This window comes from Patagioenas fasciata, chromosome 3, assembly GCF_037038585.1.
Source record: "Patagioenas fasciata isolate bPatFas1 chromosome 3, bPatFas1.hap1, whole genome shotgun sequence".
Classification (NCBI taxonomy): Eukaryota; Metazoa; Chordata; class Aves; order Columbiformes; family Columbidae; genus Patagioenas; species Patagioenas fasciata.
The window spans coordinates 50,397,212-50,656,426 of record NC_092522.1 but is presented as its reverse complement, the minus strand read 5'-3'; the positions used below and the strand labels follow the sequence as shown (position 1 = coordinate 50,656,426).

Here is a 259,215-nt window from a genome sequence, read left to right as displayed (position 1 = left end):
CTTTATGTAATTTTTAGATTGGCAGCACAAAACCATGGGGCTCTCTGTGCAGATTGAATTCAGCACAAAGAGCATGTGATGTTTCCCTGAAGTGATGATCTACAACAGGAATCCAGAAAGATGGGCAGAAAAGGAAAGGCTGAGGAGCTAGAGAAGGAAAAATGTAGAGAGGAGAGAAAAAGTAAGCCACTAGAAGTGGAAAAAAAATCAATAAAATAAGTGCTGTGAGGAGGTTTATTTTGCTATGCATTACTTGAGAAACATTTCTGTGGCCTACTGGAAAAGCAATGTCACATTTGGATGGCAGTGGTGTTCTACCTGAGTCAACTGGTTATGTACTAGAACCCCATATTTTGAGAAATGCCATGTGAGGAAGTGGAGACCTGATTTATGTAGACTTGGAGAGGAAGTCATAAAAAAACATTCTTTCCACTCAGATTTTTGTTGAATGGAAAAAGACTCCCTGTCTCTTAGTGACTCGGTCAGATAAGCATTCGGCTGAAATCATGTTGTTTCACAGACCTGACTCTCAACAGAAGCCAGTCTCCTCATGGGCCATTTGCCATACCGTCTGACCATATAATCCAAATAAGCATGGGAAAGAGATAAAATAGAAAAAGAAGATTCAATGGAAGACAGTGAAATAAGTAAGCATATCCTATTTGAGGAATTATCAGCAAAGAAGAGTTTCTCAGTGTGGTGTCAGGGGCATTACTATGCTACAAAAGATACTTTCTACCAGGTGAAGAGCCTAGCCTAGTATTTTGGTAGTTACATGGTACCAGCACTTTTTATAATTTTCAGTGGAAACGACAGAGGAAAAACATGGATCCATTTTTCTACTTACATGTAGAGGGTGAACTTACAGAGGTCCTCCAGTTCTAGGTATGACAGACAGACAGGCAGATACAGTCTAGAACCAAAAGGGTCTTTCAAGCAATGACCATTATAAAACCAACTTAAATTTCCCCACAGATGTATGTAACTTACCAGGATTTTTTGTTTGTTTGTTTATTTGGGATGTTGTGGGGGTTTGCGGGGGGTGGGGGGGTATTATTTTTTTTGTTTGTTTGTTCATTTTTGCCTGTTGTATAAAGAAATCCAGTTTGAGAGTCTTTGGGGAAGAGAGGAGAAAGATTCTTATTTCTTCTTTTCTTATTGTTTCTCTTCTTCAACAGATCACGAGGGAATTAAAAATAGCTACTTCAGTGGGAAACAGGGGGCAGTAGCTCTTTCTGAGAACATTTGTATGTTTTGTACAGATCGATAAATGAAACAACTCAACAGAATAAAAGAACACACTTAAAAGGGATACAGGATTTTCCCTCACAGCTGTGCTAGATTGTACTGAGTGGTAGTTACACAGAGGATAAGTAGCATGTCTTGATAAAGGGGTTAGTCTTTTATAAAATATTTTTCTTAAAAATGTTAGCTTATCTTGAAAATGATGTGAAGTCAGAGGGAGAAAGGTCTTGTGTATGCATGCATGCATATACAATAACAGATAAAATAAATACAAATTAATTGAGGCCTACTTGTGGAATTTGCCATTGTTTTTTAAAAAATAAAAATAAAGTCCTTATGCTTGAGGGGAAAATTAATTAAATGCAGCTTTTCACAGCAATAGCCACACAGATCAAATACCCTTATAGATCAGGGCCCCTACACGTTGCTAGAATAGTCAAGTCAGCAGCACAGTGCCTGTGGTTTCTCTCATGTGTCTACCAAGAAATAGGGAGAACAGGAATGGTGTCATAAAGTGAGTAAAGCGAACAAATAAAAAGCAAGTACTTCCAGATTTGAGAACTAAATTTTGGAGAGAGAGATTTCTTGCACAATCAAGATGTCTTGGGGAAAAAATCCTCTTGAAACCACAGCTTTTTTCCCCTTAAAAACCTTTTACTAAAAATAAAATTAAAAAAATAAAAATTCCTAAGTCTGAAAAAAAAAATTAACTTTCCTAAACATAAATCATCATCTCCCCCCACCTCCTTCCACCAGTGAAGAGCACCTGCTTTTTCTTTGTCCAGCTCTGGCTGCACAGTTAACTGAGTTTTCCTAGAGAAGGAATGTGTCTTCTCTGCAAACTGCCCTGCAGTCAGTACAGGGTTTGGAAGTGAAACCTGATTTCTGAGAATCTCCAGAGGGCAAACTGATTTCCTAAATTGTGTATGTCTAGGTAGTGGAATTGCTTTAAAATCCAAGTTCGTTTGTTTGGGGTTATTTGTTCGGTTTGGTTAAATTTTCTTCGTTGTTGTTTTGTTGGTTTGGTTTGGCTTTGGTTTTTCTACTGCACCATAAGTTACGTTTAGGAACCTCCTCCTCACCCCCTCACTCTGAGTTTGCAGAAGGGATGCACCACTGAAGTGGACCAGCAATGCTGAGGCCAGTGGGGCGAGCAGTGCTGTGGTAAAATTTCACATTGCCATGTATCTGCCTCTCTTCCCATCCAAGCCAAGCAGAATGACAGACGAGAAAGGCAAAGGCACAAAACAGAGAAGCAGCTCAGAGCAGTGGCTGAAAACAGTCCATTTCTCTCTCAAAGCATTGAAACTTTAGATACAGCCTGCATCCACAACAGGCCTCTCTCAGTCCTGTTGTTAAATAAACTGTGAAATGGGAGGATGCTGCCATCACCAATGGCACATTTCTGCTGCCTGTAAGACCAGAGGAGAGCTTGACGCATTTTATTATTCCTGTACCTCTGTGCTATTTATAAAATCTGTCTGCATCCAGGCTAAAGGTGCTTTTTTGAGTAAGTATTCCAGAACAGCTAAGGTGCTTGAATGTCATGGGATTTCTCATGCCCCGTACCCTGACAGACAAGCCTGAGATGCTGCAACTTTCCAGTCCATCTGTCTTCCAAAGAGGAAGATAAGGCAACAAACAGAGCCCAGGAAACAGAATTTGTGCTTTTCTTTCATGCTGTTTATGGAGATCTGCTCATAAACTTCTCCAATACTTTTTATTTTGTAGTATTTAACTACAGAAAGGAGAAATATCAGCTGTTTTTCTCTCTGCTGAACTGTGTGCCCTTGTGTATACATAATTTCAGTATTCAAAGCCAGAGCAGAACTCTGGAACACAACTTTCTTCATTCTCCTTCAGCTTATTCATGGACCACTTTTTTTTTAATCTTCACCTCCTAAGCCACTCTTCTTTAATATCACTGTCATGTTCCACCCCAGAGTCGTATACTAGCAATACATGGAGTGCAGATGCCCCAATATAAACAATATTTCATGCTCTTGGTTATGAAGTTTGCATTTAAGTGTCGTGATAGAATACAGTAACTTTGAATGGTGAGTTTCTGTTAGTTTAATTACACTAGATTTCAATTTTTTTTGTTCTTTTTTTCTTCTCCTACCTTATATGCCACTTCAGGAAAACTCATAATCCAATAAATAACAACCTGATTAGATTTTTTTGTTTTCAACAAAGCTACATGTGCATGAAATTTAACATATGCCCAAGCACTTAACTAAAGCAGCTCTAATTGCAAAATCATAATTACTGTCAATCCCTGTGTTTCACTTAGAAATGTATATTTTTGTGATTCTCTACTTGAGGGTTGGCTTTTTCTATGGGAAAGGAGAATTATCTAAGTTCTAAATTTTATGTCTTGCCACCACCAAAAAACAGAGTCTAATTGGATAAAATTATTTTAAGCAGATATTTCTTAACCTCCAACCTCTCAAAATGCTGCTATACAAGGTAGACAGAGACCTGCCACCTCAGCATCCACCTTCATCTACTGCTATGTAGTATCAAGATACATTGTCCCATCAGATATGCACCTGCTGAGTCAAATACAGCAACCCAATGCCAACGGATACTGTAATGAAGGAAAGGTCTACAAAAAATGCAGATTAATGAAAAATACCAAAAACATATAGTGGCAGGTACAGGAGCACACATCCCAGTAGGTCACTACTGTTTACTAAAAAGAAAAGTTAAAGCTCTAAGAAAATTCCTTGTTCTACATATATTTTCTTTGTGATGCTACTTAGTGTGCAGGTACTCAGGTTTCCTTACATACCTAAAATGAATACAAAAGAGGGGAGAAACTGGCACAGCTAAAGTTAATATGAGAAATGCCAAACTGCCATGTATTTTACTACAGCTAGTAGTGCGAGCAAAGTTTATAATATGAATGCAAAGTCATTTCCAAAGTTGTTAGTGCTATTCTACTGTTAGAAGTTAAAAGGCATAAGCTACTTCATGGGTTCTTCACTGCTTTAAAGCAATAGTCATGAAAAAGAGAACTGCTAAAACAAAAAGAAGATCAAAGGTATCTGGCAGAACTTTTTGTCATTTGATTTAATTAATGCTTATGCTTTATTAAGCCTCAAGGTCAAGTATGTTCATTTATGCTCTACTGTGTATTACATTTATACTACCTGAACTTTAGTTCTCGGATTCTGCAAGCTAACAGTAATGATGTCATTATGCATTTCCCTCGTGCTTTTATGTACGGATTGCAAAAAATGTTCTGCTATATTCTTCTGTTTCAGCCAGTGACATAATTATCTCATCTCATAGTCTCTTTATATACTTCGTAATTGAAATTAAGATTTCTCTTACTGTAAGGTCTTCTGACTTGTATTTACCATGAGAATTTTCAAGAGAAGAAAGGGAAAACAAACTCTTGTTTGATCTTTTCTTCAGACATATTTTTCCCTACCAGACCCCAAATGTTTTATAGCTATTGTGTCAACCCATCACTTTGCTTTGTGGGTAATTAAGTCATTACAATAACATGTTATGTTACCATACACCAAGGCAAAAATGCCTGCCTTCTATCAGGGAACTGTAAATGGCCAGATGTTTCTAAGAGTTCAAGCAAAATCACAGAGCTATGACTAGTCACTGGGTTTGTTTGTGTAGCAGAAAATGAACCCATTAAGTCAGTGTGAAACTTCCTATATAGTTTTTCCGAGTCCATAAATTAAACTACAGCTTATCTTTCAAACCTAGAATGACAGGTTGTTTTTGTTTTGTTTTGTTTTGTTTTGCTTTGTTTTGTTTTGTTTTGTTTTGTTTTGCTTTGCTTTGTTTTGCTTTGTTGGTTTTTTTTAAAAAAAAAGCTAGGCAGAGATCAGAAGTATCTGTGGCTTTCAAGTCACTCACATCAGATCTGTGTGCTGCCAGATCACTGAGATACATATTCAACGAAAAATCAGTCCTGGGCACACAATCAGTTGTATTTCAGCCCAAGTACTCAAGACACAGGATATAGATTGCAAGACAGATTTATGCTTTTAAGCCAACAGTGTGCCAGCTGTAGGAGACAGATTATATTAGTATTGGCATAAAACTTGAATGATTTAGACAGGCAATGGTTGATTCAAGATTGATTCAACATTAAACTTGGAAGAACAAAGTTAACAGACTGAAAGTTTTTTGATTCATTTGAATCAGAAAAACAAACCCATACCAGGTTATTATTTTGCATCCTGTGGTGTCAGTATTTATTAATTAGAAATGCTAGATGCAGCTTATCACTAGCCAGAAAGATCATTAATTCTGAAGTGAACAAGAAGTGAAACAGCTGAGCTTTGAAGTACTGATTGTTTATCTCCTAGGAGGTAGAACTCAGCAAAGCTTTTTGGAAACTCCTAAGAAAAGAGTTCTCACTCTTTTCTTCTGTAGTTTAGGATTAATATTGCAACATGGACTCCGACATTGAACTACTACTTGCATTTCTATTTAATTCATTTATCTCTTAAACTACATGTTATGATGTTTAGCGAAGAAAACCAAGGATGGAGTATCATGAATTCTAAATACCATAGTGAGATATCACAAAAAGAATTGCTTTCTACATTGTTGTTAACATAGATGTGTGTTTGCACTAGGGAAACAATTTACTCTAGATCCTCAGGTACTTTGGATTAAGTTTTGGAGAACTTATAAAACTAACAATCTACATGGTGATAAGTAAATATCTTAAATATACACGTTTATCAGGAGAAGAGAAGAGAAAAAAAGGGGAGGGGATGCTCTGAATACAACTGCTTCTCAAAAAGTTGCAAGATAGTTCCCAAGTCAAATCTCTACAATAGTTACTTAGAAGACATTTCTCTTCATACATGTGTATCTGGTTGGTAATGCACAGTATTTTCTTATGACTAAAAATATTTATTGCTTTAGTCTATTTTATGCAGTAAGTAATTCCATGTGGATGAAAATATTAAATTTCCAAACATACAGTCGAGTTGATCTATTGTAATTAATTCAAGGACACAGGATGTTAAAGTTATGAACATTCTCATTTCTCCCAAATGTGGGGGTTTTTTATTAGTGGAAGGAAGAGATGTTTTGCTTTCACTCAGATACCATGAAAATGACACAGATGTGTGGATTCCAGTAGCTCTTCTGATTTCAGGTAGAAGACTGTTTGTCAGGCTATCAATTGCTGTTCTTGTCAGTCACAAAGTAATTTTTTATGACAGGCAAGAGCTCTTGAATGACAGCTGCCTTTGTGTATGAATGTAGCAGAAACTGGTAGTCACTGCTACCCATGGGAAAAATGTCTTTTCCCTAGCAGCTGGATTGCTGTTTCTGATATCTGACCAAATCAAAGACTCCTGTAATCTAGTAGTAAGTGCCACTGGGGGAGCTCAGTTTTTGTCTTCTTGGGTGGTAGGGTGTCCCAGTTTCACAGACATTAAAATGAAGCAGGAGTTGTGAGTTCCAAGCCCAGATCCTGATGTGCTCAGAAGCATACCTTCACTTTTTTCCATTCTCATGTCGTCCACTGGATGCAACAATACTATTAGTGGAACTATAATGCTCAAGCAAGGCAGTGGGTTTTTCTTTGTGTGCAGATGATGCCCAAGGAAGTGGTTGAGTCACCATCCCTGGAAGTGCATAGATGAGGTTCTTAGGGACATGGTTTAGAAGTGGACTTGACAGTACTAGGTGAGCAGTTGGACTCGATGATCTCAGACGTCTTTTTCAAGCTAAATTATTCTATGATTCTATGATTTCATCGGTGAGGTGTCACTCTTGTTCCTACTTCATCTGTGTTGTCATCTTCCCCTTAATACCTGAAACCTTGTTCGAATAGGTCGCTGATGGTGCAAGGCAGTTAACAATGGCTGGAGTAGGAAACTAAGGACCAAGCAGCAAAGAGATTCTGCGTTGCACAGGGACCAGAAGGTTTGGGCAGCTTAGGGAGAAAACTGAAAAACGCATGAGGGATGTTACCTCCAGCCTCCTCTGTCCATCAGAATGAGATGTTCCCAGGTTTCCCTACTGTCTTATGGTTTAGAAGACTAAGTCAGCAAATTGGTACCAGATTCAGATGAGTCAATAGCACAGGAACTTCCTGAGTGTTGACCTTAAGTGTCCAGTGGCCTTTTCCATGCTCATTTGGTGGTAACAGTGGCATGGTGTTACTTGGCTGTCCCTTGCAGATGGAGCTTGACCACAGACCACTGCTTGAGGAGCCCTGGCCATACAACTCAGCTATGTGAAGCCTCCTGCCTTGCACATTGTACTTCACCCTTTGCCAAGAAAATGTTTCATATACCTAAGACATTGTAGAAGCAGTAATATTTTATATGTTCCTGTTAATAGAAACATTGCTATTAGCTGTTCAATGAGTCCTTGTTGAGGCTTGTTCTGAGCACACCCGTAAAAGGGCTTCAGCTGGTGGCTTGCCCACAGCAGGAGCTGCTGCAAGGGAAGATCTGGAACACACCCCAGCCAGGGTAGTGCCCCCCTTCCTTTGGGGGCTGCCGCAGCTGAAGCTCCTACCTTCAGCTTTGCTGGGTCTTCCCACAGCTATGTCTGACCCTGGTTCCCCTCACTGGACTCAAATCCCAACCCCTCCCCAGCCCATGTCCTGGCCCAGCTTTGGCCCAGCTTAATATCCAGGGAGATGCCCAATGCCTGGAACTGGGGCTGCCCCAGTGCCCTGGCTGTTCTGCTCATGCCTGGGGAGTGGGAAGGTCCCTGGCTGCTGGGTCCTGCCCTTACGGACCCCCATGGGCAGCCCCTGCCACCCCCAGGAAGGAAACAGTAGAATTACATATTCCACTTTATATAGAGATATCTTTAAGGAAAGAAGTACAAAACCAGAAGTGATCACAAGTGAAACACTTGGTAATGATGGAGATAACTCTACTTATCAGAGAGTACTTTCAATATGTGATTTATAAAGCAGGGACAGCCAGCAGAAATCAGGAAAGGGAATGCCATGTTTCTCCGCAGATAAAGGATGAGTGGACCTGGACGGGGCTCAGAAAATGAAGTGTTGACTGCTTACAAAACACTTTGTTCACTGTGACTGATTGCACAGTGTCATCATTTGGATTAGGTGAGCAGGAATGCAAGACTGGGCTAAAAGCTTTTTAGTCATGCTGGAAAAAATGCACATAATGATGAACATTAACCACACATCTCTGGAAACCTTTTTCAGTGTCCTCAGATTACTTGAATGGCAGGCTTTTGAGCAACTTGTGGTCCTCCCATGATTCTTCTAACATATTCGAGGCAACGTTTCTGGTTATAATTTATTGTTAGATAAAAAAGGCAGCTACAGATTCAGGTCAACTGTCTTGAAATCCCATAAAAGTAGGGAAGAAGGACTTCAGAAAACAGAATTGTTTTCTCAGTTCTCATGCAATAACAGCAGCATTGACACATTCACAGTTCTGCTGTTGTTTGAGAACTTTGTGGGTGCAAAATAGGACAGGAATGCAAAAATGGATCCCAAAAATCTCTGACTCTAATCCAGGCGCTACCCAACCTCGTAGGCAGGCAAACTAGAGAATCTGACTCCAAAAATCCCTAGGTAGCTCAGATGTCCTTGAGGACTTGTGGAGAAGTCTTAAGGTAGCTCAGTCTAGCTCACCAATCAGAATAAAAACAACAGATATTTCTTTGTTTAAAAACATAAGTACCTTAAGTGTTCAATCTGTTAGTTTGCTAAAACATGCGCCACACATATCTAGAGGATCCTTAAAATATGCAACAGTGGCTGCTACTTTCTTTTAAAACCAAGCTGGAAGAAAGATGTCTTTTATATAATGCCTTGGGTATAAAAACAAACAAACAAACAAACAAGAACACCAACAAATGAAAACAAATAAACAAACCCTGAAAAAACAATATGTGGAATATCTGGTTTTAGTCCCCTCCACTGCGTATGAAGATTGAAATCCTACAGCGAGCACCCTTACCACTGACCTAGGAAGTAGGTGTGCAAGAGGTGGAGTGCAGCAGCTGTGGAGGAGAGAGGAATCCTCCACTACCCATCACCATCCCACCCTTTCCTTCAGGATCTCCTCCCTTAACAATTTGAAGATTCATGCTAGAAACAAAGCATACAAAAGAGACAAGGTTCTGCACCCCCATGAATGGGGTACTGATCAATAACAAAGGACCACTGCAATAACTGTTTATTAGGCACTTGAGAAGACAATGATTGGATGACATGATTGAATAACTGGCTGTCAGCACTTCAGCGTCTAAAAGGAGATTGTGCATTCCACTGTGGGACATTTTGTCACTTAACTTTTCTGTGAGAGGTCCTCTTAAAGACTGGTTAGAGTTCTACCTTTTAAGTAAGGGCTGCTGTAATGTTCCAGGCAAAAGAATATCAAAGCTCCTGCAATTGTAAAAAATGCCCAGCACCTCAACCTATCTCCTGTTACAGTAACACTGGCACAGTAGAAGCTGAGAGGATACCACACTGACTTGTTCTTCAGATGATATCAAGTAATGAAACAGTGACAGATCTATGAAGGATAAAAGTGAGACTTTTATCTATGTTCATGGACCAAACTATTAAAATTCCACAGAGTGAACAACTAGCATCAACAGAGCAATTAGAAGTGATAAACGGAACAAAAAGGCTGACATCAATGCTCTTACCACATTTTATATGTTCAATTTCATAAGCAATGTTGTGGTACTGTTCTTTTCTAGAGGGAAACATAAATAATAAGAAAATAGAAAATAAAATGAAATAGCAGAAAGCAGAGAGAAACAAGCAAGGCAGCCTTATGTCCTTTATCACAGAGCATGCCAACATGACAGGTGTAATGTGTCATGCAGCCCCTAATAGGGAGTTGTATTTTAGAGTTCAAGAAAAAAGGGGTAATGGTTTCCTTAGAAAAAGACTCTTGCAGAGAATATAAATAAATAAGAAAATTATAAAACTGAATTCTTAGCCTACTTGTTCAACTTGTCTGAAGTTATTGTGCAAACTCCTTCTAATGAAGTCTGTGGCTTGCTGAGTAATTTTCCAACATTGCTTTTTTATTGCTGTTACTGAAGTATCCACAAAAGAAAAGTTAAAAGCATTGTGTTTGCTCTGTGATTGTAACAAATCTTTAATAGATACTGACAATCATACAAATCTTTCACTTCAGGAAAGATGAGTGTTATAAGGTCTGTTCATGTAGACTGAGACAGCGGAATTTATCTCCTGACTTAACTGTCTAAAAGCAAATGCTTAGACTATGGCTATATGCAGGAGATAAACAGTGGCACATCCGAAGGGTAACTGATCGTACTTATCTTAGACATCAAACTCAGGACAGGTTGAATCTTCCTCTAGAGATATTTGGCTGTTGCTCTGACAGTACAGAGAGCCTATACAAGTAGCTTGTGCCAGATATACAGTTTTTAAACAGCTGAAGTACAGAATGTCGATCAATTGTATTTGGCACGAGATTAGGGTCATGTTAGTACGCCTGTCAAAACAACATCCACATGATGCTCCAATGTATTTAGCACACAAAAACCTTTTCTTTATCAAAACTAAAGTGAAATATTTCTCAAAGTCATTCAAGCACTTCCAGTCAGACCTCCTTTTTTTTCACTATCTCTACCATGACTTCCGCTATGAACCAAACTCAAAGAACACAAGTCAGGAGAGGACTTTGTTGATTTCAAAGCAATTTCAGACAAAGGTCACCCCAAATTTTCATGTTGTTCTGATTATTTTCCCTTTGAAACTTTTTTCTATTGACTTCTTCTGCCCTATCTGAACACATTCATGTCATATGTTCTATACTCTATGTTGTTCTATTCTGTTGAATCAGAGTTGAACCATAGTTGAATATTCTAGTCCATCTTCAGCTTTTCCTTCCTTCAAGTATCTTAATTAATAGCTAAAGTCAATGCAGTAGCTTGCTACTCAACAGCTGTGTGTCCCAAATTATATTTGCTTGCTTTACTGAAAGTACATGTTTTACCACTCTGGGAAAGTTTACTTAAAGGTTTTATGGGTCTATAAGAGTAGTGAACCAATTTTCCAGTAGTAATCTCTGGAGCTGCTGTAAAAGATAGTATGAAAGGAGTTCTTTTAAGATTTTTTTCCCCAGAAACTATGAAATGGAAATGAAGATAACCCAGAGAGGAAAAAAAGAGCTGTAAAGCAGCAGTTTGAGATGCATTATTTTTCTTAACAGCACAGGGACTACAGAAGGACCATACAAGGGATCTGCAATGTTGTTCATACATTTTGTCTTATTTGGGCCTCAATGCAAGTTTGCATGTCTTTAAGAACCTACATACCCTCCTAGAGGTCAATAAAACTACTCAAGTTCCCGCATTTAGACACACAGTGTGGAGTGGATACTTTTGTTCTATGTTATTATTAATGCATAACGCAAGTTGCTCTCATCTCTTCAAGGATCGTCATGTGATGAGATAATGAATGTATCATTCACAAATACTTTCTGGTTAGAAGGCAAAGAAGTTTTCCCCCACAATAACTAGTTGATTATTTGATTTGAATATTTGACTTCTGGTGGTTATTATTTTGGAAAACATCACAGATACATGAAGGCTCTTGGTAGTAGATACATACTTGGAAAGCAAGAGGTACAAGACAGCTAGTATCGCAGAGAAATGAAAAGACATTTCAAATGATAACAATCACAGATAACCAAATTTGTTTCTTGTAGCTTTTCAATCCACTAATCCGTGACAGATGCCAGCTACACTGCTTAATTTTGCTTTCAGCCAAGATAAATATTTTTGGGATGAGCTTCACAGAAGAGAAGAACACAAAATTGTTTGGAAATATTATGAAACTAGAAAATAAAAGGTGATTAAACAAATCCCAGGCCTTTGTAATATGTTCAAGGAAAAGATCCGAAAAAAAAAAAAAAGCATATAAGCATACAAATTATCATTGATGTTCTTAAGTCCAAGATAAAGAATCCAAAATACTCTTTCGCTTCCTGGAGTGTCTAAAGGCTGCAGACACCTACATTTTTTTTCACAGATCTTCCTTAAGTATCTCAAGCTGTGCTGCTTTCTCTGTGCAGAAGGGCTGCCCTCTCTGCCTAGGCTGAGCATTGGGGGAGCTCTCTCACCATAGGGACTACAGCACACTGGCAAAGTGTCCTACATCCTACCTCTTCATCCAATGCACAATGACAGAACCAAATCCAGAGAAACACGGGGGAGTTGGGAGTGTAGTCATGGACATTTTGACTATAAAACATGGTTGGAAAAGGAGAGAATGAATTTTCTCATGGTTAGAATACTTCCCAAGGTATGGAGAGGCCTGGTCTAAGTTCTGTCCCCAGGATTTCAGATTAAGATCTCCTGATGCTACTGGGAGTGCTTTAACTATGTGGGCACACAGTCCTCCTGAATTTTGAGGGGACAGTCTGAAGGGGACAGCAACTGAAGCCCCTGAGCATGAGCGTTACGGAACCAGAAGGTGAGTAAACAGAAGAGAACCCTGCCTCAAAGACTAGCATGGCCAGAATACCCAGCTGGGATGGGGACACTGAGGCGAAAATATGCATTGGTGAGTTTTGCAAGAGGAGTCAGGGGCAGGGAAGACAGACAAAATCCTACCTTTAGCTTGGTTGTTATAAAGATAGATGGTTACTGACATGTCTAAGATTTTTTCTGATTAACTTAGTCCAGATTATAATTTTCAAAGATTAGGAAGACACGTAAGTAATATTAATGTAATGGTAAATTAACATCACATGGTTACCAGTAAAAACTGGGAGGAAGCTGATAGTGTGAGGATCTGCATTTAACGTGTGCAGTGACTCAGAACAAATATTTGGTTGACATGTTACAAATAGTGAATGCATTTTGCATTACTGGTCTGGCTTCGAAGAATTTTTCCTGAATATATTTTGGCCTAAGAGTATCAGCTGACATATCATCTATTTTCTTTGGCTCTCTAATGATGCTGTTGATTACATCATGGTGGAACTTGGACTATATCATGTTTATGAAGCTGAGTGTTACGGCACTCGGGTGCATTGGCTTAGTATTCAGTCTGCCTACGCATACAACTGCTCTTTGGGGGAATGGTTATAAGACATGACTGAAGTGCCAGCAGTAAATAAAAATAATTGTGACTTATCTGGATCCGTTAGTGACAAGGAACACAGCAAAAGAAAACAATATGGTTAAAAATGAGGGCTTACTGATACCTGTGTAGAACTATTATGCTGTTTTAATTGTTAGTTCTATGTATTTTTCCTACCTGCATCCTGTAAGATCTGGCAGAGTCTGCATTTGCAAAAACAAATCATTGAAATCATAGCCTCACAAACTTTCAATTTCAAGTCTGCAAAGTTGATATTTCTGGGTATGTTCTCTGCATTGAAATTTCTCAGGCATTATTCAAAACCAAATTTCTAAACCTTGGAGAAATACTGATAAATTCCTATGTGGAAAAGAGAATGTGTGTGTTTCAATATTTCATTCATGTTTTATAATTTTCTTGCTTATTTCTATCTGGCTTTGAAATTATAAAGAGTCTTGATCATAGCCAGGTAACCAGAAACAGAACAAGACAAATCCTATGCCAAATAAATATATGTAATATGTAATATTGCAATGAAAGATAAGATAGATGTAGGAGAACTTAAAAGAAGAACAGGACGATATTAATCACCCTGTTGGCTGAGAAGAAGTCAAGTTTTCTGCAGGTATTCCCGCAAAGGAGGATCCCAAGGAGAGACTTAAAGGAAAGCAATGATTTGGTTTTTAGGGAGGTCCTCCCAACAAAAAGCACTAGCACGAAAAAAGAAAGAATTAGTATCCTGTTTGAAATAAACCCAGTAGGTGATGAGGCCAGGCCTTATTAAAAGCAGGAATAGGACTTTCCAGCAGTGAAGAAAAAATGACAATGGGAATGAAGATTGGCCATGCAAGGCCTGAAAAGGGAAGATACATAGACTACATTTGATAGAATATGGAAACAGAAGCCAGTCAAGGGATGCAAAGAGAGAGAATTTACAGTGGATTAAGAAAGTGTGAATTTGCAATGGTTGGCTGGGAGCCATATTAATAAGGAAAAATTCTACTTGTCTAAATTGGAAATAAGGGATAGTGTATTAATTTGGGTGGGAAACTGAGTTTTATTTTTTTAAGTTTCATTTTGAGGATAGAGGAGTTTATTAAAAAATCATGTATCAGAAAGATAAGCAGAAAGAAACTTCAGGGGTTAGATGTAATTAATGTACAAGAAACCAATAAGCTATCTGAATAAAGCCAATGTGGTGGCTGCACTCCCCAGTAAACAGCAGTGTCTTGGCGCTGTCCACAGGCTACAGAAGAGGCAGAGGGAGACATTAGGGTGCACAACTGACTTCGTGTTCTTGTAACAGTTTTATTCTGTCATTCCATCCATTTTTCTATTGTAAGAACTATATAGATTTTAGATTAAAATCTGATATTTGAGAGACAGCAAGGAAGCTATAGCTCTTATAGTAAGTGTTCCAGTTAAATGGTTCTACTCCTGTTTTCTGAAAACTCACAGGTATGTATTTAATGAAAGTTAGAAAATACTGGAAATAATTTCTGCTAAAACAACAAATGGCAAGAGAATATTTTATGGCAATATTAATCAAAATAAAATATTACATAATTATGGTTTATAGTCTGATCATTCCAAACCTATTAACTTCCTGTTCTGTTCTTAAACAAAATTCTTATCTGAAGAGAAGTAATTTGAACAAAGCCTTCTGACAGATGTCTACTAATCATGTGCAGAAATCCCACAATGTTCTGAAAAAGTGTTTTCTGCAACGCTGATTAAAATGTCATAGAATCATAGAATCATTTAGGTTGGAAGAGACCCTCAAGATCATTGAGTCCAACCATAACCTAACCTAACTCTAGCACTAAAGAACATCCCTAAGAACCTCATCTAAATACCTTTTAAACACCTCCAGGGATGGTGGCACCATCACTTCCCTGAGCAGCCTGTTCTAGTGCCTGACAACCCTTTCCATGAAGAATTTTTTCCTAGTATCCAATCTAAACCTGCCCTGGCACAACTTGAGGCCATTTCCTCTTGTCCTATCAGTTGCTATTTGGGAGAAGAGAACAACACTCTCCATGCTACAACCTCCTTTCAGGTAGTTATAGACAGCAATAAGGTCTCCTCTCAGACTCCTTTTCTCTACGCTAAACAGCCCCAGTTCCCTCAACTGCTTCTCATAAGACTTGTGTTCCAGGCACCTCACCAGCTTCATCACCCTCCTCTGCATTTTCTCGAGCACCTCAATGTCCTTCTTATGATGAGGGGCCCAAAACTGTACACAGTATTCAAGGTGGGGCCTCACCAGTGCTGAGTACAATGGCGCAATTGCTTCTCTAGTCCTGCTGGCCACGCTATTCCTGATACAAGCCAGGATGCTGTTGGTCTTTTTGGCCACCTGGGCACACTGCTGGTTCATATTCAGCCAGCTGTCAATCAACACCCTCAGATGCCTCTCTGCCAGGCAGATTTCCAGTCACTCTTCCTCGAGCCTGTAGCACTGCCTGGGGTTGTTGCGACCCAAGTGAAAGACCTGGCATTTGGCCTTGTTAAACCACATAAAACTGGCCTCAGCCCATCAACCCAGCCAGTCCAGATCCCTCTGTAAAGCCTTGCTACCCTCCAGCAGGTCAGCGTTTCCACCTAATTTGGTGTTGTCTGCAAACTTACTAAGGGTGCACTCAATCCTCATTGTTATCATGTTCTTATCATAACATCTTATCATTCTTCACTGTTCTTATCATTTTGTATCACTGAGTCATCTTCTCTGACATCACCTGCAGGAGAATTCTTTTGTGCCTGATCTCATCTGCATTTCTGTACATGTGTTTTTGAACATAGTAAGCACATTGCCAATGTTTTGATCATGAACATAAAATGCTATACTTAAACTTCAAACATTGTTTTGTGCTACCGGACATTTCAGACCATGTGTTTAGCCTAATTATAAACCCAAATATCCAAACTCCTCCAATGTCTTTTGAGATCAGTTCTAGTATTTTGCCTCACTTTTTAAATGAATACAAGCCAAACATTGTACATTTTTGCTTTTTTCTTTCTGTAGCATCTCTTCAGTAAAATATTGAGATAAAATATAATAGACTGACTTATTTGTCAGGCTTTGTACTGGTGTGCTTGGAGTGAATATTGATTATTTTCCCCAAAATCACTTCAGAGTACCAGATAGCTACAGTCTTGAAGCTACATCCCAGCCGCAAGTATTCATCATGAGGAAGTGTTACCCTCCTGAATGAGCCTAAGCCTAAGGCAAAATTTTGCCAGGACAACCAACATAATATGCTTTACAATGCTCAAACTCACTGTTTTGTATGCTACCTGCCACATTTTTCACATATATTAACAAAAAAAAAAAAAAAAAGAAATCAAAGCCAAAAATGACATCTCAGGTAAACCCTCTGATCCATGTATTGAATATCAAAAGCATTCATGTATTTTTCATGTCCGAACTCAAACAGTAGATAAGTATGAGGAATGCCCCTAAGTAAATTAAAACTTAAGAAGGCCACAGTTGTTTCTTACACTGAATTGCACATTTTTTATGTAAACAAATTGTTATTGGATTACTATTATTTTAGAAGGAATCTAGCAAAAATGTGTGCATTTTTGACTCATTAAGTGTAACACTGAAAAACATGTTCTAAAGCTAAGGACAAAAAAAAAACCTGATAGACTTACTTTTGAGTTAAATATGTATGTATATATACTACAGAATTTTATGGGTATATATACCCCTAAATACAAAAGTTTAAAATGTATTTACATTTTGAATTAGCCAAAGACTAACAAATATTTCAGTGCTAGTGACAGTCATTATAGAAATATCATTTTGTCAGGAAGAGCTAAAAATCTAGGACTCGCTACTCTCAGTTTAAAATGCAAGAATAAGAGCCCACCATCCTGTCTCCAGCAGTGGCCATCAGCAAGTAAGCAAGAGTAGGAGCAAGGCAAGTATGTCACAGTTCCCCCTAATACTTTCCATGTGTCCAACAACAGTCAGATCATTTACTTCTATAACCAAATGTAATTATACACGTTTACTAACTGTCAGTTAGTAAATTAATACAAATATGTATTCTGTCTTTCCCTAAGCTGAGGTAAAATTTTTCACACTCACAGCATAATTTAAGAGAGTTCTACAGATCTGTATCTGCTCCGTGAAGAACTGTCTCTTGTTCATTTTAAAGACAGCAGCACACATTTCTTCTAAGATACCTCCCTTTCAGAGTGGAAAAGACAGTGAAACAGTTGATCTTCCATCCATCCTCTGTAAACTAACCATGAGTTTTAGACATTTATAGTATCTCCCAAATTTGTCTCTTTTGTAAGTTGAAGAGACTAAATTTTACTTGTTGGTCCTCATACGGATGCTATTCCTTACCTTTCATCACAGAATAATTAAAGTTGCAGAGGACCTTGAAATGTCTTAGAGTCCAATCTCCTACTCAAAGCAGGGTCACCTTCAATGTCATTTACTTGACATTTGAATCTCTCTAATAGTGGAGTTTCCACAGCTTCTCTGTGCAACCTTGTTACCCTTTTTTCAACCTTCCCCATTCTAACGCAACTACTTTGATGAGGGCACTAGAACCTCACACCGTGTTCCGGGTATAAACAAACTGTAAACTTATGGGGTAGCACGATGATGTTCACGGCTTTGCTCTTTTGCACTCCTAAGAACTCACAATATCTGATGTGCTTCTCTCTTTGTTTCTACTACTGCTACAGAGTGCTCATTTGATGTTTCCATTTGATATTTCCATTACCCATCATAATCCCAAGACCACATTCCTGAGAAGGAAGTTCAGATCTGTCAGAGCCCATCTGTGCCTGATCCAAGGTGCAGGTTCTGCCCTGATAACTAACATGTGAGATTGGTCTAAACAGTAGTGTCTGCTCAAAAATGTAGTGACTTATCAGAGGCAGTCCTCAAGTATTACTCTCTAGTCAGGAGAGAGATTAGCACATCAGGAAGTGATTTATCCTACACCATTGAGAAATCTCTTGTCACACATGCTGAATTGACCTTTGTGCCTCCCTGTCGATTTCTAGGAGGAGCCCAGTCACAGGAAATTTTTGAAAGAAAAGATCAGGTGAAAAAAAAATCAGCAAAAATCCTCAACTAGGAACACCTAGTTGTAGTGTACAACCACTGAAAACTCTACAGCAATCTCTTCTTCAGAAACTCTATTTCCATCATGTTCAGTGTGAACTCACTGCCAAGGATGTACACACACTTTGAAATGATGCTGTGAAAAAAATTGTGTAATGATGTGATAGATCTAGCATGAGGTAGGGAAAAATATGGCATAGGAAAATTACAGAAGCCAGGGTCTTCAAGCATCTGGCCAGTTTGCTGTTCTGCATTCTCTGAGAATGAGCTGAGTATTTTCCATTTTTAAAATGTTAAGTCTACAAGTTAATTGAATAAGTAACTTTCAAGTACTATAAAACAAAATTAATAATTCCACCTTCATGTTCCAAGTCCCAGTAGAGATTGGGTTGTTAAGTATCCATGTAAGCTGAAAGTATCATTCAGCTACTAAAAGTTTCAACCAGCTTGCTTCCACTTACTTCATAAAAATTTACAGTTAATCATAAAACATTATGTAGATATATGATGTGACAATTAATCTAGATCTCAACTCCGAAATAATTAGCATTTATCATAACCTGTGCACTAAGTGAAATTTCTCATTCAAATATTTTTAGTGTAAATCTACAGACTGAATCACCTATTTTACAACCAGAGCTCTCTATTGGTGTAAAATCTGTTCTACAATCATCTTTTCTTCATTATTCAGTTGCTTATGTTGAATCTGATATCATTATACTCAGTTGTATGTGTATGCCTAGTGGGAATCACAAAATCACAGAATGAGTTCTGAATTTAATCTGTCTTGCTTCATTAAGCATAGCTTGTTCCTGCTCTTACCACTTTGCTCACATTGCACACACAAGCTGGATCTATCAGACCAAGTCTTTAGGCAACAGTGGTTTTTTATCTGGAATGCTTTCAGAAGCTTCACCAACCAAACTGAGCATAACTTGCAACACCCAATCTGGGAATTTATTAAAGGATTAACTTAGTTCATTATTAAATTTCTGCTATAAGGCCACTTGGTGTTTGCCAAAATGACTTTTTCATTAAACTGATGTTTTAGCAGAGGAGTGTCAGCATTCAGAGGTCTGAGTTTCTGTGTTAACAGTAGGAAAAAAAGAGGAATTAATAAATTTTACTGAAAACACCAAGCTGGAGGCTCTGGGAAGGAATACTGGAAGTGTGTTTACTTTGCTGCATTAATTATTGACAATTCTCAAAGTAGAATTGCTAGCCTTGCTTAGAATTGTTAGTTTCTCATTTGCAAAGCCTTTGAGATGCCAGTTTTCAGATGGTGCCTTCATTAAATGGTTGTAGACCCCAAGATATTTTTTCTGGGTTTTGTTTTGGTTAGGATATTTTTTGTGAACTTTAACTTCTTGTGATACAGCTAATAAACACTGGAAAGTTAGAATAGTGGCACATATAGAAAATCAGGAAAATGTCAGGAGAAGGCTATAGTGACTAACCTGAGACACGTCCAATAGTCAGGGCAATAGTCACCTCCTTGGGAGGCAATACTTAGATTTTTTCAAGGAAAAAGAAAATAAAGACCAATCTTCTTCCAGGAAAAAAAAAAAAAAAAAAAAAAAGGTGGGGTTGGGGGACAGAGGCAATAAAAAAGACTCAAATCTAGGTGCAGGACAAGAACTAATTATGCTCTTCAACAGCTGAGATGTGGAAAAAACACAAAACAAAACAAATCAAACCACACCACAACACAACATAGCTAGTCTGTATGATGTATGGGCTATGCTTTTGTTAATGATAACTGAATCCTCTCTCTGAGCCACAGTGACTAGATTGACTGGGTCTGTGCATGAGTCAGGTGGAGAGTGTGAATTCTACACAAGTTTCCTACACCACTCTAAAGAAAAAACTACTTCCTCCAGAATTATTTTTATTTTGACCCATGTTTCAGTTAATTACTGAGCATTATGAAAAACATAATGAAGATTATACACTCACTGCAAATTAATGATGTCAAGTTGTCTGTACATGAGGCCTGGGAGAAGTCAAACACAGAGATGAGCATGAGTTGTCATAATGTTAAGATCTGTCATGCTGTCTGTTTTTTTTTAAAAAAAAAAAAACAAAACAAAAAAACCAACCAACCAACCAAACAAAAAAAACCAGCTCAACTAACAAATGCCACAGGAAGTTGTTTTCTTTACAGCCAGTAACTACATATTGGGGATTGAGTTTCATCTTGCAGAGGAGGCACAAATGCTTTGAAAAAAAATAAGAAGGAACACCTAATCCTTAGTGGTCTAGCCAACAGTATCTTTATACATATGCTGTGCTTTATTTGCAGCATTGCCTGGTATTCTTCCAAGAAATGTCATTCCATGAAGAGTCATCTCAGAAGAGTGGCTACTCCCTCCTCCCCATACATTCCATATGGTGTTTTCTGAGCTGCCTGGTATATGTTAGTGTTTAAATACCAAAACAAAACACAAATATGATCCTCTGTGTGGCCTTCACTAGCATTTTTTTTTTGACTGTTGGTTGAAACTACTCCTAGGTACAGCTAGTTGACCTAATTGTCTCACAAGATATGTTTTTACTTTAGTGGAACAACAATGAAATTGCTGCATAAATTAATCATTTCAGTGTGTAATTTAGAAGCTTTTCAAAAGAAAGTAGGTAAAATCTGTGCAGATTCAAATACAGTAATAAAAATAAGGTTGGAAGGGACCTCTGGAGGTCAAGCTCAAGCAGGGACAGCTAGAACCAGTTGCCCAAGACCATGTCCATATGGCTTTTGACTATCTGCAAGGATGGAGACTCCACATCTCTCTGGACAACCTGTGCCAGTGCTCAGTCACCCTTATGGTGATAAAATCTTTCCTGACATTCTTCTTATTCTTCTTTTTAATTTTTAAAAAGAGTTTTTAATGATGCTTAGCTGTGTGGGGAAACAAAGCAGAACAGAACAAAACACAAAAAACTTGGCAAATCAAAGTTTTTCCAATAGGTTGAATTTAAAAGTGCTCATGAATTTCTAACAGAGCTGTGATCAATAAATATAACCACTTAAATATATCCTGTGGGTCTTGGACATATATTACCTCTGACAGGGTAATTAATAGTTTTTTCTTTACTATATTACTGCTCTGAAGTACGATCTTTTGCTTCATTTGCATTAATGCTGGAGAAAACCAAGAAACAGAGTGACTGAAAACAGTACCAAAGAAGCTCTTCCTGGATCCCCAGGTGAAGTTAAGAAACAATCTTCATATCGTGTTTCAGTGCATTTGAATTTATGTGAAGTAAATTATACTAGCATTTTTTCTAATCTCAATACATTTATCTCCAAATCAAATGTGAGTTTTGTGGTGTTAGCAGGTGAGCTAGAGATACAGTCCCAGGAACATGTGGAAGCCAGGGTAGAAGAAAAAGCCACACAGTATACTGTACTCCTGCACGGAGCTTTTTACTTCAGAAGACATTTCTTTGTTAATAAAATACACTTGATCTGTGGGTCGTGAACAGATGTACACCTTTCAAAACTTAATAAATCATATAGACTGTGGTTTTCCAAAAATGTTGTTCCACCCACTCTCCTGTTCAGAGAAGACTGAAACAAATGACAGACCTTTCCTTTAAGGTTCGCTGATTCATGATCTGTCAAAACAACAGGTAAAAAAATTCCACAGCTGAGGTTCTTTCTTTGAGACTGTTCGGGTCCCACTGTTTTTCCTTGAAAAGACTCAGATATAATAAAGCAGGAAGAAACAGATGCACATTCAGCAAGGTGTAGGTTTTATAGGCCAACATCAAGTACTTGAATTGGGCACAGAAATTAATGAAAGGTCATACAACTAGTAAGGCAATTGACTAAAGATTAACCACAACTTTGCTGGAAGCTCTTTTATTTATTGAAGCTGAAAGTGTTGAACACTTTCCTCATCAAAGGGAAAGACGATGCCTTTCCTTTAGTGAATGCGATACTATTTGTACACATGAAATGATGAGTGTGTGTAGAAACTATAGCAGAAGCATGTGGTACAAAAGATCCTCCAGAACTATTCATACACATATCCAGGACCATGTGCAATTGGTATGAATAATTTTAACACAATATTTATAAAAGACTAATTAACATATGACTGTAATCCAGTGTAGTGCCTAAGAATCAAATGTTTCATCGCAGCTTTGAGCACCTTAGACTGAAGAAGACTGAATGACTAAAGAATGGTTTACCTAAGTGCTAGAGAGGGATATGCTGTATGCATTCGAAGGCAACAGCTTCAGTTCACCACATGTGTATCTGTATCATTTGGTGGGTAAAATACTGCTGTTGCCTGTCCTCAGCAGCACTACAGCTACATCCTGCCCCAACTCATTTTTGGGTCTTTGTTCCAGCCTTTCTAGCTGTCTTAGCAGAAAATAGTATTGCTGGTGGGAATGAACCCCACATTCTACAAAGCCTCTGCTTCACAGTCATTCCTGAATGCTAACTGACAAGCATGGAAAAAATCAGTGCTGAAGGTCAAAAAAGGCATTTAGTAAAGTACAGTATTATGTGATGTTCTAAAATGATCTGTGTTAGCTTTCTTTTTTTTGCCATGACATGTTTTTACTAGTATTGCTGCTAACAACAGCAGCAAAGCCTTAGCCTGTTAAATCTGCTCTTCCCCTGTAGTGTTTTTTCTTTGTGAAACAGAATCTCCCCCAGCTTTGGTGAACCATTCTGTTATGCAGAGCAATTATGTCATTTTGGATTGATATCAAAGTAAATCACACCAGAATGTGGAACATAGCATAAATACTCAACCCATCCCAAACCAGGACACCTCTGAACAGTCATGTTGGCCTTGCATATAACCATTAGGAAAGAAAAAACAAACAAACAAACACACTAAAGAAAAAAAACCCAATAGTTTTCAGAGGAAAAACTCAGTTCAAAACTCATTTCAAGTGTAATTCCTTGCAGAAAACATTACCGTGAGAGAGCAAGACCAGAAGATCTGAGCACAATGCGTGGTCCTGAGTTGTCCTAATGTAAGCACAGAGGGCATACTGAGTCATCCTCCCTGCAGTAACCCCAAAGCAAGTGTCCTTTGAACAACCAGTCACTCAGCCTTACTGTGGAGGATGGGTGTTCCCAAGTCTTACTGTCAAACTTGCTTAAAACAGAAGAGCATAGCTAACCAGATAATGAATAAGAGACCAGCGCAGGAGTCAGTAAGAACTTTATCACAGGGAATTAGAGAGTCTTTTGGAAATGATGAGACAGCAAGAAGAATTCTGCTTGAATCTGAAGTTCAATAGAAGACTTGGTTCAAGTACCAGAAGTTCTCAGTATGCAGGACTTGTTGTTACCAGGATCAGGGTCTCTGTACTGGTCCAGTTTGGCTGTCTCAACATTGTCTTTAATTTCTTCTCAGAAAAGAACTTTCCCTCCAAACAATTTTCTCTTCAGCTGTAAGCTAAGGCTGCTGATTTAATTTTTCCAGAGGTGGCATGTCTTCTTAGTCACTCATATGAACTGCTATTTCAACAGACATTTCTGGTGACAAAATGCACCCTGTACTGACTTTCTGTAGGAAAATGTCAAAAAGCATGGAAAAATTAAAATCATAGAGCTTGTAAAAACACAGTCCAAAGAGTCAGACTGATGAGAAGGGGGAGGGGAGCTAGTGAATCCACAGCATTTTTGAATCTGCTCAGCTGCAAAAGCAGAAGACATCCAAAAAAGATTTATCATGTTGCACAGAATGGATACTTCTTAAAGCTATGTAAGAGGAGAACAAAGGTAGCAGCAGCCTCGTGGCCCAACACTTCGGGCAGAAATGCAAAGAAGTTTGGCAGGAAACTGAGGCACTTTCCGCTTAATGCCTAACAGAAGCAGTCTCTGGCTACTTCCAGAAAGCCCTCAGCTTCTGAGGGACTCTCAGTGTCTTCATGAAATGCATCAACAGCTTTCAATGTTGGACTGCATTGCAAGACCAATTTATTTTTTGCTAGCACTTCTTTGCCTTACATTCGTTTTATAAAGGAAGTTATATGGAGGTGCAATCATTGGCATCCTTTATAGTGTCAAGTAAAAGTCACTAAGGAAAGCAAGCTATATATTTCTAAACATACAACTGCTTTACATTAGAAGGATGTATATCAGGGACTACTTGGTATTTTTAAACATCAGACTTCCATAATATCTAAAATAATTTCATTTTACTGTAAGTAACAAAATAAGAGACCAGGATAAAAAACTTCCTTCATTGAACATTTTATTTTTATTATATGGATGAGACTTGAAAAAAACTAACTTGCACCTCATGCAGAACTAACTGCATGAATACTTAATCTAGATGCATTAATGGACAGGCAAGTATAGACAGAACTGTGCCCTTTCATGTCTAGGAACATCTGCTTTGCAAACATACGCAATTGCTAATGTACATATAAGCAAGTGACTGAATATTTCTCCATATCCCAGCAAAATGAGTTTCTGCTAATTGTACATGCTGTGCTAGCTTCACAACCTCTCTGCATCTTTTATTTCCATCACTTACACACAGTACATACAATTACATATTGTGTCAACACATGCAGATTTCTCAAGTATATATTACGCATTGACCTCCAGATTATGAAAGGAAAATTTGCCTTAAAAAATTATTTAATCTAAAAGCAAAACAGAAGACAAGCTGGATTAAAAAAAAAAAAAAAAAAAAAAGTTGTGTTAAATAAGAAAATTTGAGCCAGTAATATTTTGAAAAATAAGAACAATCCTGTGATACCAAAATGGTGTATGCCTAATCTGTTATGCACTGATGGAGACTGCTGACACAGTGCTTAAAGTATAGCTATGGACGTTTTCTTTCTTCTTTCAGTAGACTACACCATTATGGAGATATTAAATTTCAAAAATATTTGCTGTCATGAGCCTGTCTCTCTCCCACTGTTCCTTTGGCAAACTACAAGTGGCAGGAAGAAAATAGCTTGCTGGCAGTAGAAGTGCAGTCTGCATTTATAGAAAAATAATTCAGAACATTTGTCACTTGTAAAAATCTGTAAGATGCAACAATTAAAGGCAAATCGATGATGAGTTAAATTATGTTCTCAGTCTCACCGATGTAAGTCAGGAAAACAACTGTAATGAAGTTACTCCCTCTTTACCCTAGTATAGTTGATTGCTGAAATGGATATTTAGGTTGTAACGTGCAGGTAGAGTAGCAGCCAGCAGTTTCTGCGTCTGTTTGGGCTATGGCACATTCAAAACTAGTCAGTTTTGATTATAAGGCTTCATCTACCAAAGGCTTCATCTGCCAAAGGATTAGAACATGGCTGTACTGCCTGGCAACAGGAAAAAAAAAAAAATGTCATGCTAAATTAAAGAGTAGTTAGTTCCAGTTTTTAACTTCTAGTGCAAGGCTCTTAGCTCCTGCAATTGTCTCATAAGCAGCCCTATGTATTGTTGGAAAATCTGTATAAATGAGAGTAGCAGATTTAATCAGTTTCTACCACCTTTATAAAAATTTTTTTTTTTTAATAATTAAAATGCCTGCAGAAGATATAGTGATCCAAATGTTAATTTTAACTGGTCACAGTAAGGAAACTGCTGAAATTTAGATAAATAATGAAAGGGCAGATAATTTCACTGAAGTAATTTTCCTGATTCTAGAAGTATTTTATTTATTTAGTCAGAAAAGTCTCCATTTGAAAATTTATATCCCCCCTTCTCCCTTCCTTTCACTCCACTCACTGTATGTGGTCAATCTCATATTCCTCAAAAAATCCAGCAGACTGCACGAGTGCTAATGCTGTGCCAGTATTTGCAGAAGGGCAAGAAAAATGCTCAGCTAGTGTGACAACAACCTTATACACAAAAAAATGAAGCAGCTTATAAAACACATCTGGAAAAGACCTCAGGTGGTCTATTCCCCTGCCTTGAGGCAGAATGAACATAAGCAACAAGGCCACTTAGCTGGTAGCAACCTTCATGCACATCAAAAATGTGTGAAAAGATAAAAAATCTGGGTTTGTACTGGCATTTTTCTCAGGTCTAGGGCTAGGAACCCAGGTGAGCAGTTTTATAAAAAGGTGTTTTCTTCCTAAGAAAATCCATCTTGAAATGTAGCTCATAGTTGCAGAAAGCTGATGCCCTGAGTTTCTAGAAGACTTGGTGGCAGTTCAATTGAAAAAGAGATAAAGGACAGGAATTGAATCAATACTGTTTTGAGTTCTGAAAAAAAGGCAGTTCAGACAAAAGTCACAAAAAAAGATTAAGGGGTAGAAAAAGTGATTTAATACGAGAGATGAGAAACATTTAATAAATTAGTCTTGCGAAAAGAAACTTGACAGATGCCTTGTTTGCAGTAGGTGTAAAGTCTCTATGTGGAGAAAACGTGAAGTACAAGAATATAACATAGGAGAGAAAGCAATGACAGAAAAACAATGTCTGATGACTGAGGTCAGCCAAGTGCACTTGAGAAAGAAGCCACAGTTGCTCTAGTTTTAGCAACTGGAATAAAGCACCAAGGAATTTTCGACTCTTCATGCTTCCAGCTTCAAACTTTCCATCTTTCTAAAAGCTTCTTTCACCAAACAGAAGTTATTAGATTCAGCTCAAGGCCAGCAGAAAGTGATACAATGAAATTTGATATAGAGTGATCTTATGCTTAAGACCTAATTGCTCAGCTTTCATTAAATTCTGTGGCTCCCAAACATAACATAAGGAATGGATAGCATTTAGATTGAATGCCTCCAAAGGAAATCGGATGCCGTAGACAATATTGCTGGTAATCCTTTCTGATGCTAAAACAACTCCTACTGCACTCTCTGCTCTCCTGGGATGTGCTGTCCTTAAGACAGGAATTTTATAAAATAAAACTTTGATCTATGTTGTATCTGACATTATTCCAATTATCTTGCCAAATTCCAAGTGTGAGTAAACAAAATCTTCACCTTTACCCTCATAGCTTCTTCTGGAACAGATCTCCTCACTTCTTTTCCTGTGCAGTGTCCTATGAGGAAATGCATATGTGAAACAGTGCAAAATACAGTAGAAATTATAAGTTTCATATATAACATAGATCTAAGAAGAAGAAAATTCATTCTGACCTTGAACTTTTTTTCAAATACAAATATGTCCTCTAAATAGATAGTCAAATGCTGAATTAGTAACAGTTAAAAGATTTCCAGTAACTTTCTGGAGCACAGGATTAAACTTAAGCACAGGCCAGGTAGCCAAGAAAGTGGTGTACATGCTATGTACCCACAGGCAGATGTTTACATTTTAGCTTTCTATTCAACTATAAACTTTTTCTGGAGATTTCTGTCACAACTGACTCATATTGATAAAAGGTTTTCTACTGGATTTAAGGGCAGTCATCCATTGCATCAATCCTACACGAGCTTTGGATTACAGAAATACAAATAACACCTGATTAAAGAAATTAAAATAATATGGAGTGTCAGTGGATAAAGACAAAACTGCAACTATATATGACCACAGCTGAGAAGGGGTATGACTGTGAGGAACAGGAACCCAGTAGCTGCAACATGTCTAGGGTGAAGATCAGCTTTGAGACTAGTTGGAAATAAACTTTTTTCACCCATCACACCAGTGAAATATTCTTTAGGGGCTGGAAGGGAAGGAGAGGCTAATATGTCAGCATTTTGATTCATTCATTTTCAAACACCACCACACCCTGCCATGCTATAGTCCAAACTCAGAGTGATTGTTGTGACACTGTACTAGTAAAATACTGAAATAAATTGGAAACCAGTGGTGTGAAATTTATCACAACTCCTAGGTCTCACACATCTTAATGGTGTTCTTGATTGTTAATATCCCTCTTTACCAACCTTCAACTGCCTTGTCCTACCCTATCACCATCATTGTTATGGACACATGAAGGCAACTGTATGGAAATAGGAAAAGCTAAAGCTGGAGGTGCAAGCATGTGAGAGTAGCCAGAAACATGTGCCTTTGGGGAAAGTAGTGGAATTGATGTAACTTTTGGTTGCTTGAGAGTTTCAAGCACTGTAATGCTAATTTTGTGATAAGAAGAAGTGCTAACTTCCTATTCACCTACCACTGTTAATGTACTGGAGAGTTTTTTCTCCACACTGAAACCACTGATTGCTTTGCTGGGCACGAGGCTCCAGTACCAGGAACAATTCTCATCATGGATGTACTTGCAGTCAGGTGCCACAGACCTGCCCCCAGCAAGATGCTAACTGGGTTTGAATTTTTGGGATTCTTTTTTGTTAGTACACATACAATCTCCTACCTGAGCCTCATGCCAGAGAGGAAATAATTGGCATACTCTTGACAATGGTAGCTGATTTTCAAAAACACCAGTGAAGAAGAGAAAGTGTTTTGAAGTTGTCTTCAGTCATGATGCTTGATCCAGTTGATATTGTTCAAAGAACAGTAAAAAGCATCAAATCAGATCCTGCAGAATTTTCCCAGGCTAGACGTTGCAATAAAAGGTGATTCCACAGGCAATAGAAATCTCAACCAGGGAATTTCAGAGCTGCAGTGCTCAGATTCCCTTCCCTTTCTGTTTTGCTGGATAGAATAAATCTTTTTTCTCTTGAAGCTCAAGGCTGAAGTTCGAAAATATTCATAACCACTGGTAACATTGGTTTATAGGGCCTCTTACATTTTTTTTTAAAAAAAGAGACAGTGATTCAGTAAACCCTTTGGGATAGCCTTGAATATTCTGCACATCTCAGTGCTCGTTGAACTGATGAGCTATTCTTCTCTGTCTTAAAACAGTTAGTGAAACTCTTCACCTAAGGACGAAGAAAAAAAAAACCTTTCACTTATTTTTACAATAAGGATTTAGAGGTGTTCCTGATGTGATGAAACTGCCAGTTTTAGACAGACTTGCCTTAAATCTGGCAAGCGTTGTGCAAAGTTTCTCTGCACACAGCAGAGCCCTAACACCTCTCTCCTGACCTCTACAACACCCCTCTGAACCTGTTCCCGAGGCGTTCCTGAGGAGACAGCCAACCATGATGTATTATGTGCCTTTGCAATGGACCAGATTGATGTGACCACCAAAGGAATGTTTCCTTTACTGGAAGAACTGTCTTTCACAAGAGATTTTCTGTTCCTTTTCAAGTTGTTTTTCAAGCATTATTATTATCATTAGCATTTAATGAATGTTCTACGTGTTCAAATATGCACCATATTTATTAGTTTCTGGCTGAGGTTATCTTGAATTCTTCTAATTTCCTGTTATGTTTCATCTATTCATTATAAAAAGGCAGATGCAGGTTTCTTATGTCTAGTATGCACAGGAAAATCCTAAAGTTATTTCCCCAGAGCAAAGGATTCTTCATTCATGGAATAAAACACAGGTAGAAAAGTATAACTTTTTGTTCAGTCTGTCTCATAACATTGTAAAATTAAGTCACTAGAAACTATATTTTCCTTATATTAAAATATAAGCCATTACTATTACTCCGGAGAAACTGAGTCATGAGACATGGTTACTTTCTTCCACATAAACATCCAAATATAGAGACATAAGTAATTAAAAATATTTCAAAGTAATATTTAAACAGAAGTTTTCAAAGTTTCTTTATACAAAAGCAAGTACCAAAAAGAAAACAGACTCAATTTTCATATGTGTGTATATTAAAGATCAGCACTCCACCCTCATCTAGCTCACATATGAGTTCCATTATTAATCTATCCCTTAATTCTCAGTTTATGTTAGATGTAGCTAAAACCCAAGGTGGGGCTGCAAATCCAGTCCTAGCAATATAGATATTTCTTCTTGCTGTGCTTTTCCTGCTTTGAAAATTAAGCAATTATATATATTCTTTCTTTAATTTAAAATATGTTTAATTTTGTGCCTAAATTAACTAAAGAGGGTTGTGCAATGAAAGTGCATGTGAGAGCAGCTTGATATGTTCTTATATCCAAATAACAGGCTCATAAATATCATGGCAAAGATGGCATCCTCCAGCCAATCAGTTAGACATTGCACCTGGTTTGATTTAGAGCTGTCCAGAAGAATAAATCCTGGCTCCTTGTAAAAAGGGATGTGAACAAAGTGAAGCAACTGAAATCCACTGACCTCCATGAACATCCTTTTCTACGCAACAACAGAAAAAGAAATTAAGAAAGCCATTCTCTGAAGTTAACAGATGAGCATTAAAAATAATGAATTCCTGACTTCATTTTTGCACACAGAATCTGCAAATCTCAAAGACGAAGGGAAATGCACAAGTGTGAAAAGAAGGTGTAAGCAGGGCAACCTTTCCAAAATTGCCCACCACAGGATAAAAAAAAAAAATAAATTACCAGCTTAAAAGTTTAGCTAGAAAGAAAAAGAATAAAAGAAATTCTGCAGTGAATACTAGGAACTTGGATTTTCATCCACTTAAAATCATTCATAACACCTTTTTTTAATTCTCTGTGCACACAGTGCAGTCTGTTAGGCTGCGTATATGCCTGTTGGCATTATATTATCGTGAGCTCCTAAGATTTCTAGGTGCCATATAGACAAATAACAGGCACATATCCTTTCACTTTCCTCTGTTGCAGCTTTTTCCCCTACTCAACCAGAGAAGTGACTAGCACCAGATCATAAATAGAAAGTGATGGAGCATGAACGTTTCGCGGAAAGCTGATTGGAAAAGGACACGTTTTCCTTCTAACAACATTCATACCTCTGGGTAATTTGGAACAACACTTTTTCTTTTTCTTCTTCTTTTTTTTTTTTGGCATACCACACTAGACATTTTGGTTTTATTATATTTTTCACTGAAACTAGAAACAGCTGCTGTCTGATGTCGGCTGGTATATGTGGTAGTATTGTGGGTGGAGGAAGAGGTTTCTTTTTCCTCACAAGAAACACACAACTATGGAAAGTATGAGGTTATGGAAAAGTGTTAGCAGGTGATATAAAACATTTCTATGGTTTACATAAGTTAGAGAACACAGATCCAAATTGTCTCTGAATGATTCCAGTTGTTGCATCTTTAAAGTACAAAGGTTTGATAACCACAACACTGATTAGCAGAGCAGAAGAATTTGTTTTCTTTGCAATTATAATCTTCAGGGGAGGATGCCTGGCAAACATTTTTTGGCCTACAACAAGCAACAGTTGCCCCTCTGATATATTCTGAAGTCACCATGTGGAATAGCAGAAAAAAAAACAGCAAGGGTCTATCTGTCCATCACTCCATTGCAATTATTCTTCATTTCTATTCTCAAAGCAGAAATATTTTTGCAAGCGCCAATTGGTTATTTTGAAGTATCTTCAAGCACTGTACCACAACACAAGCTTTCTCTGAGTCAGTTAATTTTATATAATGTTCCTTCAGAAGCTCCCTGAAAACCATAAATGTAAGGAAGTTTACCAGTCTAAGCGAAACAGGCAACATGCCCTCCAAACACGTACTTGTAAGTTCCTATCTCTGCATACCCAAGTACGCAGTCCCAGCGTCCAGGCTGGGATTTTACAGAACCTGCTCAGCCACACAGCTACATCCTGGCCAGCTGCAGGGACATGTGCCACAGCGGTGGGTAAAGCCACGGCATGGAGCAACTGCTCTCTCTTTCTTCTACTACAAGAAACTCTAAATGACAGATCCAGTAAAACCAAAGGAAAGTTTTTTTTCACACAATGTGTAGCTGTACTGTGGAACTGTTGGTTGTTACAAAGTTTACATGAGTTCAAAATTGAGCAAATTAATGAAATGAAAAACTGCCAAGGGTCATCAAATAGAAAGACTCCGTTTACAACTGAGGAAGTTTGTAAGCCACAAGCTATTGGAGGCTAGAAGAGTATTTAGGAGATGTACAGCTACAAACATTTTTTATGTTCTTTGCTGTTCATCTGCTTTCAGGTGGTCCTTTGCTAGGACCCAATACATACATCCTTATGGTTTTATGTTATTTAGCAGACACAGGACCTGCAAAGGTCTTTGTAGACCAACATAGGAATGAGTCACTGGGACAGTTTTCCTAAGAAGGTCTAAGAACTTCGATTTTGAAATGTCTCTTAAAGACGAAAGGATGTTTGGGATGAGACAGCTGGTGGATACTCTCTTTATTTATTTGCCTTTGGAGGGGCAGGCAGTCTGTGTTATTCTCTCTTTGCCACTCCTCCATGTGCTTTGGCAGACAGATCTCAGTCCTCTTTTGCAAGGCAGCTTTGCAGGACAAGACTAGACTGTCGCCTTTTCATGCTAATTAAAGCCAAATGTTACAAGCATGGAGGTATAGGAAATTTAGACAGCCTCTGTGGAAGTGTCAGCATGGGTTTTCTTGGTGTTTCTTGTTTTTTGCAGAGCCTTTGCCTGAGCGTGCAGGCAGCGTAGGTCTAACTCCCACTCTCAGAACACCTGGTTTCAGACCATTGCAAGTGGATCAAAACAGGCTCCCTTCAGTATGACTCCCGGCTGTTTTTCAAGGCACCACAGACACAGGACTGCTGCTCTCTGGGTTGAATATGAAGACCTCTTATTTTCCTATGTAGGTAAAAAAAGCAAATTACTATGTCTCTGTCTTGAACAGTAAAAGTCTGACTGCTGATGGGACTGGAGTTGTAAATCACAGATTGTCATACAGCCTCTATGATCTGACTAATTCCTCTTAGGGACTGGGCCCTTAAGGACTTCTGCTACAGTCACTCCCCACAGACATCTGCAACAGACTTGAGATGGGCTGGCATTATGCCCCTGGAACCAGCTGAGTTCAACTGTGATCACCCCAGGCTTGTGACCTCTCTGAAAGAAGTGCCTCTCCTTCAGTGCCAGGGGACAATGTAAGCAATGTAAGGAGACCAGGGACATGCTGCTCTGTATGAGGCTGCAGACAGGCATGCACCACCAGGTAGGCTGTGAAATACAGGTTGTTACTCAGGTTGGCCTTCAGGAAACAGCATGGAGCAATGCACAAACACAGTCTTGGCCGGGATTCATTCCTACATTTTGCCAAGCGTTGTGGAAAGTACAAGGCATGTCATTCACTTTATGTAGAGCTGCACAATGTGGCTGTGAGGTCTGTGGGAAGTAAGCAAATGGCATCTCCATGAGCCCTTTTGAAAACCTGGGTCATTGGACAACAGTCATATATCTTACAAATATTTGTTTATTTATTCTAACTAGTTTTCCCTTGAAGAAATGCAATCTTCCTTTAATACATACCCTTCAATTTCTCATGTGAAGCTTTCCTGAAGTGAACATGAAGCTGTATGCCAGTGACTTAAAACTAAGTAGAAATTAATTTCAGGGTTTGGCCCATGGGGATTTTAAGAAGTCATACCTGGGCTGGGACTTTGGGTGCCAAGATTTTATCCTGGAGCAAATTTTTACAGCCAAGTTTCAAACTCCTGGAAATGAGAAGAGAGAGGAATGTTATAATGGAAAGGCTGGCATAACTTCAACTACTATAGAGCAGCCCAAGAAGTTGATGAGGCCGAGAGTTAGAAGCAAATCTGCCAACTTTCACTCTGTTCAAATAAGGGAAGTCATGCTAAAACGTTTGGCTGCTTTAAAAAATGAAATAAAATTGCCTTCACCTCTTCAGAAAGCTACCAGTTATTAAGAAATAGACAAAAATAATGCAAATATGCTTTGAATCAAACTCTGCTTTGTTTCCTTTGTGCTACATCATTTTTCTGCTCAGTAAAATGAGATGTGGGAAACTACCTTTAAAATGAATTTGACTATTCCTGGCCTGAAATTCAGGCTCTATGTATCCAGAAAAGGCAGTATAGTATGGGCCATTCCCCAACAACAGAGTGGCAGCAGGCTAAATATAACTACACTTACAGTCCCAGAACTGGCACCTACCGTCAGGGCCTTACAACAACACTGGAGCTGCTGCTGCTCCAGCAACAATCAAAGCAAAGGGAGGGAAAACTTGGTTTGTTTTTCAGCTGGAACCTCATTCTTCACTCAGCTGTTTGCTATTAGGGTTGGAGCAGTAGCAGTGAGAAATTCATTGCTGCTTTCTCTCTGAATCCTTACATAGTAACAACACAGATCCAACCAGCCAAATCGACAAAGGATCAAGGAAAGGGGAAAAAGAGAGCAACAAACTTTAGAGTGCTTGCTGTCTCGCTTATATAGCACCTTTCATCCCCAAGGAGCCTATTTACTGAAGGTCAGACTCTGCCCCATTCCTGCAGAGGTGAGTATTAGTGAGTGCTGGAAGCAGTACAAGGAATCTCCTCTCACCCTGGTTCTCCACCCTGCTGGTGCAACCTATGTGATTGGGGATGTTCCCACCAGCACAAGGGAATCTCATGTCCCTCCAGCTGTCACCTGCACTGTGCCTCATGCCAGATCCCCTCCCCTGCCTTGCTGGGAGGAGAAATGAGGGACAAAGTAGAGTGAAACAGTGGGGAAGCAGGAGTGTTCCCAGTACGGAGTTGCAGCGCTCTGTATTCCTTAGGGCACAAAATCAAACACTAACTTGGTTTAACTCATCCTGATGCTCTGACAGCTATTGGACCCAATTCTGCTGGCACTGACACTTGTGTAGAAGTGAATTACACTGTATATAACTTTTGATATCTTGTTTCAGATGGGAAAAAAAAAAAAAAAAAAAGATAACTGGACTCCTCTTATCAGCATGTCTCTATTTAGATAAATGGAGTCACTAATATGCCCCACTGCTGGGAGAGAGGACTCAGCTCCACTAGTGTTTAGTGGAGAAAACAGACTCCATAAGGGTGACACAGGCTGGGTGAAAAGCAGAGACCCCTTTCCAAGACAACTGCTCCAAATCATTTGCTACTTGGGAAAATAAAAATTGCCATCTGAGACTCCACTTTTGTGCAGTAGGTATGTGCTACCAAAGCAAATTGCTGCCTTTCAGAGCAATGTTCCTTACTGCTGTAGAGAGCAGAGATTTCAGCTTCCCAGAGACAAGAGCTCTGGAGGAGGAGCCTTGGCTTGGGGTCCCTGGGTACAAAGGGTGATTTCTGCTAGTCCTGCTCTACAGCACTGCAGCTGAGTGACAGCTGCTGGATGCAGACAGCACGGACGAGAGTTCATGCGTAGAAGCTGGTCACAGCAGTGGAGCTGATTTGCTTTCATTTCTGTGCAGCCTATTTATGTTTGAAAATAAAAATGGTATGTAAGAACACAGACGCTTTTCTGCCAGTATAGCTGCTTCCCCTTCTGGGGACTCCATGCTGTCTGGCTTATGAGCTAAGCGATAAGATTCCTCAGACTGGGAATTTTGTTTTGCATTTCATTGCCTCCTCGTCCTGTTGACATAATGATCTCATATGCAAAAACAAATCACCCCCTGACCTCAGCATAACAAATTGAATGCGATACTTGATACATGGGCTCTGACACTGTCTGCCTGCTTTCTCCTGCTGCCCTAGAGTGAAAGGGTCTGTTTCCCGCTATCTGCAGCCGTCAAACTCCAGTACAGTTGGGGCTGTCAGCTGTCACCTGTGAGCCTGTCTCTCGCAGTCATGCCTTCTGATTACACTGAACGAGTCAAGTATGTCCCCATAGGCTGACAAACTAGACACAAAGGAATTCTTGAAAAAAAAATAAGGCAACAAATGATTGCCTTTATATAGAGAAAATCTGTATTACTCACTAAGAAGCAATCTCATCCCTAGATCTGTTCCAGCATACATAGCCAAGGCTGTTTGTAAAGGGCACATGTGCAGTGTAAGCAAAATGAACAAAAAAATCTTGATATTCAACACACATAGGAGAGAACCCCGTGTGCTCTGCCCCATTACCTTAGATCAGGTCTTGTGCTTATGCTGAAACTTGAACTCCCTGCTAAGTCAAGCTGTAGATGCTACGTGTTGGCTTGCATCCTAGCCCAGATCTGGATGGATCTAGCTGGCTTAGCTGCTGAGGAAAATCAGGTGGAGACCAGCATCAGCTTGAACCTTTCCCTCACAGGCAGAAGGGACAGTGTTTTTCAGCAATATGAAAGAGGCAGCAAAAAAAGAAAGATTCACAGCTGTAGAAGAATGAGTCAGCCACCCTAAAGGAGCTTCTCCCCTTTGTTTCTAACCCATGGCACACCAGGTTTACTTCTTCTCTGTAAGTATCTGCTAAACATGTAGCTGTTCTGGGCTCGCTGTTCTCAGAAACATCCCCAGTACATACAGGATAACTAGTATATCCCACTGCACCGGTTGAAACCATGAGGATTTGATCTGATTTTTTATTATGTCTGCGGACCATTTTCAATGGGTACCTGAAAAGTAATTAAGAAATGCATGGCTGTTCACAGGTTTACACTAGTTTACATTGGCAGACAGGAACTTCACTTAGACCAGAAAACTTCAGTAGTGCATCTGCTAAAGAACCAGGAACCACTGCTGTACAGGGCTGCACTTCCAACCTATAGACATGCAAGTCTTGAACTGTGCCTGATCCCTTTAGCTACTTAATTGATCAGAATAGCGTGAGCCTGGATTGTGACATCCTATTCATTTTAAAGAAAGAACCAACATGACCTGTGAGAAAGGGGAATGGAAGAGAGTCTACACCCTGTGTCACACTCTTTATATAACATTACTGCAATAATATAATAAATAAGAGCCATAGCTAATCAGTTATTTCATCACTATCAGAAGCAGTTACATTTGAATCTCTGTCAACAAGCCCAGTGTGCATCTGCCAGTTATATGGAGTTTGCATCATCTGAGAGTCTTTTAAAGCTGACACCTGTCCCGAGTCCCCTGTGACTCTTTGGCATGACACCATGAAAACTTCCAACAATGGATGATGGTCAGCTGACCCAGGGCTTTCTTCTTGCAGAGTTAACTTTATTTTGCCCTAGATACCTGAATTGCCCAGGATTGAATTAGCAGGTTTATAGACCTTTATTCCAACAGTTAAAATACCCATTTAACTCCTGAGAAATAACTGGAGCTTATTGTTGTGGGGCACATCTGGTATGAACCTTATTAATCTTCAAGCAGTGTGGCATATGCCCAGCACAATTTTGGCACTGTGAAAGAAGGAAATAAGAACATTCCTTCAGGACCTGTGAACACACCTGGTTGCTCTAGCAAGCATAGCCCACCTTAGCAGTACTTACTGACAAAGCATTGTAGCACCCATCTCGACTTATTTTTTGGGGGAAAAAAAGGTTTCTTCTTCTGCTAGCTGACGTGTCTTCACTGGTCTTCAGTTCGTTCTCCATGGTATCTACAAGTCCACTGCCTTTCATGGAAGGTCTACCATGGTTACAAATGACTTACCCCATGAAATCAGCTGCAAACACTGAAGAAGGATTCATTTCAAATATACTAAGACTTCACAGGACCTTTGAGGACATGTTCGTTGAATTTTGTTTCAGCTGGTTTTACAACTAGCACAGGCATATAACCATATGCCAGCATTCCTCACTTGCTCACTCCGTGATGAAAACCAAACCTTGTATCCATCCTTCCATTACTATATTCAGTGTAGTAAAATGTAGCTTCCACCTTGTTAGAATATGAAAACCAGAGAAAGGAAATGCCTTTTCAAACATTTGAAATTATCACTGCCTTTACTAGAGAGAGAGAGAGAGAGCAAAACCTGTGCCTTTGAAAACATCACATGAATCTTTGAATTTCTTCAAAAACATCAGCTTATCGGTTTGTCTGCAGGTCTTTATGCTGGTAGTCATCACTTCCAGCTTACAGCTGAGCAAGTGAAGGTAGAGAGATTTTCCCAGTCACATCAGAGCTGGTCTCCTCAGCTTTGACCTCCTAGCCTGTTCCCTTCATTCTCTATTTGACTATACATGAGTTGAATACAACCCTAAATCATGGCAAGAGTGACTTTCTTCAATGTTTTGGAGTCAGGCAACCATCAGGGCTCAGTTGTGCAATCTAACTGCATCTTACAACTTAAGAGTGCCGTTTAAACTTATAGTTCTATATGTGAGTAAAGATAGCACAGCGTGATTTAAAGTTTAGGTTAAGGAACATGTTAAATTCTTGAACTCCAACCATGTACTCATGAAATAGTCCCTTACTCTTTGATCTAAATGGGATGTGCCAAGGATAAAGGCACTATGAGTAAAGTTGTCAGAAAAAAATCCAGTCACATGTAACAAAGTATTAAAGAAGAGATTACCTACTACTCTGATGTTGTTACATGTTGTGTTGCTGCACATATTTATAGGTTCTTAGCACTGAGATGCTGTTCAGTATTTGAAGGAAATACTGCATTGTTAGTTTTGTAATGTAATTTTTCCTGCAGTGAATGTATGTGTCCACATAGCTGAAGAAGCGATATTTTTGATAAGACAGAGATATGTTTTGGGCATCAGGCAGTAGTGTTCTAGCTCAGGTGCCTGAGCTAGGGAGGTTTATCTGTTTGATGTTTGATTGCCTATCTTTAAGAATAGTATATAATACAGACAATACTGTTATATCAGTTAAAATAAAAGTGCTGTTAGACTCGTGTAGCCCTCAAGGGGAAATAAAGCTGCAATGCCTCCAAAATGTGCTATTATTTTGTAGGGACAAAATTACATCAAATAACGTCAGAAAATTTATGACCCATGGGGAAATAAAAAGTAAAGCTGATAGGTTAACCTACATTTTGGATTATGTTAGTGAGTTTCAACAACTAAAAGAAATTACTCCACATCAGCCTGATCTGTATTACTCTGAGGCTGTCTTTCCGCTCTTCCTTTCCTCAGTCACCTACTCTCTGGCCACAGTTAACTGAGCTAGCAATGTTCTGGCTCCCACAACCAACCAGCTGGTGTAGCCATAACATATAGCCATGTCTTAGCATCAGACAATTTACACAGCTTTGGTTATAGATCTGCTTACTCTGAGTGTGGTGGGCATCAGAAAGCAGAGGGCAACTTCATTGCTCTTGAGAGAAAGCAGCCACATTCCTCTCTTGCTCTGTCAAGCAGGCAACTTTACCCACTCTTAGACTTTCATTGAGTCGAGGCACTTTTCTTGCAATTCACAAATGTTGGTGTTTATTTCAAGCTTTGTAGACAAAGATGTTATGAATTTATTCTTCCCACAAAGCTTCTCACCCTTATAGCTGCAGAAAAAAGCTGAAAAATTTGACATAGTTGAAACTTAAATTCCAAGAGATGAAAGTGGGAAACCCAAATGGGTTTCTTTGAAGCTCAAGGTTTTTAGGACAGTCACATCATTTTCGGGAAGCTTAAACTAATCCAGGGAAAAGGAGGACACTTGCATGTTTTGGATTGGAGGTCATAATGTAACCGTACTACTCCTTTCTGCCCCAGGGCTCCCACAGCAGCACACCGACCACACACAGCCCAGACACTGCTTGTCAGAGACCAAAATCTAACAGCCCAACAGCAAGACTTCTCTCTGCCTTCAGCTGCCAGACCAAGACAGAGCAGCAAGAAGCTTCCTACTGTCACTTTCACCTGAAGGAAACAGCTGCAATGTCTACAGAGGTGGGAACAGGGCTTGGGGAGCCAGCAAACATGCCCTAAGCCAGGTAAACTTTCTGGTAACACAGCACACAGGGTGTGGGGAAAGCCTTGACAAGTGTAATCTGTTTGTCCACAGCATTTTTAAGCCTAAAGGCCATGTGAAGTCTCTAGTTCATGATGCTTTAGTGAGATCAGAACTGAAGGGAAAAAAATCTAGTTTACCACATGGTAGATCAGCTGTCCTTTCATTCCTGGGCAACAAAAAAAAAAAAAAAAAGAAAGAAAAAAAAAAAAGAAAAAAGCTGTGTTAGATTTACTGTAGTAACAGGCAAAGTTAATTTACTGCCTTGCTTCCTCCAGGGCACTGTCTGCTGGAGAGCACATCTGAGAGGTCCCTAAGTAGAACTGCTATGTGAGGAATCCTGACCAGCAGAAAACAACAGGACACAGAAGGTACTTTATTCCAGGGTGACACTCACCTGTTTCCTACTGCTGGTGAAACCATCTCCTCTGCCTGAAATGAGCCAGGCTCACAGGCCATGCTGATGCACATTACTTCATGTGTTGTTAGGCCACAATATAAACTCTCTCAGATCACTAATAAATATGAGTTGCTCTATGTAGTGCTGTGTGTGTTTGTGACGGAGAGTGGCAGCAGGTTTACAGCCACAGAGCCAAAATAGGACCCTGCCCATGGGAGCAGAAGGTATTAGTGAAATGCAGTTTTGTGTAGCACCCTTGCAGAACACTGACACATGTACAAGATGATCAGGCCACCAAAAGGTAGCTGATGCTCATTCCTTGGTCTGCAACAAGAATCAATAAGAAAAACAAATTGAGCTCTCTTCACTGTCTCGCTTGTTCCCTCACTTGGATCCCAAAGAGCCTCAAAGGTTTTCTTACCTGTTCAGACCCAAATAGATACTGCATACACAGCCCTCTCACTTGTGTATTTGGAGAGGAAAGTACTTAATGTTGCTTTTAGTCCCAGGGGACAGATCTTTCCTATTTGATAGCTCCGTTTCATTCTACACATATATAACTTCTCTAACTCTCCCTCTTCCAAGGTGAATTCATCCTCAACTCCACAATGAAGATCTGGGAGACGTTCTTGGTCCCCTGGACCCTCACAAGGAGAAGAGAAATGGGAACTACAGGGCATCTCATAAGGGCTTGTAAGAGCCCATACTCCAGTATTTTCATTAGCCAGAATGCAGAGATTATTATCAGGATGCTCAGCACCTTTCTTTCCTGGCACCAAATACCCTTTGATGCTTCAGTTTGTTCTCTTTCAGTATTGTCAGATCCCAAAGCTGGAAAACCTTTTGGAAGTTTGTCTTTCATATTTCAGTTAGGGATGACAGAAACCCACTCTCTACTCCAAAATATCTCTCCATCTGTGCAGAGAAAATGTTTAAGCTTCTCAAACTTAACCCAGACCCTTTCATTAATTAAACAGAATGCTGCCCCATCACACAAAATGCCTCTCTTGATCTTTCTCCCTGTCAAAGCACCTGCAAACTGCTGCCAAACTGTTCTGCAGTGCCATCTAGTGAGACAGACACATTTTCACAGAGCTTCACGCTGAGCCTGGGCACATCAATCATTCCTACACTGCTTTTTATTTTTTTACCAAGGCTTCTCTTTCCTTCCCATATAAACCCCCTCCCACATCTTTTCATGTTCAGAGTCCAGCCAGACTAGCTCTTTCCTCCTAGTATGAAGCCAAAGTCTTGACTCCAGAGCAGTCTACCTGTCTGCCAAGAGTAACATTGCATAGCAGCCTGCACAGATTAGATGAATGTAGATGGTCTCTATCTCCTGCCCTTCAAGAAAACCTGGAATCATGGGGTGAGGGTATGTGCAAATGCAGCCTTCCATGTTGGGGAAGGTGTGCAGATGAATAGGAGACAGACATTGGGTGGATGAGGAGAATGACCAGCTAGGTAAGCGACTTGAGCAGGGAGGCAGGAAGAGGGCAAGGGATCGGCTGGGGAAGGGAAACCTGAGACTGCAAAGAGGAAGGAGCTGAAGAGCAAAGGGACCCAAAGTGTGGCAGAAGAGGACATGGAGGCACCATAAAGAAAGGTGTGAGGACAATGTTATAGGTGCTTTCTCAGGAAGGTAGAGTGAAGAATAGCAGAAGATCCAAATGAAGGAGAGTAAGACTAGAAACAGCAGGGATAGACAATATAGTGAGGCAATGTGAGACAAGAGCAGTGGAGACACATACATCTGCTGTGGCTTGCCTGAGAAGTTATGACAGAAAATGGGAATGGCCAGGCCTGAGCAGCAGCACTGAGAAGCTGGGAACAACCTAGGATGTGTCTGGGATGGCTGTTCACAGGGATTTGCTGAGGATGGGGCCTGTGGCAAGTGTCAGAGGTAAGTGCCAAATGATGCCTGTACACGTGTCAGTATTCTGGTTTTCATTTTGATTATTTAAAGACTTCAGAAATTGAATGTATACATGTGAAGTGCATGCATGAACAAACCTTACATTACTGATATATAATATAAATCCTATCTTATACTGCAGGATTAAAGCTCCAGCTCTGAGCTCTCTAAAATTAGTAACTGTTGGATGGGGTTGCCTATACTTCCTAATTCACCACATGCCTTTAAATGAGTAGATGTTGTCCCTATAGGGAAGTCAAGATGGTACAGTAAGAGACTTATCTGTAGGGAACTGTGCCGGCCTTTTTGTAGGCAGGAGATTGTGTGAGCAGATGAGCTCATGGCTAAGGCAGCTGAACGATGCCACAGAGGCAGAATCTATCTCTTTCCCTTCCCCATTGTGCCCAGGGGACACATCCAGTCTTTTAAGCCAGACTTTTCACAGGTGGTGCTCAATGTGTGCTCTTTGCTTTGAGAGTGCCAGACTGGAAATCTGTGAATGTGGTTTGCAGAAAGGCAGAGACAAAGCTGTAAATAACATCATGAGAATTCCCACACTGAATGACTGCTCAAGACTATACCATAAGAACAGCATGGCTGGAGGTTAAGTCTATGCCAAGAAAACCATCAGCTTGCACAAGGGCAGTTTCTGGATTTCTCATGTGTTGCCAGCAAGTTTCCACAGGCCCAAGCACAACTCCAGTTTTTCAGAAGGTAGATGTCCCTGTGGTCTGACCTGCCATGATTTTTCATGTAGTTTTATAGAGCTAGGAGTCAGAGTATTAATAAATGTAACAGTGTCTAAACTGATCTTTTAATAAAACTCCAGGGTCTTTTTCTTTTCTTTTTTTTTTTTTTTGGGGGGGGGGGACGCGTATGGGGAGAGTAGGGGAGAATCTTTGTCAGATTTCAAAATAGTCTATGTTACATTTTTCATTTTGCTTGGAGAGAAATGTGAAGTAGTGGCTGCACTGGAAGAAGAAAGCAGCCTCTTAGAGCCCTTAACCACATCTCCAAGCACTTGAAAGAACAGCACAATCACTCCCTGTTTTTAGTTCAGTAAGGCTAGAAACTTAGGATACTTCTAAGTAGCAAAACGGGAAAAAATACAAAAGGGAGAAATGCCACAATAAACTCATGGGGCATTTTCCATCCTGCGGGGCTGGCTTTTCAGTATTTAAATTATGTAATATACAGCTACTAGAATTACTGTGTCCTATTGCAGAGAATCTTCCGGAAACCAAATTATTTAGTGGCTAGGCATGAATGGAAACCCCATCATTTGAAACACAAGCTAATAATATAGAAGTTAATTCTACCCAAGAGTATGTGTATCCATCATACTTCAGACACATTCTTCTGTATGATGGATTCAGCTTGATGGCTATGTTTGCAAAGGTTTTCTTTCTAGGATAATTGGACACTTTTGGTTTGGGGGAATAAAGACATTTGAAAAGTATTCTAGTGTAGTGTAAAACACTCCAGAGATCTGGCTACAGAGTTGAGGCCTGAGGAAATGAGCAAAACTCAAAAAGGAGAAATGAAATCATCAGTCTCAAATGGCTAAGAGGCCTGCTTGGGTAGGCTGTGGTTGTCACTAGAAGAGCCATGGTCAACATAGCTGCCCCTTCCCGCCTACATCATACAAGGCTCAAGACCACTGGTCGTTTGTAATGCATGAGCTCACCATCCTTCCCTCTGGTTTTCCCTAGAAACACTTCCCATGGAGCAATAAAGATCTGTCAGTGACATCTCTGGGGCTTCCAAAGACTTTGTAGCGGATGTGGTATCCAGCAGAATGAAGTACAGCGTGAAATTCATGGACAGTAGACTTTGCTATTGCAACATGACATTTAACTCCTCAGCTCCAAAACATAATTCAACACCAACATATGAGGTCAAGTATGACAGTTAGGTTTATGCAACAGTGGAGATTCACTGCTTCCTGCATGTTCCTCTCTCCCTACTGCCTGTAATGACAGCCCAAGCTGGTAGATTTAGCACGCCCCAAATACTCCACTGATTTGTCCTGTTAAAGAGGTTTCTTCCCACAATTTAAAACTATGAAAAGATGCATTCATTTACCATATTCGTTCATGCAGTGTATGTATATTTTATTGGAAATATGCTAAGGTCTCTTATTCACAAACTCCTAGTAATCTGTTATTCACAACTAGTCAAAACCAAAGACATTATGTGTGCTAGTTTTACCAGAAGTCAGAGCTCAGGTTGGACTAGGTCAACAAGCTGCTACTTCTTTGCAGCTGCCAGACTGAGCGATTTTACAAATAAAATAATAATTTAAAAAAACCCAGCTGTCTGATGTCCATTTTCAGAAGTGGAGAAGAGTCCCAGCTTGCCAGAGTTTTTTTTTTTTATGCAATATATGGTTCAGACTGACTCTTCCTGACAGCACAGGGAGTGTTGGAGTGCCCTATCTACATCTCCTCCCTGAGAAGCTCAGCCTGTCTATAAAGAGTCTGGCTCCCAGACCATCGGCACATCTGAAGAATCTAGGTCGCTGTGCTTCATATCCAAACTTCTTATGAGAAAGTCCCTTTTTTATGTAATCATAAACCTGAGAGAAAGGAAAACAGTGATCAGAGCCAAGTCACAAGAAACAAAAGCATCATTACAGTGAAAGAAGAAAAGGAAGCAGAGGAAGGCAATGGGCAGCACAGCAGGGACTGAAAGGAGTGGCTGCTTGATTTGGAGGAATAATGCAGGAAGGAAGCTGGAAGAGGTATTAGATCTCTTTCTTTCTGTGCTGAAGTGGTAGGTCTTGTTTTCCTGGGAGGCTCTGGAGTAGTGATGCTTCACAGATATTAACATGTTATAACTTTGGGGCTCTGAAACAAAAAAGCATTTTTTCCTTGGTATCAAAAACATCAGTGTCTCTGCTTTTTCCTGGGAAATTTATAGTAAAATTCATGCTTGCAAAATTTAAAATAGACAGTCTTTACTCACACATCTGTTTCTATTTAGGAAAAAATGACAGCAGGGGAAAGGATATTTCCCTTGCATTTTCTTTAAATCTTACCCCCATTCCTCCTATCCCAAAGCCCATGTTTGCTGGTTTCATCCTTGCAGAGATTTCCTGTAGCCCTGACTGTCACAGGAGGAGGCAGCTACAAGAGAGCTACAGGCAAAGCATGCAGCCTGTGTAAGGGTGTTTACCCTGGTTAGGAACAATTTTGAGGGCTTCATGTTCATAGTGCCAGCACTCCAAAATATCTCTGAGGCAAGGTCATGTGGTAATATTCCCAGGTAATGTATTTCTTGAGGGTTTGCCTGTTTACCAGGCAGAAATCTGAGCTGGACACTGATTTAGCTTCCAAGAGCATTGAAGTTATGTTCAGAGGCCAGGGGGATTGCAAGAGGGTGGCAGTCGAAACCTTTATCCACTAAAAGCTGCCCACAAACAAGGTTAGAAACCATCAAGTGTAAAAACCTACAGCTGAAGAGTAACTTAATTGTCTGTTATCAGGAACAGGCTATGGCCCTCAGAGTTGAGTAACCACAAACAGAAATGATGATGTGAGAATTTATCGAACAAAAAATGTGAGACTGTTAAAGAGGGGGAGTGGTAACCAGTCACACAGCTTAAGCTGCACAATATGGATCTATAAATACCCAATAATCCTTTACAGGTTCTATACTCTCATTTGGAGCACCCCAAAATCAGTTATTTAACACCAGGGAGATTTTTAAAGAGTTTTTTCCACATGGGCAACAGCTCTAGACTAACAGTTCCTAACTCCAGCAAGAGCACAGGTCTAGTTCTCACAGGCCAAGCATATCCCCCAACTTCGCAAGCACGTAGATACAAATATCCACTCTGAAAACAAGCTATGGGTAAAATTGTCAAAGGGGAAACTTGACCAGACATGCAACCAGAGCAAACATCCTCAAAACACTTCAGAGATGCATTCCTGATGAGGCTCCGGTGCTACTTCAAGGGCAAGAATCCTCATGGATTCAAAGATTCCTGAAAACATTGTTTGGCTCTAAGAAAAAAAGTATCATTTTTGCAAAGGCAGAGCACCTGTAAGGGCTTTTTTTTCGCGGTGGAAGGTGTGCTCTACCAGCGGAGAGGGAAAGAGGGGAGACAAAGCTGATGCAAAACCTTATCATACATCTCAATAATATTCTGAAATGTAGATTTTCAAATAAAACAAGCTGATTTCAGAGCATGAGTTTAGCAAGTGAATCTCATATCTGGAGTACTGCCTCCAGCTCTGGAGCCCTCAGTACAGGAAAGACATGGACCTGTTGGAGAGGATCCAGAGGAGGCCACCGAGATAATCAGAGGACTGGAACACCTCTCCTATGAGGACAGGCTGAGAGAGTTGGGGTTGTTCAACCTGGAGAGAAGACAGCCCCATGGAGACATTATTGCAGCCTTTAAGTACTTAAAAGAAGCTTATAAGAAAGATGGTGACAGACTTTAGAAAGGCATGTTACGACAGGACAAGTGGCAATGGTTTTAAATTAAAGGAGGGGAGATTCAGGCTAGGCATGAGGAAGAAATTTTTCACAATGAGGGTGGCAAAACACTGGAACCGGTTACCCAGAGAGGTGGTAGATGCCCCATCCCTGGAAACGTCCCAGGCCAACTGGATGGGGCGCTGAGCAACGTGATCTGGTTGAAGATGTCCCTGCTCATTGCAGGGTGTTGGATTAGATGACCTTTGAAGGTCCCTTCCAACCCAAACTATTCTATGATTCTATAACCAGTTAGAAGCTTTTTGGTAAGATCACCTGTTACACAAGGAATCAAATGCCTCAAAGTCTGAGAACAACAAGATTAGCAGACAAAAACACTATCAGTGCTAGAATTTCATTTGCTGTATTGAAAACAGTTCCAGAGAGACAATAGTTTTATTAAGTTATGAGTTGTCTCTTAGCATCACGTTACTATCTTCTGGATTATTTATGTTATCCTAGGGAAACTCTGGTGTGCAAAATGTTCAATCAAAAGACATGACTTCAGTGATTTCTCTGAGCCTGGCATAAACAAAGGTGTTTTATGCCAAGTGGATATAACCAGGCAAGCTCTTTGACATTCCTACTGCAACAAGTAATTGTTATTATTCCAGCTTTAGATATGACAATAACTTTCTTGTCTTCTTACATAAGAAAGAGCTATCATTTGCTTTGTTAGGCCTGGAAGAGAGCACTTTGTACCTCAGATTAGAATGACTTGATAGAATTGATTTTAGCTCGTCCTTCAGAGTTTGGTCAGCACAACTTCATGTTCATGTTACTTCCTGATGTGAATGGATCCTCAATGCAATAAACTTGTTTTAAAGCAAATTTTTCTTTTGTTGAAGTTATTAATGGCTTTTTTGGTTACGGCAAAAGCCAGATATTGCAAGTGACCCCAGCCCATTTTAGATATCCAAATAAATAAGACAATTGAGAAAAGCAGCAGAGAAGACATTCAGGTGGTAAGAACAGATCAATGGCAGCCTGGAACAAAAGTGTCAGCTGCCCAAAATCCTTTGAGAGGTTTCATATATGTTGTTGCATCACTACAGCAGAGAATATTAAAGGCTGATTTCAGTGCACAGGCAATGAATCCTTGACCAATAAACCTCCATCACATAGATCCTTGTAACTTTTCTTCAGATATGCACCAGCAATTGCATTGCCTAGGGAAGCTCTCTGAAATGCAGTAAGTTTGCCTTTAAATTAATTTTGCTTTTAACATGATCTTTAATCTAATTTGTGGAGGACATGTCACATCCATGAGAAGGAAAGAATATTGAGAGAAGGGATGTTTTCACTCTTTAAAGATATTGGTTTTGTCAAGTTGGACTGTTGGAACAAGGCCTCAGAAGAAGGATTAATAGACTTTGTGCTGCAGAGGTAATCACAGACCTACTGTCTATCACACAATCAGACCTGTTCTTATATAATTTTTTAGAACATGCCTTTTTGTAGAATAAACATTTACATGTTTCTTCCATGTGAATTTACATTTCCAGGACTGTTGTAGCTGGGAGCATACAGAATTTCCTGTGGCAGCTTATCTTACTCTTGGGGAAGTAAGGGGGGATTCACCCAAACATCTTTGGGAGCAAGAAAGCAATATGCCCTTCCAAGAACCCCTATGTCTTCTGGTAACAGAAAAATTTACCAGATTTCAGATTTTGCTTGATCTCCAATCAGCCATTCAAATTAGTTACAAGGATTAATTAAAATTACCACCAAAAAAAAAGGTAAAAATTAAAATATAAATGCTTCAGGTCTTAGCCAGCCTTGAACTGCTGTGGATGACTCACCTTCACCTACCTGCTACAAGGCTATTTGCACCCTTCTCTGGAGCATCTGGTGCTGGACACTGACTGAAACTATACATGAAGTCACATGGATTTGGGATGTAGTTCAATTCAGTGACTTTCATATTTCATTAAGAAATATCAGTAGTACCTTCAGCTGTGCAGATATTTGTTAATCAAAGAGAGAAGACTGCCTCCTGAAAGAACTACTTCAATCCCCATTTTCATAGACCCATGTTTAACACTCCTCAGTTTTGAAAACAGACTATCCCAGCACTCATACTCTGCACCTGGACTCTTCCTGCTATTAAAAAAAAAAACATCAGGACAGCAAGCAATCTGATAACCAGAGGCACTGAGGACTCTTCCCCAGAGAGCACCTTTGTTGCCAAACTCTGCCTATGAGAGTGCTCTGGTGCTCTGGTCATCAAGGCCCCAGGTGCAAAAGACATGCACTGACAATAGCAGATTTTCAGCTTTAATCTATCCCACTTTCATGCAGGGTAGAGTTTTGACCATCAGCAAAGTAAAAAGCACCCTAGTCTACATACCTCTTGTGAAGAGAGTCTTTCCTTTTAACAAACCTGGGCATAACTGTCCAAGAATGTTTTAACTAGAAGGCACTTTTTTATTTTATCATTTCTGTCAGAACAATATATTTCATTTCTCTGTTGAAAGCATCTCAACAAGCTGGAAAGATAAAGTTGACATAAGACCAGTGGCATGGAAAGAAGTTCTGCAGTTTGCCTAAGGAAAGATTTTTCAGTAGAAACAAACTATTTTCACCTCCCAAGTGCTGGGTCTGTCATGTATCTTGCAAATTCACCCTCTCTTTTCTTCTTTCAGGAAAAAACAAACAAACAAACAAACAGACAGACAGACAAACAACACACAGAATCCCAGACGCAACAACAAAAATATAGCTAAAAGCAGCAGCAAAGTGTATAATTGAGAAGATCACCCTATTCCAAGTATGACATGAGCTGTGACTGCTTTGCCAGCTCACCTGCAAGGCTCAATGACATTCCTCTTATTTCCAAGCTGCTGGTACATGACGTGGGCCCAGCCTCTCTCCTAAGAAGCAAAGCTGAGGAGACGTACAGAATGGGAGGATGCTATTGCTTAGTTGACAGGGCAGAGAGACTTATCTGATAGTACTGGAGCCCAGCAGACCCTATGTGCCTGAAGGAAGCTCCCACAAGTAGCCTGTGGTCTTGTGTACTCAAGGAGGTCCAGGAAAGTCCATGTCCTCTTTCCAAGCAGAGGAGCAATCCCCTCCTATTTTACAGATCCTGCCATTGCTACAAAGACGGAGTCTGCTTCTTAAATGCATGTTTATTGCTGGCTTGTAAAGTTGCATGAGATGATTGTAATTTCTGTACTAGCTATGTATTTAAATATTTTCCCATTACCACATTAAAACTATCATTCTGGAGGATCTTCTTCACTTTTCTTCCCCTTGCTTGTCACAAGTGATCCTAGGCAAAAATGTGAATGTGTCAAAGGGACTTGTGAGATAACAAACAGCACGGGGAAGAAGAGCAAAACCAAAACAGTTTGCAGCCATCATCATCTTTGTCTAGCAAAGCACAAAGCCTAGCAAACGCACAGAGACCCTTCCAGCAACTCCAAGTCCTTCTTACTTAGTCCTGTACTGTTACATGCCAAAAAACCACACTTCAGTCGGTGCTTTGCAAATATCTCTTTGGAAGAGAACATCACAAGACAGTCCATGGAAGGATATTAGCTGTTTGTTACCTACCTCCTTACAACAGACATGCTGTACAAGTCAGCCCAAGGTTTAGACCCACCCAGGTCCTCCAGGTTTCCCCAGGAAGGACCAAGTGTAGGCTCATTTGTGCAGAGATGTGGTGCATAAAGGAGCCACTGCAGGTTGTCTGGTATTAATTTTTTATGAGATCAGAATCTGACCCAATACAGCCTTTGTGTGTGTGTGTGTGTTTATTTCTATTTGACAAACATTTCTAGCTACACCCGCAAGGGATGCCTGCATTCTTCTCACATGACTGGTACGTTGTAATTTCTGTAGCTCTCTGGTCCAGTTTTTTTTTTTTTTTTTTTAGGTTTGTAGCCTGTTCCCATCCTTTTACATCTCATTACAAAGGAGAGCAAAGGTTCATTGGCTGAATTTCCAAAAGGGCGGACAAATTTATTACCACTAATAATATTTTCAGCTACAAAATTAAATCAGCTGAGCAGCCAAAGCTTCTGACTGAGGTAGAAGTATCCTACATTTGGGAGTATTCTCTTGCTCTGTGTAAAACATCAGCAGTCCACAGTCAGAGCTCAGTCTCCTCTGGCCACGAAAGTGAGAGGGGGGAGCATGTTGGTGGCTCAGCCGGCTGGCTCCTTGCAGATGCTTAGGGCTGCCCTGCGACCTGAGAGCCTAGCAGGGCAGGGGGACAAGGAGGGTAAGGCAAGGGAGAAAGAACAGTGTGGGAGAAACAAATCTCAGTTCCCTGGACACCATGAGCAATTGCTCAGGGAAGGTGGAGGGTGAGGGGGAGGTGTTTGGACCATCTAAAAGGACAACCAGCTGTGTTGGCTTGGGGTGCAAACTGGCTGTTAGGGCAGAAATGATTTCCAGGGTGACACCGGGTTATGGTGTCACAGCATGCTGTTGCCTTGTTTTGTTTGGCATGTCTTTGTTTGCTTCCTCTGCAGCACCAAGTATTGGCAAGTGCTGAGGAGGGTTTCCTGCAACGGCAAAAATGGCTTACATTCCTGTTCCTCGCTCCCTCATCCATCACTCACACCTGCACCTCTCCATCTCCTCCTAAAACTGTTTCTTTTTGAGTCAGGGGCATATTAGTGATCACAGCCAGAGGGACATCCCACGGAGAGCTCAAGAAGCACGTGATCAGGTAGAGCCAATGGATCGTCTTATCTTTTCTTCATATCAGAGTAAAATTTAACATGTAAAAACACCTGGGAAATTCTGGTTTTCTCTACCACACTGTGAGCACAGGATCCATCTACCCACTTCAGAAATATACTCTTTATGTTCACCTTCCTCCAAAAGCCATTTCTGACAAAACACCTCTTGCCTTGCCACACCACTGGCTCTGGGAGGATTTTAAGCTTATGGAAAATGCTTTAATAAATGTAATTCATTAGCTTTTTTCTTCCCTCTCAGTTTCACTATATTTTATATTACAGTTAAATATTTTGAAGATTTTTCTTACTGTGTAAGTACATAAGAGTTTTAAACAAAACTTATGCAATGTTATGCAACATTTGATTGGCCCATTAGTGTTAGAATATATGGGGTATTATTAATATCTTCTAGTTAGATGTACCCAGTGGTGGTTCATCACTTAAGTAAATTACAAGATTTAAGCCAAAGAACTTTCACTGTGAGATCCAGAAATGTTTTTCTTTCCTTCTATCCAGAGTGTGGAAATACTTAAAACCTTCTATAGATCAAGTTGATAATGGGAACATTGTAGCTTTATTGTGCTCCTGGAAGGAGATATCATTCAGGCTAAATCCAGAGTATCAGTAGCAATTTTGGATTAATTCCAACTTGTGCACATCTTGAGAGTCTATCTGTTAGAGACGGGTAATGTCCATAGTTTAATCTCAGACATTTGCTATTAATATTAATCTGTTTCTGCTGATGACTCAGAGTGTTTTGCTGCCAGAAAACAATGAAAAACCCCAAAAGGCTCTGACCATGAGTGCATTCATTACATTAGCAGAGAAGGTGAGGAGAGGGGGGAGTGGTAAACTCATTTTACAAATTGAAGTCATGGCTATCTGTTGTGAGTCAATTTATTGTTTGTCTTACTGCATTACCTCGCTGGAATGTCTGCTGAGCTTCATACTGAGAGACAGCCTGTGCCTTCAGGAGCCTTCCCAGCCCAGCCAGGCACCAAGCTCCTCCGGGGATGACATGCAGATCCTCAGAGCCGTTGCTCCCGTGGGGCTCAGACAGGGCAGTGGGGTCTGAGCAGGAGCCCCAGGTCAGTCCAGGGGCTCACAAGACAGTACTCACATGTCCCTCAGGCTTCTTCAAAAGGGTAGGTGTCCCCAGGAGAGGAGTAGGAGCTCCTACAGGCTGGTATCTCTCAGAAGGGAAAAAGTGTGGAGCCTCCTATTCCACCTCTAAGTCTCATTGTCCTTCCTAGAGGACATCTCCCTCATTTGCTTGTTAGACACAATTGCAGATCTGTCTCTGCAGTGAGTATGAAGGAAAAATGAAAATAAATCTCCTGGACATCAGCAAGTAATGTCTTCTTCATTTCTGGTCACAGCTCAGTTGAAGGAGCAGAATCACTCCACCGAGCTGCAAAATATTACATACGTCAGGAGAAGTAAAGAAAACTCATTTCTGCCTTACAGTAGCAGAGCAGACTGCCTGAGAGTCTGTTTCCCATTCTTCAGAGGCAGGACTATGATTCTATGACTTGTTTAATTCATCCCCACGGTCATAGCTCTCTGATGTCAAGCTCTATCAGGATTTCTACAGTGGGTCTGTTTTCCCTGTTCCAATCAACCATTTTTTCCTGCATGTCCCTGAGCCTATACAACAAAAGCTGCACTCTGAGCCTTCTTTCTCATTTATTTTCCATGGTGGGCTTCATAGGTTTGGCACTTTGATCCCTCCTTCAAGCCTTCCACAGTGCCAGGTAGTGCCTCATGGAAACTTCCTCAGTGCAATCGATTTTCACAACTTTTAAGATTAAAAGCATATATGTAAGCAAGAAAAACAAAGGGTTTCAAACAAATGCCAAAATACAGCATATAATCATTCAGATATTAACTGAATATTATTCCCTCAGACACATGGTGTGAACTGTGGGGTTGCTATATGCAGAGACAGGAGCTGGACTTGATGATCCTTGTGGGTCCCTTCCAACTCAGGACGTTCTATGATTCTATGAAATTTAAGCAAATAAAGCAAACAAATGTGTCAAACTGACTGGAGTGGCTGGCTGGTTACACAACCTTCAAAACAAAGACTGGGCTGAGGATTTCAATGTGTTTGTTTCTCTGAGTCATGAGTGTATGGAGCGCCCTGCAAAAGGCCAGCCAAAGGGGATCGCTCTCTGTCTTCCCTTCTGTTTCATTCCATTGACCATAAACAATTCCCGTACATGTTCTTAAATGGGACAAAATATCAGGAGTTGGATTTGGTTCACAGGGAATGCACCAGTGTCCCATAATCCTCATTGTTGCCTCCCTCCTGTCAAGTTCATTATCTCAGCATGGTTCTTCTGCTGTGTTTTGTTTCTATTTATGTCTTTTTTTTTTCCCCAAAATCACACATTACATTAGTCCAGATATTTGGTAAATGGAAATGAGAGGCCTCAGCATAGAAATAAACACAAAACAAATCATGGATATTTTATTGTTTCTGCAGATTGTGTTTTTTTAAAAAAATATCTTCTTCAAGACAGCATGAAATTTGCAAATGCCTTCTGTCCCCATTTTGTAGCTGGTTGATGAGGCTCTCCATTGGGTACTAGGAAAGGCAAGGCTGGGTACCGGAAGGCTATCATCCTTGCAGCTAGACTTTACATGTACCAGATCCTCACCACTGCCAGGACACAGAGCACTTCCAACTTCTATGTATCACAGAGAAGAAATGAAATACCTAAGTAATTTTGATTTTCTATAATAGCTATACTTTGGGATTTAATAACAAAGAGACTAAAAACACTCACATTGCAAACTGCCTGCAGTTCAGCCTTTAGGCATGAAAGTACATGGTGGAAACATGTGAGTGTGGGATGTACATGTGTGCATGTATAGGTGAAAAACCAAAGGCTGACAGACAAGCAGAGAGATAAGCAGTTGAGAATATACTCTGTACATGTGTTTAACTAGATCTGACAGCAGTCCTTAGTCTGTAAATTACTTTATGCTACAAAATGCACATGTACATTAGTTATTCAGTTAGTGATCAGTGTTTTTAAAAATTGGAAATATACAATATAAGGTTAGACTGGCTAAAAAGATCACATAACAATTTTTGTGAAAAAGTCTGTCTTTCCTGATTAAAACCTTTGCCTATTGAAACTTTTCTTACTTTTACGATCAGTGCTCCTTCATGACGTGAAGTTGCAACTGTGAGGGCAATTGCAACCATTTCATACCTTCCTTGTGAGCATTGCATGTCTGATATATCTGTGGGTCTTGTTATTCAGTGAAATAATTCCTTAAGGCAACATTGAGAGTGGATGTTATTCACTGTACTTGTATGCAGCAAGTAATGCAGCTTGTCAACAGGTAAGAGCATGGTTCAGTCTCCTGAACCTTACACTACTTAGTTTGTATCAACACATTGTTTGTATCAGCACATTGATGAATCTTGGGAGCCTGTTCCATTATTTTATACAAATTCTATAAAAAGTTTTGGAAATGTAAACATGGGCAATCAAAGCAAGTCAACATATGCAATGATGTCTAAATAGGCTCTGATCAGTCAGTAAGGTCAGAACACAGGTGGAGGGAGTTAATAAGCTTTTGGTCAAAGTCACTAAAGGCCCAAGGATAAGACTGAGGACTCTTCCAAAGACTGCTCAGTGGGTTTTGCTAGCATCTTACAATATCATAAATGGATGAAATTGTTCTGTTTGCTAGTTGCAAACTAAGAAAATTACTGGGCTATTCTGAATAATAAATCATTTCACTGAGGACTTCATTTTTGTGTGTAGTGAGGAGGGAATAGCTCTCATACTGTTAGATAAATGCTCTCAATAATGGGTAGGTTTCCTTACCAAGAGGTATGCTATACAAATCTTCCTCAAATGTAAAGGAAGGCAAAATAAAAAGGAGCTGAACAAAGTCAGAGGAAAAAGAAAAGAGGAGATGAACCAGAAGCAGCATAGATTATTTTTTCCTTTGGTTCACTGATTTTTTGTGCTTTTTCAAATGAATGAAAAGATCATGAAAATGCACTACAAGAAAACTATACCAGCACATATACCTCAGTCTCATGGAAATATATGAAAGTAAAGGTAGTAGGTAAACTGCAGAAGAATCCAGTATACTATATTCAACTTTATTCATTTATGGAAAAATCCTTTGGAATGTAATAAGAGAAAAGCCAAATTGGTCCAATAGAAATTACTTTATCCAACATTTGTATCCCTCCTATGCAACTCTATAAATTGATTTTTTAATTCTGTAGGAAGACTATCACTCTATTAAAATCTATCATATTTTTTCCATAAAGGCTACGTGCAAAAGTACTTATAGAAAACATTTCTATGTTCTCCTGCAGCACAAAATCTCCAGCAAAACCTGTGACCTTCTATATATCCATTTGCTAATACTCAATTGATTGATACTAGAGAAGAGAGAACTTTCCTTTTCTTTGGACTTAATGGTATTTGGAAAGAGACCCCCTGCAATCCATCCAACAGGGCTCAGTGATGTGAGAAAGGAGACCACTAACACATCAGTACTCTGTAATATTGGAAGGGAGACCCCCTTTTGCACTGAATTAGTGCCTGGAAAATCTGCTCCACTTATGCTTTTTCCATGTGATTTGCTGGAGCTCACTCTTGCTCCACTGCTAGGAAAGCCAGGACATATCCCCTGGCAGTTTTCAAAACGTTTATAAACTGGAAAGTATTTTGCTGGCTTGAACTTTGCTTGCCTAGAATCTATGAAAGATGCTGCTCTTATTGTTGGGGTGTTAGTTAAATTATGTTATTCATTCCTGTTCAATGGCGTGGTTTGATTTATTTTTAAGTCTTTATTATTTACCTCAGGATGTCAATTAATTAAATTCTCAATTGCTTATTTGTGATTCCTCCCTTTGGTTTACTCTAGCATGTGCAGGAACTTAGTGGGGGGAAAGAGGGGGAAGGGGAAAAATGGTATCATTCCAGCTTGGTTTCCAATTTGTTATTTTAGTCTAAGTGAGAAGGCCAATCTGCAGTGATTCAAATACCTGCAAGGTGAGAGAGAGATGGGTGTTCTGGTGCCATGAAAGCAAAACTTTTTCCTGAGCAGAGTCTAGTTTGTTGTAATAACAGTTACATTTTCAGCAGCCTTGAAATCTGAGGAAGCCACGTGTGAGGAATGTCAATGTTTCAGGTGAGACAAAACTGTGGGTTTGTGATAAGAATTTGCATGTATTAAATGTTAGACCAGTGGCACATCATTGTACTTTTTCGAAGGCGATGAGCTGAGCCTCCCTGAACATTCATTGGCTCAAATATTGACTTAAAATACTGGAAATGTGTGTGTGTGAGTGCACAGAGATGATGAGGGAAGAGAAGGCATTCTTAAGTATCGTTCCATTTTACATAAAAATCATGCAAAGAGCTGAAAATGGGTGTACAGTTGAGATCTTCAAGTCATTCACCATTCAGTGCACTCAAAAATTTGCCAACAATTGATTCACTTACTTACTTGGCTCCTTGCTCATGAAATTCACTGTGGAAGGATTTAAACAAAGAGTTTCATGGAAATGGAAGACTGAGTCAAGACTGTATTCCTGAGCTGCTGAGGAAATATGTCTTGAGTAAAGCGAACATAATATTTAGTGTCCCTGGAATGGAGTATTAACCTATAGTTTTATGCTGGTGATTTGTGTACTTTGAACTCTGTACAGGAACTAATACCAACTGCTCATTTGGTTAAGACTAAATCCTGGGATGGATTTTGTCTCAATGGTTCATTCTTCTATTAAAGAGAAAGTTATTGCATCTGAAAGCAATCACACTGGAAAACCATTTAGGGAGCACAAGTAAGGCTCCTTAAATCAAATCCAAAGTTTCCTGAAAGCCATAAAATACTAGGAAAACAACAGTGTAGATGTTTTTATATATCTGTCTTCTTATAGTGTTATTATTACGTAAATGCACCACTTAGCTGCAGATACACAGAACGTATCATGAAATGCCATGGCTCCTGAGACTTGAACATAGAAAAAAACAAACATGTAACACACACATTTATCTATGCTGGTAATAAGCTTCTGAATCAGCTAAGGAAGGGTCACTGGCACCTCACCAAATCATTACACAGAAGACTAAACAGGTGGGCATAATCCTAATCTCAGAGCACCCCTGGTCCATGTCAGATTGGAAGTACTAATCTGTTCCTGGACAACTCCAATCTGCTCATCAACTGCTCTGTGGCCTTCTGCTGCCTCTTTAAAGCATCCAGCAAGTTGTTCCCAAGGCTCCACATAGATGAAGTGGTCTTCCACTGTGCTCCATCCAACAAAAGGACATGATAAGTGTTCAGTATCAGTGGCAGCAAAATGTCAGGAATGACACATATAAGAAAAAAATTAGGAAAGGTCATTTTAATCTGGGTCAAAATAGAGTGCCTGAAAGAGCCACTTATTGAATAAAAAGAGATTTCAACTGTGCTCTTCAAACATGGCATTTCTAATAGGCCTGGACCTGAGTTACATTATCATGATCTTCAGGTTCATAAAAACACAGAAAAGGTAGGTTAATCATGGTGAAATATTTTCTGCCCTGCTCTGAAATAGCCCAGATGAGTGCCAATGTAGTTGGAACGGATCTCAACAGTTTTGGTTTTCCTCATCAAAATAAGCACGTGTGCTCAGCTCTGTATACAGCACATGGATGGCAAACCCACAGAGCATGGGTAGATGGGCAAAAATACAGAGATGTCTGTGCAGAGAGAAGGGACTCATTGAATTAGCTGAATTTCTGTAGATATAAACAGACTCTGCTAAGCAACATAAAATAACTAATGAGCCATAGTTCAGTGAGAATCTTTGGCAAAATGGTATTACCTCTGGCTTCATTTTTTGTTATGAAATTATAGTAAGTAAATGAATTTGTGAACTTTATTTCAGTACTTTTACTCTGGGCAGAAATTAACTCTTCCTTTTCTGAATGGGCTTTACTCCCTCCTGATAACACAATGCCCCCTCACTATTTGTCCTGTCTAAAACAAATATTGCCTTATAGTGCTTCTGGAGCACTTTCTCACCAGGTTGAAAGGAGAGCCAAAATTCAGGTGGACAGGGAGAACAGAGTTCAGTATTGCCCCCACAATGTGCTGCAGAGTGCAATAGTCGGTTATTATTATTTTTTGACAGACAGGAATAAAAAACTAGTCTTTAACTGTTCCTTTCTTCAGGAATGACCCTCTATATTGCAGGTACAGCATAGTGCATCACAATAGTGCACACATGCTTATTTACAATAAAATGAGCTGACTGACAGTAAAATGATCTGTGTTTCTGTGTTTCAAAATAAGCTTATGTATTTTTACATGGAAAACTGCATGATGTGCAGCATTCCCTGACATTGACACATGGGGTCTGGCAGACCACCCTCATGCTCTCTGCTATATGTCATCCGTAGGATAGAGGTAAAGCCCCGCTGAGATGTGAAGTTGTTGATCTAGTTCTCAGACAGAGAATATTTTGTGGAGAATTACTAGATTATCAACAACAACAAAAAAGGGTAAATCATGTCTTCACTAGCCTAATTCTGAGTAACAGAACAAATTCCTCAAGGATAAGTTTCATTTTTTACAGCAACAACTAAAACCAGCAGTATGATCCTATTATTTAACAATTCCCTAAAATAACCCTATCATTAGGAGGTGGTAAATTCAGTTTGGTTCTCAGTGTTTATTCCAAGTTCTGACCAAAAATGTCCCTGTGGACATGCTGCACAGAGAACAAAACCTATAAAGTGCCTATAAAATGGTTGCAACTTGAGAAAAAGTGCCAGCTAATGCTAAACAAAGCTTTTAAAATAAGAAAAATATATTGTAAGCAGATTTAAAATCTTTTTCTGTTGTCAAGAAAACTGTAAAAATGAAAGTTACTTTTCAGTTAGCCAACATAAGAAAATAATAAAGCAGATGGAATTAGTGTCTCACCTGTGCTAGAAAAAAGGGCAGACATCATGAGCACAGGTCTGGTGTCTCACGCTAACCCAACAAATCCCAGTACAAGGGCTTTTAAAAACTTACCATCCTACTTGAAGGCCGCTGCTCAACAGTGAATCCCAAAATAGACATATCAGCATATAACAGCAGCCTTCCAGTAGCTAAAGGGGACATACAAGAAAGCTGGAGAGGGACTTTTTACAAGGGCATGTAGTGATAGGACAAGGGGTAATGGTTTCTAACTGCAAGAGCGTAGATTTTAATTAGATATAAGGAACAAATTCTTCACTATGAGAGTGGTGAGGTGCTGGAACACACTGCACAGAGAAGCTGTGGATGCCCCATCCCTGGCAGTGTTCAAGACCAGGCTGGATGGGGCTTTGAGCAACCTGGCCTAGTGGAAGGTGGCCCTGCCCTTAGCAGGGGGGTTGCAACTATTAATGCACGATCTTTAATGTCCATTCCAACCCAAACCAATCTATAATTCTGTGATTCTATGATTCTATATACAGTACTCATGATATGAAAGATTGTTATAACCAGTTTGGAAGTTAAATTTCCTCAACACAAGAGGAATATGTTTCTCAGCAACTTCAAAACACATACGTGAATATTCCAGGATGCTTTGCACTAAAACAAAACTAACCCAGGCCCAAGGCTTCACAGCAAGTCAGCATCCCCCCAGGCTCTCAGTACACTCACCATCAAATCTATGTGTCACCTCCTCCAAAGGGCTCAAAACACTGGCCATCCCAAATATGTATCTTTCCCAACTTCCGATGACTTTCTGCAGCCCTTTCTTCTGACTTCACTCTTCCATGTAACCACAGCCTCAATGATGAGAAAGGACTCATACTATTACTGTTTCTTTCAGTATCACCTCCTAAATCCAATTAACATTGGATCCAGGTGAAAACCCCCAGACCTACAATTTTGCCATGTGTCTAAACTAGCTGTCAGGCATAACTTTGGCATCTGATTCTCTGTTTAAAAGAAACTACATAGCACTGATTCAGCAGTTACCCAACACTCAATAAATCCTCTGCTGCTTGATTTACCTTTAATAATAAATTGTGTCTACTCATGACTTATGAGGCAATTCACTGACAACTGCAAAACACCCATCCTGAGGGCACCTTCTGGGTTTGCAGTACTAGCTATGACTATACTTGATCCAAGCAAACTTTTTTGATGTCTCTGAGCTTCTAACTGAGTCCCACAGCTCTGTGACTTTAAGAGATTACCACATCTACACCTAAATCAGCCTTTTCGGACCCACCAGCCTAGACAGGAATAGTAGATGGAAACAAGGGAGGACCTCTGGGTTTTTTGCTGGCCTTCCACAGAGTTGCAGAAGATGCCAGTAGCCATGTAAGTTCTCCTGGATAACAAAAAGTTTAAAATGGATGTAAGTAGTTCACAACTCTTATCCGCTATGCTGGATACTTCCCCAGACATGAAACTGAGTGTTGATGACAACTGTCATCAACATCCAGGTCCTTCTCTTCTCAAATATAACTGCATGCTGTTAATGAAAATCAACAGCTGGGGAACCAAGGACATGGGAGCAGACAAAAGGCTTCTTGCTTGAAACTTTGTTCCTAATCCACCGTTTTTACTCTATTTACAGAAGGATGAAGATGAAATCAGAGATCATTGTTTAAGGTTTTTTCCAGAGTTCACTAACTGCTGCCTGGGAAGGATCTGAATGAAGCAAGATGGCCAAGTACCTTCCCCACAGCCACATGCCCAGGTTGGATTTAAAGGCAATCTGGGAGGTGAGCAATTCAGTTCCCATGGCTCTGTTGTGAAGGAAGTTGTTTTCCCCCACTCTTGTCACTTGATTCACCCCCAGTTCTGACAAAGGTACACCAGCCCGATAACTTCATGAGATGAAGAATCCACCACTTCCCTTAACAGTTTCCCTCATGCACTGTTAAAAACAGATGGCCACAGATTCTTGTTATCTTTTCTTTTATGGATTCAAAGAAAATTTAGAACTTGCTTCAGCCGAGGCAGGAAGGTATTCAAATAGAGCAACCAACCCTCATCTTTTTTTCTAATCAAAACAATTGAAGCAGTATAAATACCACAATATGAATCATTTCTCCATTTCTTCGGTTGTTTCTGGTGTTCTTTTTTATGTTCTCCAATTTTTCAGTTTTCTTGATGATTGGTTGACAGCAGCATTGAATCTTCAATGTCTGACATTCAAAGCAGAATCACTCTGTTACTCTTCTGGATCTCATCATCAGTGTCCCAGTTTCAGGTTGCAAGCTCAGCATCAGCTGTAAGTCCACTACGACCCTTTGTCCAGCTGCCATGTTCTCATTTTTTTATATGGCTGCCAGTTTTGCTCTACTGGCAAATTTTATCTGTTTTACTTTTTTTCCTCTGTATTATGGATACATTGAAGATTGACAGCTCAACAATGGCTTCTTGGAGAGCACCCTTTGAAACATTTCATTTGACAGTGATTCTCCTGTGACAATTATTTCTTCATTGTGTTTCCTGAGATTCATCTCAAATAAAATCCTTTATCAATTTAAAATGTGCTGCTGCAGTGCAGTGCTAATTTCAAATACAATGCCATAGTAAGCAAATTGCTTTACAAAGTCTAAATATGCTCCATTATGCAGCTCTTTTATATCAGTCATTAGAAAACACATCAAAGATTTATATAACTTTTGTTTAACAATGACTTTTTGTTCTTCATGCTGTCATAATTTATGACCCTACTTTTCAGTCGTCATTTGATATCTGTATCAATTTGTCTGTTATTTAACCCCAAACCTAATTCAGATCAAATATTTTTCATCTGAACATAGTGTAGTTCTTCTCTTAAATATTGGCAGAACATTAACGCACTTAAACTTTCTGAAATGTCCTCAGTTTTCAAAGATTTATTTAAAACCAGTATTAGGACGCCAAAGGTATTGTCAGCTTTAGAATTTCTGGACAGAAGTTATATCTGTCTGATGGTATAAGAATGTAATAAAAAATATCAACTTCTATTTTCTCCTCTTAAAATTAGTGCTTATTATATTTTTTCTTTTAATTGGTGCTGTGAGTTTGCCACTGTACCATGATTTTAGGCTAGAGACATCCTTTTGTCTGATGACGGAAGTAAAACTTGTAGTCATCTCAAACCACTTTAGGGAATATGATAATCTCATTTCTAAAGCTAACCACCTGCTCAGCAACACTCAGTTTATCCCATAGGGTAGCTGTGTATAGGACACTATGACCTCAGAGACCATGTTCCATCATTTTTTTGATGTTAAAGATACCTTTGCCTGTTCAAAGTTAAGGGCTTTAGGATGGAGAAGTTTCATTTTTACTTCTTGCTCTGTTAACAATGAAGTTTTTTGTACATAAACATTAGTACAAGTCTTCACAATTGCTCAGATGACATTTATGTGTTAAATGAGTCATGCACCCACTGCAGATCTCATATTTGCCTGGCTGAACTGTTTTTGTTGAGGACTTTATAGAAAGGAGGATCAGTTCTTTCCAGCTCTGAAATTCTTATATAGTCTAATGTTGATGCGAAACAATTGACTCTGAAGATCAGGTCTCCAGTCAACTTATTTTATTTATGTGTTCTTTTGTCATTTTTAAATGTAACATGAGATTTTAAATAACATTTGTCTGGATCTTGAGCCTAATCCACTATTGTTTTATATAGCGTGTCTCAACCAAGAGCATCCACTGAATAGAACTTGATTCATAATTCAGAGTTCTAATTCGCTAATTTTATCAGTATTATTTTGTCTACTTGAAAAATGCCACTCCATACAGGACTCAGCTTGTGAGATCAGCATATGCCTTCAATCATAAAAGGAAAACAATAAAAAACAACTTCCTTGTGAAGGCAAACGTGCATTTCAAACTATTAACATGGGGAGAAACTCAGCAAAGATGCCTCAGAATGGAAAGTAAGTTTCCAAAGAGAAGGGAATAATCTCAAAAGTGCATTATAGAGAAATGCACTAACCAACACCACCTGTGTCCCTGTAAGGAAACAGGTAGCTTCTCCAAGAGGATACAACAGCATGTGTGCTGAGGCTGCTGAGCTTCAAGGTTGCACGGAACCACTTAAAATAATGTGGGAAGGAAAGTAACAAGGACAAAATAATAATCATGATGAAAAAGTCATAAATCATTGGGAAAAATTATTCACACTGTAAACTTCTGTATTTCAGAACATCCTTTACAAAGCAGAATGGTGAAGGTGGCGATGACCACAGTAAAGAAGATATGCTGTGCCAAAGGGTCCCTGATGCCCTTTCTGTTGAGTGTCTCCATTTGACCGTGGCATGTCCCATTCAACCATGAATAAAACAGGTACCATCTTCTTCGAGCCTCAAAATTAGTTGTCCTCAATGTATATGCATGTCTTTACAGCTAACATGACCTTGACCAATGGCTTGCAAAAGTCAGCCTCTATATTAAGTAACCTGCCAGTGCAGGTCTGCTTAGTTTAATATATTGGCCAAACATAAGCCTGGCATCCTTTCAAAATGTGGCTTCACAGCTCCTATTCAGCTCTCTTGTAAGTCATGTGGCCTGACAGGCCCTTGTCCATGCATGGCTGCCGGCTCTAGGTTTTGCAAAACGCCAACATTTCTCTGCCTTCCTTGACATTTTTGTACTATTTTGGGTCCCCTTGGATCCATGGTTCCAGCTCCCACTCCTGTTCTTGCATTCTTCAAGAAGAATTGGTTTTTCCTCTAAGAAATCAGCACCTGGAGACCAGTGTGGATAACACCTTCACCCACTCCATCACTTCTGGTACCACTGTGTCTGTGGCCTGTCTCTTTCGCTGAGGCTCGCCCTGGCTCTGAGCCTGCACCAGGACCATGGCTCTGGGAAGGACCTGGCAGCCACACACACATGAGCAGCTTGGCAAGGCAAAGCCACCTTTGGCTTTTAGCTGTAGATTCTATGCTCTGCATGACCAAAGACAGAGTTTCGTTTCAGGAGCTAAGGACTTGGCAGACGAGATAAAACGTCTCAGATAAAGAACCCATGTCAGTCTCCACTTGGCTGTTTCTGAGATTTCTGAATATTTTGGCAAACTTCAGCCCTCTACTCAGGACCTGGAAAGCAACTCCTTTACTTTGTAGTAAAACCTGCTTTGCTTCCACAGGTTGCCAGTGACCTTAATCATAGTGCAGGCTAGTATAAATCTCTGATCTGGCCAGCATGTTACTGCAGCCTGCCAGCTAGATATCTGCACTTCATACACAGCTTTATGTCTTAGCAGCTAAACATTTTACACTGAAATGGGGACCTCCAGATTTTACCCAGTGAACTGGAAAATTCTAGGCAAATTGATCTGCTGCCTCATCTGCAGCCTTGATTTTACTGTCAGAGCCAAAACCCAGACCTGAGTTTCTGTCCATCGGATAGCTCTTAATTCAGGCCAGACCCCAGAAAACACACTGCTATGTTCCTGTGGGTCAGCATTGCTGTTTGCAACTGAGAGTTAAGCAGACATTTCAGTGCTTTTTAGACAATCAAATGTTTACAGTTACTCAGTTTGGTTAACAGCTGCAGCCACACTCAGCCCAGCTCAGCTTAGAAAAATTACACGTGTCCTGTTTACAGCTTTAGCTGAATGGAGGCAGGAAAGATAAAGTATTTGCTTTATGAACTACAGATATGTTGCCTAAATCTGGGTCAGGAAGCAAAATATCAACAGCTGTGGAGCACGGGATTTTTAATCCCTGGACAAACTCTCATGGTTGTTTTCCCAGTGATATGGCCAATCCACAGCCCTGCAGTTGAGACAGCACTGAAGTCAGGCAGCTTGAGAATCAGTTGGAGGGAGAATAATGAATCAGATTTTTACCCAGTCTCTGCTACAGATTAACTGTGTAAATGAAATATTAGTAGTTCTGTGTCTCCATTTACACCTCTGTGGAGGAACTAAATTGCCACAGTGAGGGTGAGTAAAGGACTTTATTGATTCTCCAGAGCATTTTGAAAACACATAACTGAAAGCATCAGAACAAGCAGATTAATAGGAATATAATTAGAGAGCAAGAACGTGATTTGCAAATGATAATACCATAATCAAAAACTGTTGAGTATTACAAAAATATTTTCGTGAACTCCAGGATTTATATTTGGTAACACCTATGTTTCTTCCCAGTCAGTCAGCAATAGACTCCCACAGAAACAGGTCTTCATCTAGAACTTATTTGTTCCTGCTAAAACACATATGTGAATAAGACAGAGACTTCTAAGAACAAATATTCACTATCTGTGCTGGAAAACACAGAATTCCTGGAAATTTAATTTTTCATTCAATCTAAGGACTAAAATAGCTGCAGGTGACTCAGTTTATCAGTCACTTGTGCCACCTACATACTCAAACATATTATGTACAAGCACAAGTGATGAAAAAAAAAGGCTTTACAATACCTATATTTAGATAGAGATACTTCAGAGGGAATAATTAACAAAGCAATAAGAGGTCATGTAGAAATTTTTCCGTAAATCTTATTAACCCAACTTTTATTTGAAAGCACGCAGCAATGCTTCCACACTGTGCTTCAGATGTTAAATACACCTGCAGAGATGGTAATCTGCTGTGTAAAGGAGAAAGATGAGCATGGGGTTGTGGGCACAGGCAGATTCAGGGCAGCGTTCTGCAGCCAGGACTCTTGTGCTGCCATCCAGGTAGTTACTGCTACCTCAGAGAAGTTTAACACACTGCTCCCTCCTTGTAGGAGGTCTCAGTAGCTTTCTGCACTTAGTAAACAGCATGTTTGTCAGACCCTGGCTACTACCATTCCCATCCAGGAAAGATATTCTCTCCTTCCCTACCCCCTGCCTGTCACCAAGCACCTCAGAGGACCTGCCTGGGCCCCCGTACCAATCATGTCACTTCTGTCTTCCGGCATCTCCACTTTCATGCAAAGCAGCAGAGCCCACATTCCTCTTGGTCTCTGCCTAGGCAGAGAAAACAGGCACAACTGCTGGGAACACCTGCCACCATCCATTCCTAGGTAAGCAAATAAAAGATTTACTAGTGGTCAAGCAGGGCTAACAGGGATTATAAGGAAAAGAGGCACAAGATGAAAAGAAGCTGACAAGAAAAGAGTGGGGTCAAAGCAAAGGGAAACAAAGAAACTCCTCAAGCAGCAGTCAAAATGTTAAAAGGATGCAGGCTTGAAAAGTCTGTGCCTGACACCAAAATCTGTGGTTAACACCAATTCTAATTGTGAGGATTTGTACAAACCAAAACAAGCTATTCTTGCCCCGTCCTTTATTTATTATCTCATGAAGGAATAAAAAATCAGAAGAAAAGCATCAGGCGAAACAGAATGAAAAAATAAAACATTTTTAAAGTTGCTTCTATATATAAATATCCTGTGCTTCAATCTAGCTGCTGAGATCATGGATGCAACGTGGAGTTCCATGTCACTAATATATTTATGTGTATTTTTGCTAATAAAGATGCTAAACACTGCTGCAGCAAAAGGAAAAAAAATCCCATTAGGGTCCTCATATTTGTGTATGTGTCTGTTCTCGAAGAGATGTTGCCAGAGAACAAAACCAGGGAATCGTGAGTCAACAATATTTTATATTCACATAATGTCCTTTGGGATTGTGTACGTTCTAGCACGAAGTTGTATGTTATGTGATCACAGAGAATATGCATTAATCCTTCCAAAAGGCTATTTAGTCATCTTAGCTTAGCATTTAAAAGTGTTTTCCAGCCTCCCTGTGACTAGTTAATCACAGCAATGCAGTGGTATTTCATGCCTACCTAGCTCATCACAGAATCACAGTATGCTTGAGGTTGGAAGGGACCTCTGGAGATCACCTAGTCCAAGCTCCCTGCTCATTCAGGATCTCATAAAGCAAACTGCCCAGGATCTTGATCTATAAGCTCTTGACTGGTTCCTGACTCATCTCAAGGCAGAGCTTCATGTATTCCTACTGCCCTCTGCTCTGTAAAGCTGGACAAACTTCAGACCTTAGTGCCTGAATTTTGTTCTCTAGCCTTTGTTTTTGCACAGTAGAGATTTCTGATCTGGATCTGGGAAGATGTCCACAGGGCTAGGTCTCCTACTGTGTTGTCTGGAAAATACGTCTGGGCAGATTCAGAGTATGTGGGACATCTAGCAGACATCCCACAGATCTGTCATAGCCTTATCCTGACTAATATTGCCAGAAGAGAGTCTGTGCTCGCACAGACCATTAGGGCAATGTGTCAGTGCTATGGTTGATGTTCCTCAGCACACTGGCTCTCTGATGCATGAAGTGTGGCAACAGGCTGAGTGAACTCCATGAATCCCCTGTGGTCTGCAATCCCCTGGTGGAAACACAGGAGCCCTTTATGAGCAGATCTTCAAATAACATAACTGACAGGTCTTGATGGCAAGCAATTGACTTTAAAACTACAATTTGGACTCAAGGGAAGCCTCTCCCACTTCCAACTTTCTTCAGCAAAACAAAGCCAATACAATTTGAAGCTGTGGTTCTGCTATTAAATTTAGGCCACTCAAACACAAAGTGATATACCAGGTCTGGCAGCTGCCCAGGGGGCTGCACTGAGCAAATGTACTTCTTGTAGTCTGAATGTGCCTGGAGATCCCGTGTAGCTGCTGTGCATTAGGACACAATCTGAATCTACTACTTTCAGTGGGATTTTTCCAGTTAGTCTAGTCATAACCTCATCTTCTGATTGAAACCTTCATTAAAATGAAAAATGGTTTAACAGGCAATGATTTGTGAGACAAAAATGTAAAAAATGTAATCTTTTGTTCTTCTGTGAAATGCAACATGGAAGTGAGAATGGGCTGATGAGCACATCTGGCCTTGAAATTCAGGATTTCAGACCATCTAAGAGAACACTAGTGGAAAGGAAGGCAATTAACTTATACAAACAGCATATGGACCAGCAGGATTTTTGCTCTGAAAGGACAGATCAGCAGGACTTTTTTTGATGTTGGATTTGCAGACATGTCATGTCAGAGCAAATGAACATTCTAGTTCCTAGCGTCTTGAAGCCTTGTGCTTCTCTGGAGTTTGCTGATATAGGAAAGGTAACTAGATCTGATGGAAGTTTTTCCATGGAGGCAACTTTTCATGGGAAAAGGCTCATACTGTGGCAACTTCGGAAAGACACTTGGCACATTTCTGGCAGAAGACTGGCTGCTCATTTGTCAATTCAACCCACCTAGGCTTTGGACTCCTGGTTTCTCTGTACACATCCCGGTGGACTAGCTGTTCGAGGTCTTCACCTCTCTACTTTTGCTCAGGCTCTCTAAGAAGATGGCAGGGACCTGGAGGCTTTTGGTTTTCTAGATGTCAGAGGCTACTCTGACATCCGTTCCCCCACATTTTTTCCCTTACCACATGAGCCAGCCCAGCAGTCAAGCAGTGGAGTCCATGGCAAACTCTCAGCCCATCCAGCAATTTGGATTCTCAGACTCCCAGGTTCTGGTGTTCCCTGCACTGCCTGGACACAACAGGAACTGTTCACTGGCTCCTGGAGCTCATCTGTGACTTTGGGGGGTCCTCTTCCCAGTTATCTGACTTGTCAAAGAACCACCTTCCTCCAATCTCTCCTATACTGAAAAGTAAGACAATGTTGAAGCAGTCAGCCTGTCTGCCTACAGACCAGACAGGAGCAGCAAGGAGAGTAGAACATTTCAATCTTTTTCTCTCATGAAGTAAAATTTCCTGGAAATCTCCCCATGTTGAGAAATAAACCCCAAAGTGTGCCCTTTGACATTTTGTCCTTGTTCAAAACAAAGCCCTTTTTACAGTACAGCAGCATTTCCCAGGAAGAGATTCTCATTTTGCCAGCACCACGGATGGAGCTATTTGTTAACTGTGTTTCAGATGGGAACCAGATACACATTCACTCTTCCTCTGAAGTGTGCACACAAAGGAAGGGCGAGGGAAGCAGAGCTAAATGTGACGGCAACTTTGAATTTCCTCAGAGCTCTATTCCTTAAGGAAAAAATGCCAAGGATGAGTCCTGGAGTCTCAGGCATTTCATTTGAGCCCCTCCCCGCTTTTTATTTTCCCTCAAAATAAAGGCCAGAGGAGGCTTTTTTGCAGTGAATGGCAAATTGCAAAAGCAGAGGAAGGGTTGACAGACCAAGGAAAGCTAAGAATGTCTTTTTCTGACATTATTTTTGAATCCAGACTTTTATGTTAGAAAGTTTTTCCAACTGAATATTAGTGAAGGGCCTAGGATTGGAAAGGAAGCAGCTGTAGCAACTGGTTTAACTTTATTTGTCCTTTTAATAGAAATATCTCTTTTCTATCACATGGAAGGCCAGTTTAATAAGGAAGACTCTTCAGCAGGTTACCTGCTCTTAAGAACCCCTGAACTTGCAGTCGTTATCTTTAGTAAAAAATCCTTTCTGATTCAGCTGTAGCTTTTGTTATTGTATATGGCCCTGGTAACACCAATTAGACCAAAACAAATATCTAAAATTAGTCACTTAACCAGGCTCATTTTCTGGATATCATTTCCTCTGCTCCATTTAGAGAAAATACAGGGAGTATATGTTACTAGGGAATCTTAAACAATGTTGGGAGTCAAAGCTCTTGTATCTTCCACATAATTTGGCAACCTTCTGGAAAGGAATTTGGAAAACACACTACAAGAGGAAACCTCACCCTTCTTAGAGGTTTCTCTCTGGGAGAAAGCTATTTCCCTTTCTAATTACATTTCTATAGGTGTCTTCTTGAGTCATGTACATACAATAAATACGAAATGCATAGGAATGTTGTTGGGTGTTAGTTCCAGTTGTCATTCATTGACTTTAAAATGTTTTTCCAGTCTGTTTGCCAAAGAACTACGCAGGATGATTGTAGTGAGTGTATACTATGACATATATAAACGGTGTGCAATTCCATTACCCTTAGTGAATGTAAACACTTTGAAGAAAAATGTCTTATATCTCCAATCTCCTCGACTCACACTATATTTGGTTTTACACCATCCTTACAGACTTCATTTTAATTACTGTATAATAGATTATTCCAACTGTTCTTAGCATGCAAATCATTTTAGAAGGTGTTTCAAAGTGAGATAATAAAGAAGATTGTTTATATTAAAGTACTGACTGGCAACCTGGAAAGTGCACAAGCATAAAATTGTTCTAAAGAAGAATAATAAAAGCACATTGGTATGCCTCTTGAATGAAACTTGAAACGAAATTTTTACATCTATCTTATTAACAACTTTGTTTTCTTAAGCAGTTTAAGTACAGTCTACTACCATGAAATAAAAAAAAACCAAACCTGCAGTAGATGAAAAAGCCTATGGATGAGTGAACAAAAAAAATTGTACTACTCTGTTAGGACAGAAGAAGATAATTTTCATTTACTGGATCCCTCATCATGCTTCAGTTGAATATATTCTGTTAAGACTTCATGGGTGGGAGCAAAGAGGAAGAATGGATAAAAGGAAACTTACCACCATGTCAGACCACTGATCACAGTGGTTACAACTAAAGGAGGAAAAAAAGCTCCTTCCCACCGTATTTTTCATAGCCCAGGATCACACACGGCAGAAGCATTTCATTCATTTTTTCAGCTTTTATTTCTTTTCCTCAATATGTCTTTTTATCTATCACTGTGGAAAGTGTGTTTTATATTCATTAAGCAAGTTCGCCCCTGGTGTAACCCTAGCTGAGTGTGCAGAGTTGGGCCAGGAACACTTTCAGCTTCTGGTCTCCTTCTATCTGGGATCATTATCACTTGAAACCAGCATCCTCCCCTGAGTCACAGCTTTCAGGTCAGCTGGTCAGCATGCACAAACCTGAGGCAAGGTTTTCTGCCCAGGGACTGGTAGCTGCCTGTGAGTCCTGTCTACAAACTGGTAAAACGAGAGACCTCTGGGCCTTGTGGGAGAGTAAACTATATACAGACTTTTCTCACTTCCAAAATGAGAGCTTAAATGGTAAGTTTAGGGGCAGGCATTGCTCTGGGAAAGCAAAAAGCGGTTAATCCAGGCATTTTGGCAGATCTCTGAGTAATAACATGGGAGCAGAACCACAGCTACATTACTATGTGCTGTTACTTTTCACAGCTCACGTTGCAGGTCAGCTCTGGGATGAGTTTGCCATTACAGACTCCCAAATGAGAATTACTCAACTTGTATTCCAGTGAACCCTGAATTTGGGTCTGTATTTAAGCTGTAGCTGCCTTTTCTTGTTTACTGTCTCAAAATAATGGAATGTGCCATGAAGATCTGGCAGTGTGAAAGCTTACTCCATGTAAGAACAGAGCACAGCCTGTTTGCATCTCAGTCCCCAAACAGAAGGACACTGGGTGATGCTTGTAGATGATTAGAATTCTTTTTTCATGTAGAGACTAAAAAATTTTGGATTAACAGGGCTTTAAGACTAATAAGGCTCAGAACTTTGGAATCCTCTCTTGTTTTAAAATTGAAACAAGGCACAGCAAAATCAGGTTAACTTTTATCCTTTGCTTTTATTGTTATTAATTGCCACATGAAAAGCGTGAAACAGTGGGGGAAATGCTTACTTCAGATAGTCTGCATTTTTCCTCTGGCCTTAAGAAAATTATTTAATTCTTTTCTTCTGTTAATTTAACTTTTCAGAGAAATATTGTGTAATAATATCCAAGCTCCCTGTATTTGACACAGCTAATGAGAGAAACAGCAGCTGGGAGTCTCCAGTAGGTATCCTAGAAGGGCCAGTCCTGCAGTGGGACACTGCACCCTTTACATGAAAGGTGCATAAAACATCAGAAAAATCTATCTTGAAGAATAGAGTAGTAACCCCTCTCCCTAGCCACCCCCCTTCCTTTTTTTTTTTCTTCCTTCCCCATCCCTTTCCAAAAGATGTGAATTTCCTGAGTCTGAATTGACACAGCCAAATGGCAGCATTTGGTGCTACTTTATAAAAAGGCCTTTGGAGGGAAGAAAAGTCAGACATTTAACTCATCTTAATTCTATGAGCACAAATGAGGAATAAGTCTTTTAAAATGAATGCAGAGATTAGGCGTAAAACAAACATGAAGTCATTGTGGACAACATGCCCGGTCCAAGGGTCAGTTCCCTTTCTCATGGCAGGAACCTCCTTGAACCTAACAGGAGAGGAAGGTCAACAAATTGTTTCAAAGCCCATGCCTTCACATAAAACTAAAATGCCTGCATGTAAGTAAGTGCACGATTGATTGTTTTTTTACAGCAGGGGACTAATAAATCTACACAAAGCCCTGACGAGTGATGGAACAAGAAATTTGAGCTGTGGCAAAGTAATGACGACTCTCACATGTTGTTGACCTCAACAACATCAGTAAAAGCTGAAGGGCCCTGCCTTCACCAGATTGCTAGAATAAGACAGTAATTTCAGCTGATTATCTCACTGAATGTTTTCTCCCCCCGGCCTACACCTAGGGTAAGTGAAATAAAAAGAACACCTTCCTTGACAATGAGTATATAACCTAGGAGCCAAGACAGCAAACAATTGATTTCCTCCACACTCAGGAATCATTATTTATTCAATTTACAGACCATAATAAATTAGGAGGGGCTGGCGGCACTTGGGAGTGTGGGAATAGAATTCAATGTGATGTTGGCCAACTGGAAAAATGAGCTGAAATTATGCAGGATCCAGAAAACCTAGGGGGTGAACATGAGTAAGTGATGCCACATAGCTGTAGATAAACTTAACACCACAGTGGGATGTCAAATTATGAGTGCCATATTTAAGATGCACCACGTGATATATTCAACCAACAGAGCACTGACATAGCATGTAGTGGTGTAATGTTCCAGGAGCACTTCACTTCCAGAAAGAGGAACACAGGACTAGAGAATGTACAGAAAACAACAAAAAATAACAGAGGTCTAGAAAATGTGACCTATGAAAACAGATTGAAAGACCTGGCTTTGTTTAGACTAGAAAAGAGAAGTCTGAGGGAATACAGGGTAATGATTACCATGTATGCACAAGGTTGCTATGAAGAGAAGGTAATAAATTATCCCCTGTACATGATGGAATAAGACAGACAGTAATAGGTTTAAATTGCACCAAGGGGATTTCCCACCTGGGGAGGCTGTGAAATCTCTGTCACCGGAGGTTTTGAGGAACAGTTTAGGCAAACATCTGTCAAAAATTATTTAGAAGGAAATGCTTTGGGCTAGTGGGCTGGTCTTCAGAGGTGACGACTCAAGGGTTCATCTTTCTTCTGTGACTGGATGACCTAATTGCCACATTAACTTACAATACTTTCCTGCTCAGAACAGACTTTTTTTTGTCCAGTATCAAACAAAGCAAAACAAAATCAACAAATCACAAGCTCTCTCTTGTTTGAATAGAAGACATGAGTTCATTTGTTTATATTAACTAAGACAGTCCAAATGTTTCGTTGTGGTTCATTTAACTTTTGCCACAACATAAAATTAATCCCAAAGATCTTAATCTGGGAATGGAATGTATACCATTTTATGTTAAATCAAATTCATCATGCCTATAATTCTGCTCATTCATGCCACATCATTTACTCTCTGTTCAGTCCAATACCTTCCTTTTAGCAACATTTGGCTTTCATGAAAATATATACAAAGCAGGCCTTCAGCTAAACACTACCTTTAGGATTAAGATCTTTTTTCATGTAAAGATACCATATTCACACCAAACATATAAAGAATTAACATAAAACAGTTAACACAGAACTTGCTTGTCATCAGTAACTTTCTGTAGGCCCCCTCAGGTATATCCAGCTTTCAGAGTTTACACTGTTCCATCACCAAAAAAAAGTTATTAATAGAAGTATACTATTCTCCGTTGAAAGTCATTAAAGTGTCTGAGACAGATCCCACTCCAAGCAGCATCATGTTCACAAAAGTAAGCAGAATTACTCTTGCTTTACTGAAGTGCAGAATTCTGAAGAGCAGAATTTGGCTTAAGTGATCATAGGAACACTGGAGGGTAGAAGACAAATTTGGACAATAAGTTAAAAAGCAATAACTCTCAGAGAAATATCCTGCGGTCCTTAAATAAGATTACTCTTTTAAACCTGCAAGGATTTCAAGGAAGGTCCTATGTTAGTCTTCCATTTCTGTTGGTATGTATTTTAGAACTGCTCCTCATGCATTGAAGCAAGACATCCTAAATTACATTAACAGCAAATTCATACCACACCACTTCATTTTTATTTATCATGCACACCCCAACATTTTTTTGAAATTGTTTTAGGCAATTTTTACTGATATTTTTTCTTCCTGCAATAAAATACCATAAGACAAACAGATTTGTTCATTATTTAAAAGGGAAAATACTGTTCACAATGCAGTTTTGAAAAGATAATTGGGTATGATTAAATGAAGGAATAATGCAAGGAAGAAAATATGTGTCACTGGTTACTTCCAGATACTCCAGGAGTATATAACTATGTAATCATTGTATATAACAGAAAGCAATATAGTCTTGAAGAATACATCCAAAGAGCATTTCTTTCATGGTGAATTAAGGAAATGGAAGCACCCAAGGGAAAGCAGAGGTCACTCGTGGGTTTGCTCTTCCTCCTCTCCACAGTGTAACCCAAACTTGTCCATTTCTCCTTTCATTCTACACACAAAAAAAATAGGTAGTACCTGGTATTTTGCCAACCACTAAATCTAAAATAGTTTTTAACATGATCCACTTCAGAATATTTCTGGCTATACCTCACCACTCCCATGCTTTCTGACCTTAAGAGCACCAGATCAAACTGCTTTGTTAATCCATTTTAAGAATTCTGTGAGATTCAGTAGAAGATGTTCAGCTGCGAAAGTCCCCCACATAACAGCACACAGAAAGTCACAAAAGCAGCACTGCTCTTCCCAACACATAGAACATTCAAGGACAGATGTTACATAATGACAGAATAAATATTTAATGAAACTAGATTTTCTTCTGCCAGATGTTTTCCTCACATATGGCTACATAGTCCTGCAATGTCAGACTTCTGATTGTTGTAAGATATTTGGGAGATATACTATAGTCACTTTTTTTCCAAAAGCAGACTGAAAGGAAACTCAAAATTCCTCACAATGGCCTATTAAATATTTAGACTTACAACTGTCTGTGTCAATTTTTTATAGCTGGGATATGCTATCTGTCTTAACTAACCAGGAACTTTTCCTATCTGTGTTTAGGACTGTTTCATTTCAGTCTTGTCTTTATGTCAGAAATTCAAAATATAAACTGTCAGGTTTTCCTGTTCAAAACCAATGGTATAGTGCTTCTGTTGAAGAGTAATCTTTTATTACTGTAGCTCTTTAGTAATTAAGTATAGTGTCCTGTGTCCTTTTATCAAAAAGATCTCAGAAGAAAAATGTAGTGATTTTGAAAATTTTAAATATAATATCATAAGATGGTAGCACCATCCACAACTGTTTTTTTCCTCCTATGTGCAGTTAGAAAACCTGCTTTCAAGCACTTAACTTTGCCAAACTTGAAGTGTGTCAGCTACAGTTTTCCATTCTCAAAACCACAAGAATTCAAGCATTTCTGTGGAGCCCAGGGGGATTTTTATTTTTCTTTTCTGGAACATATGAAAAAATTGTAGTGAATTTCCATTTGAAAAGTTCTAGTACCTATGTGGTAAGGCAGATTCTCTCTCACCCCCTGAGGAAAAAGGGGGTTAACAAATTCCTGGGCTACTGAAGAGCTGCATATCTGCAAGTCCTGAAGAGATTAAGGTCTCTATTCAGCATCGATTGATGATGCTGTGGTCATGGCCAAAATGCACCGAAAGGCTGCTTTGTCTAGCAAAATTCCTTGATGAAAGTAACCAGAAAGCACCAGACAGCTGAGTCTTACTTTAAGGAAAGAAGATAATACATTGAATTTGGAAAAAACTCATCCTACTGAGGTCAAACTAGCCCAAGATTTAGAGAGGGTTTTGGGATACACACTGCCTTTCTGGGGAGTGACAACAGTTAGTCCTAGAAAGTAGGAGATCTAGCAAATGGAAGCCTTTCTCTTTTACTTCAGTCCCATGGGGATTGTGACAACCTCCATGCTTGCAATAAGGATTCAGTGTTTTTCTGAGTGTGTCCTCTGCCTTGAGAATACTATTCTTCAGTTTAAAAAATGTGGTGCTTAAAGAAAAAAAAAAAATAATAGTCATAATTACAGTTCACATCTTCTCAGCAAGTGTTTGAAACTCTGACGAGTCAATCACTACTAACCAGCTTGCAACCCAGGGATCAGGAGCACTTTCCTTGCAAATACAGCTATGGGCCGTGCTGGTTTTCCATATTTGAATAGTGATGTGGAGTCCAGAGCCTGCAGATGAGAAAGTTAGTCAAATTAAATTTTAAGACAACCATCCTGAGGACTCCTGTGGTGGAGATAAAAGTCCAGTCTTGCTGATAATTCGTGAGTGTAGTGTACTAATATGCAGCCACAGCACAGAAGGTGATCTCTTGGTTAATCAGATTCTGAACTGAAAAAGCATTCAGGTGAATTATTCCACTTTTACTTTGGTCATACCAATCCCAATTCTGGTATTCAGACTCCTGCTGAATATGACCTAACTGCACAAGAACACTTGCATAGTTATTGATGAAACTGTTGTGTTGTGGAGAATACCTGAATATGATTTTGCTTAACAAAAAAACAGCTGAAGTATCTTCAAAAAGAATATTTGTTATGGAAATTTAAAAACTTATAAAAATACCTTGATTTCTTTATGCTAAATATTATATGTTTAAATTGGGGATGCCTATTAAACACATTTTTCTTTTTTTTTTTTTAATGTCATCTGATTCATAGAGTTTAGTGATTTTGTTTTGGCCATTTTAACTGAAATGACAGCACAATTTTGCAAAGAAAAGAAAAAAATTATCTCCTTCCACCAGTCATGTACATGCTCTCTACTCTTATCTAGAGTCAATGAACACTTAGAATGCCTAGTTTTAAAAAAAACAGTTGTCTAACAAATCTTTTCTAAGATCAAGAAAAGTAAACTAGGAAGAACACAAGAAAGGAATTTTTTTTCCGCATAACTTAATTTTCACATTACTTAATTAAAAAACAGTTATTAAAATAAATAGTGTATTACATTTAAAGCTGTTTTATTAATATCAGACTGTAGCAACAAGGTAATATTTTAAAGACATCTTTCTGACATATTCCCTAAGAAATTTACAGAATGTAGGATAAAGGGTAAACCAGTAAAATTCTGCCTTCAAACCACAGCCATGCTGATTCCAGTAACCCCAAAGGAGTACAACAGAAGGACTCTCACAGCATTTCAGAAAGACATACAATTCTTCTCTCTTTCAGGTTAAATTAAATATTTGGTGACAAGTAGATCTAGCTTTAAAAATGGAAGAGTTGTTATTTTAACTGTAACTTCAATCTAGAGTAAAGTGGTCCCAGTCTATCAAAACACTACAGAATACACCTAACCATAAGCACACAAGAAGTTCTCTGAAAGTCACTTCTGTGGTGATTTGCTAGAATGAAATTAGAAAGTGTAGTCTCTTTCTTTTATTGATCTTTTGCCCTTATTTTTAGAAAAAAGTAACAGATTGTACAACAGAGGAACTTTGAGAACAGCTTGAGAAACTTGCAGAAAGCAAAGTCAGAAGAAAACTGTAGTTTAAAAGGGAATATGATGCTGCTTGCCTATGGCCAGTTACCAGCCTCCTTTCTCTCAGCAAGTCGTTATTCTCACAGCACCAGGGCCAAAGCTCCACACGCTGGCAAATATCAGGGTAGAAACAATTGGAGTTTGCCATCCAAGGTGGCTGTGGTGAGCTGCAGTTCAAAAGAAAAGAACATACGACTTTAATATAAATCTTTCCAGTGACTGAAATTTGCTTTAGGGCAATGAACTGAATGAAGATCATTAAGAAGATATTTAAGTTACTTCTATGTTAAGAGGTCCAGGATTCATTTCTAAAAAGGAACAACTTAACCTATAAACTCTTCTCAACCCAGCTAATCTGAAAATTCCATTTTACATAGATTTTTCTTTTCCAACTATTTTCAAATTTGTGTCAACATCCACTAACACATCAACAGTCTGTAAAACCAAAGCATATGTTTAAACCACATAGAAAGTCAAACAGATTTCACTGTGTATGACTCAAGAAGGGAGCGTGGAAGAAATAAAAGCTGGAATAAATGAAGATGGAAAATACTATGAATTAAATCAAACATACCAACAAATGCAGTTTTCCGATTTTTATTGGTGTCAAATGTAGTATAAGAATTTCCTTTTCAAGAAAGTACATTGAAAAAGTCCACAAACCTTTATGAAGAGGCAAGTTTCAAAGACATGAATAAAGAGCCTTCAACTGCTACAATTTCTTTTACTAGTCTCACAAAACCCTAATTAGAAAATAAGAGTAATAGTATTTTCTGCACTTATCTCTACAAACAAGTACTCAAAAACCTGCTGTAGCTCAGAAAGTGATGATCTACAAATGGCACCTTTTACTCAGTATTTTTACTCCTTGCATATTTGGGTTTACAGTTATTCATACTAGTGATAAAAATCTGAAGAGCTGGAACCAAATATGTATCTCATGCTCTAACCAGTTCATCTGGTGAACTTTTCTCATCCTTGTTTTTCTTGATCTGTTCTTTGTTTGACGTGTTTACTCATTTGTTTTCTTCCTTTGGATAAAGTAGCTCTGTGGTCAATAAATTATCTTCTTGGCTTCGTGTTCCCTCCTTCAACATCTCCAGTGACAAATGTTTTTAATCTCTCACAACTGTTATCTCCCAAAACATTGAATTTTGTTCTCTTATTTTCTTCTTTCTCACTCTCACTTGTGTAATCTTCAAGTATAGACTACCCAGAACTGTCCAATCTAATTCTTTCAACTGTAATTTTTACAGCTATCCAAGACTATTACATCTTTCCAAAGACTTCTATGAGCACCTTATCTACCTCTTTAACTTTTTATTGGAAAGGTGATATATCTATAGAATAACTAAGTAATGTATCCTTTCTGAGTTTCTGTATCCATTTATCTTGTGGAAAAAAAGAAAATGCTTTTATTTTTATTTCATCTTATCACAAAAACCTGACCTAGGCTGAGAAATCAGAGATGGTTTCTATTCTAAATCAAGATTCATTATTCTAGGAGATACTATAGAAACTTTGTTCAGTTTTCAATTGAAAATAAAATAATCATAAACAAATTGAATTTTTACAAGACCCAAGGAGGTCATCTGGTCCATCTTTCTCCTCTATGTGCAAACACTGAAAACATTAGGAAAAAGAAAAAAGTATCTATTATTTTTTCCCTCAAGTGATTTTGTATAAACAACTTACATATCAAAACATCAAAAATCAATACCTATAAAAGCTATTCAAAACAAGAATCATTGATTTTTCATAGAACAAAAAAGTGCTATGCCAGAGCCCATCACACACTGCATTGTTCTGCTTACAAGTTAAGCATTTCTGTCCTTATGAAAGAAAGATTAAAAAAAAAAACAAAAAACAAACCCTTACCAAACTGATTTGCAATTGCAACTTTTCAGTTGATCTTCACAGAAACACTTGAGCCTGCAGCTGGATGAGCTGGATGATGTGATCCTATCCCTCAGAGGAACTACACTGAGTATCTTTTATTTTATATTCTATTTCTATTCTATTTATATTAACACTAGTAGTGTATTAGTATTTTGTTATTTTATTAAAATGTGTTTATCTTGATCCACCAGTTTCTCCTTTCTCTTTTGATTATCTCCCGTATTCAGGGTGGGAGGGGGGTGAGTGACCAAGTAGTGCCTAATGATAGGATGATGCTACTATGCTATTAATGACAACTTACATAGCCCCACATATGCTATTTTTCTTTTAATAAGCCATATTACATATTTCAGTTCCATAAACTATGCTGTATTGGCAGTAGGGCCTCATGTGTGCAGAGCACTAGAACAAAATAGTGGTAAATTTTCCTTATACAACTAAATATATAACAGTACAGTAAATCTCAGCTGCTGAAATGCAAACAAAAGGAGATAACTTAAAAAATAACTGAAAATAAAAATAAGTCAGGCTTAATACTAGGATTGGGTGAGCAGTGGCAACACTGGAGAATGGTTCAACAAACATAACATTAATATTTTAAGGACTCATATATGAAGTGTTGTTTGACAGGTGAACTACTGGGAGAGTGTTTCATACAAAATTTGTATCATTAACCTAAATAAATAATTTATTCCTTTCTTTAGTGTGAACTTTTCTCACTACAGATATTTTCTTTCTCCCAGCTTTTTATTTTTAATGAAACCATTATATTGGCTTGGGCTTTATAACGTCATGCCTGTTTTCACGTCAAAACCTATTACTATTCTTGTTATTGATTTCACAGCAAGCAGAAAGCTGAAGGGAAAAGAATACTTAGCTTGAAACTCCTAAACATCTTAGCAATAAAAAATGAACTTAGGAAAGGACTCACTAAGTACAAATGTTTTTTCATACAGTGTTTTATTTATGAAATTTGGATCCAGAATAAAGTTCTGTTTCAACAGACCCTCCATCCTGGTGGTCTAACACCTCAGGGGACTGCTCGCAGAATGCATGGAGACTGACAGTTTGAAGCAGCTAATTCTGTTTCAGGTTAGTGTTTATCAAACATATTATATTACTTGCTTCCAAACGGAGGGAAGGGCTCACTCTGCTAATGGGAGTGTGTTTGTACCAAGGAAACAGGTGTGACACTAGAGGATAAACTACACTTTTCCCTGCCAGAAATGATACACCCAGGACATGGTCATGGTATGAAAGCACATCAATGAAGGAAAATGCAATTCGTTACTCTGTTTTGTGATTACAAGGGAAAGTTCTCTACAGACTGCATCTCTTGTAACAAGATAACACCACAATTCACCTCCCATACCACAAAGGTATTTAAGTTTTACATATCATCATTTTAGACATGTGGCTTAGTGTCTTGCTTTGGAATCACAGATATGATTGTTAAACAATTTTCAGTATAAGACATACATTTTTGATTTGTCATTGGTGTAATTACAAGGCAACAGTAATGATATTAGGTAAATATACTATATATAAATTCATAAAGTAATCTTCCATCAGAATTATCCAGTCTTTTCAAATGCACATTCAGCTTTTTCACTTTTAATTGAAGTCACACATTTATGTGTCATTCAGTTTATCTACAAGTAAGAAAAAAAAAATCTGGTAAATTTTCTTCAAGTTATTTAGATCCAGTAGAAAATATTAGGGAGGAAATCTAGAGTGGATAGGGCTCAGTAAAGAAAAAAAAAATCTATATAATCAGTATTTCCAGTTTTGGGAGTATAATTTGAAATGGATCTTATGTAATCATAATGAAGAGTCCAAGAAAAAAAATAACAGTCTAGTTGCCTGCCGAACATTTGTTCAAAAGGCAGGCATGATAAATGTCTTACTGCATATCTCAGGTCTCAAATTAAGAAACTACATACATAAAAATTCAACAATGAAGAACTGAAAGGAACAAAACCCAGGAAAGTTGAAGAACTTATTTAATCTTTTCCTGGGTTAAGAAACAGACAAGAGGAATAAAACACAATAAATATCAATGGAATTATTCAAGATTAAAAAAAAAAGAGAGAAGTTTCAAAACAAGTATGAGCCAATTATGTCTGATCCATACTCACATCTGAGGTTCCAGCAAACCATTACTTCTTTCCAATGCGTTCAGTCTTATTTAAATTTCTAAACAGGCTTCCCTATCTAAGGCAGCAATTTTATTTCTTAGAACAATAAAGCCAAACTCCAGTTGACTTTCTGGGGGCCAGGACTGTAATCAAGATCTTTAACTTACAGTAAATATATGTAAGCCTCTTCATCAGTTGTTCTGACTTCATTTGAAAGACTACAGATGTTACAGAAAGCCAACAGCAACTTCAGAGGACTTACTTATATAAACATACTTCCACTAAACGAATTAGCAAGTTTCCTATCAAATTAAGAGCTTGAAGTATTTTGACTTGTTTGAAAAACAGAACTGAGGTAGCTTCAGAAGACAAAGGGTAAACACAACTCTGACAACAAAATCTTATATTTCTCATTTCTGCAGACTGCAAGGTTTCAATCCACCTTGGTCAGCAGTCCATACAGCTCCTGCATCCCTTGGGACACTTGCCTCACTCACTGAAATGGATGGATATCACATTTTATGGTGCGCCCAGCCCCAGATTACATGGTAGCCCATGCTGATTCTTCTGGTAGAGGACAAATGTGCCACCTAGTTTCCATTTACTCATCTGACTGCAGCACAGCAACATGGCAATCCTTCCTGGCCTGGGAATTCACATACTGTTCAGCTAATTCATGCACGAGGGACCTACTGACGAAGTCAGCCTGTAGCAGGGCCTTGTGGAGGGGCACAAAGAACTCAGCATAGTACTAATGATACTTGAGACACAAGTGTCACAGAGAGCATAAGAATCAAAATTGCTTCCCTCATTATGTGAGAACTGACAAGGGTGATTTTGCAGTTTTACTCTCAACAGTAATGCACTTTACGACATATTGTTCTACACAAATTTCTCAAATTGCCAAATATGATTCTTAGAGTCCTTATACACAAAAGGTTGGCCCTCTTTGGCAAAGACTAGCTTGTGTTTGCATCAAGCCTCTTGGAGTCAAATAAGAGACACCATTTCTTGAGGCCAGTAAAGTATTTATTTAAATTCAATGCCCAAAAATGAACACAGTGCCCCATGTGATGACTTAGTAGCACTTATGTAGATTGGACAAACCATAAAAATTGACGTCTCACTTTATTATGATACCATCTTTCACTTGCTGCACTTAGTACAAGACCTGGCAACTGGAGGTATGACTTAATGTGCAAATTACGCCTGTATTCTAAGAAGAGGTTTTCTAATTTGCCTTAATTAGAGGTATCATGCTAATCACACTAAGCTATTTCAATTTTATTTCCACCACAGACAAAATCGGTTTTGTTTCTATGCCAGTAATTCTCTTTGGCTCCCATTTTCTTTCCATTGTACCAACATCAATAAGAAATGAAGAACAGAAATCTTTTAGACTTTTCGGTCACACTACATTATCTTAATCTTCTTGTTATCTCACAACAGCTCCCTTATGTTCTTGATTCTTGTCATATTTATAGCTAAATATAATTTTACTTTTGCAATATTGGGACTTTTTTTCAAGATCTAGTTTACCTTGACTTTTCACATTTTTCATGTAAATCCTCGTTATGTTGCTGAAGTCTTATAGATAAGCACATGCCAACAGATATTGATCATTAAGGAAAGGTAAGAATCATTAGTTTGCTCTAGGGGGAGGAAGCCATGAGAGATCTTTGCTGTTCAAAATAGCAATATTAGCTAATAATAATAATGGCTAACTAAGCTGCTCATGAAGACATTGCACAAACAGAATAAGCTTTGAAAGACTCCTCTCTAAACTAAGAAAGTCCTAAAGAAGGACAATGGGTCTTGTTCTGAACATATTTCCTTAGGTAATTTTTAGGCTTATCACTTCATTTTGTGGTTGATTTTTGAACAGTTGGTGTTGCCATCATTCTTGGGCGACATAGTGAGCGGTTTTGGCTTTCTTGCACTATCTGCCTGCCTCCCCAGTCAACAAATGAAGCTCATAGTTTAGAGTTAAAAAAATTCAGGTTGTTACTCCCTCTTTTTGGGTATGCTTTTTCACTGATCTCATTTATGGGAGTCTCTAAGATAATCAAAACAGTGCATGTGCCCATCACCAGCCTATATAAAGCCAGAAGATGAAAAGTACATCTCTAATACCAAGAGCTTTGGCAGTGCCATCTTGCTCATTATGACATAATGTCATCAAGACAACTGACTTGGAGAAGAAGCCAAAAGGAGAGAACAGTCTCTCAACAGAGTAATCACTGTGCACACAGTTTACAAAAAAAAAAAAAAATGTTTAGAGAAAAAAGAAAGAAAAAGAGAGCCAAGAAGTTCAGGAAAGAACGGTACTAAAAGCTATAGTTCAAAACCATTTTGTACTAAGAAACAAGAGAAACCATACTGTTCACAATGCATAGGAAGAAAAGAAAAACAAAAATAAGCAAACCAAGACAACATCCATTTCTGTGGCAAGCACACAAATGAACTGACAAAAACTCTGTGCGTAGAAGCAAACATCATACATATAAACAATAGCCCTGTCCCAAGAAAGAGTGGGATATATGTGCATTTTCTTGAAATGACCTAGGTTACAAAATCTCTGACTTCAAGTGGTAATAGAACACCCACCCACTTTGTGAATGTGCATATGTGCTCCCATTGGAAAAAAAAGGAAACATACCATGAATGTTTCCTCTTCTATTATAACCTTGCTTTACCTCCCATTGATAAAATCATACCTTACATTAACAATGCATGTTTATATGGGCCTATATATGCATGAGTTCTTTAAATTTCAGAAGCTAGTCATGTGCTGGTTGTATTTCAGATCAAGAACACATCAGAGCTTTTTTTTTGGAAACTCTACGAACGTTCAGGAAGCTGCATTTAAACAAGAGAGCTATGTTAGTATTACCATGTCTTTATAAATACATATCAAGTAACATATAAAAACACACAACACAATGCAAAGTACAGCTGGTTTGCCTCAGGATATTATACTGAGGGAATAAAAATACTTTACTTCACTGGTTCATGTACATAAAAGCAGTAGAACGATCACATGCTTCCATCATTAGAATAACACAACCTACACGTATACTACTTGTTCAGAATTTACAGTATTCAAACAGCCTGTGAGCATTCATATATGAGACTTCCTTTGAGAGTTCATACTCAGAGTCAGGCTTCTTTGCTTTCTGATAAAAAACTGAAAGAATGTCTATGTTCCTGAATGAAGCCCTGCTCCCAGTGGAACCATAAGGTAAGTCACTAGCAACTACAAAAACTTGGAATTGTTCTCTAGGGGTTTGTGATTCATACCATCAACAATGGTTACCCCATCTGCTTAAATGTGGGACACTTTAATAAAGAGTTTGTCATAGTTGCAATATATTGAAGGCAATCTTGAAGTAGTGAGGTTGCTGTCAAGATGACCAGAGAGATTGTAGAGTGTCCCTCCTTGGAGATATTCAAAAGCTGACTAGACATGGTCCTGAACAACCTGCTGTAGATGGCTCTGCTTGAGCAGGGGGGTTGGACTAGATGACCTCCAAAGGTCCCTTCCAACCTCCACCATTCTGTGATGTCAGGGATCTGAAAATACTCCATGATGAATAACAACAAAGAGTTCAATGAAGTACATTATTGGCCTCAATCATTATTATATGAGAAAGATGCCAAGGTTAGTCAAGTTCTTGGTCACATTAAATAAAAATTCAGTTAAATTGAAAATAATTCAAATATATAATTAGTGGTATAAAAATGCCTAATAAACCATTTTTTAATGTAGAAAATACTTGTACTATATTCTTACAATAGCAATTTTTGAAAGCCTGCAAAATGCACTTAGAACTCATATGGCTGGTCAAATGATCAGGAATGGTTTCCAGATCATTTTCTTTAATGATGAGTTTGAAACAACTTGAGTGTAATCTCAGACATTCTTCAAAAAACTGCCTTAATCTCTGAGGCTGCTAATGTTTTCATGACATCATTGTCATTACAATCCCATCTCTTCACTCAGTAATGAGAAAAACTGAGGGAAACATGAAAAAGAGTTTTTACTAGTGTCCTGCTCAGGTATATAATTTCAAATTCCACTTCAAAATCTGGACATTAGCTCACAATAAAATACACTAAAATACCAAAATTCTTTCATGCAAACCTAGCCACACAAGCATAGTCAGGCAGCCCCCTTCAAAGTAGTTTTTTATACCCCTAATTATCTTTGATATACCAGAGGAAAGGATTTTTCTTCCTAAAACTGAAGCATGGATCACAACTTAACAGGCTCGCATTTCTGCTTTTATTATTCTACATTCAAGTGACTGAACATATTTACTTAAAGTATATTGATTTTTTCTCTTTTTTCCTATTTCCAAATCCCTGACATTCTCATACAACTTCCACATTTAAAATAGTCACTGTATAATGAAATAATGTATCACAAGAGAAAGACATCTATCAAAAGAGTAAATCTTCTTTATGAAGGAAATTCTATGACATCTTGCATTCAATATTTTCAAAACAAATAGCAAGAGTAAATGGGAATTTTCAATATGATTCACCTCGGGTATTGTTGTTTCTATCCCCATATGGTATTTATAAAATTTCTCCAACTGGCATAATTTTCCTGTGTTACAAAAGCTGTGAGGAAGAGCAATACTTTTTCTTAAAAAGTAGGTGTTAACTATTGATTACATAGGTGCAGAACAGGATAACAAAATAATTTCTGCCTGGCAGATTTAGACCCAATTGAAAGTAACTGCAAGTGGATGTATTTCTTCAGGGTATCTACATATACACTTCAAATTGTCATAGTAGTTTAAAAGATTTTAAATGATACAAAGACCTCTAACCCATAGAAATAAACATTGTCTGAGATTAGTTGTCTGAAAGAAAGGGGTATAAAAGCAGACATATCACTAAAACATTTAGCAGTTACCACAGTGAAAGACGGCATCCTAAATTTTGTCGGGTTTTAGTTTACTTATGGGTTCACAATTTAAATGAAGAAAATAAACTGTGATTAGTTAGTAAACTTATATGCTCATACCAGAAAATTTGCTGAGATGTAGACGTCAATACATAATTTATACTAAAAATAACACAAATGTAATTTTTAAAGAACATTAAATTAATGGTCATGCTAAACAACCTCAGTTCTGCCCTGCCTCTACAAAATATAGTATGACCTTTTTATGTAGGTTAAATTTCTTAAAGCCTCTTAATATTTACTAATGACTTTTCAGCAGACTAAGTGATAGGCATGTATTCCAAAGTTTATTAAGGTACAGTGATTAAATTAAAACACTTCATATGTCTATTCCTCTGGCCTAAAATAGTAGAAAAGAAAGAAATGTATATTTGCACCATCCATAAACATATGTATGCAACAAAGTTTAACCTGAGATTGAAATGTAATTTTATGCATAAACTGCAGAACTGTAGCTTCCTGATCAAAGTAGTGGAAATGTAATTTCATAAAAAAGCATTGCACTAGTATTATATTATCACTTTCCCAAAGAAAAAAGCAGAAGTCCCAAGGAGATTCCACGGTGTCAAAAATACTTCTGGAAGCAACTACTGAATGTAATTCTGAAGACAAACCTTGAAGAAAAGAAGCCAAATGTGTTTTCCATGTAGAATGAAGTACAGCTGTTGGCAGTCAAAAAACATAAAACATAATGACACATCAACACATTAAAAAAGTATATTCCCACTATTTAGTGACAAATTGCAACAGTTTGCACATGAAAGTGTAGAGGTAGCTCATTAATAACAATGTAAATGTGACTTTATAGTCTTCACAGACCATATTCTCAGAGACATGGGCACTTGGCATCTAACACAATAAAAAGCACAGATGAGCCCTAAATCTGGGTGCTTTCCTGCCTTTAAACTGGGCAAGCCTACCTGTCAAAGAATGGAAAATTATTTTTTACAGGGCAGGAAGGTACAAGGCAGCAACAAGACTCTATGGCAGGATCAGCCATATGGCATGGGTTTTCCATTCACGATCCCTACAGTATGTATAACCATCCTGAGGACAGGGAACATTCATTGCACTTTTGCTGTTCCATGGATAAGTATTCTAAAATTTTCTGAATAGACTTCTATTTTGAGATGATAATTGTTGACATTAGTGATTACAAGAAGTGTTCTGAGATGCAAAGTTCAATAGCAAAATAGAACATCAGATATAAACCACTCATAAATACTGTGGACACATAAATGTAGATCATTCTTGTTGTGTGGAATTTCTCATTGCAATTTTGTGCAGATTCACCTTCATATCTTTGAAATCCATACTGTAAGTCTTAGTTATATTTAAGCAGAAATTTCCCTTCCATAGTCATCTATTCCTGTGCAAAATATGAGAGTGTACATGTTTTCTTTCTCTGTAACCTTGCACTGTTACTAAGAGTAGGTCATCACATCTGGATTGCTCTTCACTTCTTGTCCCACAAAAGAAAGCAGGAATAGAAGGACAGCATGGACTGATTTTGCTTTCCACTTTTAATTTTGTTAATTAGGAAGTTTAATGTGTCTGGCAGCTGAAATGAGCCCATTAAAGGTGCAATTTCCAGATTCCTCACCATTGTAATTTGACTATGAAACAGTAAGATCTACATGGGGAATTACTTATTTCATAATATGAACATGATTTCATGTTGTTTGCTGCCATTTGGTAAATAAGGACTATATTTTAAATTCCTACAAATCATACACTTTGCCATTTCTCAGTTCCTCATTAAACTGATACCTTTTGGACAGCATATATTATAAATATATCACACTGGATAATTGCAGTGAATATATATATGAAGTTATGCACTTTGAAAACTGATTATATATATGGGGAAGAGCAAAGCAGGAAGAGGGAAGAGGGAAGAGGGAAGAGGGAAGAGGGGCATGACAAAGACTTATACTATGTACAGAGTTTATAAACTGCCCAGAAATAAAATTCTCAGAACAGAAGATTGCTATTGACATATTCCTCAGATGTGACTTCAGTGCACTCAGTGCTGGAGATCCCAGTGCTCAGCACATGGAGAACTGAGTGACTTGCCAGACTATGAGGAACAAACAGCTTTCACTGGCCAGATACTAGATCAACAATCATAAAAAATAATCTGAAACAGCTTCCATGGCCAAAGCTCAGGGAGCTCAAATATTAGCATTTACAAAGGTAAAACTAAGACAAAGACTCATATAGTATGTTGTTTCACAAGAGAAAATCAGTTTTTTGTAGGACATATTTCATTTATAAAAGAAAACTAGGCTGATATACTACAATTGGGAAAAAAAATTATTTAATATAGGAAGCTAAAATCTTCCTGAAGTAAAAATATTTTATGAATTATTAGTTTGGTTTTCTGTACACATTACTAATTTTTCGTTATTTTTACAGGTTTTTGTTCTTTTCAAACTAAGTTATTACACACCCATTGAATTATATTTTTGTTTTCTAGTTCAATGTAATTTCTCTGAAAAATGATCTGGTTGTTATATTAATAATGAGGGAAATACAATTTTATGTGAACATCATGTAAAATACCTTTGTGCAAAAATGCAAAATAAATTTTTTATAAAGTATTGTGATTTATCTTATTTATCACTTCATTGACAAGTGTGCAGATTCTTACGTACGCTTTTGACTATAATCCTACAAAATATGAAAGCCCCTAAATACGCACTATGGTAAACATTCTTTATAGTTGGCAAGTGACAGGGTGAACACACAATACTAATAATATTTGAATTTTCAGAGTACTGAATATTTCCCAATTTCTGTTAACTTTTCAAAATTGTACATATGGAGAAATATTCTGTATGGAAAAATGCGATGCCACATTGCAATTTGGAACAAAAAAAATACTAAAATAATATACACTCACAAAATACTCAGAGTGCTAACAGAATACTAACTAGAGTTAGTTTCCTGGAATTTCTTAGCTCACAAAAGAAAAACAGAAGATAGATGAATAGCTTTCTTAAAATGTGTTTTTCCTAAGTGCACGATTTGTACAGCCAAATGAGAAGTTTAAATGTAGCATGTCAAGTAACAAGCTCATTCAGTGTGCTGTACCTCAAACATACTTATAAAAACATTTTCATTAAGTAACTCTGGGGAGTGGTTAGAATGTATACATTACATTTAAACCCAAGTTTTAAAACAACCGTAAGTCTTATAAGGAGAGACTGTTATTTATATAGTAATAGAAACAAAAACAAAGAACTTTAAGGCTTGAAATTTAGACCATGCCTATACTGTGAAACGGACCCTGGTGCTGTTATTCTTGAGTCAACAGAGAATCGAGGTGATATGTCCATATGGTTTAGTCCAGCACGATACAATCTTATCTGTGTGAGTTCACAGGCAAAGTAGCAGTGTTAGTTTGTTATCACCTTCCAGTGTGTTAGTAAAGCAGACAAGAGTTTTGAGCTAATCTACAGTGCTGGAATAAAAGAGTTCAACTATTCCAGGTCACAAACTGGCTTGCCAGTACTCCACTGATGAGCACTGGTGTGAATAAAGTAAGCCTGGATTCTTCATGCACACCTACTTAAATATGCCCTTACTGCCATCAGGTATTCAGTCTTTACTGATAAAGAGAGGCCATTTATCAAGAACTCTAAAGTGGAGTAGTCTACACAGGCATTCACAGTCTGTGTGTGCATGTGCAGTAAAGCATCTTAGACTAGGGATGTCTGTAATGTTTGCACTCCTCTGTTATCTGTACTGTTGTCTGAATGTGACTTAAAAGCCATAGAGATTGTCCCACTTTTTGATTACACACTCAACCTCTCCCTTTGAAAAATGACTTCAAAACAAAGGGAAAGAATAGAGCTGTGAATATGCACAACACTTTCTGAAGAATACCTCCCAGTTTTTAAGGAAACATACTCATGTTCTGGGTGACTCCAAGCAGTATAATTTCAGTCTAAACTGATTTGACAAACTCAGAGATATTAGAAGGACATATTCACTTTAGCAGTGGTATCATTTGTAATAAAAGCATGGGTCAATCTTCAGGTGGCAAGTATACAGATCACTGGCTTAGAAACATTTCCATAATTTTCTTGGGAGTCTTTTTGGCTTGAGCTGACATCTTGCTGCTGGTAACTCTCTGCAGGCACTTCACAGCAGATACACACAAAGTCGGCACTACTTTTGAGAGGAATTTACTGAAAGACTTAAGAAAACTCATGTCAGAAAACAAAACAACACAAAACAAAACAACAAAAAAAAAAAAAAAAAAACAAAACAGAAACAAACAAAAAACCACAAAGCAACAACAACCAAAAAAACCACAATGTGCAATAGCTTTTTTTAAACAGCCTGGATCTGTATTTTCCAGGTTACTGAAAGGTCATTTTCATTAAAAGATGAAGTTATCAGGCTATGAACATAAAGTTACACAGCAAGCTAGTATCCCTTTCTGTGTTATGGTCTCTAGAAGGAGAAAATGTCAAATAAGTTAAGGATGCCAGCATATGAAAAAATGTAATACTCTTCCACAAAAGTACTGAGCAGAGACTGATGCTAAGCGCATCTTCACACAGGTCACAGAATTCATCATGCTAGAGGGGGAAGAAATGCGTCTTCCAGAATTGAAAGGGATCTGATTACATTCAATATTATTATGCCAGTCCACTTCACTGCCTATTTGCAGGTTCCTTTCCATTATTAATTATCTGCCAAGTAAACTTGCCTTAACCCACAGAGTCATACAATATTCCTGTAGTCTGGAGCAGATTTATGAAGTTTGTGTGGAAGCTTCATTCCAAGCCATTAGACAAGTCTATCATCAAAGTTAGACTGCACTGGTAAGCAGAGTAGGTCCTGAAATCAAGTTATCACTACCAAGTGTATGAAGTAATTTTCTTGGAAACACACTGCCTTGCTTTCCTCTGTATTTACAGTACTAGAGAAAAACAGTTTGAAAAAAAAACAGAAACAAAAGGACCCGTAATGAAGTCTCAGATAAAGACAACAGATAGATGAAAGTCAACATATTCCTATGGTGGTCCTGTTGGCAGAAGAGCTATCAATAAAGGGAAGCTTGGAAAACGTTGATTATGGGGCTAAGCCCTGTCTGGCCACAGAAGCTCCTGGCATTAAGTCCATAGCACAGCCTGAGGGCATTGCAGACACTGGCTGTTTCACGGGAAGCAGAGCTCTGTACTTTTTTCTTTATACTCCCCTAAATGCTTCATGTGTGACATACAGAAGCATCAGGTTTTGATCCAAGTTATTATGAGTTTCCTTCTGTAGTGCACTAGGCACTAGGCACAAGAGGCAACAGAAACCAAAAACTAGTAGCTAATGTAGAAGATGAACATGCAGAATATAACTAAAGCACTACAGCAGAAGAGCTTTACCTCTACTGGATAGTTAAGAAGAGAGGTGGCATATGCTCTAAAAGCTTCAAACAGTAAACAGTGGAAGACTAGAAAAGTGTCCTGTGGTATTGCAGAGGCTATAAAAGTCTGAGGTTTTGTTTGTTGCCAGGGTTTGCTGATCAGATTCTAATTTTGTCTTTACACATCTAATTCTGTCAAGTCCATTAACAGATACATAGATGTGCATGAAAACTGTCAGAAATCAGTCCCACTGTAGCTGTGTGAAATAATTACACAGAAAGTAATTACAAGAATCTTCATATGTTCAAGATTTTATCATTTTCTTTAATAAGTTGATGGGGGGCGGAGAACCACAAAACAACAACAAAAACCTCCTATTGTATATGTACCTTTCTACAAAGAACTCTGTTGGTTTGTGTATTTGGGGTCCCCATTTGTTATGTTTTATAACACCATGGCTGTGATTCTATGTACTACTCTACTCGGCTTCACTACTATTATCATTTCATGACAGCCTCTAGACACAATGTTGCTCCAAATGAAGCAGACAGCTGTTTCCACTAATGTCAATCAGAGCAAGGTCTGTAGTTTCAATCCTGTCCTTTGAGCACATAGAACATGAAAGCACACTTGCTCATATTTTGAAATCACTGTAAAATTAAGTCCAGCTATAATGAATAATCTTCAAAAAAATCTGTGTTTAGAAAGAGATCTTGTCACCAAATATCAGGATTTTTCACCATACATATTGTATAATGTCCTATTTAGGCCATTCAAACTCCAAGCTCTTGGCCTGAAAAGCAGACTCCATCGCCAAATAAAACAGCACTGTGTATCTGTTATAAACATTTGATGAAAATTTGTCAAACCCAGAGTTTTCAATACTGGGAGTATATTTCGTATTCTAAAGAACTGAAATTCCTTAATTATTTAAGATATTTTCCAGTTTTTCTCTAAATTTTAACATGTATTGGAAAATGGTTCTGGTGTAAATTAATCACAGAATCACAGAATGTTAGGGATTGGAAGGGACCCTGAAAGATCATCTAGTCCAATCCCCCTGCCGGAGCAGGAACACCTAGATGAGGTTACACAGGAAGGTGTCCAGGCGGGTTTTGAATGTCTGGAGAGCAGGAGACTGCACAACCCACCAGGGCAGCCTGTTCCAGTGTTCTGTTTACCTTCACTGAGAAGAAGCTTCTTCTCAAATTTAAGGGGAACCTCTTGTGTTCCAGTTTGAACCCATTGCCTCTTGTCCTATCATTGGTTGTCACCAAGAAGAGCCTGGCTCCATCCTTGTGACACTCACTCTTTAGATGTTTATAAACACTAATGAGGTCACCCCTCAGTTTCCTCTTCTCCAAACTAAAGAGACCCATCTCCCTCAGCCTTTCCTCATATGGGAGATGTTCCACTCCCTTCGTCATTTTTGTGTCTCTGCGCTGGACTCTCTCCAGCAGTTCCCTGTCCTTCTTGAACTGAAGGGCTCAGAACTGGAGACAATATTCCAGGTGTGGTCTCACCAGGGCAGAATAGAGGGGAAAGAGAACCTCTTTTGACCTACTAACCACCCCCTTCTAATACACCCCAGGATGCCATCGGCCTTCCTGGCTACAAGGGCACAGTGTTGGCTCATGGTCATCCTGCTGTGCACCAGGACCCCCAGGTCTCTTTCCCCTACACTGCTCTCTAATAGGTCATTCCTCAACTTATACTGGATCCTGGGGTTGTTCCTGTCCAGATGCAAGACTCTACACTTGCCCTTGTTATATTTCATTAATTTTTCCCTGCCCTACTCTCCAGCCTGTCCAGGTCTCGCTGGATGGCAGCACAGCCTTCTGGCATGTCAGCCACTCCTCCCACCTTGGTGTCATCAGCAAACTTGCTGATAGTGCACTCTATTCCCTCATCCAAGTTGTTGATGAACATATTGAATAGTACTGGCTCCAGTACTGACACTTGAGGCACTCTACTAGATACAGGCCTCCAGCTGGACTCTGCCCCATTGACCACGACTCTCTGGCTTCTTTCCTTCAGCCAGTTCACAGTCCACCTCACTACAAATGAGAATACTTAGTAAAATAATTTCCTCCACAGAACTCTGGGATTTAAAACTATGTTTCTGAAGTCTGGAAAGTTTGATTACTCAAAAAAGTATGTTGGACACTATTGCTACTGCTAGGTCATCCTTATGCACAGAGATCCAGATAATCCTTTGCATGAGAATCCACTCTTCTTTAATTCAAACTTTCTCCTATATGGCTATCAGAGCAAAATTTGTGTTTAATTATTACTATTCTTGGTGAAACGTATCTCATTTCTAATATCATTTTCTTGCAAATACAAGGCATATCTTTTTTTATTCACCTTCTATTTCCTGTTCTTTTTTTATTACTTTTCACTAAACTTTCTTGTTTTAAGAACTTTTTCACCTTATAAAAATAATTTCTACCTTCTTGTTTTTTAACCCTTTGCACTAAAATTGTGTGTGAATAAATAATTGTTCTTTGTTTCCTTCCAGATTCTGTTCTACTGTTGGTTTTTTTTTTTGTTATGTTTGGTGAGTTTAATTGTATATGACTTTACATAATATTTTAGTACTCTGATATGCTAAATTTCTAATACTTCTCTTGAAGAATAATTTGAAGGAAAATCATTGTCAAATGTGAATACAATATACTCTGAAGAACAGACCTGTGATCTAGATATATTTTTCTCTGTAGATTTGCCTGCCTTTTGGTCATGGACAGACAAGAAACAGGGAGAAATCTTATTACATATTTACCTAGTAGATGTATTTCCTTCAGGTACAAATGATTTTGCAAACAGAAACAAACACTCTTTTCTTCTTTATTTTTTTTAAGAGCCAGTACCAAGTCAAGAACCTTAAACTATCAAGGTCTGAAAGGTATGCACAGTGCTAAGCACCTTTTGAATAAACATAACCAACCAGATTAATAATATGTCCCATATATAAATGTAGAGAAGGATGGTGCAATTAGCCTTATGGGAATCTAGTATTTCATAAAGGAGAACATAAAGTGTAACTATTTTGACATGTAACTATCCAAACATTTATTAATTGCATAAGTCATCACTAGTAAGAATTGTATCCATAAAGCAAGTCCTTTCTCTTGGTTCTTATTTCATTTGAAAAAGTCAAAACTTAAAGAAGTTGTAAGACTGATTAATCACTTCGGAACGGCATATCCTAGACTTGCCATCATTCCTATAAAGTTTAATCCATAAGGAATATTATATTGCCCTACATAGCTAATGAAGTTTTTATAAGAGGCTCAAACTGAGCTGTGTTAAAATGGAGAGGAAAGAATTCCAGAGACTTTTAAAGAAGATGACTCTATCCTCTTACTCAAAAGCGTAAGTTTCACAGCACTTTGCCTAATGATACATAATACCAAACAAGATTAAACAAATAACATTTGTAAATATCTCTGAATATTCCATGAATGGTTATATCTTCTACCTCAATGAGGACAGATTTCAAAGACAAATTCTGCTGAAGATAAAACAGGGATTACCAGGAACTGCAATAGGAAAATGCAACTAACTCCCATCCTGATGACAGAAGAAGTTTGTTTAGTATGCATATGGATCAAGGAGCATCAATCTAACCCAGGTCTGGCTAACTGTGCTGTTCCAGTTGAGCAGATGAGCCAAATAGCTTTTACTGTAGGAACTGTCAACAAGTGTTTCAATCAAGATTCTGAGAATTTTCTTTCTCTGCTTTTGGTGTGTTTACTACCTTGGTTAAATAATGCTACTTATCTAGCCTGAAATTTCATGTCTGTAATCCTCATTGCTTCTTTCCTAACCATTTTTATTTCTCCAGCATATTTTCTAACTTTTGTCTTCCTTTTCTTTTTCCCTATTGCAATGCTTTCTTCCTTGTCAGCTGAGAAATTTCTGTTCTCCTCTCTTGCCTCAGAGGCCATCTCACACATTAACTTATTTTCTTTATTCTCCCTATGACTTACTAACATATCAATCTCATCTGGCTCTTCCTCCTTCCAATGTAAACATTCCTTAGTTTTTGTGTCCTTAAAAGGCCTGCTGTTGACTTGTTTCTCCAGTTACAGATCATCTGTCATTTACAAAGAATGTGCTGTTTGCAGTCAGGTTTCGTGTCATGGGTTTTTTTGTTTGTTTTTGTTTGTTTGCTTGTTTGTTTTTGGTTTTGTTTTTGGGTTTCTTTGGGGGGGGCATGTTGTTGCTTTTGTTTTTGTTTTCAGTCTATTTCTCTAATGTACCTTTTGCACTTGAATTTCATTGAAATTATTCCTGACAATCCTTCTAATGATCTATTCCTAGCCATAACTGAGAATAAATGTGTCATCCTTATTTGCTTCCATCTATCAAGCTGCTTTCAATACAGCTGACAATGCTCTTGGTGGAGTCCAGGTCTCTCTTAGCTTCTTTGATTCTTCTCTGTCCTGATTATCTTTCTGCTACAGAAGAACATTCTCATTTCCCAGTCAATTCCCTACAACATCTCACAGAAGGCTGCCCTTACTTTTCTCTTTACCCTATTCCTCTTTACTTCTTAATTTCAGATAATGTCAAACTACTATTTCTACTATTTCTCCAAGCATCACTCACTATTCCAGATCTATTTCCACACCTGTCTATCAATTCACCGTTATTTCAAGTCCAACAAGATTAAAACAAGGCTAAAATGGAAAAATAATTTTTAAAAAAATCTATATTTGAAGGACAAAGAAAATTACTCCTGAAAAGGTTATAAACATAAATGTAATAATCTTTGGTCAATTGTGGATAAAGTTCTCAGGCAGAACAACAAAAGACTCCATTCGACTTACAGACAGACAGGTCTGGAGAAATTCTTGTATGTTTACCCTGAACAGCATAACGAGGACTCACAGGCAAGTGGAAAAAAATCGCTGTGATTCAAAAACGCAAAGAGGCAGAAAACTATTATTCTTTAATATCACAATTCTTTAAATTGAAAAGGTTTACTAGTTTCAAAACATTTGATCTTTGCTATATTATTATTATCATTATTTATATAACATTTCAGTTTTTTTTAAAAAAAGACCATATTACATCAGCTATAATAATATGTCTTGTATGTCTCAAAAAAAACAGCCTAAAATGGGCATTCAACACAAATGCTTAATGTCAAACACAGACCAAATTTATTTGAAACTCAGAATATTTAGCTTTGTGCATGCTGAATGCAGATCTGATGTGAAATTCCAATACTCAATTGCCCACACAGTGACCACAAAATCCCTCTACAGCACAAAGACAATCTATAATAAGACAGGGTAAGCAGTGTCTGAATTTTCTTCAACTACTTTCTGTGGCAAGAAAGTTTCTGAATAGGGCAGACACAATGGGTGCTCATGAAGTCATTTATTTTAAAATATACATGTATGTACCTTGTTGAAAATTCTCTGGCTCATCTGTGGCAATTTAGAAAATTCCCTAGTGCTGGTCCCAAAGAAATACATCATTAATAAATGTCTAGAAGTCAGTCTAAATGGGTAATTCTGTCCACTCTGTTCTTGTGGCTCCCTTTGTTTTCATTCCTTTGCTACTCCTTGCTTACCTACCTTTAATTCACTCTCATTGACCTGCTCCCTTCCCACTTCACAGAATCACAGAATCACAGAATGTTAGGGATTGAAAGGGACATCAAAAGCTCATCTAGTCCAATCTCCCTGCCAGAGCATGAACATCTAGATGAGGTTACACAGGAAGGCATCCAGGCGGGTTTTGAATGTCTCCAGAGTAGAGGACTGCATAACCCGCCTGGGCAGCCTGTTCCAGTGTTCTGTCACCCTCACTGTGAAGAAGTTTTTTCTCAAATTTAAGTGGAACCTCTTGTGTTCCAGTTTGAACCCATTACCCCTTGTTCTATTGTTGGTTGTCACTTAGAAGAGCCTGGCTCCATCCTCGTGACCCTCATCCTTTATGTATTTATAAACATTAATAAAGTCATCCCTCAGTCTCCTCTTCTCCTAACTAAAGAGACCCAGCTCCCTCAGCCTTTCCTCATAAGGGAGATGCTCCCCTCCCTTAATCATCTTCGTTGCCCCGTGCTGGACTCTGTCCAGCAGTTCCCTGTCCTTCTTGAACTGAACGGCCCAGAACTGGACGCAATATTCCAGATGTGGTCTCAGGGTAGAATAGAGGGGAAGAAGAACCTCTCTCTACCTACTAACCACCCCGCTTCTAATACACCCCAGGATGCCATCCACCTCAGTATGGTATCAGATCATATATGGGATCTACCTGTGTAAAAACATTTTTTCATCTGTACTGACAGGAAGAGATTCCTGCCTAAATTAACTTCCCCTTAAGTAATGTTCAAATACACATAAAAGTATAAAAAGATCATTAATTTACTTTCATTTTCTGCAATCTCATGACAGATTTATTTGCCACCACTCATTAGGAAAAAAAAAAAAAGTTTTCGTTTTGCTCAAATAATTAATTAACTTTTTAAAAATACCTGCATTTCTTCAATAGCATGAAGGAACAAATAACTTCAAAGACAACTGTCAATCACACTTATAAGCAGGCTGTAATGGAAGCCACAAATGGTTAACAGTACATGGGTACACATGGTAAACAACTTTCCTAACATGCTTAAATCTGTGAGGCTGATTTCAGCATAGATCAGGCCAACACCTGCAGGATCTGGGACAGAATTGGACGATTAACAAGCTCCATAACAACTTCATTTCCTCCATGCTAATAATATACCTCCTACAAAGAATGTTAGTTTACAAGACTGCATTCTCAACACCCCCCTTCATCTTCAGTCAGAGACACATATTTTTGCTGAACAGAAACATTCAAATTCTGTGTAAGAACTCTGAACATGTCTGAATATCTGTAGTGAGGCAATATTAGTTAGACCTAAAGCTTTTTTCAGAATAAGTTGGTAAATTCTAGATTTTCTGAAATACATTATGAGTGTGTGTATATACAGAATGTCTTGCTTATTTATATACCAAACAATAGGGACATGAATTTAAAAATCAAAAAGCGATAGTTTACTCTCATAAACACTAATCTATAGAGGAGTGACTATACCATCCAAGAAATCAACTGTGAAATCAATCTGTTGTGAGGCAATAGTGGGTTTCTAGGAATTTTAGAAAGAAGAGCAATTTTTTCTGAATTCTTCATCAGGCATACTTGCAGTAAATTCAAACATATTGTCAAATTTGCACTTGCAAAATCAATTATTATTGTTGATCTTGGAACAACCTTTCATTTTTGTTGCCCAATCAGCTATGGATTTCTAAATGGTAAATGGCAAATTAAAAGAATCTTAATTACAGCTAAAAGAAAGACTTCACTAGTCTATTTCTATTCTCATATTATCAGAGAAATAGGGACATAATAACAGAGACACGCTAGAGATTTCAATAACTAAATATACTGGCTTATATGCTTACATAACTAATCATAAAATTACCAATAGCTCATTCCTAACTGACTTTAAGGTCACTTTGTGTACCAGAATTAATAATGTCAATGCAGTGTAGTTTCTTGTTTCTTTCCTTATGGTCCTATTTTTCCCACAAAATTAAGCAGCATAAAGACTCATGTCGGGTTTGTTGTACATACGCAACATGATACAGTGGAAAACTCCAACTGTCTCTTCTCATAAACTAACAAAAGATATAACACGAAAATTCTATACCCTTGCTATGAATTCAGCATGTCTTTTATGCGGCTGAAGTATCCAGAACAAGTATCCAGATCCAAGAACAAGCAGACAAAAAGCAGAAATAATGCACCTTTTTGCTCACTTTTCACTTTAAAAATACTGAAACATGCTTTTCTTGAGAGCTGAGAAGAAAACCATATGTTAACAATTTGTCCAAGGAGCAAAAAAATGTAAGAAATTAATAAACAACTGGCATGGTAAAATGAAAACATTCACAAAATGCTAGTATGATTCAACTCCAATAGTTGTTTATAGCAACATGCTTTTTCTGTTTTTTCTTCATTTTGTTTCACTTAATTGTTTTTGCTATTGCATGATTGGTATTTTATAGAAAGACAGAAATATGACTACATTTAAGGCAGAATAAACATATATTACTCAGACTACTGGAAAGGAAAAAAATGTCTACTTTGCTGATTTGTCATGGCTAAATTTCACAGTTCACCATCTCTGACATAAATATGTTAACATAAACCACTAAGAATGGATAAATGGACTGACACATGGGGAATATATGAAAGGCATTGAAACCATTAGCTATAGCACCAGTGGTACTTTAAACAAAAGGAGCTGTACTATTAAAGGTAGTCTCATTCTTAGGAAACTGTCAAGAAAAAGAAATTCTGCTCTAATAACAATCTAATTGAAGTGATTCACTCCCATACTAAGCAAATATAATTCAAATCGATGTTTCCCTACAGCAGTTTGGCACACAAATTCCCTTCAACTTCAAGGTCTGGAAAAATTCTGTGGTTTGGCAAGAGAGCAGCACAAGGGTGCAACTGTATACAGTATTACGAAGCAAAACTGTATTCTTTAAGAAGAATGTGACTATACTAATTAAAGACTTTACTTATTTTTTAACATATTACAAGAAGTGTAATCAGATATTTTGATCTTTCACTACAATCCAGTAACTATACCTTATAGGAAGTATACCTGCCTTCATAGTCATAAATTTAGAGTTGTAAACTGATTTTCTTCACCAAAATAAAGTCATTTAACCAAAATATGCCTTAAAAATGAGACTGAAACCTATGAAACTATTTCATATAGAGTTACTATGTATGCAGAATCCTCTTTTTCTACAATGTTGCTCTCCTTCTCAGTGGAGTGGCTGTCACAAGGTTGGTCATGCTTGGAGGAATTAAATGGAGAATACATCTATAAACAGGGAGGACTACTCCCATTCTAGCCACAATGTCATCCTGAAACTGTCCTTCTCAGGAAACTCTTGGACCACCCATGGTACATGCTATTTAAGAGCTATTTGTTATTGATGGATTTTCCCAGACTGCCAATGTATTACGACCACCCATTGTGGGTTTGCTTGAGGAATGTGACTCAGGCCATTCAACAAAAGCAGTAAGAACCTCCATGAGTTGAGCTGAAGAACTAAAAGCTCAAACACTGAATAAAAGATCTAACAAATGAATAAATGCTAACTAAATAGCTAACTTAAGAGCAGGTTCCAATCCCATCTTCAAAAAGGATCTGTAAGCTCTCAGAAGCCTAAATCATTTGTGTTTTTATAACCTGCTATTTAGTCCGTAAGCCAACATCTGTAGCAGATGCATTACACTCTTCTATATAGAATCCTGGAAGGGTATGAAAACCTGTGATACATTAATAAGGGATTGCCTGTTCTTGTGGTCTACTTAGATTTCCAGATTTCAATATTACTACTAATAAAGTGTCACTGTTGTCTTGTAAGCACCTCTGTCATGAATATTGCCATATGACCTACTCTCTATCCATACTCTAAAATTTCATTTCCTATGAAATATTGTCCCTAGCATCTACTGTATAAATCTCAGTCACTTTAATGTACTCTTAGTCGTAACTGTAGCAGTATTTATTTTTTAAGTCATTCCAGTTTCTAAAGTCCAGAAATTTGTAATTTAGAAGCATAGTGGAAATGAAATGAAACAAGAGGATGCGCGGTGGATACAATTTAAATATTTCCCATTAATTATATGTAACTTAAGTTTATCTCTTAGGAAGCCTTTCATTCTAGCTCTTGAATACAACTCTGATGAACCCTCCCAGTTGCTCTCTTTCTTAACTGTCAGGCCATATTTATGCCCATTAGGCACAAAAGAGTAAGCATTTAATAAATCAAATAACGTCAGAAAAAAAAGGTATACATAGCTAATTTGAAAGGCACTTTGCCATCTGATATATAATATTCTAATAAATTAAAGTAAGTGATTTTCAATACTGCTTTTTATACTCTACTCATTGGCACCACTTCTTTGGAACCACAGCACATTAAAACTCCAAAAATAACTCAATGGAACAGGAAATGTTTACAGAAGTGGAAGCTTAAAAACTACGACTGCTTTTCACTTCAGCACTAAGAACTGTGACAGGCTGGCCAGCTGTAGTGATGCCAGTCACACAGATGACACACCTGATATCATTTAGTTTATTTACAAAATTATATAATGAAATGAATAAAAATTTCTTACTACTTTACAATTTCCCATGTACTATAACAGGTTAAAGAAAATAATCTCTCTTTTCTAATACAAGTCTTAATTACATAATTCAACAAATGTATTAACATTTGTTTTCTTTAACTTGCTCCTGGAGAATCAAAGAGCAGCCTCTTTTCCTCCAGACTCCATCATGGTCTCTTGTGGTTGCATTTCCTTTTTGAAGAGGCCAGAAAAGCTCACTCTAATCCAGGGAATTCTATTAACTCTCCTTGCATGCAAACAGAAGATAATATGCCTCACTTCACTGTACAAAACTCCCTCACATTGGTCAATTTTTATGGGTTATATAATAAGCATATATTCATGAAAGGTTCATATTTATTTGCTATTTAAAAATAACCTATCTGAAAAAATATTTCTGCTATTCTAACACACCCCACAGTTCCTGTATATACAACCTCATCATTGCATCTGAATGACTTAGGTAACAACTGCTTTTATTAATTCAGTATTGCTTCCTTTTTTTAAAGTGGTTTGGGTGTTTTTGTTTTTTTGGTTGGTTGGTTGGGGTTTTTTGTGGTTTTTGTGTTTTTTTGTTTTTGTTTTTGTTTTTTTTTTTTTGTCCTCTGGAGAGTACTCATCCTCTGTGGCTGAGAGATTTATAATGTGCATATGTGGCTGGACGGTATAGCCTGGGAGTCATAACATTTTTTGTTTCTGAATTATTCCTCCCCATTTCTATTTACCCACAGAAAGAAAGTTCATCTTATTGTTGGGTAATCCACCTTTTCCTCAGGAAAATATTTTGCAGATCATAGCAAATTCAAAAGCCAAACCAAGGTCTTAAATGGCATATTGCGTATTTAAAGATTTTCAAGAGAAGGATATTCTGTTTAAAAATAATAATGTTATGTAACTCACACTTATAGTAAGTGGAATAATATTTATTCCATACAGACATTTGTATCACTTATAGGAGTCTTGAAATAATGCACTTAACTTTCATGAAGGACATAATTATTAACGAGATGTTCTAAAACTCTCTGTTTCCATATCTAAAGTAAAAGTAACAGGAACTGCTCAAGTCATGGGACAACAAAGCTTGCATAATACTTGCTAAGTCAGTGGGAAAATCGGCTAAACCTGCCAGACTAGCAGCTTCCCAATGGAGAGTGTATCATATTTTGCAGCGCAAACAAAACATTCTGAAGTTGAGTCATTCATAGACAGAATTTGTTCCAAACTTCAAATATAGAGCAAATCTGAAATTTGGAAAGAGAACACACTCAGAAATTAAAACCTCTTCACTCAGTAAGTATCATAACATGACTGCGTACACAGATTATTTATGGGAGAACTTCAAAAGTTTCATTTTGGAGCACATGCCAATATTTCAGGTGCTAGCTGGAATCTATTCAAAACTTTCAGATCAAGTATGGATCACAAGGAAAACAAATCGGTAGTCCATGTTCATGCTTCACACTGAAAATACAGTATTCTGCAAGGCAGAGAAGGAATTTTGGAAATCCTTAAGGATTTTGTAACTAGTCACAGCTTAAGATGAGTCCTAATAGATATTTAACTAAAACAGCCCAATGAAAAACTTATTTTTCCCAAACAGTACTTTTTTGTAATTGTTATTACTAAACAGTAAATAAATTACAAATGATGGGTGATTTACAGGCATCTATTGTCATCATTAATGTCTTCCTCTAGAGTTTTTCTTAAGGAAAACCAAGGAAGGTATTTCTTAATTTTGTATTAGAATTCATATTAAAGCAGCCCTGAAATAAAACAGAAAGAATGCAATTTCTACTTAGAATCACAGGAGAAAATGTTATGTGCTCCAGATACAAAAAAATGCTGCCAGACGTAGTGGGATATTTGGTTTATGTTACAATTTCTTGGAAGTTCTCAAGATTCATCTGCTGGTTCTATATCTACCACTCTTAAGAAATTCTAACATGAATATGTACACTTGAAAGAGTAACCTTTATATTATACTCTCCATAAATTTATGAACTGTAATCTTACTTTATGCCTTTTCTTAGAATTACAGCTCTATGATTTCTGTTTTCCTTTTTATTATTATATTATTTATTATATTTGGCAGGATACATTTATTAAAAACATCTTTAATATAGGAAAGTTAGACAAAATCTGATAACTAGAATCGGATGTTACTTTTCACTACTGCAGGCTTCTTACTCCAAGTGTTCTGTCCAAATTCTAATTGGACAATTAAATTCTGATTATTCTATTCTACAAAGGCTCCTACACTACACTCATAATCACATATCAAACCTAGAATTTTAATTGTAAAATACATAATCTGATTCTGGAATGGCACGTGTTAAATTTCAGCATAAACTACTTTAAACCAGCGAAGACCAACTGGTGACTTTGCAGGGCTACTGCTGAGACAGAGCTATTAAATCTAATGGACTCAAGCTGCCTACATATGATCAGTATCTGTACCAGAATCCCTTTCCTATAATAAAAGTGTCCATATTATATATAATTCTTCATTGCCTGCAGTATGAAAGACCTTATAGATACATGGTAACAATTCTCTCTGTGGAGCCTATCACTCATCCTGGGTACTATGCTATCAGTTATTGGATAATTTTAACTAGTGAAGGACATTTTCATATTGATAGTAGACCTACTAATTTTCACTTTCCCCATGAAGTTTATGAATGTTAAAATATCTCCAGTAAATTTCAATGTTCTGAAAGGTCCCTCTTCATTTTTTTCAAATGCTTAAAATCAGAGAAAACCAAAACCACAAATCAACAAAAAACTCAAAGATGAGTAAAACCAGAACTGCATGATGGAAGACAGAGAAGAAGGAGCTTCCTTAATTCCTCAGATGATTCATATAGTTTATACCTGCAAATGCCACATTTTACAGACTTGTGCTACTACTCAGGAAACTTCATCTAATATAGTTACAATACACAGAATCACAGAATGTAAGGGATTGGGAGGGACCTCAAAAGATCATCTAGTCCGATCCCCCTGCCGGAGCAGGAACACTTAGATGAGGCAATACAACATCTATTCCTAACAAATACTCTTCTGGGTATATACTTTAAGACCATGGATGATTCTGTCGTAACTGTAGGTAAGGAAAAAATAAATCTATATACACATCTATAATTTGAGATTTAAAACTATTATTACTTTATGTCTAATAAAAAGCCTTTGCCTGAAATTTATCTCAGCATAATAGTGAGAAACAAGGTTTGTGTCTCATTAGCCAGTTTTTAAGAGCTGTGTTAGTAAAAGATGCAAAACAACATAATTATATTTCTTATTTGTTTCAAGAATTCACATTTTATGTGACTGACAGATTTGAAAATAAATAATATAACATATTTTAAGCATATGAATAAAACTGTTCTGTCTAATCAAGGACAAATTTCTTTAGAAGTAAAAAAGCCAACTGCTTTTTGGGTTGGTTTGGGGTTTTATTACATTTTTCTGGCACTAAAAATTTGATGTAGAACTTCACAGTTTTCACAGCTCAACAGAAAAGTGCTTCTTTCATTAGTTTTAAATGCTTTATTGATGTGTCTAGTTATAATGGATATGGTGCACATAGGCCATAAATATACACACACATTCAGACAAATATTGATACAGAACAATTCCAGTTATTCCTACAGGATTTAGCTATACTTGTCATTTCTAAAAGTCTCTGCATTACAGCAATTGTACTTCCCTTGACTAAGTTATTTTTAAAATGAAAGTTTGAGTTTCAGTCTTGTTAAGAATAAGCAAAAGCCTTCACATTGTCCCAAGGTCTATGGAGTCATGCCAACAGAAAAATTGGCTCTTTCAGCTTGTAAAATGATTTTTATCTTGAATAAAGTTATACTAAGTATTTCATCATAAGGAATAAATAGATTTTAACACGTTATTTGGATTCAGAAAAGACCACTAAATATAAACAATTTACATTAGCTGTAAGAATAGTGGAATAATCTGAAGATTATGAGGTTATTTAAAGAATTAAAGCAATAGAAACATGCATATGAAAATAAGGAAACATCTCTCTCCTTTTAGTGTTTACGTTCACTCTGTGGACACCTAGAAGGCACGTAGCCTAGTAAGCATCTTGGGTTTCAATGAACAGCTAATGAAACTAAATATTGTTTTTCAGAATATCACCAAATCATTTGTGTGAAGTACATTGAAACAACAGAAATATTTTCTTGCTGTTTTTCCAGTACTTACTGAAGACATCATGAACTCAGGATCCTATGTGTATAGTTCTAGGACTAAGTAAGAAAAATGGGAAACTTTTCCAAAGATTTTTGTGTGTAAATAACTGCTTAATAACTAATAATGTGAGGTTTACTAGATTCTTAGGATTTATTGTATAGATCATTTGATTGTGGTGATGACAGTCCACTTTAACGAAATCTAGTGATTTTTCTCCAAGATTTTTGTATGAAACCCACTGGGAGGGTTTTTGTGTCAGTGTGATAAAACACAGACTATAATCCTATCAAAGTGGACTTTCTGAGACATTTAAAACATACTGTATGCTCCTAACAAGACTCCAAGATTTCTGCTTCCAAAAATGAGAACAGAGCAATGATTGAGAATTCCATAATGCTCACAAATACTTGCACTTGGATCCTACGCACAGATAAGTTTCAAATCACAGAAACTTCTGGACTTCAGTTGTTTTTCTCTACATTTTGTCTTAAAAACTCAAAATCTCATAAAATAGCAATAGTATTGCAGAGCTCTGTAGTTCTTGTTGTTACAAGTAGGACTGTTAGTCCTAACACCAAAATTTAAAAAACAAGGTGGTCCAAATAATAATGTGTAGGGTTCTTTTTTCCCCAAATTTTCCAGTATTGCTGTTACTGAGAGCATTTCTCCTGTGACATAAATACTGGGATGATTTCTGAATCAACCTGAGCAGCCAAAACTATAAAGGAAAAAAGCCTGATATGCAGAGTTAAAATATTACTGTACCACAAAGATGACAGTGCTCTTCAGAGGTCAGGAACTAGAATAATGAAATTGTCAGCTATATGTGTTGCCTAAACATATGATATAGCCAGGCTTCACACAGAGCACCATGAACGTGCTATCGCACAGCTGGACAACTTGTCTAGAAGGATGCTGTGAGTGGCAGTATCAAAAACCTCACTAAACTTGAAAAAAAGTATGTCCATCACTTTCCCTTCATCCACTAGGTGGGTGGCCTTATCATAGAAAGATATCAAATTACTTAAACAGGACTTCCCTTTGTGAACCTGTTCTGAGTGTGCCTGATGATCACATTGTTCTTTAAATGCTTCTCAGCAGCATCCACTATGATCTTATCCTTGATTTTTCCAGGAACTGAGGTTAGGTTTTAATTAAAAACACATAAAAAAGAATCTTCTATGAAAATCTATTAAAAATGCATACATTGTAACCAGTGGTAAAAGGCTTTTGGTCACTTCCAAAGGTCTTTTAAACTGCAAACATGACATAAAGTGTTCATGTTTGACTTCTGCTATTCTGTTTAGCCACTCTAAACACAGAAACTATTGGAATTAGAAAACAAGTTCAAATCTATGACACATGTAGAGGTAATAAGATATAATATGACTATGGGTTTCAGGTGGAACATTTAGACAAAATATTTTCTGATATCTTTGAGAGATCATCTGGAACACGTGGAATGCAGATCCCCTCCAAAGGTATATAATCAAAAAGTGAAAAGCACACTGCTAGTTAAGTAGATAAGAGAAGACTACTGCTTACAACAGCCATTTCACTGATCTCAGTGACATCATTCCTGTAAATAACTACACTTAACTGGAGAAGGAAACAATGTAAATAAAACCAGATATCATACAGAAAACTATAATTAACATAATTAAAAGCACTGAACCAGATTCTTCCCTAAGTCTGAAGACCTCGAGTCAGTGTGGGAAAACACAGGAAGACTTCAGGTACTCAACACGCTGTTATTCTGTTTTGATTTACATCAATCCATTTTGTGTGAGAATAAATATAAATCAGAACTGTACCTTCTCTCTTGAGTGCATGATCTTTGTGAGATTTTACACAGGAAAGTGGCAGTAAAGCAGAGTAAATGGGCTGCGAGACCACCTCCTCGTCATTCTCCATATGTATTTGCTTTCACTTCTCACACACACTTTTCTGTCACAGTCATGGAATGATTTACACAGGATCTGGTTTCCCTACCTTTGCATCAGCAATGTAACGATAAAGACGTAAGGATATAAAATATCTAGTTTTACATTCTATACTTTTTAAAACACAGACTACATTGTTAGTGTTTTTCTCCTTTTGTTAATTAAATGTTCTGTAATAGAACAGAGGGCAATTAATAAACATGGAGCAGGAATGCTGCGAAACAGCAAGAGAACACTAATCAGCTGTAAGGAGTAACTCTTGAACTGAGCCCTAACTTCTTTTACTGTAACTTCACATCTTAGATAATCATAGATATCAACTAAGCAGGAATGTTTCATATTTTGCTGTGGTATATGACAGGATAAAATGAGAGACTTATAATAAAGTATATAATAAGATAAATTATGTACATTTTCCTAAGACCTTAATAAAATTAACTAAAACATATCTAATTTAATCTCAATCTGGTTTAGAAAGAATACCAAATGTATATTTTGTCTCAAGTAATTCCCTCATAACTGTTTCTTCCACTCTCCCTGCTTCCAGTAATAAGACGACAGAACCAGTATTCTGTTTTGCTGCCCTGGGAAAACAGAAGTAAAATTCCCAGAGCCACTGGTATCAGTTAGGCTAGAATTTCATGCTACTGCCATTGTTCTCTGCTGATCCTTCTTCAGAGTCCTTATCTGAGTTAAAAAGTGGTTCGGTTGCACTTGGCTTACAGAATGACAAATACTAAGGTGACATTTTAAAAGATGATCCGCAGCTTTGTCATTTGTTTTCCTTCAGACATAACTTCTCTTTTCAGTGCACAGTAGATGTCACTCACTACCTGATCAGAGACAAAAAAAAAAAGGCATTGACAGAGTCTTGCCAGATGTTCTCAGCAGAGGAGCTGAAATGAAGGTCATAAATGTTGGAATGAGTCCCAGATGTAGGTTTGTGGCATGGCATGGCACGGCATGGCATGGCATGGCACGGCATGGCAGGGCAGGGCAGGGCAGGGCAGGGCAGGGCACAGTAAGTCAGTGGGAAACTTATCTGTTCCTTTCAAGAAAGGTTCTTAAACGCCTAGGCAACTAGCTGGATAGAATACGGCTACAGTTCTGTAAAAAAGCATGTCAGGGATATGTTGTGACTGAATTATGAAAAAGCATAGATGAAGCAATCTCCTCAGATTACAATGCCAAGATTTTAGTACATGAACTATCGTAATTGTTAAACATCTCAAATACTACTTTCCAGAAACACAGTGGCTAGGAACAATGGTGATTCCAGCTGCTGAATGTTTCTATGGGATAAGAAAAGGGTCACATGATCCTCTTATCAGCATCTGTTCTTCCCTGCCTACTTCAGGACACACACTGCAGGCCTAAAAGGCAGAAGGCAAAGTAGAAGACCCCCCGGCTGACAAATCAGCTCACAGGGAAACCTCACCAGGGAGTGTAGAATCAAGCAGTTCTGAGCCTGTGATACTTTATACAGTGAACTAGAAGAAAAGAGGCACAAAAGGCAGCTTCAAAGAATTTCTGCTTTCCGCCTTCTCCACACTATTCTGTACACAGTTCAGATACAGCCGGGAGCTGGGCCAAAATGTTTGGTGTGGCTATATCATACTCCATTGGACAGCTGGAATCATTTTATGTTGCTATTTTAATTTGAGACAGAAGTTGTGTCTGTTTTTCTTTTCATATTTAATCTGTTAGCTAAGTTTTAGCTTTCCCTTCTCCACAAGCTCATTTAGAATGCAGTTTATTCCATACTTCACTTTCCTTGTATTTCATCTAATTGTGTTTTAAATCAGTGAACTCTGTTTTCCTGCACATCCTCTATACATTTATATAAGAATTGCCAGTTTATTTGGCCTTAATTTTCTTAAAGACAATGTAAGAATGGAGGATTTTCTTGGCACAGGAACTCCTGAATTTTAATCCGAGTAGGGGAAGAAGCTTTGTACCTGTTCTACATGAAAGCCCAGTAATTTTAGAATTGAAACCTCCACCAGAATGGTTCCTAGTATCAGCAGATATTTAACTGCATTCTATGAATATTATTTGGTGAGCAAGTGAAATGTATGATAGTGACAATTTTCAAGTTGGCAAGAAATGAGATACCTTAAGGACAGCTTCCTAGAGAGCTGTGTAAGATAATTAAATTCTGATTCCTACTTCTATATAAGAAATGTAGCTGAACAGACTCCTAATGATTAGTCCTTTTTCTTCCTGTTTGGCAAAGCTTCCTCTCTTCAGCTTCTCAGGGCAGAGGAGGAGAGTGTACTCAAAGTACAAAGTCCACTTCACAAAATGTTTTTCTACATGCCCCTTCATGGAGCATGAGAAGTAGGTTCTTGCTTACTTATTCCTTTCAATATGGCACTACTGGGTCCTGGAAGACAGTTCTGTAACGTGTGAAGGAAGTAAGAGAGGTTTATTTCATCTGGCAGCTTCATGTTCTTTGAAAAGCATTTTTCTCTGCGGTCTTCAGCACGCTGATTTTCAGAACTGTTAAGTCAAGAGCAACCTCTGGCTCTCAGCAACTCTGAAAACCAGGTCATGGACATCTCACTTTTGATATATTTTTCAGAAAAAAAAAAAAAAAAGGGCTTAACTAAAATTTCAGAACCAATAATTCTTAACCTTGTAGCTATCTTCTCTTGCTTCTCTCTGCAAGGTTTTCATTCTCTCCCTCTAGGCTCTTGTCATCTCTCTAATATCATCACTTCTCTCCACAGATGTATTCTTTCCCTCTAGTCCTTATGGTTAGTCCCCACCATTCCCTCTTCACTCTTATTTTCTATCTGACAGTTTCCAAGAAACTGTCTATTCTTCAGATTATCCCTATGACTACAGTTAGTGACTTTCCTTCCTACTCCTAGCCAATCCTACCTCTTTCCAGTCCATAAGGCATCCCCACCCTCCCTGTCCAGATACTTTGTAATCAGAATTCACATTGAACAGCTGAGTAACCAATTGTTTAGTACCACCCCTTTCAACCTAGTAGTGCCATTCAATAAAATATCTACACTTGTAAGAAGTACAGTAAAGATTTTATGACAAATGTGCTATGAATTGAGAAGCTTGCCAGTGCAAGCATAGTTGTCTAAAATCATGTGGTGTACAGCTGTTGTTTGCTGGCAATACACTTAGAAAGGCTGGAGTATCCCAAAATTAAACTGAATTACATTGTCCTCTCTAGTTACAGAAGGCTTTCTTTTGCTTTTTCTTCTTCTTCTTCTTTTTCTTTTTCTTTTTCTTCTTCTTTTTCTTTTTTTCTTTTTCTTTACTTATTTTTCTTCTTTTTCTTTTAATCTGACATCCTTCTTCAGAGTTCTCGTATGTACTGACAAGAATTCCTTTGGTATAAACAATTTTTTCCACTAATCCACATCAATTCTTCTACTAATTGGCACAAAACATTACTGGGTTTTGTTAGAAACTGCATAAGAAATGGTTTTCCTGATATAAGCAGAGACATATAAGTGAAATTACGAACTCTGATTCTGAATTCTCAGGGACTGGAATAAATTCAGTAGGACTATCTGCTGTGCCATGCTAATAGGTTCTCCACAGGTTTGATCACTCTCGTAACAGGAGGGTGGTACAACCCAAAGTTCTACATGCTTTTCCATCAAAGAAGTTTTTAAAAAGGCAAGGGCCAAGGTTTGCAAATGTAGCTAGTAACTTAAAGGCAGCAACCAAACTGAGCACTGTAAGGAAACAAGTGCACTCTGAGAATCCCCCAAGGGTGGGTAAAGCTGAAGCCCTTCATTTCCCTCAAGCCACTTGGACTAGGGCTAAAATTAGGATTAAATACAAGTTGTACTTCTGTGTTTTGGCTAAGTTTCTAAATCCATTTAACTGTTGAAAGTCGAATGGTTATATTCTCTAAATTTGAAGGGTATCCCATAGATCATTAACAAGTTATGGCCTTGTAAAATACACAGCTGTATCAATGACTGCTAACAATTTTTTTTAAAAAGCACTGTGTTACGTAAAATAATCCAAAGGTCTCACTTCCTGTCACAATGATTCATTTGCTCAACGGCACTTGGTGTGCTCTTACCTTTTGCAGAGATCTTTTTACTCCAGTGTTTGGTCCAGTGAACCACAATTCTCCCTATCATAAGTTTTAGAGTATTATAAGAATAAGAAAGGGCACATGCAGGTGCCTTGAACTACTTTACACAAATGTCTTGGTACCATTTACAAGTTGATCAAACTGGAACAGTGTTTAGGCCATGAGAGTTAAGGTAAACTGTATTAATTGCCATGTCGTGGGTTTTTTTTGGTTTTTTTTGGTTTTTTTTACAATTAATATCGTAATAATAAATCTGCATTTGAAGATAAGAGAAGTAGGACATTGAACATGATGGCGAATGAAAATAAAATGCTAATAAAATGTAGTCGGACTGCTATTTGAGTAAATTGGATAGAAAAATTAAACTGATAAGTTCATTGAATTTAAGGGATATCCATTGCAAATCCTCATTCAATTCACTGAGATTACACGAACGAGAGCACACAGATTTGGCAAACAGTTCAAGGAGAAGACAAGGAGAGAAACACATTCAACCTCAGAAAGCATGGATATGAGGTCAGCAACATGTGGGTTTTTTTTTTTAATTTTTAATGCAGCTGTCTTCTTTGGCAGGATGAGGGTAAAGAAAATAACTTCTCACCAGATACAAACTGCAGTACAGTCTTTGGCAAAGACAGGCTTCATACAGTACCTCCATTACTGCTCATAAAGAAAACTGATGAATTTTCTTCCTCAGCAGCTTAAAGTAATATGAAGAAAGAATAGATTTGTGAAATGACTGAAGAGTGGAAGACTTGATATCAAGACACAAAAGGACATGCTGGAATACCATTAAATAGTCTCTCACAGTCTTGTCTGATTTGTCACCCAACTTTAATCACACTCTGCACCAGAAGATTCTCAGTCAAGCCAGTTGACTGACTGCATATATAGCAGCAGCATGAAGTAAAACACACTAGCTTAAACCATTGCAGCTGGAAACGCGTTTTGTTTAACATGTGAGTACAAACTGAAGAGAGCAGTGCAGCACAGCAGAGCAGATGCTTGAAAGGCCTATGGTAAAAAAGACTTCTATAGTAGAACACTCAGGAGTAATTAACAACTTCGTAGTCCATTTCTGATCAAAAAAGCATCTCTTTTCTCCTCCTTTACCAACAATTCCTAAGCAGGACATTACTGCATTTAGAAAACTCTGTTTTATAAGTGAATCAGCTGTGATTGCTTAACAGGCATAGTAGAGGCATATTCAGTTCAGCTCAGGATAATCTGTGAATTTCTTAGAATTCCAGGAAAGTGTATTTTCTAAGATGAACCATAACCTATTTGCAAAAGCTTATTCCTTCTGAAGCCAGTTAAAATCCAAATGAAAATAACCAGTCTTCAGATTTTTACCAGGTGTTCTTTTCCACAAATATGCTTATACCCCTAGTCTCAGTCTCTAGCTTTCTGAGACGTCAGTAAGCTAATTCTAGCCTTTATAGATTTGGATGTTTTTATTATCGCAGATAATACAAAAGGATTTCTGTCCATTGGCTGCTAGAGTTGCCAGATTTTAATTTAAGTGAAATATCTGCCCTGAAAATAAATGTCCTGATCACTTTCCTCAGACATCCTTCCCAAGTCTTTTCATTGTTGCTTTCTCATTCCTTTCTTGTTCATTATGAGAGATACACTCCCTCTGAGGTTTTTCTGACACAATTACTGCTTCCCCTTAGATGTCCATGTTGCTGCTTCTATTTCTTTCGTAAGTATGAAGGTTGTTCCACCCAAGGGCCCTGAATAAAACAAAGGATTCTAACGAAAAATTTTTCAACAAATGTCTATTGAAAACTGTTTAGAACCTGATTTTTTAAAGTTACTCTAGTCTTCCAGTGGAATTCAAAACTTAAAAATACATTTCAGAAAATAATTTGATGGCATTTTCTAGCCTTTGAATTTGATCTCCTGGAATGGAAGATCAGGAAAGCTGACAGCTGGCTGCTAATTCCTCTGAGATAAAATTACAGGAGAAAGAAAAACAAACATTACCAAATTCCATTTACATTTAGTTTTGATGTATTTGTAGATTTATGAGGGAGTAATTGGGACTAACTGAGCCAAACAGTAGGGTCGAAAGAACCATGTGAAAGAGCTTTCCTGACTTCAGTGAGATCATATTAGAGGTCAAATTGGTCAAAGGTTTTAAATCCACATGATTCAGTCTGTGACAAGAGTCCTGAGGAAGAATATCATACCGGAAAAAATGTGCCCTACATAGGAATGAGACAAGATTAATTCACTATCAAAGCCAAAACTTAGCAAACTAAAGTCTGATAAAAATTTTTCCATATCACTGCAAAAGCCACCCCCATTTTGGAAAATTCTATGATTAAGTGGATGGTTAATCAAAATCTCAAAATAACCGAGTGTTTTTCATACAAGTTGTTCTAAAGGGAAATCTCCAGATCACAGAATCACAGAATGTTAGCAATTCGAAGGGACCTCAAAAGATTGTCTAGTCCAATCCCCCTGCCAGAGCAGGAACACCTGGATGAGGTTACACGGGAATGTGTCCAGGTGGGTTTTGAATGCCTCCAGAGAAGGAGACTCCACAACCCCCCTGGGCAGCCTGTTCCAGTGTTCTGTTCCCCTCACTGAGAAGAGGTTTCTTCTCAAATTTAAGTGGAACCTCTTGTGTTCCAGTTTGAACCCATTACCCCTTGTCTTACCAGTCTGGCTCCATCCTCGTGACACTCACCCACAAGGGCATGCTGGCTCATGGTCATCCTGCTGTCCACCAGGACCCCCAGGTCCCTTTCTCCTACGCTGCTGTCTAATAGTTCATTCCCCAACTTATACTGGAACCTGGGGTTGTTCCTGTCCAGATGCAAGACTCTACACTTGGCCTTGTTATATTTCATTGAATTTTTCCCCGCCCAACTCTCCAGCCTGTCCAGGTCCCGCTGGATGGCAGCACAGCCTTCTGGCGTGTCAGCCACTCCTCCCAGCTTCGTGTCATCAGCAAACGTGCAGGTAGTACACCCTATTCCCTCATCCAAGTCATTGATGAATATATTGAATAGTACTGGTCCCAGTACTGACCCCTGAGGCACTCCACTAGATACTGGCCTCCAACTGGACTCCGCCCCATTGACCACGACTCTCTGGTTTCTTTCCTTCAGCCAGTTCACAGTCCACCTCACTACCTGATTTTCCAGACCACATTTCCTCAGTTTAGTTGACCACCAAGAAAAGTATATTTTTTTAGTAGCTAGCAAAAGATAACTCATTTCCAGACACATCCAAAACCACCTGTAACCATTTCTGACTAAAACGGTGGGTTTACTGCTGAATGGTATTATTATCTGAGAGACCCATAAACAAATGTCCTTGCTGGGAACATTAAACACATCTCCCTTCAAACAGGTCAGCAGAAAATCATTATGAAAGTTTTACTGGCTCACATGCAAATCTAGCTGTGAAAGAGATATACAGATCTCTAGTATCCACGTAACTTTAGCTGCCAAGTAATGCACTTTTGGCCAGTTACTATCTAACCTAAATATGCCATAACACAATACTACCTGAAACTAATGTTATTTGAAATGTAGCTTTACTTCTAAACATAAAAACAGTCTTATAAATTAACGCAAAAAGTATATATTATTGTGAATAACAATTTGAATTAATACCTTCCACACAGGTAAAATAGATATTTATTGATAAACAGGCCACAAGTTGAACTTCTGTGGCAATCAAAAAATGTTTTTGTTTTCTACATGGCAATGTAGAAAAATTTCCATTCCTTCAGTGACAAGAGCTTTCTGGACCATGTGCACTATCACAAAATCAGAGAATAATTCAATTTGCAGGGACTTCACGAAACCTTATCATCCAGTCTGCTTAATATAATGTCAACACTGAACTCAGACCAGGTTGCTGCGGACATTTTCCATTATAGTTTAGTTTTAGTTTGTGTCTTTTCTCTTGAAATCATGTGTCAGTATATCAGTTGGGTGGTCACTTCAGATTGTCATATATTTACTTTAAGTCTATAGACAAAGAGAATGGAACAGATTTGCCATATCTCATCCAATGCAAATTATATTTTTAATTATTTTTCATAAAATATTCTACATCAACTTATTGAGCATCTGTTTAAATATCTGTATATGTTGAAGAGGTAGCCTTCTGAGGACTGCAGGAAATCATTTTATCCAACCTTCTGTTCAAATTAGGTCAGATCAGGTTGCTCAGGCCTTGTTCTATTAAATTTAGTTTGGGGTGTGGATTTTTTCTCTCTCTCAAACCTACATCTAGGGTGGTGGCAATTCATACTGATTTCAGTAATGATTATGTCATGAAAAAATAACTTCCAGCACAGTATATTGTCTTAGAGCTTTGAGCTTTTTTTCTTCTTCTCTGCTTTTTCTTTCTTTTTTTTTAAAGTAATGAATGATGAGGTCAATTATATGCTAGAGTGTACTTGGACGGTTTTGCCAGCTTTTACAAAGATGAAACCAAAACTCAGCTAAACAAAAGCCACTAAAATCAACAGGTGACAACAGTGGATCCATTTGCTTTTATCCTGCTTCAAAATATTTTAAAGAGAGACAATTTATTTTTCCCACATTTAAAGATAAGACTCCCACCCTATTTTAACTTAGATTGATTCAAGTGTGTTACAGTTAGTAGTAATAGCTATTATAGTTAAAAACTATAACATCCCTTAATGTATATTCCCTAAAATAGGTTGAAATTTAATTAGTATTTTGGTAAGATAAACACCGGCAAGTGACAATGAGAAGCTAAAATTGTGAAAATATCTTGAAAACAAATCTAAGATAAATGCAAATCTTCTACCTTATTCCCCTTCTCCAGCTTTCACAGCAACCATTTTATAAATCATTCCAGAGTACCATATGATGAAAGCAACGGTGCCCCGCATCAGTAAAAAAATCACTAATATACCTGTCCAGGGTTTTTCCCTCTTTTCTGGAAGAACATTTATGCAAGTGAGAGTTATAATAATGCTTGGAACAAACTACCTCATGGACAGGTGCTGGGCAAGCAACCACTGAACTGGAGTGCTGCCAGTACACCTCACTCTTGGCTGGATCTTTCCACGTCAGAAATCTTAGCCATAATGTTCAAATTTCACTCATCAGCCACTTCCCTTTTTTCACCCGTTGCTTCTTCCCCTGCCAGTGTTTCCCTTTGAATGCAATGGGGCTTTGTGCAGAGGTTATTCAGAACCAAATATAAATCTTAACTGTTTTCATTCAAACCGAATGAAACAAGAGTAGTGTCAATTTTAAATCCATAACTAGTGGTAGTAGTAGGTATAAAAATCTTTCAGTGTTGGAAGGCCTGGCTGCCTAATACAAGTCTTTCTTCCAAGGCACGGGATTATTCTTTTCTGATTTGTGGTTTTCTTCTTTTCCACTCTACAAGCTTATAATTGCATTTCTTAGCTTCTCCTAGTGCCTTTGAAAGTAACAACCTGCTAAATCCAATTTTGGAAAGGCCAGGACATTTTTTCTCTTTTGCTCTGCAACTCCCCAAAAATATTTATTTACAAAGCATTTCAGAGTGCTTATTGTACAGAATGACTTGGTTAACAGAACTTACATTTCAGCAGTAATCCTTCAAAGGAGCAGTTTCTGCATATTCCTTGTTTTTTAGTAAAGGGCTCCTGATAACATCAGCTTCTAAATCTTATCCCAGAACTGTATCTATAAGGAAATTTGTCATCCAGTTCAAATCCACAGCTCTTGCTTCTCAGGAAAGTGCTCTTCAAGATAAAGGGTTTCTGGTTCTTGAACTTCAGATTTGACTCTTAACCATAATACTAAACTGACTGCGGGAAGTTTCACAAAGTTCAATATTAAAGACATTGTGCCCCAAGGCACACTTTCAGAGTTAGATCAGTCTGGCTTGGATCCACAGTCAATATTTATTTTACCATTTATGGATTCTGCCCCTCGATCAACAACTGATTTGCCTGAACTTAGTTACTTCGAAGCCTTGATATTGCAACTGAGCCTCTAGACTTTTAACAGTTAAACTCTGCTAAGACATTTTCCATCAAAATGGATTGCAACAGCTGGATCACAGATCAGGATGCTGCAAGACTACAGTCAGCTCTATTATCCAGTATATAACATCCTTTTCTGAAGAACTGTGTTCAGTGCTAAACCTGAAACTAGTCTTAATCTGTGTGCAAAATTTAATAAACTATACCATTTCTTTGAATATAACATTGATGAATCCTAAGAGCAGAAATACATAATGTTCACCAGAAGATAGCAGTTAACAATTTCTCAGTTCAAACAACATATATACAATCAATAAAACTTCCAGAAATTCAGAATCACAGAAATGTTAGCATCTTTACTTACAAATGGAAGGAGATATGTAAATGTGACAATACTCCCACATATAAAGAACTTATATGTATTCCATAAATATTTTTAATAGTAGCAAGTAAAACCATTATTGAAGAGGTTACAGCGCACTCTTTCAGATATATATATATGGTGATCATTGTTGTCTCTTTAATGGAAGGAGAAGTGTAGAAAGTAGAAACCTTCAATGAAGTTTCAATACATCAAAACAAAAATGGTATGTCTAGGATTCAAAACTGTATACAAAAGTATATGAAGAATTCACACGTTAAACTAGCTGTAGGGAAGCTCTGGTTTTGAGATAAAACTTAGAAAACAGACTCCTGTGTATATATTGCAGCAGTACAATTAAACCATTACACTGAAATATAGTGTTGTTAACATATTATCAATGATCAGTAAAAAAAATAGGAACTGTTATTGCCTAATACCTCGCTTCTTTGGAGAACTTTTTATCTATAGATATCTGAAAGGCTCAAAACAAAATGGCAAGAGTTTTTCAAAACATTGGGATAAAACTATTTCACTATTTATTCTGACACAGCGCATTTAAAATAGAATTGTTTTTTGAAACTTACAAGCTTTTGAGTAATTACAGCAGGCCTGAGCCCCTCGCTATTTCCTTGTCCCTAATTATTTCTATCTTAAATTCTCTGTATTAGGAGTGGTCTACTCAGGTAATTTGAGATGGATGTACATCTTCCCAACATCCAACAAGTACAGGTTTGCAGCAGTTCCCATGCTGCAACTCCTCTTTGTAGGCAGTTAGACAGAGCAGTTGTCTGTAGCATGCAGCATTTTGTATGAGTTTATAACTGACACAGTAACCACACTATAGTTGGAAGTAGATGAACAGACTTACAGATGCACAGTATATTGGTAGGTAAACAGAAGAGTAGTAAAAGGCAAGTTTACAGTGACGATTTTACATATTTTCATTAAAAAGAGGAAAAAAAGCAATGACTTACCTGTGGAGATGAGGGACTGAAAGCCACATTGATGACAGATTCTGTGTGTCCTCCCAGTTTATGTGAAAAAGTGCTTGAACGCATCTCATATATGAAAGCCTGAAAAACAATGAGATTATATTTTCACTTTAAATAAATATATCACATTCTAGAAGCACTAAGTTATAGTATAAGATGACTAAAGATTCAGCCTACAGAGACGTTAGAAAAATTTTGTAATATCTAAAGAGATATAAAAGTCATCAACATCTCAGAACTGATTTCTATAACTCAGGATAATTAGGAAATGCTTAAGTTAACTTGAATGAAAAAAAATAGAAAGAGTTATGCAATTTTTTAAATAACTAAACATTAGGTATAAATCAAACAGACAGGTAAAAAGGCCCTTTAATAATATATTTTTAAGGATGTTCTTCAGAATTAAAAGCCTTTCTTCTAAGTAGAAATATGCAGAATCTAAAACTTCAGTTTCTAAAACTCTTATGTTTGACGCTACATTAAGTAAAATTTTTCCATTTCTACATAGGTCTTTGCAGTTTTTAATTGAACAGCATAGAATTCAATAATACATCAATTCTATTTTGAGTGATATGGGTATCATTAATGACAAAAAGCTTACTGCCTGCATTTACTTCTCAAAAGAAAAAGGAAAAGTGCTTTTCAAGGAGTAAATAAAATTTAGTAGCAAAATAATTAAGTTCTAATTGGTACAGCTTCAAATAACAAAAAAGTGCAAATGCAAAACTGCATTAAGAAACGATCCAAAGTTCAGTGAAAGTCATAGACATACTGATACTATGAAAATGGTTTGATTGTGGTATTAAATTAGCATTATCTTACACAAACAAAACAGAAAATGTTTTAAAGGAAATCGTGTAGCATATTTCCCCCACATAAGAAACATTTGTGAGAAACAAGTCCAGACATATTGGATTGTTTTAGACTATGCCTTAGTTAGTAAAAATAACAATTATTTGCCGGATACAGTCAGACAGTATGTATAACAAGGTATATCAGAAAAGACACATAACATATGTAGAAAATACACAGACTTATTTGGTACACTAAAAATGTTCATCTCAAAAGAAATAAAATTGTAAAGCTTGCAAAAAAAATTAGACAAAGATGAAAATCCAGACTTTACATTTCAATTAAAAAAAAAAATATTCCATTGTCTTTATTAAATCTCTGTAGTTAAGACTATGAGCATGGAAGACTATAAGCCTAACGTAAACTAAACCAAACTCTGCATAGGCACTATTACAACACCGTATTTCTCTGTGGCTTAAGTTTTTTGTTGATAGTGTCCTAAAATGAGCTTAATCACTCGGATCCAAGGCAGCTGAGTTTTCCCTAGCAGATGCCAAACTGCTACAAGATATACGCCCCAAAAACTTGTGAACTCAACTAACAGTCTTCCCAATTCATGAAAATATTAATGAACCAATGTAGGTCCTGAAAAACGCTTAATGCCTCACTCAGAAAAGAAATCTTAGCCAACTCCAAAGATTCTTCAGTCCAAACAAGCACTGAAAAGCAAACCAAGAGGTCAACTATAAATCTACTCAATTGCATCCAGTTTATATACATCACGTATTCTGGATTCAGTCCAAGATATGAAATTAAAATGATCTACTGGCATAAATGAAGCACCTAAAACCAGACAGAAACGTAGGTATCCATTTTTAACCTCTGGATCTTTTGTAGCATTCCATACAGATATTGCCATACTAACTGGGAAAGTAGCAGAGTCTTCAGTAATGTGTTAAAATCATTGTGTCCTTCCTAAAAGGTTATGGCAAATGCTTGTTAATTGGAAATTCTGCTTTAAAAAGTAAGGCTCTCCTCCACGCTTTTTAAACATCTCAGAAAAATGATCATAATAATGAGCATTTGATTGTTGGTAATAATACTGTACCATGGCTCAACTGGTATCAAAATTATCATATGCCAATACCAATGCGTTATGTCAGTACTTGTATTGTTCTGTGCTCTTCTTCAGAGTCAAGCTGTGGTGCTTTGGGAGCAGCACATTAATTTTTGGCTTAATTTCTATGTCCCAATTCCTCTCTGTAAAACAGGTGTGATAATATTTCACTGATTTTTGAAGACGAAACCAATGTTTGTGAAACCCAGGTGTTCTAGTAATTTATGATCTTCCACACAGCTCCTAAATCAACCATTTGGCTCATACCTTTTTTTCAAAAAATGCCTTGAAGCAGTTGTGCAGCTTCAGTAGAATTTAGCAAGTGCGTACTCGGTTGTCTAAAAAGAGGTGTTAGCTAATCACACTTCTCAATCTAAAAAGCATTCAAACTCTTACCTCCCACCTTTCAATAAATGCTCCTAAGTGTTGGGCTGGGGTGCAGCACTCTGCTGGATTATCACATTGTATAACAAGATTCACCAGGCCAGGAAAAAGTAATGACAAGCAAGTACAGAGAGAAGCCCACCTGTAGCAAACCACTGAACCACTCATCAGCATGGGACTTTTATTCTCATCTTTACTACAGAGACTATTTTCATATCGAACAGCTGCTAAACAAAACACACAGAACATGGCTGGAACACAGCTTTCCTACTGTATTTCATTTGTATTATTCTGTTCTAATAGAACTAGTGCTAAACTTCTTTCTGATACTGTATTTCTAGCCCTATACACCTTAAATATTTAGGTGTGGTGGTTCATCTTCAACAGAAGAAGTGGCAGAGTCCCTAACTACACCCCAGAATAGTTCATTATGTTTTGGTAGCTATCATCTTCCCTTCCAATAACTGTGCTTTTAAGGAAAGTAATAGCAAATATTTTAAATCAGGGTAATTTTTTATATGTAACACAGTAAAATGTGATTAAAAGAAAAACATCATCATAAAAATTATATAAAAGCAGTTTCTGTTTAAGTAACTCTGGTCACAGATATTTAAGCTAGTCAGTGATATATTCTAAATTCTGAGAACAAAAGTTAACTTGATGCAAGATTGAAAATAAACTTTTCAGTAAAACTATTTTTAACTTCAACAGTGGAAAAAGAGAAATGACATTCAGGTATTCATAAGAAGTGGAATACATCCAGTATAAACTCTCTCTGAGTATAGTCTGCCATCATCCTAGTTTTATTACATTTCTGATGTCATTCAAAGTGTTTTTCTATTCTATACTTACTAGAATTTTTTAGCATATTCTTCTCTACAGAAAAAAAAAAAAATCAGTAAGTGAATTATAAATGATACCATAACACTAGCCACAGAAGAAAAAGAAAAGTTGAAAATATGCATTCAATGACAGAGAAAGAATAGACTTTTAGCAAACCAAATGTAATAAAAAAGAAAGCAAAACAGTCTAGAAAGTACTCACCAATACCCAAAATGCATGTGTATATGATCTGTTGTAGACTTTAGCCAAAGTCAATCCCTTCTTTTTATATTAAGACCAATTTCTTGTAATAAAAATACTGAATCAGTATATATTGGTATTTCCTTTCCTTTTCTGTCCAAGGGTCAGCCAAAAGTAAAAATCATTTACCTGTATCAATAGCTTCCAAGCAAGTTTCCTACACGCGTAACCACATACTTAGTTGTGTTTCCTTTCACTTGAAGTTTGAAGAAAATTTGGACTAGTCAGTTTTCATTAACCCACAGTGTGAGAGTGTATTTAGCATTTTATATGTATATACAAGCTTGTGCTTTCTTCTTTAAATTTGTAGCAAGAGATGGGGAAGAAGGGTGAAGGTCCCTCCTTGAGGGAAGAACTTTTATCCAAATGGAAAACTACTTAATTCTACTGCATTGGTAGAGAGAGTATGCTAAATAAATTGACTTTATCTGCAGAGTTTCACTATAAATTCTTTACTCTGTTTTCTTATACAGGGCCCAGAAAAGCAACACCAGTTTCAAGAAAAACCCTTTGTAAGTGTTGTGGCTCGAAACTGGAGCATATATTTAACAAACGGATCAAGGTGGGCGGGGGTGAGGAGGCAACAACAACAACAAAAAACTAACACACAGAAACCACACAAAAACAGAAAAGAAAAAAAAAAAAAACAACACATCAGGTATCTAAGATTTCTAATTTGATTTTATGGAAATAGAGATTCTTTCTTTAGAAGATTTGCATAAATTGGTCAAAGTCAACCCTTTCCTGCAGCTGGTTTCTCTAATATTTCAAATGAGCTACAGAATGAGAGAGTCAAAGAATAATTTTGATTGGAAGAGACCTTTAAGATCATTGAATCTAACCATAACCTAACTCTAGCACTAAACTATGTCCCTAAGAGTCTCATCTATACGTCTTTTAAACACCTCCAGGGATGGTGCCTCCAGCACTTCCCTGGGCAGCATTAAAGTCTCTTGATAGAAAAATAAATAAATGATCTTGTTTACACTTTTATGAAAGACATCTGGATTTATTAATGAGACATTAGTCTCCATTCACCTCCACTAGTGCCATCAAACCTGATGCACACTTCCCCACTACATGTTTTAATTGTTTGCCTTGCACTCCACCAGCCCCGTTTTACACTGGGGCACATCTCCCACTGAACCATGTATTTTTCCTTCATCTCAAGCTCAGAAAGCACCTGGACTACTTAAACTAAAATGAAAAAGTATCCTAAACACTGATTAATGTTTTTCAGTCCTGAGATATCTTATACACTTGCCACATGGTAGCATGGAAAGTCTATCCAAGCCTGTCACCAAAACATTGCATACAATTTGGCCTCTCAGAGTCCCTTCCCCTTCTAATGTCACTTATGGAGCTCCCTTTCTGGTAGTCACAGCAAATTGCTCACTACAGTGAGACTGCAGTTTCCATTTGAGCTCCTTTTACATAACTACAAAAGGAGTAACAGCGAACATTACTAATGTTCTTTATTATTAAAACAGTGAATATTATCAAGATCAGTCACGTTTCAAGATACACGGGATGCTTTTCAAATGGATCAGCATGCTGACAGTTATAACTAACACACTTTGAATTTTCTTCACTAAAAGGGTTACATAAACAGATCTAAACCATATCTCAGATTTTCCTCTGTAAGCCACCCTTCTTAGAAGCTTTTCCTGATTTTATATTTTCTATTTAATTAGCCAATTTCAAAGCCTCAAGTATATGATTGTTTTTATTTGTCTGCCTGTGGAATTTATATAGCACCAAACACTACTGTATTTAGGTTGCTTCTACTTTTATAACATTCTTAGGTTTCGTAGAGTGGACAATCATTACTTGAAGATTTTGTTCTAAGAAAATTTACCTCATCTCTCATTATGAAGCATCATGGATGGATCACACCCACTCTGGAAATGTCTCTTTTCTGACTACTGCTAAGACTGTCACTGTATCAGCTGTACCAAAAAATGCACTCCCTGTTAGAGAGCTGGTGTTGACGGTCTAACAAAAATACTGCAAGATTCACATTATGCAGAGGAACTTCATTCAGATGCTTAGGCATAACAAGGAATTTTATTAGCTTTACAAACAAATTTGTAAGCAAAATGCCATCAGTTAGCAGGACTATGAGCGTATGTAAACATGATACAGAAAATTCAGCTGCTGTCAGAGTTGCTGATGAAGAGGTATACATATAGAAAACACAAGCCCTGTGGGTATAAATCTATACATATCCACTTTTAGCATCTCACTGCTGCATGCATACCAAAGTGAACCTTGAGTATTCTTATCTATTTTGACTTACTGTTTTGACTACATTTGAAAAGAGTATTTTCTTTAAAATTACTTTTCTTTAGCAAAAAGGTTAAATTCTCATACTTCCACCCAGCTCTCAGACTTATATCAGACTTAAAGGTTAACAGGGTAACACCCTGTAGCCTCATAAAGTTCAGTTTGACAGGCCACTAGGAAAAAGGGTGTTCTGTAGTAGTTAAATAAGCACATGCCTATAGCCAGCAGAAAATCCTTCACTGCTCTCAACTGCTAGTCTGGTTTTATGGTGGTCAGGTCTGAGGTGCAGAGGCATAGCAAAAGCAATAGTCTCAACTGACCAAGAAGCAAACGAGAGCTGCGAATGTGCTCAGGATCACATAATTCCATGGTTCATAAAATAATCTATCAAGGCTAAGATTTTCAAACATTTTGAGAGATATACCCAGAGACAGTAAAGTAACAGCACACTGTAAAGTCATGTCTGTATTAACAAGGAAGCAACATTTACCTCTTCCTTCCAGTATAATAGGCCTAAAAGCCAATGATGCTACCAAAGATCCGAGAAATGTAACAAAAAATTGTGTTCTTCTTTGGAAAGTGATAGATTTTCTTCAGCAATAGCTGGAAGAGAGGAAGTCACAGTCTCTGTCAGATTTCCTTCTGCCAAGAAATTCCAGTCCTGTTTTTTCCACAGTAAACGTTACTAATGTTGTTTTCTCCAGATGGTTTCTCTTAAAACCATCTTAATCAAACAGTAGGGACATGTGAAATAAAACTTGAGCATCATATAATTGGGATATCAACAACATTGAAAACCAAAATTGTCCAGATACTGCCTACCACTGCTTCATATTATGCATTTTGTTCTGCAAGCCCTCTGATATGAAGCGTAGGCCAAGACAATAAATACCAGATAAGACCACTATCAGACATTTCTAACAGTAATTTTCCAGTAAAGAAAATGCCCTCCCATTTTTCCAAACCCAGCACTAAAGTCAACACCACAGTATAGTCCGTTCTATTAAAGATACCTAATTTAAACATCAGTGATATCTCCAAGATACAATCTCAAGAAGATAACAAACTAAAGACTCTGAGCTATTAGCATGTCCTGTCTCTTCCATTTACATCCATCCATACCAGAATACCTCTCTCAACTCCCTGCCTCTTTCCTCATCCATACTCTTTTATCTTTCATTCATTAGAACGTAAAAAGTTCTAGTGAAATTGTGGCCTCGAAGGGAGAACAGACAACCACATGATTTTATCATTCATAATTCTGAGTTCTTGGGGTGGTTTTCTCTTTGCTATATAGAATATTCAACGCAATTTTATACGAAATCAGATGCATTATTTAATCTTATCACAACAGAGACAAGGGCGGAAGTATTTAATAAAAGATCAGAGTAACTGCCCGTAGTGGTGACAAATGGAGATAGGCCTCATCTCAATTCTTCTTTTAAAGTGAAAAGGAAAGAAGAAAGATACCATTGCTAATCTCTATTTCATAAATCAGAACTGAGCCACAGAAAGACTAACATGATTAATAATATATTTATGGCAGTCAAGAAACAGATCTCAAACTCCTATCATAATAATTACATTAGGAAGTAGTGCAGAGCAAGACAAGCAAATGTACAGAACAAAATAGGAGGTTCAGAGGTTGACAAGTCAGCCTCCCAATGCATTTGATTTTTTACTTTGAGCTATCTTATCTCTGATTTTGTGGACTAAATACCATTAGTGTATAGAGCATTCAGTTTACTTAAGGAGTTGCTCTTCTATTCCAGCCTCACCTGAGAGGAATTGATCTGCATGATCCAAGACCACTCTGTGATACAAATCAAAGCACAGTAAATGGCAAGAATTGGGAGCTGTGCTTCAAGAAGTGGTGTTCACACTCCTTATTCAAACTAGAGAGCAGTTACTCACTTTGCACCAGTGCAGTGCAATTCGTACTCTAGAGAAAATGTGGGGAAACACTTTAAAAATTAAACTACTTCAAATTATAGAGTTATTTTCACTATGGCTTCTCAAAGCCAAAATATATGTGGCTGAGTAAAGTAGATGATGAGTTTAACAGACAGCAGCATTGCATTTTGAATGCACTTCAGACTGACAAAATAAGAAATATTATTTTTAAAGCTATCCATCTTGATGTAAGAATAGATAGAAATAAAACTGAGTTCTGTTACATAATACACACTTTTTGTGTCTTTATCAAATAAAGTTCTTAGTCTAATCCAACAAAGAAAGTCATAAAGTTATTATGTGATTTGGGACAGTGAATTTTATGACTAAATAAATATCGGGTAGCAAAATACTAAACTATATTGCTTAGCAGGACTGACATTCTATTCAGAATATTAACTTGTGTAACTATTTCAAAATAAGGTGTCACTAACTATAAGGTGTATCTGAAAACAGAGTTTGCAAACACCAATAGGTCCAGGTTTGCATCCAGCCACCATTCACAGGTTTGTAGAATGCTTTGGATATGCTCCCTGACCAGCATGTTTCCAGCATCACCTGCACAATGGGAATTTACTTTAAAATCAGTTTTGCATAAATGTTAACATTCAGGGATTAACAAGTGGTTACTACACTGGTGCTATGCATAAGCATCAGATTGCCTTTTCCTGTCCTCTCTTACTTTTGGTGTTGATGCCCTCTGAAGAAGAAGAAACAATCTTCCTATTCTCTCTACATTTGCTGCCTTCACATTTGGAAGGCATGAACTTAATTCTGGATTTAGAATGTGTTTCAAACACAGTGTTAGTAGGCAAAGTCCTACACTTTGATTAAAGGCATAAATAAAATAGAAGACTACTTCATACATCACCCATGCATTTTTGCTATTGATGTACCAACCTGTTATGCTGAAAAACCTCTCAGTTTGCAATATGGGTCAGTCAGTGTGAACTGTGAGCTCAGGCTTTAAAATTTGACATGGACAGTTTTATGTTAGTAAATTCCATTTCAGCACTAAGATCAAAATGTTCTCCTTAAAGTCTACAGTTCAAAGAGAGCTAGCAAGAATGAATCCAAAAACAATTAAAGAGCTAAATCTTCATTTCTGCATTCCCTACTTTATTTCTGGAAACTTGGTATTTATTCAGCAAGCCTAAAGGTCTTCGAAGACAAAAATGAAGAACCTAATTAGACATGAAGTAAATCAGCAAACTAGAACTACATGGAGCAGAGAAGTTTAGCTATTTCTATTTTTAAAAGTAGCATTTCACGCTCTCCAGATATTTTTGTCCTTTAATCTAAGATTTCTTTGATCAACAAATATTTAGGTAAACATCTTTGTGCAGAGCCCAGGAAGACAGAAAGCTAAACATGTTTAATTATATTGTCTGTTAGTCAAAAACCTCAAACTGTCCACTTGTAAAATGGTTAGAACATAAAATATTATGTGTATTCTGTTAAGAAAAAGTCAACCCATGTCACTTGTGACTTTCAGTTACTTAAGACAAAGAGAAGATTTGATATTAGAAGTGTTAACTTACTACACTTTCTAACCACAATGACTTATGGAAAGTATAATCACAGTTCGAAAACAAGATAGTGTGGCTACCTGTTTTGATCAGACTGTCAGGTCCTGCACAGGTCTTGGCAAAGGTTCTCTTAAAGAAGTTGGAGTAATCAGTGCGGGGAACAATTTCAACCCATGGTTTACAGTGTGTAAAAATCTCATACCAACACAAAAGCAGCTCAAATAAAATCACCTGGTTACTTCAGCCACATGGACGCTATACCAAGTTGTTCTCATATAAAATACGTCATATGCTTTGAAAGTATATAAAAAAGGCAGACTGAATGTTCATCTCTTTGTTTACAACCGCATTTTTTGGTTTTCTGATTCTATGTCCCGTAGGAATATGGTTTTGATTTTGATATTAATTGATGCACCAAACATATTCTTCTGTCAAACACTTCAGATATTGTGAAATATAAAAGGCAATTCAAGATTAACATCTCTCAGTTACATTCCAATTCTGCTTCTTTTGACTTTAAAGCAAAAAACAAACAAACAAAAAAAACCAAAAAAGAAAAGAAAGAAAAAAAAGAAAAAAGTTAACCATAGGGTGCAAGCACTGCACTTGATAATTTAATCTCCAAGATGATTGACAATGCAGTTGCTGGTCAGTGGAAAGTTACATAACTTATTTCCAGAATGTGTTACTTCAAGACAACACTTTGTATCCACACTGCTGAATTTTTATGCAGCTTTTTGAATTCCAATGGACATTCCCTCATAGAATACAATCTGCAAAAATATGTGGCTTCTTGATATTCTTAAAACTGTTCCAGTTGCACATCAGTACATCTGTCAGGATGCTATTTGTTTAACAATATGAATGAACCATTCAGTGTCATGTTCAATTTTCTTTTTCAGAAGGAACATAAAAGTATATCCAGTCTCAACATTTCAAAGAGAAGCCTCCTAAAAATGTACCAAAACTGTATTTTGTCCTAACAGTACAGTTGTAGCAAGAGTCGGAAACTTGACTCAGTTTTCCTGAGGGAACAACAAGAACAATGAAAGTTCTCTACAGACATACGATGCAAATTATGCTAAATTCCAACCCAGGAGCCACACTAAAAAGTATTGACTGGCACTGTTCCCACCAGGGACCACAGGCCAACTGGAGCAGGATGGAGTCCAGATAGTCAGCTTCCTATGTTGAGTAGCCATGTGCCGTGAATTTGGTGTAATGGCAAAATCATGCTTTATACTTTTGTTTTCTTGTACCAGGAGTAATTTCAAACAATAATCTTAATGCAAAAAAGAAGACAAAAGGTCTTGTGACTGTACCTCTTTTTATACTATTCAAAATCATCCTTAATTAGTAATCTTGACTAAATATATCATATGTCATGAGTTGAGATCAATACTAAATGTATTTTGTTTCACAGACAAAGCAAAAAAGCCTGTCTTCTGTACTGCAAACTACATTTTGAAATGCAAATTATCAGAAACTTGAAAAATATAAATTATCATGGAAATGTCAAAAACATAGTAGCTATTGCCCAATCCCCAGCCATCTGCCAATAAAATCTCTAACCTTCACACAATTGGAGACAGTATTTCAAAATTTGCCACAACAGTAAATTCCTCTGAATTTTAAGCTGACCAGAAACCCTGTGTCATAGTCCTGATGAGTCACCTAGAAAGACCTAGAAGAAAGTTAAACAGCTCTCCTACCCAGCTGTTTTGAAAAGAAGTGTTTACAATTAACCTGACCCCAGCCCGGTTTCAAAGGCCGATACTACAAGCTAGCAATGATCTATCCCTTAGCAAACACCAAGAAAAACATTGTGCGAACAATGGAGGACTTACTGAAGTAAAATTAGATTCATACATGAAAAGGTAGTAATATACTTTTACTCAGGACTCTTTGTTAAGTGTAATAATTTAAATACACTTGACACCGAATGAGAAGAGAACCTGTCTGGAGAGGAAAAAAACCACAAAGTTATACCATGTAATATTAAAGTTCTAATTACTGTTGAATGACTTTTTGGTTTGTATTCAGCTGACTGGTTCATAAGAAACCACCCTGTATTTGCAAGCTAGAGCAAATTCATACATAGTTGCTACATAGTTCCTAGTGGTCAGGTATGCACACACTACATAAAGCTGTGCAACAGGGGACACCATTCTTCTCCTCTTTGATGGCATGTGACAATTCAGAGTCAAGTACTACAAAAACTTTTACAAACAAGCTTTCAACAGCTACTTTGAGCACTAAGATTTGGTTGTTTAGGGTTTTTCCAGGCAAAATAAAGAACATACAGATCAGGAATTGTATATAACTGCTACATATAAATGAAGTGTATGAAATAGATCTCAGGTTTGCACATGAAGCTGAATCCTAGAAATATGCATAAAAAGACTACTTTGTGTACAATACGAGTACCTCCTATAGCTTAGGAAAAACGTAAGCAAAAACATTACTTACACATTTGTCATCTGATCCACTGGCTATAAACCGTCCACAGGGAGATACTGCAATTCCACATGGATAGCAGCGGCTGCTGTGTCCTTCAAAACGACGTTCACACCTTCAGAGAAATTTCAGTCTTAAGACTAACTAAAAAATAGCTCTTTTACTGCCATTTTCACAAAATCCTGCTGAAGTCTCACCCATTTTTCTTAGTCTACATATTCACTACAACAAATCCACAAATCAAGTTTTAAATATCTCTGAAGTAGGATTTTGACTAAACCAAAATACATTAAAGAATATTAATTACTAAAACTAAAATAAACACATAAAACTACCCCAGGACAATGTCCCAAACCGTGCTTTAGCATTATCTAGTTTACAAAGAGAAACATAAATAGCATTTAGAAATTAAGATCTGAGGTGCCTACTATTAAGCTCATTTCAGAGCTTTATTTTTATAACCATGAGGCATCATTTCAAAACCTTTGCCTTTATTATGAATCCTATCAACCTGACTTTCTCTTTACAAAACAAAATTATATACTTCGCCGTAATACAGCTGTCAAACAATCTTTTTTTATGTATGCTAGGTCCAGGAACAAATTTGAAAGAATAACGTTTCCTGCCAGCACCTGTGATATACACTTTTTCCTGGCCAGTGAAATCACAGATGCTGTGTTAATTCGACTGACGGAACCCATGTGCAGAAATCTCTAAATTTTTATACCACGTCGTTCTGTTTTAGACACTCATGTACATTTAAAAATGCACTGAATGCCTAGTTGATTTCATTCACTCAGGTGAACAGGCATACCTAAATAAAAACAGTACTTTTTGGTGGATCCAATAGTTATCACTTAGTAAAGCATAAAAAAGACACTTCTGAATGCATGAAATGCATCCTTTTACAGAGCCTGACTCTGAACTTTCACAGATAGTACATATTTAGCTGAATTTCTGTATAACAAAACTACTGATATCAATGGCCATTTTAAGTATACAATAACCACGCCTTTCACCTCAGGCTAGTTCTACCCTAAAACTGTTGTAAATGACCCAATTTAAGACAACATCACAGTTCAAAGAGAAGTAACTTATAAAGACCGTCAATTACTGTGACTAAGATGTAAAAACGTTCTTCAACTTCAGGTTGCACAAAGCTCTTGCGTAAATACTCAGAGACTTTTAAAAACCAACGGCTGCATTTTATCCATTTAATAAGCAGCCTCTACTCAAACTTCCCATCAACAGTAAAGGAGAATTCTAGCTACCTCAGTCTGTTCCCAAATGCATATATGACTCCAAAGGTTAGGAAATGGAGGACAAGTCACAGAATAGATCTTTGATTTATACTTTCAAAGAACTTTACTTTTTCAGTGGTAACTTAAAAGAAAATATAAAGGGCAACACATACTTCCCATACCACAGCCTCCATGGACTCATATAATGATTGCAGTTGGAAGGCACCTCTGGAAGTCATCTTGTCCAACTTCACATAGAGTCAGCTGCTGATGACCATGTCCAAACAGCTTTTGAATATCTCCAAGTGCAAAGCTTTACATCCTCACTGGGCAACCCATGCCAATGCTCAGCCACCAGAAATGGTTTCTGTCACCTTCCCAGGTATCCAGGTGAGGCTGACTAGTCCATAGTTCCCTGGGATCTCCTTCTTGCTCTTTTTGAAGATAGGAGTGATATTTATTTTCATTCAGTCCTCAAACACCTCTCCTGATCATCATGATCTTTCAAAGATAATTGAGAGTGGCCTCACAATGACGTCAACCATCAATGAGCTGAAGGTGGGCTTTAAAGAAGACAGAGGTACGCTCTTTTCAGTGGTGCCCAGCAACAGAACAAGAGGCAATGGGCAAAAACTGAAATACAGGAGGTTCTGTCTGAACACCGGGAAACACATTTTTACTGTGAGGATGACTGAACACTGGCACAGGTTGCCCAGAGAGGCTGTAGAATCTCCCTCCTTTAAGATATTCAAAAGCCATCTGGACATGGTACTGTACAACCACCTGTAGGTGAACCTGCTTGAGCAAGGAAGTTGGACAAGATGACCTACGAAGGTGCCTTCCAACTGCAATCATGTGACTCTGTGATTCAGCAGCAAAGGCATTATTGTAACTTTGGGCAAGTCTTTCCTTCAAACATCTTAAATATACAGAAAGAAAAATGAAGCATGATGTGTTTTATCTGTCTGCTGTTCCCCTTCATGGTCACATGTGGCATTGCAAGATTTTGCCCTCAGTTAGCCTCTTACTGAACATCATTCATTGTGTAGAACAGATGTCTGCCACAATTCAGCCTCAAGCACTTTTTTTCTTGTCTCTACCAGGGTCCCAGCTGCATTGTTTGTGAATTTCACAGTCACCCCAAAAATACAGACCTCAGTGCCTTTCCTCTTTGTCACACATGGACAATGTTTGTAGAAATGTTTGAAGAAAAATTTTCTTTTTAATCTTATACTGGTAAGATACAAAGGCATCCTGTGACAAAAATTTCCTTGTAAGAAAAATAAACAAAATTCATATATCCTCCCTCTCTCCTGAGTATGCCTTCAGGATCACCATTCTTTCTTAAGTAGAGCACAGTTTTTAAGTGTTTAAGTGTTTAAGACCCCAGTGTTTAAGACCCCAATCTCAGGGCCTGTAAAAGCTAATTTCCTCAATGAGGTGTTTCTTTTTCACAGAAGATTCTCCTAATAAATAGCTGCAAACAACTTCCTTTCAAAAGAGTTTTACTCCTCTGCATCTGTGACTCAATTACCTATGAAGGGATGCACAAGAACTAACAGGATTCCAAGGCTTTCACTGATCTTTTCTTTGCTATAACATAGCAATATAAAGCAGCATCTGCATCATATGGCAGTGCCACTTCTCCTTGTGCTATTATGGCCATGGTAGTAACTAACATCCCGGATTCTATTTTCTTAATTGTTTTCTTGTTCAACTTTTCCATTAAAATCAGGATGTATGTTCTATTACAAGTATAGGTACTTCTCCATTCCCTCAAAATTTGCTCTAAAAACACATTTTAAAAAACTGATTCCAATTAAACTTTCCACAGAATCCAGCAGAAAACAATTTGTTATGCAATCTGTTAAATCCAGATATCTCCAGGTATCACAGCAAAGTAAAAAAGTGAATCAAATTTTCTACAATACAGAGATATTATTTTTTTTATAACTTTAGCTTTTTCTAGAAGTTCTCTTATTTCACACTTTAAAAAAAAAAAAAAAAGTAGCAACACATGGTGATCAAATTTATTTTGGATATCACAAGCTTTACGTGGCCAGCTGGCATGCTGTCCAGCCTCTTAAGAATGCTTTTCTGGTCAGAGCTTTTCAGGGGTTACCATGACAAACATCTGGTAATTGCATGGAACAGCAAACAGTCAAGTTTTCCCTGTGTTCTCCATCATACAGCTTTTAGCCTACATTCCAAAATATGTATTTTTTATGTTGCAAACAACTTGTAGAATATCACAAAAAAAAAGTAACATGTTTTCTGTCGTTGTAAGAGAAAGAGACCAAAATGGTGCATGTGTTTATAAATCAGGGAATACTCTCACAAATAAGTCTATTTCTTTCTACTTGCTGCATTAAACATATATCTTGACTGCAAACCAAAGTGTTTGTGTGTTTGGTTGGTTGGTTGGTTTTTAACCACTTTTCCTTGTATTTTATTACTTTGTTCCAGTGCTCTGGTGTTTGTTCAGAAGATTTTCAGTACCAGCAGAACCACTGAGGCTCTATGAAATCTGAATATAACTTAACAGTAGTAGTAGCTGCCTTAGATGTTCTGTATACAAGTTTCATTTAAAACACACATCAAACCCTCCACATAGGAGCTTGGCATGTTTTCACCAACAGCATCCAGCAGGGACTACATGTTCCCCATCCTGTATATTTTCACGAATCCCTAGTCCCAAACTTGGAGGAACTCCAGCCACTGCTTTATGCCTTTTTCCCTCAAAGGTCAAGGGCGGATTAAAAAAAAAAAAAATATATATATATATATATATATTTATATGGCAAATCATGGGATCCTTATGTTCAGAAGAGACCAAAAATTAATCAAATTCTAAGTATGTGTAAATGTGTATCTTGCTTAGGATGATGTCAAGCAGTTAGTTCACAGCAGAGATGCAAACTGAAAAGTATCTGAAAATGGAAGGGCCATTCTTTCAAACTGCATGTCTGACCTCAAGGCTCTCAAAGGGTGATTGTTAGAAATTGTATGAGATGAGTTCCATGTGGCTGCAGGAATTCTACTAAAATACTTTGCCAAGGAAGCTTATGATCTAGTTGCGCAGGATTACAATACTGGTTGGAGATTTTACCCTCATGTCTAAAAGTATCTTAGGACAGCTGGCAAATCTTTTCAAAGGCTGAAGGAGGGTGAAACTGATTTTGCCAGGGATTGTGCATCAAAGCATTATCGCACACCTGAGTATTCTGCAGAAGAAATTCAGTATGCGTAAGTAGTCCAATATTCTTCAAATATCTTTGCTGTGGTCTAATAAGCACCCACTGCCTTTTTTCCAGGAAAACATGAAGAATGGCTATTTTAGCAGCAAACAACATCAGAGCAGCTGAACTTCTATTCCTCAACTGTTAAGAGTGTGAGTCAGAGGCAGGCTCCTCCTGCTGCCAAAGGTGTTATCATGGTGGTGGTTGGCTTGTCCCTGCCAATCACATTACCTGCAACAGTAATCTGCCTCCACACCCCTACCACAGTAGCAACCCAGACCTCTAAATTGGGCAGAAATAACTATTCCCTGCTCTCCCCATTTCTGGGTAGATAATGAGCACATCTGACAGCATAGCACAACTCTCTCATTCTTTCCTTCTAAATTAATTCCCAACTTCAGCTGTTATTGTCCATCCTGCTACCTTATTCAACAAGAGTATTTTTTTCCTGTCTTAGAAGATGAAAAGGCCTGAGCAGCTCTTCACTCACGCAAAAAAGTTTCTATGGGATAACCTCTGCAAAATCAGTAAATCTTCCTTCAGTTATTCACCTAGCTTGAATGACCAGCATACTCAAATGCCAATTGTGCCCACTGACTGACAAATTTATCAGTGCATGGCTCCTCTGCACAGAGGTATTGACCTTTAATTATTTCATTCTGTTTGTATAATACACTCCAGAGTTGCGTATATACAACTTATGTTACTATCTGTTTCAGAAGTGGAAGGAATTATTTTCAAGTTAGGAGCATTGCTTAAAACATTAAGCAGTTTTTAAGTTTTAATTAACTATGTTAATCACATGCTTGATAATTACCAGGACCAACTTACCAGCACTTTTCTTTTTTTTTTTTTTTTTTTTTTTTTTTGAGTAGAAACAAAAAAGAAAAACATCACAGGGCATTCCTTAGTGTGCATTTTGCAGATCTATGCACCCTAACTGAGAAGTTTCCTCCTAACATAATGAATGAAACTTCCTTTCTTCTGGATGTTTCAATGCATAAAATTATCTAATCTACAAGTGGGAGGAAATTAGAAATTGAAAGCATCCAGACTAGTAAAACAGAATTTAAAATTGTCATGGGGAATTTAAGAGACATATGAACAGATTAAAACAGCTGGTATTTAGTCTAGTCTGTCATTTTGGGTTGTTATATGTTTACTGTGTAAGGCAGTGGAATTTTCCTTAATTTCTAAGCTTCTACACTCTTTCTGTGCAGTGTTTTTACAGCACTGGGATGGCATACTATATCTTTCTCTCACTGCCTTATATGTTCATGAACATAGTCATTAAAAATAGGCAGGACTGTCAGATAAGGAGGCTTAGTATATTGGAATTTTCCGATATATCGAGCCTGGACAATCTACAGAACTCGCCATCTTGTGTCTTTCCAATCCAGACTTTCCCAAAAGATTAAAATTAAGTGGTGGAGACAATAGGTACAGATGCTTATGAATCATTGCTTGATTCTCAACTCCAGAAGGAGTTGTGATGTCTCTAAAATGCATTCAATAGAGAGACAGCATAAGGAGGTAGAATGGTAAAGTTTCTTGTGTCTTATGGACAATTAGAAGTCTACAATGTTTCATCCTAAAGAACATCTAGATTCCTTCAGAAAATGTAAGGATGCATCAACCTTTTGTATCCCATGATCATTAAATGTTTGCCTGACTCCATCTTGGTAATCCTGAAGCTGGTAATGGTAATGTTCTTCTCATGCAGATTCCCATTGTCCCTCAGTCTAACTCCTGTGTTCACTGCTTCCATCTTGGACCCCATAGAAAGTATTTTTACTTGTTTTCCAAGTAGACATTCTTTTAGACAACAGAATTAAATTGCTCTTTACAATGTCTTGAAAGTTGTTCAAAGGTCATTATTTTACGCTAATGCATGTATTCATAAACCTCATAGTTCATTATCCTAACCTGGAAAAAGAGTAGTCAAGAGTTGGTTCTTCCTCCAAAAATATCAATACTCCTTGCCTTTTTGTTCATAAGTCTGCTTCATAGATTTTCTGGAGCTTTTCTTAGATACAGTTATAATGAGGAGAATGTAGGAGAAGTATAAAAATATTCAAAATCTTCAGATAGAACTTTACAAATCCATGTGTTTCAAAGCAAATGAAGCAGGAGTCTTGAGTAAATTCAGAAATAAACAGCAGTGTCTGAGATTCCCTCATTTACTGGCAAGATGACCTGGCTGTGTGAGGCTGGTTGACAACATCAGAAAGTTAAAATGCCTTTTCCTGTACCATCTTCAGAGGAACCCATAAGACTTTCTGGCACTCGCTGAAGCAAGCTTGGAATGCCTCCAGATCATCAATAGTGAAAGAGACAGACAGATTCACGGCTTTATCCAGTAAGAATTATGAAAATGGAAGCTGCAAAATACTCTTGCTGACTTCAAGAACAAACTAAAAGATAAGTTAAATGAAATTTCACTAGAAAAAAATATAGTTTGATAATATAGACTGAATAGAAAGATTTGTGTGGAATTCAGAGAAAAAAAAATCAATATATTTAAAAACTATAAAACTGCAGGCCAGGACAACATCTCTGAAGATTTACTTAAAGTAAAGATCAGAAAATAACCTGAACATCCTGGTACGATTCCTCAGTGAATTATGAGAAAAGGAATGCACGTCAGAAGAAAAAAAAAAAAAAAAAAAGAACCATAAAAAAAGAAACAACTAAGAGTTTAAAGGAATTTGTGCAGAGTTACTCTGAAAATTATTTGCCTTACTTTCAACTATATCTTTCAAGAGCACCAGGCTGGAGGGTTTTTCCCCTATTTAATCAGAATTTTGTACTTTACAGCATTATTGAATAAAGTAACAATGGATAGAACTTGTTCAGGACAACAAGCAGATTAAGTAAAAGAGTTTTCACTGTGAATGTCTAGGTCAAATATTCAGAACAAAATCAACAAACAAGTTGAGAACTTGCAGTTAGTGTTACTATCTACAACACTACAAACAGTATAAATGAGAAGGTGGAATTACCTTCGCTATTTCAAGAACAGTGGACAAAGACTTAACTAAACAAACCCGATCCTGGCAAACCCTAAGCAGAAACAAGAGGAAGAGAGAAGAGAGGTCGTTCCAGAGGGACCATTCAAAACACAGTAAAAAATGATGCACTGACTTTACAAATCAACAACTTCAAGAGATTAAAGGTACTGGCCTGCCATAAGATTGTTTAGGAACTAATCTCTCCTGTAAGCATCCAACAGTGCAAGGGATGGAGTGGATTTGATTGGACAAGAACTACAAAACAAAAAAGAGCAAAAGTTTTCAGTCAATGTGACTATATAGTAGACCTAACGTTTCACTGGAGACTTGTTCCAAGTTAAGATAGAGCTTTCCAAATTTCAGCCATTTCAAATTTATTTATGTGAAAACCAGCTGGTGAATGCATTAGGAAAAAGTGAACAGTTTTCTTCCTTATAAGAACTCAAGAATAGATTTTAAAATGCAGAAAACTCAATATCTGGTCTGAGCAACGAAAGAAAATTTCTTTTCTTTTTCTTTTTTTTTTTCCCTGAAAGCTACTAAAAAGTGAAAAGTAATGCTTTATTTTCTCTATCTCTCCTCCACAACAGTTACTGCCATTTGTTACTGTGCAATGTGTAACAAATGCACACATATACATAATACCTATTAAGCGCCCTTAAAATATGTGTCATTAAGGACTTGAATTATTTTTTTGAAGTTTGGCTAGTAGAACTCAGTGGACACTAGAATACATCAACTTTGCCAAATTAAATATAGAGCAAGAACATACATAAATTATTCCCATCTACCCAGGACATATTCATTCAATTGATTGCCCAGATTTTACACTTTAACTATTTTACCATTCACCTGCTCTACTTATATTAGTTTTTAGGAATAAAGAGACAGATAAGTGATCTGTGAAAAACTTTCTACTTTTTCATTGCTCTTCAGCAACACAGTTTGAGTAGCTTATTAGAAAAACATAAGAAGGTAATAGATTCCAACCCCAGCAGACTCCAGTTTCATTACTTTCTGCAATTTTTGGTGCAGGCAATACAGCAATGTTTTCGGTAAGAACGCATATGCCCCCTATAGGTTTAATGTATTCTTATCACAGACAGATGGAAATAAATGAAAAGCTCATAAAGCATTTCCTAATTTGAAAATTCACACTAGGAAAATTATGTTCAGATACACACAAATAAAATATGAAATTATCCTCCTGTCCAAACTCTTTTCTTTCAGACGTAATTCTTTCAGCCTGCACAACAGAGATTGCACAGAGGATTTTATTTCCTGAGCAATGTTCCCTCCTTGTCACTGTCTCCCTTTGTCCCACAGTTTTCCCAAGTAAAATACTGGAAGTTTTTTAGGAAAAGTGCGGCATTTTATCTTTAGTTTATGTTAATGTATTATGCAAATTTATAACACTACCTACATGATTTGTAATAACATCGTTACAATTACATTTGTCTTCTAAAAGCTGGATCATAAATTTTACCTCCTTTCACCATGATGACATGCTGGTTTGGAAATACTGTTAGCATTCAGTTCAATATACTATTTTATATATACAATTACATCTCCAAAGGTAGATAAACATGGGTGATAAATATCAACCATTTAATGGCTTCCACAAAACCAACTACAATTGAGGAACCAGCATTTGTTTGATCTCATAAAATTAATAAGTTCCAATTAGCCTTTAACTTTCTTTTTTAAAGGCCTGACTGTAGATCTGATTCCACATCCAAATTTCTACTGGTATACCACAGTAAGTATGACAATTCTGAATAAAGATGAAGTGTGGCTTTTTCATTCCAAAGTATGTAATCCAGCCTTACCTTAGTGTTCTTAAATCCCACAGTTTGATGCCATCACCTGCAGCTGTCGTCATGAAAAGATTGTAAGCTTCAGGTTGCTGAGTGCTGAAAGATGAGCCCTGTAAAATTCATAATAGTTTCAGATAACTATTCTGATGGTGCTAAAAATTTATAGAATCATAGAATATCTCAAGTTGAAAGGGACCCACAGGGATCATTGAGTCCAACTCCTTGATCCTCACAGGGCTACCTAAAACTAAACCATACGACTAAGAGCACCATCCAGACATTCCTTGAACTCCGACAGGCTTGGTGCTGTGACCACTTCCCTGAGCAGCCTGTTCCAGTGACCACCCACTCTCTCAGTGAAGAATTTAGTCCATTTAAAAAAACAATTTTTGTCAGTTTATATGATAAAAAGCTTGTCTGCGCACACACAAAGGAGCGCAGAGGAAAGTTGACATGTAGAGGAACTCCTATAACCCAGTCAGAGAAACAGAGCACTGCCTTGCCTCCTCTCAGTGTTGTCCCAGGACAGCCATGAGCCTTTTGGTCCAAGGCTGACACCCAGCATGACTGGTCAATAAGAGAGGCTCTCTGGGTCATCTCACAGACTAATGGGGATTAGTACCTGTCAGGGTATGGAATCCATTACAGTATGTGAGGAAAGATCATTTTTTGATTACACAAGATATTATGGGATGTTTAGAGGAGGAAAAAGGAAAGGAAGACATCAAAGAGTAGTCCATCATTTAATTCTAAGCCATGTTTAGTCCTGACATAAGTGGGCACACTGTCCATTGACTTCAGTAGCAATTGCATTAATTCATAATAGGACTGATTTTGGCTTCATACCTTTAAATAATTAAATCCAGTCTTTCTTTAAACCTCTGATTTTTTTAACATCCACATTGGCAGATCCTGGCCTTTTTGCTGGCTACAAACTTCTTTCTCCAAGGAACTAAATATAAACATTTAAAACTCCTTCTTTCCTTTCCCCACCATTCACATTCTTGATTTGGCTGAATACTAGTCGCTGCCCACCAGGTGCAGAGAGGAGCAACTAGCTAGCGCAGCGGGTGTGGCAGCTAGCGCAGCGGGTGTGGCAGCTAGCGCAGCGGGTTGCAGAGAACACTTGTTTTTCATTCCCACCGACTTATTGCCAGCGTCCCAGACCGCTGATGACCATGGTCGCCTCCAGAAGGAGAGAATGTCTCAAAAAGACTGTGGCAACGCAGACTGAAGTTCTGTCCCAAACGGTGGCTGTTCAGGTCTCCGGCTGCAAGGAGTGCCAGAGCCTGCTGCTGCCGGAGGAGGGAGGCCAGCACTCCACTTGTGTGAGGTGTGAGCAGGTGCAAGATCTGCTCGACATGGTTGTGAAGCTTAAGGAGGAGGTTGAGACGCTGAGGTCCATCAGGGAGTGCGAAAGGGAGATCGACTGGTGGAGTAACACCCTTACGTGCCGGTCGGAAAGGCCCCAGGGAGGTACCCCCGAAAAGGAGATGGACCTCCTGCCCTCCCGGACAGAGGCGGAGGTCCTGAGACAGCCCCACCCTTGTCGCTGTCGGGCAGAGGTAAATGACCTAAAAAAAGATGAGGGTTGGAAGCTTATTCCAGTTCGGCATCACAGGCAGCCCCACTCCCTGCCTGATTTGCCTCCCCAGGTGCCCCTCCGTAATAGGTTTGAGGCCCTGGATCTTGAAGAAGAGGTAGGTGAGGAGGTGGTGCCAAGCCTGCCTACAAGATCACATAGGAAGAGGCGGTTGACTACACAACTGAAGACTACCTCTGATAAGAAAGATAGAAGGGTGATTGTAATAGGAAATTCCCTTCTGAAAGGAACAGAGGGCCCAATATGCAGGGTTGACCCTCATCTTAGGGAAGTCTGTAGTCTACCTGGAGCCTGGATCAAGGATATTGCTAGAGAGCTCCCCAGACTGGTGCAACCGACAGACTACTACCCACTGCTGGTCTTCCAGACAGATGGGGAGGAAGTTGCTTCCCGTAGTCTGAGGGGAATGAAGAATGACTTCAAGGTCTTGGGAAGGATGGTGAAAGATTCAGGGGCTCAAGTGATCTTCTCTTCACTCCTTCCCTCTTCAAGTGACGATGTGGGGTGGAATGGGAAAATTCAATCTCTAAATGGTTGGCTCCAAGACTGGTGCTACAGGCAGGGCTTTGGTTTTTTTGATAATGGCTGGTTTTATAAGACTCCAGTCCGGACAGTGTTATGCAGGAAAGGCTTATCTCGCAGAGGCAAAAGGATGCTGGGGCAGGAATTAGCTGGGCTCATTTGGAGAGCTTTAAACTAGCCTCGAAGGGGGATGGGGTTGTAGTTGGGCTTGCCCCAGAGGGGCAGCATTCTAAAACAGATGAGGACCGGGTGGCCTCCTGTGCCCCTAGGGAGAAATTGGTGTGCTCTGCTCGCTCCCTGAAATGCCTGTACACCAATGCGCGCAGCATGGGGAATAAGCAGGAGGAGTTAGAATCCTATGTTCGGTCGGGAGATTATGATCTGGTGGCAATTACAGAAACGTGGTGGGACAGTTCACATGACTGGAATGTGGTCATGGATGGCTATGCCCTTTTCAGGAAAGACAGGCCAGCCAGGCGTGGTGGTGGAGTTGCTCTCTATGTGAGAGAGCAACTGCAATGTACTAAATTCTGCCCAGGAGCAGATGAGGAACGAGTTGAGAGTGTATGGGTCAGGATCAAGGGACAGGCTGGTAGGGGTGATACTGTTGTAGGTGTCTATTACAGGCCACCAGATCAGACTGAGGAAGTTGATGAGGCCTTCTATGCGCAGCTGAGAGTGGCCTCACAGTCACAGGCCCTGGTTGTTGTGGGTGATTTTAACTTCCCTGATGTTTGCTGGAAGGACCATTCAGCCAGCCAGCCACAGTCCAGGAGGTTCCTCCAGTGCATTGATGATAACTTCCTCATGCAGATGGTGGAGGAGCCGACCAGGAGAGGTGCACTGCTGGATCTCATCCTCACTAACAAAGAGGGTCTGGTTGAAGCAGTAAAGGTTGAGGGCTGCCTGGGTTGCAGTGACCACGAGATGGTGGAGTTCAGCATCTCGTGTGGCAGGAACAGAATAGCAAGTAGAATTGCAACCCTGGACTTTGGCAGGGCTAATTTCGGCCTTTTCAAGCAACTGCTGAGGGAAACCCCATGGGCAAGACTGCTTGAAGGAAAAGGGGCCCAAGAGAGCTGGATTGCATTCAGAGATTGCTTCTTCCATGCTCAGGATCAGAGCATCCCCACACGTAGGAAGTCGAGGAAGGGAGCCAGAAGGCCTGCGTGGTTGAATAGGGATCTGTTGGGTATGCTCAAGCAGAAGAGGCGAGTTTACAGGTCATGGAAGCAGGGACTGGCCACTTGGGAGGAATATAAGGCTGCTGTTAGAGGGTGCAGGAAGGCAGCTAGGGTAGCCAAGGCCTCCTTAGAATTACAGCTGGCGAGAGGGGTCAAGGACAGCAAGAAGAACTTTTTCAAATACATAGCAGATAAAACTAATACCAGAGGCAATGTAGGCCCACTGATGAATGAGGTGGGTGCCCTGTTGGCAGAAGACACAGAGAAGGCAGAATTGCTGAATGCCGCCTTTGTCTCTGTCTACTCCGCTGGAGGATGTCCTGGGGAACCCTGTACCCCTGAGACCCCGGATGAAGCCAGGTTAATGGAGGAGTTTGCTTTAGTCGATGAGGACTGGGTTAGGGAACAATTAAGTAGTCTGGACGTCCATAAATCCATGGGTCCAGATGGGATGCATCCGCGGGTGCTGAGGGAGCTGGCTGAAGTCATTGCTAGACCGCTCTCCATCATTTTTGCCAAGTCTTGGGAAACGGGAGAGGTGCCCGAGGATTGGAGGAAAGCAAATGTCACTCCAGTCTTTAAAAAGGGCAAGAAGGAGGACCCGGGTAATTATAGACCGGTCAGCCTCACCTCTGTCCCTGGGAAAGTAATGGAACAGCTTATCCTTGGTGCCATCTCAAGGCACATCAGGGATAAGAGGGTCATTAGGGGCAGTCAGCATGGCTTTACCAAGGGTAAGTCATGCTTGACCAACCTCATAGCCTTTTATGAGAATGTAACAAGGTGGATGGATGATGGCAGAGCGGTGGATGTGGTCTACCTTGACTTCAGTAAAGCCTTTGACACAGTCCCTCACAGCATCCTCACAGCTAAATTGAGGAGGTGTGGTCTCGACAATAGAGTAGTGAGGTGGGTTGCAAACTGGCTTAAAGAGAGAAGCCAGAGAGTGGTGGTCAATGGTGCGGAGTCCAGTTGGAGGCCAGTATCTAGTGGAGTGCCTCAGGGGTCAGTACTGGGGCCAATATTATTCAATATATTCATTAATGATTTAGACGAGGGAATTGAGTGTACTATCAGCAAGTTTGCTGATGACACTAAGCTGGGAGGAGTGGCTGACACGCCAGAAGGCTGTGCCGCCATCCAGCGGGACCTGGACAGGCTGGAGAGTTGGGCGGGGGATAATCTGATGGAATTTAACAAGGGAAAGTGTAGAGTCCTGCATCTGGGCAGGAACAATCCCAAGTTCCAGTATAGGTTGGGGCATGACCTATTAGAGAGCAGTGTAGGGGAAAGGGACCTGGGGGTCCTGGTGGACAACAGGATGACCATGAGCCAGCACTGTGCCCTTGTGGCCAGGAAGGCTAATGGCATCCTTGGGTGTATTACAAGGGGGGTGGTCAGTAGATCGAGAGAGGTCCTCCTTCCCCTCTACTCCGCCCTGGTGAGACCCCATCTGGAATATTGTGTTCAGTTCTGGGCCCCTCAGTTCAAGAAGGACAGGGAACTGCTGGAGAGGGTCCAGCGTAGGGCAACAAAGATGATTAAGGGAGTGGAGCATCTCCCTTATGAAGAAAGGCTGAGGGAGCTGGGGCTCTTTAGTTTGGAGAAGAGGAGACTGAGGGGTGACCTTATTAATGTTTATAAATATATAAAGGGTGAGTGCCATGAGGATGGAGTCAGGCTCTTCTCAGTGGCAAACAATGATAGGACAAGGGGCAATGGGATCAAGCTGGAACACAAGAGGTTCCACTTAAATTTGAGAAAGAACTTCTTCTCAGTGAGGGTAACAGAGCACTGGAACAGGCTACCCAGGGAGGTTGTGGAGTCTCCTTCCCTGGAGACATTCAAAGCCCGCCTGGACATATTCCTGTGCGACCTCACCTAGGCGTTCCTGCTCCAGCAGGGGGATTGGACTAGATGATCTTTTGAGGTCCCTTCCAATCCCAAACATACTGTGATACTGTGATACTGTGATACATCACAGAAACCTCAAGGTCATTTCCCGCAATCAGTGCTTAACTGCCAGGAATCTTCTATTCGTTATGAAAACTGGCGTATAGCTGGAAAATGCTCTGGTATTTAGTCCACAAAATTCACCAAATGGCAAGACAAAGAGGGGCACTCAGCTTTAAAAATACTACAGGACCTTTCACTTGCTTTAAGCAGGTTTCATTCTTAAGCTATGGATTATCACAGCCTGCTCTAACAGATGAACTAAAATGCACTGTGCAACAGATTTCTCCACAATTTCTACGTGTTATTGCATTAGCTGTGTATAATTATATGAAAAAAAAAAAAAAGAATTGTAAAAGACAAAGACAGTAATTGTCCAAAGGATAGTATTTATTAAACGTTTATTTTTGTATTTTTGAAACTTTTACTCACTATACCTTTCTTCAGTCAGCAATGATCACATAGTCCAATACAAAAAGTTCTACTGACACACATTTACTTCTTGCACTATTCCTTTATTTCAAATAATATGTTTTGCAGCACTACAAACATATTGTTAACACTAAAGCTCTAAATTTTTGTGGTGTGATCTTAAATTACCATCTATTTTTTTATCTCATAGGTTCCTAAACTCTAAGACAGGAACACAATTTTGATATTTCAATCAATTAATTTTAACTACATTTGTTAAAACTTAGTGATACAGAGAATTGACAATTAACTAATTAACACTTAAAGAACCAACAACTAACACTTACACTTAAGAACTAACCCTACCCCACATCACTAAAGCTAACCCTTTAACCCACATCACTATTGCCTAGCCTTGCTTGACTATGTGTAACTTATGGTACGAGAAACAGGACTTCACTGACACCTTGCAAAGATAATAATCCTTGGGTGCATCCTTGGTGCATTCTTGGGTGAACTAGATAACAGAAACTTGGGTACAAGACAGGATATACGCCAGTTTTAAGCAGTTCAGCGGTCTGAGACCTAACCAACTCATCACACTGCACCAAAAGTGACCATGTACAGAGAAAGAGGATCCAGGTTCATGATCACTGCGCAGCTGCAACCAGGAGGAGCCAGAGGTGGAGACTCTGGAAATGGTCTCCCAGAACTCATTGTAATAAGAACCGCCTTCTCAGGGACAGGTTATGAATATGTATAGGCATTCCTAAAACTTTCATGAATATGTAACACTGTACTGCATTTAACCGAGCTCACAGCTACTGTAATATTACACACATATTAGGTGAAATGATTCCCTATGTGTCTGGCATCATAAATAAATACATACCTTCCTTATAACCTCAAGGGTTGTAAGGTCATTTCCACGCCTCATTAGTATGCAAGGCAATGGAAACATGAAGTCACATAATGCCTTGAAAATAATTGATAACCAATTTTCATTAAGTAGTCTTCTGTATCAAACCAAAACCATCAAACTGGAAATCTCTGGTTGAATAAAACAACTTACAGCAGTGTAAATCCATTATTATCAGCTTTGGATATCCACCTCATCAGGCTTGGTATAATATGGCTAAGGACTACTTATCAGAGTGAAGTTACTACAGCCAGAAGAGCAACATTTGCTCATTGCCTTGAAAGAAGCTTAATGATATCACTTGGGTCTAGTAACACCCTGCGCTAAAATATCATAAGCAGTTCTGAAAGTAGGGTCTGGAAACCAGACACAGGTTCAGGGAAAAGAATGAAGAGTCCCTCAACACCCACCTGTCACTGAAAAGTGGAAGATTTCCACCAGTTTCCTCAGGCTGAGGAGACCTATGAGCCTCTTTACCCCAGCTTCTAAGCAAACACTCTGAAAAGTAAGTTATATGAACCCGCAGCAGTATCACCACCACACCTCCACAGGACCATATATTAACTCAGTTTCCTGATGATATGATGTCTATGCAAATGTATTATCTACTGATTCTCATTAAGAATTTTTTTAACCTGCTTCACTATTTAGATCCAATCTGATAGAAAGATGAAAGTCTCACAATAATTAGGTTTCCACAAAATACATGTAAATGAGTAATTAGCAGACAGAAATTAAAACTAGCACAGCCATTAAGGAAAGTGACTTTGTTTGACAAGCCATTAACCAGCCAACACAAGAGTAATTTAGAACACGTGTGCATTATGGCATGGCTCTCAGTCAACTAGTAATAAGGTGTGGTAGTTACACTTCCCCCACCCTCACCCCCAAGAACTGATGTGGCAGCTGCATGCACATCCCCTTTTCCTTCAATGTGGCAGTTGCACATCCCCCTCTCCTTCAACGGGGCAGTTAATGGCTCCTTTGTGAGACCCCCTAGTCCGTTGGCCAGGGTCGTTAGGAGAGGAGGGGGGATGCAGAGAAGCTGAGGAGCTTCTAGAATGCTCACAGCCACATTTGAGCAGACTATAAAACGGGGTGCCCGCCGAGGATCCCCTTTGTGTGGTCTTCTCAGAGCTGCAGGTCTGCTGAAGCCAAGAGCCCTCCGCTTAGACGAGAACGACGTCTAAGGTAACTTCCCAGGGCTGGGAGCACCTCACCTCCTCGTTTGGGTGAGGGATATCATTGCATAATTCCTTGACGGATAGGCAAGCGTATTCCTTGCTGGATAAGCAAGTGTAAGTCCTTACTGGACAAGTAAGAGTAAGTCCTCGCCTAATTCAGGTGAGTGTAGTACCCTGAACTCAGGGAGCTCTGGCTTTGTTTCTTGTGAGTACGTGTATGCACACTGTGGATCTCCATTATTCTTATTTGCTGTACCCCAATAATCTCCTAAACTGATATACAAACCTGTATTTTATGTTACCGGAGTGCTAACTAATTGTATAAACCCTGTTTCTAGTCAGTTGTTTTGCCGGACTCTTCTGGCCAGAATACAGCCTGTTTTGGACCTTGTTGTCTGCCTAAAACTAATTTTAGGGTGCCTCCGTGACATAAGGACATGACAGGAAGATCAGGTTATGACAAGGGAGGAGTGTTTAGGGAACACAAGGAACAAAACTGAAAGTGGATGTAGTGAGGAAGTGAAGGCTACAAAAAACACAATAGTCAAAATGTAGTTTTTGTTTTAAGTACAGAGGCTGAAAGTCCTGTAGAAAGGATGCATAGTTTTGTTACTGCTGGAAGAATCTTTATACAAAGACTAGCTTTGTATTGTCCTTATATGGTATGCTCCAAGCACTTCAGGGGAATTTGGTGCAAAGGTGCGTTTTAAGGGAACAAAAATGCACTGAGGTTTTGAATAATAAATATTAATATGCTTAGTTAAATCAAGATGATGGACATTCTAAGCAAGCAGTGTAAGGCCTAAAGCTCTGGAAGCAATTTTACGGTGTAAGCTTTAATCATATGTGGAGCTTCAAGAGTTAGAAATGTCTTAGAATGAGATAGAGTTAATGTCTGCCGTGAACATATTTCAAATGATATAATAAGCTTAATCAGGTACACTGTAGGCTGAAAGGAATGTCATACATTGTCAATTCTTGCAAAAAATCTTTAGAACAGACCAAAAGAATAATTTAAAAGCTAAGTCATTACATTGCAGATTATATATACTTGCTTACAGCTGCTGCTGTCCAAAATCAGAAATAATAGAATGTCATGTTGCTCACCTATGCTTCTAGAATATCCTGTGTATTTAATAATTTTCTAACAGGTTTCTCCCAGACTTACTCACAATATATATTTCCTAGTGTTTTACAAGACCTTCTAAATATGTATGTATTTTAAATTTATTTAAAGAACAAATTTCCTGATCATTCCCACTTACTGCTGTCCAGGTAGCATCACAAAGCAGTCTTGGAACACGGGAACTGGTTTGGATGAATCTAAATCAGAAAATGTACTTCAAGAATACATCTATATATATATAAATTGCTAATGATGTGTAACATCATCTAGGTGTTCCTGCTCCGGCAGGGGGATTGGACTAGATGATCTTTTGAGGTCCCTTCCAATCCCTAACATTCTGTGATTCTGTGATTTTTGATCATTTAATCCACAAGATTAGACTACAGCTAGTCCAAAGGAAAGCCTTTGTAAATTTTGTTGTGTAGGCAGTGGATCTTCGTTAGCTCTTTCACTCCACAAATTTCCTTCTACTGCACCACTCTTCATCACTAGCTAACCTTAGATTCCAATGTGTTTCACACTTTAAACAGGATATAATTCACATAGAGCATTCTGCATATTTTTATAAGCCAATAAAATATTTTAGCATATCATCTTAATGTAAATTCACCAATTTATAATAACTCTAGCAGTTTTAAAATTATACATCTGTAACAAAACAGTTGATGTGTAATTTTCCTCTTGACCTATCTAAACTATTAATTTCATATAACTGAAAAAGCAGAAAACCTTGATACATAATTTAAAAAAAAAATGATCCATTTTCTTTGCTATACCATGTACCTCCAGGTTTTTTTCTCAAGTGAATACTATCCTACAGCTTTAAACATAGATAACCTGAAGACAGTTGGCTGACCAAGCAAAAACAAAAGCCAAAACTTTAAGCCTATACGTGTCACAAATAGTACTCAAATAGTTAGCACAATTTTAAATGTTTTACCAGATCACATCTTTCAGGAAAATTCACTAAGAGTTCTACAAAAGTAGTAATAAGGAACTGTTTTGAACCCACAGAAGGACTTGCCAAGTGGGAATGAAGAACCACACTCAACCAAACATAATGCAGTAGGCATTCAAGCTTGTACTGTACCATAAGATCTCCAAACATTCAAATCAATCTTTAAGTGAAAAAAAAATAAGCAAGGATGAGAGGGCTGAAGACATCTAGTCCATTTCAGGACTGAACAATTTTTCTTTTTTGGTTGCTGTTTCTGAAGTTTCAGTATAAAAATCAGATTACTTCAGATTCAACTTTGGAGGAGAACAGTTGCATAAGGAAAAGTACATACTGAAGTGCAATATTACAGTCTGGTGCAAGTAAGGCAAAGGGTAACATACACTTGCCTACTAGCAAGCTTGTTCAGTCATTCTTGCTGCTCCCTGCGTTCCATTAGAGAACAAATGAGATCTAGGTGCCTTTGTCACATTGACTTACGACCTTGTCCATCCTTCCCAACATATAAAAAGCTCTATTGATGGTTATCATTTATATCTTCAGCCTCCAATTCCTTTGCTGATGGAGTAGTGGTCATACTACAAATAAAATTCAATAAAGCATATACCTTATTTTGGCAGATCTGATGGACTGATCTAGTATGAACTTCTGGTATCACTGCTGTGCTGCAGCCTGCATTGAGGTCAAAAACTTCCAATGCTCGGTTGCTGCCAGCTGCAAGTACAATATCTGTACAGTTCTCTGCGTTAAAGTTAAACCAATTTAAAGGAACAAAAGCATATAAACAGACAAAAAGATGGATAAACAGATATCAAGACTGTTGTATTTAGTGCCCTATAAGCAGTACCAAAAATCCTACAGTCCTAAAAATTTATGTCCGAAGATGAAGTTCAATACCACAAGAAATACAGCATTTTCACTCTAATTAATAAAAAAAACAGAAAAAAAAAAAAAGAAGAGTATTAAAGAATCAAATGCTAATTACTTTAACTGAAGTTATTTCCATGTCATTAAGTCCAAAGAACTATAAAGAAAATAAGAAAAACAAAGGATACAAGAGTAGAAATCATTTACTGCTGAAAGGCTAGTAATCTCCATTGTTGAAGCCATGGGAAATTTCTGCACCAATTTGCAAACACTTCTCTGTTTGTATCTGCAAAAAATATCAAACAAATGTTAATGTTAATGAAATAAGTTATGATATGTCACCACCAGTAAACTCCCATTGGCATCACAAAGCAAAACAGAATGCTTTCTTTCATTATTAAAAATTACAGCCGCAGACCTTTTGATTCAATGCTGAACTCTATTAAAAAGACAGAACTGTGTTGTGATTCAATGTGACTAGATCTTTCGGTTTACTGAAATCTATTGGCACAGACAACATAGATCTTAAATCCATTGAAGTCAACAGAAAGCATTCATCCATGGTTATAGGTATGTATATGGATATATTGGGCAAGAAGAATGTGATTTCCATAAAAGTTGCCACCTAAGGTAAATAAACAGAGTTGTTAATAACTGTACTGGATCTGGTTGAGGTGAAGTTAATTTTCTTCATAGTCACTTGTACGATATTGTGTCTTACATTTGTGACCAAAACAGTGTTCATAACACATCAGGGTTTTAGCTATTGCTGAACTGTCTGTACAGTGCTAAGATAGTCTATGTTTCCCACTATGCCCCCAGAGCGAGTAGGCAGGGGGAGTGCAGGAGGCCAGATGGGGACACAGCCATGACCACTTGTTTGAATTATCCAAAGAGATATTCCATAACATAAAATACCAAGCTCAGCAATAAAACTGAGAGGACAATTTTTTTAAAGTAGCCGTTGTGTGGAGACTGGCTGGGCATCAGTCTGCCGGTGGGAGCTAGTGAGCAATCACTTTTGCATCACTTGTATTTTTCTTCCTTTTTGTTCACTTAGTAAATGGTCTTTATCTCATCCCATGAGCTTTCCTCACCTTTGCCTTTTCAATTCTCAACCCCATCCCACTGAGGGATCCCACTGGGAGAGAGCGAGCAAGTGACTGGGTGGGTGCTGTCAGTGAATGTCAACACACCACAATACTTCAACATTTCTACATTACATTCTAAATGCAAATACTTCTACGCAGTAAAATAATTCCAATGTAACTGTGTTATACTTCCATTTTAGCATGTCTAAAATTGTCTAATGACAATACAAAAGTCCAAGTATGACACACTTGTTGGAATAATTACTGTTTCTTGCTAAAAACTTGCAAAAGATAAATCATTTGACAAAAGAAATATGTTCATTGGCCTGATCAGTTCAAAAGAAAAGTGCTCAACAATTTGCTTTTGCCTTTCTTTGTCATTCTCAAACAACGATCTGCTGAGCTTTTCCAGGTAGATGTTAGAGCTACTTCAACACTGATGGTGAAGCAGATGGCAAAATAGAGTGTTTTGCAATTCAATCCAATAAGTTTTTTATTATTTCCAGAGTATTTCATTCAAGTAAACTACAAAAATAAACTGTTCTACACTTCAGGAACAAGTGCTTTATTTCCATTTTTGGGTAAAGATATCCCAGCTAATTTTGAGTAAGCTGAGATAACAAGGGCAAGTGTAGAGTCTTACATCTGGGCAGGAACAACCCCAGGTTCCAGTATAAGTCGGGGAATGACCTATTAGAGAGCAGTGTAGGAGAAAGGGACATGGAGGTCCTGGTGGACAGCAGGATGACCATGAGCCAGCACTGTGCCCTTGTGGCCAAGAAGGCCAGCGGCATCCTGGGGTGTATTAGAAGGGGGGTGGTTAGTAGATCGAGACAGGTTCTCCTTCCCCTCTATTCTGCCCTGGTGTGACCACACCTGGAATATTGTGTCCAGTTCTGGGCCCTTCAGTTCAAGAAGGACAGGGAGAGAGTCCAGTACAGGGCAACAAAGATGATGGAGTAGAGCATCTCCCATATGACGAAAGGCTGACAGAGCCGGGTCTCTTTAGTTTGGAGAAGAGGAGACTGAGGGGTGACCTCATTAATGTTTATAAATATATAAAGGGTGAGTGTCACGAGGATGGAGCCAGGCTCTTCTCGGTGACGACCAATGGTAAGACAAGGGGTAATGAGTTCAAACTGGAATACAAGAGGTTCCACTTAAATTTGGGAAGAAACTTCTTCTCAGTGAGGGTGACAGAGCACTGGAACAGGCTGCCCAGGAGGGTTGTGGAGTCTCCTACTCTGGAGACATTCAAAACCCGCCTGGACACATTCCTGTGTAACCTCATCTAGGTGTTCCTGCTCCAGCGGGGGGATTGGACTTGATGATCTTTCGAGGTCCCTTTCAATCCCTAACATTCTGTGATTCTGTGATTAATTTACACCAGAGCCATTGTCCAATAGATGTTTAAATTTATAGAAAAACTGGAAAATATCTTAAATAATTAAGGAATTTCAGTCCTTTAGAATACCAAATATACTCCCCCATTATTGAAAACTCTGGGTTTGACAAATTTTCATAAAATGTTTATAACAGATACACAGTGCTGCTTTATTTGGCAATGGATCTTTCGAGGTCCCTTCCAATCCCTAACATTCTGTGATTCTGTGATAATAGGAACAATCTAATGAAGGCAGCATGAAGCTTCTTCTGGTCCAATTTGCTCTGCTGAAAGAGGTTTACTGAGACAGTTAGGTTGCTCCCAAATGCAAGAACAATTGTTTTGAGTTAGTTGAAGTATTTCTTTTCTACAATGCAGTCTACTACATACTTAAATGCCTCACAGACTGTAATCCAGATAGAATCTCACCTAGAAAGCAAATCTTCAACCAACACAGTAAACTGAGATTCATAAAAAACAAGTTAGGACAAAACTGTAACAGGGAAAAAATAATAGAGCAAGAGTACCCATTAGCAAAGAGGTATTTTAGCATATTTAAGACCTTATCTTTTCTGGACACAATGCATTTGCCACATGTCCTATACACTTTTAATAATTCAAAGTGCAAGTGAACTTAAACTCAGACAGACTTTGTGGACACACTGAGCTGGATGCTGTACATTACTTCTTGTCTGTTAGAGATTAAAGTCTATATAACAATTTGGGTTACCTTTTTATTGCTTTAATAATACATCCATAAACTAAGAATTAACAGATAACATAGAAGGCAGGTAATCAGATTGTAGAAGAAAGGTATTTTGTAATTCAAACAAAAGATATAAACTTAAATGCTACTCACTTGTAATATATAAGAACAGAATTTGAGAAAAAAAAGTATGTGAAACATAAGCAAAAGTGCACAATCTACAGTTCAATTTCAAAATAATAGAAAAGATTGTTATATATCTTACAAAGGGTTTGTTGAAGAATTAATCAGAGGAATTAATCCAGTAAAGGTCAGAAGGTGTTGTAATGTTTATCAAGACAAAGGCATGAAGAGCACACAAAGAGAAGCTTTTTAGATTGTTGAAAGATATTACAATCTGTCAGTAAGAGGGTGCATTCAATAAAGTAACTGTGCTTTCGTCTGCAGAACATCAACAGATTTCTGTCAATACAAGGGTTACTTCATTAAAAAAAAATATTTTTTATATATATATATATATATATATATGTGTGTGTGTGTGTATATATGTTCTACACTTCAGGAACAAGTGCTTTATTTCCATTTTTGGGTAAAGATATCCCAGCTAATTTTGAGTAAGCTGAGATAACAAGGGCAAGTATAGAGTCTTACATCTGGGCAGGAACAACCCCAGGTTCCAGTATATATATATATATACACACACACACACACACACATATATATATATATATATATGACAAGAAATCTCCAAAAGGAAAGAAAAAATATTTTTATTTTCCTACCAGAAGCAAATTCTGAAAATAAAGCTATATACAACCAGGTTAAGAATTCCATCTCAGGTCTGAGCACTTTCAATAGATAAATTTGACAGTCTGCCATTAGCAAAGCTAGTTCCTTTTTTGCAGGATTTCAAATAAGAATGCACTGTTACAGACAATTGTGAAGTTGTTTTCATCTATTACAAAACACTACATGCCCCAGAAAATGCTGCACAGATGAAGGCCAAGATTGTGAAGTGAACACAGGCAAAATTCCACCTCACAAGTCAACTGGGGAGGCTACTGTGGCACAAATGTGTCCTAAAAATTGTCTAGATTAGACCAGCACTTCCTCAAGCCACAAAATAGCTTGTGACTGGGGCAAAAAAAAATGGATGACCAGTATCTTCTTACCAAATTTTTTCTAGGTCTGCAATTCTATACATGGCACATAATCTCAGCTGACAATCTTATAGATCAGGTATACAAATAAAAACACGTTAGGGTTGATACACTCAAAACTGCAATTCTGTCTTCCTTTGATCCCTTCAGTCATTAGAATTCTGGAAACAGTGTAAATGACTAATCTCTGCAATCTCTTGTATCCCACATACTTTGGACATGTAATCATTTTCAGGGAATATATTTACAGAAAATAGTTATTTTCAGGAGACTGGTATAGCTTCAGAAACAAAATATAAAACCAGATTCCAAGATACAAATACTTCCTGCAATGGTTGCAGAGACTGATATATCTGCTTTTCAGCAGATTTGAAGTCCTTTGCTGAAATAATTTTTCAGGAGACCCCGGTAAAGTAGAAACATTTTGTTGACAGATAAAAAACTTCAATGTTTGAAAATGTGTTATTATGCTAAAATCAGAAGATGCATAGGCACCTGAAAAAAAACTCTCAAAATCCCCCAAAAAACAGCTTGATGCAGATCTGACACTGGAAGTTTTAAGGAAAATGGTTGCACATGGCAAAGTCAAAACTAAGTGACAGACCACAAACATCATCAGTATAACAGATCATAAAGTGTCAGGCTATTACAAACATGTTTGTATGCACTGTAAAAAGTAACCTTCAAACAGAAGTCCCATTATACATTTCCAGACACGGGTTAACTTCAGTAAAATAAAAAAATCAGTTACATGAAAAGGAAAATCACCACTTAATATGCTAGAATGCTTAGAATTTATCATAACTGAAAAAATTCCGTCTTACACTACAGAGAGTAGATGTCATTCACTCACACCATGTAATGAATCTTAGACGTAGGAAAAGATAAGGATGAGAAAATGTAAAGCATTTTGAGATGGTTACTGTTAGAATGATGTTAGAATTCATCTTACAACTTATGTGCTGCTCATCTAGTTTCCGTTCTTTTCCTGATAAAAAACAGTTTGAAGTTGATTGATCTAATGCTAAAGCTCAAAGGAACCAAGCTTAGAATATTCTTAGTGTCATACTGCTGAATCAGCTCTTTGTAGCCCATTTACTTCAAAAGTTTAAACTGGCTTAAAGTGGTTTGCATTAACTTTCCACAAATAACCTGCAATGAACACTCACCTTTATATCATTAGCATGCTAAATTCTAAACCCACTTTGCTCTGTCCATCTAGAATATGTTCTGGTATAGATTCCCATTTAATTACAGTAGATATTTTACTATTACTTCCCTTACTGCATTTATTTTTGGTAAAACCAATTGCTAAAGAAAATGTCTTTAAAAGGTACTGTTTCTGCTAATGGAACACAATTTTCTCCATTTTAAAGTGCTTTCAAATCACTTATTCTGACCTTTAAAACACATTAGATTATGAAAATGAGATAACAACCCATAGGTGTTTTGTTCTGCTCAAATTCTTATGTGAATTAAAAGTAAAAAATAACTAACTAACTAAATAAATAAAATTCAATTTAAAAACACTTAGTAGCAAATAGTAACACTTCGTACCAGCATGCGTAGCTGTTGGTGAGAGTAGAAATTCAATAGTTGGTAATTTTGGAGAATGCAAAGAAAATTGTTTAGGTTGTGAGTCATTTTGAGATTAATCATAGAAGCAGAAGTCTGGACATCTGTACCCTATTCCCAGAACTACAATAAATCTCCTCTGTGACATTTTTAAATAAGGATATATTTAAATAAGTGAATAAGAAATATAATGTTCTTTTTTCTTATTTCCATTTCTCAGTTTCACCTTTAAAACTGAACAAAGATTTAACAATTGAATTAAGTTGCTGTGCTGCTTAGTTAATTAATACTTATGGGGAGTTCTTTGAAACTTCTGCACAAAGAAACAGTTAAATGATTTGTCATTGTACTGTCTTCACCTCTGAAACACAGTAGCAATATATTGGTAAGCGAGACTGCATTGCCATGCCCTTTCAATTAAGGGTATAAAGCATCTTCTTGAATCAGTTTCATTCAAGCATTCTTCCAAACTCAACTCAGAAGGCAGAATGAGAGAGTTGAGAGAAACTAAAGGAATAATACAGTGTTCCATAAAAGAAAGAAATGCTGGGAAATGAACTGGAGAGAAAATGTTTAAAGCAAATTGACCTTTAATACATTTTTTTTAAAGAGAGAAAATAGATATATAGATATATAGATGAGATAGAGATGATGGAGATGAGATAGAGGCCTCAGAAAGGTTTGTGGATTTGTTGTAATGACTGCAATTGTGTGTTTGGTATTTTGGCATTACACCAATATCCCAGAGAGCCTAATGGCATACTTTTGAGTTAGTGTTAGTGCATCAAGAAATACTGAGAGCATGGCAATAACAAAATGCTGCTATAAGCACAACCCTAGATACATACTTTAAAAGCTTTAAATGAGGATATTATTATATACATTTCTAACAAAGCAATTGGAACAATACAGAACACCATAGCAGTTCAGTTCCTCAGTCCTCGCAAAAGTGCTTGAGTGGGATCTACAATTACATAAAGTTCCATACTACCTTTAGTTTCTAAATTAACTAGCTTAAACGTAGTTCAGATGAGTCTTGCACAACAGTAATGGCAGTATGGATTTTCTTCAGATTATTGGACACTTTCCTCTGAGAGGCATGGGTATTTGTAGGAAAAAAAAAAAAAAAAGTAAAAAAGGAGGTATCTGGAGACAGTACGTTATATACCACAATGGAAGGTCCTTATTAAAGCCTGAGTCCTACAAATAGATGGGAAAACTGTTTTTAACTAAATCTTGAAACTGAAAAATAATCAGAGGAGGGAAGGATCTAAACGATCAGAATGGTTTTTTCCATCTTCTTTTTCTAAGTTCCTCCACAATTGCCTGTATAATTTTAAGAGTTAAGAATGGTGTGAGAGAAGCAGTTGCCTGCCTTGGTTTGCAAATATTACTTCTTTATACTATAATAGATATCAGGCAAAACTGGGAACAGGAATCACTTGTCCTGCCTTCCAGGTTCTTCCTCTACTTTTGCTAAAGGGTGAGGGCTTCAGAACATAAGATCTCTGTAGAAGCAGTTATGAGAAAAGAAAGTCAATGGGGGGGGGCAGAAATACTTTCAAAAGAACTTGTGCCTGTATTTCAGTATTTTATTTTCATTTTATTCTACTAGTTTTACCTTCCTAAGTTAATGTATATACTATAAAATTAAAGCAGGAAATTTTGTATTCCTCTGTATTTACTTTTCCAGTCTGCTCACTTTATTCCTATTCCAAATAGAGTATATGGCAATAATAATAAGAGCCATAACAACACCCTCCATATGGAAAGTGAAGTATCAGAAATGACAGTGGATTAACTGTAAAACCAAGTAAGTGACTGAAAAGCACAATTAATGCACCATTTTGAAAAACTTTTAAACAGATCTTAGATGATAATCCGTCAGTTGCATTTTCAAGTAAGAAGGAATCTCTGTTCTTTAAAAAGTGTATTTTAAAGAAGTGATATATTTTGGTACGTTTTTCTCCTTTTGTTTTCTGTATGATCACTTAAAGTTTCAGCAAAGTTCCAACTACCAGGTTCATGTCTCAATCCAGGAAAGAACTCCTGTTCAAAAACATACTTAAGCCTGTGCTTAAGAAAATAGGCTACTTTTCCCCATTTAAGGATGAAGCCCAGTGCTGTTTACTATCATGAACTGACAGAACACACCATTCACAATACCGGCTAATAGACTTCAATGTTGTAACATTAATTGTTTGCTCTTCCACTCAAAATCTAAACTCATAACATGCTAACCAGAATAGTATTAATAATACGTGCATGAAGAATGCCTAACAATGAAGAAACACAAGGACTAAATAGGGTAATAATTAATTAGATGCAATATAATAGTTGGAAAGTCAATGAAAATCATGAAAGTGATCTAATTCCATTTGATAGAGAAGGAAAAAAGTCACAGAAAGTTAAGAGTCTCTGAAAGAAAAAGTATTTAGAATATTCCCACAAAAGGAAGATTTCCTACAGTTATTCAAACATAACTCAAGACATTAATGCACACTGAGATGTAAACAGGCAGAAGGGAAAGCTCAGGAGGTCCCAAATGGTAACAGTAGTAGTAAAACACTATTTGCAGTAGTTAAGGTATGCGCTATAAAAAAATATTTGACATTTTCTTTTTTTTTTCTTATTATGCCAGAACAAAGGTATTTTTACAATTAGCTTTTACTATTTGTTCCTTTTTTTTTTTTTTTCTTTTGTAATATTCTCACCCCCCAGACTACCTCAACACCCACAAAATTCCAGGTCAAACAGTACAAGTACTTTCACTTCTCTGTTAATGAGGAATTGTACTCACCGTTTGAGGTCGTCCTTCGTTGTGTCTATGTGGAAACGTAATAGATGAAATTCGGCTCCACAACACAGCAATATAAATGTATCTATAAAATAAAACTGTGCAAAGCGTACAGTCTTCTGGAACTTTTCTTTGCCCTGAAATGCAAAGACAATTATTAAGAATGGATTCTGAGATAACAAATATTTATTCAGAGATTCCTGGTGTTAAGGTGTCATCTCCCTGTTATCTTGATGATATGCCAGATGCTTAGCTTACTTTGTAGTGGGTTTACCTATTTTTGACATCTATTAATCTCAAAATAAATTCTTCAATTGATTTAGATTAGTTGGCAGTAAAGTTAAAAGTATCTGTAGTCAATTGAATCTAATACAATCTAGCTTCATACTTCAAACTTTCATTTGAATTGAGTAGCCTATAAAGTCAAGCAGAGCTGAGCCAACAAAAATAGAATACACAGAGCAGACAATAAAACAAAAGCTTCCAGACATGCCTACTAGTTTTGTCTACCAAGGTTGTTTTTTTTTAATTTTCATAAATTATCATGATAAAATCATGCATATACCTCATCTCAAAGGATATTCTGGACAATTAGCAAAACTGAAGGGAGGATAGTTTCCACGAACAGGAGAACCCCAGAGTGGCCATGGTCTCAAGCTCATATTAAGTATAGCAGGAGTATGGGAACACACTCTAATAGGGAAAATTTAAATCTTTCCACTGCGGTCATGCATAGAACTGAAGTATATTTAGAGAATGAGTGGCACTGGTATAAATTTTATGGTAAAGTTCTCCTACTTCAGGGAACATAAGGGGAAGAAATCAAAACAGGATGCTGGATAATCAAGTGGTCAAGCCATGAAAAGGCATCTCAGGTTTCTGTATACAACACTGCAACAAATCCAATAGCAAAGGATAGAAAGCTTTGCACCTCTGAAAGATTGGACTTCTCGTACAATCTTACCTTAGTACAACCTGGTTTTGTTAGTTTGCCTCTGGGCTTGCAGAAGTGTGGGGCAATCATTTAAATTAAAAACAGACATTGCTGAGCCTAGCACAATATCCACTACTTCTCACTTAACAACTGCCCCAATTGTAAAAGATGAGAAAACTTAACCCCACAAATTTCTGGAATTGAACCATATGTGATCAAAAATGTAGGAAAGCAACAAATGTTGTTTAATCCATCATGGTCCCTCAAACAAGTGGCACTATCAATGCAGATAAGTTTCTCTGCAATTAAACCTACATGTTCTCCATTTCTAAGTACATCCTATGCAGATCATAGTATTAGTTGGAATCACCACCACTCAATAGCTCTGAAAATCAGGCTCTTAAAATGGCAGTAGATGAAAGTGCAAAACAGTGTCCTCTATGAACCAAACTGACAGAAGTTTCTAATTACCAGAATTAGGACAGATTCATTATTGCAGACTGACCAGACCCTTAAAGTTCTGTCTTCTGATGCAGAAACTAAGAACTTCTTGTCATGACTCCATCCAACAGAGTTAACTGCACCATCATGACCTAATAAAAATAATAATAATGCATTTATACATTTCTCCAGATTTAAGCTTCTACCAAAAAATCCAGACTTTTTCAGTTTTGTGTCACAGAGTTAAAAACAAGATTAGAAATTTACAAAGAAATTCAAAATCCAAAAAACATCATGCAGAAACTAAAATTATTAATTTGGTCTGTAATTATATTGATGCTGATCAAAAAGGTCAAAAACCAATAAACTATGTCACACAAATTTAACAAACTTTGGTCCATTTTAGTCTAATGAAGTCTGATGAATTTCACCTGGCCTTAAGACATTTAAAGTTCTTATGCTGCCCTCTTGTGCACATTTTCTCTTTAATCAACTGAAGTTTTATATAAAAATAGAATGATTGCTTTAAATTATGGGAAGGCCAGTCAATTTATCTCTGCAACTAATACCTTTTATGATAGCATATATCTACAAAAAGGCTTATAAACAAGATATTTAAATTCCTAGTAACCAAACACCTGTAGAATTTTCACCAGAAAACTGCATAGTTAGTGGATAAGTACATATTTAAGTACTATACACAAAGATTTATTTGGAGGCTTTTGTTATGTAAAACTATTTGGAAGCCTTGAATTATCTTCGTTAGAGAGAAAACAAAACAAAAACAAAAAACACCACCAGAATTTATGCAACAGTTTTCCAAAGTGGTAAGGAACATAAGAAACTTTAGGAAAAGCTGAGGCTTGGAAAATTCGAAAGGACATGCAAAAAGCTTAAGAATGTCTACGCTTCAGGTCCCCTAATCGCAAAGCACAGTGAAGGAGATGCCAGCTGGCTTGCAAGAGACCAGTAAGCTACAAAACAACCATTATTCAGGGTTCCCCAGTCCTGAGCACACTGAGAAGGATAGCAGCCTGTTTTGTAAAAAGACTTCTTCAAAACAGGCCATGCTGGCTGTAACTCTTGTAAAGCTGGTCAGTATTACCTGCACTTCACTATAGGACACAGACACCTGGAAAATCAACAGTGAAGATGAATGCAGAACTACTTAAAATTGTAACTGCACTTCAGGGAACAAAACTGAATTAATTAGGCTTACAGCAAAATCACTGTTATCACTATTTTCTGATAGTGCATTATAAAAATATGATATTTTATATATTCAGATGTTAATGCTGCCTTGAAATTGAATTTTTTTTAACAGACTAGATATCATTGCCATTTCTTGAAAAAGGAAATTTTTACATTACCATTGACTGCAGTTCTGAATTAAGAATAGTGCATCATGGTTTTTAATGAAAATACATTTTTTGACACTTCAAAACCAAAAGCATCTAAAGTAGAAAGTAAATAGGTGATTTCATGATAATCTGAACTGTACAGAAGAACTACATGAATGAAATAAGCACATAACTGATGATTTGCAGTTCTTACTCCCCTAAATACAGTATCTGACAGTTTCACATTTAGATTGCTTTTGAAAAGAACCACATGCACAGGTTGTGTTCTTACACTACCTAAAGAGCCTGAAGTAGAATGTCGTTTACACTTGTTTTCAGACCGTGGATTATAAAAGAACACATAGAATAAAGAATGAAAGGTATCAATGAAACAAATTAGATAACAGTGCAAAGCCTAAGAAAACTAACAGAACAAAGTCAAACGGCCAAAGAACAATTTAGTAAAGAATCATATTTTTTTAAATCAAGACAAAGAACTAGTATCACACACAGTATCACACAGTATGTTTGGGATTGGAAGTGACCTCAAAAGATCATCTAGTCCAATCCCCCTGCTGGAGCAGGAACGCCTAGGTGAGGTCGCACAGGAATGTGTCCAGGCGGGCTTTGAATGTCTCCAAAGAAGGAGACTCCACAACCTCCCTGGGTAGCCTGTTCCAGTGCTCTGTTACCCTCACTGAGAAGAAGTTCTTTCTCAAATTTAAGTGGAACCTCTTGTGTTCCAGCTTGATCCCATTGCCCCTTGTCCTATCATTGTTTGCCACTGAGAAGAGCCTGGCTCCATCCTCGTGGCACTCACCCTTTATATATTTATAAACATTAATAAGGTCACCCCTCAGTCTCCTCTTCTCCAAACTAAAGAGCCCCAGCTCCCTCAGCCTTTCTTCATAAGGGAGGTGCTCCACTCCCTTAATCATCTTTGTTGCCCTACGCTGGACCCTCTCCAGCAGTTCCCTGTCCTCCTTGAACTGAGGGGCCCAGAACTGGACACAATAGTCCAGATGGGGTCTCACCATGGCGGAGTAGAGGGGAAGGAGGACCTCTCTCGATCTACTGATCACCCCCCTTGTAATACACCCGAGGATGCCATTGGCCTTCCTGGCCACAAGGGCACAGTGCTGGCTCATGGTCATAGTACTTGACACCTTGACTACTGGCACCAGAAAAATTTTTTCTGTAGTATCGTGAAGTTTAATGCAGGTCACTCTACTCATCACAATAAATTAGCCTGCATTTGCAGAGTACTGCAGTATTTTAGGTGGCTCTGAACGCTGAAACATCTTATAAACTCATAATACTTAATAACAGATGCAACAAAGTCAATGAATTTAGTATCTTCCCATGAGACAAAACGAAAATAAAACCCAGCTATTACCACTCCAAAAATCAATGAAGCCTGCATAAAACCAAACTTCAGTGAAACAAACATCCAAAAAATAGTATTTCACAGACTTGAAATCTCACTTTATGCGGCATATAATCTCTATATACATTCAAGTAAAAACACCTCACTTCTTGATAGTGGTTCACATAAAGAGAAGATGAATCTGCAATGCAAAAGACAAACTGCAAAGAATAGCTGCAGGACACGTAGTGTACAATGGTAATTTATAACCTCATGGAATAATTCTGCAACATTTATGTTCTATTTCACATTCAGAATAGCCCTGCTACCAAAACAAACAAACAAACAAACCCAAACAACAACAACAAAAGACCAACAAAATTTAAAGTTCTTGAAAATCATTTACATCTTAACTTCTTCAGATCACTTTAGAAAGGTCTGTTAATAATCTGAAGAAACACTGAATTCTTTGGGCACAAATCTGTTAAACTGTTGTGTGCAAAATACTGTATCATTATTTTTATAGATGTTTGTAATAAGTGAGGGAAGAAAATACAGAATTTTGATCACTTTTGGTTAACTCCATTTTTCAGAAATCCTGATCTTCCAAAACAATGTCAAATGTATCGCAGATACATAGGGTCCCTTTGAACAAAATTACTGCTTTTGTTCTAATACTACCTAAATAACAAAGTTATCTCAATAAACCTCAAAACACTATTCCTGCCCTCATTTTATGTGACTTGCACTATGAATTTGCTCAATTTAATCAGTGATACATAAAGAAAAATACTTTTTAATGTTTATGAACTCGCTATCACGGGAAAAAAAAAGACCTTGCTACCCTGCCCTCGAGGCATATTTTCATCGATTTCTTCACACAAAGAGGAAAATATCAGTAATGTTACCCCCATTAGTTGTCAGAATGCCACAGCTGTTTCCACAAAATACAATGAAAATTACTCAAAAAAAACCCCACTGTCCTGGTTTCAGGTGGGATAGAGTAAATTTTCTAATTTTCTTCCTAGTAGCTGGTATAGCACTGTGTTTTGGATTTAGAATGAGAAAAATGTTGATAATAGACTGACATTTTAGTTGTTGCTAAGTAGTCGAAGACTTTTCAGTTTCTCATGCCATGCCAGAAATCACTTATCAGAGTTTTTTACTTAGAAATCATTTTCTTAACCAACTTAATCTACTTTGACACTTGTTTAGGTCTGCTAGTAAATGACAGTCATCTTCCATTACAAACTTCCACAGTAAATCAGTCCAGCTACACGAATTTTAAATCATAACATTTACCATTATTAAAATTTCAACAGATAGTTCTAGTAGAAATTTAGAATTCATTTTTCTAAAGCTTATCTACAACACTAAGTAAGTATTTGCATGAATATTCACTTCTGCAGATATGGATTTTCCATAGGAATAGTCCCCTTTTTTTTTCAAACAGGTGTTCTTAGAAGTCCGAAGCTGCAAACCAATCACATTTGTTGCCAAGTCATTGCAGTCAATTTTTTAGCAATAATCTGTTACATCATGTTACTGCAATATACACAGGCACTATCATTACAGTATACTGACTTTATTAATTCTACTTAATGATTGTAATATATCATAACACATACACAATGCAGATTGCATATGTATCATACTATAATACATATGCAATACAGAATGCAATCTATATGGTGATACATCACTGTTTACCTTCCCAAAAACTGAGAAATGGGAAAATCTGACAGGCAGTTTAATTCTTTTCTACCCCATTCTTCTCAAGATGATGTAAGTGTAACCTAATTACTACGCCATTCTAGGTTAAACTCATACAGTATTTCTTTAATAATATAATTCATAAATTTACCTGAAAAAACATTATGTATATCAGTAAGATTGGAACTGAATATCAACACAGTCTTGTCAGCCAGGCCACAAGCCAGCTTCTCTCCATCCCCTGTAAGGAAAAGTGTCTAATGAAAACAAGGACCTTATATGCTGTTTCTTTTAATCATAAATATCACATATGCAATTGCAACAAAACACACACCAGTTATTAATTTCATATGTTTAACACATATTTTTATGAACACCACAAATGCATATTGCAGAATTTGATTGGAATTCGTACAAAATCCATTTCTTGTCCTGACATATTCTCAAAGCAGTTATTCATCACAAGTTAGAAGTTCACTTTTCACCAAAAAAAAGTGCTACAAAATTTAAGTGCAGAATTTTTTAGCATTTCAACCTATTTCCCTACACTCACTTTTTAGTATCTTCTTATTAACACTATATCACTTTCTCATACATACTAGAATAAAAGGCACATATTAGTAATTCTAGATCTCACTTCTTAAAGATGATTAATTCATTTCGTAAGGTAATTCTAAAATCTATCCAAGTGCAGTCAGATTGTTAATTTATATTGGTAATCAGTGGGGGCACAAAATGGTGGGATAGACTCACTATGTCTACATAACGGCAGTCATTTGTGAAATCTAACTGTTTGCTCAAAAACTTTTCCTGAAAAAATTACAATAATAAAGAGCAGATAAATCAGCCAATGGGGAAAAATATAAAGGAGGGCAGAGAAAGAGAAGATCGCAATAAAATTAAGGAAATGAAGTGCATTATTTAAATCAATGCTACTAGGTTCACTGTGAAAAGTATTTCAAAAGAGGTACCCTGGAACACCTCCTTCACAGAACTCCTGAGTATCTTTACAAAGGCAGAAGAAATAAACATCATGCTTGATTTCACCAGCAATAAACACTGCTATCTACTGTCCAAGTTACATTCATATTGCAGGTTCAGAATACTATGTTCCAAAGCACATTTTTCCTCATAATTTGGCAATATAAACCTATAAGAGATCCATATTTCTAATCTGAAAGTCATCTACTAAAAGTGAATTTTAAGTGGGACACACAATCGGGTAGACATATACATGCTAAGAAGAGGCATTCCAGAATCTCTTTTTCTGTTGCCAGTTATTAAATGCACTGGTACAATAAACTGGCAAAGAACTACTCTATAAAATATTTTTTATTTTATCTGACAAGCAATATTTCAGTTGACTTTACTCCAAGTAATAATAATTGCACATACTAAATAATGCTGTTAAATATTTTCATCACAAAAATAAATAGTCCTGGACAACATATTCCAAGATATATGTGTCTCACAGACTCAAAGGTGTGAAGTCCTTGAGCTAAAGGACAGTGGTCTTCTGCAGATTTCCTCCATTTTTCCTAAAGTTTTGACAGTATGTTTTCAGCATGAGATCTGATTGGCAAGTATATCAGGTAAGTGATAAAAGGTGAAATTCATACATACATAATTAACAATACATACAATTTCTTGTGCATAAAGAATGAGAAGAAATAATTTTCCACTGAATTTTGGAGTCTCGTTTAATGGATCATCATCTCAAATCCTGAAGAAAACTGTTTTCTAACAAAGCAACAAGCTGTAACACCTCTAATACTACAGAAGAATGTCTGATAAGTCCAAGAAGGTTTGCACTAACTCATTAATGCAGCTCTACAACTTAAGTTCTACTTAAATTTTCTATTCAATTTTCTTTCTGCTATGTTTAAAGATGCACAAGACCACTTGAAAGAGTGTTCCAAACTGCAATTCCAAGTTGCAAATTTGCAACAGAAAATGTACTCTAAAGCTAGGAACCATCTATTCAATAGAGACTACAACAATAACATAACTCTTTACAAGCTTACAATGATATGATATTTATTCCAAGGAAAAGAAACTCTGTAAGTATTGCCAAACCTTGTTTTCCTAAGTTGTCATTGTTTAAGCTTATGTGTGCACGTGTGAGAAAGACAAAGACAGAAGCAGAGATGTTCCTTCCTCAGAATAAGTAAAAGATGGCTTATACTTAAAATGTATCACCCAAACTATAGCAAAGCTTTTCTATGCTAAAAACGGACTTCTAGTTTTAAGTGTACGTAACATTCCTAGAAATAAGCTCTCTGCAACCAATTTCTTTTAGGAACCATAAAAATAATTACTTCCCATTCTCTAGGGAACACTTACAGCTGAAATATGTTTTAGAAAAGTTACTGATTGCATCTTATTATTTTTATTTCTTGAAGATGAAAGTTGCTCTCTTCCAAAAAATATGTATAAAGATATACATTTTTAAATACTTTGAAAATATTATGACTTGCAGAGTGTACAACGACATAATTATATATTTGGTAATATATTTGTTAGCTTATCTAAGAAGTTATTTCTGTATAATAACATTTATATGAGTTGGAAATCACTAAAACTTTCAGAAGACTCACTTGTTCAAAGCAGTTAAGAAAAATATCCTTCTCTGGATCATATGGAAGAATTTTTTTATATATATTTTCATATATAAAAAATGAATAGTCATTATATAAGAAATATTACTATTCTGATTCTTTTGAAACAGAACTTCAGGTCCTAATACACCCTAATGACACTAAGTAACTGTCTCAGAAAATAAATTCTCTAGTGAAAGAACTTGTTAGACTACTAATTTTCAAGTGGTAGTGGGAAAGCCACAAAATAAATCCAAAGGAAACAAGATATAAAATCCGAGAAGAATTAGAATACTTTTGAATAGGTGCTAGCAGCTTGAATGGTTTTGCAAGTTAAAAAATTATGAACAAACAGTACATGGTATTGCCAGGAAGTTTTCTGGGAATTTACCTAGTACCTCCATGGTCTTAACAATGCCTGTCACACAAATTGGTCTACATCTGCAGACTCACGGAACTGTACATTTTATAAAGCCTGTACATACCAGCATACTGAATGCAACAAATTGGAGTTGGTTTACATGTAACAGATATTTCTTTCTCATATTTGATTGGAGGATAACTTTCCAATGGATATTCCTTATTTTTACTTCAAATTAGGAAAAAAAGAGAAAGAGAAGAGAAATATTAAGATATCTAAACCAAGTATATTTTCATTTCAGTTATGAAATACATGTGCTTTTGGAGATATTCTAAACATCTTTACATAAATATTTCCTGGAAAACTTATATTAAATCCAACATGAGAAGATGAATGAATTTTAAATTGTCATACTTAAGTTACTCTTATCACCAACTGTTATGAATTCACGAGACCAATAATTAACATGGAATTGTACATAAGATCAAATTTAAGTTGTATACCTATCTAATAAAAGTATTTAAGAAAGAAAGCAAACTCCACATGGTTGTGACAACAACCAACATGAAGAATATCTCCATATATAAAAATAAGAATTACACCGGTCATCTATTTAAAAATATATTAAAAAATAAAGTGCTAACTAGCAGAGCAAACCAATCTATAAATCATCTCAAGTCCTTATCTAAGGCTTGTCTATGTGTGCAATGATTACAAAAATTGACTTTTGAGCTATTAAGTGTTTAAGAAAGAGTTCTTTAAAAGTAAAAAAATCATGGCATTAATCATGCTTTACTTTTATGTTTGTATTACAAAGAACAAAGACAGTCTATAATATTAATCAGAAAAAAAAATGTGTGTAATATTCCCATTTAACATAACATACAAATTCAGATGAAAGGCCAGCTCTAAAAAAGCATTTGTTCTTTTCTTTGTGTCTACAGCAATGATGAATCCACTGGTCAAATTGTACCATTACATATACTCTGATTAATTCCACCAGAGTAAGCTTGCATTATTTTAATATACCATGATTTTAGGGATGCATAAGGCACATGATCTGAAATCACTAAGTCTCACTGTGTCACATTCAGTTATTTTTCTGACTAGAGTTGCAGCTTAAGAATGTGTCGGGACTATGCCTCCAACCATACTTAGCACCTGCTCTTCTTTCTAGAAACAAAAATCTAAGAAAATAAATGTATATATTTTATTTTACATGTAAGACTTATGCAAATCTAATTGATAGTCTGATAATCTGAATCATTTGCTGCAGTCATTGTACAGCAAATTTACAAAGCCTTTTAGTTCCAATGATACTCCTAACTAAAAAGTTTCAATGAGACAAACAGCTACAAACCTTATTTCCAATAGAACTGTTTTTATCCTCATTTTAATTTGTTCTGCCTCTAATGGAGTTGCTACAATACCTACCGTTTACAACTGGCCTTCCACTTCGATACCTCATTTTTCTTCAGGTTAATATTTGGAGAAAACATAGTCATTCTACAAGAAACAACACAAACTCTCTTATAGGAAACATTAATGGTTGCATGAGAGAAATATTTTATTTCAAACAAAAAACAATCCTGCTTCCTTCTTACTATTTATGTCTACTAGTAACATCATAGGTAAGATAACGTACACATTGATGACAAGATAACTTTCTAATGATCTAATGCTCAAGTTTGCACCTAAGTTTTGCTCTCTGTGAGTTATTTGTTGGATAATGCATTCTAAAGGTCAAAATCCATTCATATAGAATCTTCAAACATTTCTTTCTGCAAGCTGAAGAAACAAGAAGAGTTTAATCGTATGGAAGAGAGAGCACATCTAATATGGATTTCAAAAGGAAGTTGGAAACTGACCAGGAGGTATGAAAATTCTGGTTTACAACGTCTTTTTAAAATTATTTCATTTGATAACATCATATCTGTTTTTCACAGGTGATTAATTTCACAATCATGAGACTATATGGCTCTATTATGTGACAAAATACCACACACTAATAAAACAGACAAAATAGTACTGTATATACTCACTGTGGTGCTACTGTATAACCTGATGACTTAATTTTATTATGGAAAAACAACGGCTGATCTTTCACCGTGCTTTTCACTCCTATAGCAAAATAATTTAATTTTCATTAAAATATTTGTTTCAACTTTATATTTTTACAATTAAGGTAGATACATAGTTAAGCTAGTAGAAATACTTGATGTCTCCTTACAAAACACACTGACAACCAATCACTCTAAAATAATGATTATTGAGAAAAGGAAAGAAATACAAACTGTTACATTGCATAACATCTTTCCTCCAGTAATATCGATGAGTAGGAACTTCTTTAAACTTTGAAGTAATAATAATATTGTTTTGAGCAACTCTTTTCATCATTCCTTCACAAATGTGTTTTGTAGTTGGCTATTTTATGCTTAGACTTCATAGGCAATAGCTACAACATATTCACATTCTATATTTGGATTATGGAATGCATCTAAAGATCATTAAAAAACTGGCTGGTGGGTGCACATAAATATTTGGTGTTGTACATGTTTTAAGTCATTAATAATGTCTCCACGCTAGTCTACTAAGAAGCCTGAGGGACAGCCTCCAGCCCAAAACTAAATATTAGCATTTCATATTAGCAGGCTAATTAAATAAGTTGTAAAGGGGGAAATCCTATTGGTATTCCCAGGGAAAACCTTCAGATGCATTGAGAGTGATCTTGTGGCCACATTTACCCATGCTGAGGATAGAAGCTCCTTTGACTCTGACCACTTATTCTTTATGTACCGATGAGGCAGAAAAAGATCCTTCCTGAAGAGCTCCCAGTACCACTTGCCATAAGAGATCATAGGATTTCCTTGCAGTACCTAATTCATCTGAGTGTGAGGTATCAGCAAAGGTAGTACTGGCATCAGTGCTGTGTGTGCAAAGAAGCCTGAAATTCTACCTAAAACACTCTAAATACATACTTGGAATATCACACAACACAAAAGAGATAAACTTTGGCAGTTTAATAGGTCCAACAAGTATCATATAGTAAAATATAGTAAAAATAGAATATTTGTACGTGTCTACAGCTATCAATATTCTAATAAATTTCCAAAAGAAAAGTTGATCATAAAAACATTATTTTGTAGGTATTTTTTGGACTTTGCTTTTCACTGTTGCTAAGCAAAGAAGCTACAAGTGCTCCAACAGAAACTGAAAGTCAGATTTTTTTTTTTTTTTAAACCATAGAACATCAAGGCAAAAATTAACTTCCTAAGCTTGCAGGTATTGACTATTCAGGACAATTAAATTAACCAAAACAGGTAATCAAAGTTAAAAAAGAAACAACAAATTATACAGAAAAATATATTGCATGCTATGGCAAAAGAATCACTTATAAAAAAATGTAAACATTTTACACTCTAACTCTTTGAAAATCCACAGAAAGTTCTCAGAGGATTGTTCTTTAAAGGAAAAAAAAAAAAAAAAACAACCACACCAAAAAAACACCAAAAAAACAAACCACCAAACCATATTACCATCATTTTCATTACAAATAAATATGTCGGATGTGAAATACTACTAAGAGTATAAAATTCTTCCTACTAAAATAAAAATATAATGTAACATATATTTAAAACAAAAATAGATATACTGACTTGTACTATACAGCAGCCAGGTGTGACTCAGTTACTGCTATTAGAAATATAAATTTATTAATTCATTTTAAGATTGATTCCTACTTACCAAGTCTTTTACTAGAAGGTTCTTTCAAATTTTTCTTTAAACCTTTACATAATGGAGAATTTGTCAATATAGAAGACCTAAGTTTTAAAACCAAGCACAAAAATTTATCAGCGCAATGGACCAAAGCATCGGATTAGGAAAAGTTGTCAAAACTTCTTTTAGCTATTTGTATGCATGTGTGTATGTATATGTGTGATACCAGTGAGATTTTCATAAATACAAATCATGCAGAGTGGATTAGTTATCTGCTCAAAAACCCAGCATCACAGACAAGCCTTGGCCCTGACTAGATTCACAGATCATTGCATTAAACTGTCAAATCTCATTTCTATTAATAATAACTGATTATTTTATTATAAACATGGAAATCAGCACTTCAGTGTATATTACAGGTTTTTTATTTTCTTCAACATGTCAGTGTTTTCCTGAGTCTGTTTAGCCTGGAGAAAAGGAGGCTGAGTGGAAACCTTATCGCTCTCTACAACTATGTGAAAGGACATTGTAGTGAGGAGGCTGTCTGTTTCTTCTTCCAAGTGACGAGTGACAGGAAAAGAGGAAATATCCTCCAGTTGCACCAGAGAAGGCTTAGATTTGGTATTAGGAAAAACTTCTTCACAGAGAGGGTTTTCAGGTATTGGAACAGGCTGCCCAGGGAAAGTGGTTGAGTCACCATCCCTGGAGGTATTTAAAAGATCTGTAGATGTGGTGGTTAGGCACACGGTTTAGCAGTGGACCTGGTAGTGTTACGTTAATGGTTGGGCTCAATGATCTTAAAGGTCTTTTCCCATTTAAATGATTCTAGGATTCTAACAATCTGGATGAAGGAGCAGAGTGTACCCTCATCATGTTTGCTGATGACAGAAAAATGAGAGGGGTTTCTGATACACAGAAGGTTGTGCTGCCATCCAGAGAGACATGCACCAGCTGGAGAAATGGGCTGACAGCAACCTCATAAAGTTCAACAAGGGGAAGTGAAAAGTCCTGCACCTGGGGAGGAACAACCAACCCCATGCATCAGTATATGGCTGTAAGAGAGACAGAGCCAGGCTCTGTGCTTGCTGTCTAAGGGGCAAAAACTGAAATACTGGAGGTACCATCTGAACACCAGGAAACACTTTTTTACTGTGAGGGTGGCTAAACAGTGGCATAGGTTGCCCAGAGAGGTTGTGGAGTCTCCCTGTCTGGAAATATTCAAAAGACATTTGGACATGGTGCTGGGTAACTGGCTCTAGGTGGCCCCGCTTGAGCAGGGAGGGTTGGACAAGATGACATGCAGAGATGTCTTACAATCTCAACCATTCTGTGACTCTGTGATTCCTCATGGAAAATGCACTCAATACACAAAAGCATGACAGGAAATCAGGTAAAATAAAACCATGTCAACAAATAGCACTGGCGTCAGGAAAACAAATGTGTGACCCAGCTCAGAGGAAAAAAAAACATTTAAAGTTATTCTGTACCTGGCAATAACTGATAGACTATTTTTATTTCCACATAGGAGAAAATCACTCTGCTGGGTTCTCACCAATGCAGCAAGGTTAACTTCCAACACAGAAGTCATATCTTCGAACATTGATGTGATCAAGCATAAAACCTGCAGCAATTATACCATAAAATAACATTCCACCTACTTCATAATTTAAGCTCCAACTCTGAAGTATTTATAATGGAAAATGAAATCACTTTGTGTCATTTATGAAAATTAGTCAAAAATTTCCACGGGTTTAGTCTTGCAGAGCAAGAAACGGTAAAATTGGTTAATGCTGTCCTTCAAAAATATGCTCATGTTGCTTAAATACATGTCTTAACAGAGTTCAGTACCTAACAGTCACAACAGACATATTTCTGCAGCAAGAGTTCTGAGAAAAGCAGCACATATGGAAGAAACATTGGCTTTGGAGACATGTTGAGAATATGCTAGAAACTGAATTTAAAGCAAAATCCTTCTTTAAAACAAACCACTTATATGTTAAATGTGTACAAAGACCTAGATTCAGCTCAGTTCTGTAGGAAAACTCTAGCATCAAATATGGATTATACAAACAAGAATGCCTTTCATTTCCTTAAAAAACACTTTTAGTGACTTTCCACAAATTTTCTCACAATTCAATTTGTTTTCACAGATTTCTTGGAAGGATTCAGAAGCAGTTCATAATAACATTTGTTTGAGAGACAAGGTCTAACAATGCTTATATCTTTTTTTCCTCGAAAAGATTGCCTCCGCTTCCCTAATAGTCATTCTTAACATTCAAATTACACATCAAACAGTATAAAGAGCAATTTGTCTTTTCCTTATTAATCACTTTGGACAGTACCTGAACTGTGAGAGCTTTAAAACCACACAGCTATTTAGACTAGTAGATTCCATAAAGAAGAATCAACCTTCTCCAGAGAAACTACTGTGTCATTCATACCAGAGCAAATGTATACATTAATCTGTTATGAAAATTCATAATTAATATTTATTGAACACAACTGGAAATGTAAACATTCATTAAAACAATGCTTACTGTATACTCACTTTTCCATTAACTGTCTTCCTTGCTAATGCACACGATCCAGCAAACCGAATGCTGAGTTCACTGTAATCTTAACCAAAAAGAACATAGTAATAAAATTGTATTTGCATTTCAAAAGAAAAAACTATCACTAAGATAGGAAAAATGAGTTGCTCATACTAATCTGACACCACCATAATTGCTGTCTTCAGTGTATATCTGCACAGTTTAAGCATGCATTGTAAAGTAGGAGTAGAATAATATTCTTTATACTTAACATTCAAACTGCAAAATCAGATAAACATTCATTGCTAGCCACTACAGAAATCTAGAGCTGACACATCTTCTGAAACAAGTCAACAAGAACACAAATTAATTACAAATTAAAAAAAAAAAAAAACAACAAAAAACAACCACACACAAAACAAAACAAAACCACTTGGTTTCTACTATATTCTGCTATTTCACAAACTAATTCTTATAGTATTTATATCAGATACAAAGGAAAGAAAACACATTATGGTATAGTCAGATATTTCATAATCATACCTTTGTAAGACAAAAAACCTTCTACTTCAAAGTTTGCCAGATTCACTATTAATAAGCCAGTAGAGCTTCCTATCCAAAAATAGCTAGCATTCAGGGAACAAGATCTATTGAAAAAAAAGCAGAAAAAAATTATCTGAGTATGATAAAGAAGCTTTTCTTATCACCATACAGGACACAGCAACTGGGGTTTTTTTTGTTTGTTTGTTGGGTTTTTTTTAAATATTCATTATCCAATACCAGTGCAACAATTAAAAAATACTCCTCCCCCAAAAAAAGTTACAATTACAGCATTTTTTAAAATCTGTAGCTCAAAGTAAAAGTTTTCAATCAAATTGTGAAGTTTTGAAAACTAAGAATGGAACATAATCCTTGATTTACATAAGTGCTCATGGCAAGTCTAAAACAGCATAGGAAATACTTTTCTTCCAAAATTACTGTGGTTTGTAACATCTGGGAGATGCTGTAAAAGCACTGTATACACAATGAGTAAATTCAAAGAAAGAGGCAAATCCACATATAGTCTCTACTTTTACCACTTGTAATATGAACACACAAAAAGCAGTTACATTTAAGGTGTGTTTGTACATAGTTAAAATACAAGAGAAAAAACAGCACAAACTAAGGGGAAAATAAATAACACTAGATAAGCCTGGAATGTCTGTCTCAGTCTGTGCTTAGTGGCAGTAGCATTGTAGTTAGGTAATGAAATCCAGCCTTTGCGAACACCAGAGAGTAGACCAACTGGTTACAATTTCAGTCAACACCCTCACAGAAGAAAAACCATAAGATGATAATAACAAAATAACCTTTGTCATTCTCAAACACTAAAAATGTTTTGGTGCCACAGTTAATAAAAATTGGCATTGACGTTTCAATAAATTTTCCAAATAAGAATGAGTAGACTTACTGATTTGATTTGTAAAGTCAGACTACAAGAGTTGAAGCAACGCTATGGAAAAATATGAAGCTGAAACTTGGCATGAAAAGAGTCACCACAGTGGCTTAATGCTTTATATACTTATATATATAAGTAAATATATATATAACAGAAACAGTCCAAAACTGAAGAAACAGATGAGGACAGACAGTTTCAGTTCTGGTTTGTGAGACTTCTGTGTGCTCTGTAGAGTTTTATTTGTGGTTTACATGTGTTCATGCATGGCAGTAATAGACTGATTTAATTAATTAATTCTTTGACTTATTTGTGAAGAAGTGGTCCTATCAAATTATTATGAACAATGGTATCAAGAGATAGATACAGGAAGTGATTTTACACCCACTTTACAATAGTAAAATGTCATCCACTATGATGAAATTACTCAACATCAAAAATCTTAGGAACATGTGAGACCCATAATTTTTTTCACATCAGTGTTTCAAAAATGTTTCATTGTTGCATTTCATTAAAAGCAAGAAAACTGGTAAATCAGACATTACTCAGGTGTTCAGACAAATCTGAACCACCTGCTAAAACAAACACATGGTAGTTTAAAAAGTAAACACATAAATACTTCTAAATACAAAACTCTAAAAATAAAAGATAATTGAACTGGATTAATAGTAAGAATTTAATGGTTATGGTTGTTTATAAGCAGAACAAAACCTCCAACCGTGATGCAATAGCTGAAAAGGTAAGTAATCCTTAAATGTACAATGCCAGGGAGTATCAGGTGGGAACTGGAAAGTGATGTTACCCCAATTCAGAAAATTATTTCAACTAAACTGCTGATGTGGATCATCTTCAGGCAACTATATCCAAAAAGGACATTGAAAAACAAATGAAATAGTTCAAAACCAAATGTTAAGAATGTTACAGGAAACATGCCTTATACAAGGTGCAAAGTGTTTTATCCAGAAGTGCAGAGATAACTTACTTGTGAGCTATAATTTGCTATGCTACTTGACAGTAGCTGACTCTAGACTACCAGAATAAAATACACAGTAAGAGCCAATAACTGTACAGGAAAAGAGGGTAATTCAGATTAGAAATTGAATGAATCAGTTGCTGGAAAAATGTAACTTGACACATGGTGGACTCTTCATCGTTGGAAAACTAGACATCTTTAAAGTTGTGCCATAATTCAAATCAAACTTATAGTTTTGACAAAGTTTTATTGATTTGAGAGTAGTATTATACGACAAATAAGACCAATTGACTGTAATAAGTTGTCTTCTGGCCTTGGAGTTCTGACATTCCATTAAATAAGTCTGAGATATACATCTTAAAAATCACCATTTCCTTCCTCTCAGTGGTAGTCCTTCTGAAAACATAGGCATCATGAAAATAACTGTTTGTTAATAAGTACCCAATCTGACATAAAGACAAACAAAATGAACCATGACTGCCGGATATTTATGTTCTCTGTTTATCAAAAATAGTCCATATATCTAACCAGAGGATTAATCAGTTTTACCTGTACAACCTGCTATAGGGCAAAGGGTAGAATAAGTGTTTCCTAGAACATGATGTGGCTGATAAATTCATGCAAATGATAATTGTAAATAACAACAAAACCAAATTGTTCCATGAAGCAGTTCTCATGGAAGTATCCTGAACAGATCCCCCAGGTGCCTGATAATATGGTTACACTTCTCTTCAGGAAAGAAATGCAATATAAGGATTAGTTCAGGTACCTCTCCTCTACCTGGCCAATCGGTTGCATGAGAAGGAGTAAAACCACCATGCTTTGAAATGTCTCTCTGACAGAAGCCTGGCTGGAACAGGTTATGTAGTTCGAAAGTTATTTAAATTTGGAAGGCAAATAACATGGGCACACAGTGACTGCATCAAACTTATTTCCTTAGGGAAGCAAACTAAAAATAATTTTGGCTTTTTCATTCTAATTGGCTTCATAATCTTTTGTTTAACTGAGCTTCTCTCATCAACTGGTATCAATAGATGCTAAAATGGATATTCCCAGTGCTATTTTTATAAAATTATTTTTCAGACTAGAAACCAGTTTTAACTTTGTATCAGTTTGTGTATAGTATCTGCCTAAGAGTAGGCCACCAAAACTTGTAGATCCCTAAATACATTCTTTGATTTTCCTACTGTATCTTTTTTTTTTTTAATAGTAAGCTGCAGTGACAATAATCAAAGGACCAATAGGAACTTCTAGGAATAGATTTCAGTCAAAGACTTTGTGGTATTTTAAAAGACTTACATGTTTTCTTCATTATGGAAACATACTAAAAAGTCACAGTGTTCAATTAATAGGATAGGCAATGATGTTTCCACGGATCCTCCTGGTCTCGTGTTGTTTGTTTTGCAAAGCTTGGAATTATTTTGCCTTTCACCTAAGAAAAACAATCAACAATACTAGTCATCAAAAAACAATGAAATAAGGAAAACACATAGGATCTAAGAGAAAATTAGAAGTAGTAAAGTAGCATGAATTAAGACCATACTCAAGAAGTTTCTATTTCAAAAGATAGATATTTCCTAAGAGCCAGCCCTCTTTAAATATCTTTCGTCATTATCATGCTATTTTCAGTATCATCTGCTTTCAAAGACAGAGAGATACAATCCAGAGAACCTACTTAAGGACTGAAAATGAGTTGGTGGAATCTAGGTGTGTTTATCTGAGAAAGTGACATCTCAAAAAGCTGTATTCTAAAACCCCTTAAATATGCTGCGTACCTTTCCACTTAGCCTGGAAATTACATTGATAGTGAAGTTACAACTTTATTCAAAAACAAGATGGAAAGCCACCTCAATTTCATCTTCCTAAGGAGTCCTCAATCCATTATTCATGTGCACTTCACACCTAGGAACTACTAGCAGCGAATTCAGCTTTAGGCAGACACTACATCACTCTTAAACACCTGAAGATGAAAGCAACATTCATGTGCTTTAAATAACAATAACAAATGTAGCAGTCTTTCTCATTACATTAGGACCTTAGGATTACTAAGAATACAACACTCAGTGGAGGCAGAAAAAGAGCAAGCAGGGGAAACCAGATCTCCCCTTCCCTAAAGAAAGCTCCCTTTTGCTTGCCTTTAGGAGGACCTCAACTCACTTCAGCTACTGTGCAGATAGTCTGAATGGCTCATTTGGGAGCATGGAATCACTTTACTGGGGTTATCAGTGCAGTCTTTAAAGACTTATAAGTACTCTGTGTTATACTAGTAGAAATACCACAGCCAGAGAAATATCATGAAAGCACTGTTATGGGTTAAAAATAAAATAATAATGATAAGTCACACAAGCTTCAAAAGTAACCAAGAAACACTACTCCACTTAGACAATGGATGAATTTTTAGGCACTGATTCAGTTCTCACTTAAGCTTTGGGCAACAACTTCAATAAAAAACAAATACTTAGTAGTTCACATCATGCAATGTTTTATAACCAGATGCATTTGCCATCATTATATTACAGACATACACGCATAATTCTTTCTAGATACGCCAATGACCAACTTCATATCAGCTTCAGTAAGACTCCATGCCACAGTTTGAGATTATCACTTATAATAAATTTACATGGCATAAAAAGCACACATTCAGTAGCCAATAAAAACTAAAACATATCGTAAAGAGCATTCTAGAAGCACTGCACTACCTATTTCTTTTCCAGATTTCCACACTTTATTGCAGAATCTTTCTTGCTCTTTCTTTAAGTTGATGTGTGCCACGCAACGGTAATTATGACCATTGATTAAACTGAAGATCCAAAGCTGCAAGAAAAAGCGATTGCAGTAACTTTTTGACGTCTAACATAAAGCCTACATGCATACAAACTAAACATCCAATATTTAAAACTGTTGATGTAACTAATCAATTTTTATATCTGGAATCTCACCCTGGACCAGAAATTTAATTATTAGCATTTCTAAGATCATCAAAGAATATATTCAATATTAGCAAAAGCAGCCAATATAAATTTTAAGTCACATCTAATTTCCATATGCTTATGTCTTCGAAAAGCTCCTCATAGACTATTTCCCACTATTAAAAGTCACAAGTAACCTGCACATAATTACTCACTAAGTCATGTATATGAATTTCATTTATATCTTTCTCTTTTTAGGCAGCATTATCATTAAATCTTTAATTTTCTTCACAGTTCACTGAAGAGTAACACTGAAGGAAAACAGCTAGAAAATCTCACATAAATATATTCTTAACATTAGGCGAAAGAGGAGGTAACATGCTTATTCACATTTATCACATTTTGATTAGAATCCAAACATGCTGAAATCCTAGTCTCTTCCATTTATTGTCATAGGCTTCTTTCCTTGGTCAAAATAGGATAATCTTATTTTTCACCTTTTTTCCTTTAAAACAAACCTATTTATAGCCTCTCAGTGTACTCCTCTTATATAATCACTGATTGTGCTCTTAAAAACTTTCCTGGTTTTCAGAGAGAAGTTTCCATTTTTTAATAGAGGCCTTATATACCATATATGTTTTACACACAAAGCACTGAATTATGCTTACTAAACTGTACTAACAGTTCAAAACACATATGCAGATTGTGAAGCTTTTTTATAGCCAGATACATTAATAATAGTTTACTGTTTTCACACGGAGACTAAGATTAATGGGTAATTCTTACCTGCCCTTCAGCACATCCAGTGATAATCTGTTGATTTTCTTCATCAACTAGCAGACTTAGCAAAGGAAATGCTGCTTCAAAAAAGATAAAATTATTTCCAGACTAAACACAAATCACATATTTAATTAAAATATTCAAAATTGAATCCTCCTATTCATAGAGGAAAAAAAATCCTTACTGCAATTCTTACAATTGGACAATGTTTTGCATGCCTTAGCCTTTGTGTTGCTAAGGGTTTCCCATTTGCAGGTCTGTGGCCTGCCTTTCACCCAAGCTGCCATGGCAGTGGCTTTCCACAGCACTTCACCCAAGCTGCTATGCATGGTTTTCAGAGCCTCTGTAGCAGTAGTTTTCCTTTTTTTGTTTACCTGCTGTTATTCTCATGGCCTTGCACCTGCAAACCCTGATATCACAGTTAAGGCAGGCTTTCAAGGGAATCAATTGCCACGGGCAAACAGAGGGGAATCACACCTGCTTCCTCTCCTTTCCTACCATGTGGTTTTAGTTTTTAGTTGACATGAGATCATCCAACAATATGTATGCACAAAGCTTAACAACCATTCTCCATGCAGCTTATGCCCCCACAGTGTGCTCCAATCACCACTAACAACACCACAAGCAGGAGCAACAAAAGGGGAGTTTGAGCAGGTCCTGTTGAAAATCATATAGTTCCTGTAGAAAAAGTGCTATTGGGGGAGGGGTTCCTGCTGCACTGGAGACAACGCTTGTCCTCCTTCTCTTCTCTGCATTTGCTCTCATCTTTCCACAAAAGTAGCTTACACCTTTGAAGTCAGTATATGCCATCAGCTACAGACACTTCTAATAAATCTGCATATGGTATACTTAGAGTATTTCCTTCCATATCATATACAAAATTGAAAGAAAACAAGCACAAGGGTACTCAAACAGTGGAACTGTACCTATGAGACACAAGAGCTCCATTTGCGTATCTCAGTAATTTGCAGCAGTTACAGGCACACCCAGTACAAAAATAACTGTTTATGAAAGCATGCTAAAACTGCCTACCTGGAAGTACTTTTTAAAATAAAATATATTCACTACTAGCTTTAAAAGAAAATATGTTTACTACTAGGTAGTCTACTAGAATTATTTTCAATCAATCAACTAAACACTTCTATAACAATTTTAAGTTATTGTTTAGAGATTTTTTTTTTTTTGCTATGAAAAAGTATATAAAAAAGAAAACTTACCCGTTAATACTCTTGACTGATATGTTAACTGGCCAGTAGAATAGTCCCACACCTTCATGAAAGAAAAAGGGAAGGAAAAGAAAACGCAAACTTCAACGGCCATCATGTGGTGAAAACTGAGAAATGCAGTCCTTGAAAGTGGTGCAATATGGTAAGGATTTCTTTCAGGATTTTATTTAGGGCTTTGTTTAAGTGACAAGCATCCATAGTGACAAAGGTGAAACTCACCTGGTATGGATGTACAAGTAATTAGAAATAATTACTATCATATTTGCTTAAGTTGATCTCTTAGTGACATAAGCTAAATTAATGAGAAGACATGCTTGAATTGGTACCAGTTTTCACACAGGAAGCTTGCATAATTTCATAATTTTCATATTGGGCTCTGGGAATTATTACTAATAATGATATTTATTATGATCTATAGACCCACATATTAGTCAACCTGCACTACTAACATGAATGTATCTACATGATGTATTGAATACCTAATACTTGATTAAGAAAGCTAAATAAAACCTTTTTTTTTTCCTCTCATGTTGCTACTTCTATGAGCCTTTCTCTCCACAAATACTTCCATGATGTTTATCATAGCTATCACAGCTAGGACTGAAAAAATCACAGCCAAGCAGTTCCTGCTTTCTAAACAGGGCTATGAGTCTTTGTTCAGCTCCCAAGCTTTTATCTTTTTTCATGTTTCCTTTCTCTCTGAATGTAAACATAATTATTCTGAAAAGCTGTTTCCTAATATCTTATTTCACAAATTTGTCCGAAGACATTCTCACCTGTCTAACTTCTTTAGCCAAGTAAAATGGCTAGGGGAGCATAAGGTTTTGGACACTGCAAGTCCTGCAATCACAGAAACTATCATAGACTCCAGCATGGTTGCCCTCAGGGAATTACCCCTGATCTGTAGAATCCAGCAGAGAAAATAAAACCTGAAGACTTACTAAATTACTTGGGAGACTTGCAAAATATTTTCATTTGATTGTTATTTTAGTGCGAACATTTAACAAGGTTAAATAAAAATCAACTTATTCATTAGGATTTTGTATAATTTATCAAGTCTTCATTAAATTAATATGAAGAAGCATATAGTTCTTTTCCATCAGCCATTTTTACTTTGATTTAATTTCTTAGATCAAAATAAACAAGAAACAATCAAACAAAAAGCAGAAATTATTAATATTTCTTAGTATTTCAATTCAATCTTTGCATTTTTTGTCCAAGACCAGGACAAAACTCAACATTTTCTCCAGGAAAAAAAAAAAAAAAAGAGTTACTTAAAATTAAATTTTGGAAAACAAAACCCACAAACTTTTTATACAGCAAACTTTAATTTTACTTTAGCTTGTAGAACTGTTTGGCTATGTTTAGAATCTTATAGAAGACAATCAGTAGCAGACGAGACAGTATCTAACTAAGGTACCCACCTAGTATCTCCTGAAAGATACACCAGGGTTTACTCAGGCTCCTTGTTCCCCCTTACTGTCTAAGTTGTCTTCCATTGTCACAATGTACAGTAGCAGCAATTCATGGTGTCATCATATAAAATCTTGTCTGGCAAAAAAACCTACTGGTATGCAATAACCCAGCCATTGCATGCAATAACCCAAAACCATATTCCCGAGAGGGAAAATTGCAATCACTGTCAGCAGACTCAAAGTGAAATGCTTTCATTCATTTCAGCATATTGAAACACTTCAGTTACAGCCAAACTGACTGAAATATTTTATTTCCATTTGCCAGAAGATAATAATCACCAAAGTTAGCACACAATTGTAGAAACTTTTGAATATGCAAAACCTGCATTGTTTGTTTCAAAAAGAGTAATTAATTTTTACAATAATTTCCCAAGCACCTATGATGTCTTGGCCTCTATAAAGTCAGAGATGTGTTTTGCTTAATCTTCAGAAAATACTTAAAAGAGGAAAAAAAAAAAAAAGACTGCTTCACATATTCACTAAATTGTATTTTTCAGGGGTGCAGGTCTATGATTTCCTTGCCTTAAAGGTTCTGTCTTCTGACACTGATATAAGCATACTTTTCTCCCACACGCAAAACTCAGCAGCAGTCACTGGAGCCAGGTGGCCATCCAATTCAGCTAATATAGTTTCATTCTGTGATTAATCAAGTCAAGATAAAAACAGATTAGATTTCAAACTAAAAATGAAAATTAGTTTAAAGTTTTGATAATTAATACCTGTTTCTAAGAATTGTCAGATTTTGATTCAAAACCATAATTCAGTAAGATATTTCTTATAGAAACTGCAACCCTGTATATCATCTTACTGGCAAAACCACTGCACATTACATTTGCTTTTTCAGAATGAATGATATATGAGTAATTATTTAGATGCCCCCAGAATGTTTTCTTCTTCTAAGTTATTGAGATATTGTTTCACTTCAGCTTTTTCAATCTAGTCTTCTATCTGGCATATGATGCATTATCAAGCATTAGCTTATTATTATTTTCATCTATATGAGATAAACAAATGCCTTTGCTTCATTACTCTGGCATTTCTGTATCATGATGTTATTTGAAAGTGAATAAACTAAAGAAATATCAGCAACATGGTTACAGAAGATGGTATCTCACCTTTGCATTTAACATGTAGATGTGATTTCCAGCACATACTGCCACTTGTTGATCATCTGGACTAAATCTTACATGAAGTACCATTCCTAAAAGGGTTCCTATGACAATTCCTTGAGGTGTTAACCCTGCAACAATTTTATTGTTGTTGAGATTCAATTAAATATGAAACTCTGGTGCAGTGAGATTCTTAAAGACTTTGCATAGCAGCTATCTAACCACAGAGCTCTCCCAGTTTCTGTCAAGGCTATGTACAGAAAAACCTACGTTATACCAGGCTATTGGAAAGCAAAGCACAGAACTATGCACCACCAGGATTCCTTCATCTGCATTGTTGCCTAGACAGCATCTGTTATTCTTTGAGGTACTGATAATAAATGTGCCCATCAAATCATACTATAATTGAAGACTGCCAGGGATAGGATTTTCAGAGCAGGATAATGCACTCAAGGAATCCAGTAGTGCCACATTCATTTTAGAGACAAAAATCCTGACTGGAGCCCAGGAAAACAGAGGTTTGAAAAATATTTCTTCCAGAAGAGTATCCCAGCCACTAAGCCATCAAGCAAGGGGTACTTTCCTTCTCTTGTGTTTAATTCTTCCATGGAAAAGGGCTGAAGGAGGAAGCACAACACTAAATACCATTACAGAGTCAGATGATAAGACAAGCTTTGAGAACAAGGCTGCTGTTTCATCCCTGTCTTCACTTCATTCTGGTCATCTCCCTGGTTCAAGCAGGCTGTTTTCTGGAGATTCCTATTTTATGATGCTACCTTTAACTATGTGAAGATATTTTGGACATCTCATTAAATTTTAGGATTTCATAGGCAACAAACTAACTAGGATACAGGCACAACAACTCTATGTGTCCTTTTCTAGGTTTTATCCTAGATGCTGTGGAGTGTTTCTACAACAGATGAATGTGTCAAGATCTACCAGGATGAATAACACAAAGATGTGCTTTACTACCTTGATACAGTTGATATTAATATGGTCAGATAAAACATGCCAAGACTGTGCAGAGCATAGTTTGGGGAAAGGCTACGCAGCATCTGCTGAAGAGCCAGTAAATACAGAGAAAGAGAAGAAGAAAAAATCCAGCAGCAGAGAACCTGGCTGTCACGTGTCTTTGTATTAAAACTACACATACTCTGTCTGCTACTGCCTATTTCTAGCTTCCATTTTTGTTCTCTCCAAATTTGTAGTCACATTTTATGGGACTTTGATTCTCTATGTTACTCTTACATTGATTAAAATTTAATAATTTGTTACAAAAGCATTCAAAATGTTCACTTCTCTTTACAATATTAATTTTCATAATATGTAGATCTGCAAATTCAATATGTAGATTTGCAAATTCAATATGGAGTAGAGTACAAAAGACAAGTCCCACACATTAGATCATAGGCAAATCTCTAACTACAGGTAACAAGCAGGAAACTTTTAATAGTGCTGGACAATGCCATGCAGTTATTAACATTGACACTGAAGGGGGACTGTAATACTTCTCAATTATCGTGTCATAACAATATAGTCTGGACAAAGTGTCACCAAGATTCCAGTGAGTCATGACTTTCTCCTTTTCTTGCTGGGGGTCTTGCTCCTTTTCTTTCTCTTTCAGTATTCCTCTACTTTCCAATTAATTTAGGCTTGAAGAGGAGCTAGCACTGCTCCCTAGAATGTAAGTTCATTGGTTAAAGTTCCAAACTAAGATGGTGGTCAGGATACTAGAACCTCTGCTATTTTTGTGTTAGGTCATCGTAACTCTCACTCATCCATTCTCCTTTCAAATCGGATACTCGTATTGCTCTCACACACACGATAACAGTGTTTCAGACAGAGGCAGAAGGAGAGGCAGGATACACAGTGCTGCTGTGATTAAAAATGTTGCTGTCCCTTTTATTCCACAGTGGTAGAACCTCGCCGCCTCGGCAGCGCTTCCCTGCGTTTCCCCCGAGGTCGCCAGCCCCCGCGGATTCCGGCACAGCACCTTGGCCAGCTCCCGGGGCCGTCAGCGGGGCCGCCGCCCTCCAGCCGCCTCGGGATCCCCGGGCCCAGCACGGCGGCCGCTGCGGAGGCTGCACTCGCCCGGGGCCAACGGTACAGTGGGCGCTGAGTGAGGCGCCTCTTATTGTAGGGTCTTCTGAGAAGGTATGATGACCAGACTGGCTGGACAGTTGGCCTGATGCAGCTGGGTATTGTGGAAGAAGAGCAACAGAGAAATAAAACGCTATCATTGATAGGGCTGCTGAATCTGAGTGGCTAATGCCTGCTACTCAGACATAATCTTTTTATAAAAGTAGTAGTGGAATAAAAGGTGTTGGGGGCTTGTCTTCTAAGGAGACTGTTGCTCAAAGACTGGCTGAGCATTAGTCTACTTGTAGGAGGTGGTGAGTGATTGCATCACTTCTTTTGTATATACATAATATGGATATGTTATTAAAGAATACTCTACCTTCTTGCACCTTTTGTGTGCATTCATCAAGATTCCACACTATCACACGTTCACGAGAAGCAGAGCAGACAAGAAGTGGATTGGTTTTACTTCCAAATGACACCGCAGAAATTGAGTAATGATGCCCTGATAAACATAATGGCTGACAGATGCAGATAGAGTTAAATGAATCACTTCAAACTAAGTTTATGAACAATACAAAATTACAAATGGATAATGTATGTACAATTAACAAGGCAATAACTATTTTTTCTTCATAATTTTAAAATCTCTTTCTAAATTACCACTATAATGTAGTTCTACTGGATTTGTCAGGGATGGTGTTAACTTTCTTCATAGCAGCTTGCATGGTGCAGTGCTTTGGATTCTGCGATGAAAACAGTGTTCATAACACACCAGTGTTTTGGCTGTTGACAAACAGTGCTTGCAAAGCACCAAGGTTTTCTCTTTTCCCCACTCTGTCCTGGCCCCTCCACTCTCAGCGAATAGGCTTGGGCTGCACAAGAGACTGGGAAGGTCAGAGCCAGGATAGCTGACCTGAAGTGGCAAAGGAGTATTCCCTACCATATGATGCTGTGCTCAGCAATAGAACTGGGATATTGGATGAAGAGGTGTTGGAGAACCGAGGGGTTGCCTTCTAAATTGGCCATTATTTAAAGCCTGACTGATTTAAATCACCTCCTTCTATGCTTGTAAGAGGTGATGAGTGTAAAATTTCTTTTTTCCTCTTTCCTTCACTCATTAAACTATTCTGACCCACGACTATCTGTCCAATTCAACCACCACAATAGCTTATATTATTCTCATCACAATAACAAAACTCATAACAAACACTAGTATCTTCCCACCAGCAAAGCGAAACCGGACAGTTCTACGCTACGCGCAAATATTTCGTTTATATCTTCCTTTTTAGTGTCCTTCTGAAATAACAGCCTATGAAGAGATATATTCTGGTTTTACCTGAGCGGTTGCTGTATTCCAGATGCATAACTCATTTCGGTTCAACGGGAAAGCACAGTAATGATGACTACATGCCAGCTGAACAAGAGACTCCGACTGCTTGGATTTAAACACGTATTTTTCACAGACAACGTCAGGATTGCAGCTTCCTCCAGAAGAACAGCAGTCCCCGTCACTTGCCATCCTACGGCTGAAACCGGACCCCGCGGCGGAGCACCACAGGGGGCCGGCTCCGCCGAAACGGCTGTGTCCTGAACCGCCTGCCAGCGCGGGGGTCCGGGGGCCACACAGCCTGCCGCGGGGCACTCTTGCGCGGGGGGAGGCGGAGGGGCCCGCCCGCCCCCGTGGCCCCAGAATGGGACAAGGCGGACCCCGCTCTACCCGGCCGCACAGCCCGGCCCCACCGCCTCCTTCGCCGCCCTGTAACCGGGGCAGCGGGACAACTCTCCCGAGCAACGGCTCCCTCGTGCCCTCCAGCGACGCTCAGCGCAGCGCAGGCCCCAGCGACCGACAACGGCCGCTTGAGGCCGTTTTCCTTCTCTAAAACACGGCGGCGTCGGCGAGAAGCCTTCGCTCTCCACAGCCGTATCCTGGCCCGCATAGAAAACTGCATGGCCAGCAGGTCAGAGGAGGTGATTCTGCACTTCAGCTCCGTTGTCTTGGGACTCCACCTGGAGAACTGCGTTCAGCTCAGGGGACCCCAGCACAAGGCAGACATGGGCCAGAGCACAGTCACGAGCACCTCTCCTGGAAAGAATGGCTGAAGGCGTTTGGGGTTGTTCAACCTGAAGAAGACTCCAGGGACAACTTATAGCAGCCTTTCAATACTTAGACGGAGCTTATAAGAAAGATGTAGAGGCTTTTAATCAAAGCCTGTAGGGACAGGACAAGGGGCAACAGTTTTAAACTGATAGAGGGTAGATTTAGGTTGGACATATGGAAGAAATTTTTTACAATGAGAGTGGTGAGACACTGGAACAGGCTGCCCAGAGAAGTTGTGGATGTCCCGTTACTGGAAGTGTTTGAGGCCAGACTGGATGGGGCTCTGAGTAACCTGATCTAGTGAAAGATGTCCCTGCCCACTACATGGTCTTTGAAGGCCCTTTCCAACCCAAAGAATTCTTTAGTTCTATGATGCAGCAGGACAGTGGCCACCAGCCCATAACAGTGCATGGAGCAGAATCACCAATAATTAAAATAAAACCCATGCTCTCACCAAGTTTGTGGACAATGCCAAATAGGGCGGAGCAGTCCCCATGGTGGCAGTCAGGGCTGTCAGTGAGAGGGAGTTGTCAGGCAGGAGAAACAAGCTGATGAGAATCTTGTGGAGTTCAACAAGAGCAAGTGGAGAATCCTGCATCTAGCATGAAGTGGCCCCATTCAACAGGACAGACTGGAGGATGGCCGACTGGGAAGCAGGTCCGCAGAAAAGCATCTGGAGATCCTGCTGGACAAGCTGAATATGAGCCACCACTGCAGCAGAGACAGACAGCTGCATCCTGGGCTGTATCAGTAAGAGTCCCCAGGAGTGATCCTTGCCCTCCATTTGGCCACATGTAAGACCATATCTGCAGTACTGTGTCCAGCTTTGGGGTTGTTGGTACAAGGATATTGACATGATGGAGTGAGTCCAGTAGAGGGCAATCAAGGTGGTCAGGGGGCTGGAGAAGTTAATGTACAGGGAGAGGCTGAGAGATCAGGGCCTCTTGAGCCTCAAGAAGCAGCAGCTGAGGCTCCATTGCTGTCTATAACTACATAATCAGAGAACACAGGGAAGATGGAGCTAGTTTCTTGTCAGAGGTGCACAGTGCTAAGTCAAGCTAGAGTCTGGGAAAACCCAGTCAGATATCAAGATTTTAATTTATTTTTTTTTTAAACATCATGAGTGTGGTTGAATACTAAAATAAGTTTCTGAAGAGAGGTTGTGGATCTCTATCTTTGGAGTTGTCCAAGACCCTGAGCCAGTAAAAATCAATCTGATTGAGAACAATTCAGACTGGTGTGGATGAAATTAGATTTCTCTAATTTTAGCATTTCATTGTGAAAAATGCTTAGTGTGTTGTAGAAAAATCCACATATTCCATCACTCAACATCTCACCATCCTCCTCAATTGTGTCATCCATAATCCAGAATTTACAACTAAGCAAATCTTTCTTTACTGGACTTACAAGTGTGTGGTGCTCTGAAGCCATTCTCTCCCCCACTGCCCCCCAACACAGCCCCTCTGACAACCCATCAAAGCTTTAACCTTGCCTGGCCACAGTCCAGGTAGCTCCTGAAGGCCAGGCTGACCACTGCCCTGACACGACACAGACATGGCCACAGACCTGGCCTGCTCCCAGGCAAAGCTTCTACCCACCCTGGCAGATCCCAGCCTGCAACACTCTCGCCCTTTCCGTGGGGACCCCCACCCCAGCCGTGCCCTGAATCCACAGCACGACCCCCGGCACTCCCATCTGCCCACACAGGCCCCGCCGCCGCCTGCAACGGCCGCAGTTGCTGCCCTCCCGGTACACCCAGACCGAGCAGAGGGGCCTGCTGACACAGTGCAAGGTCCCCCCGCTTTGGCCATCAATAATATAAGCACCGAACTCCGCCACAGCCCCCCGGCCCGAGGGAGCACAACCGCAGGCTCCGGAGTAGGGCCGTTCCGACAGCACAGCAAACGACGCCAGCCGGGGGACGCGCAGATCTCAGACGCTGCCAGGCGCTGCCGCGGGCAGTCGGAACCCAGGCAGGGACGCGCAGCACGCCCACCGCAGCGCCCGACGCAGGGCGGGCTGTACGAGGTGCTCCCGTTGCCATGACGGCGACCCCGCCCCCGCCGCCCGCTCTCGCGATAGCAGTGCGGAGCGGGGCCGCCACCGGCTGGGAGGGGGACGGGCAAAGGCTGGGCGGCGACAGGAGCGCTTGGCGGCAGCGGCGGCGAGTGGCGTGCGCCGCGCTCGGCTGCGAGGGGGCGGCGCGGAGGCCTCACCTCCTCTACCCAGCCCCCGCCGCTGGCAGCCGCCTGGCGCCAGCTGCTGGGCCAGTCGCCGCCGGTGCGGCTCCCGGGACGAGAGGGGGAGCGGCGAGGCGGGAGGGACAGCGCTCTGCCCTGCCTACTGGCTTCTCAGGGGCGGCCTCCGCGCCCGCCCGCCTCCTGTCGGCCGCCGGGCTGTCCCGGGGCCCACCCGGGCCCGCCTCAGCCCGCCCTGGGGAGGGCTTTGCCCGCGGCGCCCCGGCCGCGCCGCGCTGCCGCACGTCCGCGAAGCCTGCTGCTCCGCCTCGCCGTGGCCTCGCCGTTGCCCCGTGGCGGGTCGGAGGTGAGCTGCGCTCCGGCCCTCGCTCGGTGAGGGAACGCCGGAACCGTCCGTGTCCGTCGGTGCCGGTCATCGCGCCGCTTGCTGTGCCGCCCGCGGGGCCCCGGGTTGGCAGGGTCAGTCCGCGTTCGTCCGAGCCGGTAGCTGCTTTCAGCCGCTGTCCCGCCCGCGGGGAGAGAGGGAGCGGAGGTGGGCAGAGGCGCTCGTGGCTCTGTCCAAGGTCTCCCGAAATCGCCTCTGCTTCCCAGTGCTGTTAGAGCCCCAGAATGCTTCCTCTGTCCCCAGGTAACTTCATTATTTTCTGCTCAGTTGGGGAGCTCTTCCTGTTCCTCGAATGTTTCATCAGCACTTCAGTTTAGAAGTGGCAGAGAGTAAGTCCCCTGATACAGGGAGACAAGAGGCAGAAGAGAATTCTTTTCCTGTCACTATTGGGGAAAGGGGGCGGGGGGGGTGTCAGCCTGGCAGGTTCTGCAAGTGCTGTGCTTCTTTTATGCTGTATTTGCAGAATTGTGGCCTTGCGGTATAGAGGCCTCCAGGGCAGAACACTTGGAACTACAAAAATATCTGTTTAACTGTAAAACTTCTAAGGTTTAAGTGACATCTCAGTGGAAGTAATGCAGTTTGTTTTGATGCTAGCAGGGTACAAAACAACTAACTGGTAGCCTCTATGTTTAAGATAATTGTAGTGTTGTTATGGAAGGAAGGAGAGGATGAAAATCTTCATCTGAAACATGAAAGCATTTATACTTGTGGCTCCTATACTTACCCGTGATTTGCATATCAAATTCAGCCAGCTGTATGCTTTGGAAGACTTCACCAAGGATTGGAGCTTGCTTCTTTGTATGCGCACACTTAGTGCGACTGTTAAAGGACTGGAGTGCTGCCGGCATGCTCAGGCGACTCAACTGGGTGTGTGCAACAAGGTGGGAAAGGGTACAAGAGTGTTAATTTTGAAAGCAATCCTTTCCATCTCCCCTTTGCTTCTGTAACTTCATCCTTCTGTTTTGTAAGCAAGTGCTGTAAAGAGCTGAGCATTTATATGGTAAGAAAATCTTCAGGAAAGTAAGTGCATTTTTTCAGGGAAAATATGCCAAGTTTAGTCCTAGAAACAATCCACACAGCAGAATTAATGTGTTATCTCACTAGATAACTTTTTAATTCTAACTCCATTCCCACTGCAAGTCAGAAGGCATACTGCCTCAATGCATACATCCGGATTTGCACCTTTACTGTCTTCTGAAGTTGAGGGGATGGGAGAAAAAAAAGGATGCTCTAAATACCTGATACAAAGTTAAGCTTCTTCAGGCATGCAAAAGCCTTATTTTTTACTGTTTTTTTCTAAACTGAGGCTAAAATCATTATTGGGTTTCAGCTCTTCTGCGTATCTGTCAGATTTGGCATGCATGCAAGTACAATGAAGCTGAAGTCTCTGTGTCAGTTCCAGATGAAAGAACACCTGCTTGATTAATTTCTGTTTAACTTCGTTAAGAAATTCAAGCTATTTTAATCCTACAGAGTTCTGAATCTTAGCAACAGTTGTTGTTACTACTACAAAAGAAGAAAATGTAATGACAATTCTTAACTGAAGTTGCCTGTGTATGGACTAGAGGGGATTTCTACAAATTATCAAATTTAAAAAAATCAGTTCATTCCAGGAATGGAATATGCTAAAATCTGAATTATGTTTTGTGTTCACAGGGTAGTACACAGAACACAAGAATAATCTGAATAGAGGTTAAGATCATGGCAGCACGCTGGAGAAGAATCCTGACAATATTTGTGGCAGCTCAAGTACTATTTGTGGTAAATACCTTTGAGGAAGAGGATGTTCCTGAAGAATGGATTCTTCTTCATGTTGTTCAAGGTCAGATTGGAGCAGGAAATTACAGCTATTTGAGACTAAATCACGAGGGAAAGATAGTACTTCAGATGCAGAGTTTAAAAGGTGATGCAGACTTGTATGTATCTGACATGACGCTTCACCCCAGCTTTGACGAATATGAGTTACAGTCTGTAACTTGCGGCCAAGATGTCGTCCACGTCCCTGCGCATTTCCGCCGCCCCGTGGGAATAGGGATTTACGGTCACCCCTCTCACCTGGAGAGCGAGTTTGAAATGAAAGTGTATTATGATCGAACAGTTGTACAGTATCCATTTGGTGAGGCTTCCTACAACCCTGAGGAGATGGAGGCAAACCAGAAGTACTCACAGTCTACAGAAGATGAATCTCAGGATGAGGAGTCTGTTTTCTGGACTATACTTATTGGAATCTTGAAATTAATACTTGAAATTCTTTTTTAAAATTGATACACACTGGACTAAATCACACTTCAGCCTGTGAAATTGAACGTGAATGACTTGCTGTAATATTTGTTGTTTCCTGAAGAGGTATTCAGGTTACTTTTCCTACACCATAAAGGAAGTGGGGGGGAAAAAGCCATATTTAATTTTATATTGTAAATCCCTCCACTGAGTATTTGCAGTGTTCTTTGGAGATCAGAGGCTTAAAATGAATGTACAGTTGGGATCTCGTTAAATTAACTTTAAACAGGTGCTTAGGAAAATTAACTCCAATTCAGTGTTTTCTATCCTTTTTTTATAAAGAAAAGTAAAATAACAAACTGCTGCACTTCAGTGTTGCCTCTCAACTTAAGAGCATATTGAAAATCCATTCCTTTTCTGAACAAGTATCTCCAGTAAAACTAATTAGCAATGGCTTTTGTATATATCCAAGTTAAGGAGCCTAATGTAAAGGAAGAAAAAAAGCAATCAATCACCTAAGGGGATAGATGATCTATATTTTGACTGCTTATGTTCTACATCAAGTCAACCATCTGTCAAGCAGAGGTCTGTCCAGTCACTCATCACCTCTTCAAATCCATGACCTGAAATCAAGTGCATGTTACTTCTTCACTGTTACCGAAGGGAGAGTGAGCCTTCAGCTGTTGTTACTTGTCAATATGACATTTTCATTCTTTGTTAAAAGCAACACAGCATATAGTATCTTATCTCGAACTTGAGAGGTGTTTTCTTATACCTCCCTTTATAGCTTTTTGTGATTTTTTTTTTTTTTAGTACATCTTTATGAATGTGATTGGCTTGCAAAGAAAATTTGCTGAAAGGAATTCACAGTACATCATAAGAAGATCAGGTCACGTCCACTCTTCCTTGAAAGTTAGTTATTCCAGGAGTATTTCTTGCTTTGGTTGAGTCTTTTAAAAGAACCAGTTGCTATGCAAATAGTGTGTATTTAAACTGCTCTGTAATCGTCTTTTCACAGAGCCTACTGATGATGTACATGTACATTACTATAATTTTATAGAAAGGGTGCATGTACAATTTAGATTTCATTACTGAAACCCTTCTCTTTTTAAGTGAGAATTTGGCTTGTCTGTCTCTGTCTAGACATCTTATAGGACATGATTAGTCACTTGTATCACAAAAAAAATCATATAGCCAAAATTAAAAGTTTATTTGGTAAAAAGAAAAGTGGTATTGTTCCTCTTAAGAGTGGTTGGTTAAATAGCACCAAAGTATCACTTTGATTTGTGCAGTTAAGTTTCGAACAGCAAATTGGGGTTTTTTTAGCCCTCCTTGCTGTTTTTCCCCCTTCTTCCTCCTCTTCTGGGTACAGGAGGGTCTTTCTGACAACAATCACAAATCCAGCGACCTAAGAAAAGAAAGTTATCAGTTATTGGGAAACTACCTTTGTTACTCATCCAGTTATGCACCTTTTACCATTCTAATACATGCTTATCTATTTGCAGTACTTCCTTTAATGTAAACAACCAGTGCTTTTCTTTCAAATGTAAGCATATTTTCTAAAAGGTATCGAAAACAGCATGTAAAATTCATCCTCCATTACAGACTCATTACATGTAACAGCTGCCTACACTGATATTTATGGACCTCAAGAAGTGCCAGCACTGCTAAAGAGGTGGTTATTAGGAAAGAACTTGACCACTGATGAGTTTGCAAGTTGTATTTTCATGTGAATGACCACGGTTTGAAGTTATGGGCACTTAGAGTAGAAGCAAACAGCAGTTGGGAAATGTTTGCTTTTCTGCCACAGGTACCAGGGTCCCGTTCCCCAAACCAGGGTCAGTTATTTCAGCGCAGTCAGGCAGCATGGATTAAACTGCTAGCAGGGGTTCATCGCCAAGCTTGGGCTAAACTTATTTATCAAGGGAACAAATAAAGGGTTGAACGAAGAACAGAAGCATTTTACTGTTTATATTACAACAGCTGGAATCATAAAGGCTGCTTTGGTAATTTTATAGTTTTGTAGGCTTATAATCCATTTTGTTTAGACTCTGTCCTTAGGTCAGCGTGAAAGTGAGCCACAGAACCACCCGTGCTTCCCAAAATGGGAATGGACGGTGCATTTGAAGTGCTGTAGTTACAGGCAATACTGTCACTGTAGAACTTGCAGCCACTGAATGCTTATTCATGAACTAACCCACCACGGGTTTAGTATTACATGACAACCAACAGTTCTACCATTTTTTTTCTTGACACTGCCTTGAGTTGGCCAGCTGATAAGAGTGACCACGTAATTTAAAGGTACAGGCTGCCTGGCATCTATGTACTTCACTTCCAGCTTTGATGTTTAAGAAAAACTTAGGAAGGGATTTAAATAGGTGTTTACAAATACTGAGCATACTTTTAAATTTAGAAACTGAAATAACAGCACAAACACTTTATTAATGTGAAAGCTATATCCAGCAATATGCAGCAATACAGCCTCTTTACAGATTTCTTTTAAGGGAACAGGTAATTATTCTCAGTATTCTGTGGATATGGGAAAAAAAACCACCTAGTTCTGAGAGAGTCTGTTCAGATTCTGTTGTAAAAGCCAATTTTATTTCCTGTACAGGAATTGCCAGGTTAAACTGTGCACAACCAAATATACAGAAATAAAGCTTATTAAAAAGATTGGGTCCTACAGTGTGAATGTTGCTTACTCCTACCCTTCTCACTTGTTTTAAACTGTACTTTCAAAAGCAATGCATATATTAATTCTTACAGAGAAAGCCCAGTACTCAGAGGATGGCGGAAGGGAACAATTAACTCTTACTGTATTACCTGAAGGGAGAGCGTCAAGCCCCACACAGAAAGTGTGATAACCACGATCACATACATCACAGAACATCATTTCTTCTTCATGGTGAGGCTGTCCACATATAATGCATGTTTTACACTCCATACATTGCCAAGGATAAGTCTTAATCATAGCAACAAGCTCCGGGGTCATATCAAGGCAAGAGGGGTGGCCTAGATTAAAACCAATATTATTACTTTTGTGTCTGAAACGAAATGTAGAATTAGTTAGACTGTTTGCTTTTACAGATGCCGAAAGTTCAGCTCACCTCCTGGTGAGGTCCCACAGCGCATGGCCCGTGCGAGTACATGTAATGTTAGATAGAGATGGAGTCGTAACCAAGGAGAGAAAAGGCAACTGAACTGTTGGTAGACAACTGTAGTACACTACGTATTTCCACAAAAAGATCTGTCAAACAAACTCCCTTCGGAATCTGCTTAGTGTATATGCAGATACTTACCACTGTTGTCACACTGGGAGCAATGTATAAGAGCTTCAGGTTTTCCTTTCTTGTTGGACTCCTTACCCTTCAGACAAATTCCACATATAGCATTTGGAATGACCTTTGGCTGGAAGGGCAGAAGAGGGCTATAAATTCATTCCAGAAGAATTCACAGATCTAACAGGAAATGTCATATATCTCCTTAACTCTTAAAATTAATGAACTGTTATGATGTGTGACCCTTAAAACATATGACAATAACTGATGAGCAGCAGCATTGAAATACATCATAGATTTCCTACATAAAATTTTGCATTTGGCACATGTAGCAAGTTATATGTAAATCAAATTGAAGAAAAAGCATGTACTCACTTTTTCCTATGAATTCATCAGCTAAGATACCCCTCAATGTAAATTAAATGTGACATACCATTAAAAAAATTCAGTATTTATTTTCAATATAGAATACTTCTTCATGAATCTCCATGTAGATTTCCTTTTATGGAAGAAATTAAATAAAACTTTCCATTTGCATTACATTTGTCCCCAGTCATAGAGAATTAACTACAAAAGCAACAAACTTGGATTTTTGTCTGTTTTCTTTCAAAATACCCAGTTAGCTATGCTGTACACAGCTGTATCTGTTTTGCCCTTCTTTTTGTATCTAGTCATAATTGCTGTAAGAAATACACACCCTGGTATTTAACTGCAGTTTTACATTAATAATCTTTCTTAAGTGATCATCTGGAGTGTATTTGGAGCCATGAGATCGATTTAAAAGGTAAGAGAGAAATAGCAGGCTGTTAAAATGAGTAACATTTATGTATGTTTTGTGTGTCCCAACCCAAGAGATGCACCAATGGAGTTGTATCCTGATGAGGACCAAGGAAGAAGTAAGGCATTACAGATTTCAGAAACATTTCAGTAGTTATATTTTTGAACTTTGACCTCTGCATCATGAAATTAGTGAGAAATGTGGTTTGAAATTACCATAGTACTCACTGATGTTAAATCCACTAGTGCCAGAGTTTTAAAAAAAATTTTGCTGCAAAGATGGAGCTACAAGAGGGAGTTCAAGGCATACCCTGTTTTCTAAGGAACTGAATGGCTCATCAGCAAAAGAGGAGAGTCCCAGTCAACTACCAACCACATGTGGGGAGAAGAACGAAATTTCATTGTAAAATAAATTTTTAAAACCTGAAAACTATATATGAAAAAAAAATACTGAAAACTTCTGCAATACAACGTATCTTTAAGCGTGTTTATTTCCCCATCCATTTTTTGGTTGCACCTAGCAAGGTAATTAATATCTTGACTCATGTTTTCTGAATTTTTCAATCCGCTTTTTAAGTTAAAACATGGCTACAGTCTGCTTCAAATTGTCTGGTCTAAAGAGTTTTATTTAAGAAAACAAAACACCATACCAGATGTTTATAGGTAACTTCCTTCAAAAGATGACAGAGGCATTCATACTTTTTGTTTTTGCTTATTTATTTTAAAAAAGCAGAGTCAACCTGTTTTATACATAAATATAATAAAACAATAAAAGAAGTCTAACATTCACAAACATCTCTACAAAATAATAAATATAATGGAAGCAAAACCACACATAAACTCTTTTACTGTTAACTATTCTATGTGTCCTACACGTATACATTTATACCCTGCTCCTCCCAACAAAAGTGGCACATGCTTAAACCTTGTCAGTGTGGCAGCATTTACCCTTCCGTTGTTTAGGCTACATTCTAATTTTTTTTTAGTTGTGTTTTTATCTATTTCTAAGTAAACCAAACCTTTCTAGAATAGCAAGTGCACTTTTCTAATCAGAATTCTAGTTTGTTAAAGATTTGTATTTTACTGCCTTTCAAGTACAGCAGCATACTCCCTTGTGCTCCAGCAAAACTAAAGTGAGCTACTTTTCAATCACTGTACCTGTGTTAGGAATATGTGCAGTTAACACACAATTCTAAAGTTAGACACTGATATAGATGCATTTATTAACAATGCTTCCATATATTCTTACTTCACTCAATTGTGTTCATTAGAAATCGTGCATGTTGGGGGGTGAGAATCACAGCCTATTAGTAATAAAGTTCCAACAGTATGGAAGTATTTTTACAAAAATGAAAATTAAAAAAAAAAAGCAAAACTATTCACATTTCAAACAAGTTCAAGTTCTACCACCATAAATGGCTTTTAGAAATGCTATGAAAATGTCTATCAAATCCAAATGGGATGTCATAATACCCCATCTGATTAGAGTAAATTTTGCTTTCTACGTCCTCATCTTACTGGGATAAGGAAGGGAGGGGAAATTAATGGAGGGTCAAAATGATGACTGCCTGCTCTGTAAGTTTTCACTTTCATGCTGCTGTGGTGCAGGTCTCAAAGTAAGCATTCCAACTACACCATTTTTATAAGGTCCTATTCTGAATGCAAAGCGTTCCATTTTCATATACAGTGACCTGAAAAAGAAGTGTGGCAAAATAGTTTCTCAATACATTTCAGTTTTATGTGCAAAAAATATCCTGTACTTTTAACAGTACCCTGTGTGTGCAATTGTCATAGCCAGTCCTGCAACAACAAAGACTCGCTACTTATAACATGACAAAATGTAAAACACATGTGAATCGTTCTTTGTTAAAGAACCAACAATAAAAATGGCTCCATATAAAATACATTATTTCTTTTACTCAAAAATAAGTCAGTGGAAATGCGTGAATCCTGTAATATTCATAATGTATCTGTAACTATATATTTGCACGTTGATGCCATAGCAATTATCCTTCAATTTCAACTACATATAACCAAAAGATTACTGTCCTACAAAAATAGTCAAATATTAGAGAACAATACAGATCAAAAGTATTACAAAGATTGAGAATTCACAGGGACAACATTTAAAATCAGTTAAGCCTTCAGCCCGAAGTGCCTTAATATTTAGGCACATATGGTATATCATTATCTGGTGGTTTTATATAACAACAAACAACAATCTTTCTGTCCTATCAGTTAAAAGAGCTCATGTAATTGGGTTTACTGAAAGCGTTTAAATGTTCCCACAAACATGAAAGCAAATCCTCCCACCCTCCCAACACCTCATCACCACCTTTTATTTATCAACAGCCTGATGGCCGATACAAGCAGGGTAGGCTGACATTGCAAAGATGTGGCACTGTAAGTTTACAGTAATACATTTGTTACTAACACAATTCTGAACCAAGAAGTAATTGCTACGGGGATCCATTTTCAAAATGCAATGCTGTACACTACCATTATTCTTCTACAATTAGAAGTTCAGAACTTTGCAAAAAAGTTCTGCTCCACCAGTCCTCTCTCTATGCACTTGTAAGGCCATTAAATAGACTGAACTAACCGAACACTCAGGCATCTCACAGCTAAGTTAAACTTCTGTAAACCAGTGGCACACAATCTCTAATGTCAAGTTAAACAAAGCCAAAAAAAATTCAAGCTCCATTTTTGGATTTCATGTTCATGGGAATATCAGCATGCATTCTGTGTCTACAATAACTTGTAAAGTTACATATAAAAAAATATACATATGGTACCACAGTCAAAATCTCCATAGTTTGCATATTTCTTAATAAATTCCTGAAAAGAGAAAACGCAACTAGAGCTCACTATCTGTTACGAACTTGTACAGATACCGTATGCAGAGAAAATTTATCAAAGCTGTCTAATTCCTGCTGGAAATTAGCTTCTTAAGGTTAGTGTTTATTTACTGTTAACTTGGTAAATACAAATAGTAAATATTTATCAATATAAAATACAAGCCATCAACACCTCACTTTTGCTGAGACAGTTTCTCAGTGTGCATGATCTTGTCACTGAGAAAGATTTTCCTTTTTCCATGTCTCTTAACAAGCATTCCTGATTGCTAAATACTGAAGTCTATCTTAATGTAGTGTTTTCCCTCTTTATGGGTCTATTCAATGGAAAATTCCTTTCAGCAGAACAGGACTAGGCAATAATGTGCTTTGAAAGTGTTATATACAGATCCTCTCTTAGTATGCAGAATAATTACAAAAAATGCATGTCAATTCTCATTTCTTCTGAGAAGTATTTTTATCTTAATATTATTTTTTATCTTAAATTCTGAAATTATTATGCAGTAACACTGATGATTTGGGTTTTAGGTTTGGCAATCACTGCTTGACAGCTGAAATGCCTTAATAACCTCGAGTTTTTAGCTTGGATAAAAGCATATTGCCCACAAACATTTCTACATAGTATGAACTGCACAAAAAGCTATTCTCCATATATTGTTGAAATGGTTACATAGTGTTGCCTATACAACTGTAGTAAGCTTCTTGCCTTCCATCCTGTGCATTGTTACACTTCAGGATGAAAGGCTGTATTTAAGATGAACATCATAACAATATGTTCAGTGACACAGCTGCACTTTACAGCACTGATCTCTTGGTATGCTGCCATACTGAACAGTAGAAAAAAATAATGGATACTGAATGCTAGTTTTGAACTGGTAAGTAATTCTCACTTCTATGTTAAGGCAGACAGAAAGCTGCAGAGTTCCAATGATAAACCCACAATGGACTTTTCTGGTGTTACTGACTGGGAATCTGGAAGTTAACAGAAACAGAGGCCACTGTATTGCTAGAGTAAAGGAAAGTCCCACATGAAATAAAAGCAAAAAGGAAGTAAGGAAGCAAACAGATGGAGCGCACAACAGGAGAGCAGCTAGTGAAGTACAGCAAGCAGAAGTTCCATATTATTGAATAAAACCAAATATTTCAGGGAGAGGCTCATCAAGAAAGAAGTTCAGTCAGGGGCTCTTTTCTTCTGCCTTGTACCCAGGAACTGATTTGGATAATACAGAACGTTTGGAACCATCTTTTCTTGGAGTAGCACTTTTGTCTCTTGTTTTTTGTCTTCCCTGAAAAGAATCCTCCTGGTTGTCTGTGGCGCAATCACCTTCAGATACATTGCCAGACGAATTGTCCTATAATAAAAATACCATAGCTATTTTTTTTATTTTTTTGTGTAGACAGACAAGTCTTTCCTATGCCTTAGAGCCAACTGAGAAGGATATGTTTTTCCTTCTGCAAAAGCATGGGGTACAACACAATCTAGAACATCTTTGCTCATAATCTTCATTATTTATTTTTTTTCTCATGCTAAGACACTGGCATCAGCAAAAGTACTCATGTCTTGCAATTGGTTTTGACACCAGAATGGGGAGCATAACAGTGTAATTCTTTGAACCATTTTCCTTCAAAAGTCAGCAAGAAATCCACTATATGCAAGATGTTGTTTACAAAATAAAGGGCCAGCAAAAAGTTTAAAGTGCCCTTGCCATGCTTTTAAAGTGTATTACAAGATAGCACTGCCTTGAATTAAACATGTGAAGGTTTTTTTTTTTCTGCCACCCTCATCTGTTACTTTCACCAGGAACAATCTAAATATTTCATTTGGATTGCAGCACAAGAATGCCAAAGGCAAAACACGTTTTGGTATTTAATACAGTACTAAACAACGTAATTTATGCTGCAGTTATATCCCCCATTTTGAGGAATGGGGAGACTGGAAAGCAGGGAAGAGGTTCAAAGATGGTGAGATTGATATAAGCATAATTAAGAGCAGCAGCACAAGATTTTTCCCAGAGAAGTGTTAATTAGGGCCTTCAAAAAGCTCCAGAATAAAGCAGTATGATTAAACATATTTATTACAACAAAAACGAAAAGGCCAAGTAACAACGGTGCCCTACAGTAAAAGGCACTCTGTACAAACATAGTAGTAATCAGACTATGCCCCAGGGCCTAAAATTAAAACAGACAAAACAGACACAGGGCAAAGGAGGAATGTAACACAAAAGTAATACAAACCATGACAAAAAAAAATTGTATATTTCACTGTTATTTTAGGGGCATGGTTATTTAGGACAGGTTCATTAAAACACTGGAACAGGAAAATTGCTACCTGACTCCAGCAATGGGGATGTCATAAAGGAAAAAGCATAAAACATATTGTAGGACTCACCATGGAGATCTGACTAATGGTGGGTAGCCCAAAACTGCAGAAAAAAAAGCCTGACAACTGCCCAACTTTGTGTTCAACAGGTATTTTTCCTGAACACTATGCTCCAACAACTAGCAAAGAACCTCTACTCCCATAGTCAAACCCACTTCACAGGAGTCTCATTTTTTATTTTCCCTACACTTTTCCAACACAAGGACAACATTTTCCATTTTGCATTCTGCCACAAAAATGACTTCTAAACTTCTGTGGAAAATGAAAGGATAGTCTGCTCAGTCTAGTTATTTTACCATTGATGAGAATTGAAGCCAGTGAAAATTGAACTGAGAAGAAATAGTTAAAGATCAACTGTAAAAAAATGGACTATGATTACATCAAAGTCTTAGGTTCATATTTAGTATGCTAAGTTTATATGTTGGCTTTCTGCGCCGCCCCCCCCCCCCCCCGCAAAAAAGACTGCAAGCAGAAAGAGTGTACAAACAGCTATCTCTCCCTTGTTAGGGTACAAGCTGACACCTGCCTTTATTCTTCAGTTATGAGTATCTTATGACTATCCAAACAAATTAAATGTTTATCTGGCAAAATTTAGCATTATATATACCCACATTCTAACATGTTTATCAATTGAACTAGAAACTGTTAAATGCACCTGTGATTTTACATTCCATTTCTCTAACTTCTGGAAGGTGGTTGTCACCAACATACTAACTACACCAGTATGCCACTGGTTCATTTTTACTTGGACAGCTCATCTGAAGCTCAAATGCTCTTCAGCTACTACTATGAAGGTAGGTATGTCAAAGTTTCCCTTAACTTCCAGTAACAGGTAATTTTCCATTTGCATAAATGGAATGTAAACATCTTTTTAAAGATGTATTGTAAAGCAAAAAATCAGTGCTTTTTACTTTAAATTGTAATAAAGTAATTTTTTCTGTATTGAGTACTTTTTGCTTCATCACAAGAAGAAAAAGTTATCAACATCTTTGCTTCAGTGATAAGATTCTGCAGGACTTAAATAGCAAAATATGCTGCAATCTGAACTACAGTGTTCATTCCCCTCAGAAACACTAGCAGCTTTGCCCTGGGGAAAAGGGCATAACTAAGAGCTGCAAGTTAACAAAGATTCTTGAGATTTCTTTAAAAAGAAGGAAGAAAGGGCCTGAGGTTCCAAGTATTGGTTTAATTTACTTTAAAAATGGAGCAAAATGGAAAGCCAGAGAGCAATGTTATAAAATAAAGAGAAGTACTAAAAAGGAAATATTTTTACTTTATGATTCTCCTTCAATTTGCAAATGCTCAAGATTCTACAAAGGAATTACCGAAACTAACAAAAGTGAAGGCAAAGGATTTTTTTGTTGAAGAATACTTTTAATTTGTCTCACCGAATTGCCTTTGGTTTTCCGTTTTTCATCGCCTCGCCCTTCCTCTGCATCATCAGAATCTCCATCACTGTCTAATGCAGGTAGCTCTGGATCCAAAGGAGGTTCATAAAGAGCTGTGTTTAATGGCAAGTAACGAAGTTCATCTGGAGAGTATCTTAAGTTAAAAAAAAATAATAATCCATTTGTACTTCATGCATAAATACTAAGTAACACAGCATATATGGACTTCAATGTCAACCAGTAAGAAAAGCTGCTTTTTTCCAGGAAGCCGCATAAAAACATGCAGCTCTGAAAACATAGGAAACACACTAATTTATCCTAACAAATGTAATACCACCTAGGACTTGTCATCTTTGTATAGCAGGTATTTGTGGAACACAAGAAGAATATATTTGCAGTGTTCCAAACCTACATCATCATAAAAGGCCACTTGAACCTCTAAAAGTTTTTAATCAATCCAGGTTACTATGTCCAGCAGACTATACTTTGTTTATAAATGTACAGTATCCACCTAGCATGTGTACAACAATTCTAATCCAGGGCACACAAAAAGCAAGGGTACAAAGCAAAGCAAGTAAAGATTATAGCTGTATGTCTGAGTTACTTGGTCACTGAAGAACAAAAAATGCAAATAAAAATGTAATTTCAGAAGAATGTGAAGATCTAATCACATTGCTCATAGCCAGATACAGCTTCACATGTGTAATCCTCTACTATCAAGGACAAGAATTGTAAGAGGTACGATATTATTTTGATGCCTGTTTTGAAAGGTTATGTCCTCCATTAAGAAGGACAAGCAGCTTCACTTGCAGCCAAGTGCAAAACAAAGAAGATATCTAGCATTTCAATTTATTTAGAAGATATCTAATAATTCAATTAATTTAATAAAATTCAAGTCCTTCAAGAATGCCCTGTAACATGCAAATTTGGGATGGGCTGTACACACACATACTGGAATGAGCAAGGCATATGCAGATGAAGAGCTTCTTTAAAGAAAACCGCATTTATAGGATGAGCATATCTCTGTTGTACAGATAGTAAGACTTAGGCAAAATTTTTCAAATCAGTATGTGATTGTCAAATGGGAACATGCCACCAATAGAGTCCTAAATTTGTGTAGACAGTCAAGTACACATTTGCCATAAAATACAAAGATCCAACTACTAATACCTTTCTCTCTGACTCACAAATGCAACATTAAACTTGGCCCACAAGACCAGTTGTGGTTTTAAGTTATAAACTTTCTAAAAATTTTTAAAAGGACAGTAAGACTCTCACATAGAAAACATCCAATCAGAAGCCAGCATTACAACATTCTGATACAGCAACACTAACCTCAGCACACACGCAGAGGCGAATGATAAGTAAACACATGCAAGGGGCAGGAGTGAAATCAGTGTCTCCTTCTACCACAGCAAGTATCTGAGCAGGCCACGTTTCAGGCATCGCAATACATCAGCAGAGACAATAACTCTTGCAGCCAGTAATGTTTTGTTGACAAAAGCTGTCATGCTATGCATCTATTAGACTAGCAAGTGTCTCAAGCAAAAAATTAATTCAAAACCTTATAGTCAGTACACTGAAACATTTTCCATCTGCTAGATGTAGAGAAAACAGATCAGTACAACAGAATCTGCAGTTAGGATGCTTATAAAATACCTTTTGTAGTACTCCTGGAACTGGCCGGGTATGAGAGCCACTGGATAAGGACTAACCTTTGTTCTCTCTGTAGGCAAGATTTTGTATTTTCCTTGAGGCACCTGGATAATCTGTATTGTTTAATGCAAAACAATGAAGTTTTCATTTCAAATACAAAATTTTGAATCTTCCTTACCCTCTAACTTGCCCCCTTCCCCTCATAAATTTATTTTAACTAGCCAAACTCTCCCTTTTATTGAGTTGTAACAGCTACCCAGGTTCTCCTGTGGGGAATCCAATTAGCTAAAATGGTAAGAAATACCACCCACAACACAGTGTTACGGATTAAGTCCTATCAGTAGGTGTCTAGTGAGCAAAACAAATATTACTTCCAACAGTGTACTATGCAAAATCATTTAAAAATTCACATCTAACAACTAAAACAGTAAACATTAACTTCTGTGACTAGCATCTTCAGCATGAATTATCATCGCTATGCCATATTGGTAGCAGGTAGCAAGAATATGCCCATCTAATCCTGAAACCATACTGTAGTCTCAAAAAATCTCATTAAAATGCACATACATGAAAAGGAGAAGCTTACACAGAGGTCTTCTTTCCCTTAGAGAAATAAAAGAAAAAAAAAAAACTAAACCCCAACCCTATCCATTTTCTTGTCTCTAACATGGGGCAATACCAGAAAAATGTTAATTTTCCTTAATAGATTGTCACATAGTAATTCGCATAGAGAAAGTTTTTGCTCTACTGTCTCCACACAACCAGAACAGTTCTGCTCCAAAATGCCAGCTAATATTTTTTTTATGTCACACAGAGAAGCATGAAATATATATAATACAAAAACAGTGTTATACCTAACAAAAACAAGGGTATAAAATTGACCGGCAGCACTCTTTTATAGGATAGCTTACTTTTTAACTTCAGGTATTGTTCAGGCAAAATTTTGGAAGTATTCCAAAAAAAGACTTAGCCATTTATATGATTAGACACAATAGCAACAGAAGCTTTTTAGTAAGCTAAACATCCCTCTTAGTTTTAATCGGCAGGCCAAAGGTAAGACCACAAAGTAACACTGAAATTTCTAAAGCTTCCTGGGACAAGTATTTTCAAGTTAAAAGTGTTTACACTAAATATACTTGAGATTATTATTTTAGCAGTATTACCCATTTAACAGCAAAATTGTTTAAGACCCTACATGACTGAAACAAAAGAAATCAAAAGCCTAGATACTAAAATAGTTAAAATGGTACCATGACCAACTTTACTAAAACAAGCAAGTAGCTACCTATTGACATTAATAAGAAATTGAAATGTACCTACATGTGTTTGTAAATCGAAGTAGGCTCTTCTTTCTTCCATCCGCTCTCGGTTTAAATTACTGTTGAATTCTGCAGCTTTCTTGGCAGCTTTTTTAATATATTCTGGAACTTTACTGGCTTCTACTTTCTGTGTGTTCTGCTGCTGCATTTGCTAGAATAAAAATGATTTTATTAGTTCACACAGATTTCACTATCAGCTTGAGAACAGCCTTTTCTTATACTCCACATTACAGATCTGGTTCACTTAATGTATGCTAGTGACTTACTGAGTACTCTTTATAATGATCTGTTATTCGCTGACGTTCCTTCTCTTGCAGTATAACAGAATACTCAGCATGTTTGGCAGGGTATTCTTTAATCATAAGATCAATTACTTCATCGCTACGCAAAGCTGTTAGACCTAAAATAGATAAAAGTAATAATGATGTTACCTGGCAAAACTAACTGTAGGTTATTTTTATCCCACAACTCCCGATTTTGGTAGCTAAAGATAATAACCTGCTGTGCACAATGCTCTTCTCTCTCAAGGAGTGAAACTTGTGCCATTTAGCTTTCAAGGCTGACCAGGAATTTGCTTCTACCCAAAGAGGTAAGGCTCGTTTCTTTTCTTGTTACACCTACAGACCCCTTCACAATGATGCAGCCACCTACTAAACTTCCCTATGAGACAGAACCTCTGTTCTAAGTGGGACCTGGTCAACTGTTAGTTTCAGTTTCCAATATTGGTGAAGTGCTAGTTTCATTAATTTACAGAACCATAACTGAAATTACGATGTTTACACAACCTCTTCTATACAAATCAATGAAGAATCACTATGAGGGCAATTCAGAGCAGCAAACCACACAGACTCCTGACTCCTAATTAAAGTATTTGAAGTTCAGAAGCTGGAATGCTTCAGTTTGCAGCTACAAAGCAGAACTCCTCCTTGAAAGGTTCCAACACAACTAATCTCCAACCACTGACAAAAGAATGGAGGTTGACTTATGTTACTACCACTGATTAGAGATGCAACCTTAAAAAATTAGGACAGCTAACTCAGCACATATCTCTACTGGATAAATAAGGCAGAATATAGCATTTTGCTGTTCTCTCCCGCATATTTAAGTAGAAAAACAAACAAGCAAACAAAAAATTAGAGAGAGCTGGAAGGTGGGAAATAAAGGTGGTATACCAAACACTGCCAGTATACAAAATGAAACTATGTTTGTACAGCCCCAAGATACACAGAAAAAGATGCAGGAGGCACCATTTAATCTCTAATATGCTTCAAGTCACACGTATTAGCAGAGGAAGAGAAAAACACTTCAAGCTCTCTCAATGTAAGTCACAATGACATAATTCCATTTCAAGTACACTGAATGCTTTAATACACACCTTTCTAACTCCCAAAACATAAGCTGAACCACGATACACTACCGTTTGCTGAAATCCAACTTACTCACTAGAACAAGACTGACGTACTTTTTAATTTGAAAAATTATGGTGTTCTCCTTTCTAGGGGGAGAAAAGGGTTCTAAAAGTTAATTTACAACATAGAAGGGATTTTGTAAGTAATGAGAATAGATTCTTTTCTTTTTTTTAATAATCTTGAATACTGATACCTCATGGCAAATTTACACAAATATTACACAAAATATTATTTTGGAATTTACTTTTTAAGTTGAGTGACACAATTATTCTCTATCAAACTGAACCATATTTTAAGTGTGTCTTATTTCTAATATTGTAACAAAGACTTCAACAATTTGTTTTCTTACCTAGTGTGCACTGTGTCTCTGTAATAACATTTAGTTCTCTGAGGTAGAGTTTCTCCTTATGAGACAGATCTCGTCTTTCTAAATCTCCAAAGAAAACAAAGAACAGCAATAAAAATGTGTGCGGTTACTCAAACTCTCCCGTAAACAGTGCCAAAGTATTCTGACAACTTTATTTCCAGGCAGTGAGAGTCTGTATTATACTACTATTCCTACAAACAAAATAATTTTAAACATTAATTTTAAATTTACTATACACTGTAGGGACACGGTCAACTTTCCTGAGTACCCTGCCTGTAGTTATGATTTACAGAAATACTGAAGAAACCTGACATACGAGCACGGATGCAGAAAACGCTATCAAGCACTGAAGGTATTTTCCTTTTTTTTTTTTCTTTTAAAATGCCTTTAAAAAATAAATTCCACGACAGAAGAATCAGACTTGACAATTCTGAATAACGAAGGCTCAAATCCTAGAACTTCCCCAATTAATTTTTCAAAATTCTTCCACAGCGTAGAAACGTTGCCAGCTCAGGAAAAAGAACATAGCCATATCGCTATATAGTAGGAAATCATGAACAAAATACTTCAAAATAAAATTGAGATCAGTTTTCCAATGTTACTTGCTGATCTAACCCCCATATCAGACTTGTTCACAGACTTTCAGTGGCAATACCAAAAAGTCTAAAACTACTTCGAAAACCACAAGATACATCTTCCATATGCCAGTAACAAAAACAGAGAGTACAACATACATAATTCAGATCTGCTTTTGCCATGGTCTTTTTTTTTAATCAGTTGCCTCACACTATAGTCAAAGAGATACAGATTGCATCCAAACTGTATAAAGACCAAGATTTCTAGAAAACCAAACCAAAACAACAAACAACTTTTAAAAATAAATACCTGGATATTTTCTTTTAAATGATGTCACACCCAAATATTCACTGACTTGCTCCTGAAGCATATAGTACTCTCCTGTTTCATCGGGTGGCCACTTGTATTCTATCAAGTTTTCAGCAGGAAAATAGCTGTATCTAAGATCAATGTTAGAACAAATCAAAGAACCTTTAAAAGGAGTACTTACGTTTGAGAAATTCAACAATTTAATTGATTAATTAAATTATTTAGATCAATGAGCATCTACGAAGTTGGACCAGTACTTCAGAATGCATCCTGTTAACTCATTTCAAAATCACTTTGTTACACCCCACTTCACATATATTTCTCCAAAGCACTGTTCATCAATATGCTGAGGGACAAAACATGAAGAAAGGGACATCCATGATGCCAGACAGGACACGAGGAAAAACAGGTACTACAGTGTTAAAATTCATTCAAAAAATCTGTAATGTTATAAACCCACATTTTGTCGTTATAAAATAAAGGTCTTAAAATATGCTGCGAAAAAAAGACAGCTAGCTACTCATAGGTCATGGCCTCAATTTAGAAAGATATATGAAGAATATACAGCCAAAGAAAGAAGAGCTAATACTGAAGCATATTGAACAATACAATTAGACTAGCAATAAAAAAGTGGAAATTGTAAAAAATGATATTACCCGAGGTCCTGACTAGAAGTTTCACAGCTCCGAGAACTGTCCCCTGAGCCCATACGTCGTCTTTTGGATGGCTGGCTGCCATCATTGGAATTTTCTTCTGTGTCATCCTGAAAAGAAATGCAGAAAAATATTTAAAAAATTAAGAGTATTCAGCAGATAACATAAAGCATCAAAAAATATTGCAAGGCAATCCACAGTTTAAGAATACTTGAACTACTGCGCTATTTAATAACACTCTTTACAAACAACTCAGTTTCCACAGCAAACTATTATTTGCTGCAAACTAGCTGCATGACACATAGTGGCAGAGATGGAGAATTTAGTTGTTTCTTACCTGTTGCATAGGTGAAGCACTGAAAAGACAGAGCTGTGGCTCTGACCACCGATTTCATCGTTCTTGATGTAAACTACCTACAGCATCAGCATGGCCAGACAGCTGTAAGGACCCAGCAAACTTCCCTCATCAGTGGCAGTCAAAGACAAGAGTAATTCACTTACTCAGGCTATCTCTCAAAAGCAACAGCAACGGCAGAGCAAAAACACCAAGCCCTTGCTAAAAGCTGACGCTTATAAAATCAAGGGAAATACTACCTACTACCAAATGCAACACAGGAGTTTCCAGACATACAGTTAAAATAAAAGGAATGGTATACAGCTTACAAAATATATAATTACGGCAAGTGGCAAAAACTTTTGTGGGAGGGGAAAAAAAAGAAAAGAGAGAAAATGGAAGTTGTATAGCAACAGATACAGAGACAAATTTCATTTTCAGAACAAAGCTATTACAAGGAAACATTAAGAAGTTAACTTACAGGTGTCACTATTCAGATTTCATCAGATCTATATAAAGAAAGGGAATGAAGGGTGAAGAAAAAATTTTAAAAATAGAGTTCTGTAAAATCTAGGAGACCAATAATTTCATTCGCCTTCTTGTCCTTTTCACTGCTTTGTTGTCTAATAACGCTATCCAAGTCCTACCTAGTGCTCAGTATCAACAACTCTCAAAGTGTTCAGAGATCACCCTTGCATGATTATAACCGAGAAACAGAAGGCAGATGTATTCAAGTGAATCACCTATTGTGAACATCAGTAGAGGCAAGAAAAAGATAGTTCTTTAAGTAACCAAAATTCTGAAGTGGAGTAGTACGAAAGAATCATGTTTCACAACTTTTGTGAAAAGTTTAAGAATTAAACCTGTCAGAAATAAACAGATCAAGCCCACAACTATACTCATGTAGTAGATAACAATAAGAACAACTATTAAAGTAATGTGGCCTTAGCTAATATAACCTTAGCTAATGTTTTTCATTCTAGTACATTTTATGTATCACATGACCTTGTATATCCTTTCAAAATATTCCAGCAAATGAGAACACATTACTTTTGTTATGCATCATTTCACAGCAGTATAAACAAGCCAGGCCACGGGTAAAAAAATAGTCTCCTATATTTTTTGTTTATTTCATGTTTTACACAATTCTTTACATTTTTTCTTCCTTTACGGTATTACCTTTCATACCATGGAACAAAAACTTAAAAGTAAAACTTTATGAAACCATGCTTTCTTAACGCAGCTGCACTTAAAGAAGCAGGTAAGTAGCTAGTCTCTACTAGTACTACTAATAATACTATTTCCTAGTATTTCTGAGAAAACCCCGTATAAACTTTATTAGACAAACCAAGTAGCAATCCCAAATCAAACCAATATTGCACTACTTTGTGACAGCTGTGTCACAGCTATGTCTGTGTAGTTCATTCCTACTTCCCACATAAAACAATAACACACTCCAAACCTGTTTAACTACTAGACAAAAACATGAACAGGGCCAAGCCCATGCTTTGCTATACCACAGCTACGAGACTTTAAACATTTTTAAAAGACAGATCTCAATCTGGCAGTTAAGAGGAAGTGCCTTGCATCAGTTTCTCCTTTTGCTTTGACATTTTCTTTTATTCAATTCGATATCATTAAAAATATGAGCACCCATATCACAGGAGAGATAAATGTCCTCTATTTCCATCTCTGCTTTCTTATTTGCTGAAAACTTCAGCAAATTCAGTCACAGGCTCACAAACTAAAACACTCCAGGATAAGGTTATATTACGAATTCCTGGTACGTCTATCAACCAGAAAATCGATGTATCAATCCTCTATTATGCAATCGGAAAGCCTGAATTACCAAGATGTCTTCAAAAAGTAACTGCCGATCTGCAGACGAGCGTGGCTGCAGAAACAGCCAAGTACTTGGTGCTACAAGCCCAAGGAGTTCCCGGGAAGAGCGGGCACAATTTAGCAGGCCTACGCAGAACAGCCTGCGACTATACCCAAACTTTGCCGGGTGCGACGCTGAGGCGCTGCCAGCGGTGCCAAACGAGCCCCCACGCCATACCCGGGAAGGCGCGTAAGGACTTTTCGGGAGGAGGACAGCCCGGGCACCCCGAGGAGCCTCCTTCCCCCAGCCTCGGACACGCACTCGAACTTCGGCCCGGGGCGGCGGAGGGCGCCAAAGCTCAACAAGAGGCCGCCTGGATCCCCTGGGAGGTGTGAAGGGAGCCTTGGGGAAAGGGGGGTCAACGGCGCCCACGCCAGGGAACCGGGCGAGGCCTCCCGCCGCTGCGGCTGTTGCGTCGCAGCCCCGGGCCGCCGCGCTGGGCCCGCAGTTCCGCGGCCGCCGCCCGCTCTCACCTTCAAGGACTGGGCGCCGGGCGTGGCCGGGTCGCTGTCGCAGAGGCGCGGGGACAGGACGGCCGCCATGACCGCCGCGGGGGCCGCCGCCGGCTGGGCGAGGAGAAGCGCCGCCGCCGCGCGACCCGGCCTCGCGCCGCGCCCGGCTCCGCCCCCCCTTCCCCTGCGGGGGGTGGCAACGGCCCCTACCGGCCAGCTCGCGCACGAGTGCGGCGGCTCGCGCAGCTCCTGCTCCGCCCCCCTCCGGGCAGCCCGCGGCGACCCCGGCCCGCGTCTCCGGACGGGCACCCGGCCCGCCCCGCCGCTGCCAACTACGCCGCCGCGGGGGCCCAACGCCGGGGCCCCGCTGCCGCCGCTGCTGCTGCCGCCGCCGCGCCCTCCTCCTCCTGCCGCCGCTCGGGCGGCCGCGCGGCCCGGCCGCGAGCGCGGAGCCGAGCCGCCGCGGTAGCGCTTGGGCAGCAGCGCGGGGCGGAGGGGCAGCATCCCCCCGCCGTGGTTAGCGTCGAACGCCGTCGCCGCTGACCAGCGCGGGAGCTGGCACCCAGCAGGGCTGAGCTGCTCCGCCGCCAGGCTCCCGTCTCCGGGAACGTCAGCCGGGGACGAGCTACGTTTGTGAACCATCAGCCCCCGCAGGAGGGGTGTACGGGGGGCGGGGGGCGCACTCGGAGGAGCCGGCACGAGCGCGCTCGCCCCTGCGAGGGGGGCGCTTGAAGCCAGCCCCGCCGCTGCGCGGAAGCGCCGAGCCAGCTGCGCGCCGAAGGCGCCGCGCACCGCGTCCCGCTCCCGCAGCTACGGCCGGGCTAAGGCGGAGCGTGGTCCTCCCCGGCACGAGAGACCCTCGTCCCGCCAGCGCCGGGGCGGCGCGCACGCCCGCTCGCACGCGCGCAGCCGGGCTCCATGGCCGCGCACGGCCCCAGCTCCGGCGAACAAAGCGCTGAGCCGCTCCCCGGCAGGAGTCCCGGCCGCCGCCCCTAGGGGCTCGCCTCGCTGCGGGGGTGCGCCCACACACCCCCGGGACTTCAGACTGCTCCCCGGCCCTCGCGCTTTGCCCCTATTCGGCTCCAAAGGCGCTCAGACCCTAGCAGGCCAAGGGGCGTGTAGAAGCACCACCGCCCTGTCCGTGTCGGCACGCGTTTGCTATCAGCTATTAACAGTACAACTGACGCGGAAAAGGAATCGGCACTCCACTTCCACACACGGCAGTTTCAAAAGCACTTCACGTATCTGCTGGGGTCTTATTTTTCAAAATATAACAATTTCTATCCTTGCCAATTCTATGGACCAGCCATCAATAGCCTCATTACAGACCATTTTGTCCTCCTGCCTTTGCTGTCAGCAGCCACTCAAATAAAATTATCAATTCAACCAGTTTGGCACCGAAACACCAGCTTGAACACAGTTGATATTTAATGCGAATTTAAGGCCCAGGGAAGCTAAAGACTAAACTAACACTTCATTTGAGGCAAACAATTGGAAATCCACATAAATGTCTATGCATGTAAGAGATGGCTTCCCTCCCAGCCAGGTTCCTACATAGACTGGCATTTTATCAAAGATACAACTAGGAAAAACAAAACAAAAAAATCCACGGCCTTTTCTTTCAAAGAATATGGATACCTGAAATTTATTGTAAACATTAACAACTCTAGGCATGCAACAGACAAGCAACATTAAAAATTTTGCAGTTTGTCCTTAACACCAGCTGCTTCAACTTCCACAGCAGAGCATTACAACAGATGACACCCATATGTACTCAACCATACACATTTCAAAAGTGGTGTGTTGTGGTTTTTTTTTTTTTTTAAGGCAGGAAAAAAATTAGCAAAATTATCTCAACTATATGTCAATTTCAATGTACCAACAGCATTAGAACAAAAATTAGTACAGAAGTGTTCAGAAAATTTTCAAATATACCAGGTACCATGACACACAAAAGCAGCTGTGGCTTTTAGAATATTACTCATAATAACAAGCCATGATCAAAGCCAGTGCAATAAATGTTTCAGTCTCACACTTAGCTGAAACCCAATTGTCTTTCTGAGCATCCCAGACCCATCTGCTGGCAACCTAAAGGAAAGAAAAGAAAAAGCTATTTGTGAATCTATATAGAGCACCATTTTTATATTTTTAAAAGAACACAAAGCATTATACAAATGTTTATATACTTGCATTATGAGAGTTATGAGTAGTAAAAGCAACTTCAAAATCACAGTAAAAATTAACAAGTCCTGTTTGATATAAAAAAACATGTTCTTGCTTCACAGTAAAGCTCCCACTCTGCACGAAAATCTCAGTTCTCTCTCATGTTTGCTTGTTAAGTACATTAGCATACTATAACAGCACTCCTTCAAAAGCAACATGAACAGACACTAGTTTTGGGAACATATACAACTGAGAAGTCATACCCCATACTCCCAACTACTCCACCTCCAAGCAGTCCACTTGTGACCAATTACTGGACTCTCAGCTTTTTTGTTTGTTTCACATAAACCCCCTAAAACCAGGTACGGTTCATCAGGCTGCAAGGGCTGACAATGAACGCTCTGAACTAGAAGTGCTCTCTAACACCAGGCAAGACACCAAAAAGTGTGCTGAATACCAATGGAAGCTTGCAATACATGTAAGTTTGCATACAACATTAAGAAAGGCCAGAATACTTTCATTTTGGGTATGCCAAGTTCAGATCACTAATGTTAATTCGTAGTCCCAGGAATATGTTTTGGGGGCAGCGAAACAGCTTCCATCTCCTTCCCACCTGTTCCTTTCCATGTCACCCAACACTACAACTGCACAGTATTTTGCATTTAATGCCCAACTGGAGATCACAGTACATTGGAAAAAGAAAATTCACTGCAATCATGCAATTGTACTGGCACAGCATACAGCAGAAATAACTCACTGGCAGGGAAGAGCAGCGTGGGATGCTTACCACTGTTCCTGAACTCAAAAAGAAGACAACTTTCACAGGTAGAATCACAGCAGTACCTTAAATGATCACCTGGCATACTACTCCCCATAAAGAACCTAAAGGCTTCAAAACCACCTCACAATAGTTAGGCTGCTGAACGCAGATGAACACCTAAGATACAACTTATAGTTCTAAGAAATATTTTAAATTTGCAAAAGATATTATGAGTAATATGTTGGCTCACTTTCATTGCCTGACCTGCCTTTTCCACAATTAGGACTGATACCACATACTTATAACGGTCAAAGTCCAATTCCTTCACAGCCCTTAATATTTCTTCTGAGATTGAAGCACACAAGGAAGGGCTAGAAAGTCCATCGTATTTGGCTTCTCCAAGTTGATTCTATCAAAAACAATTTGGAAAGATCTTAGTTTTCACCCTGGTAGTCCTTTGGAGGGGAAAAAAAAAATAATAATTATAGTCATTTCCACTACAAGAACATTAGTATCGATGAGTAGAGTACCCAATAAAGATGATGCGCTCAAACAGCAAAAGCCACACTATTTTTATTCTAAAATGTTTTATCTATTTTTTTGAAAGTGACAGAGACATACAGCCAATCATCATTTAACAAACACGAGTGTATTGCTTCTCCATCATATGAGCTCAGTTCCCTGGAAAACAGTGCTTCAAATATCTGTGTGAAATACCCAAGGGATGTTTTCCAGACAGAAGAATTAATAGAGTTGGTTGTAAGTATCCAAGCTATCACTAGGAGCTACATATTACCTCAACCATCAGCTACATATTATCTCAACAGATCATTCTCCTTCATTCTGGCTTAATTTTTTTTTGTATGTGGCAGTCAGACTGTCAAGTACACCAAGTATATTTACGCAGGTCATGTGATAATTAGTAGAACTTATTGAAGGAACAGAATTCTACAAATTCAAGGTATAAAATTCCACAAATTCAAGGTCAGGATCTTTGGATAACTAGATATTTTGCAGATTAGGGTACTCTGAACCGTGCCATAGCTCAATTTGATTTAGACATGGGTAAGAGTTTAAGAAACTTTCAGCTTCATCTTAAGAGCACATACTCAGTGGTGACCTTGCAGAGGACCTTCTGCACTTTGCAAAACACCACATTCACATTATATTTGTTTGCTAAAAATTGAAGTTTTCAAGGATTTATGCATATGCTAAAGTTTATGCAATTTACACTCTTCCATTAACATTGCAAGACAAGCTACTTTTGCAATTAGACAACTAATTTTAAAAAATACTATACCGTTAGTATTGCTTGAGCTTTGCCTCTTACTAAACAATCCCGAAATTTGTTACGTGGTTCCAGCTGGTACGTATTAGCATATCTTATCTTTAAAGCCCTACTAGCTCTCGATGCAAACTGCTTAGTTTTCATTGAATCACTGTAATGCTCTTCTTCCACTGGAGCCATACCAAAAGGTGGGTATTGGGATTGTCTCCTTTTTGCTTTCATCTGTGCAAAATAATTTTAAAAGTCCACATCACATGTAAATATTTTAGCATTTATCAGTCTCTATATAATACTTTATGGTGTACAATTAAGAGGGGAAAAACACAATTAGTCTAGGAATATGTTATGAAAAAAGAAAAGCTAGAAAATGGTATCTTCTGGCTGTTTTGACACTAACACTTTGACTGAAAAAAAGGAACAGTGGTTAACTTCTGCTCAGTTTTAATTTGTTTTCTGCTGAAATCCAAATGAATCATAGAATGGTTTGGGTTAGAAAGGACCTCCAAAGGTCACCTAGCGCAACCCTTCTGCAATAAGCAGGAGCACCTTCAACTAGATCAGGTTACTCAAAGCCCCGTCCAGCCTGGCCTTGAATGTCTCCAGGGATGGGGCATCTACCACCTCTCCAGGCAACATGTTCCAGTGTTTCACCACCCTCACTGTAAAAAAAATTTCTTCTCCACGCATGTCTAGCCTAAAATCTACCCCTTAACCTATTGCAACAGACCCTGAAGTTCACATTCAAACTCAGTCACACAGACACACCATACATGCACTCATTGTCCAAGTAAAAAACCATGTGTCCATGACTGCTAACCACAGCTTCAAGCTTTTCATTCAAACAGCCTACACAAAACCCAAATTATAAGCTTGCTTCATTTACTATGTAATTTGACTTTTCTCACTCTTTGTGAAGCTACCAAACAAATGCCATATATATTAATGACTTAATTTGCACATTAAAAAACAAGGAATAAACATGCTTCAATTTGAAGCTTTGTACTTTTGCTTGGAACTTAAAACAGAGTGGTACTTCTTTTGATTTGTCATCAGAACTCCAAAGATCGAAGTTTTCTCCCTATCCAGCTTGTGTAATATCATTCTCTTCAACACCCATAACAAAATTTGGCCCTCTATGAATGCAAGCAGCAAGTCTGATGATGCACACAGATGATGTCCTCCATGGCTGACTTAAAACAGAACTGGAAATGATAACAAAAGAAGACAGACAGAAAAGCAAATGGAACCAATGAGATTATGACAAATGCTACAGACAGTGGTCTTCCATACCAGCTACCTCCCCTAACTAATCACTTTCAAGTTCTGCTGACTCTTCAGTCCCTTGTTCCACTTTCTGACTACAACTAGGACCTAGGAAAGCGCACAACGGTGACGTAACACCACAGTGCAAGACTTACACTAAAAAGCATAGGGAAAAAAATATGGATAATATTAAAGTCTAGTAAGAATTATTTGAAACGATACACTACTCAAGGGCTCACAAACCTTTCAGTCACGGGAGTTCAAGAATAAGGGAAGCAACAGAGTTTCTTCTCTATGAAATCACTTAACACATTAGCCATCTCAATGAGTATTGCCTGAATATCTCCTTTGCTTCCTTACTGTTAGATAATTCTGTTAAAAAATGGTGATATTGGCAGCCCTAGTGCAAACTGGCTGCAGGTGTTTATTGATACCATGACAACAACACAAACTCTGAATAGTACTTACACTACATCAAAAACACAAGGACCAAACACATTTGCACTTAGGCTGTGGAGAATCATTATCTTCCAACTTAAACTCAGATCTGTAACCATGATTGACCCTATATGCCTATCATAGGTCCCCCAACAGAATAAAAACCACCTCCAGTCTGACATCTGATTGCTCAAATGGCCATCCCAATCCATGTCAGTGGAAATGAAGCTGTAAAAAAGGTCGCAATCCAAACAGTAATTCTTTGGCATGAATCACAAGACCTTCAGCCTATACCATTACTGATGGAAGAAAATTCACGTCCATAGCACTCAGCTTCTAACAATGCTGTTACCTACAAATTTAATCGCTATTATTAGTGACAGGAATTTTCATAATCATTACCTCATTGCAAAAAGCCATTTAATATTGAGGTAATCAAAAACCTCATTGTTATCTCTACACAAACAGTTAATAAATAAACCTACTTCCGTATTTCACAATACAAATACTGAGATTCCAAGCTTCAGCACAATATTGTAATTGCATTTCTATATAGGATTTGCATCCCTCCTGAAATAATCTCTCAAAATTTCAAGAACCAACTTTGCATTTGACTATACAAAAGCCTATTCTTATGTTACTGGACTCTATTACATTGGTTTAAAATTGGACATATGCAAGTAAATTTGCTGAGAGAAAAAAGCTTTTGCTGTTTGAAAGAAATGCTATTCATTAATAAGTTTAACAACTGATAGTTGCTTTAAAGTTAAAGAAACAGTTCTTGTTTATTTCTTCAGAAGAGAGCACACCTCCTAACTTAGAGAACTTAAAATAGCACCCCAAGTTGGAAAGATCAAAGGGAGGACCACCTTAGCCTTCTTTTTACCTTCACAAGGCTTTAACGACTTTGTCTCCCAATGCCGAAGGCAGCACACCAGCTGCAAGATGGATGTGAAAATGACATCCAGTAAAGCAGAAAGCGGATGAGCTGTCCCAAACCAGTTGTAAAACAGATGGGAACAGTAGAAAAGCATTTCTCATACAGGTTTTCACAAAATCACACTCACCTTTTAAGCACTTACCGAGCCCTGTGTTCTTCCACACACTGCACCATCCTTCCTAAGGACCCAAGCCCCATCCGTCTCTCCTTCCCTCACCAGCTGAAGCCCTGCGGCCCTGGGCCAGCGCCCCGACCTCAAGCGAGGTCCATGCTGCGGCTGGAGGGGCGGCCGGTACCCCTACCCCACTGGACGACGTGACACGCGCGGCACGGCCGTAGTGGCCGTTTCCTCCACCCTCACACCCGCTCCCTTCCCACACAGCGGTGCCGCCGGCACCGGCCTCCAGCAGCTAAACCCCCCTAGGGCTGCCGTCCCGCTCCCGCCCAGGCGGCCGCTCACGCTGTCTTTCTCCGACAGGCTCTCGCGCTGCTTTCCTCCCTCCAGGGCAGCATTGGAGAACTTCGGCGTCTTAGAGCTCTTCTCCATGACTGGCGGCACGCAGCGGCGCTTTCCCCAAGGCGGGGCAGACAAGCGCGGCCCCCTCTCCTCCCACTCCCGGCCCCACGGGCCGCGGGGAGCAGCCGCCTTCGCGCTCCGCGGCGTGGAGCAGCCCCATACCAGAGCGAGGCTCTTCCCGCGCGAGCCAGGCACGACGCCGCGCGCTAGCACAGCGTCATGACGTAGAGCGGGCGGGCCCAGCGGTAACGGAGGTAGCGGCAGCGGGGTGCCATGGCGGGGAGGGGTGGCTGCTTCCGTGAGCGAGAGGGGGTATCCGGGACTCTGGGCTGGGGGTTGCGGCCGCCCTTGTCTCCGCTAAGCTGTGTGGTTCTCGGCCGCCCCTGCCGGCCCTGGGGAAGTGTTGGCGCTGCGGCCGGGGCAGGGCGGCGGGACAGGGGCAGCAGTGCCAGCAGTGCCTCTGCGGCGCTGTCACCGGCGGAAACCCGGCACTTCGTCGCGTAGTCTCCCTGAAAAAGTCAGCTACCTGCGCCTAGTCTGGTCTACTTTAGACAACAAAGGGGGCTGTGGTAGTTCAAATTTTGCTTTGGCCTCCTGTTTCTTGACAGTGAACGGGGAGTGGGGGGTTCTCAAAGTGAAGTACTGAAGTATGTGTTATGAACATTTATTTTTTAGTAGCGGATAGGATACTCCTGATGGCAGCTCACAGCAGTTCCTTATAGGAACTGTCGTATTTGTTCTGTGTTGTTTCCCGTATAAATACATAATCTCTCCTTGAAACCATTAATTCAGAAATTATGTACTGTGAGGGTCAATTCTGCTACCTAATTAAAGAGGAGAAAAATGTTTTTTATTTAACTTTAGTACAATCTTTTTCTATTTCTTATACTTCATATTAAAACGATTTCTTGTCTATCTTTTCTGTTTGATTAATGAGGAAGTATAACTTTTTTACTAAATCAGAAGAATTTTCTTCTTTGTTAGCATGAGCAGCTCTATCTTTGCTAATTCTTTCATTTAAATATATGCTTTTGAATCAATCTGTCTTTCTGTTTAGACTACTGTGCAAATAATATTTATGCTCACAGTGTTCTACCATTACTACCAGTTCACACAGAATTCACATGTTCCTCCCCTGCACCCAATGATTTTGCTGGTCATAAGGACTGGAGCTCTTGGCTTTGCTTGAAGCAGCATCAGTTTCCCTGAAAGCTCAGAGATTAGGCAGAACAGCTATATAAACTGGGATCTTTTGCTTCCATCTATCTTGGCATCAGTTCAGTAGATATAACCATTTGGAAATAGACCTTCCTGGCATTATGCAAACAGGGCAATTCTTCCTCTCAGTTTTCCACAGAGTGGTTCTGCTTGGACAGCTCATTTAATCATATGCACAGATGAAAATTGCATTGCAAAACTTACAGCTTGTTTAGAGATGGTGTATTGCTGTCTGGATCACTGTGCTTATGGGTATACTTTAATAATAATTTTCCTTGTTTTCATGTACTTTCTTAACGTGAGGACTTTTTTTGTGTGTCTTAGATGGCGTCAGACTCGGTCACTACTTGTCTTTCTCCACCTGTGCATTATGTGATTTGCGAACTTGGATTTGAGAAGAAAGACATCTATGATATTAATAATATTTTATCTGAAAATGGTGAAGTATTTTGGCAAGCCATTTCAGAGCATGTGTTTTACCTTGAATCAGGTTGGTATTTACCTGCTGTTATAGTGATGTATTTAAGACTGGTGTAGTATCTCAGTACAGTTCATAACAATCCTAGCTTAATTATAATATTTTGTTACAATACAGCATTAACTTTACTGCAGATTAGAGTGCATACAGTTCATAACTGCAAGGAGCTTTACATTTTTTGTCTGTGCTTGGTATTTGGTTGTTGCTAGCTCCTAATATTCCTGTGATCTGTGCTACATCAGTAGCTCCTCCTTTGTTTCCTCATTCATCTTGGTTTCCAACTTCATGCACCTATATATAAGGGCTTCAGTTCTGCTTCTCTCCTCAAGCAGAATTGCTTGCTTTTGTGTTTTTTATGTCCTTTTTACACTAAATTTTAAACACTCTGGGGCCATCAGTATTCCTGCTCTTGATTCTGGTTTTGTTTCCCCAACTTTAGCCTCTCCAGAAATACTGTTTGGTTTCGCTCTTGTGTGTAGAACAGGATAATTGGTTTTTAACCAGAACAAAGTATTCATACCCTGATGAACTTGGTGAATTTTAATTTTCCAAATTGCATCATTAAAGCTCTGTTATAAATTTCCAGAAATGGTAAAAATTATACATGTTTCTGTCTCAAGCAATATCTCTAAGTAAATCAGAAGAATGTATTTTCCTATTAAAGTGTCCCACTGAAGACGACCAGCGATACCACTCTGTAAGGTAGTACATCCATCTGTGTTCTTTAAAGGGTATAAATAACTTGACTGATCCCTCTGAACCTGCATTAGCTTACAGCTTGATTATGTGGATTTAATAATATGTTCTCTAGTAGGTTTTTCCAATTTCAACAAAACCAGAAAATAACAATACTCTTCCATATTTTCTTGCATTATTTTTTAAAATTATTATTTGGAGAAGGTTCTTAGTCTTATCTGATTTCACACTGCACTTTTATTTTTCTATATCTTATCTGTATGGTCTTTTGGACAGTAAATTGTAGTGTGTGAGTTGTGCTAAAATAGTCTGGATAAAATTCTCTGTGCTAAAAATGTACACAAGCTGTAGTGGGACTTACTCCTAGTGAGCTTTAAAATACTGTACCTTCAGGAAGCTGGGTATTCTAATTACCTTTTGTTTTTCAATTTAAGATCGAAGTGTGGATTATATCAAAAGCATACGATCGTTAGGACCTGTATGTGAATCTGTTAATTTGTACTTCAAATCTCTGACCAAGGAGCAATTTGTAGTTCAGTACATGTTATGGTTCAACTGGACAAACTACACAGAGGTATGGAAATGTCTGTTGACAGCTTATATGTTGACACGTGAACCTTTTGTGGAAGTTTAATGTAAGAGCATGTGAGAGACGTCAATGAACCAAAATGCTTAGAATTTGTAACTACTTGTCCTTCTTGATACATATTTGCTTCAAATTTTCTTGGCTTTGTGCTTAGATTTTGTATAAGTTATCACAAAGAGAACATGAGGTGCTTTGGGCCTATTCTAGCCTAAGATTTTGTTTTCCTAATAATCTATACTTAATATCAAGTTTTACTGTGTAAAGTTACTGTTGATAATTTTTATAGATACATTGCAACTAAAAATACAAGATCTATTCTAGGGTAGTTTATTTCCTGGCATCTACAGTTTTATCTCCTTGGCATGGTTTTATTTCTGTTTGCATAGTGACTGTCATGGAGGAGTATGTACGTTTCTCTGTGCTTTTGACAATTTGGTTTTTCCTTCTGAAGATTTAACACAATGTTCTCCCTCTCCCCCATCATACAGTTATTTCTTGAAGTATTTGATGTTCTACAAGATACGCAAACTACAGGAATTGCTCTTGGCTTAATGAAACTAACATCATGCTTGGAGCGAGCCTTGGGAGATGTAAGTGCATGAGGAGTCTATTGCAGATTTGGTTTTATAAGATGGGAATGAGCTCTTGGATTTAATTGCATGTTGAAAAAGTGAGAATACTCTGTACTGTAGTAGTACACTGATAGCCCAGCTGTATTTTGAGTTGGACAGATGTTCTTTTCTGGATCCAGTTGTGGTAATGGAAGCATCTTCTGGGGCTCCTTCAGCTGTGTATGTAAAGTTGCTTGTGTGAGTGCTGTTACTAACCAACCTCATTAAAAAGAACAAAGTTTGCTTTATCAGTGTACATACAGTAGGTCTTTGTTACTCTGATTTATTTAACCAAAATAGGAAGCAGCACACCTTCCACAGAAGATCTGATGATGTAGTAACTTCTATGAGGAATGGCAGGAGCATGCAGCTGGAAATGGGCTCTTTCCTCAGAGCTCTGTTCACAGAGTGTGTGTCTCTTTAAGTGCTTCAACACAAGTCTTATGCTGCAAAAACATGTAGAAGCCAGCTAACAACTCAAGTTCTTGACCTAACTGATCAGCTGGATAGATCTGGAATCCATCGTGAAGTCCTGAACGTTTGTCTTGTTAACACGTTTGTCTTGTTTCTTCCTTTACCCTGTAATAGTTAGTAAAGATATGCACTCTTTTGAAGTTTAAAAAGTAATACTGCAGGAGTTCCATGACCAGCATGAGGCAAGGAGTGCGTACATGATATGACTTAGACTTAGGAATTCTGACTGGTATTAAGAAACTTGTATTGTGAATCCTTTTTGATGTAACATGAATTAGGGTATGGTTTAACATTTAGTGATAGCACTACTTAAGTTTATTCAATCAGTCTTCACAGCTGTCTGCCTTGTTTACTGGTATTCTATATGTTATATGAGTGCAAATATTTGAAGGCCCATTAGCAAGCTAGATTGATGAACTGATCTAGGTACCTTTCCACCTTTTTCCACTACCCCCATTTTTGTTTTTCAGCTGGATCAGTTAATTGGTCTGCTTCACTGTATGACCACACAAATTGATGCTGCCACTACTTATGGGCATGCAAATTACGGAGAAGGGAGCAACAGCTGTGTTAAGTGTCTTTGCTGCTGTGGTATATTGCCCACAGATAAGATAGCTGGTGGTTAAATCTCTGTGAGAAGCAAATGCCAGAGAAAGAACAATGGGATAATTCACACCTAGACAAACCAATTTACCCAAGTATGAGGGGTGGTAAATTTTGAAGTAATGAAAAATTACCAAAGATTGGAAAAAAACATCAGGGAGAATACGAAGAACAGTTGAAACTAGAGATACTGAGATTGCTCAAATATAATAAAATCTAGTTTAAGGAACACCCAGAATTAGAAGACAAACCACAAGTCTTCTTACTGTAACAATGGGAAACTCTATGGCTTTTTAGAGCAAGAATGAACTATGGTGTCCTGGGCAGAGTTTATTCCCTTAATTACATGTTTTTGTTGTGCTTTACTTTTGGTTTGTTTAGTTGGCTTTTTTTCTCTTTTTTTTTTTTTTTTCACTCCAAGAGAAGAGCAGTACCTGTACTACACTGTAGAAACATTAAGTAGGATATCCGGTCCTTCCTGATATGTTCTGTAAATTTTACTTTGTCATGAAATTACAGAATTCAAAGCCTTTTAAAGGATTTGGTGGGTTTTGTTTGATTTGTGTTTTTACAATAATGAAAATGGTTACTGGGTGGAATAGTCAAGTTGTATGTTTGAAATACAAAGAAGTATACTGAATTATTTATGTTATGTGGTGTTTGTTTTTTTTTTTTTAAATAGGTATATTTACTGATTGGTAAAGATTGCCCTTTCCTTCTAAGAGACTTGCTTGCTTCTGAGCAGCTTGCAGTTGTCTTTGGACAAGCTGTAGTAAGTTTATAGTTTTGAAATAAGTATAAATACCGAGCTGGTTTTCTTCTTGCCAAATGGCAGGTTTCCAAGTATAGCTTTTGCTTGCACTGAAGAAGAGTTTGCAAATTCTGTAATATACTGGAAAAACTTTCGTGTCATACATGTTACAGTAGGGGGGATGTATGGCAAAAATAGTGAATATTGTAGATGGAAATATTTTTTAAGGCAAGCTCATAAGTTCTTGATTACTTTTCTGTATGAAAAACATGATTATTTCTTGAATTTAAATGATATGTGGAATAAAAACAAAACCAAAGTTTCCCTTTTTGTTAGACAGTGATTTTGGGAATATAGCTTTGAATGCAAATTCTGTATTTTATGTTAATTTGTATTAAATTATTTGGATTTATCCTACAAGAAGCAAGAGTTAAACTTGATCTCATTTATTTACCTGTTGTAACTGTTTAAAATGTCTAATAGTTTTGTTCTTCCCGTATTATATTCTGTAGCATGTACAAGTAATCTGAAATATTTCCTTTCAGAGAATACTGGGAATTGCAAATAACGAGTTGTTATTACTGTGACAAGTTCTGGACAGTCATTTTGATAGTAGAAATTGTAGTTTCTCAATAACTTCTAAACTTTTCTGTCAGGGAAGGCTACAGGGTAATAAACACTAGATTTATTCATGCAGTAATCACTTTTTTTATTAATTAGATGAATGTACTGAGGGTGTTCATTGGATCTCCATATGGTCTGAATCTTCGTAATGTTTTGTGGCATGGGTTTGCATCCCCACAAGAAATTCCTGTGAAGTAAGTTACCAAAAAGAATCTCGTTTTCTTACCAGTCAGACTTGAGTGTGTTTGAAAAGCCATTAGTAAAACAACATCCTGACTGTTTTGCCCTGCTGCTGCTTTTGGAAAAGGGATTTCTGTAGACTACTTCAGTCTTTATAAAGCTGGTCAGTTTTAGGACCAGTGTGTTTTTATGAGCAGGAACATCAGAAAACTTTTAAAGTCTCTTTCTGCAACCTGGTTCCTTGTCTGTCAGGGTAGTCAGGAATAACTCAGAACAAAATGCAGAGGAATGGGGTGGGAGGAGGAGCAATAGCAGCCAATGTATAATACAGTAATGATTTTTCCTAATTCCACAGTGTGTTTTTCATGCTTGTGAATGCAGTTAATTATTGAGTGCCCCTAGTCAAAAGAGATGGGGAACTTAGGTTTTGTTCTTTGAAAAAGCAAAAAACCCCTTTGCCCTGCCGCACAAATGTTGTTTCTTTGCAAAAGTTTTTGTTGTCTAAGCTTTTCTAATATATTATGGTATTCTCCCTAGATATTGTGCTATGCTGCTTTTTTTAACCGCAGGATTGGGTCAGTTGCTACAGGCTTATCTTCTGCAAACTAAATGCATTTTAGTACATCGACCTTATGTGTTCTTCGTTAGTTTAGAGGAGCTTGATATATTTCCAGGCAAGTATGTAACCATTAGCAAGTTTTTATTATTCTATATTTTCTGCTGTTTAATTGGCCAAAAGTACTGTTGTAAATAATGAATTTTACACAGTTCTAAGATAGACTCTTAACTAAGATACCTGTATACCCTGTCATTAGATTAATAAATCATGCTTGTAAAACAGATCTTTGATAAGGAGGCACTTTCGCTGACTATTGAATCAAAAAATACTGCTTTCTAAAATAATTACAACATGTTGAAACACGTAATGTTACTGCTTCTGAAATACTTTAACTGTGTGATCCAGTTGTTTTTATTTTATTGTTATTATGACAGTTCATTTTATGTAACAGTCATCTAGTTTGCCTTTACAAAATCTAGATCTTTCCAGAATTACGTGTTTCCAACTGCAAGGGTCCCAGCAGGAGCGCCCAGTATCTTGCAGGGAAGGTAGTACTGAAACAGGGTAAAGGATGGTGATACGTCTTCCATATGCTGATGCTTGTCTTAGGAAAGGACCTGAAGTGTCAGATTAAAATCTTCGTATCTCCTTGGCTACAGACCTTATTTAGTTTATTTCTACCATTGCTGCAACAGCAGCATATGGGGAGTGTTGGTGTTAATGGTGGTCATGGTCAGTTTGTGCTACGTAGTCAATTTGCTGGTGGAAATCTGCTCATGGAACTGAAACAGGGCTTTTGGGAACCAGCTCAGGCTGATAACATTCCAATCACAATGTAGTATAAATCCTGTAGCATTTGATTTTCTTCAAATAAACACCTACTGCAGTCAAGTTGCACTTGCCATTTTATGCTTTCTCTTGGATAAAATATTTATAATGTGAATTCATAAGTGTGAGTTTCAGCATTGTAGTATGAAGTGTTAATTTATTAAATGTCAGCACAGAAAATTGATAAAGTAGGAACAATGTGCTCATGTTCAAATATTCATACTACTTACTGAATTAAAATGTTAAATATATATTACAATTTTTTGTAAGTATTTGAAGCAGGTGTAAAACAACCCAACAGAAGCTGGGTCCAGTTGCTGTGTAGTCTTTTAGTCTCAGTAAAAAGCAGCTGGTTTTACACTGTGATTTTGTGTTATCACTAAAAATGCAATCGTACAAACTCAGGTTCTGAGCTTAAATATGACTGCCATTGTACTTGGATAGTTAAAAGAGATTGGATAGCTTTTTAGTCTCCTTTTACCAATGCTGAAATAATCTTATATATTTTAGTGAAATACAAGGTCTTTCAAAAAGATGGACCCAGTTTGAAATCACTATATCTCTGCATGGGTCCATCTTCTTTTTTTTACCAACCTGTGCAGTCATACCAGAAGCAACTGGTTCTTCCCAGGCACATTCAAAAGGTTACCTCCGCATTCAGGAGACCCATGCAGAGACATAATGATTTAAAATTGAGTCCATCTTTTTGAAATACTTTGTATTAAGAGTAAATTAGTAAACCGCAGGTTGTATGTTGTTTATCAATATCCTTTTATTAACTTACAGATCTCAGTCATGAAACACTTTCCATAGCTGAACAGCTAGTAAAACTGTCCAGTTTTGTATTAAAAACAATGTTACCATTTTGGATGGCTGCTTTAACAGCTTTCAAGCAAAGCAGGTAACAGTCAAATTTATTTATTTATTTATTTATTTGTTAAAGTAAAATATAAAAATAATATATTCTATATTTGTAGAATAATAGCAGCATTTGTAGATTTCAAAGCTTTCTGCTAAATCTGTTCCTTAACAACATATAGTTAGGTATTGCTATGGTAATATCCCAGAAAGTCTGCGAACTGACTATTTTGTGCCAACTAGGATTATAAACTATGTTTTGAAACCTAAAAAAAATTGCCGATGCAGCCAAAAAGGAGAGCTTTACAAATCAAGTGGAAGCAAATCTTCAGATATTGACATGTTGTTTTAAAAGAAAGGAAAAAAAGTGTATTGTTTTGTTTTCCTCTACCACCATCCACTTTGTAAGTTAGAATCATTTCTGAGCTTCCTTGAATTCAGTGGTCAGCTTCTGTTAGGCACAGGTGGTCATTTACTGTTTGTTTATAAAGTTCATTACAAATGAATTTTGGTCTGGATCATTTAGCCTGACAGTGTAACTCTGAGATGGCTCTAATTTCCGTTTTGATTATATTTATAAGGGGGGAAACCCATTTGGGTATGTCTGTTATTTTTTCAGGTATGCTGACTGTGTGATTCTATTACTTCCTCAGCTGGAAGCTGGACTTAGGTTGCTCTTCACTACAACTAATAACTGTCCAAATCGATTGCTAACAGCTGAGGTAAAATTTCTGTCTAAAGTCAATTATGATTTAGTGCTAATGATGTTTGCAAAATAGTTCTTGTAGAAGCATAGTGTCTAAACATCTACAGATTTTTACCCCCAAAATTTTGATCAATTGTAGAACTTTATTTACAGATTTCCAGTAGAGTTTCCTGAATGCCCCTTATTTTTTTGTAAAGATGTCTGCCAGTAAAAGAGGTCTGAAAAAGTGCTTGAAGGTTAGTGTTCAGAAGCAGTTTAGGGTGGAAAGGATGTCATGTTGTATCTATTAAAAAAAGTTGCACAAAATCCAACAGTCCCTTTTTTCATTTATAAGGGTTTGTTTTTTTTTTTGCTATTAATGCACCTCTGGTATCTCCTGCAAATGAAAAAATATAAGCATGGTATACATGTCTAGTTAATTGTTGCTGTTTGAAAATCAAATAATGTTGTCTTTTGTTCTAGCCTTCTGCTCTCTACACCACTTTTGATGAGGTACTTGTGACTTTTTTTTTTTTAATATATATATCAATGTCAGACTTCAGTTCTAATTTTTTTCCAAATAGAAGATGATGGACAGTAAATATTTTCTATTTGGAATCCCCTAGAAAATACCAAAGTTAATACAAATTTTAATTAACAGGCTTTAATGTATTCTAATTCTTTTTATCTTGAAATAGATCATCTCACAGAAACAAACATTCTGTCATTTTTTCCTAGATTCAGTTATTCAAAATAAAACCAAATAAACATTGCAAGCAGAAATACTCAAATTTGCAACTCTTTTGAATTATCTCAAATTGCCTGTGAGTAATAATTAGACACCTTGATTCTTGAGTGGCAGAAGTAACTGCTTAAAATTAGGGAAACTAATTACTTCAGTTGATGTGTTTTCTTTGATTGTTTGGCTTTCAATAGTAAGTTTCTACTCAAAGTACTTTTTTTTTAGATGCTAGCAAAGCATTTGGATAATGAAGAACTCAACCAGCTTCCTGCAGTTCTTGAGGAACCTGCTATGGCAAGTACTTCGAAAGGTTGTTGTTTTGGTTTGGTTTTTTTTCTTTGTTTTTGGGGGTCTTTGGGTTTTTATGGGGGGGGGTTCTTTGTGGATTTGTTGTTAGTTGATTGGGGTTTTTTGTTGTTTGTTTGTTTTTCCTTGTCATTGTTTTGTTTGTGTTTAAATTTAGTAATATGTTTATGATTATGCCTAATACTCATTTATTTCACATAGCTTATCTCTAGCAGTTTAGAAGCAGAAGGTTGTTAACATTTCTAATTGTGATAGGTAGAAAGTAGTATCTGAAAAGCTATATGCAGTTAGGATATAAGACCGTCTTTGTGTCTGAAATATAGGAGTCATGGAGATATTTGTCTTTAGACTTCTTAAGGTCAGCTGTATGAAGCAAAAGAAAAACTGTTGCCTTGTACAGGGAAAATAAAAACTTATTTCTGATTGCTTCTGGGACACATCTTACACTACCTGGGCAGATGGCACAAAAACATAGCTGCAAACTTAGCAGAAAACATCCTGCATTTTGTCAGCCAAACAGATAGTGAACGTGAAAGCTAGGGGTGTTGAATTTTGAGACTGTATGGGAGACCTGAGCTTACTGTCCTGTTGCCAGAGGCATTTCAGCTGTGGAGGACTTGGGACACAAAGCTGAAAAAGGTTTGTTGTTATCTGTCACATAATAGCATGTATATTACTTTTTAATTTCCTCAGAAGCTAACAAGATGGACAAATAGACGAGTTGCCTTTTTTTTTTTTCTGCAAGCATAGTTTGTATTGTTTTTTCTGACCATCTAAATACTTCTGTGATCATGTCTATAGGAAAGAGGCATCCTGTACGTTGAATATATTCTGCTCTAAGTGAATACCCATAAAATAAATTCTATATGCTTGGTGTATGTTTCCACAGGAATTTCTTTGGGATTTCTTGAACCACCAGGAGGGTCCACGTATAAGAGATCGTTTAAGCCATGGAGAGATCAATCTAAAAGCATTTCCCAGAGAAGTAGCTAATCAGATAGTTGCATTTGCAATTACTCTTGTCTGCAGATTCTCAGATGAGGACATGTTTGCTTTTAAGGTAGGGATCAATAGTGTGCTCTCAGAAGATTTTTTTTTTTAAGTTGTTTTGGATGCCAGATCTGATTTTAGGGAGTCTTATGTGGCTGAATCTTTCTTGACAACAGCTTTTTGTGGAAATCAAGTATTCCTCCAGGTAAAAAATTGTGAAGGTATTTTTCTTCTAGTTTGATAGTAAAATAAATGCAAAAAGGTTTCCAAAAGATTATCCTTTCATACTTTACCTTAATTTGTTTGCTTAACCACTCCTTATTTACATGGTTGATCTATAAATTACAGTGATTCTGCTTAATTTTATTTGTCAAATTGTATTGATACCTAGCATGTTTATCTGCTGAATTATCAGAACGGTATGTAGAACAGCTGTAGTTCAGCCACTGAGATATGTAATATATGAGGGTTTCTTTTTTTTCTGATGCCCTATGAATTGTGGTGGCTCGCTGATGGAAGTGTAATTTGTATCCACACTCTATACTGTGAATTTGTGAATGCTTTTTTTCTGGCAATATATGTTTCTCAACATTATCAATTATTATATTTGCTACCCCCAATTTCCTGTTAATATTTGGGATTACTTCTTTCAATATCATGCAGTAACCTGTGAGATAAATCTTCTGTTTATTAGTTGCAGCTCTTCTTAGTTTTTCAAGATATATTGCATAGTGCTGCAATACTTGGTTGCTTTTCTCTCAGCAGCTGGCAGGTTTCATACTCAAAATGTGTCCAAAAAGTGAAGCTTTAAACACTCACTGTGCTGGTTACTGCTTTCAGCCCTCAGACAACTGGAAGTCTTTACTGACTTTAGTATTACAGGTGGCTTGTGTAGAATTAAGCATAAGTCTAGGTCTGCATGTGATTAGGACAGTTTAAAGAAACTGTTGTGTATTGTCTATGATTTTGTAAATCAGGAACACACGGTCATAAAACCACTGATGAACTGTGCAAGTTGCTACCGTTCTCGATTTCATCCTATTTCCCGACTCAAGAAACAGGTAGGTACTTCCAGCTGTGAAAGCACTTTTATCCTTAAAGCTGGTCTAATTGTTGTCTTCATGCTTTGATTGTCCTAAAAAGTTAAAATCCTACATAATTTTAATGAACTTTTTCGTTTTCTCTTTTGGAATTTACAGTTGGTAGAATGAGATGTAGTAAAGCACAAGCCTTCTGTTGATGCAGTTGGTGTTTATGCTCTAGATCACTGAATAGCTTTATTCGTACCTGTCATGGAGGCACCCCGAAATTAGTTTAAGGGACAACAGGGTCCAAAACAACTTTTATTAAACCGGTGAGAAACAGGGTTTTAGCACTCCAAAAGTGGCTTAAATATAGGTTCGGATATCAGTTGAGGAAAATTATTAAGGGGCAGCAACTAATACAACAGGCGGTCCACAGTGTGCATGTGCGTGGCTTCACCCAAAACAATGCTGAACCGTCTCCGAGTCCGGGAAGAGTACACACTTGCCTTAACACGGTGCAGGATTATTCTTAGAGATACAGGTACTCGTAGTGAGTACAGAAAGTGTACGCTCGCGATTCCGCGAGGGTAAATTTATAATACACTCGCAATCCTGCGAGGGTTAATTTACTTACACGTGCAAATGTGCACGGAATACTACACGTGCTTATATGGAAGCACGGGAGGAAAATACACTCGCGATTGTGCGAGGAAATAATTTAAAGTACGCGTGCATATGTGCACAGAAAGTTACTCGTGCTTGTATTAAACACGTAAAGCTACATGTGCATATGTGCATGAAAAGGATTAATTTTACATGTGCTTATATTAAGCGCGGGAAGTTACGTATGCGAATGTGCACAGAAAGTATAAATATACTCACAGTCCTGCAAGAAGTTTTACTCACACATGTGGCGGCAAGGCAAGCAGAGTCTCCATCCTGGGGAAGGGGGCTCTCGGCGGCAGCATCTCGCTCATGCTCCGAGAGACCCGCGACAATGGGCGGAGTCTCGACGAGAGTCCAGTTTTTATACTGGCTGATAAGACCTGACTGTAGGCATTCTAGAAGCTTCTCTGCACCCCTACACTGGCTGCGGGATGCCCCTGAAGCCTCCAAACATCCCCCACGCGAGCTGCAGGTGCCCAGCGGCTCACTGGCGCCTCGGCACTCCCTTCTCCTAATGGCCCTGGCCAGGGTGCTCTGGGCCAAACAGATTAGGCTATAAATCAGATCTTTATTGCATAGAAGCCAGCTGATTAAGATTCTGTTATTGTAGCAAAATCTACTTTCGAATGTTGTGGTAGTTCTCTGCTGATCAGTTTATGAATTATTGAACTGCTTTAAGATGTTCTTTTATTGATTCAAAATTACGGTAGATGCACTTAGTACTTCTCATTTTCAACAGTATTCAGGCCATGTTACAAAAGTCATGTTAGTTAATTATTTATATAAAATAAATTGAAGAAATAATAGTAAATAAGTTTGTTCAGATGATGTTTTAGCATGAAAGTGTACATCAAGACCTTTTGCTCTAACATAAACCTTAACACTTGATGTTGGCTTACACAATTATGACTACTCAACAAGGAACTTACTACCCAGTGCAGTTTTTACTTTTTTTAATGGCTATTTTAAAAAAAAAATGTTGTCTTGTCTGTCAGAGGCTTCACATTACATAACATTTTTCATGATACTTTTGGAGGTGCTGGAATGTACGAAGAGCATTCACTTATGGCCTGAATTGCCAATGGTGCCTGAGGAACACATTCAAACAATTAAGGGGTATGTATATGCTACTAAAAAGAGACAGTTCTCAAAATAATTAGGAAAAATGGGATTTGAGGTGGTGAAATGTCTAGTCAAATACTCTACTAGGAAGATGATAGACACCAGCTGTGTTGTGAGAAGATTTGTTTGTTCTTTTTGGCTTAATCTGTGCTATACACATCAGTACAGACACTATAAAAACTATAAACAGTGTACTAACTTGAAGGGAATGAGAAGATATCTGAAATGTACACTTTCTATTTCTGAAGGGATGCTGAAGGGGCTGTTAGGAAGGTAAATTAGAGCTCGAGTACATCACAATAAAAACAAAAAGATGGCTCACCAAATGTAGAACAGAAATTAATTGCTTACTCTGAAAAAGGGCTTGGTAACCTAATAAGTGGAAGACTTTACGTGAGTTGTTACTTAGAAAAAGAATGTAGCATTCTTGTGTTATTTGAAAAGGAGGAAATCATTAATAATATAACTCAAGAAATTGTACTTCTTCAGAACCGAGAGGTGAAAATTCAATGCGTCTGGCGCGTACTCAATACGCTGCAGGATTTTGATGAAAGAAGAGAGGATTAAGAGGGGTTTAGAAGACTGCTAAGACTGAGAAAAGGTGTTTTTTTATTGGAGAAATAAAATCATGTGAATAAAATGGAGGGAAAGAAACCATAATATCAGAGCATGACAGTGGACATTGAATACACTGTTATCCCAAAAATCTGCATCTTAATTTGTGCCACTTGAGAAATAAGTAGTACTACACAGTTTTATAATTTCAAATCTTATTATTTTTCTTTTGTTTTTAAGGTTGGAAGGAAATGCTGAAGTTAATACTTTCATTTTTATGATATCTGAAATTATATCTCAGTTGCAGCAATATATGCCCCAGAATTGCTATAGTTCAGATGATCCAGTCAGTAGTGTCCTAACAGAGAGGTGAGTTTGATGTCCTCCTGGTTCTTGCTGTCAGCTCCTGCATGCAGCCCAACAGAAGAACTCTCAAACCTAAGTTAATATTTTCTCTGGTTTTAGAACAATACTTGAAAAGTTTCATACACTCTTCTGACATTGCTGCTAATTTAATCTGAAAATCTTAAGAGTAGATTCGGCATGTTATTACAGCAGAGATTTAATTGGTAAATTAGCACAAAAAAATAACCATTTTTCTTTCAGACTGGGGAAGCAAAATGTTTTAACTATTCATGTACTGACTAGATGAAGTTGGTTTTAATCTGTTTTGTGTGCTGAAACTGCATCAGAAATTTGTTTTAATGTGCTTAGTGTCACAGCTGTGTGTGACATTTAAAACAGTAATATACTGCTACATAGTTCTATCCTTACATGCTTTAGTATAAAGATTCCGAAATAGAAGATAGCTTGTTATACTTGTCAGATTTGGAGGTATGTTCTAAATATATCTGACTTGGAATAATGATCAAAACAATTTGACTTTTAATTGGCATTCTTGTAGCAGTCTTAAGAGTCCCATGACTGAATATGTTGGAACAAAACTCTCCTAATCAAATGCATTAGGTGTGGTCAGGATAGTGCAAAGAGGATTTTAACTGTAGCATGTGTGCCTTCCGTTTCCTACCCATCAGTCTGCACTTTTCTCATTTATGAAAAAGAAACCTGATGACTAAAGTGTTAAACCATTTTTAGAGTTTTCTGGTTTTATCACTTTTAGTCATTAATGTTTTGCTGTCTCAGAGAGAATTTGAGCATGAGGGAGTTTAAGAAACACTACTATACTAACAGAGTGTTCAAAGTGATGTATGATACATTAGGTTAACAGATTAGAATATGACACCATAAAGATATTTGGGTGTTTTAACAGAGCATCAAAACAATGACTTCACTGTGTGCATTTTACAAAATGTTAAGTCTGCTTCTTGTTCTGCTCAGGAGAAAGACCATACACTAATGGTAGTACTAATTAATACCATTTGTTTGAGTGAGTTTTATTATGGTGGATGTTAATCCATTGTGAATTGGACTGTGGTGGGAGGCTTCAGCCTGAACCTTGTTGTGATTTGATGTGTTCAGTGTATCATTTCAGCCAGGCAGTTTTGTTTATTGTGGCTATATTTCCTTGATTTGAAATGGGAAACATTAATCACCAGTAATTTTGCATTTATATTTACTAAAGTGATAGAGAACACAATCACTACCCCTTCTATGCAGATCCTTGCTTCTTATTGTCAGAAGGTAAGGGTCACCTATTTCCAGGTTTTCTAAGTTCATTATTGTGAGTCAAACCACACCGAATATGAAATATATCGCATGTTAAATCCAGCTAACAAAGGATTGAAATTAACAATTCCTTCTTGTTTTGGAGGCTGTTGATTGAACTTTGCGATACGCATATTTGCACACTTTATTCTCCGCGACCGGTTCTGGAAGTATTGGTGGTTCTCCGTAAAATAAGCACACAGTGCCATCAAGTGTCTGAACAAGTTATTGCCAGCGCTGGGCTGAGATACAAACAGTGGATGAACAAGACTCTACGTTCTCGCCAGAGGCACAACTATCTACGAATGCTAAACAGGTTGGCAGGTGGTTTTTCCTTACTTTGTGGTTGGGTTTATGAGAGAGTGGCTGCATGCAGCTGTTGCTGGCTTTCAGTGGTTTGTCTTAGAAGTTTCAAGTCAAAAGTATTTGTGTGTTCTTAATTGTTTTGAAGTGGCAACTCGAATTTCTATTACATAGTGATATTGAAATAACAAGAAAATCTCAACTTGGAGAATAATTTGATGGGTACTTTCAGCATTGCTAGATTAGTTCACTGTCAGCTGTAAGCTTTCAAATAAAAGTATCATTTAAATGTTAGATTGCGTTCTTTAGTTGCAAGCTTTTCCTATTTAAGCATGAAAATGCTTTATCTGAATGCAATGAGTTAGTGATTTCAAGACTTTACCTACTTTAGTTCTGTTGCTTTTTATCATTATACCTGGGTCAGCATCTTTATAGATACAAGAGAGATTGTTTAGTATTACATTAATTTGGTTCCTATTCAGAAGTGTTTTTCAGGGATTTATGAATCTACTTTAAAAACTGAGAAAGCTATAAATATTATATTTTTTGTCAGGTTATGTTCCTAAAAATATTAACCATATTATTTAAGAAACATAGCTGAAACTGACAGCTGACAATACATACTTACAATTCAGTTGAACTCCACTTTATTATCTATTGAGTAATGGGTGCTGGTGAGGCTTGCTTTGGAGTCCTAAGTATATGTATTTCCCTTTTTTTTTTTTTTTTCCTCTTTTAAAGGTTTCATACTTTATGGTCTTAGTTTATCATTTTGATATTTGCTCTGCTCTTTGCTGAAGGACTTTTCATAGTATTTCCCCTCTCCCCCTACTATGCAATATCTGGCTATTTAGGATAGATCCAGAAGTCTGAAGAATTTTTTATATTAATAATTCTTGTTTAGTTTGGTTTAGCTTGTTTATTTAAAAAAATTTGTGTTTATTTCTAGCATTAAGTTTTTGTCTCCAGTGTTACGGCTCATCTTAGTGTTGATTACTCTGGAACTAATCAATGTGCATTTGGTTTGCAAGAAGAATCTTTTTGATTATCAGCAGTATCTAAAGTGAGTATATAAGATGTAATAGGAAGTTGTACACATTCCTTTTTGATCCATAATATAAATCCTGGAGAGAAAAAAATAATAAGCAATAGTATTAGTCTTCGTAAATGGTAATCATTCGTTCTGTCATTACAGTCATCATATCTCAGACAATGTTCACTCAAGAGCTAAAATAACTTAGTTAAACATACATAGTCCAGTTATTCAGAGTTTTTATTAGACTCCTCCTTAGTATAGTGAGAAAACGATCACACACTCAAAAATATTAATACATAAAAGCTGTATTTAATATGTTGGTAATTTTACTCCTTGTGTGTCAATGAAGAGCTGGCTGGACTCATAGGCATTGTGAAACGTTTGACTGAGAAAGGAAAGGAAGCCATATGGGGAAAATTCTATCACACATTTCATCACTGCTTTCTTTCTATGACAGTGTTAATTGCGTTTCTGAAAATCATCACTTATTACTGTGAGAATGGGGGAGTGGTTGTCTTCTACAAGTAGAGGAAACCTTAATGTATTGATCATCGTGGGGGCGATTTGCAAATTTGGAGATATAGCAGCTTTAAACGAGACACTGAGATATTTTTCTTTATTTCTTTTTTCTTTTTCGATGCTTCAATGAATTTTTCGTCTTTGGTTTTATTTCTCATAGGTTTTTGAAGTCAGTCTTGCAATATACTGAGAACTTGGTGACATACACAAACCCCGAGAAAAACAAGTGGGATGAAACTGTGGCACTTACAAACAAGGCTTTGATAAAAATAAGGAAAATGAGTGACAGAAAGTTAATGTTAATGCAGCTAGCTACATAAATTCAATGGTTTTAAGATTATTTGGACATTGTTATATATATCTTAGCAGTTCTGAAGTCCTCACATTTGACAAGTCTAATTTAAAGACAAACTTCATCAGTCATTGTAAAATTTTGGATGCAAAACTTAGTATTTTAATGAGAAGGTGGCTGTTGACTGGAGTTGAATGATGAAGCTTCCGAAGAATGGACTCTCTGTCAAATCCAGTGAAGATTTACTGTGAGTTTAATCAGGGTAGTGCAAGTTCTGTTTTAAGGACATTATGTATTTTGTAGCTTGACTTTTTTTTTTTTTGTAGTTTTCTATTATGCTGAAAATATCTTTTAAAAAGTGTATTAATAAAAGCTCTGGAGAATTTTAAATCTAAAAAGTATTTTTTTACTTTGAAATGTACCAGAAATAATCTCAGACAATGTGATCAACAGATTAAGAAATAATGAATATTTAGCATAAAGCAGTGCTCATTGGCAGTTGTGGTTGTTGTTATTAACTCAAAATAGAGTCAGATCTTGCACTGACGTAGACTGGATAACACTGTAACCAGTTGTTTATATACCAGGATTGAAAAGAGGCTGAGTGGAATAACTTCAGCACAATATGTGTTTCTTTTGTTTAATTTCATTTGCTTATTTCCAATACATATCTAGTTAGTGAGTTACTTTCATGTAGATTAAGTATGAACACTCACATGCACATGCTCACAGACACATATTCATTGTACTTCAAAAAGTTATGCTCTTGATGCACACAAGATTCTTTTTTTTTTTTTTTTAAATAAATTATCCCCAAAGAATTTCAAAGGAATGTGTCACTTGAGGAATGGATTCACAAAAGACCACCAATCTCTCTCCATTTGCTTTCTCCTATGGAGACTAAAAACCAGAGGGTAATGTCTGGATAGTGTTTGGCTTTCCAAAGTGTTAGAGATTCAAGTGACATTTTAATGAGATTATTTGCGATGTTTCGTGACTGGAAATCACAATAAGACAATTACCAGTCCTGTTTATTTGGTGTAGGGGATGGACATAAACTAAGATCATGTTGCTTCCTTTGTGCTACTCTTGCAATATATTGTGCATGTTTGACATGTAACTGTCACTTTCCAAGGTTTTTTGTGACTATGGAACTAAATGATGTGAAGAATTGTGAAATAGATAAAAAAAGATTAAAACCTAGTAATATATAATAATTAATCAAATGCTGTGTATGAGCCACAGTCTGAAATTTCAGCTTTTTTAAACTTCTGAGTTGGCAAATCCTGATTATATTTTGAAGGCTTATTTTTGTACCTATTGCCTTTGCTCAGAAGTTTTAACTAAACATAGCGTGTTAGTGACATGTATGATGACACTTGCTTTGATGGTGCTAAGTATTGCAAGGTGGTGGTGATAAGTATTGCAAGGCAAAAAAAATATGGAAGCTTTTCATATTTATTGTAGGAAAGAAATCAAGAAATGAAAATAGAGAGTCATGGTTTAAAAGTACATAAATAGCTGATGTGCTTTCTCCTTTTGAAAGTATGTTCATGTACTGAAAAGTACCTTATAGGCCATGGATGTATATTTTCAACAACATAATCATAGAATCATAGAACGTTAGGGGTTGGAAGGGACCTTGAAAGATCATCTAGTCCAATCCCCCTGCCGGAGCAGGAACACCTAGATGAGGTTACACAGGAATGTGTCCAGGCGGGTTTTGAATGTCTCCAGAGTTGGAGACTCCACAACCCTCCCTGGGCAGCCTATTCCAGTGTTCTGTTACCCTCGCTGAGAAGTTGTTTCTTCTCGAGTTAAAGTGGAACCTCTTATGTTCCAGCTTAAACCCATTACCCCTTGTCCTACCATTGTTTGTCACCGAGAAGAGCCTGGCTCCATCCTCATGACACTCACCCTTTGTATATTTGTAAACATTAATAAGGTCATCCCTCAGTCCCCTCTTCTCCAAACTAAAGAGACCCAGCTCCCTTAGCCTTTCCTCATAAGGGAGATGCTCCATTCCCTTAATCATCTTGGTTGCCCTACGCTGGACTCTCTCCAGCAGTTCCCTGTCCTTCTTGAACTGAGGAGCCCAGAACTGGACACAATATTCCAGGTGTGGTCTCACCAGGGCAGAGTAGAGAGGAAGGAGAACCTCTCGACCTACTAACCACCCCTCTTCTAATACTCCCCAGGATGCCATTGGCCCTCTTGACCACAAGGGCACAGTGCTGGCTCATGGTCATCCTACTGTCCACCAGGATCCGCAGGTCCCTCTCCCCTACACTGCTCGCTAATGGATCATTCCCAAACTTATGCTGAAACCTGGGGTTGTTCCTGCCCAGATGCAATACTCTACATAAGTTCTCCTTTTGCTCCTATATTTAAACTTTGCTAAAATGATCTTGCCTGCTATTCTCTTCATGTGCTTTTACCTAAGATGGAGCACATTGGTAGTTTCTCCTTTAATAGTTAGTGCCATATATGTGTTTCACTGCTGTTAAGTCTGCAGTAAGAAACATGATGGACTTCTGGCAGTTTTGTCAAAGATGCTTTTCCAGTTTGTTTTTTCTACCTCTGAAGCTCTCTGATGGGAATGTTGCTACCATCAGTAGTTAGACAAATCTGGAACAGAGTGGGACAATCAAATTTATTCTGACTTAGTGCTGTCATTTGCCATTAAAGCTTCATGTGGGGCTTATGGTTTCTTCCTGCTGTTAAAAGACTTGCAGAATAGAGCTACAGAGTAAGTGTATATTCTACAATGCCCATTGAAGAATGAATGGCAAGAAACATGGAAAAGATTGTCGGTTTTGTCCTTTATCAGTTATTTGAAATGACTTCTCCACTTCAGGTGTTCACCTTTGTCATCTGTTTGGAGTCATTTAATGTTTTAGGATATTAGAAATAATTTCTGAGAGCAAAAGAAGCTTGAAATAACCAAAGACATGTAGCAGGTGCATGCATGAGTAATGCTGACAAAACACATCATGTTTAAATGCAAGAGTTCCCATTTTTGTTGCCCTAAATGGAATTCATTCTGGAGCTGAGCCATTCAAAACTGCAGTCACCCATTAGGCATTCACATAGTTGTTCAGTCTTCTTTTCAAAATTCTTTCATTCTTGAAATTTCAAATATCTAGAATTGTACTAAAGAATGTTTTCTTGCAAATGTGGTTATTTCATCCAAGTATCATTTCTGTCTGTTTTAATTGTTGGCCTTGCTCCCTGAGCTCTGCATTTTCCTGGAGCTAGTTTTCACTCAGTGAATCTATACAGACATAGATGTGGACTCCATAGCATCCTCTGAGGAAGGTGTTTCAAATAATTTGTTTACCTGGATAATGCTGATGAGCGAGTGATGATTCTTCAGTCAGTTCTTCCAAGTTCAGTTAATCAGTTTACATGTGTGTGTACATTATTTAAAAGTAGCTGAGAATTTGTTTCTAATACTTCCCGATTATACAAGCTGGTGTTAGGCATCCCAACTCCAAGAATTTATTACAGAAGTTGTGAAAACTTTGAAGAAAATCAGGTATCCATCTTTTTAGCTAAGTCATTGGAATTCCTTTGCTTCTTCTTGAATATCCTATCCAAATGAGAAGAGGAGCATCTCTGATCATTTTAGCTTTTCAGTAGTGAGATGCAGTTCATCTGCCTGCCTTCCACCTCAAGGGGAGTTTTCAGGTGAGAAATTGTATTAAATAATAAGAAATTGAATTCTATTAATTCAAATTGGAATGAATATAGTTTTCAGGTAAGAGTAGAAATCCTTTGCTGCTTACATTAGAACTAGTGAAAATGTTGTAGGAAGTCCTGTCTCCATAATTGTATCAATGCTTTTGTTCATATATGTAAACATTTGAAGAAAAAAAAACTCTCTGAAATAATTATGTTGTAATTGTATGAACATTTGTGGGTTTTGGTACCTTATGGGGACGATCGACATGAGCCACAAGTTTACTGAGGTGGGCATTGCACAAACACAATGAAGCATTAATTTTGGTAGGCATCTGCGTGTGAAAACAAAATTTGTCCAATATTTCCTCTGTGTCATTCTCTAGTTTGTGCCTTCCACAATGATGACAGGAGGGATTAGAAACAGAGCTATGTGTTCCCATACAAATGTCACACAAGTGGCTAAAAGCATATAAAAACTTTTTGGGATTGTCTTCGCTATTGCATTATACACAAACATTTTACATAAGAGAGAGAGCAACAAATTGGATTTGTTTTATTTTTAGTACTTATCATGCAGCTGTTTTCAAGCAGCCTGATAATATTTGAAGTGAACACATGGTGGCAGTGTTTGGTAATTCAAAATAGAATTGCGTCCTAACATTTACTTTACCTCTTTTCTTAGAATGCGTATAAAAAAATCAAGCTTTCTTCTGGTTTCATCAGCTTTGTTACATGTGTCTTCATTTGTAGACATTGCTTGTGGTGAAACTTTTTTCTCTCCTCATTTGTTTCAGATCATTTCTGGAGAAATTGAACACCTCTGAAAAACTGTTTTGTGAACAACATTTTAATAATTAGGTAGAAGTTCATTACATTCACCACATTACTTGCTGAAGACTTCAAATTTGCCAGAAGCTCATTAGCTCCACTTCTCCTCAGGCAGTTTGGGAGGAGTAGTTCTTTGAATTTAATAAATAGTTTATTTTAATAAATTATTGTTTATTGCAAAACATAAGAAGGTACTGACATTGCTAAAGAAAATCCAGATTGTCCTTTGCTAATTACTGTGATATCACCAAAAAAATCTACACTCAAAAGCAAAATATATCTTTTGAACAAAAATAATAGTTGTCAAGGAATGTGTTTATCAAGAAAATTGCTATGAGGTCTCAGCCTTATTGCTGTGGTAATGATTTTTCAGTCTGTTAGAAGTGAAATGTGCTATTCATATGCCACCCTGTGAAGAAGATATAGTTGAGCATGGCTTGTTGGGTGGCCTTTGAAAACCTTGTCCACAGTAGCACTTTCAAACCATGCAGAGAGGTTGCAGTTAAAAAAGATTTTTATTCACATGAAATAATTTTTGTATGCTGTGAAATCTCATGTAGAAATGTTGGAACATCCCCAGCAGAGCTTGTTTTTGCCTTATACTACATTAGTGCATCTGGTCTGTGTATGGTGTATCACCTTTTTTTCATAACTTGGTCTGCAGATGCAGAGCAGATTGCTGGCTGACGTAAATGGGTCCCATCTACTTCAGTGTAGATCCTTTACTCCACTAAGGATCTGCCCCTTGCTGCTTTGGTTTCCCTTGAAGTGGGTTTGTTCATATCTGCGCTGTCTTTTCAGACTTGTGTATACTCAGGGGACTTGGAAGAAAGATCTATGCATTTCAGATGAAATTGCTGTATAGCAAAGCCTAATGAGTGAATGAATGGCTTACTTCACAGAGAAATGGGAATCATTTGTAAGATTTCACAGCTCTATAGCAAATTCTTAATTCTTTAATACTTTTGTGTTTCAGAAAGAACTTAACCTAGAATAGAAATCAGTTTTGTATTTGAGGCTTTTACAGGGACAATGCTATAGGTTAGATCACCTGAATTTTGATTTTTGAAAGTTTTCAAGGATAAATGCAGATTTGTTGTTTGAGAAGTCTTTTAAGCCACATAGATTTTCAGATAGAAATTGACTGAAAGGAAAATGTCTATTGTTTGCTTTCCCTGGGCCCCAGGCAATGGGATGTAAATATGGGTAGTAGATACTGTGTGAGATCAAACTGGCCTTTTTTCTGAAGGTGAGAATCCAAGACAATATATGCAATTAAAACCAACAGCCTTGCCTACCAAAAGGAGTCCATGCCTTCTGGCATTCTCCACTGAATACCTCCTCTGTTCCTCTCCCATGTATATGCAGTCTCACAGTTTCCCTACGTGCACACACAGACACACACACACACACACACACACAAGCATAGTACAACTAGGCAGTGCCAGTTTGTTTTTCATGTTTTCTTTTCTCTGTAAGGGATTAGTTGTAGTAACAGATTTCATGTGCCAGAAAGTGGGTGAACATTAACTATTTTGTCATGGACTGATCCTTCCCACAGCCCTGCAAAATTTGAAATGCAGGAATGGTTATTCATTAACATTTCTTTGTGTCTACAGGAAGTACATTTACTATGTAAACATGTTTTATATAGAACATACAGCTGTTTTGAACAAGCACTCAATGAAACATAAGAGTACAGTGCCTACACTGCCATTTGTTTTGGAAGAGCGAACACAAAAAGACTTTGCCTGGAAAAACGAATGGTGGAAGTTTCTTTTAAAAGAGTCTCTTTAATTTGTTTGATTGTTTTGTATGTTAAATGCCTGGACACTGAACTATTGATAGGCAGTCTATATGTAGAAGTGGGATGGGTTGGGGTGTGTTTCTGAAGTTCCTCATGTTGATTTTCGTGGAGATCCCATTAGAGAAGGAAAACTCAAGCACCATCAGGTAGTCCATTTTTAATAGACTATAGAGTATATTGCCACTGGAAAAAAAACTCTTATGGTGTGGAGAAAACGCTGTCTCCAGAAGAGCTAAAAGACTTGCAGGCCTCATTTCCTGAGAATGTCGGTCTCAAATTTGGAAGGAGCTTTTCTAGTAATGCTACTTACTTGTGTAACAGGTGGAACTGTGTCTGATACACCTCTCCACAAGCAGCTCCACCAACTAAACTCCACCTTAAGCACATCTTGTGAAGTGGGTTCTTTTCTGAAAAGGTGAGGAAGGTTTCTGCTTCTTGGGCACAGCAGTCAGAATGTTTTGGCTGAGCTGTTGCCTCCAGGTGAGTGAAGCTGTTTTGCCCCTTCAGAGCTGTAGGATGCAGCATTTCCCAAGGTACTTCTCAAATAGGCTGTACGCTGTAGGCTCTCCCTTTACCATTCTTAAGTACCACAGGACTGAGTAGCATAGGTGTGCAGTGGAAAGAGACACCTCTCCACTGCACAAGAGAGTAGACACTGTGGTACTGAGTTAGGCAGCACTTGGACCATGGGCTGGTATACCATGGTTTTGGGTTTGGCCTTTGGCTGAGATAACACTTGCTCAGAAAAGCCAGAGATGGGAGAAGGAGGTCTTGGTTGTCTAAGCAATCCTACGTGCATCTTCTAGGTGTGACTTTTATTAAATGTTAAGGAAGGGGAGGGTTTCTAATTGTTTTAATGGGAAAATAATAATACTCTTAAACCAGCAGGATATTACAACGATAGGAGGTGACAATTAGATGAGCTCATCGATTTGGACCAATGGCATCTGTGCAAAAGTGGAAGATTAATTCTACGCAGTTGGTAAAGAAAAAGTAACCAGAAAAAAAAAAAAAGCTACAGTTGACCCTTCAGGATATAATGCACTTGTGTCAACATGGACTCTGCCCAAACATTGTTCTGCTGTGGAAGCAGCTGGGTGCCCTGCCCTCTGGTTTATATAGTGCCAGAGGGAGGGGGTACGGGGAGATGAGATGAGAGAAGAGGGAGGGGAAAAAGAGGTAGGAGGGAAGGTAAAGCAAACCCAGCTCACCTCTTCAGCACTGTGCTCTGAACGGAAAACATCCTGCAGCTTGCCCTCTTGGCTCTTATTTCTTGATATTTTAGGGACCTGCATCAGCAGAGAAAGAGGATCTAGTTTGCAATCACAGACATTGTTACAAGGAAGCAATTTTTCTGTTTCCTTTACAAATATTTTTCTTCGGGAGGGTAGGCGTAGATGGGGAAAGTGAGGCAGTGGAGAAAGTAATAGCTATTTCTGTCTGGCCTTTATATTCAAGGTCTAATTTATAGTGTTCTGTGTAGCATGATGGTGTCATTTTAATGGTGTATTAACAGTGAAGTCTGGAATATTTATTTGGTTGAAAAATGCATCTGATACTAAATACATCTCTGGGGAGATGGCTGTGGGATGATTACAGAACTGATGGCCATCAAATTGATAGCATTTCTCTGTCCTCCTGAGTCTTCTGCTGTAAAAGTGGGACAGGGCATTTTCTGAGTAAGAATAATGGTCTCTGTGCTGTCCTCAGGGGAAGATATGGCCCAGCACCTGCACTCTGGATCCAGGAGAGACAGAGCTGCTACACAATTATCTTGCAGTTTGCTGTTAATTTCTATTCAGATTCATCAGTAGTTGCTTGACATGAGGAATCACATTGTGAGCTTTAAAGCTTTACTACACACCATTGTTGTTTATTTATTTACAATCTATTATTCCTGCTAGAAATACTGGCCAATTTAACCTGATTTGTAATTTTTTTTTTTTTTTTTTACTTAAGTCTCCCATGTTATTTGCGTATGTATAAAGCTGGGGGATTATTGGCATCTTTTTTGCTGACTGTCTTTACCAGGTAATACGCAACAGTGCCCAACATGGATTTTTAGTATCCCTTACTTTAAACCAGGTTGATGTGCTTCAGAAAGAAAGACATTACTGATCTCAAGTGAGGGACCTGAACATTACAACTGCATTTTGTTTATTATTTACACTGTGGCTCTGACTGGATTTCCAAAGTGAGATCATAAATCAAATGAAACTGAGAAATCCAGTTCAGTGTGTGATGCTATGCACAAATCAGGAGTGAGTAAACACCTCTGCAAATACATGTACTTAACTCACAGAGATTAGTTTAACATGGACTATGTAAAAGCTATGCTATGGATATTTTTATAGTTTATTTTCACTGACATTCAAGCAAGGTGCAGTCCTGTCTGTGGGAAAGGCAGGATGCATGATGGATGGAGCCTTGCATCCCTGCAGCTGCAGCATGAAGATCTATAGATGTGTCTTTTGCAGGCTCATAGGGAACAGTGAGTGAGAATTAGTTGTGTACGTCAGTGGGTCTGTGATGATGGGATTCACTTGCCAACACCCTTGGTGCATGGCAGGGGTTGCAGCTGTTAGCAATCGAGAGGAAGCTATCGTTTCCTTTTGACTTTTACGGACTGGCCTAATGCAAGTTCTATTTGTTCAGGTGTTTATATCCAAATTTTCCAAAGATCCTGAGTTTAACCTTTGTATTTGTAGTTTCCTCACTAATTAGTTAGAGCATTTAGAAACATCAAGGATGGGGCTAAAAGGGGCCTCCTAGGTACTATATAGTGCTGTTACAGCCAACCAGATTGCACACTTTTTCAGCTGTATCAAACACCAGAAATAATTTGTCTCTCCTACTTTTCTGTTTTCTGTGCTGCTGTATCAGAACCTCGCTCAGGTTGCTTAGAAACCCTCTTCTAGTATCCAATCTTTTTCATGGTCCATTCATACTCATTTGTTCCTGTGCCAGTATTGTCCCCTTGTTGGGTAGCTCTTCTCTCTATCTCATGTTTACACATCACTTTGATGTATTTATAAAGACCCATATCCTTACTCAGTCTTCATGTTGTAGGCTAAACAAGCTCAGCCTCATAAAATAGGTTCATTAGTTCCTGGATATACACAGTAGCCTTTCCCTGCACCTGTTCAGGTTTCAGTTCCTCATCCATGGTACCAGTCTTGCACAACCCTCCCAGTCTTGCAGAGGAGGTTACACGACCACCTGGCATAACGGCAGAAGTATCTGCCTGTCTGCATTGGATTTACTTCACATGCTACACACTAGGACCATATCTGCCTTTGCGACATCTCCTTTTGATGGGTCCCGGTCATTCTATGATCATCCAATAAATAAAGACCTTTTTCCTCTTGGTCTTCCTTAAGTAGGCAGGCAGGGTTTGGATTTTTACTCTGGATCAATGCTATGCACTTACTTAGATCTCCCTTGCCCCTTCCTCACTTGAGATATTTTTCAAAATATTGCCACTGACCATGCAGCTTCCCATGACATTTTTTTTTCAGGCTTCTACTTAGTCTCTTTCTTAGTTTACAGCTTTTTAGGATGCAGTGGCTTCCATCTCCACAGCCCACTTCCCATTAGCCATCCTACCTTTTCTTCCACCTTTTACATCACCCTTCCTCACAAAGCGTGATGGTGAAGCCTTCATCTAGATTTTGGGCTATACAAGAACAACTGTGATGTCTATAATTTCAGAAGAGCCTCATTTTCTGTGGTTTCCATTATACTTAATGGCTGGGGTATTTTTACTTTGTTTTGTTGGGTAAGGTTGAGGTCAGATCAACTGGAATAATTTCGACTTTGGTGGCACACTTTCTCATTCTTAATATGACTCCTTCAGAGGCCAATTCCAGTTTCCAGTATTTACGTGATCTTTGCTTAATCCAATTGTTATCATTCATTCACACGGGTTTGATACCACCCTCACAGAGTTCTGCCTTTGGCCAAAGGTTTGACATTTCACATGAATTTTGTCTTAACAAAAAGAAATTCCAGGTTTCTTCTGAAATCCTGGTCAATGAAATTTTCAACCCAGTTCACTACATTAACACTTCCAGTTAAATTCTCAAATTTAATTACATTCTCAGATTTAATTCCCATCACTTTATCCCATAGGACAGAAACACAAACAAGAAGCTTGTGTTGCTTCTCTAAAAGCCTCTGAAGTGTGTTTGGTTTTAGCTCAGCACCCTTCTCATGGGTAAGGTGAATGGGTCATGGAGCGTGTCTGCTGCTGCCACGCACGGGTACCCCGAGCTGGGGCAGGTGTTCCCCAGGCAGTGAGGATGTGCAGATGCAGGGCCTGGTGCTCGCTCAAAGTGGGATGGACAGACACCCACCCTCGTCTCCATCCCACTCCTACAGCGGCATGTTTGAACAAGAAACAATAACACGCTTGGTAATGGCACGAGTAAAGTTTTACGAGGAGAGCAGGTGTGCCTGCTTGAAAGATAAACTCTTCCCCCATGCGACGATAAGATAAATGATCCGAATCTTGTGATTTAGTTAATGTTTCTGTCTTTAGCCTGCTGTGTACACAGCACCCCACTGGATAAGCTGCCCAGAACTGTGTGCCTCTGTATGCACAGAGATACAATAGTCAGCAATATCATTCTCTCACCTGGTGTCCTTAACTAAACAGCCTTTAATCATTATACATCATTAATATGTGTTCCTTATTGTACTGTGCAGCAGCTACCTTGCATTAAAAGAAGGCATCATTGGCTGTGACTGGAGGATCTTGTTTCACTGCTGCTTCAGGCTGTCACATTTCTCTGAAGCAGTATTTAAATTATGTCTGAATTTAGGCAAATGTTTTTTGTTGAGTTGCCTTGAGAATTAAAGTTAATCCATCTATCTCACCAAGGGAAAATTCCTCCAGAGGCGTCTTGCTCTTGTTTCACTGCTTATTGATTATCACTCCCAGTTTGCACGTTACTGGCTTCAGTGTTCCAGCTGCATTTGAATGAGCAAAAGAAAAGCCAGCTGGTGCTCTGTTGTTCTGATTTTTATATCAGCATTTTGGTTTCAAAGACATTTATCTAATCTTATTAACTGGCTTTACCAAGAGGATTTCCTCACAGACTTAACTGAGAGAAAACAAATAGGCAGGGAGGAGGGGGTGGTGGAGAATGTCTTCTGTTACTCTGCACAGAAGCACATTCTTACCTACTGGGAGAAAAAATAAATCAGGTTTGCCATTGAATCAAATGCTGACATGTCCCAACTAAGGCAAAGCTCTTGAATTTCCCTTCTATGAATGGTCTGTATGAAGGCAATACGATGAGCATTTTACTTCCACACAGGTGCAGAGAGAAGGCCAGAAGGCACAACCTGCTGAGGAGGGAAAGGTGGGCAGAGGGCACGTGCCCACACTCTGGGAAACATGGGCTGGGGGCCATGGCTGTGTCCGTGGCACATCCCTGGGCTCCTTTTCTAATGAGAGCTCACTTGTTATGTGTGGGGCTTTTTGCATGCAGCTAAGAGTCACATGTACACTCAAAATGCAAAAATTTAACAGATTTGGGGAAATTAGCTCAAATGGTGGCTACACATTTGGGATCTCTGAGGTTGAGGGCAGCAAGCATGCAGCCTAAGGTCCAAATTCCCAATAAGACACATGCACAGGCCACAGTGTTCATAAATCCAGAGTCTTACTTGACATAAAATACAATAACATGAATGTACAAGCGTGTGTTTTTTTGTTATAATGTTCCTTAAAAATAGTTGCTGGTAAAACAGGATTTCTACTACAAACAAAGAATTATATTTTTAGTCAGTCCTTTGTTAATTTAGCAACTCTTAATTTCACAACACAGGATATTATGTCAAGGAATTCCTCTGACAAAGGCACCCCAGAATCTGAAGGATTATCCAGTTGTGACTTAAATTTACAGCAAGGTTGATGGATTGAAGAGAGAAGTCTCTGTCAGCATTAAGAGAAAGAAAGAACATGTGAGTGAGATAGTGCTTCACTTTCTCATGAGTAAAGTGAAGAGAATTATACCTGTCCTTACGTTTTGTGATGGGTATAGTCAAGGTCCCTGGTGTTGGATATGGACTTGCTCCTCCTCTCCCCTTTCCTCTCCTCTTTCCTCTCCGTTTTCTTCTCCCCTTTCCTCTCCCCTTTCCTCTCCTCTCTTTTGCTGTATACAGACCCCATACTTACAAACTACTTAGCAGAATACAAAATATAAAGATCTGAAGAAATAATCAGCACATTTATATACCTTTCTTCTATTTCTTACGCTTCTCAGGAGTTGGAAAAGAGTGAAGCGCTCTAAATCATTCAGCTCCTTTTTCCAGTTGGTAGTTTCTCCTCAGAATCATGTCTAGGTAGACTTGCCTTAGAAGGTTCCCTGATTCAACTGAAATTCCTGCAAGAATTGTGCCAGCATTTCCTCTTTTTCATCTGAAGCTTATTATTTAGTCACTATTTAAGCAGGTTTTTTTTCCTTCTCCCTGCTGACAGCAGGCTTCTTTGCTGCTATTAATTTGCCTCTGTATAGCTGAACAATGTTGAACTATTTCCTTGCCTAAGCAACCTCTAAATATTCCCACTCTTGGATCAGTGCACAGTTAGTAAGTGACTGACTCCCAAGTAAAGAAATGCTTTGGTTTCCACAGTAGAAGTGGAATTTCAGTGCACTGCTATGTTTTGTGTCTTAACAGGGCCATCTGAATGGCCTGACTTCTACCATAATTCTTAAATTGCATATAGATAAATAGAAGAGTGTTGTCTTGTGTCACCTGCAATGTTCAAACTCATTTTTCCCACTGATAAATATATATATATATAATTATACATTATATGTATAAAAGTCACAGTCATGGGAGATTGACTCCTATGATAAAGATTTCCAATTTCAAATTGCACTTGGAGAATTTTCAGTTAATTTTTTGTAAATTTAATATAAAAGCATTTACCTTGTCCTGTCCTAGTTTCTTAATTAAAATGCTATATGGTACCAGGTGAGATGTTTTGTGGAAGAAATCTAAATCCTGGGTCATTATTTTGCCCTTATTCATCAAATGTGTGGTCCAACAGCTGTTGAGCATCCTGCGTATGATACTTTTTATACATTTCATTGTGGCAAAGTACCCTGCTCCAGGCTTGAAATAACTACAGAAGTCAGAGTTTAAGAGTCTTCTAGTTTTGTACACAAGACCTATTTTTATGTGTGTTTAATCAATTTTGTGAGCATCCAGCCACAGTGAGTGTAAGCCATGATCTCTGTTCTTTGTAGAGAATTGACTCAAAGTTGGCTGATGCCTGGGGAAACAGCCACAAGATGACTCCATTAGGCAGGGATCTATCTGCATAGTTTGGAAGAAGCACAGGTTCCTGACTCTTTTTTTTTCCTTTTTCCTCTGAAATACTGTACAAAATGATGACTTGGTGTAGATGAATGCTTATGCATACTTCCACGGCTGCATGTGAGTGGCTGATTTAGTGAATTATTTTAATTAGTTCAGGTTCTGTGGACTTGACTGTATATCTAGGCCACATGTTTCATCTCATCTAGCACAGAAGTAAATGCCAGAATTCAGGTTCAACTTCCCTTTTATAGAAATCTGCCTTCAGTTCCAACTTAAATACCAAGTCTTGACTCCCTGCTGAAGTTGGCTACATCTATGAATTTTGCTCTAGGCTGCAGATATTCACCGTGCCTTTCTTTTTCTTGAATACCTGTGGCTTAGTGAGACTCAAAACCACCCTAGTTTTCCAGGTGTATATTCCCTCTTTTTTTCTTCCCCTTGTTCCCCATTCCAAATCCTTCCACCAACCGACTACACCAGGAGCATGGGTTGTGGTCTCCACCAGAGGGAGCCAGAAGGTGAGTTGGCTCCCACCCCACAGCGGAATTGTCCTTGCTGTGGGGCTGGACTACCAAAACAAGCCCTTCACACACCAACCGTGCTTCCTTTGAAAGTCTGGTTATTGCACTTGTGGGGAAGAGAAAACCTGAAAATCATCCCCAGTGAAAGAACATACGTCGTTGTGTCAATGAATAAGGACAGTAAGTCTTCCCAGAATTTTTCTGGGCTGTATCTCCTGTTGCTTCTCTTCTCTGTATCTCCACAGAGACTGGATTCATCATTTAACCTATTTTTTGATGCTATGTAAGTCATTGTCCTGTCTTCTTCAGTTACTCCTTTGAAGGGCCATCGTGTTGGGAGAGTCTGAGGATGACCATTTGCCACAGGGTGGGATGAGAGCCCTCACATACAGATGGGTCAAGAGGAACTTATTTGGTACCTGCCCTTGAGACAGTACCATTCTTATTTCTCAGGTTACAAAATCTTTCAGCTGTAAAGCAGAAGCTGCAGCTTTAGGGTGTTTGTTGCAGCCAGTTTATCCAGCTCCCCACAGATGATTCTTTTATACTCAAAGGGAAGTGCCTGTTGACTGTTATTTCTCTATGCAACTCTTGTCTGTCATCACTATGATATCTGAACATGGCTACTCCCCTGCATGAGGACTGAGAAATTTGAGCCTATTTTAGTGAAGTGTTTTCCTCTTGCTCTGTATTTCCCAGCCAGTTGAAAACTACAGATCCAGCTTTCCTGGAGAAAACATGCAACAACAAGTGGCAGAGTTTTGCATTATTTCTGCAAATGAGCGGTCACGTGAACTTGGTTTTACAGGTCACTAAATAATGATACAATGTTTGTTTGTGAGGACCCACCTGAAATACAAGTGCATTGTGAATGCTTCTGTTTTTTTAAATTTGGGTATGGTGGTGGATTTGTGTCCTTCTCTTCTGTGGGGAAAAAAAAAAAGGAAACTGCATTAGTTTACATGTGTGTACTCATAATTTGTAAGAAACCCAGATATTAGAACACTTGCCTATCCCTGCATAAATAAATAGCAAATAAGCACAAGGTTTCTGAATTTAGGATGCCTTTTTAGTGCATATTCTCAAAGGATTTTTCTTTTCTGAGTATAAAGTGCAGTTTCTTTTGAAAAAAGAAAATCAACATGCACCATAAATGACAACTTGTTATGGATGTAAATATTAATTATACATTGAAATTCTGGAACTGTTTTTCTAGAAGCTTGTTAGCTTGTTAATTATCATAATTATCATACAAGGGGAAAGAGAAGAGAGAGAGGGAGACTGATTAGTGTTGGTAATTTGCCTCATCCTTTCTGTGCTGTTGCCTTTTTTTTTTTTTCATTTTGGGAAAATTAATTCTGTGAAATTATCAGTAGGGTGCTGTGTGCTCCAGGACACATCTGTACGATACAGCATTGTTCTGGCAGAATGCAGACTTAATTCATGCTTGGCACCTTTCCTCTCTCTCTCCTCCTTGCCATGTTTGACACTCCTGGGCAACACTATATCATGCACTGTTCTTCTTCAAAATAAAACAGAAGTAAAGATTGGCACAGACACACAGCACTCGTGAAACTTCAGGCAAATATGGATTGACAGAGGAATGAAGGAAAATGGTGCTATTTTAATTACAATAGAATAGAGGGGAATTACCCGTAGGAAGTGTAGGGCTGTTAGTAGATACCACAGGGAACCACAGCTATCCTTAGTGTGTTGCGGTGGTCTTAGGGAAAGATGCCTCCTCTCACTAACCTTAATGGATTCTTGCTTTCTCTGCTTGCATCTATGAGGATGGGACAACCCTGGGTTCTGAAAGAGGGGAAAGGGAAAAAAAAGTCCCATATAACGTTTGTTTGTAGAAGAGTTTTTATTAACTCCTAGATATGAACCAAAATGTGGGTTGTTTCAACTGTGGATGTTTCATCATGGCAAAAAATTGCCTTTTGGGTTATTTAGGTTCCATATGGCCTCGGGTTGCTCAGGATATTCGGGACAGATCTGGAAAAAGATGTCTGTAAATCCACCAAATCTGCAAAGAATAAAGAATTAGTCAAATTCTGAAAAGGCTGTGAGAAACTTCAGAGGCACCTAATCCAACTAGATGAATGGGTGACATGGTGTCAGGCAAAGTTCAACTCTGTTCAGACAAAGTGTTGCACACTGAAGGGGAGAAAAAAATGGATGTGCTCATGTGCCTTACAGGGCTCTCAATTACCTGCAGTGGCTTGGGAAAGGCAGCTGAGTGTCACTGTGGACGGCTCAGTGATCATTTGGATGCAGAGCACAACTCTAATTTATGGGTCAGGCAAGATGTTAGAATGCGAAAGAAACAGGATAAAGAATAATGTGTAAAATACAAGCAATTAATAATGTAAGTTGATGCATTCACATTTGGAATAACATATGCAGGAGTGGTCACCCAATACTCCCAAGCTCACAAGAAGCCTGCACCAAAGCAAGACAGAGTTCAGAGCAAGGTGACAGGAATGGAAAAGGACATGTGAAATTTCCCACATGAGAAGAGACTGAAAAGGCTGGACAATTTACCTTTTAAAATAGGTGAAAAAGAGGTGATAGGGTATAAATATCATAAAGTTAAGTTGGGATATACAGCTAGCAAATAGAAACCTATTTGGCCCATGTTGCAATTCAGAAGCAAGAGAGAAGTGAATTAATTGAAAAAGTATCCATTTCAGAGATGATAAAGAGCAGAAAATGTTTTGTACCTGTATCATTGCCGTCAATGCCACCAGACATCAGTTGCTCAACCTGTAGCAGCAAGTGGTTTGGCATGGTAAGAGTGGGTTTGTGGAGGGAATGCTTAACGTGCATTTATCTAGCTAAATTTCTAGGATGTTTTTTGTGCTGCTGTTTCTTTACTACTTTTATCCACAGTGCAGATCCTGGAGTAGCCTTTGAAGTGAAAACAGTAATATCTTACACCAAATCCAATAGATTCAATATTTTAAAAATTATTTTGCTGTTTTCAGGTTGTCAGATATATTCCCATCTTTCACAGAACAACTAGAGCCAAGCTGAGGAGACCTTGCAGAATGAGCTACAGGGTGGGGAGTAGGACAGTGGGGTGGGCTACATGAACACATGGGGTTTGAGATTATCTCTGCCACTGGATCTAGTTCATCAAGATACACTCGTTAGGATTGCTCTTGCAAATATCACTAGAGTGGGAGCAATGTCATGTGTTGGATACCCACAGCACAATGGGCATCTTGGTATCTGCACTGTAGGTGGCTCTCTGACACATTTGAAGACAGGTTGGTGATTTGAGAACTGGTTACATTTGAGTTGACCTCACAAGCTTGTGCAGTGACAGCTCTCCCAACCCTAGACTTATTTAGCTGGAGATAGACATTGTTATTATTAATATAAATAGTATCTATTTGTTCCTTATTTAGGTTTTACCTAAATAATACTCTGAAACTGTCTACCAGCTATCATCTCTCAACCAGTAAACGGGACCAGGAGAGACAGGTGTCTCAGCTCTGATAGCCAAGCCAGTGCAATAATTCAAAAAGTCTTGTTGGGAGGTTTAGACTCATTTTAGGACTCTGCCAGAAAATGAAAGGTTTCCTGAAGAGGGCCTGAGACCAACCGCCTGCGCTGGACTCAGCCTGACAGTGCAGGGAAACAGGGAACAGAGGTGGGACATGTCTGTGCTCAAGCCACTGGGCAGTAGCCAGCCTGCCAGCGTTTGTGTGGCAGAAGGGGGGGACACATTTTCCTTTATGCATCTGCCCCCAAACAATGTGGCTGTAGGGGTGAGTTACTCTGTTACCAGTATAAATAACAGAAAGCAAGCCAGCCCTGTGTGTTGTAAGATCAGGGAGGGCAAGTGAAGACCACTGGACTGTTTGGTCTCTGATGAGTCCCAGCAGTTCCCTCGCAGCCCCTGCCTGTAGCCGGCTCATCCCAACAAAAGGCCTCAGGAAATTGCCTTGTGGAGACCGTGGTGAGACATCTGGAAGATGCACCTATCTCTGGAGGAGAGTAGCTCTGCTATAATTATTCATGTCTGATAATTAACCAGGATGTAATTAGATATAATCACCCTGACAACAGTGTGCACCTTTTTCAACAGACAAGGAGGAGGCCTTGTTGTCCACCTGTGTCTGATCGAAAGGGATAATAGAGGAGCAAGCCATTAGTGTGCACATGGTAAGAGAGCTGGGCCAGTGCTCCCATTGAAGGCCTGATAAGTGATACTGCTGAGCATGGGAGAAAATAATTAATTCATGATACGTTTTTAAGCTGTCTTTGCTATCATGATCTCAGTTGTCAGTAGCCAACCTGTTTGAATAATGCTACATTAAAAAAAAAAAAAAAGGGCAGCTAAAAGAGAAGAGAAGCATTTTCTACACTATCAGCAGGGTTGAGTGAAATTATTGCATCCCTTTGTTGCAGCAAACAAGAGAACAGCTGAAATGTTTTATATCCATCTGTGCATGTCACCTACCCAAAACCTGCTTAATACAAATGTGCCGAGGCCCACAACAAGGGCCCTGTCCTCTGATCATCCAAAAAGACCAGGATTGTGCATGGAAATCCCCAGTCCATGGAAGGAAGGCGTAAAAGTGTGAGCCTGGTGCCTGCCTGAGTGATGTTCAGAGGGGCAGCAGAGACTTTGCTGTAGCCCCGGGGCAGCTGCATGCAGAACAGAGCAGCAGTGGAGTGGTGGAGCTGTGTCAGGAATGCCTCAACACCCCAGGCAGCTTTAATTGAATGTCCAAGAGCAAACACTTCCCCATGTTACACTGCCAGCAGCCCTCTGCCCTCGGTCACTGCCACGGCTGTGCCACCTCCCACAGGGCAGAGACACACATCTTGTCCCCTTCCCGATGAACAGTGTCCACCAGGCTCTACTGGAGGGCAAAATGGGACACCTGTGATCACATAAGAGGGGGTGTCCTGACACCAGAAAGAGATGACTGGCAGGGTTTCTCTCAGGAGAGGCTGCTCGTAACTGCCCTTGCCAGCCTGTATGCTGAGGCTCACATCATCCATCTAGAGATACCTTCAAGATAAAGCATTTCCCAAAGGAAGATGTGCATGCAACTTTGCTGTAGTGGACCACATGCAAACAATCATATTAGAACTGAAACTTCCTTTTGCAGGAGGAGAAAGACCAGGTGCAACCCCCAAATGTCTCTGAAGTAAGATGAAGGTCATGCTCGGTTTTCAGACCTAAAGGCTGAAGTGAACCCTGCTGTTATACTAGGTAAAAACAGCATGTTTGACTTTCTGCTTTAGATCATGCATTTTCCTCCTGAGCACTTTGCATAGCACGAGGTTTTCCCTCAGCAGCTTCGAATGATCTTCCAAGGTGCCAGAATGTCACTAGTTTGTACCTGAACTGCAGCCCAAGACTTTCTAAAGAACAAGGTCTCCTAAAG

General features: G+C 38.2%; 5 protein-coding genes across 11 annotated transcripts; 2 read left to right on the top strand and 3 right to left on the bottom strand.

The window, feature by feature from the left end:
- Nucleotides 1-77,661: 77,661 nt before the first annotated feature.
- On the bottom strand, nucleotides 77,662-188,871 carry WDR27 (WD repeat domain 27). Its single transcript, XM_071807302.1, has 24 exons — nucleotides 188,689-188,871; nucleotides 187,729-187,870; nucleotides 185,277-185,401; nucleotides 184,684-184,797; nucleotides 182,678-182,729; nucleotides 181,467-181,540; nucleotides 180,471-180,585; nucleotides 179,068-179,200; nucleotides 175,904-176,007; nucleotides 175,378-175,445; nucleotides 174,317-174,450; nucleotides 172,857-172,933; nucleotides 171,155-171,233; nucleotides 170,547-170,618; nucleotides 169,237-169,340; nucleotides 166,306-166,395; nucleotides 161,766-161,887; nucleotides 160,364-160,497; nucleotides 151,836-151,933; nucleotides 151,388-151,509; nucleotides 140,936-141,033; nucleotides 131,628-131,730; nucleotides 119,997-120,095; nucleotides 77,662-78,043 (listed from the first exon to the last, which is right to left on the bottom strand). The coding sequence occupies exons 1-24, from the start codon at nucleotides 188,869-188,871 to the stop codon at nucleotides 77,996-77,998; spliced, it is 2,490 nt and encodes an 829-aa protein (XP_071663403.1). The 3' UTR covers nucleotides 77,662-77,995.
- Nucleotides 188,872-191,575: 2,704 nt separating this feature from the next.
- On the top strand, nucleotides 191,576-196,926 carry C3H6orf120 (chromosome 3 C6orf120 homolog). 4 transcript variants are annotated; one of them, XM_071806340.1, is made up of 3 exons: nucleotides 191,576-191,994; nucleotides 192,782-192,900; nucleotides 193,690-196,926. In XM_071806340.1, exon 3 carries the CDS (start codon nucleotides 193,735-193,737, stop codon nucleotides 194,290-194,292), a length of 558 nt encoding a protein of 185 aa, XP_071662441.1. In that variant the 5' UTR covers nucleotides 191,576-191,994; nucleotides 192,782-192,900; nucleotides 193,690-193,734; the 3' UTR covers nucleotides 194,293-196,926. The 4 variants fall into 4 exon arrangements, with proteins under 4 accessions (XP_071662441.1, XP_071662440.1, XP_065691785.1 ...); XM_071806339.1 differs by having other exon boundaries at nucleotides 192,782-192,914; XM_065835713.2 differs by lacking the exon at nucleotides 192,782-192,900.
- On the bottom strand, nucleotides 195,440-214,545 carry PHF10 (PHD finger protein 10). 4 transcript variants are annotated; one of them, XM_065835708.2, is made up of 12 exons: nucleotides 213,910-214,545; nucleotides 211,224-211,330; nucleotides 210,568-210,698; nucleotides 209,665-209,748; nucleotides 208,173-208,306; nucleotides 207,908-208,057; nucleotides 206,591-206,700; nucleotides 204,932-205,085; nucleotides 202,360-202,515; nucleotides 197,553-197,661; nucleotides 197,077-197,265; nucleotides 195,440-195,661 (listed from the first exon to the last, which is right to left on the bottom strand). In XM_065835708.2, the coding sequence occupies exons 1-12, from the start codon at nucleotides 214,528-214,530 to the stop codon at nucleotides 195,576-195,578; spliced, it is 2,031 nt and encodes a 676-aa protein (XP_065691780.2). In that variant the 5' UTR covers nucleotides 214,531-214,545; the 3' UTR covers nucleotides 195,440-195,575. The 4 variants fall into 4 exon arrangements, with proteins under 4 accessions (XP_065691780.2, XP_065691781.2, XP_065691778.2 ...); XM_065835709.2 differs by having other exon boundaries at nucleotides 209,665-209,742; XM_065835706.2 differs by lacking the exon at nucleotides 202,360-202,515.
- Nucleotides 214,546-215,502: 957 nt separating this feature from the next.
- DYNLT2 (dynein light chain Tctex-type 2) lies at nucleotides 215,503-221,475 on the bottom strand. The gene is made up of 4 exons (XM_065835710.2): nucleotides 221,201-221,475; nucleotides 218,112-218,321; nucleotides 217,062-217,220; nucleotides 215,503-215,976 (listed from the first exon to the last, which is right to left on the bottom strand). The coding sequence occupies exons 1-4, from the start codon at nucleotides 221,285-221,287 to the stop codon at nucleotides 215,866-215,868; spliced, it is 567 nt and encodes a 188-aa protein (XP_065691782.1). The 5' UTR covers nucleotides 221,288-221,475; the 3' UTR covers nucleotides 215,503-215,865.
- On the top strand, nucleotides 221,345-240,428 carry ERMARD (ER membrane associated RNA degradation). Its single transcript, XM_065835917.2, has 18 exons — nucleotides 221,345-221,511; nucleotides 222,800-222,965; nucleotides 224,084-224,223; nucleotides 224,724-224,825; nucleotides 226,606-226,695; nucleotides 227,395-227,492; nucleotides 228,016-228,152; nucleotides 229,652-229,766; nucleotides 230,343-230,445; nucleotides 230,892-230,921; nucleotides 231,376-231,444; nucleotides 232,346-232,516; nucleotides 233,424-233,507; nucleotides 235,174-235,253; nucleotides 236,055-236,183; nucleotides 237,586-237,795; nucleotides 238,732-238,845; nucleotides 239,498-240,428. Exons 2-18 carry the CDS (start codon nucleotides 222,800-222,802, stop codon nucleotides 239,655-239,657), a joined length of 1,998 nt encoding a protein of 665 aa, XP_065691989.2. The 5' UTR covers nucleotides 221,345-221,511; the 3' UTR covers nucleotides 239,658-240,428.
- The last annotated feature ends 18,787 nt before the right edge of the window (nucleotides 240,429-259,215 follow it).

Bases quoted from the DNA above. Each gene is read 5' to 3' on its own strand.
- WDR27 (XM_071807302.1), bottom strand. From the start codon at position 188,871: ATGGCAAGTGACGGGGACTGCTGTTCTTCTGGAGGAAGCTGCAATCCT. The intron at 187,871-188,688 runs GTAAAACCAGAA...TGCATCTGTCAG, and splicing joins GGAATACAGCAACCGCTCAG to CCATTATGTTTATCAGGGCA. The intron at 182,730-184,683 runs GCAAGGAAATCA...TCTTTCATGAAG, and splicing joins CAGAAGACAGAACCTTTAAG to GTGTGGGACTATTCTACTGG.
- C3H6orf120 (XM_065835713.2), top strand. From the start codon at position 193,735: ATGGCAGCACGCTGGAGAAGAATCCTGACAATATTTGTGGCAGCTCAA.
- PHF10 (XM_065835708.2), bottom strand. From the start codon at position 214,530: ATGGTTCACAAACGTAGCTCGTCCCCGGCTGACGTTCCCGGAGACGGG. The intron at 197,662-202,359 runs GCAGAAGAAAAG...CTGCCCTTCCAG, and splicing joins AATCAGTTCCTGGGTACAAG to CCAAAGGTCATTCCAAATGC. The intron at 197,266-197,552 runs GTAAGTATCTGC...GTTTTAATCTAG, and splicing joins CTCCCAGTGTGACAACAGTG to GCCACCCCTCTTGCCTTGAT.
- DYNLT2 (XM_065835710.2), bottom strand. From the start codon at position 221,287: ATGGAGAAGAGCTCTAAGACGCCGAAGTTCTCCAATGCTGCCCTGGAG. The intron at 218,322-221,200 runs GTGAGCGGCCGC...TATTTTGCACAG, and splicing joins GCCTGTCGGAGAAAGACAGC to ATGAAAGCAAAAAGGAGACA. The intron at 217,221-218,111 runs GTATAGTATTTT...TGTTTTTGATAG, and splicing joins AAGCTCAAGCAATACTAACG to AATCAACTTGGAGAAGCCAA.
- ERMARD (XM_065835917.2), top strand. From the start codon at position 222,800: ATGGCGTCAGACTCGGTCACTACTTGTCTTTCTCCACCTGTGCATTAT. The intron at 230,446-230,891 runs GTAAAATTTCTG...CTTTTGTTCTAG, and splicing joins ATCGATTGCTAACAGCTGAG to CCTTCTGCTCTCTACACCAC. The intron at 233,508-235,173 runs GTAGGTACTTCC...ATACTTTTGGAG, and splicing joins TTTCCCGACTCAAGAAACAG to GTGCTGGAATGTACGAAGAG.